This window comes from Stegodyphus dumicola, chromosome 2, assembly GCF_044657685.1.
Source record: "Stegodyphus dumicola isolate Sdum_Otavi_A_Nest chromosome 2, ASM4465768v1".
NCBI classification, from domain to species: domain Eukaryota; kingdom Metazoa; phylum Arthropoda; class Arachnida; order Araneae; family Eresidae; genus Stegodyphus; species Stegodyphus dumicola.
The window spans coordinates 227,761,624-228,049,981 of NC_140769.1; the positions used below are offsets into that span (position 1 = coordinate 227,761,624).

Genomic DNA, 288,358 nt, shown 5'->3' on the forward strand with positions numbered 1-288,358 from the left:
GGGGACGATTACTCGAGTTTTACAAGATTTCTCTACAGTAATTGATTTTTACTCCAAATTGAATTGACTAAAATGCTTCATGAGAATCAGTTCTTTGAGTAACAACTATTCGCGGAAATATTTGGCCTGACTAGAATTGCCGGTTTGGCTTTAATTTATAACTCGAGTAAAGACGAAACACTTTCATATTTACGTATTTCTATCAATTATTGATCATTGAACGGGAGTTGGTTTGTTCCCCTTGAAAAGTCAACTAATTTCCGATCAATGACAATAATTACATGTTTTAATTTTTACTTTTGCAATTGTAATATTATTCTTCGTGATGATTTAACTCCAGTCCCCGTTAAAACATTATTAACATTTTGCTTTCAAATTACTTCAAAACATCTTTCAAAATATAACTTACCAGTATGGATGCACACTTTTAAAATAATTCTACTTTAATTAAACTTAGGAGATAATATAATCAATTAATCAATACGGTTTAGGAAATAAATTATTATTAACTAACTTTGCAGCAATTGCGCAAGTAATAATAACTTGTATTCGCACTAAATGGATTTAAGTTCATACAACATATATAAGGTATATATATATATATATATATATATATGCTCTGACAGTTCAATGGTTCCTCGGGATACGTCATTAATACGGTCTAGGTTCTTGGACATATATAAAACTATTTTTTCTGATGAAAAATAAAGGTAAAATGATTAATGCGTTCTAATAAAAGTGTTCTATTATTGTTGTATCACTGTTTGATGCTAAAATGCTAATGCAGTGGGTGAAATATATTCTGTACATGATGCCTTACATAAATGTTTTTTCTGTTATCTTGACTAAAAGCAATTTTTCAACATGCTCTAACTTTTCTTATCTTTGTTCGTTTTGAGTTCTTTCGGAATGTCAGCCGATTTAACGCCGTCTTTATCTTTGCTATTTGCAGTAGTACACACAATTGCACTCGGCGTACGGTATGTTATAGCCAAGTGCCTTATACGCATGTGGTCTTCATGCTCTTCAAGAATCTCTCTTTTAATCTCCATAGTGATCCTAACAATTTCCATCTATGCTTGACTCTTTTTCATTAACTTTCTTAAAACTCATTATTAAGGAATTTACAGAAACCTTACTCGAAAACGCAAAACTATTTGAAAATTGAGAGTTATGGCGAAAGCTGTTCACTGAGATTAACAACAGGCGTACTGACGTTCATGTGCAGTCGCAACACGGTATCGAAAGAAGTAAACAAGTGTAGGGCTCGCAGTCGAGACCCATGAAACTCCAGTCATATTCCAAGCAAATGACGTATATCAAACAAAAATTTTCAAGTCCAAACAAAGACGTATTTCAGATCGGGCGTGCATCGAGGCACCGCTATATTTAGTTGTTCCATCAATAGTCACAGGATACGAAGATTATTTGATGTACTAACAAATTGTTAAATTTATATTCAGTCACACATTCTCATATAAAACAATTTTTGCATGATATAACATATTCTAATTTTATTTTTTTACATGCAATATAAAATTCGCAGGAGGGAAAAAATCGCATCTCCTGGAGGAAAGTTTTATCCTTTGAATTATTATAATATGTTAATGGGAAGGAAACTTCAGCTTTATCATAATTTATTACTAAAAAATAAAAATAATATCAAAATAATCATCAAGGGTTTTAGCTGGTATCAAGTGTAACCAAAATGCGACCTTCGTTCGCATGTGGCTTACCAAAAAACATTGATGCCGCCTATGCCGCATAACGGAAAGAAAAAAGAATAAAAGGTTGAGTGGTTGCCACTTTGAATTTTAAATTTTAACTGATTATATAGTTTCTAACGCATATAACAGCTAACCCTATGAAATGAATACGCATCTTCAAAGCCTAAAACAACTAATAAATCATATTTCAAATCATGGTAGTGTGTTCTCAATTAAACAGAAATATCTGTAGCGTTACATTAAGAATAACTTAATTTAGTCTGGAATTCTGTCTACAGAATTATTTAAATGGCAAACATTCTGTTGTGGAAAGATTTCAGGAAATTCCAACCGTATTTCACTGCGTTTGCAACTCCATTCTCAATTGATATAAAACGTACCTGACCCATTAGTGACCTAGTGGATAAGACTGTTGAGCACTGGTAGTTTGAGCTGTTGAAATGATAGGATCCTTCTGACTTTAGTAGTTTTTCTTACGGAGCTTTTCTTTGCCAAATAAATACGAGGCAGTTTCCCTTGACAGTTTCTCCACGAAATCATATCTGTCTTTAGGAAGATAATTCTAATGTGCTTTTTTAAACAATCCAGTTAAACTTGCTTGTAGATTTGCTTTTCGATTACCAATGCGCTATTAATAAAATATATTGCGTGGACGTTTACAAGTTTTACCTCTTCATGAAAGAACATTTAGTATTTTAAGAAAAACTTGGTTCATGTCTCTTTTCGAAAAAAAAATCTAAATTTTAAAGCAGCACATTTTTCACATGAATATAAAATGGGAAGAATACAAAATGTGAATAAATAAAAAATGTAAAATAATAAGAAGAATTTCTCAGAACATCTTGAATATACCTTTTGCAATGCTACCACGCCTTTCAAACTAGATAATATAAATACACCTGTGCTCAAAAACGAGATTTAACGCTCATATTAAAATATGCTATACTTTTTTCCTCTTTCGGATTAAAACTTAGATGCATAAATGGGATAATAATATACGTTACATTTTTTAATTTATTAAGTTTTGCATGTTTCCTTTGGCATAATTTTACTTGGCGATGCCAAAATCAGTTCAGCTTTTTTTGAGTCATGTGCCCCACAATTTCTTAAAGTTTCACTTCTGCTATAAATTATAAACGCAGGACAACCATTTTATTTTGATCAAAGAGATATAGCACTACTGCATTTTAAAAACTGATACTGAAACCACGTGTTTCGAGCTTTATCTCCTAAACGTTTCGAAATATGAAAAAAATATTGTTTTTATAGAAATCCATACACTTAATAGATGAAGGATACTTTCTTGTTATTTTTAAAGATTTCCGAAAAATTTATTTCTGAAACTGGAGATCTAAAAACATTTCCCAAACAATATTTGATATAGTTTTTAAGAAAACAATTTATAATCTAAATTTGCTTTACATTTAATAGATTTGCATCAAAACAAATTGAATAAATAAAATTTAAAATAAACTTAGTTTGATAAACTGTTTATTTTTTAAAATTTGTTCTAGTAGAACATTCCAGTGCTGCGATTCTTACAATACTTTCCTAATACAGAATTTTAAGTGAATTTAATAAGCAGAAAATTCGTTTTTCACATACTGAGCCTGTTAAAAAAAACCCCAAGTCTGTTTAAAAACTGAGAGCTTGCTTAACTTGTAAAGCTTGTTTAGAAACTGAGTCTGTTCAGAAGACGTTCTGTTTGATTAGTGTTCGGGCGCCGGAAAATGGATTGATGCAAGTGTGTTTTGTGTGATCATTCTCTTTAGAAGATGACTGTCTTATACTTTACCGTATTCAATTAAGCTGCAAACAAACCTTTTAAAATATTAATAGAATCTTTTAATTAATGTAACTTGGTGCCATACAAATTAGTTTTCTTTCATCGGGAAGACACACGTAAAAATTTTTGAACTCCTGATTTTATTTTTTATTTGCATGTCTGATGTTTTTGGTTTAAATTCTAGATAGTTTAAGGAAAGTGGCAAGGCTTTTTAAAAATAGCCTATTTTTGTCCCCTTGATTATCACACTTCGTATGTTAATGGTTTTTTTTTTTTTTTTTTTTTTTTTTTTTCATTTTCCCAACTTAATTACAGTTTTTTCTAGATAATTATGATTCTAGGATTTAAACAAACATTTAAACAAATTCTATAATAAACGGCAGTTTTGTTAGAATTCAGTCCAGTGAAAGTTGCAGTGATTTCAACTATGTTCGTCATAACGGGTACATAACTTCGTGAAACTCTTAAAACTGTTTTCCCACAGTATTTTATTCTAAACTCTGTGATCTTCCTGGAGTTTTAAATCAAAACTGTAGCTTTAAAATAAAAAACATTTCAAATGCCAGCGATACGTTAGAGATAGAATCCTATGTTTCTCCAAATCATTTGGCCTTCATATAACAGATTTTGTTTTTGTTTTGTTTTTTAATTTCTCAAAGAATTATACTTATTTCCAGACAGTTATAATTTGAAGTTTCTGCACGTTTAAATATAATAAGCTCTATAATTTTTATGAATGATTGCAAGCAAAGGAATCCGCATTATGAAAGAATTTCTTTTTTTATTTTTTTTTATTTTCAAGGTAATCGAGAATCTTTTGTTTTTAAATATTCAAAAACCGCATCAGTGACTGTCGCTTATTTAAACCGACTTAACGTTGGAATAATTTAAGACTATTTCGTTTACAGATAAAAGCACTGTGAATTCATCATTACGAAGAGCTGGATGACTCTTCATATGAAAAGTAAGTTTAATTAATACTGATATTTAATACCTATTCTTGAAATATGCTGGTCACATCTTTGGTATTAATTGATTGCTCTGATGAGAGGGGAATAAAAATTCAAGGCTTAATTGAAATATCGAGGTCACGTGTTTGAAGGTCGGTACACTTTTCCTTTCTCTCATCGAGACCTTCAGATTAAATGAAAAGAATAAAGACAAAAGCAGAATTTAAGGGTGGGAAAGATTCTTCCTTTTTGAAGGTCTGTTTAATCTGCGTGTAATTTTTCCATGAAAAAGTAAAATCAAAATATTAGAATAATAATCTGCTAGTTAATATATCGAATAAAACGAAAAGTTAATTGTGAACAATCTGAAATCTAGGTTTAACAAGTTGGACGTATCTTTCAGCTCACTCGAGCTATAAAAACTTTATGATTTGTGTAATAATTTAAGTTTTTACTTACATTAAAGCCTTATGATTATTTTTATGGTAATAATTAGAACACTGATTATAAACTTCTTCGTATTAGGCATTTTTATTACTAGACGCTTGCGCGGTCAGTCACCTGAAAATACTAAATATGATTCCTGAAAATACTGTCACCTGAAAATACTGTCATAAAAAATATGATTTTAATGAGTCCTAGTATGATTTCATAACAATATTCAATATTTCTGATTAGATATTATTACTTATTTAAGTGCACTTTTATTTAAATTAATCAGATTGAAAAGAGAAGTATATTAAGAATTGCGTTCATTGTTTTTAAATCTCTTAGTTTGTTATACTGCAGCTGGCAGATTAAACCTCAAAGCTAAATATCTTACATTTTATTGAATAGCAAAAGCTAGCACGTGGAAGTTAAAAGTATTTTATTTTACACAGTGGAAACACGTTGCTTTTAAATAGCGAAGTTTGTTGATAAAAATTAAAAGACTAATATTTTACATTTTGCTGAACGGCAACAGGCTCGTTCTTTCGAGATAAAATTGTTTTATTTTGAACAGTGTTTCTACTGCTTGCTTTCAAATCGCTGAGTTCATCAATAAAAAATTCATTAAATTCATACTAAATATGAAATAAATAGAAAAACAAATTCAAAATTCTGGCTTCGAGATGCACATGTGTAAAATTTGGTGCTTCTAGGTGCCTCCATTTTCCTGCAATCCGAGGAACCTGCACATACACACACACACACACACACACACACACACACGCACGCACGCACGCGCGCGAGCGCACACACTCATATACGTACAAACAAATAGGCAAACAACGTCTAGTGGCGTTGGCTGAACGGACGAGAACGCCATATGGTCCCTGCCAAGCCTGAAACAGACATCGCTAGCGATGATACCAGTCCTGCGGAGACTGATTTTAAATACCCGTGGCCGAGACTGCCTAGGTACAGATCCTAATCAGTAGCTTCCCCGGTTTTACCTGAGTAGACGCCAGAGGGAAGCTCAAATAAGAAAAGAATTTTTCTGTTCAGACAGGCAGCGAGACGAACTGCTTGTTTTAATGCTTGCCCGGCGCCTTTTTGATTCGGCGTCGTCGTGGGTCGCACGACCTTGCACCTATTGTCGGCGCGGGCCTGACCGGATGATAATGCTCCCATCCATTCAGATTATCCACTTAGAATATGAGGAACGTGAATTAAATTAAGGCTGCCTCCTAACAACTAAAGTTTTCCCGATCTCAGTATCATCGAATCATGGGATATTAGTTTAGAGAATATACATAGGAGTCGATATCTCCACCAGCATCTCTTCAGGAACTTGCACAATTTCATCATGAAAAATGGTATAATATTCCTTTTACCATTATTCAACAACTGTTATCAATTTTGTCAAGTAACGCACTCTATTCCTAGTCGAATCAAGCTGTATTACATGCCAAAAGTGGTACTACATATCGTAAATAAAACCTTAATAATTAGTATTCCGTTATTTGTTTTTTAGTTTATATAATTTTTGGAAACAAATTATATACATAAATCCTCTAATAATAAAAAGTGAAGTATTTTTTAGATATCTATTAAGAAACAATAATAATGCATAATAAGTATTCGGCAGACTATTGCTGCAAATTTTTGGCAGACTGTAAATTAGCGGAAGTTTGTGCAAGACGCTATTGTATTTCGTGGAATTTTTAAATTCAACTCATATTTAAACAAGCTCTTAAAATTGATCGATTTCATCTAAAGTTATGAGAATTACTGCATCGTGCTCTCATGTTGTAAGTGGTAATTGGTTTAGTTGGCAACTGGAAGATCCATGTGGTTCGAATCTTGACAGGGTCACAATTCATTTATCATGTTCTTTGCTTCGAAAAATCTAAAGACTTTGTAATGACCCCAAATTAAAATGCTGTGTGCGATAATTCATTTCACCTACATTAGATTGATTGGGTCTCGTGTCTTTGCCCAGTCGCCAAGTGGAAAAAAATATAAAGAATTAATAAATTTCTTTGCGCATATTCTTGTGTAACTAGTTAATGTATCCAATTGGGAAAGATCTGTGATGCGAATCACAGTTGATGTTTGCTGTTTCCTGGCTTGGAAAACTGGTATTATTTTATGCTGAGCGCCGCCTGAGATAACCACTGACCTGACTTTGTTGTAAAAGTCTTACAGTATTAATAGTCATCCTGGCAGAAGGGAACATTTTCTCCGTGTAAAAATATAAATATTAATATTACATGGGCATACAAGACCTGTGTATAAGCATAGATATGTTGATTACAAACATTGTCTTGTACAAGTTACATATGATAGTTACATAAAATCATGACAGCTATGTGTACATTTAAACATTATCTGAATTCATATTTACAGTACTTTTACTGAGATAGTCAAATTAAACTTGTAATTCATTTACACGTTGACTGGATTTTCAATATCATTTAAACTGCTTTACTATATTATTTTTTATCCAGTACATACAAACTGGATAGTAATATGCTTACATTACAATAGTTTTGCTCTTACAGTCCTGTTATTATTCTACGGCGTGAGCTATTTTTTTAGTGTGGAATTTCAGTTGCAGTATTTTGAATTGCTACCAAAATTGTGCTGTGAAGATACAGTTCTCAAGGTAGGGGGAGAATTTCTTAGTACCTTGCTGAGCATAGCCTGATTACCTCCTCTATTTTAGTTTTCGTCTGCTTGTTGCAGCAGGTATTCTCCGCCCATTGCGGCCAGTATTCACTGCTTGGCATTTTTAAATGCAGTTTATCGATTTTGTGGGCAGTTGAAGAGAAAGTGATCTGCATCACCTACCGCACCACGTTCATACAATTCTGATGCTCGTATGCCGAATCTCTTAAGATAATGTGGGAAGGGACTATGGCCAGTGTAGAATTGAGTTTGTGCTCCGCTGTATGTATTAACTGAGCATGCAACTTTCGGAAAGAACTTGTAGGCTGTCCTCCCTGTGCTTTCCCTTTCCCATCTTTTCTGCCATTCTTGTAAAAGGCTATTGAACGTGTTCTTTTTTTTTTTTTTTTTTTTTAAATAGGACTATGGAACACTTACTGCCTTTTACAATCTACTGGAGTCATTGGCTGCAGATTTTGCAAGCACGTCCGCCGCTTCGTTGCCAGTAATACCCACAGGAGCTGGAACCCAGATCAGGATAGGTCTGTCATCTGATGGGATACTTAGAAGAATTTTCTGAATATCTTGCACCAAAGGATTCCTTGTCTTGTGCCCTCGGATGGACACCAAACTTGAGGCAGAGTCGCTATATATGTTGACCTTTCTTCCTAATTGATATTTTGAAAAATTGATGGCTGCTCTTAATGCAAGAAGCTCTGCCTGAAAGACTGTATTTTTGTCTGCCAGTCGTCTTTCCCAAGTTTTAACCACTTCTTCTTGGAGTACACAGTAAGCGCAGCCCGTACTTTTCTCCGTCTTTGAGCCATCTGTATAAATAACTAATGCCTTCTGATTTGGCGGGATGTATTGCATGTGTATTGTGTGCGATAAATCTGTATCTGCAGGGTGTCCAAGCATGATCGGCTTACGCTTCTCATAGTCTGTGTGGTAGAATGTCTTTTGCCACAGAGAGACGTTTTTTTCTAGGCGCAATGTCCTTACTAATAGTGATTCTTTCTCCACTTAGAAGGTCCAGTGGAGGGATGCTCGCCAGCACTTGCAGTGCCGCAGTTAGAGATGTTCTATAACCTTTGCATATGATCAAAAGTTGCATTCTTTGTATGGTGAGAAACTGCCTCCTCATATGGGTAGTAAAGCTTCCTTCCCCATATGGTTGCCCCGTATAATATGATCTTCTCTGAGCGTTCTGTACCAGCTTTTGAGCATAGTGGTTGGAGTGCTCAAGCTGATTTATTTTCTGCTTAAGCTCTTTAATATGTGGTACCCAAGAAAGCCTATTGTTAATTATAATACCTAGATATTTAAGGTCAGTGACCTCTTTTATAGAGACCCCATTTAGTTTAATGTTGAGATTCCTATTTCGCGCTCCATGCCTACATATAAACAGTTGTTTAGTTTTATCTTCTGAGATATTTAATTCGTGCTGATTTGCCCAGCTTGCAAAAGTATTGAGTGAGTTTTGTGCCTTTAACCTAATGTCCGTGCTACCAGAAATGACCAATAAAAAGTCGTCCGCGTACGCCTGGATACCCACTCCTTGCTGTTGGTCATAGAGCGCAAAGGCTGTGTTCCCTACAAGATTCCAAAGTGTAGGTCCCAAGCAGGAACCCTGGGGACAGCCTCTTTCCAACTTGACTTTGAGTACATCATTGTCTGTTGTAACCTGTATCCAACGATCCTGCAAGTAGCTGCGTATAAGATTCAGGATTTCCTTTGGGCATTTGATGATGTCTAGGCATTCGACTACGTCTGGCAAATTTATGCTAACGGAAGCACCCGATGGAAGCTATTATTTTATGCTAACGGAAGCTATTATTTTATGCTAACGGAAGCTATTATTTTATGCTAAGGGAAGCACCCGATGGCCAGTTAAGTCAAATTGAGAGTAATGTAAGACACAATAACACGCCGAATAAATACTAATTCAGAAGTCAAACAACAAAAATCAGCGTTATATTTTCAAAATTTTCACAGGACTAGTTTCGATGGTTTTACCGAACCACCATCCTCAGCTGCAAACAGATGGCGCCACTTGCTTATTCTTGTACAGGCTTTCTTATCTTATCTAATCATTATTTCCTATCTTGTTCATTTGCGGTTTTGCAGCTGAGGATGGTGGTTCGGTAAAACCATCGAAACTAGTCCTGTGAAAATTTTGAAAATATAATATATTTTTGTTGTTTGACTTCTGAATTGAGAGAAATGTATTTAACAACAGAGCGAACGATAGCGCTGTAATCTTTCTCTAATAACGATGCAGAAATTAAGATTCATAGTCATACATTTTCCACTCTGATGCGATATGGAATCCACATAAAAAATTTCTATAGAAAAATAAGCTTATTCTCTGTCTTAATATATCAGCAACAGTGGCTTGCAGTTTTTAATGATTTTCGTCTTTCTAATTAAATGGTCGTAAACGCTCAAGTTCCAACCAATATTTCACCTATATACAATTTTAGTCGAATTAATATGGAAAAAAAGTGATAACAGTTAATCAGAAATCCATAACGCGAACAAGCAAACACACAAACAGACATTTTCCCTTATATGTAGAGTGTAAAACTTACAAATTTTTGATTAACAAACTGTACGATTTAAAAGCGAGCAGTAGCAACACTTTTCGAAATAAAGCATTTTTATCTCCAGCGCGTGAGACTGTTGCCATTCGTAAGAATGAGTGCGAAAATTAATGTTTTCAAGGTTTTTAATTAATATGTCGGCTGATTAAAGTCGTGCAAAGATGGGAATAGTGGAAATGGCTTCCCATGAATTTTTGGAACGGGAACTATTTAATCTTTGACGATGCTATTTTTATTTCATCGTAAAGCTTAGAAATTTTGTATTTACAAACTCTAGGATTTGAAAGCGATCAGTGGCAACAACTTTCGAAATAAAGCAGATTTTCGTCTCCAGCTTGGGAGATTGTTGCTACTTGGAAAAATGAGGGAGAAAATTATCGTTTTCCGAGTTTTTAATTAATATCTCTGATTAAAGCTTTTTTTTTTTTTTTTTTTTTTTGAAAAAAATCAACGTCAACCTTTTTCCAGAACCCATTGAAAAGAAATTCCAGAAAAGAATTGTAGAAAGTTTGGTGATGATAGCTATAGTAGTGACTGAATTCTTAGAGGACAAACAAGCATACTTTCTTCTTTATATATATAACTTACTAAAAACAATTACATCTACAGAAACGGCTGAATTTGGTGTGGTTTCGCCTCTATTGTATCTGGCCGATTGCATCTTGCGCTTCGCCTATCCTTAAGTTATCTTTAAATTGGAGAGAATATAAGGAATTATTGTATTTCTCCGTGCGTACTTTAGTGGTGTAATAGGTATAGTATAGGACCGTTCCGTGCGTACTTTAGTGGTGTAATAAGTATAGTATAGGTTAGTATAGGACCGTTCAGTTAGCAACTATAAAATTTGTGGTTTGAATGCCGGAGAGGACACGTTCTATTTTTGACGTTTTTCACTCCAAAGAAATTCTAATTTGTTTTCAAAGTAACAATATAGCTAGCTAATTTTAAGAAAGATAAAAATTGAGTCTGATAATATGCGCCTACGCTACTGTAGGCTTATTACCAAACAAAGCGAAAACTAAACTATCTAAAATGTGTGGAAAGAATATTGCGTTCTCCCATCGATATCACTGAGAAAGAGTTTTAAATATTTCAGTTTAGTTTTCTTGAATTCGGAAAAATTAGAACTATTTGCCTAGGGAGGGGATGCCTTCGTGAAGGAATCTGTAAACAAATTGCCTCGTATTCATTTTACATATTACGTAAATCACGAAACCAACCATGAAGGCAGTCCGTTCGACTGAGATCGAACTCGGGCCAAATTACTCATATTCAGCGGTTTTAATCACTGGACCACTGATGAGGCCTTAAAACCCCGAAAAAGTAATAACTATAAAAACTCCTATAAAACTTTTTTGTTGATTTGCATTTTTTAATAATAATTGATTTAATAAAAACATTACAAAAAGATAAGAAAGAGCAAAAATATAAATCTTTATGAGAATGAGCTTCAGAAAATGTTCCACTGAATCGAGATGATACTAATGATACTGATCTATATGAACTTCGTTGAATACATATATACTGCTTTATAAGAAACTCCAACAGATTTCCTTAAAAATCTTTAAGGTTTGTTTTCATAGCATATCCATTTATTCTATGAATCGTACTTATCTGTTCTTGTGGGCAATCACGTGTGGTAATGTCTAAAACTATTTTCAATTCCAGTCGAACCAAATAATAAAATATGTGAGAAAAACAATCAAAAATCCTGTGTTGGCGAACTTTTATTTTCCTCATTTTCCCACTTCTTACCCAAGGAAGGAGGTCGAGAAAGATGCTTATCTTTTTAAAACATCGATGCAGTAGAGTTTAGAGGAAGTTCAATATGGATTCGACAGAATAACCGATGAATTATTCTGTTTCCTCACATGTGTGACAACTAATTATATATGTGATGAACTACTTCATATTGAAGTATTGGTTTGTTGAATTGTTTTCCTCTTTTTCCTGTCACATAAGTCATTTCTATTTATTCCTTAAAATTCTATTAATGCCACAGCACACATTTTGGATCGGAGTCCCGCCTTTTCATTTTTAATCACACTATATCATATAGGAATTATCACATTACCCTTTATGTACTGCCGAGGTGTATGTGATTAAAATATTCAACTTCTTTTCCGTGGTTCGAATCCCGATGGGGATATATTCGACTTTTCAGGATACTTGCATCTCAAACCCGATATTTTCTATAGTTGGTGAAGAAGTAAAATGTGGTAGACGCTAATTTGTCAGGACCTGTATTTGGTAGACTGGCTCTCAACCCGCTCCTCAGTTGTCTTTCAAGTGAGGGAGAATGCAAGGAATAACAACCCTACCCTGAGCATGCTTTCATGATTCACCCATCCAACTATAATCTGTTACTTTTAATGAGCACTTAACAACATCCCCTTATTTACAATCGTAACACGTATGTCATCATTTCCGCATAGAACTTTTTTTCTGTACTTAACTTGTGATTGTAGCTGAAATCAGCCTACATCCTTGCGCGTTTCCGGGAGATAAACACGTTAAACGGATATGAAGTGGGAAAAAAAAATATAAGAGATGTCGACCATCTTCTGCAGCTTTCATTACCACGGTTACCAGGCAAGCCAGGAAAGTGGGAATGACCTTGAAGTTTCTGTTTTCGAGTAAAAGACTCTAAAAATTGGAAGCTCCATAGTTAGATTCTCGGCGGGGCATAAACGATTTTTACTTCCTTGTACGAAGTAAAAAGGAAGTATTGTAATCGCGAAAAGCTTCAGGCAGCATATTTCAACGCATATTCAATGTCAATGCAAATCAGATTCTCTTATCTGCTTATCAGTTATTAGTGGTTTACAGCAGGGAAGTTTCAGAACTCAAGTAAGACGATTAATATCATTTTTCTAACATGAATACTGTGAAATAATTTCTAACCAATGTAACTAAATACAGGAGATGTATACGGTCACTTCAGAATCTTACGTATGTTTTCTCTTAGATTCCTGTACTTCTTTCGTCACACATTTCTTGATGCTTTCAGATATACTGGCAGGAAATAGTGGCTATCGGTTGTTACAGAACATTTGATTCACCTTTTTTTGCTTCTGTACTAACTCTTTTCACGAGTAGATTTGCTTCCAAACTGCTTCTAGTACTTTTCCTATTCTCGTGTAGCCTAAGTGAAATACTTTTTCAACTGGTTTGTTAAAAAAAATGGCTCTTACTTCTAGATGCCTTAAAATCGTACTTTATTTTATACAGCTGAGAAATTGCATTTCTTTTTTGCTCATTCATCTTTTCGGGGTATATATATATATATGCTGAAAATCTTGATGTAGTATTATAAAATGGAGTAAGATAAAAACCACTAATTGATACTCTGTTGTTATTCATTTTTCCTTTTGTTCCCTTGTTTTTATTTAAAATCTTATTTTTTTAAATATACCCATCTATTTTTCTTATGTCATGCATATTGGAAAAATCAGAGAAATGTGGTTAATTATTTTCCATGCTTACGAGTTTCAGTGCTACATTGCTTTATTCAATAATAAATATTAATATTTTAGAATGAAACATTTTAATAATATCTATAAATTTGCCTTAGCAAAACTACACTAATTATTTATGAATATATCAACTTTTTTTGGAAAATTAATAATAAAAAAGTAATACAAAAGTTACCTCACTAATGTCTTCGTACGCTTTAAAGAAGTCTGCTTATATTATTAAATATTGTAGTATTTTTGTAAGTTAGTGTTTTGTAATATATCGTGCAGTATTTATGTCAACTTTCAAACGTCTTGACATAGAGTTAACTAGTTTTTATTTTGTAATACGTGCATCAATGTTCCTCCATTCTTCCATCAATACTATTTTTAGTTCGGTTTTTGTTTTAATATTGTGTTTTCGTGCCCTAACCTCTAATTCTCTCCGAATGGGCTCTATTGGGTTTAAATCTGGTTACTGAGGTGGTGTTTTCAGAAGTTGTGGACAATTATAGACACCCAAAAAGTAAACGTTGAGGGCCATGTGCTGATCGTTACCCTGATAAAAAAATAAAATTATTTCCAGTATCAAAACTTTGAACACATAATTTAAAATTATTTTTCAAAATATTTAAATAAAGCGCATTGTCCATTTTGTCATCAATAAATACTAAATTATTTAATCCTGATGATGACGTGTACCTTCACACTAGATTAATCTCCACCGTCTTGCCTTACTAATTAACCTCCACCGTCTTGCCTTACTATTCCAACCAAAGTCTTGGAATTAAGCTCCTCATTTTCCCCCTACAATTATACGTCCATAGGAACCGAAAAGGTTAAATTTGCTTTCGTCTGCAAATAAGACAGGATTCCAATACGCTAGGGTTTATTTACCATTGGTTTTGAGAAGAAAATCCTAAGCTTTCTATTTTTTGCATTTCCAAAAAAATTTCTTCGAGCAGAGCAACCATGTAATCCAGCTAATTTGAACACTTGTCGAACAGTTTTAAGAGAAATTGGAGTAGGAAATTTTCAGTAAATTCTATATAAATGTTTACAACAATCAAACGGGGATTTTTCACAGATTTTCTAACTATAAATTTCTGATTATGTTGAGTCACGTCGAATACTCTTTTTCGAGCTACCTTTTCTTTCTTTATTTCGGATCGATTTTCTTCTTTAGAGACACATAACTGTCTCATAGAATGGGATAAATTTACTAATTTAACGATATCTCGAATGGAATTTCCATCCTTATGATAAAAAATGATCAATTTTCGAATGCTGTTAGTTGTTTCCTTACGATTAAGAGACATTTCTAAACATTAAATAAGACGAATAAGCAAGCAAGACATAAAGCCGAACAATTTTTTAAACGTCCCCAAATGCAAAAGTAAGAAAAAGTGGTAGACGATAGTTTTGTTTATGAAATTTTACGAAAATATTTCAGTGTACGATCACTTTTGTGACGTGTTTTATCCGTATCTCCTTACATTTTTAATTTTAGAAAAAAAAGTCAGTATTAAAAATTAAATAGTTTAGATTCATTCAAAATCACATGAAGATGATATGAAAAAATATTGGCGTTTTTATTTGAATTTTGTTCCGGGTTACAGAGCTTTTTCTGCACATTCTTAAAAGTGTGCGAACACTTTTGTGAGACACTGTGTATGAAATATGCTGTGATAATTGTAATATGCTCGTAAATGACAAAACATGACCTTTAATATATAGCGTTTTCAACCAATTGTAATACAGCTAACATCAGTAAAGCTGCGTTCGCACCACCGCGGTCCACCAATGGTTTGGAATGCGATGAACAACAAACATCTTGGAAGATTCAATGTTTTTGAAGGACGTATGAGTCAGGAATAATAAATATATAATGTTTTCTCTTGCTTCAGATGCGAAATTTTAATTCCGGAAAACATTGTCCTTTGATGCATGTTAATACACCATGCCATGGAAAAAACAGTTTCTAATTTTTTGCTAAAAATAATGTAATAATCTGAATATGGATCCAAACGAAAATTTGCGGCCGATTATAAAACGAAACTTTAAGCAGAAGAGGATGACTAACGAGCCTTATTCAAATATGGTATCATGGCATGGACATTGAAAAAAAAAATAGAAATTGTTAATTGCCTAAATACAGCAGAATCCTCAGAAAAGCAAGAGATTTCTATATTAAGCATTGCATTATGTAAATAAAACAAAAGTTCTTCATTTACTAAGCCGAAATTTAATTTTCAAAATATTACAGCGAAACACTATTAGTTAATCATTATACAGAAAATATTAGAAACCGGTACCTCTGAATTCATATTTCCTGCTAATTTCAAAGAAGTAATGAAGTTATATCTTATTTCTTGACTCTAGGCTTAAAAATTCAGTTTCAGTATTATTGGCGAAAGCAAATAAACAAGAAATTAGAAAAATTCTTCTATGTGTAAGATTAGTAGATAAAAAGAATTCTGGAAACTCGAATTTAAAATTTATGCCAAAGAAAGAGAAAGACATCCGGAACTGGGTCACGATTAAGGGAAATGATAAATTCTTCTCTATTCGAAAGAAAGTGGCTGGGCTCAAATAAGTTGACACTGTGACATGGTCACCAATGTTCTGCATTTGCGTCTCTGATACACTTGTACTGTCATCTGGTAACAAGTCACGTATCGTCTGCGTGAGAGTAAACGAACAGAGAATACAGAGTGTGTATTTATTGATTCGTTTTTCTTGCGCAGTGTTTTATAACAGAATATTGCACAACTGGTGATGAAATATATGAAATGTGTCTGATTTTTTTGTCGCCATACACGAGTCTCCGATTATTACCTAACCTGCAAGAAAGGAGAATACAGATATATTTTCTCTCTTCTGAACGTTTCTTTCGCAAGCTTATTAATTTCTATTTACTTTTAACAGTTTGTAATCAAGACTTCGGATAAATTAAATATGTTCTATTTCTTAAGGAAAGTAGTTTGATTACTTTTTCTTTTCTATGGTTATTCCCATAATTTCTTGAAAACACACACATGAAAAGTTTACATATTAAAAACTTATTTTCAAATTCTGCGTTAAAAACTTGTTAAATTCATTTATATTCTAGTTAAGCCAAAGAAGTTATGTTCTGAACTAAAACTCCATAAAATGTGCTAGAAACATTGCTGAAGTGTTATATATTAAAACATACATTCAGTGTCTCGTAAAAAAGACAAGGCACTTTTAGCTCCTGGAAACAATGTTAAAATTTTAAATGCTTGAAATAGATGATTATTTATAAAACATGTTTTTCATTGAAGTATGCATTTACCAAATCTATTTTATTATACTAAATAATTTTTCCGAACATAACATATTGACCTTGAAATTTAATGTCTTCTTTTTATAAAGTCCGATCATTAATGACTTCGGCCACTCTAACATTGAACCTGAAAAACCATCTTTATCTGATAAACCAGCTCTGAATTTTTCAACGACGTTTCCTTAGAATTTGTGTTATTACTGGTTGTGTAATAGATCGGTATTAATACATTAGTATTTTAAAATGAAATTTGAAAGCATCGTAAAAAAATAATCTGCGAAATAATTCCAAATCCTATCAAAGCAATGACATAAGCGTCCTGCTATGAATGTGTAGTTAATAAAATGAAATCATTAGCCATCTTCGCATTTTTTATAGTTAAAAAGAACAAGTTACAAGAAGTATGCATCTGCACACGATATCAAATTACACAAGTCACTGAGATACAGTTACAGTTACATATTTTCAGTTTCTCCTGAGTTAAAAGTACAGTTTTAGGTACATGAAATAACGCAGTTAAATAAACAGTTAGAAAGTAATTAATAGCTCAAAAGTTCAGTTATAGTTAAACCTCGGCAGATGTACAACTCTAACTGCTATTAAGTGTTTCTCAGATCTTTACAGTACCTCCTTAATGTCCAGGATATAACGTACCTTCCTTCCCCCATTTATAATTTTTGACTAATTTTAGTAGAAACGTACTGAAATGCAAAGGACAAATAATAGTGGTCTTTGCGAGTACAACAATGTAAAAAGATTTTCATGTATGAGAAAAATAAACCATTAATTTGAAAAAGAGATAAAATGGTTTTTCTTTATGTTTAACTTACTGTACTTCTCTGGAAAGAATAAAATAAGTAAAACGAGACAACGCGCGCTACAGACAAATTGCTTTATTCGAGAAAGATTTATTTATATTTGGCAACGCACATGAAGACTATGCCTCCGGAGATTCCTCCGTGAGGGAAAGTGACTCATATGTACGCTCTTCGAGAAAGGAATATTCTTTTGAAATACAATTTTAGCTTTATAAGAATTCTACATAAAGTAATAATTTAGTTTTTCCATGCAATCAAGACGAGGATGAACAAACTGAGATCAAACCCTAGCCCTAAATATTTGACTTAATTCTTTAGATATGAATTAGATTATCAGCTCATTTTTTTTTTCAAGGATAAGACATTCATATCCTCAAAACCACAAATCTTCAAAAAAGATTTGAATTTCAGAATCTCGAATCTTAGCGCTAATTTCTTTTTAAATCAAAACTCCAGTCTTTTGAATGCTAACGTGAAAAATTGCAGAATAATTTTAACTCAAAATTTTGGAAAGATTGATTTTATTAGTTCATTAAAAAAAGGAACTCGGTTTCTGAAATTTTAGCGGTATCTGAATCAGTAAATTCAACCTATGACGGCTCTGTGCCCGACACTGTTTCAGTTTGAAATCCAATAGAATATGTCAGAATTTTCATTCAAATAAATGGTGTCATGCTCATTCTCAAAAATTCTCGAAACCGATTCTCGATTTGTCTTGCGATTCTAGACTTAGATAACCTATTACAAATATCTCTTTGGTACATAAACCCTGCGACGCGAACATGGCTCTCCTCGCCTACTATGGTTGCTGATTTTAGAACTAACTATTAATTGAAATCTGAACTATTGCTCAAATACGTTAATAAAACGATACAGAGGAAATGAACCCAAGTTTCAAGAGCTTTATTACTTATTTCATTTACTAAATTCTATTCTCATCTTTTAAATAAATTTTAATAAAAAATGTATTCCCACAATTTTTTTTTTCATTAAAAGCAAATTTCAAGCTTTATATAAAAACATTGCTATATTATTAAGTTACATTTTATTGTTGTTCTTAATTTTATCCTTTTTATTTGAAGGATTCAAGAAACTTTATATTTGAAAATTTTTCAAAATTCGGATTCAAATTCGAATATATTTAGCATTCAACTTATCTTTTGTTTTTTCAAATGCAAATTAAAAGTTATTATCCGTAATATTGCTCTGCATACTTGCGATACATCATGATAACGTCAATGTGTGCAGGTTCATTTAAAAATATTGCAAAAGGAAACAACACTGTAGATCGAAGAATTTAATTGGAATGGAATCCCCCGCGCAAATATCGATTTTGTTATAAAAACGCCGATTAGATTAAGATGGGTATTTTCCGATATATCACAGATGATTTACTATTATATTTACATGTTCAATAACATGTAACACGAAAGATATTTAACATATCTGAGTTGCAGGTTGATTGCCGATGTGACTAATATTACTCAGTAGTTTATTCCGCTTCAAAGCGTATGAAAGAAGTACTAATAAATTTGAAAAGAGTCCCTATGGACTGCGCGTTTTTTATCACTGAAGTCTGAATTTATATTTAAGAACTTTATTAATACTTAAAATTAGTAAATGCGTTAATTTTCTAGAATTCAAATCACTCAGAAATTTATCTTTAACATTATAACAAAACCAAAAATCTGAAAATCGTTGTTTCACAAAAAATGGTTCTAAAGTGAATTTATGTTTTGGTTTTGAGAAAACTGAAATTATGATTATTACTGAATGGCATTAATGCTTCGCTAAATGCATCTTAGAGAGTACCATCATTCAAAATAATAGCTGATATTGTTTCACGTATGTGATGCGTTGGAAACATCTTTTGTTAATTAAAATAATGTTACAAATTTTCGTAAATACTATCAGTTGGACATGTTGTACACTAAGGTAAAACTATCTTACAATATCAGTTTCGGACATACCTATTCTCATGAGCAATAGTGTTGATCGAGAACAGGTACTTTTAGTGTTGTATCTTACAAACTGAGGTTTGATATTTCTCTGTATTTACACCGAATTTCATTAAAAGCTGTTCGATAATTTTTGATAAATTTGAAAAAGTACGCGTATCCTTTAAATTTAGCTTGTACGCACATTTTCCAACGAAACGTAACATCTTTGATTAGGATGCTCCACTTTCGAAATGGAAAGAAGGATTTCAAAAATCCAGCTTAACTCCAACAATAGAATATAACTGAGCAGAAATTACGATATGGGACTGTATGCGCCTCATTGAATCTGTAATTTTATATGTACTGACGGTGCAAGGGACCAACACAAACACACTGTTATCTTGAAATCATCAGCTTAAAAATTTGATACCAAGTTCTATAAAGGCAATAATTCTAAGTTTGCTGTTATGAATGTTTTACTCTGACGACAATTAAATTGCGATGAAGTTCCTGAAACAAATTTTCCTTTTTTTATTCTATCGAGCATATTTTTCAAGAAATGAAATGTAAAATCTGAAAGGAAAACAACAATTGAAATCAGTACTACAAGATAAGCTGAGTACAATTGGATTTGAAACACTATAAATGTCTCGTTAAATTTACACTGGTGTGCAAAAATTAAGGACGAGACGGTTTTTTCAATATAACTTTGTACAAAAGCTTTCCAAATCAACACATTTAATACCGTAAGATCCCCAATACGTAAGGACATGAGTAATGTAAGCAACACTTACTAAAAGAGAAATCAGAGGGATAAAAAGAAGCTTTATTGAAAAAGTAGCATGGAGCGCAATGCGACTGAAGGCCGAAACATCCCTGTGATGGGTGTCCAGCAAGAAACATCCGGTCTTTAATAGGGGATATGATCTTCCCTGACTGCTAGGCAGGTTTCACAGCGTCTGCCCATGCTGAGAATAAAGGTGTCCATGAGTTGTTGAGGCATTGCTGCCCATTCGTCTTGCAGCGCCAATCGAAGCTCCGGAATCGTTACTGGTGGTAAGGTACGAGCTGCCAAGCGTCTGCCTAGAAAATCCCATAAATGCTCGATGGGATTGAGATCCGGAGATCCTGCCGGCCAATCCATACGTTCAATATCCTCACTCTCTAAGAGCTGTTCGGCAGCTACTGTGCGATGACATGGTGCGTTGTCGTCCATGAAAAGGAACTGCGGACCCATAGTGTCTCTAAAAAGACGCACATATGGAAGAAGAATCTCGTTACAATAACGGGTCCCGTTGACTGAGCCTGCGTCGAAGATGTGAAGGTCTGTACGACTGCTAAGCATGATGCCTCCCCAAACGAGAACACCGCCACCTCCATACCTGTCCCTTTCAATGATGTTCGAGGGATGATTGCGGCTTCCCCGCTCTCTCCAGATGAGTATGCGATGAGAATCGCTACTCAGACTGAATCTGCTCTCGTCTGTAAAGAGTACTCGTCCCCATTCATTGTCTCTCCAATTCCGGTGTTCCCGGCACCACAGAGAACGCCTTCTCCGATGGGCAGGCGTTAGAGGTACACACCGTACAGGGCGTCGTGCAAACAGACCACCACCGTGCAGTCTTCTGGCCACGGTAAAATGCGATATCGGTCGTCCAGTCGCCTGTGTCGTGTGTCTAGCGATTTCTCCCTCTGTCTGCCGCCTGTTTCTTCTGACCTGTAAGGCAATATACCGGTCATCTGCGGGTGTGGTTCCTCGTGGACGACCACTACTAAACCCCCGGATAGCTGTTCCTGTAGTTTGAAATTGTCTCCAAAGTCGTGAAACGATGCTCTGAGCCATTCCGAACTCAGCAGCCACACTTGTCACACTGCGGCCTTCCTCCAACTTCCCAATGATTCGACCTCGGGTAAAAGCATCCAGATGTAGTCTAACAGACTGATTATTCGCCATTTCTCGCTGAGGCAGCAACTCGGTGTGATTTTAACTGCTATACGGCGTGCAATCTCTTTTCCAGAAATACTGATCTTACACCGACAACATGCTTTATACTACTCAGACACTCCCCCATCACGTCTACCTGCATATCTGCGTATGTGCTACACTACATCACCTTACTTAATCTCCTGATTGGTCTTTCTGTCCGCTCTGCCTCTTCGTTCAGCTGATATGCTAATTTTCGACTTCGTCCTTAATTTTTGCACACCAGTATATGGTGAAAGGGTTGAACTGTGTTTTTAAAGCTAATAATAATTCCTATAAAATATTATAAAAAGGTTAAGAAATATACATTTTTATTTTTATTTGAATAATAATCAGTTTTGCGAAACGATTTTCTCACTCAAAGGAAGAAGGTCTCTCCTTAGCAGAGCCTTTCCTAGATATTTGGAATGTTACGTTCGTTACGCTGCTATGCAATTTTATCAACTATCCTCCTTGGCTAGCTAGTATTGCCATTGCACGAAACATTGCTTGCTCCATTGCTCCCTTACACTGCTTGCAGGCTTCTAACATATAGGATACCAATAACTGTCATCCTATAGGCCACTTCTTACCAGTAGCCTTGATTCTCATCAATGATCTTCACTTTAATTATATTTTTAAAATCTAATTAAATTCATTGCACCGCTCTGCATGCTTTAACTGTCGGTAAATTGCTTTGGTTTTGGTTTATTTAATTATGACAAAGCACTCGAGGGCTATCTGCCTAAGGGGAGGAATGACTCCATAAACACCTGTGACTGATGACCTTACACGCACCCATACCCTTTGAATTAATTTTATTTTAATAACTTGTATACACTTATTACACAGCTTCACCTTGTTGACCTATGAGTTGGCCAGTCAGTCACTATCAACATGTAAATCACTGGTGAACAATGGCTTTGAAGCACAGCGGTATTAATCGGTTTATTTTTTTAATTTTTGAGTTCACTATTTTAATATAAAAATATTTAGTACAAAAAGAAGTAAAAAAACCATTTTTAAGGTGTTTACATTTTTCATATCATTTTCGGATCTTCTCTATGTAATATTAAAACGAGAATTCTTCAAAACTTTTACAAGGACGTTATTATTTCCCGACGTAATTACCTCTCGTGATATTTGCCATTAATTGACTGAACAGAAGAACAAAATAAGTTTCTGGTCCCCAAATAAATCATTTGAAATGAAAAACGCTCCTTTCTGAACTCTACTCTGATATCAAACTACGGGTTTATAAAGAGATTGCATAAAACTGAATGAATGTACAATTTATACTCATTTATATTTTTGTGCAACTTTATATTTATGGTCTATTTATACAAGGCCTTCATTCACTGGAATTTTTTAAACGAATTCTAGAGTCTGAAATTTGAATTTTAAAATATATTTTTGGAATATATCGTTTGGAAGATGTATATCACTTACACATTTTCCAAGCTTTCAGATTAGCTTCAAAGTTAATGTAATTGGATTGGTTCTGTAACACTTATTGATAATTTTACTTTTTTTAAAGTAAATTTATTATGACAAGTAGCAATTGCCTTAGTGGGGATTAGCATCTAAAGTCCTTCAAACAACTGATTTATTTTTTTCCATTCCAATTAAAAAAAGAATATCGCATTCTTTTCCACACGATTGGCAATTGATCTGGCGTGAAGGCATCGCTACTGAGAAACAGTTACTAAAACGCATTCGCAAGACTGTGTCAGCCCTTGATGTCCAAATCGAACTTACGGCGAAAGTGAAAGATAATCTTTTTATTGCTTGAGTTAAGTGGGGTTTGTAAGTCAGTTGGTTACTATGCTCTTTTATCCTAAAAAAGAAGTGAAATCTTTCTTTCATTTCTATTTTTTATGGTTTGGACTAACATACCTGGTGACAGAAGTTTCTTGTCGAACTCTTCTGTGTTTGGTAAGTGATTATTTAGTCTACTTCCGACAGCATTTAATGGGATCTTTTCCTGTTTCTGATTTCCTTTTCCTATGATATACGATATGGAATATGTAATCATGAGAAAATTCATACTCTATTTAATCTTAAGGCGGTAGGAATGTGAAAAGTCGAATATCGCCATTTTTTCCCATGTCAAAAATGCTTCCCCCCCCCCGCTTCATTAAACAATTGTTCATTAATTTAAGTTTCTAATCACATTATACGTGTCAATAGATTAATTTAATAGATTACGCTTTTAATTAAGCTTTACATTAAACTAATCTTAAGGAAATTGTAAGTATAAGACTTAGAATTATTTTCGTGGACATTCTGCGCAGAAACTACGCATATTTGATTTTTAGACTTTTCTTTTTAAGAGCTGTTTGTATATTGTTTCCTGTTATTCGAAGTCTTTATTTTAAAACATGGTTAAAAATTATTTGACGTCAAAAATCCCACTCTGAATTAGTATTTTAAGTTCTTTCAAATTTATTTGATGACTGTTATCTTAACACTTCGATATTTGCTACGGCAGTTTAGTTTTCGCGGCTTGAATATATTTAAAAAAATAATTACTGAGCGAAGAATGTAAACAATTTTTAAGATGATTAAAATTCTAAGCTAATTATTTCACCTAATTTAAAATTTTTTAACTACATCACAATTTTATCTCAAACCTGTATGCAATTCAATGTAGGAAAAATAAACGTTTTTTTTTTTTTTTTTTTAAGTGCACAAACAAATGAAAAATTGATTATAATATTATTTAGAATTTGTTAAAACGAAAAATAAAAGAACCGAGTGTTAAGTTATACTATGAACATTTTATTAATTTTGCTATATTTTTTTTTCATTCTCGTAAGGTACAACAGCTGAAATATGTATAAGAAAATATAATAAAATTTTCACTATTATTATATACGCGTTTAAGCCTTAAAGCACTGCACGGAAGGGAGAGATGCCTTCATGGAGGACATTCTAAAGAAAACTGACTTGTATTAACATGTTTAACATGGTCGAAGCCCCGAAAACGCCCATGAGCCAGCCCGCCCGTGGGATTCGAACCTTGGACCGACCTACCAGTATTCAGAGACTTTACCTTTCGGCCGCGCCCACCAGCGGCCGAGCGGTAAAGTAGCTGAACACTGGTAGTTCGGTCCGAGGTTCAAATCCCGCGAACGGGCTGGCTGCATGGGCCTTTTCGTGGTTTTCCCCATGTGTAACGTGTATACGAGCCAGTTTCTCTTAGAAAGTCCTCCACGAAGGCATCCCTCCTCTTAGGCAGATAGCCCTAGTGTGCTTTGCCATAATTAAATACATACATACATACCGCTCGGCCGCTGGTGGGTCAGCAATAATGTTTGAAAGACTACAACAGTAAATCTCTTTTTAACATTAACAGAAGCTGTTATAAATAACATTATTCTGTGTAAAGGTTTGAAATGACTTTAACATGGATATATTAAAGGTATTTATAAAATTTATCAAAGTATTTAATAAAGCCAAACCCGCGAAACACTGTCAATTCGTCTTGGGCTAAATTCCAGGCAGTTCAATGGGCTGGCGACGGAGACATTTTTGTAATTTTCTCATGTACGCATATCTTAAAGTTTCCGGCATAATGTACTTCTAAATGAAATAACGAAAATTTTAATAGTTTATTTTTAGTATATCTCGCTGTACATCGTTCATTTTCATATCGTTTAATTCGCTCCTTTCACATCACTTAATGAACAGTTCTAAGTCCATAAAAACGTAATTTGAACGTTTGTCCAGGAAATGTTCCATAGGTACTCTTTCATACCGACATCGTCGTTAAATCTCTTTCCACGAAGGCCGGATTTCAGTTTAGACAACAAATAATAATTATCTGAAGCTAAATATGGGCTTTTAAGGAAAGTAGGTAAACTCCTTAAACCCACGTTGCTGTTTTTGAACTACTGAAAGAAATCGGGCTACCTGTCTAGTAAATACTTTATTCTTGTGTGAAGATGATCATGTAGAATGGGAAGAACAATTGTTTTAAGGAGATCCAATCTTTCTGCTATCTGCTTGACTTTTATTCTTCTATCACTCAACATTTTTTCCTGGACAACAGCAATATTTTCTGACGTCATTTTCACGAGAATCACCTTCTACAGATTCTCAGCCGATGAAAAACTTTTTTACTCATTTTCTTTCACTGAGAAGATGGAGATGATTCAGCATACATATGATCGAAGCACTGTTTATCTTCTTTGGGATTCAGATCTTTTTAATTAAAATTTGTGTTGCTGTTGTTGCTAACATTCACTTGTCTGACGTATAGTCAGCCCAAGCCAACGAAATTTCTCGCGGTAAGAAGCGCAAGTTTACGTTGTTGGCAACAGCCCTGAGTACCTCACAGGTGAAGGGGCATTTTAGCTGAGTTCCATCGCCAACTTTGATGGACAGCATGCCGGGGAGGGGACGGGTCCGAGGGTCTCCCACCACCAACTTCTCGAGAGATCTTTGGTCAGCCGCATATTTAGTGCCACCATGCCGTACGGACACTATACATTTACGAACATCCATGCCTTCTCCGGGATTCGAACCCAAGCCCTTCGGCAAGGCAGTCAACAACGCTAACCACTATACCGGTTGGGCGGCTAATTAGACATAACGATATTTTTTAACTTTTCTGAACAAACTAACATATAAATTGATTCAATATCAAATACAAAAAAAAAAAAAAAAAAAAAAATTAAAAAGCATATGATTTCTCTAGTTCTAAGTATTCTTTCTACTATATTTATTTAGCATTTCCATTGCATGTTTGCAGGAGTAATTGACAATTTTTTGCATGGAGGACGGTAACTTTTGTATCTAATTACTTATAACGTAAATACGGACCAGTTTCACTTGAAAAACCTTCACAAACCATTTGTTCCGTAATGAAGATAGTTATCATACAGGGTGATTCAAAACTAGAGGGACAAACTTCTAGCAGAAGTAGGGTACACCTAGACAATTCGGAATCCCATAGCAATCCAGGGTTGAAAATGCAATCCTAATGAGATAGAGGGATATTAGGGGCTGAGCAAAACTGTCAGCCACCCGCAGAAGTGCTAAGATGGAAAATATGAATAGATCATGATCGGAAATTGACATTTAAAGACCATAAGGTTAACAAAAGTTACAATCTTTTCCATAAGTTCTCGAAGTCTTCTGGCTGCGTACTTGGTTCTTATCATCTACATTATGCACGTTGAGAGCTTTGGTTATCTGTTTGATGGCGCTGTTCGTCAGAGCTGTAGCTCGAATGCAGCTTGCTTTCACAGCTGTTAAGGAATATTCTTTGATATCGCCAAGAGATGGAGTCCATCTATTGGCTTACTTGACCTTTCCCCTTCTGAACACGTGACTTGAAAAAATATTCTTCTTCTTGAAGGTAGAATTTCGATGCACTACGCAATAGAATTCGATTTAGATATTAGCTGGAACTATTCAGTTATTGCCTTTTGAGCCTTAAATATTCGATTCAGGTATTTTAGCCTACATTGTATATATGTAAATATTAAGTTTAATTAAAATTTATGGAAAACCCTCCAGGCCATGCATCTCGTCCTTTGGATTATGAGTGATTCGACTTTGATATAGAACTTTCGTTACACAGCATAGGACCTTCAGTTTATGTTTTTAAATTAAAATTCTAGTGTTTTAAGAACCTAGGCGATTTAAAAGCAACAAATAATACTATTTAATAATTTAAAAATAATTAAATAAATTAAAAATAATAAAATTTTTAATAATATATCTAATTATTAAAATTTACAATTTAATAAAAAGCAGTTTGTAATATTATGCACTTTAGCATTAAATATAATTTGGATCTCCATTTTAAGTTTAGGTTTGGCCGCTGCATGAATTTGCGCATCCTCAAAGACAGTTATTGTATGCAATATTTTTTAAATAATTGGACCTTTGTTGTAATGAATTTCTTCGCATGCCAATGCTGTATAGATATTTTAATCCTGATAACCGTCGGTCAACCCGTTGTAAACGATACAGTGACTAAAAATCATGCTGGCAATCTTTAGGCTAAGATTCTCGGTAAATGCACGGACTATTGTTAAATGCATCGTTGTTGTTATCTTGTCCATGTAATTCATGGAAGATGGGTTGCCAGAGCCTCAAGGACGTAGGGCATCTACTTTCAACCCAATTTCAACCCGGGGGTGTTTCTGAGAGTCTCCCACCCCTCTCCTCTGCCACCAAAACCGAGTGAGAGGACTTTCGTCTCGCCATGCATTTAGAATGCCCTTATGCCGCAAAGACACTATACATTTACAAACATCCATGCCTTTTCCGGGATTCTAGCCCTGGCCCTTCAGTACCGCAATATGCTTTCCTAATCATTATACTGTTTGGGCAGCTAAATGCTTCGTGTCTTTGCAATATAGACATATTTACCCATGAAGTTGCCAAGAAAATTTCTGGATTGACGTTCATTCTTCCGGCATATTTGTAATGACGCTGTTGGGAAGCTATTCACGATGCGACATGAATAGGCAAGCATGTTTCCCCTTTTCCATTAAATAAACAATAATTTCATAATGTGAAAATTTAAAACTGACGTAGGAATGTTTGGGTTTCCTAGCAATATATTATATATGCAAGATAAAGCTTATGTAAAATAAAATTATAATTTTAATCCATAATAGTCTGTTAAGTCTTCTTTTTATTTGTGGTTTCCTCTTTCTGTTGTAAACATATTAACATGCTTATAATAAATCTCTAACTAGTGCATCAAAATAAATCCTCATCATACGTTTCTTGAATGGCCTTCCATAACTTACATAAAGCAAAAAATCTTTCATCCAATAATAAAATGAAAATTTGGGAGCTAAGTGACCAATCAAAATAAAGCAAAACTGTAACTGTGCCATTCTTAACTTAGCTTTCATTTTGGAATGTCCGTATTTTCTTCAATTTTCTGCTCTTCTGAAATGCAGTCCGCTTCGTCGCTTCTATCGTTGTATATAATTATGCGAATGAACGGAAAAGCCTGTGTCTGTAGTGCTTCGTACGTTAGTCTACGAAATTTAGATTAAATAATCTGTGAAATTTTTATGCATAGTTCCATTTCGCATCATCTACGTCACTATTACTTTGTATGCATTCCACCTATTTAGATTTCTTTGATCTCAAATACAGTGGCATGATAAAAAAAAGGAAACTAGGGAGTAAAACGTAATATTCTAATTCCTACTGTTAAAAGCATAGTAAAAGCGAACTTTGCAATTATTAATGCGCATCTTTCAATAGGTAGAAATTTCTGTCCTAATTCGCAAATGGCGCACCGAAACCCATAAGTTGGTCGAGAAGCCACATAAAGAAATTATACTCTTATTGTTGTTTCGTTCCAGATATCTTAACAGCAGCAAGGTCGCTGGCCAGAAGTTCATGTTCTTGCTATACTCTTCTTTTTGCGATTGTTTGCCGTAAAAATGGACAAATGGTTCCATTTCAGTAAAGTGGCTTAAAGACTTGGACGAAAATTAGGAGTTCAGGAGCAAGAAATATTGAAAAATACAAATGTCTTTTTCTTGGAGTCGAGATTTCAGGAATAATCGGATTGGTTTGTAAACCATTATTTCGCAAAAGAAAAGAGTGAAATGTTTTAAATTCCTACAAGTTAAATACGTAAGAATTGTGAGCTTATTTCACCCGAACTGTTACAATGATTTAGGCATTCTTTCGTCACAAATTTATCGTAGATTTCCGAATTTGTCCATATAGTATATGCCTAATACCCTGTCCCAGTTTAAAACACTTTAACGTGGAGTTGTCTGATCTCTAACCATCTAACAAAAATATGAAACCAGTCTTAGAGTTTCTCAGAAACCTGTGACTGGAAAGAGAATATAATTCCGTTTTCAATTGCAACAATCCGTTGCCTTTTACATGTTTACTTGTAAAAGTCAGTGGTGTGTGGCTGTGTAACGTTTCGTGTAGTGGCAACATTTGCCATGCTAAAGTGGATGATAAATGCTTGGTAGCATAATACAATTCAACGCTCAAAGAAAATTTTAAAAGCATTCGATAAGGATATCTTTGATCATAATCTGTCTAGCATTTGTGTTTAACCTTTTCAATCACGAAATGCAATCATCTAAAGTGAAAGAAGAAAAACCGAAACGAAATAGAAATTTTTTTAGAACGAACAATAATAGTTAATAGTTTAGACTTTCTTGATAAAGATAACTCTATACAGTTTGCTGCTAAACAAATGTAAAGATTCAACTAAAAATATTTACTCAGATGATGAAAAAATTAGAAACTTCTCACTTACTACAGTTTTGTTCTAATTCGGTTCAACTTTATCGAGGCGTTGCTATTATGGTAAACATAGTAGAAATTATCGTCACAGTATAACTTCCACTATATTCACCTTATAAAGATTTCAATAAATGGCGGAAATAAAAATTCTCCAACAATGCAATCCAAGAAGTCGTGACGCTAATAAAGAGAACGATAGAAACAGAAGTAGGGAAGCAAAGATTGATAAGAATGTATTATCTGACCACCATAATAGCCGCGATCCTCTGCAAGTATACACTTTCTAGAAAAAGGACTGAACAGTAAAGGTCAAAATATCATATTTATGCAAAGAAAAAATTAAGAAAGTTTTTTTGAAAATCGATTTGACTCTTATTTATTTATTTATGTATTTTTAACATTTTCATTTTTAAGTAATGCAAAATGAAAGATACAGAGGTTGTTTATACATTTTTTTAGAACAACTTAGATAAAGAATTTAAAAAAAAGTAAATATTTAGGAATAAGAATTTCTGGCAACAGCTTATTATTTGAAATAATGAATATCGTCTGCTGCTTTTAATTTTAATCTTCTTTCAAAATGTTGCATATAAACAAGCTGTGGATCAAAAGATATGTTTTTGTGCTTTCTAAAGAGAAATATTACTATTCTAAATTTCAAAAACGTTGTGAAATACATGGTATTAAAATTTCTGAGTGCAAAATAAGAAACATTTTTAATCGGAAAGGAAAAATCCGTCAATCATTACTTCTACAGAAATAGAAGACTTCAGATGAATATCCGAAAAAGGTACGTACTGTTTCTGATGTTTCTAAAGTTAATTCGATGACAACAAGACGAAATCTACCGACGCAAAAATCAGTTGCAAATTCTAAATACATCTTTAGCATCAATAAAGAAAATAATAAACCAAAATCTACAACTTAAAAAAGGATTTTCTACAATAGGTAATTAAAAATAAGAAGAGTGGAAAAAGAGCTCTTTCTAAGTGCAAACTCACCCCGATTTCTGGAATCTGGAAACTAGTGGAAATGGAATAGAAATAAATATCTCTAGGAATTTTATGAAAACCCCTTATATGTAAGAAATCCCGATGCACACTTACAGTGTCTCACAAAAGTGATGGGACACTTGCGCTTTACAAAAGGAAACTGTAATAAAATAAATTAAAAAAACATGTAAAAATTTTTTGTGGGTGTGTTTTATACTTAAATTTATTAACAATTATTACATAACATACATTTTTTTTAAATATTAAAATGTTAATTTAATAAAAATACAATTGTTTAGAACGGAGCAAAAAATGGCTCACATAAGTGATGGCACACTACGTACTATGCAACAAAACTCGTCTGAAGTAAGCAATAAAAATATCTTTTGGGGTATTTATTTTTACTCAAAAGCAATTGGCAATAATTTATAAAATCGTCTGCAGTATTTGTTTTGGAATTTCTGTGTTTTTTAGCTCTGTGCAGCCATGAATGCTAAACGAAAAGAAACTTTGCCTGACATTCGAAAATTAGTTATTAATTTGCATATTGAACGTGGAAAATCTATTAGAAAAACAGCTGAAACAGTTAACGTGAGTCATTCAACAGTTTTCAATATCATTAAACGATATAAAAAAACCATATGATTCAGGATAAAAAGAAGACCTGGCCGACCATCAAAGCTATCCAATGGAATAAAGCGAATTATCATTCGAAATATTAAAAAAAAAAAAAAAAAAAAAAAAAAAAGTCCAAGAATGAGTGCTCCTAAAGTTACTGCTGATTTACAAGCCTTATATGGAGTAATTGTTAATCCTAAGACTATTAGAAGAGTAATTCGATCTGCTGGATATCACGGTAGAGCAGCCAGGAAAAAATTCTTCGTAAGTGAAAAGAATAGAAAACTCAGACTGGCTTTCGCAAAATCCAACATAAATAAGAATTCTGATTACTGGAATGAAGTTATATTTGCTGATGAGAGTAAATTTAATATATTTGGTTCTGACGGTAGAATCTTGGTGTGGAGAAAACCCAGGGAAGAATTTCGCAAACAGAATTTGGTGCCAACAGTAAAACATGGTGGAGGAGGAGTTATGGTATGGGGGGTGTACGTATGTCGTCCGCTCGAGTTGGTAATCTTGTTTTTATTGACAGTATAATGGATCGGTACAAGTATATTGACATTTTAAATCAAAATTTGAAATCTTCAGCACAAAAATTGAACCTTCATAACGATTTTAAATTCTACCAGGACAATGACCCCAAGCACACTGCTTTGAACGTTAGACTCTGGCTGCTGTATAACTATCCTGAAATAATAAAAACACCACCACAATCTCTAGACTTAAATCCCATAGGGAATATTTGGTAAGAACTGGAATCAAGAATTTGCAGACACACCATTTCTTCAAAACAACAATTCAAATCGGTGTTTCAAGAAGAATGGGGTAAAATCACTCCAGAAATCACAAAAAAATTAGTCGAATCCATCCCAAGAATATTAAATCATGTTTTAAAAGTAAAAGGAAATCCAACAAAATATTAAAACCTTTTAAAAAGTAAAATTTTTGGATAAATATTTGATGGGAAAGTAAGTGTCCCATCACTTATGTGAGCCGTTTTTTGCTCCGTTCTAAACAATTGTATTTTTATTAAATTAATATCTTAATATTTTGAGAAAATGTATGTTATGTAATAATCGTTACTAAATTTAAGTATGAAACACACCCACAAAAATTGCTTACATGTTTTTTTAATTTATTTTGCTACACTTTCCTATTGTAAAGCACAAGTGTCCCATCACTTTTGTGAGACACTGTATATTCCAGGGAAAAGGCTATCAGATCAATTAAGGTGTTTGGTGTTTTGGTGTATTTAATTATGGCAAAGCACACTAGGGCTATCTGCCTAAGGGGAGGGATGCCTTTCGTGGAGGACTTTTTAAGGGAAACTGGCTCGTATACACGTTACACATGGGGAAAACTACGAAAACACCCATGCAGCCAGCCCGTTCGCGGGATTCGAACCTCGGACCGAACTACCAGTGTTCAGCGACTTTACCGCTCGGCCGCTGGTGGGCCCAGAAAATTTAAGAAAAATATTTCAAATATTAATTATACGGCCTCGAAATCGTTCTAAAAATATGTAAACTGTCTCTGCACAATAGCCACGTCTAACTGAGCTATTTCAATTTACGCTTGCCGGAATCTTCTATACTGATTACTGGTTTTCCTGAAAACAAATGGTTAACAATGTCATTTAACCGCTGCCAGAAACCTGCTAATATACAATATTTATTGTTATAAAAAATTCAGTTTGGATTTTTTTTTTTTTTTTTTTTTTTTTTTTTTTTTTTTTTGAAGAGGCAGAAACGTTGTATGAAGTCTATTTAAATTTTTCATCCAAGCTTCTGGTTATCAGGTTATCAATGATGAGTCATCTTGATTGTCAGCAGTGTTCTCCAGCATATATATATTTTGCATCTAACGAAATTCAGTGCAATTGCTCCTCACTGGTGAACTATTGGCTGACCGCTAGTGAACAGTAACAGGTAGATCACATGTGATTATGTCTTGATGGGACCTATGACCATCGTTTAATTTTATTTTAATAACTTAATTGATTTGCTTAATTTAAACATATTTAATTTATAGAACCTCCCACTGATAATTTCAATTGATTGTTTATAATATATGCATATTTTATACTATAAAATATTTTAACTTATAAAATATATTTCTGATTATAAATTATGATCTTGTTAAGAAATTATTCTTGATTAATTTGTATACTTTACATAATAAAAAAGACGGCTTGTGATATCTTTTAAGAAACACTAAGTTACAATGGGATGAATCAGATTGTAACTTTTCTACGTATCTTCAATGAGACGTAATAATTGTCGTATTAATGACAATAATTGACTTAATAACGTCTTCTTGAATACGTCATCAATGAGACGTATTCAATAAGATGTAAGCAGTTCTATCATATTTGGGTATAAGTTTTCCATTTTTCAAGAAAAGACAAGTTCTGCTTAAACTACAAAGTAACAGATAAGTGAAGATCAGATGAAAGGCTCTTAAATCAAAACTTTAAAACCGCAAGAAGACACTTCATGATTGCTGAGTAATTTTTTTAATATATTTTTCCTCTAGTGTTTTGGAAAGTACCCAGCTTATTCCATTTCTCAAAAATACGAGGACAGAAATCTTAATCGTCTTCAGTTTTTCCACTTCATTCTTATTTTTAATCTTGTGCCAGCCTTGAAGATCTTCCAGACTATTTACAATGCAGACGACAATTCCTTTCTTCCTCAAGGTGATCTTCCTATTCTAAAAACACCTGCGATAACGAATCCATTTTATTTCCCACCCTAGCAAAAATAATTTTTAGTTTTCTCATCAAAATTGGGTATTTGTGGGCTTTGTCTTATTTGTGATGAATTCCAAGGTTGAATCATAAGCGAGGTAGATTGCAGACGAAGTAAACTGGATGGACGATGTCAGTTTTTTGGGTAGGGCATACAAGCCAGTTACAAGCTGTCCACTTGAAACATATCCCCTCTGACGTCATACCTGCAGTCTCAAATTAAGATGAAAAGGCCATGAAAGTCAGATGAAATTGTCAAAATTATGATTTTTAACCAATATTGCAATTTTCAGGATCCCAGTAAATGTTAACATTAATCAGGATCAGGGCAAGATATTTCACGGCTTTTTGCGAAAAATATTTCAAAGCCCTTTTCATATTGCCTGTCACGTAACTGAATATGTCTACGCAAATGAATGTTTATAAAAGTAACATTATTAACACTAAAAATTATTACTATGTTTAACATTAATGCATTCTTATACATGTATGATTTATTTTAGTGCTTATGTAAGGAAAAAGCTATTATAGCTTTAAAAATTCTTCAGATTTTCTTCAGATTCTTCAGATTATAAATGTAATCACGTTCTATAATGTTTTTGCTAGATCAATGACTTTGAGCCATAACAGAGAAAGATACATTTTTATAATTTTAAAAATCTATTTGAACCGATTCTAGCAAGTGGCATAGATTTTTATTTCGCCTGTAGCATTTTCAGAGATTTAAACACTGACGTCTTCTACAGCAGCAACAACGCGCGTGTGCACAATTAAGAGAATTTGCAAATTATGTGTATTTTTACGAAAAATATAGAATCAAAAGTACTAATTATGCCTTCGAAGGATTATGCAAATATTCAGAGTTGAATACTTAGGCGTAAACATATGTGTCTGCAGAGCTGTGATTGTGGAGGGGATATAAGCGCATCAGAGGTTTTCGATTATTCATGTGCTCTTACTCCTTTACGACATTTGCCGTTTTTTTCGCAAGAGTTGACTAAATTTTATAAGGTATCAGGTAAAATGAGTAGCCACGAGCGTATGGATGACGGAACGAAATGAAGAATCGTCGGTAGACTGGAGGCAGACGAATCACAAGCGCAGCCAATGTAACGCCCACTGTCGTCTGCAATTTGTGGAAACTGTTTCAGGACACTGATTCCATATCGACCTAGCTAGGGAAGGTCAACCAAGATCCACAACAACGAACGAGAATCGTTATTTGGCACTTTCAGCGCAGCAATACAGAACCGCTACAGCTTCACAGCTCTCACGTGAGCTGTATGCAGCCACTGGAACCCTAGTTTCACGATCTATGGTTGCTCGAAGGCTTCACGATAACGGACTGCATGCCAGAAGATACGCTGTTTGCGTCTCGCTCGCCGCAGCTCACAAGAGAGCAAACAACATGCGCCTCGGACCAGAGTTTAGTTTAGTACGTGCTTTTATACCTGAGTCAAGATTCAATCTGGTCGCTGATTCTCAGCATACCTGTATCTGGAGAAAGCCTGGAACACGATACCATCCCTTTCTCATCAAAGAAAAGGATCACTACGGTGGTGTAGGTGTAATGATTTTGATAGGAATTATGCTGCCGCACAGCCCTGAATGTCCTTGATAAAGGCTGCTTTACTGCTGTAGAGCCCTATGTTCGTCTTTTCAAAGGCGCAGTTAGTCCTGGATTCCTGTAAATGGACGACAGTGCTTGTTCACATAGGGCTCAACTGGTCGATTATTACCTGAAAAGTAACGATATTCACCGCATGATCCCCTGTCCTTAACCCTATAGAGCATGTCTGGGACGCTCTTGGGAGGGCAATTTTATTTCGCCATATCCTTGCGAGAATCATTCCGGAGCTGCTAACTACCTGGATGCAGGAGTGTCATCGAGTGCCACAGGGACTCCTCAAACTCTCTCCTGTCCAGTGTGCAGTAAGGCGTAAGACCTGTCTGGCTGTGAGAGGAGACCATACTCCATATCAAACTCATTTTCAATTCGACATCACAATTTGGATTTTGGACATCCCTGCACTATGAGCGTTACTGATCATGCGTACATAAAATTCCTTTTGAATGGCACATTCCTTTCTGTTATTAATTATATTGATATTGGATTTCATTAAAATATATCTATAAATTTTTCAGAAATTCGACATAAATTGGAAATTTTCTTAATTTTGCACATGAGTTTCGCGTTGATAATGAGCTTGTCTTTCATCGCTCTTGAATGAAACACAATGAATTAAAAAAAAAAAAAAAAAAAAGCATGACTTTGTTCATGTTTGCATGATAAACGCACGATTTTATCCTAGTTTAAATAAACGCAAAACACGATGAAAATCAAGTACCATTTAGTTGCGAAGGCGACAGTTTCTGAATCATTATAAAAGTGTTTCTGCTAAATTAAGCAAATCATGGTTGGTTTTCTTGGAATCGGTTTTAATTGGCTTGTCATTCTTTCCCGATCTCTTTGAACTTGTCACCGGTACTCTTAATGCCTAAAAATTCATAGAACAATAAATATATTCGCATAATAAAATAATGATGCTTTTTTTTTTACAAGGTAAGAAACAGGGCAGGAATTTTGAAGCCCTACAAAGTCATGGGCTTTAACTTTGAAAGTCTTCAAAACTTCAGTTTCGCATAGTTCTTATTTGGTAGCAGTGGAATAGTGAAAGATGAGATTTATGAGAATTTTCATTGGAAAACCTCTGACACGAGTGGAACCTTAATAAAGTTCTTTATATAAAATCGTATCCATATTTCAGAAAGTTCTCTTTAGCGTTTGACATATAAATTCGTATATTTATTGCTCAGCTCATATTAAATGTTAATTATAAACCACAGAAAATTCTGCTGTGATATAAAAATTTTGTGTATTATATCCACAAAGGACATTTAAAGTAATACATATTAAGCTAAACAAGAAAAATGGGGAAAACTTAACATAACGCGTTTAAATACTCTTGGACACTGAGGTTTGGAATTAATAATTTCATTAATTATTTAAAATTAGGAAATTTTATTGAATTTGGAAAGTAAGATAAGTTCCCTGTAAGTTAATATTTGTGATTTTACAAACCAATAAGATCAGAAATATGGGAAACGAACAGCTTAAATAACAGAAACGAGATTCCAAAAAAACCATTTTTGGCATCTTCAAGAAACTTTATATGTAATAGAAAATGAAGTTTAGAGATGCTGAAGTTGACAAAGCTGAGTTATTTCTAATATCTTTTCCATTAAAATGATACGATGCCCCAGATTTTTAACGCAGTGTTCCGTTTCAAAATTTGCCCCGAATTCTGTAAATAACCTCGAATTTTGCAAATAGTTGGCACAAATTTAAAAATAGGCAAAATAGCAACTTTAGATTGAATTGATTTTGAATTTTTGATTACTTTCTTGCCTTGCCTAGTTTTAAATTCTACGTTTCATGTTTCTCTTCCATTTGCTGGTTTCACTTAATATAATCATGGATATAATTCAGGGAATATAATAGAAATGCATTCACTGTTTTAAGCGCTTGTATAACGAGTATAAGTGCGTATATAAGGAAAACACTATAGAAAAAAATTGTTTATGAGATATTTTTGTTTTATTTTTCACGTTTGAAAATATGGACAGCGCAATTAAATTATGTATACGATTTTAAACAGATAACTTTGAGAAATATTATAGAATAGATAACACAGAGGAAAGCTGAAGGCTTGTAAGCAAATATTTGTATTTTAAAGCAAGAAAGTTTATCTGATAACAAATTCTTTAAGAAAAAATATTATAAACCTAAAAACGGAGGTTTCAGTCAAAAAATTAAATAAAAGGTCCGAGTGCAAAACTGAAACTAAAATTGTCGATAGTGTACTTATTTTCAAACTAAGCATTTTACATTCAAATCTATAAAATTAATAATTGAAAGTTTCAGGAAACAAATGCAGAAAAATAGCTTCTCTTTCCGTAATAATTTATAGATAAGCAGCAGGATAAAGCAAAGGAACAAACTCTTTGAAATGTATAATAATCTAAACATAATATTGTTCATCTGAGCAAAGAATCCAGCCAGCTTATAGAAGATTTCGTGAAGAAAATACTCGCGTATCAAAGAAGTTGTGTTTAATACCTGACTCAGTTATTTTGTGCACTTAAATGTTTATAAAATTGTTTGAAATGATAGATATCTTTGACAAAAATTGTTTTGTCCTGAAATGGTTTCGAAAAATTCTGGCCATTTTAGTTTCCACTATCCTAGATGTTATTTCTGAACTCCTTCTAATATCAGAAATTTTAAAACCTTTGAATGTAGAAGCTATGTATTTAGAGGAAAAATTATTTGAATCTCCTTCCTGGTTCAAGTCGCCAAACACCTGCAACAAACGCTTCTTCTCTTAGTTTGAAAAATGATAACATACGGTAAACTATACGACCTCCCTATATCTGGAACTTGTACAGCACAAGGCCAAGGGACAGTTTAACGATTAGGTATTTCAATAAAGTACTTTTATCTCAAAGCGTCTGTTCTCTTGCATCAGGTGCAGACAGGTCCTAACAAGTGGACTCACGTGTCTTCTATTCGTGTTTGCGAGGCCTTGATTTTGCAGTAATTTATTTTTCTTTCATAAACTGTGGAAGAAACTGTGTTCTCGAATTTCAAGATTGCAGCTGGAGTTGTTTGCTTGTTTACTTTCTGACTTGTTTGTTCTACCGCGTGTAGGTTACATTTCAAAAGTCGATGGCCATTCATGTTGATAGGGAGTGGCTTTGACAGATGACTCATTAATAGTCTGCGAGAAGAAAACAATTTGCATTTTCATATGGCTTCATAATAGGGAGTATGAATCCAGTTATCATAGGTTTTACTCATTGAAATTTACTCCATTCCTCTTAAGCACAGTGAAAGAAAGATTAGTCATTTTGGTATACAAGGTTATTACGATTACTTGACCTTATTATAAATGGAATTAAATACAAATTGGCGAAATTTTCGATATATGATTTGCAGCGTTCGGCGGATCAATTTGAAAAATGTCAATATTTTGCAAATTCTGTAATAGATTCTATGGCAATTATAGTGCCCAGATTACGAATGAACTCCTAACGGATTTCGAGATTTTAGTAACTATGAACATTTAGAACTTTCATGTGTATAGTGAGATTTAACTCGTATGTTGAGCAAAATGCCTAATGAATTTTAATTCTGATAAAGAGTTAAAAGAGATCCAAGATCACCAGGTGTTCTGAACTTGGGCAGCGCAGTCGCAGCTTTTAAAAAGTGCTCGGCTTCAGTTAGCTGACCATATGTCCCATTTAGAACTGGAAATATAAAGCATGCCGTGTTCCATCATTTTAGAAACAATCTCGTGCCTCTTTCTTAATAAATACTTTGAAACGTTTTGAAAATTCTCAAATTGGCTAAATATAACCTATATATGAGTCTGACCAGTAATCCCAATAATGCTTGTGGAAAAATACCTGACCAAGATTAACGAGAATAGGAAAATTACGATCTTTTTTCTCCAACATCGGTAAGGAACTGGCATCCTATCAGTAGCAAAATAACTTTAAACAGGTTTTCACCTATCTCCTTATGCTGGCAATGAAAGATTCTTGTGATTTTTACGATTAAACTTTGTTACTAAATTCCCAACAATTATATCAAAGTATATTTCGACAGGTAATCATGGATTACTTATGTTCTCATTTGGGTGCACTTGAAGTATAAGGACTGCTGTAGAACAAGAATTGCTCTGTGAAACGGGGTTTGATTTTCTATGAACATTTTCCTGCAAATAAAAGATTTGCCAGATGCAATTAAATCTTTCGCCTCCTGTGTGATATTATTCGCATGCATTGGCAGAGAAATATTTCTGCTTTGGGACAAAATTATTGATAACTTTCTGGAGTGAACATTTAGATGAAAGTATTACAAGCAAAGCATGGAGGGGCAAATTCATCTCAAGTAGATATCTTTTTACAGATGGACCAACTACTTCATTGATCCAATTTGCATGTATCATCCAAGCTTTGTTGTTGGACCTTCAGTGGCAATAAGCCTCCTGCTCTGAACTTTATACCGCTATAAGACTCGTCCGAATGGTAAACGAGCAAATAAAAGAAATCGTTTGTACAAAAGAACATTGTAAGACAATGTTGTTTTTTTCATCACCGCTTTATTTAATAGCCCTTAGCCTTGCGCCACTACAAAGCTTGGAAGTGATGGCCATTTCATTAAGGAAGCGCTTAAAAGGAGCTACCTTTGCCTCATATCAAGGGACGGACAGTTACAATCATGCCTTCTCCGGGATGCGTAATGGCAGACCGCACATTGAGTTGAACAGTGTTAAACGAATGTCGCATACTGCGCATGCCCAGAAAACAATTTGGCGTAATTACTGTGTTGGCGCGATTTGAAAAGAAGATAAATACAGTATATGGTAGATGTACCACCATCTGATTGTAAACAAATCTGGCGTTTAAATCTTCGTAGAGTATAATGTAAATGTAAATTAATTACTGTGTTAAAATACTATTTTTGCTGTACTGCTCAAACAACTAGAAAGCTGAAATTATTGCGAAGTAATGTGAAGCAGTGTTTGCATTCAAAATGTAAAATATAATACCTATGAAATTCTGCACATTCCTTTGGAACTGTACAAATTTTCGTTCAGAAAAAGACTGAAATTTAGGATATATTAGTTGAAAATTTAGTCATTATACTTTTAAGCAATAAAAACAATTCAGGATTTACCATACGCTCCATTGGTACATACATAAAGAAACGCTGAGGAATATAACAAGTGCTTGCAAATAACACTGAAGAAATTTTACAATTCCTTAATGCTAGTTATTAAATTCTTTGAAATGAGAAAATAATAGCGCGAATATACGCTAACAAACTAAGCGAGATACTCCAGTTTACAATTACTGAATTATAACATGTAAACAAATTACATTTAAATAACGAATTATTACGAACATATGTTAACAAATATTAAATGCACTGTTATTGACAAATTACAATGAAATATATATTAGAAAAGTAAGCAAGCGCAATCGGTATGGACGTTAAAATAACTAATAAGCAAAGTTCCACAACATTACAGTTGTAAACATTATTCGAACACACGCGACAGCCATGGTGATCACGAATAAGCTAGCATAGGGTTGCTTAGTCGCCAATATTTCTCCCCGCACCAAAGGTACACCATCAAGCATGCGCAATAAGCGAAATTTGCTTAACATTATTCAACTCAATGTGCGGTCTGCCATTACGCCTCCGGGATTCGAGCCCGGGCCCATCACTACAGCAGTCAAGCTCATTAACCACTATATCAGCTGAGAACCCTGTGTAAGACAATCTTTTACTGGCTTGTGGCCTTTCCTGCAATTGTAATATAAATCGTTTCGGTAACTTTTCCAAAAAACGGTACAGTGGTTAGGGAAGCCTGACTGTACCGAAGGCCCCGGGTTCGAATACCAGAGAAGGCATGGATGTAAAATTGTCTGTCCTTTTATAGGAGGCAAAGGTGGCCCACCTATTAGGTGCCTCCATAATAAAGAGACTACCACTTCTGGCCTTAGAAGCGGCCAATGCCGACATAGGCAAGTGCCCGCCATTGGGAAAAAAAGAACTTTTCTAAAAGAAATCCAATTCGTCTTATCATAATTTCATAAAATTGATAGATAATCCTCAGAATTCCCAAGCTTCCTAAATATGCCGCCAATGAAATTCTTTATGTTTGAACTTGCCGTACCAAGTTGGGGATACCAGTTCTTCTCTTAAATTTTTCGAATCATCCCTGGCTTTCCTTGAATGCTTCTTATTTGTTTATGTTTTCGTTAACAGTTTAGATGTACGTGCATTTGCTTGTTGATCCATACAAGAAGTAATCTTTCAACGTGGTCGAGAATACGTAACCCATTGCGTAAAAATTCTTGTGACACCCTCGGAAGCATCAATCTCCTCAATCGTTTTCTTGTTTATGAAGATAGTGCAAAATGTTGATGTTGACAGATTATATGTGCGTGCTAGATGAGCCAGACTCACAAATCGTTCTCGCTTATCAGTGATTTAAATTTACACAAAAATGCGTCTGAATACAATTTTCATAAGTAAGATGCTAACTGAACGAAGAGCGAAACACAGTATTAAAGCTGAGAAGTAGATAGCATCCTGCTCGTCACATCCCGATATCTCCACGTCACCTCGTCCTGCGAAATATCGCTAGTTAAGAGAGTCATTTGTTTACATTTTGGTTTGCTCGATATTCGAATTATTCGTTATGATATAAGGAAGGTATTTTTTCCATCTTCTTAGCATGCCTTCGTGGGGTAATGGCCAACCCACTCGGCACATATTCGAGAGGTCCAAGGTTCGAGTCACGGCAAGGGCATTGCACATATTTCATGTCTTGTGCTTCGAAATAACAGTATGTCTCTGCATGAAACACCCATCATTCGAATTTCGGTGAGGGGCATAGTTAATTTTCATCCTTCCTGCTCTCCTTCCTCTACCCCCCCAAAAAAAAATTATTAGTGCACACAAGCTAAAATGTAGTGAATGAAAATTCATCGCCACTTGAATTTGATCGACTGTGTCTCCTTTATCTCCCCATCACCCTTTAAGTGGAGGAAAATGTAATTATCGTATTCCTTCGTATGTATTGTATGTCCGAATCATATATGGAAGATCTATAATTCGAATCTCGGCGAGGGAACCAAAAGTGAGTACGTGCTTTTGGAGAATTAGCTACCCTCGCTTCTTTCGGAGAATAAGCAGCATTCTCTCGAGTATGTGCTTATTCTCCAAAAATAACTAATATCTTTTAAGCGTAACGTAACATAACTTAAGAGTAACGTGTAATGCAAAAATTCTGGAACGTTTCCATTAAAGATATTAATAATATCAAAGTAAGAGGGAGGATGTTGATTTTAAAATCTCTCAAAAAGTGCATGCCATTTTCTTCTTCCTTACTTTTAAGTGCCATCATTAGTAACCGAAGGGATAAGATCACTGGTTGTTCGATCTAGGATGAAATCTCGTTAAACGGTTGGTGACATCTTTTTTTCCCCTTTATTTTACATTGTGTAACGTAAATATGAACCAGTTTCTTTCCGAACGTTCTCCACGGAGCCATCTCTCTCCTTAGACAGACAGTCCTCACGTACTTTGTCGTCGCTAATGAAATAAATAACGTGCTATTATTATGTGTTATAAAACCTGTATCTTTCAGCTCTTGCTTTTCTCCGAAATGTTTCTTGCTGACGTTTTGGAACGTTAATGAATTTTTATGGGACTAAAGTCCATTCTGGTCTTCTTCCCCTCCCTTTCCTTTCTTCACACGAACAACAAAAATCTCATACATAAACTGGTCACGTGGAGGAGGTATTGTGGAAGAATGCGGAAATGAGGTTTCCGTCTGTTTATATGGATGTCCGAAATGCAGGCTGATGCAAGCAAGGTTCCATCGCCGTTTCTTTCGAAAAATGGTGCATTTTGCTTTTTTCATATTAACTATTCTGGAGGTTTGTCGAATCTTCTCCTTGATGCTCCACTTGCCTTTTCCAGGTCGTCTTCGGCTAAGCCCGTGGCCTACAAATGCCGGCAAGCAGAGCGACCTTTTTCAAAGGTAGTTTTCGTGGCGCCGGATTGATATTGCAAGAGAACGCGCGTTCTCTGTTTAATTACATTTGTTTTTTTTTTTGTCTTTATTTTTAACTCTTTCCTACATTCTCCATGCCTAACTAATTAATTACATTATAAAAACAATATTTAATGCATTTCCTTTGCTCAATTAAATTAGCCATTTGGGGAAATTACAGAAGAAAAACTCTTTATTGGTTAAATATGAATTTCTTTGCAAAATATTAAAACAAAATTAAATACGGATTACTGCTAGATGTCCTTAAAAGCCGAAACAACTTCTTAAAAAAAATTAGAGACCAAACGATCTTTTAGCGAGATACATAATATATGGCGTTAGAAATATCTTTTATTAATTACAATAATGCTGTAAATGATTATAGTGATTATCGGGCGTATTATATAGCGTATGAATTTTAAGTTGTATGGTTTAGATATAAAAAATCAAATAAAACTTTTAATTGTGAAAAAAAGATATATTATTTTTAAATCGCTTAGTAAGTTAAAGAGTTACGAGACTGATGAAACTAAATTAAGCACACTATATTTCACTGAAAGATAACACTCAATATGTCGTTTTCAAAGCCTCAGGAAAGGAAATGATTTTTATGTTTCACACAATGGGAACGCTTTCAAATCATGTGGATGATATATGCAGGGTTCCGTAAAGTAACATAGTGTTCTAATATACGTATGACTTGAAAAGATTCCGCTGACAGCTTTTCTGATCTTAAGACAATGATATAGTAAATAAGCAAACTACATAAATTAAAATATTAAGTGTCATAAAAAGTATCGGAAATGATTCAATTAAAGTCGCACGCATAAGAAATCTTTTGAAATTTTTTTTCAGAAGTTGTTTCGGCTTTTAACGACATCTAGCAGTAATCCGTATTTAATTTTGTTTTAATATTTTGCAAATAAATTCATATTTAACCAATAAAGAGTTTTTGCTTCTGTAATTTCCCCAAATGGCTAATTTAATTGAGCAAAGGAAATGCATTAAATATTGTTTTTATAATGTACTTAATTCCGTTTGCAAAATTGTTCGCTATATTGGAAAAAGGCCTTTGAGAATGATCTTTATCAAAAACAAGAATTGTTGCATGATATGATATGTTTAAGGAAAGCAGAAAAACTACGGATTCACTTCCAGTTATACAGCATAATGATAATCAAATCAGAGGCTTAGTACTTAACGATAATAGTTTAACACTTAGAGACAATACTAAACATGTTGCTGTATAATTTGGATCTTCTCAAGCTCTTTTGAAAGATCATTTATGCTTTCAGAAAGCTGCTTTACAAGCTGTTTGAGAAACGCTGAATTTTTTATGAAACAACACCGTGCCCAACGATTCTCAGAGATCACCTTCCATACTCCTTAAAACATGTACTTCAACTCTATAGTGTTTGGTAGAGTCTTATTGCGCCTTATAGTAGATGATCCAGCTCTTGTTGCATAAAAACTGAGCAATCATGTGACTGCAATTCGAAAAATGAAGTAAGACATAATGCTCACATCAAAGTAAAAATGCCATTCTTTTCTTCGATTGTTCTGGTATTGTGAAGCATGAATTTCTACCAAATAGGCAAACTAAGTAGCTAACTATTAACAAAGTATATTATTCTTTTGGGGCGTGTATGTGAAGAAAGACCTAACTAAGGTGAGACAACCGTGGATTTTGCATCTGCTCACAATGCACAATGCATAATGGTCTTTTTGGTTCGTGAACATTGGACCAAAATTTCAAATAACTTCTGGCCAAAACCTCCGTATTCACCTGATATGGAACTCTGAGACAGTCTTATTTCTACAGTCAAAACCGCCGCTTGGTCAATGTTTTGAAATTAGTGAAGCAATAAAAGCAATTCCTTTGCAAGTGCTGAAGAATTTCTACGAAAATGCCTTTAAAAAATGTGACTGTAAGGTTCGGGAAAATCTTTGGCATAACAGAATTTCCCTAAATCTATAAAGTCAATTTTCTTCAATTATTACCCAAAACATGCACTGAAAGATGTGCATCTCCCCCTCCCCGTAAAAACGGAAATCTTCTTTACATTCCTTTCGTTAACTGGAAAAGGTATTAGTGTAAGTTTTTTGTAAAAAGATAATAACACAAAGTAAATTTTCTTAAAGCCGTAGGTTATTTATGTGCGAAAGTTTAGATTACGGTACTACTCAGAAATACATTGAGAAATTCAAATGAGTTTTTGTAATAACAAATTGGAAATACTAAACATGAGATTTCTCAGAATCATTTGCTAAAAATGAAATTTATTTCATCATTTCGCGATCACTGGCATGTTTTTGTATAAAATATGTCATGTGAATGAAAATTTTGTTGAAAATACAAATGCTGTAAAAGAATGTATGGAATTTTCTGAAATAAGGATTGTATCTAAAAGCAAGAGCATTAAATTTCAGTTTCTTATTCGACTTTATTTACGTTAGTTTCTATATTTGGTTATTTGTATGAGTTAAGTCTTGAAATAATAGAAGGATCACCGCAAGCAGATAGCCCACTTGAGCATACAAGTGAAAACAACAAAAACAAACAAACAAACAAAAATTCTTAAAATCATTTTAACACATTACCTAATTAATTTTCTTGAAATTTTATATCGTTTGGTTTTGTTTAGTTTATTATGGGAAATCAAACTAGGGATATCTGCCAAAGGAATGGGATGCCTTCGTGGAGGACTTTCTAAGGGAAACCAGTTAGTATACACGTTACTCATGGATAAAACAACGAAAACACCCTTGCAGCTAGCCAGTTCGTCTGGATTCGAACCCAGGTTGGAACTACCAGTGTTCAGCGATTTAACCGTTCAGCCGCTGGTGGGCTTGAGACTATGTGTGTAAGATAAAAATCAAGGTAAGATAAAAAGGCGTTATCAAGTGTGCATTTCATCTAGAGGGTATCATGTCCGTTACTAGTGCGATGCTTCCATTGCACATTCTTTCGACTCATTTGGTGTTTTGCTATATGTTGGTCGTAATATATCTTGTGTTTTTGTATGTCTTTGCTTTATCTTTTGCTAAGTTGGCTAACAAAAAACAAAACAAAAAAAAAAAAAAAAAAAAAAATCTGAAATGTTTCAGATTTTAAATTACGTCCAAAGGGGCGTTTTTTAACATTTTGTGTGTTACCTTTCTTTATTAAATATCATGTTCCTCGCACTTAAACCATAAGATCCAGTGCAACAGCAATATCGCAAAATAGTTTTAAAACGAGCATATCTTTAGAATTTCCGATACAGAGACTCACGCGCTGGAGATAAAAATGTTTTTTCTGCACAACGTTGCCATTGCTCGCTTTGAAATCCTTGAGTTTGTTAATCAAAAATTCGTCAAAGTTTTAAAAAATAGGAAATCGATCATAAAACAAATTTCAAATTTCAAATTTCAAATTTGGTCTTCCACATGCTCATATTCGTTGGAGGATTACGTTATTCAAAATTCGATGACTCTATGTACCGTTGTTTTATCACAATACGAGAAATATACATACATTTATGCAGATTTTTCATTATTTAATTTCTTCAAATATAATGCAGGACTCTAACATTTTGTGGCAACAGTTTGAAAAGTGAACCGACATTTATGAGTCCGACGCAAAATGCCAAAACGAAACTAATAGTCCTTCGGGGTTCAAATCCCTTTGGACTAAAAAAAAAAAAAACGCGCACAGATTTGAATAGTACAGGTAATGCGATATCTTAAAATATTCGGTTTTATTAATACTTACTAGGAAATAAAATATGCTCTTTTAGATGCTATTATAACATTCTTTAATTTGGGTGGCTAAAAATAAAGTCGCAGAGCACTCATAACAGAGTTGAATTGAGATATTAAGACAGTTTTGAGGAATAACTCAAATGATAGTGCATTAAAGTGGTGGAAATCTTCGACTTGATTAATTAATTTAAAGCAGAATTAGACTGTCCGCATTTAACTCTAAATAAAATGGTTCAGTAATAAATCAATTTCAATAAATGTTTGATAGTGTTTAAAGGAAGATTTATTAAAAATATCACAAACAAATCTGATACAAAGAGTTTAATATTTATCACTCAAATCTAAAATATAAATGAAAAGGATATTCTTTTACTGTTGCCACTAACCGTCATTGAAATGGAATATCCGTTTATCATTTCTTGCATTGACATTCAAAGAAGTGAAAAAGTAGATATTTAAATCAGCACACAGATAACATAAAAATGACATGTATAAGAATGTCTACATTCCATTTAATTAGGTTTAAACATTTGTCATTCATGTCCTTTGGCTAGTGTATCAATGCGAGACACCAAGATCTCTGATTTATCTTCATACAACATTTGTTTAGTGCAACCCTCGCTGCATTAGAGCCTAGAGCAGTGGTGCCCAACCTTTAATAAACTGATGCGAGTCAATTTGGAATTTAAAAAACTTATGTATATTTAATATTTACGAACTACGATTATATATTGCACTTTTATCGCTTCAATTATAAACGTATATAATGCACAAACTATAAAAGTGCATGGTGTAATATATTAAAGAAAAAGTGTAATTAGGTGCTCTTTATATTATTACTATTTATTAAATATCCACACGTCCTTTGCGAGTTTACTGTTCTCTGTTACATATGGTGAATCTGGTAGTTAAGACTAATTCATGTAGTCGGATGTTCGTTTGCTATCCTGAATCTGAACTTTGGATTTAAAAAGACCATTGTTGAAAATCACTTTCGTAACGGTTAAGTTAATTTAAAAAGCAACAGTTTATCCTTTGAAAAGTTTATTTTTAGAGTGGGTATTTTTGCTCATCTATGAGTATCCAAAAGTCCGTGATTTTCTTGGTTTTAATTGGAAACCGGACTGAAAATCAATTATTTGCATTTTAGATCAGTAGAAATTTTAGTTAACATATTTGCATCCTGTTGCGATGTTTCGTTAATATTAGTATCAACAAATGGATTTGAAGAGAATGAAGCAACGGCTTTAATTTTACGAAAAATCAGAAAAATCTACTTTCGAAATTCCTTTAAGCTCCATGAGATTTTTCAGAATATTTAATTGTTTAAATTTTCTTATATTTCTTAATATAAGAAAGTTCTCCAAACTCCAAATCTATAAAGTAGCAAAAGCTTCATTTCTTTACAGTTAAAAACTACATTCAAAAGATACAAACGTTGTAAAGTTATTAATCATTATTCAAAAATTACATTCCTTTCATTTGTAGAAAATATTATTAATTTTTGATTTAAAAATTAATTTTGATTTAAATTCTTTTATACTCCTTGTTAACTCAGTGACAGTCTTTACTTTGCTCTGAAGTTTTAAGATTTAGTTGTTATATCTATAAGAAAAGCTAAATCAGATATCCGGCTGTGATCACTAAGTTTTCCAAAAGTTTTGTTTCTGAATCCTAAAAAAATGCTTTACTGGAAAAAGCTCTAAAACCCGTTGTAAAACTTTTCGCTTACTAATCCATCTAATATCAGAATTGAAATTAAAGTTCAGCACCAAGTTCATCAATGAATACTTCGAACCCCATACTCGTATTCTGAAGTGGTCTGGCACGAATAAAATTTACAATTTTTCAAACAACTTTCATCACATGTTCTTAGGGTAAAACTTTTATACTTAATCTTTGCTAATAATGATGCAGGGTAGTTTAAAAAGCTTGGAAGGTAAGCACCATTATTACATAATATGATGATACCAACACTAGAATCAATCATGCCGGTTCGTCGTCAGTTGTTGTGGCACAAGTTTTTATAGCGGAAGATTAATTTGAGTTATTTGGTTTTTTAATAGCTTGGTATAAGTCCACAACGCCTATAATTCCTTTTAATGGCAAATTGACATTATATCTTCATTCACTGGGCAATCATTGAAGATCATTCTTACAAAAATATCTACTTAGCTACATTGCAGATATCTGCTGATTCATCACACTGTAAAGTTAAGAAAACGCATCTTCCTTAAACATCTTTTACCTGTTTTTTTTTTTGATATTTTCAGACATTGCTTTTGTTCTACGAGTGACGAAATTTCTGCATATTTGGTCATCTTGGACAGTTGACTTAATTTCACTCTTATTTTTAGCTTCTTGAAATAAAATCTCCTATGCAACAAGCGCTGCTCTTTAATTATGTTGCACTCCTCTAAATTTTTTTGTGTGTGAACTGCAAGTATATGTGCAACCTTAAATGATGCAATCGTTTCAACTTTCATTTTACTTCGGACTTTGTAAACATTGACTGTTAGGCAACGAATGTGTTTTTCAATTCTTTCATTTTATATTTTCTTAGATTGCGGTTTTATTTTTTACGAACTGTTGCGAAATGTCCTTCTGTATTGCTTTTTTTTTTCAAACAGAGACTGCTGAACCATAAATCAAACAAATACATTTCTTCTTAAAATTAGTGAAAAATATTTCTCTTCCCATTTATCCTTAAAAGTATAATTGTAGGTACGTTTTTACTTTTTTCCCGGCTCATATGCTGATTAGGGTAACTAAAAGTCATTAATATCTATTAAAACTAATGATTAACATACACAGAAGAAGGGAATATTTTTATACCTGCATGAAACCACCAAATCAGTTTCTTCACGCACAACTTCGAAAATTCATTCTGTGTTTATTGTTTCATGCAAGCTACGGAAGAGGCTGACGTAGGCGCTATAAAATAACTAGGCGTTGCGCGGCAAAGGTACTCATAAGGATCAACTAATGAAAAAGTAACATTTAGTTCAATATAAAACAACCCACAGTGGCGTCAGTGATGGCGTGTGGAACACCGAGAGCAGTGTTGCAGAGCAGAGTGTAGTGTGCAACAAAGTATCGGCTCAAAGCTCTGAGAAGAACTATGCTCAGGTGCATTGGTCGGCTGTGCCTTCGAGTGTGTGACGTATATATAATTCTACTTTTCTTCCTGTCTTGGTATTTGACTTGACAAGGCTGAGAAGGGATCAGACATACAATGCGAGCCATATGAAAAGGAGCTACGGTTGAGCATCCTTGACCTAGACAGTGATGAAAATTCGGGGAAACTTAAGATCTTTAATTTGTCTTCTAATTTCCTAAGTTTGTTATTTATTAACAAAGAGAATGATTTGAAGGCAATAACAGGCCTTTTTAATAATTTAAATCATAATTTTACCTTTTAATAATATGCCTAAAGGATATAAATTAAAAATGCGTTAAATTTATGATATATCCAACCGATATTTTTAGGAACATCCCCAGCTTTGTTATAATAAACAAAGAATGTTTCTAGCTCTATATAAATTTTCATATGAACCAGAATTTCTTTTCAATTTCATAATATTTTATATTTCTTTATATTTAAAATTTTGTAGTGATATGTTCTTTGGAAAAAAACAGAACAGAAATAAACAGATTTCGCATTTTATCTCCTCCTCATCACTATATTACTATAATTATATATATACGATTATATAAATACTTGATTATATATGCTTCACATTTGGGTATATATGTAGAGTTGGTAGATAGTTGTAATGGAATGGAGGTGGTTTACTGCGTAGATGTAATGTTGACACTTGCCAACAGACGTGGCCATAGACACATCATGTAATTTTATTCTTGGACAATTAATTCTTGAGACCCATTTTCTTATTCACAAATCATCATGAACGCAACCTACACTCAATCATTATAGCATTCTTTAAAGTTTAGATCTTAAGACATGCAATGGATGACAGAAGAGAGAAAGAGGTAAGAGACAGCATCCTGACACGCAGAAAACAAAGCAGAAGTGACTACACATTCAGCAGAAGGCGTGGGAGAATGTTAAAAGTTTCAATTCTCAATTGAAATCTTTAATCAGATTGGCTGTAACACTCCTACATTGCTGCATTCAATGTAAAATGGCATGAAACGAATTAATTCTGAAGTGAAGAAATTTAGATTATTATGTTATAAATAGCTGCTATTTTTAGGACAGAAAGGGGAAGTATCCGTATTAAAATGAGGAATAAAAGAAACTTTTGACAATTAAAATCAGAAATTGGCTTTACATGTTTTTATCTTACACACACACATATATAATACCATATAATCGCACTTTCTGTTTATTCATTTATCTACTTGTTGTCAAGTTCAGAAATAGTAAAGAATAACTTAAATGCACTTAAGAGAAGTTATTTTGCCGTAAACATTCTAAAAGAACATTTATTCGATAGGGGAAGTACTTTCTTCTTTGTTACTCTGGTGCTATTCTGTTTGACGTGCGCTTTTTAAAAAATATTATTGTTATTAAAAACATATTTCAGAATGGATTAAAGTTTTTTATATATGGTATGAAAGAAATAAATGCACGTAACCTGAAATTTATCGATAGCCAACGATACACGAAGATTAATAAGAATTAAAAATTGAAAACAGAATAACACGCATAGCTTTAATGAATTTAGAATGCTAATGATGATTGATAGTAATTATGAAGGTGAGTGCAGACGGATTCTTTTTCAGCTGTTTCAGAACTATTTTAAATGACCTTTCTTTGATGTAGTATATCATTATTTTTTTACGTATAGAATGAAAATTGTTCTCTTCCATGAAGTCCAAAATGAAACTTGCAGGAAACGGTATGTTTTCCAACCCAGGTTTCTGCAGATTCCTTTTTAATGGATGTGCTCCGAAAATTTCATTCAAATATTTCATTGCGAATATTAATTCCTCTACAATTTCAATAATTTTAGATTTTCATCCGAAAAATCCATTGTATATTAATATTTTACAGTTACAGAGCAATTATGAAAGGCTTTTGATATATATATTCTTGAACATTTAAAATCCACTATTATGATATAAATTCAAATTGCACTAAATGAAGCAACAATCCAAACTTTAGTTCATCTTCTTAGTTCATGAATTGGTACTATATAATTTTATATTATTTTGAGATCTTATTTAGGTTTCTAAGTTCTTGCACTGGGTTTAGTCCCAAATCTTTAAAGGTATTAAAAAAGAAAACCTTTTCTGTTCCTACACTATTATACAAAGTAAAATATTTCAATTGATGTAGTATTTCTATTTACGAGATATTAAAGCATTTCTGTGTGCCGTAGATTTCAAACTCCGAAGCTATTATGCACCCAATTCGTAGTTTTGAAATCTAAAAACTAATCTCTCTAAAAATAAACAGATTATAATTGTTCCATTCATAAAATTTTTCACGATGGTGAAGAACTGAAAAATGAAGACCGGAAACTGATTTTCAAATAATTGTTCAATAAAATTTCTGTTTATTAAATGAGGATCGGTAAAAACCAGATCTTTGACTTGATTATCCTGTTTCTCTTTAGTTGAAATGGATGGTATGATCTATAACAATCCTGCTTCAAGCATTTTCTGCCTTCTTTAAGCATTTAATACTATTCAAAAACTCTTATTTTGATAAAATATCGTTCTTAAAGGCCTTGTGTAACATTTTAAATGTTTCTGTTCCTGAAATAGCAACGCAGAAACAACAAAAAGTAATCCACGTTCTTTGCTCAGTCACTTTTACTATTATGGAAAGTCACCAAATCTAAATTTTTCATTCATAAAAAAAGAAACTATTTGCAAACTATAACGGCAAAATGCCGGTATGATAGAAGTGTATTATTACCGTGTCGATGAAAATTATAACAACTTCTAAAAACTTTGTAAGAGATTTCTGAAAAATGCATTTTAAATGAATCTTTACTTATTCTTTTTTTATCATAGCAGTATTTTCTGACGTTTTGAAGAGGATATATCAATAGATATTTAAATTCTGATTGAAAGACTTCTGTGAGTAATAGGATGTGGATGATGAATTACATTTTGGAGGTAATAGAGTGACTGGGAAAAATGGTAAGCAATCGAGAAGTTAAATGCTGAACTGAAATTGATACAGATATGTAAAAACCTATAAATACCCAAAACTGTTCTTTCGCGTAATTAGAAAGGTACAAGAACACAGGCGACTATCAGGCCAAGACAAAAAAACGCGCAATATCGGGATATAATCGCCTGAAGGATCAGACGAATGATAGCTTCCCAAATTCTAAAGGAATTTTTTACAACTACAAGATCTCAAATATGCCAGTACACAATGGGTGCAAGGCTTCTTAAAAGAGGTCTGTAAGCGAAGAAACTGATGATTTACCTCCCACTGGCTGAGAAAAAAATCCCTGTTAAAATGATGCAGAGATTAGAATGAGAGCCAAATTCTCATTGCGTAGTTCTTCACTGTAAAAACATTCTAAACATGTTAAAATCTAGAGAAACACGCAATCATAGAAAAAGTATCGATATGCATGGTTTCATACATGCATATCGATACCCGGCATCATTTTGAATCGCCTCACTGAAGCGCCCATCTTTACTTTTAGAAATGCGACTGCTGAGGGATACCAGCATAAAGTTCTTGATCCTTGAGTGAAGTTTTTAAAACTGCAGCGCCTAATAATTCCATTTCAAATTATACAAATGCTCGTCTTTATGGAGCTCTGTTGGAGTAAGAGTATCTCAAATGCAAAGAAATCAACTGGAGTGCGTGCTAACGTAGTCCCTGGGTTTAAACTAAACCCGTGCATGACTTCACTAGGAGGTCAATCTGAGTCACGGTATTCCTTCTTAATACTCCGCAAGAGCTTCAAAAAGTGTTTTAAGAAAATATGCTTTGTTACCACAGATATCCAGGGCAATTTAATCAATAGTATGAAAAATGAGCAGTTTGAAAATGATGGGTACCGATATAGCCTACTATGCTCAGAAATCTTTACAGTAAAATTTAATATGAAAATGTTCTTTTGGTAACAAACTGCCTAATGTATGCTCACAATCTTATTTTTTACTCTTGCGAAGTCCATTTATATTCTAAACTCAGCGAGCTCTTGCATATATAATACATATAATTAGCTATACATTTTATGATATATGATGATTGTGTTCAGTAGTATTTCTCACAGAACTCCTAATGATTCCTCTCAAAACACTAGAGTTCTGGAAAGCCATAATTTAGAAACGTTGTCTGAACTTTTTTTTTTTTTTAGCACCTAATAAATGTTTTAACCTAAATTTCAGTTAAGACGGGGGAAAGTGTAAACTGTAATCTGCAGATCTGAGGATGTATTCTAATATAAAGATGTTTAATGTAAAATAATCAACATCTTCATTTAATAAAATAAAATTATTTATATGCTATCAAAATAATAAAAATTTAACGTTTATAAGATATTCATTCCAATTTAAACTATTTTCAAATAATTGGTTGATTTTTTTTCAATTAATGTTTTTGCACAACCCAGTTAACAAATTGCCGGAAAATGTTAACAAGCATGCAGTGTCTTAATTGAATAGCAAAGTTTCCTTAATCATGGGCTTAATCTTATTTTAGAGGATTTTTCTTCTGAGTCATAGCGTTTCCGCCACTTCCTAATGATTTTGTTTCGATGTCAGAAACGTCCACTGTGGTGCCTTTCTACAATTTGTAGACCGTTACATTAAGCTGCCGTGCTTTATCACCTATCTGTCTCGCATTGCCTTTAATCGAAGCATAAGACTTCTAATACATTTTCTGTGTAACTATGCTGACAATCAGATCTTGCAATGTTGCTGTTGGGCAAAGCATAAGATTTTTAGTTTGTTTTGCTAAATTTAATCAATTTATACCTGTGTAGCATACAGGGTAATTTAAAAGCAATAAGCTCCCCTTCAAACATGCGAATAAATTAAGTTGTTGTTGTATTTTGACATTAGAAAGGATCTCAACGAAGTCTAGATTACTACGTCAAATCTTTTAGATCACTGCGTCACCGTGCATTTATCATCCACGCGCCATGGACAGTGTTTCACAGCCAGAAGTATAAGACGTTTAATTTAATTTTGCACAAATCGATAAAGCATAAGATCTTTAATTTATTTTACTAATTAATCAGTATGTAATTATTTAATGTATGGAACTAGTATTTAAAAGTCGTAAACATAGCTCTTAAGTATAGTGCTCGAAACAATTTTATATACACTATATTAGATACACACATATATATACATATGTATATGTGTGTGTATGCATTTGTTTCGTATAGAAAATCATTTGCCTTTCCGATTCGAATTCTAGTAATTTCAATCAAAGAAAATCATTTATTTTTTAACATCTTTTTATCTTTTTTTTTATTTATTTTTAGGTATATGTTTGGATGCTATAATAATGCAAATTGAAAGTTATCAAAGGACATTTTTTTAACAGCAAATAAGTCTAAATTTTTGTTTGTTATTCTTGAAATTTGATCGAGTTTTTGCAACCAGACAGCGTCCACGCCCGTTCCCGCTTTTTTTTTTTTTTTTTTTTTGTTCGCAACTGACCCTTGCAAATTGGAAACTGCATAAGGATGACTCACAGTTTCTAACATAATGGAAAAACAACGCCCACTCATGTGTTTGGAATCCAGGCTTTTGCGAATTTGTATCTCCATTTAAAGATTTATCATCAGTCACTCGAAATTTTGATATATTTTTTATTATTTAAATTTCATTTCGACGACTTCCACATTTCCGCGATTATTTTATTCGCGAATGAAGCATTTCATCTCTTTTTCTATCTCGAAGCATTCTTTCCGATGAATAATAATACGGATGAATAATATGGCAGAATTAAAGATCGTATAAGATCTTCAATACTTCCATAAAATGCGTTTCTGAATATAGCGTTAAGCCATCCTTTTAATCATATTCTTTCTGCAAGTATTATTTTATACCACGTGCGGCAAAAAGTAGAAGAAATTTCTTTTACACCATATCTGTTCTTGTATAATGTAAGTTTCTTGTATCTTATGAAAGGTTGATTACAAAGTTGTGAATTTGTATGAACTAATGAAATTTGCATTCAAAACAAAATCTCAGGAGTGTTGTGAAGTTTTGCGGTAACATGTAAATTACAAACCTATGTGCAATTTATGATCAAGACATTTCTTTTATTTCCTATTATCATATTTTCTATATATCTATTTATCAAGGCTTTTATTTATCTTTTCATATTATTTGTCAAAATATAATAAATATATGTTATTGTTAACAAATAACATATATATATATAATATTCTGGCATTCTTTTGTTGATTTCATTTTTACGTTTCAGAAAGAAACACGGAAACAAACACAGAAAATTCTTTTTAAGTTAGTTCTATTGTTATTCAAGAAAAAAATTCAGTTTTAGAACTCGGCAATAGAAAACATTATTTTTGTATTAAATCACAAGCAAAATATTTATATATATCTTATATTTTAAAATGTATTTTAAAATGTTTTATGTACTTCTAAGTTTTTAAAATTTTGATGGTGTAACTGTTCTTTTAGTTGTTATGCTATAAACCGAAATTTTCAGACTGCATAATTTTCCTTTTATTTTTGCTACCATTTCAAAACTTGAGATATTTTTTAATTGTTATAATTTCAGCTCGAGTATTCCGTATGTGGCCCTAGGTTTTATTATTATCTTTATTATTTTATTACGTGCTCCGCCATTAGGCACTACACGGGAAGGGAGGGATGCCCGGAACAGGGACTCTTCTAAGTCCTGTGCCCGGAAGAGGACATTTTAAGGCAGACTGGCTGGTTACACATGGGGAAGCACACGAAAAGGCCTATGCAGCCAGATCATTCTCTGAGACGCGAACCTTGGGGGGGGGGGATTGAACTACCAGTGTTCAGCGGCTTTTACCAGTGAGCTATTTATTGGTTAATTTAACATATCTGTATTAATTAAAATAAATATCAGGTAAAAATAAATGAATAAATAAATAAAATTTTAATATTTAACTATCGATAATAGGTTTGAATTTCAAAGTAAATAAATAAAATAGTAATAATAACTAATTACAATTAATAATAACTAATTACAAAGTAAATAATAAATGAATAAATAAATAAAATTTTAATATTTAACTATCGATAATAGGTTTGAATTTCAAAGTGCAACCAACAGAAATTTCTTACAGATACCAACTTCTAGATTTCAGAAGATAAATGCGAATTGTAATTGTTTCCTTTCCGTCATTATTATCAGTGTTTATTTTTATGTTGTATGTTTTGTTAAATATTTAGTAGATAAAATTTTAAATGCAGTTTAAAAATTAGTGTTGTTAACAAACTTTTGTTTTCGTTTTGGTTAAAAAAAATTGGTTCTCTAGCCGTTTTTAGATTAGGCATTCGGCCCACATTCAATCTGAGTTTGAGACCACTACCTTATACTAGTTTCAATAATAAGATGCTTAATTTATTTAACACAGATGTAAACAGATGAGACTGTTTTAGAAAAGGCAGTGATTAATAAAAAGATAAAACTAAGGAGAAAGTTTCAGTGAACGTGTATTTTAACAGTGTTTCTGCATACATTAAAGAAAATTTACGATGGGAGACTTTGTAATATTTTTGAATTTGCACATGAGAATGTATTCCATATTTTAAAATATCATGCATTTATTGAGTTTCAGGAATATAGACAAGAGATAAATTTTACCAAGAGTTTTTTGACATATTATGCATTATTTACTTGTAATAATCATCATCACTAGTAGTCATTATTACGTATTTCCACCGTCATTCTGACTAGAGGGCGCTGCGTTCGTCCTAATAGTCAGTGGCAGGCAGGATACTAAAGGTGTAAGACGTGGAAGGCAGAGATGCCTAATAATATATCTAATTGATTGAAATTTTCGTATATTTTCTTGTAAATAAATGTTGTTATTGTTAACAAAACCTCTTATTATCTCTTGGATGCACCTTTAGTCTCACAGAACCATTAGATGCAAAATTGGTGCATCTTGTCCGCGAATGTGGAATATCGGAAGTAATTAGTCATCATTACTGGATTATATTTCTGAGAAGTTTGGATACTTTACGCACGCTTTTGGATACGCAATATTGCATACTGGACTGTGGAGGTAAGACCTTTTGAACTCACATATTCGGAGTTAATATGGATAAGCTTTCGAAAATAACTGAAAAAAGAAGTAACGTTCGCGCTAGTGTCACTAAACTAGTGAAAAGAGTGCAGAAGCTTGATGAAGCCGTCGAAGACGTAAGTTCATTATCAGAACTACTGGAACTATTAGAAACGAAAGAGCAGATCTTGAAAAGCCATGATTTAGAGGTGGAAGCACTCATAGACGATCCGGAAAAATTTAAAGGTGAATTAAAAGCTTCGGAAGAATACGATGACAAAATATTGTTAGCTAAGATTAAACTAAAAAGCAAAATTAAAGGATTAGCAGCAGAAAATGTTCAGCGGACTTCTTCAGTTCTTAACACATCTAGTGTTTCGGAAAACACCGTTACGGCTTTAAAATTACCAAAGTTAGAAATTTCGCGATTCTGTGGTGATTCTGCCAAATTTATGGAATTCTTAAACTGTTTTGATAGCGCAATCGGTTCAAACAATTCACTTACGAAAATTGAAAAATTCCAATATTTAAAATCTCTTCTTTCTGGTCCTGCATATAACGTAGTTGCGGGTTTTGAATTGAATGAGAAAAACTATGACTCATGTCTTGAGCTTTTAAAACAAAGATATGGTAGAACTGATTCTATTATAAATTCTTATATGACTAAATTATTAAGCTTAGAACCCGTGAGAAGTTCGTCTAATGTTAAGAGTTTGCGTAAATTATACGATGATATAGAAGTTAATATAAGAAATTTGCGTTCATTAAATGTAACGGAGGGTTCATATGGGCATTTATTGAATCCAATATTATTGAAGTTGCTACCACAAGATTTGGTGTTAGATTTTCACCGAAAACGAAACAGGGAAGTGAATTGTGAGGTTTCGGAAATTATTACGTTTTTGAGGAATGAAGTCGAATCTAGGGAAATTGCCGAAACTGTGATGAGCCCCCTAAAAAGTTACGAAACAAAACGATCCTTTTCCCAAAATTATCAAAGTGGTCAAACTTATCAGAAAAACTATTCAAAGCCTAAAAATATATCAACCGCTTCAGCGTTAAATACACAAATAAAAAATGTTTGTTTATTCTGTGACGGTCATCACGATTCCGTAAGTTGTAAAAAATTGGATGTAGAACAAAAAATAAATAAGCTTAGGACTGAAGCTAGATGCTGGTGTTGTTTCCAGAAGTATCACGTTTCTCGCGTATGCAGGGAAAAAATATCGTGTAAAAATTGTTTAAGCAATTTTCATCATGAGTCAGTGTGTAGAAAAAATAAACCCGTTAATGTTACTTTGAAAGGTTGTGAGAAGCAAGTGGAAAGCGAAACTGTTTTGAATGACTCACAATCTAAATCTAATAAAAACGCCGAGAATATTTCTGTGTCTTATAGTAATATATGTACCAAAAATAAGCCCTTTTTACAAACATGTACAGTTTTAGCCTGTTCGGATAAAAATTTAGTCTTAACTAATGTTATTTTAGACAACGGTAGTCATCGAAGTTTTATTTCATCTCGATTAGTTAAAGAATTAAAATTAAAGCCAATACGCTACGAAAGAATAGCTATTTTTGCTTTCGGAGACAAAATAGGACGTGAAAAGGAATACGGTATCGTTTCATTGACGTTGCGCAATAGGGATCAAAGTTCGAAATCGTACGAATTAGAAGCTGTCATAACGGATTATATATCTAATTTGTCCTTGAAAATTCCTGATGTATCTATTCGCAATGCGTTGATGGAAAGAGGTTTACCTTTGGCTGATTCATTTTCTGGCGACTGTCAGACGGAAATACTTATCGGATGCGATTCATTTTGGGATATTGTTTATGACGAGAGAGTAAAGTTAAATGAAAACATTACTACGATAAATTCTTGTTTCGGTTGGTTACTAGCGGGAGTGGAAGGAAGTAATAAATTAACTAATAATTATGAAAATGTATGTTTAGTCATGGACTCTTCTTCCATTTTGTGCGATTTGAAAAAATTTTGGGAAATAGAAGAATTTCAGCCAGACAAACAAAACTTTTCTGAATGGGACAAGCAATTGATTGAAAGATTTGAAAATTCTCTGGAATTTAATGGGGGAAAGGTACGTTTGTAGATTGATGTGGAAGGAAAACTTGGGACCTGCAGTTGGGTTGAATTCTAATTATGAGGTTGCAAAAAAGTGTTTTGATTCGTTAAAGCAAAAACTAAATAAAAATCAAGGAATTTATGACCAGTATAAACAAATTATATCGGATCAGTTAGAATGTCAGATTGTGGGAAAATGTGTTAATGAAGATAAAATTCAGGATATTATATGCCCCACAGAGCAGTAATTAGGGATGACAAGGAAACAACTCGAGTTAGAATTGTTTATGACTGTAGTAGTAAGGCTAATGAAAATAATAAATCTCTTAATGAGTCTCTAGAATCAGGAGTAAATCTTTATGCAAATTTATTGGACATAATTCTTAAATTTCGAGAATATCAAGTTGCATTTTGCGGAGATTTAGAGAAAGCTTTTCTTATGATAGAGATTGCGAAAAAAGATAGAAAATAACTTAAATTTTTGTGGTTTCCCGAAGAGTAGGTGATTCAACCGAAACTCTTCATTTAAATCGTCTCCCATTCGGTTTAACTACTTCGCCATTTTCCTTGGCTTGCGTTTTGAAATTTCACATTAAGAAATTTAAGGAACATCATCCAAAATGTTATGACATGTTAAATTCTTTTCTTTATGTTGATGATCTCTGCTATGGAGCCAATACCGTTCAAGATGCTTATTATTTGACGTCTACGGCAATAGAGATATTAAAAGCAGCGGGATTTCATTTGAGGAAATCAAAAACTAATTGTCCGGAATTGTATAAACTTTGGAATGAAAACCGATATGAGGAAAATACTGACTTCGGGCAAGGAACAGGTTTCTTGGGATTGAAGTGGGATCCGATTGAGGATAAAATTAAATTACATTTAAGAGATGTTATGGATTCCATTGATGCTAGAATCACCAAGCGTCACGTTTTGCGAGTTATTTCAAAGATATTTGATCCATGTGGACTCATTAGTCCCTTTGTAATCACTGTGAAAATTCTTCTGCAAGAGATGTGGGAACGTGGTCTACAATGGGATGAAGATTTGCCAAGTGACCTCCAAAATAAATGGAAAACCTGGTGTTCTGAACTTTGTGAACTTGAATCAGTATCTATTGAAAGAAGGTTTTTTGAAAGTGTAGAAATAAGTGAAGTTTCTCTTCATGTGTTTTGTGACGCCAGTCCCAAGGCATATGGGGCTGTTGCGTTCCTAAGGTACGTGAATTACAATGGCCAAATCAAAGTGAGCTTTATAATGTCAAAAAGTAAAGTTGCTCCTTTAAAAACTTTGACTCTTGCAAGATTAGAGTTAATGGCAGCTCTCCTCGCTGCACGTTTAGGAAATTATTTACAAGGTCTATTTCCTAATTTCGCGAAACAAATTTTCTTTTGGAGCGACTTTCAAATCGTCCTTCATTGGTTGAAAGGATCTTCTAAACAATGGAAACCATTTGTCGCCAACAGAGTAGCTCAAGTGCAGTCGCTGACTCTACCAGAGTGTTGGAACCATTGCAGTGGCTCCGACAATCCCGCAGACCTTACTACTAGAGGAGAATCGGCTAGGAGGATTCTTACAAGTTCTCTGTGGTGGTCAGGCCCTGTTTGGTTGTCTAAACCACTTCACTCGTGGCCTCCTAAAGAATCGCTACAACATTTTAATGACATCTGTGATGAACGCGTTATAGTGAAAGAGCGACGGACTGCACTGGTTAATTCCATGGTAACCAGTTCAGCTAATGGAAACTTACCTATGTCGTCGTTACTGGACGTTAATGACTTCAGCGAATTAAGTAGATTACTGCGTGTTACTGCTTGGATTAAAAGGTTTGTGCACAATTCTAAACCTAATTCTACAAAATTAAATGGACCTATATGTGCTCCAGAACTCGAGCAAGCTTTGCGTTTTTGGATCAAAGCTACACAATTTAAGCATTATAGTACAGAAGTTACCCAACTTCTTTCTAAAGGAACTATCGATAAGAGTTCACGCATATTTAATTTGAATCCTGAACTTGATGATAATAACTTACTTTGTTTAAAGGGACGTTTACAGTTTTCAAGTAACGATATGGGAGTCAAACATCCTTGGCTTCTTCCATCTAATGATAAATTTGTGGAACTACTTATCTGTGATTCTCATACTAAAATGTGCCATTTAGGTGTTGATGCAACTTTAACACATTTACGAGAACAATTCTGGATTGTTAAAGGTCGTCAATTTGTGAAAAAAGTGTTAAATAACTGTCTGATTTGTAGACTATTCAGAGTGAAATCTGGAATGCAGGTGGTTGCCCCTTTACCGCCTGATAGAATTCAAGAGCATCCACCATTTGATGTATGCGGTGTGGATTTTGCCGGACCATTTTTTGTTCGTGATTTTAATTCAAAGTGTTATTTACTTATATTCAGCTGTGCAATGACAAGAGCTATCTACTTAGAAGTAGTTCTTAACATAAGTGCTGATTCCTTTTTGTTAGGATTCCGACGATTTGTTTCTCATCGAGGATTATGTTCCACTATATATTCTGATAATGCCAAAGCTTTTAAAAAAGCAAATAGTGAATTGAAAAAATGGTGGAATCAGATAGATAATGATCAAGTTAAAAATTTGTTTGCTTCTAAAGGTATAGTTTGGAATTTTATAGTTGAAAAAAGTCCATGGTGGGGAGGTTTCTGGGAGAGACAGATACGGACGGTTAAAACCTGCTTAAAGAAAATTGTTGGACGATCCTCTCTCTCTTTGAAGGAATTGGAAACTGTTTTTTCGGAAATTGAAGCTCTGGTTAATTCCAGGCCTATCACGTATCTGTACAACGAACCCTCAGAACCCTCTCCACTCACCCCATCTCATTTTCTTATTGGTAAAAGGTTGGTATCTTTACCTGTAATAAAACATAAAACTGAAAATTTAAATGTTAATAGGAATTCTTTGGTAAAGAAATATAAATATCAGCAAACACTTTTGAATCACTTCTGGAACAGGTGGAGAAAGGAATATTTACTTAATCTAAGATCAGCTTATATTTCTCCACAACCAGGTAAAATAGTTTCATTTAAAGTGAATGATATTGTTTTGATTAATGATGAGCGTTATCCCAGAAATATGTGGATGATGGGGAAAATTTTAGAGCTATATCCAGGAAGAGATGGAAAAGTTCGTTCTCTTCTTATTCAGACTCCTAAAGGACAAATAAGACGCTCAGTACAACTTGTGTATAATTTGGAAATTAATCCATAATTATGTTAGTTTAATTGAGTTGCAACCTGTTAATGTTCTATCTGTGTATTAATGATAGTTTAATTGTGCTTATATTTTAATGCTTGATATTTGAACAATTTTCTTTGGAAGTTAAAAGTGTAATTGGTTTTTGTATGCTAAGTCACTGAATAATTTTGAAGCTTTGTATTTGATATAATATGCTACTTATATTTTTATTCTTGTAATTTTAAATGGTTCCTGAATGTAAATTTAGTTAATTCAATGGTAAGTGAACTCAAGTGAGTTCAGGTGGGGAGTATTACGTATTTCCACCGTCATTCTGACTAGAGGGCGCTGCGTTCGTCCTAATAGTCAGGGGCAGGCAGGATACTAAAGGTGTAAGACGTGGAAGGCAGAGATGCCTAATAATATATCTAATTGATTGAAATTTTCGTATATTTTCTTGTAAATAAATGTTGTTATTGTTAACAAAACCTCTTATTATCTCTTGGATGCACCTTTAGTCTCACAGAACCATTAGATGCAAAAGTCATCTTCTCTGAGACGACCACCTGCATTGAGGAACAAAATCATAAGGAACCGCGGGTGGTTGACTTAGACACTATGTTATTAATGATCTTAGTTACAAATTACCATTTTTATTACCAGTTTATATGATAGAAACGAAAATACATCATCAAATTTTTAGTGCTCAAAGTATACTTGTAACTCTTAAGAAGTAACGTCTTTAGGGCGTTTGCTTCAATTCGCAGATATTTAAACATTTCAAGAAAACTTATCCATCACGTTTATTATTTTTAGTTCTCAGTAAACTGAGAACTTTTACTGAACTTAAGTAGAAAGTATTACCACTTCATCTTGGAGAAATATTTATTGTAAACTCGTGAGCAAAAATGCACAGCTGCGTCTTGAAAAAATTTTCATTTTCTTTATTAATTAAGTTCTGAAGACTTCACGTAGCATTAATTTGTGAGGGAATAGCATCATAGTTAAGTTTTCCTCCTACAATTTGGCACTACAGATTTGCTATTTAATAATTCTAAATGAAAAAGGCTTTCGTAATTATTTAGCTTAAATTTACTTCACTTATATTTACAGGTGTAACGCTGAAATATGCATACCAAGATTAGACTGCCTTTTGATTTTTTTTTTTTTTTTTTTCTAACTTTTCGTAACTTTAGCAGTAAATTATTCAAACTATTACACAATAATATGAGGTGTTCAGAATGAAATTTTCGTAATTTATTAATTTATGTCTCGTAGTAAATTTTGATATTTTAAAGTTTTTGCACTGTTTAAGACGCCTTTTTTGGTTGGCGTTTATTATGAAATCCGATTGATCGTCTAAAGAGGGAGAATATTAATATAAAAAGTGAAACATACGAAAAGGAAAAATTATGATAATATAAGTTGAACAAAATATGAAGACATAAAATTACAATTTTTCTGCACTTTATTGTTTTTCAGCCATAAAAAATTTTTTTATTAATTTTTAAATGAGCTTAAAAAGCTCTTGAAGTATGTCTTATCGGATTCTCTTCTGAAAATTTCCTTAAATTCTTATTTTTATTGCAGTAGTTAAAATAAAATTTCCTATAATTTAGTATTAAGATTTTCAAAAGGATTAAAAAAAAATCGAAAGCTTTTGGATTTTATATAACGCCCAAAGGAGCGTTTTTGTTTTCATTTACACACATATATACATATTCACATCTGTGCTAATGTCACTTTGGGCTAAAACAGCATATTTAAAAACAGCATATTTTTAGAAATTCCGAGAGACAGTCTCGTGCGATAAAAATGATTTTTGTCATACAGCGTTGCCACTGCTCCCTATGGAATCGTTGAGTTTGTTAATCAAAAATTCGTTAAAATTTTACATGTTAAATCTTCGTTAAAGTATGAAAAAGACACTAAAATCAGTTCCAGTTTCGTAATTCGGTCTTCCGTGTATCCATATTCGGGTGGAGGACTACTTTATTCAAAATTTGATGGCTCTGGATACCGTTGTTTTTTCACAATGCGAGAAACATACATACATTCATGCAGCTACTTAATTCTTTAATTTCTTTAAATATAATACAGATCCATAACATTTGGTGGCAACAATCTGTGAAACGAACATTTATAGTGAACCAACGCAAAATACCGTTTCGAAACTAATGGTTCTTTTGGTCTAACGCTCCTTTGAGCTAAAGAAATGGCTCTTTTTTTAATTATAATTTTACTAGATTTTTTATTCATGTATTCTATAAAATCCTTATAATCATATGATATATTTGGGTTGATTTGAGCATGAATTAATAATATACTTAAATAATATACTTAAAGAATATAGTTAATCTATTTATAGTTAATATAATAATCAGTTTAAAAAAAATGCTCCAGCTTTTTCCTCTTGATTCTGTTAGGATCCTAGGTATCCGTATTTAAAAAGTACATATAACTGTTTCTACAATTACACATAATGAGCTAAAAGAATGTAAAGTAAAAAAATAAATAAATAAAAATAAAAAGCAGGTATTTCTAGATACACAGCATATAATGCTAGAAACATCTTCAATTAAATGCAAGAAAGCTGGAATTAATAAATGCATTAATTTTCATGAAAATTATTAACTGGAAATTTAAATAAAATTAAATGCATTTTAAATTTGATAGATACCAATTAGATGTATTTTTAAAAATAAAGTGTATGTTATAAGGTATTTCTCCCACTTCCCTAGCGTGCCTTCGTTGTGTAACGGTAGCACGCTGGGCCTGTATTTCAGAGGTCCGTGGTTCGATTCCCGGCGAAGGCGGTTGCATATTTTTCATTTTTTTTGCTTCCAATCAACCTAATGACTCTACAATGAATTAATAAGTTTTAACTTATTAAGAAATGCGTTTATTGCCTTAGAATCGCTCAATTTATAATACTCACATTATGAATTAAATTCAAATGATGAATTAGAAACATTATTCTTTGCCAAATGTAACACTATGAAACTGTTATTTGCGAGGCAGCAGAGAAGATAAATTAAAGCTCATATATTGCTAGCAATAACAAACATAAAAGTCCAAAAATTTTGGAAAAATTCTATTAAAAACGCTTTTAACGTAAAAATTAATGGTTAACATAAAAATAAAGTTAAATTAAATTAAAATGAACAGTTTGTCTCAAAGCATTGCGTAATATTCAGACACAGAATTCACTCTGTCGGAAGTATAGAAAACTAAACATGGTGAAACTCCCATCATTATAAAACGTTTTCCATTCAGCGCAAGGTTGAGAGAAATTTCGCTGCGTTTTGTAAGGGAATTTTCCATCCTATTTAAATACACCTTCAGGTAAATGTTTTTTGGTAGAAAAATTTCTTCTTGTTTCTGAAAATTGTGCAGTTCTTAGAAAACTCCATAAGAATAGACAATATAAAGTTAAATATATACCTAATCTTGCTATCTGCACGGGAAATCAGGCCATAGGTGAGTCAGCGTGCTTTTTGTTGCTACTTCAACAACCCGATTTACGAGAATGAGGCTCAAGGTTCTTCAGATTTAATGGAAACAGTCATTAATGGCAATCGATTTGTTGGTTTTTTCGTGTATTTACCTTTTCTATTCAATGTTTACAATATGTGTAGACAAAGTAGTTTTTTCCTTCTCAACTGTACGAGATTTATTCAAAGTGTACTGTTTGAGAAATTTTGGCTTATGCGAAGATTTTTTTCAATCAGTTATTTTAGTTTGCTTAGCAGTTTTTTCTAGGCTTATAATAATTTGTGATTCGAAACTAATTATATAAAAAGCTATAATTTAAATATATGTATTATATATAATAAGAATGCTCTATAAATAGCCAATTTATTGAAAATATATTTCCTTATATGAAACGCATTTGACTATTAATAAATTGACAGAAATGTCACGGAAAGTGTAGTTAAAATTAATAAAGAAACACCTGGTCTAACTTGAATTTCAATATGAAAAACTGTGTGTACGCTTTTGTAGTTTCAAATTCAAAAAATTTTTCTCGGAATGAAGAATAATCATTTTCATTCTTGACGACTTAATTCCTCTTGAAAATTCAATACGATCATCCTCTGAAGGTAAAAGATGGTTTCTTCAAGACACTTGAGAATAGGGCGAGATTTAGACTTGATGAGGCCCTAAGCTATTTGAGATATGGTGCCCTTTATAAGTAGGTTATACTATATTTAAATTTTTGGGGGGCAACAAGAAAGTGGGGGCCGTAAGCTATAGCTTGTGTAACTTATACGTAAATCCTGCACTGCTTGAGAATCTCCGGGATGACTTCATATATCCCTACACATTGCGAATTAGGACTTCCTCATGAAGTTAAGTTACGAAGTATTAAGGATACCTGATGAGAATCAGCATCATCAAGATATCCTCAATAGGTTCCAGATTTGTGACTTGAAAAGAACATTATGAGAATGTTGTATGATATGGTGAAGTGCATTTTCGATTAATATAATTTAGTAATTTTTAAAAATTTTATATTTTCTTGTATGATTTTTTTGCTTATCTCGTTCAGTTACATACAGAATTAGTTAGGGGTTAGCTACTACTATCCACTCGGCATAAGAGCTTTTTAATTTTTCTTTTAAAAATTTGGTATTGCAATTGCCTGTACAATTAGGGTCAAGAAAATCCCTCAGACTGGCGCAGATCTTATTTGAAATTCTTACCGATTTTAAGAGCAACTCAAATTTCAATTTTGTTCATGATGAACTTACATCAATCTCCATCAAATCGATAAGAATTTTATAGAAAACCTAAGCCAAACTAATTTTTTTTTTTTTTTTTTTTTTGTCTGATTTAATATTTTACTTTTGGCTTTTCCGTTTGCAGTAAATCCTTTTATAGCACCGTATACCCGAAAATTTTTGCAATTACACTTGGTTCAAAGGCCCATTAATGGCTGAGCAGTAAAGTCGCTGACCACTGGTAGTTCGGTCCAAATTTCGAATCCCGGGGAACGGGCTGGCCGCATGGGTGTTTTCGTGATTTTATGCATGCGTATCGTGTATAATGTGTCTTCTGGATGCATATGTGAATAAAGCGGGAGGAGCCCGCGCAAAACCAATGAATACTGGTACTTCGTTCAACTTTCGAATCCCGGCGGGCGGGCTGGCTGTGATTTTACGCATGTGTATCGAGTACGCAGTATCTTCTGCATGCATACATGAATAAAGCGGGCGCAGCCCCCGCAAAACCGCTCAACACTTGTAGTTCGGTCCAACTTTCGAATACCGGCGAACAGGCTGGCTGCATGGGTGTTTTCGTGATTTTATGCATGTGTATCGTGTATGCAGTAGCTTGTGAATGCATACGTTAATAAAGCTGGTGCAGCAAAGGTAAAATCGCTGAACACTGGTATTTCGGTCCAACTTTCGAATACCGGCGAATTTTAACATGGGAATTCTTTTAAAAACGAACAATGAAAAGCGGGCTTCAGCCCGCTAGTAGCATATATAAAAACTGTTACTGGACATCTCTTCTGGAAGATTGCCACCTTCACAAAAAGAAGATAAAAAATGCGAGACCCTGGTTGGTCGTTTTAGAAAGATTTGCTCTCTCTCTCTCTCTCTATATATATATATAATGTACTTCTTACCTGAATAAAACAGCAAGTCACTTTACTAGATAATGCTATAAAGTTAAGTTTCTAGTAATATTTAAACACTTTTCACTTGATATGTTTTACGATTAAGTGAGTGAAAAGAATATTAGCTTTAAAAATAGCTCCCTTGATTATATCTAAAATAAAATGCCATTTCTAAAATAATTCGTTGCGTTACATCGTTTGTAAAACGCAGGAACTACCTTAGAAGTAAAAATAATAATGCTCTAATTCTTAATGATGGTTGTAGAATGCTTCCAAAATAGCTCGTTTCTTATCAAAAAAAGTTTCATTCAACTTCTGAAAGTCTCTTGCTGGAGCAGTAAACGATGCTTTCTTCGCAGTCTGTTTGTTATGAAAGAAAAACCAATGTAGTCATTACGGCTTTTGATATTGAAAATAAAGTCATATTCAGGTCAAGGGAAGACAAATGAGCTCAGACATCAGTGTGTTTATGTCTATAGAAAAAATCCTTAAATATTTTCGTCTGCTTTAGCTTCAAAAGTTGAAGTAAGACGTCTTCATCTTAAAAAAGCTTTTATCGGATTTACAGTAATAAGTGCGACTGAGGATAATCTGTAATTGAATAATATTCTGAAGGCAATGGCAGTCACTAACAGGTTTGGACTTTGTGCTCACACGATCAGGAAAAATGATATGAATGAAGAAATTAACGATTTGATGAAAATGTTTATTTTTATTAATGTTTATTTACTTGCAGATTCCTTACTTTATCTCTACTGTAGTATTTTCATATATTCCGCAAATTCTTCATACCTTTAACCCAATGTTGATAATATTGTTCAGCTGAATGAATTACAGATATAAGAGGTTTGCTGTCGAGATAGTTTCTATGGAGTTGTAGAATGCATTTAAAGTACTCAGTACTTACTCCAAAGTGTTGTACACCCACCAGCGGACGACCGGTAGTAGCTGACACCGGTAGTTTAGTCTGAGGTTCGAATCCTGGCATACGAACTGGCTGAAAGGGGGGTTTTGTGGTTTTCCTCATGTGGAATCTGTATATGAGCCAGTTTTTCTTAGAAAGCCTTCCACGATAGCATATCATCTCTTAGGCAGATAGCCCTATAGTGCTCTACCATCATTAAATGAATCTAACCTAAATCTAACCAAAGTTTTTTGTCATTTTGAATTACACATTTTGGGCTGAAACGTGATGTTTTATAATCTTTGTACAGTATGATTATGAACCAAATTCGATTTTTTCGGTCTGGAATTGAAAGAAATTAATTCTTAGCCTTTTTTTCAATGTATGGGGAAGAAATAGGTGTTCTTTCTATGCACTCTGTACTCAAAGTACCCATTAAGGACCACATACGCAATTTAGCATTAAATATACAACATTTATCTGAGCATTTATCAATAAACCTGAGTTGGATTAGTTTAGCGAAACAAACGCCATTAAAATTCGGTTGCTTCCATTAAATAAAAAAAGCAGTCCAGAATTGTGAACTTCAGTCACTTATAAAAAGAAAGACGTACAATGCAATAAAATTCACCATTAAGGTTAGAAGTATTAATGTGCTAATATTTTACGAGAATAATCAAAAGGTGATTTTCCATTTTACAGTACGAATTAAGAAATCAGGCAGCAAACTGATTTTGGAAATTAATCTCTTGTACATAATATATGCCGCCCAACCGGGACAGTGGTTAGTGATTCTGACTATCGTGATGAAGGGCCCAGGTTCGAATCCCGGAGGATAGATAATCGCATGGATATTTATAAATGTATAGTGTTTGTGAGACAAAATGGCACTCAAAGTATGCAGCCAGCTAAAAGTTTTCTCAAGAGATTGGTGGTAGGGGAAGAGGAGATGGGAGACGCTTGGACCCGACCCCCCCCCTTAGGTGTTTTCCTTAGAAGTTGAGTGCGGAACTGAACAAAGACGTACCTGTTATCTGCAAGGTGTCCAAGGACAGTCCAAGATGTACTGTCCTGCATAGTGTCACCTGCACTGTCCCAACCACAAGTGCAATCTTGATTCCTTGCCATGATAAATTTCGTGGGCTTGCTCTGATTTCAGACAAGCGAGATTAATCACAAAAATAGCATGTACGGTTATTCTCCCGCTTTCCTAGCGTGCCTTCATGGTGTAGTGGTTCTGAACGCTGGGCTCGTATTCCAGAGGTCCGTGATTCGATTCCCGGCGAAGGCGGTTGCTAATTTTTCATGATGCCTGCTTCCAGAAAATACCTAATATCTCCACAAGCAACTTTCTGAAATCAAGACATTATATGGCCATGCAAAAGCAGAGTATAAAATATTAAGCTGCATCCGTTGCATAAAGTATATAAAATTCTCTACTAGCTAAAAACTTCATATGCTAAAGATATAGAAACATTGCATCCGATTGCAAAGTATTACATCAAAAACACTTTAATGCATACATTACATTAAATGCTTAAAACGTACCGAATACAACTATATAACTAAATATTCTTCAAGTTATATTGTACACTGACACATAGCTATACATAAATCTTACTGCTACGCTTGATACATTGTACTTTCTATAATAAGCTATTTAAACATTACGCTGTGCTTATGACATATATGCAACACTCATTCTACACTCAGTACGCTATATATTCTATGCCACACATTACTCTTGACTATTCAACTTAGACTCTTACTAATATTATTGATTATATAAGATCATATATTATATGAGATTGATTATATCAGACATAAGTCTTGACACGACAGGCTTAAATAAAGAGCAAAATTACACATTACGGACAAATTACAGTATACAGAGGAATACTTTGATTACTTATACATTGGTTACGTTGGCAACAGGCGTGAATGAAAAATGAAACAACGTTTAGAGACTAATAGCCCTTTTGAGCTAAAACATTCCTATAGTAAGCACGTAACGTAAAGCGTCAGAAATATATTCTATTAATTAAAGCACTCGTGCCCTGCTAATGAGCTACTGAATTTACAAGTAGCCGAGAGCATAGAACGTCTGAACACTGATAGTTCGACCTATGCTCGGATTTCTGTGAACATGTCAGCTACATTCGTGTTTTTCTCTGGATGTGATACGACTTCGAGCCAGTTTCTCTTAGAACACCCTCCCCGAATACATCCCTCTCCTTAGTTAGCCCTCACGTGCTTTGCCATAGTTGATTAAGCAAGCTTAATTTTTTTTTTTTTGTGTGTGTTTGGTTTTATTGAGAGTATGACAAAGCACACTAGGGCTATCTAAGGGGATGGATACCTTCATGGAGGACTTCCTGATGGAAACTGGCTCGTATATACGTTACACATGGGCAAAACCAGGAAAACGCAGATGCAGCCAGCCTGTTCGCCTGGAATCGAAAGCAGATCGAAACTACCAGTATTCAGCGATTTTATCGCTCGGCCGCTAGTGGGCCTCAGATTGATAAATAATTAGTAAAATCAATGCTGACTAAATACATTTAAGTATAGGCATCATACGTCTTATCAATTGGGTATATTGTAAGGTAAATGTGTTTAAAATTACACCATTTAAATAAATTTATTTAACCGAAGATGACCCGAAGGCAGTTGGTCATTGATGATCTACAAGTTGACCTTGTTTTACTTATATTAATACATATGTAAGAGAGGCAGAAGAAAATAACTCGTCGAATTGCTTTGTTTATCAGTTAGCCTAATCTAAGAAAGGTAAAAACTACTTTCTAGCAATTAGTTTCAAACTCTTACAATACCTATAATCGTTTTATATAAAAGTTGTTTCCATATTATGATTCTAAACTTGAATTTGTATTTTAAAGAGAAAAAACGAAGGGTCTTTATTTTCTCAAATTACTTGATTGCTTTTATGATAAAATGGATATGCAAATCGTTAAAAATAAATTTTTCTATTACATTTTTGTACTTGTAATTAAATATTATTACCAGATAGAAAAATCAAAGTAAAATTCTTTCCCTTTTTGAGATACGGGTGCATGCATTTGATGAATAAATAAAACTGAAATAAAATGGAAAACCTTTCGGGAAAAGAATTTATCAAGGAAGCAAGTTTAAATGTAAAGAAGTTTTTCATTTCATTTGTATTCAGGAAATGAGAAACAAACTGAGCTGAAAAAATTTTAATAAATTTCATAGACGTTTTTAAAATGTTCATCCATTCCAAAATTTTTGGAGCGTTACAATTTATTACAATTATGTTATGTTAGGCTGTTACTCATTCGTTAGCAAGTGCTTGCACAGCACGATACATTGCACTGCTCCCATTGCTGACAGTCAACCCATAAATTACCGCAGATCTTTGATGGCCATTGTTGTGTTTCTATTAACTTTTATTTTAATAATTCTTTTAAATTTCCTCTACCGCCAGATAACGGTGATTTAGCACGGAATATCGCATCCGTCCGTGCTTTTCTTCTGGATTCCCAAAAGTGAATAATCTCTAAAGCGGCGCTGGAACTGAAAATTATTTAATGGTGATTAGCCGTAATTTGGATTTGGATCTTGAGACCACCACCAGTTTTCTTTTAAGCGGGGTAGAACATAAATAACCACATGTTCCTCAATGCATGCTATCGTGGCTCAAGTAGTTAGCACGCCTCTAATACGGCCGAGCGTAGTAATAGCTTAGAGAGTCGTAGCCAAAAGGCAAACCCGCGCTAGTCAGAAACTCTGAGGCTCTCTGTCGAAGGCGGGGGAACTTCGACTTAAATACTACTCTTACTCATTTGCATTAAACGCGATTCCAAAAACACCTTCTGGTAGGAAATTGTAAACTGAAATTAGGATGGACAGGAAAATAGCTTTAACTAAAGATAACTATTAAAAAAACTTAGGATAAACCTTACAAACGTTACACATTGGAAAAACCACAAAACCCAACTATTCAGCCCATTTGCCTGAGATCGAAGCTAGGTTAGGCTCTCAGTATTCAACTGTCTTAACCATTCGATGTCTTAACCATTTGGCACTGTCAGACTTGGACATACCTTTTTTTATAGGTGACCAAAAAAATTCGACTCCTCCTACTTTCGCAGAATAAAAGATGAATTACCAAAATGCGACGTCAGCTCTAGTTGTCCACATGATAAAACTGGTGTACCTAGATTTCAAGTGACATTTTATCAGCCCTTCCCAGATTAGGTTTGCTAATCAAAGCGAGCATATTTGTAGCTATATTTATATTTCTGGACTGCTTCGTTTCTAGATTAATCTGTGCCACAAAGCTTGCTTAACTCTGATGACGTACTTATTTCGGAGTCCAAACTATATCACAGGGGTGGCCAAGCTCCTTAACAGTCCGAGCCATTTTTCAAAATTTGAAATTTTTCGCGAGCCGCAATTAGATACGTATTTAAAAGGTATGCAAAAGAGGTATTAAAAATTTTTTTACAGAAATTATATTTATTGAAAACATATAAATAAAAGTACAAAATATGTGTATTGAATTTAAATATTAAAAATTAAACACGTTTATTTTACTTTTCTTGATAATTCTTTAAAATTTGGTGAAAAATTGGTGACAGCACTTCTCGGTAATTCTTTGAGATGCTGGTTAGTTAATACTGATCGGTGTTTGGATTTTAAAGTGGAATAAAATGATTCACATAAGTACGTTGTTCCGAATATTGAAATAATTCGACAAGCAGCCTTTTTTTAATTCAGGATACTTCGATTCTGGTACAAATTTCCAAAATTCAGTAATCGGCGTCGATTTATATTGTAGAGCTTGATCGTCTTGCATCTCTATTAATTCTAATTCTCCATATGTTTTTTGGGTCATAATTATATTGGAAATGGAAAACTCACCTTGAATTATGTTAATTCCAAATGGATTCAGAAAAAAATCAAGAGACGATGGACGGAAATGAAATTTGTTACAACGTTGCACTTAGTCTTTCATATTTGTTGTCTGCAATTTAAAAGACATTTTGAAACACATACGGATCGATAATATTTTTTTTAAATATAATAACACAAAAATTAAAAGGGAACTGGGGTACATTTATCGAGAGCCGCAAATAATCCTTCAAAGAGCCGCATGTAGCTCGCGAGCCGTAGGTTGGCCCTGCTATATGAACTGAAACTTTTTAATGTAAACCAAAACATTTCTCTCTGGTGAGCTGCCATATTGGAAAAATGCTTACTTCGCTTGTACCTGTGTTGCTGCTTGGAGGCTATTTCATTTCTCTGTGTTCTCTTCCTATCGCAACAGTATTCAAAAATGTAAATGTTCTGAAGATAGGCACGATTAGAGTTGCAAGTGAACTGTGACTATAAATCTGAATTTAAATAAAAATGGAATGGAAACCATCTTAAATTTCAAGTTTCTTAGTCATTACGAAATTTACGTTCTAAGTATCAAGTACCTAACGCCATCAGTATTTCTGCTATTACATCTTTTTCTATTCTTTTTATAATATATATATATATATATATAATTACAAAAGATTTTTAAAAATATAATATAATCATTTTTTACTAAAGTATTTTATTATTTCACTTACATTTTCAATTCTTTGACTAGAGTTCTGTCTATTTAAAGGTAAAAAAATTTTATTAGAATTTACTTTGTTTTTTCCTTGCTTTGGGGAGGAACCAGAATTTTCGGATGAGTTATTATAATTAAAATACATTGAAATGGTTCATCGTAGAATTTTGGATACAGAAAAGCAAGGATTTTTGTGAAAGAGAGATTTCAATTGATTTCAATGTTCCTTCTCCTGATGAAGTGGCATTGAAGTTGATTGAACTCTTTTATGTTAATTTTTATTTAAATTTCATTGATTTATTGAACTGTGGTATACCTTGCTTGAAGTGTTTTGGTTTTAACATTTATTAAATTCTTTTTTGCATTTATTGGATTATCTGAAATTTATTATTTATGAATTTCAATTTTTGGTCTTTGTGAAAAATTGGTTCTAAATTTCTTTCTTTATGTATATATATATTCTTCGTTCTGTTCACATGATTCGAAATGTAAATTTTATTAGATTTTATTCATTAATTGCCATTTTTACACTTCATTTTCCTCTGGAAGCAAAGTTTTCAAATTAAGGCAAAAAGCTTATCGGATCTGTAGATAGATAATGGTACTCCAATCATTCATTCAAAGGTACAGTATTTCAGTCGTTCATCAACAATCAGTCATTAAAATATAAGTATGGCCGTTAAGAATCTCCATAGCAGAGACTTTCCAAAATTTTTAGATTGTTATGTTATCTCACTTCTTATTCTATTCCAGTATCGTGATTCTATCATCCACACATCTTGACAAATCAAACATTGATATTTTCAAACATAATAACTCTGTTCTTTTCCTTGTCATGCATGCTATTAAAATGTACCTTTGGGAAACTAGAGGGATGTTATTGACTTGAAAAATGCCTTGAAGGTAGAATTCAGAGAGTTAAGTAATTCTTTGATTTGGATGTTTGGGAATCCTTCCCAAATTTTCGGAATATTCCAAAAGTAGGCATTAACTACGAACAAAGCTATTTTTGATTTTAATGAAAATAGTTTAGGAGGATCACAAGTAATGAAGAAATTAAAATGGAAAATTAGTCAGTGTCACAAAACTGCACTTTTCAAATTTTTAGATTTTTCAAATTTAAAGTCGCACAAAGCAAAGCCGCGATCTTATATTTTTGGTGCCTGTCGAATAAGGTAACTTGAGCAGAGGGAAAAAAAAAAGAAACCTTGTAAAGGAATCATTCTACTAAAAAAAAAAAAAAAAAAAAAAAAAGAGGTTTACTTTATGAAATTTGCACATTTTAACTTATATTCATTTTAAAATGTTTAAATTATTTATAATTTTATTTTAAAATTCTTTTCTCAGCTTTGAATTTTAGGGGCTTACCATAAAATTAAAATAAATAAAAAATGTTCTTATATGGCTATATTAATTTTTATATATGTTTCCAACGAACGTGCAAACATTAAAATTTTTTGTGAAAATTTTTTGTTTGTTGATTTAATATATAAAATTTTAAATTAGCAGTTATGAGGCTTTTAAAACACCTTTTGACAGCGTATTTTCAGATTTTTAGACGGCACGAAAGAGTTTTAGATTTCAGATCAGACGGCATAAGAACATTAAATAGTTCCCTTTAATTGAAAAAAAAAAAAAAAATGCTTCATTGCTTCTGGTGATTTGCAATCAAGAAATCTTGAGGACTATGAACTCTACTGTCATTTTTATATTTATGAGTTAACTTTATTTTTGTACTTTGATAAAATATCGCGTTTCAAGTTACGTAAAATCAGTGATATTTTCTTTTTCATCACATGGCGCTATTAAAGAAAAAATCAAAAAATCATAAACATGTAATTTCTTCATTTATTTAAAATCAAATTTTTTTCAAAATATGTGCAGGTTCTGTAAGTGAAAACTTCGACGATACAGAAGTGATAAACTTATATATTTTAATAATTTAAATCGTATTTTTTAATAATAAATCTAACTGATGTAATTGAATTTATTAATTTATAATATAAACTAGCAAATATTTTTATGGATATTGGCTATATTATGTAAATAATGAAGAGATGTTTTTAGCGTATGTATTAAGTACTGCCTATTAAAAAAATCGTTTGGTTCAATTTACATCCATGAATAATTAAATTAGTTCTGAGGAAAGAAATAAAGGATTGAACTGAAATTTTATTGATACGTGAGAGATAAATTATACACATGATCGTAAAAACAGAACAGCATAGTCATAGAGGAATTTGTGGGATGCACTTCAAGAGAGTCCTGCTGCGACAAATGTTGCAGTTCGGTTTGCTATACAGTAGAACAGTTGTCTGGTGTTCACTCCCTCCCCCAATTGGCGGACACTTAGCTGAGTTAGGCTTGGTTACTACTAAGGCCGGAATCGGTCGGAATTGGTGGGTGGCCACTTTATTGTAAAAGCACCTAATAAATGGGCCACTGTTACCTCCTATGAAGGCACGGACAATTACAGCCATGCCTTCTCCGGCATTCGAGCCCATTCTCTTCGGTACCGTAGTAGGCTCCTTTAACCACTACCGTCTAAGCGGCTGTCCGATATTGTTTTTAGGGAAAAATAGCCATACTTGTTGGATTGTATGTTCTTATTGTATTGTATGTATGCATTCTGAATACCGCGCCCCGAAGGCAGTTCGCATTTCCAAATGGTCCCGTTTCATGCTCGGCACAGGACATGCAATAGAGAGTGGGCAAGTCATGTAAGTGTTTTTACATTACGTAGAAAGTCTTGGGGAACTTGAGCTTTATGCAGCCGAACATTATTATGGTAGAGTAAGGCACGTTGTATCTCGGCTAGGAATGAGGCTAAGATATTTTCATTGACATAGCATTAGGCCGTTAATGATCATCCACGTATCATAATCGGATCCTCTATAATGAACTATGGCTTCCCAAACTATAATGCCTGCCGTGAGGAATGTGTATTATTCGACAATGGAAGTAAAATTCTGGCATCAACTACACATTCTGAACCCCATATTCGGATTCGTTTATCATTTTTACCATAAACGAAGCAGTGCTCATCGCTTAACATTACACATCACAAATCGATTGAGTGTTATCTTGATTCAGGCTGGTACTACAGCCAAAGCTGCGTATATTATAGTATTAAAAATAGCATACATAGCGAGCTCTCAGATCACAGATTCTTTTCATCGAGAAGGCTCAAAATGGTTTCTGGACCCTCGAGAGCTAGTACTTGTATTTATGTAATAGGCAGGATCGATCTGTCACCCGCAAGTGGCTTTAAAATATCTTTACATTCTCCCTAGCGCTTCTTGGTTCGTCGGGAACCGGTCAGTCTTTATATGACTACCGTTCAACGTTCCTTACGTCCAGTATTATCGAATGATGTACTTAGAAAGATCAATGGGGGGTAGGAGGGTCTATACGGCATGCCAAAAAATTATTTGCTTTCAGTGTGATGGCTAGACTTCTGTCGATGTACGTGAGTTACGTAAATCGATATCTGTGGCGTCTATCCGATATTCTTCTCACTCAGTACACTTTCTTGTATATGTCAGTGATTTTCGTGTTCCTGATATGTCGACTACATGCTGATTTGATAAAGCTACAAACTCATAGTTATACGCCTCAACAGAAGTGTGTCAAGTTTGTATCAATAGCACTGGCATACCACTCAGCATTCTGAAAATTTACGTACTTCCACGATTGTAACATGATTTCTTCTGTGCGCAAATATCATTATCTATAAGTGTATTTAAAATTAGTTTTGGCTGTGATAAATAAATTTTAATTCTGCTTTCTAGTATCGATCGTATTCATTCTACTTGACCACGAATACTGCAGAAAAATTCATACAGAATTCCTTATTACAAAAGAATAAGAACAAAGAACATTTCTGATTTTGTAAAGCAGGGTGGCATTGTCTTGGCATAATGTCGACTGATTAGGTTGGTTGATTAAGGCAAAAACCATGCGAACTCTCTAGCAACGGAAAGAAGTCTATCGTAGACTTTTTTTAAAAGAAACTGTATTGTATTTAAATATACACGCGGAGAAAACTTGAAACCACCATGCAACCAGTGCCTGGTTCTAATTACCAGTGTTAGGAGTCTTATCAACTTGGCCACTCATGGCTACATCAGCATGAGCACCGTTTGAAATAACAACACCAAAAATAAATAAATAAATAAATTGTAAAGAAAGTTCAAAACTATAAAATTTTTCATTAGAAAAGATTTTTCCATCGTTTTATTTTCAACTCAGTACTTCACATACCATTCATACCGAGAAATAATTACGACCATCAATATTTTCGATTCCTAGATTGGTAGTGTAATAAATAATATTTGCAAACATTTTTAATTCATTAAAATAATGCTCTAAATATGCATAAAAGTTATCATTTGAAAATATTATAAATTAAATGGGTTTTAAATTGAATTAATTAAATTATTAAATTGAAATTAAATCATAGGTGACCGTTAATGTCATCGGTTCCCTGTTATATTTGGATCAACAGTGTGCGGCGATGCTATTATAAATCAAGGAATATAAGTACCCACGAGGGCCATTGATTACTGTAATTCGCAGACTGGCACAGGTCATCGATGTGAGGCTATACAATAAATTTAAAATCTACATTAAGTAGATATATGTATACTAGTATTGTAGAATAGCGTACTGTTCAAGACCAGAAACAGTTTTGTTCAAGGCCAGAAGAGTTCGTTCAAAACCAGAAACAGTTTGGTTTGTGAGGTACAGCCAACAGTTGTTAAATTTTCATTCCTCAGATCATCCTCAACTTTTCTGAGTTCCCCCACACGTGGGAATTCAGGGAAATGAAATTCCTTACCATTTGGCGAAAGAAGCGGCTATGTCCGCATTTGCACAAGAAACACAAGTCCCACTGCAGATATCGCACCTCAAAGCATCTACATGACAATCTTTGATGCAGCAATGGCAAACGAGATGGGAAACAGCTTTGACTGGAAGAAAAACCTTCAGAATGGCTCTAAAAGTATCGACGAATTTTCTGATTAAAACGAATTGGATAACGTGGTTCCTCACTGGACATGGTCCTTTTCTAACCAATCTTCATCGTTTTCAAATTGGTGAAAAAGATCTATGTGACTGCGGCACGTTGGGAGATCCAGAACATTATACCTTCGAATGTCCGGAAGCTAAAGAATTCCACCTGAATAAGCCAGCTGATACAAATTGGTCAGCCTGGCTCAGTGCCACTCTAAAAAACAGAATTATAATAGCAAAGTTGGCAAAGACTCTCATGCACTGCAGTGAGCGTTACCCTGCGGTGTCCCAACAGCATAATATTCGCTAGTTGCTAGTTATAGATAGAAATCTAATTTATAATGAGAAAATAAATACTAGACTCTGTAAATTATACAGTATCTGCGATAAACCTCAGTGATGAAACAATCGCAGACACATGACTTGGCTTATTATAGATACTACTTGTTGACTACTAAACTGTAGAGAATTTATTTGAAGACTTACCTCTTAACATTATAAGGTATTTCTCCCCGCCTTCTTAGCATGCCTTCGTGTAGTGGTCTGCACGCTCGACGCCCATTCGAAAGCTGCGTGGTTCGAGTCTCGGCGAGGGCATTGCTCATTTTTCATCTCTCCTGCTTCGAAATAACCTAACAGCTCTACAATGGCGCCCGAACTAAAAGGTGGTGAATGATGATGCTTCACCACCAGGATTTGGCGATTGGGTTCCTTAAACTCCAGTCGCCCTTTAAAAGGGGTGTATATTAGGTATTTCTCCCACCTTCTTAGCACGCCTTCGTCATGTAGTGGTCAGCATGCTCGACGCGCATTCGGAAGGTCCTTGGTTCGAGTACCGGCGAGGGAATTGCTCATTTTTCATCTCTCCTGCTTCAAAATAACCTAATAGCTCTACAACGTCTTATATATATGTTTTCCCGCTGTTCTTATTATTTACTTTTAATATATTATTTTATCAAGCTCTTTCCCTTCGTCTTTCATAATTTTTTCTTCTTCTTCCCCCTTTTTTGTTTGTTTTAATATAAATATATATATATATATATATATATTCCCTTACAACATTAAATGTTGTAATATTCTAAACAAACAGAGTAGCATAAAAAAAAAAAAAAAAAAAAAAAAAAAAAAACATTTTGAATAATGTAAAAGGCCTAAAGAAGCCCGAATTTGTGCAGCATGTAATGTTGTATATCGCATAATTGTATGCAATCTGCAAAGAATTACATACAATTACTATGTTTTATACAACATCAAATAGTGAATAATGAATGTAATAGTCTAACGAAGCATGTACTTGTACCCCATGTAATATTTTATGTAATTTAATAGTATGTAACCTGCAAAGCTTGAATCAGAAAATGTGTGTCTGTCGGCAGCTTTTTTTTTCGTCGGAATGACATTAATCCATTAGGCACCACAGCCTTAGGCCGGATGTCATCTCGACGACGAGAAGTAACGAGAAGAAATAACGTACTGTAACGTTTCAAGAAATTTGGACAAAGTCGCCTAAAGATATTTCTCATCGCACTGGTTGCGATAAATTATGGTATTGCAAAAATTAAGTTTGAAATATATTTGGATTTTCTTTTATATATGATTTCAAATTCATAAAGGTATGGAAAGGGACATCAGACTAAAATTTTACCCCTTAAACCAGCGAATTCTTTTATATGCATAATTTTTATAACGAAATGGCCGCGACCTTCCATTTAAATAGTGTTTTTAATTTTTAGAAGTAGTATCAGACCAGGTTGCTCAAATAAACGCGATTCTATTGTATTTCCTTCACTGCCGTCTAAATGGGATTTAATACATTGTTTTCCTTTCTCTCTACAGTATTTGGTAGCACGTGCCCCAGATTTGTCTATTTATAAGATTAACTGCATTTGTTTATTTTACCAGTTTAGTTGTGCGTAGGCAGTATTTTCTCTGTTTCAAAAGGTTATAATTACTTTTTAATTTCTTTGTTTTTTTCCCCAGAAATTAACTATATCACATGACCAATTATGGCGTTCCTTAGTCTAATGGAGATATGGATTTTATTAGAAATATAGGTAATAACAATTTATAAAATATTGAAATTTATAAAACATCAGATAACAAACGAATACCCTGAAATTTATCATTAGAAATTTCAAAAAATTAAATATTTATTAAAAATCTACAAAAACAGATAATCATTAGAATTTTTTAAAAATTTAAATTTTATATGCAAACATCATTTGATTCCTGTACTAGTTAAACAGTTATGACGTGATTACAACTACTAGTTTCAGAAATAATCTTAAAAAATTTAATAGACAGAATATGAAATGATGCATTTAGAACGAAGAATGTTTAGAATATTTATTAGAATTAGAAGTATTTAAAATATTTTCATAAAAGCGCTGTCATATGAAAGGACGGAAAATGACTAGCTGTGATATAGGAAAAATTAATTGCTTAAGAAGCATCTGCGCACCTTTTTTTTCAATGAATCGCTTGCCAAACTGAGCTTACAATAGTTATTTCCCAAAACTGAAATAAAAGCAATTTTCGTTTTGCTAGGATATGAAGATAGACTCTTTATAGATAATCCAAATCAAACATATATTTATCCCTAATAACATTCAAGAATTGTAAAGAAACTGATAATGCGAAATTATTGTTTGATTGTTTGATTGACCTAATCAATTTCACTGATTATGTGAAATTATGACAATTTTCTCAAGTTTTGGTAATACATTAGTGTGAAAAACTTAAGCAACAAATTCATTTTTCAACAAACAACCATGAAATTGTTGGAAAGGGTTTTTTGCGATCAATACAATGAAAAGCCAACTCAGTAGAAGGGTGATGGGCATGTATAAATCAGCATCATGACGTTAGAGGGTACGTCAGGGCACTCAAAGTACGAGGAGTAAGCGGGCGCAGTACAAGGCAACTTAAAAGAAAGAAAGAAATGCGCAATTCCATGCATTCTTCTGAAAGTGAAAGTGAAACTGTACATGCAGTATGGCTACAAGAAAACATCGGGATGTTTTTACACGTGGTAGAATGATTGGCAAGTTTGTGGAAGGACGTAGTTTAACGTCTGTCGCCGATGAGTTTGAAACTGACAAAAGCGTTGTTTCATGAGCTTGGAAAGCCTTTCATATGACAATTACAGCTGTAAGACAAGATGATGTTCATTGGCCAGAGAAAAATAACAGTGACTGATCACCGATATACGCCCTGTAGGCGGAAAGAGACCGAAACTAGACATGGGCAACATTACTCACTGCACGCGACAACCGGATGACAACTGCCAGGCTACTGTGACCGAACGACTTCATAAAGGCGGTCTTTTCGCCGCCGTCTTGAACGCTGCGTACCATTGACAGCAGCCCGTAGGTGGCAACGTTTACAGTGGTGCAGAGAACACAAGGAATGGACACCTCATCAGTGGATTCACGTCCTCTTTACCGATGAGAATCGTCCAGCCTGAGAAACGATTCTTGGCGCTATGTGATATGGAGAGATATAGTGATAAGGTTTTATTTCACTAACATCAGGAAAAGAGGCCGTTGGAGGTGATTCTGGCGTGCTTGTATGAGGAGGCATTATGATAGACGGAAGGATGGAATTCCACATTTTCAACAGAGGTTCACTTAAGGAAGATGGTTACTATAATGAAGTTATTCTCACCTACGTGCGTTTTTTTTTTCCTGGGCTGCCACTAATCCCGACTTTGTTTTTATGGATCCGACTTTGTTTGTCCTGCTTGGTCACACAGGACTGATGCTGTTGAGAAGCTCCTGGGAAGTAAAGATATCCACAGAATGGATTGGCTAGCGTACTATTCTGATTTGAATCCCATTGAACATGTGTAGAATGCTTGACGCCTAGTGGCACAATCTTACTCTTCGGTGAACAACAGACAACAGAAACAAATGCTCCTTGAAGAAAGGGAAATCTTACCCCCAAGAACTGCTAGATAATTTGTAGAATATAGACAGATAGTGTAACACAACCATTACAGTTAGGGAAGGTCATATCGCTTGTTAAGACTCTTTGGTTTGTTGTTCTTCCTCTTCGCCAGACAGTGTTTTGTATCAACACTCCATTCTGCCGATAGACTTTTTCTCTTCGTCTGTTTATTCCGTACTGTATGCGTTCTATTCTCTTTTTTTTTTTTTTTTCTGCTATATACTTTCCTCATTCTTGAAACATTACATTTTGCCTCTGTAGTATGAATTTCATCTCTCCGAATGAATGTTTTGCGGAATTAAAACCCAAATAAGAAAACGTTGCTTAAGTTTTGCCCACTACTGTAGTTAGATTTTTCAGAACAAACCCTATCCTCTCCTTCTTTGCTCATGTCATATAGTTTGCTCAGACTAAATTTAAAGTTATGTGACATAGTTTAAAAGTAGGAATTTAACCTTAAGTGAGGACTGTTGGAGCGTCGGTACATTTCTTTTGTCCCTCTGAGAACTAATTTCTTCTGAATTCATTGAAGGCCAGAAATTAGCTAGTAGTTGTGCTGTTAGTAAACGTTTAAAGTTTTAGCTTTAATGTTTGTGTTATATTCATGCCAGCTCCAGCATTTTTGGAGTCTAGGTGATCAGTACAGTTGGATTCCTTTATAAATTAAGCATATTAATAATTCAAAGCAATAAATACTTTTATTTAATTGTCGTTTGTGAGAACAAGTTAGCTAACACCCTTTGAAAATCAGCACCCTAAGGCTGGTGTGTATCTCGCCTATGTTTGGAGCTAGTCTCGGTTATATTTTCAACTGTAAATCGCCTAGAGTAGTTTAATAAGCTTTAAGTTGGCTATTCAATTTTTTTTTTAATTTATGTAATCATTATGGACGATACAGCATTCATAGATTAAGATAGGTCTGAGTGTTACACACTGAGTATTCAATTAATTCATGCCAAGCAAATATTAATTTAGAAGTCTGTAAGGATTATGTTAATTTTATTAACAGTTAAATTTTAAGTTCCTTTCCTGTCAAATTCTTAACTTCAACTTACTACTTCCGGCCAGAACGTACTTTTGGAATCTTGCTGAATATTTAATGAGGAGGAGCGGTATTTAAACCACGAAGTTACTTACTGAGTAAGAGAGAATCAGAGTTTCTGATTTACGCGCGTCTGCCTTTTTGGCCACTCTCTCTCTCAAAGCTGTTATTACGCTCGGCCGTACTCAGGCCCTTGCTAAGCTTCGTAGTCAAATAAGTTAAGGGGCCAACTCGATTTGAACCTTGATAGCTTCGGCTATACTTCTTTAGTTAATCTTAGTTTTAGTTTAATTCTTAGTCTTTTAAGTTCAAGTCCAAGTGCGGGCTTTGTTTGCAAACTCCCAGGCGGAGTTTTGTTAAATCTTATTGGAATAATAAATGTTTAGTTACCCTTCTATCTTGTTGTTTCTTGTCACCGAACTCAAGCGATTATTCGATTATCAGTTCTTAGATTCTTCACTTCCAACATTAACTTAGAATTCCGAAGTGAGGAACTCTACAAGTCAAACAACAAAAATCAGCGTTATATTTTCAAATTGCACAAAAAGCAGCGTTATATTTCAAAGTATTATTCATTTCAATTACTGTCGCACTCGAGAGTTATAAATTTAAAATGCTTCTTAAATGCTGTGCTATTGTCAGAAACAACTTTCGCGGAATTTTTCCAAAATTAAACGATTCATGATTAAAATGTCTGCTTTTTGACGTTGACAAAGCTTTTCTTTCTAATTTGTAAACGTAAATTCAGCATCGTCGCTTTTGGAAGAATATACATCATGCCTGCAGTGAAAGGCACTAACGAAAGGCGATGGATCTAAAAAAGTCTTCATATTTAAACCTCATTTCCTGTTATTCCAGCAAGTTCAGATTAAACGGCAGGCTTGGGATGATGTGCTTAGTGAGACACATAATGTAGAAAAAATGAATTAGAATAAGATGTTTTACTGGCGCTAATGTCATACTAAAGGTCATTTGAGACGTCTTCTGCTTGTGGCGTAAAGATTTATTCATCTGGCACTGGACTCAGGAAAGTCCTTTTAAATGTCGCAGGTTCTATAGATTTAAGTTAACCATACAGTAGAATAGAACATTCGTTGCATAATCATGGATTGCACGAATAAATACTCAGATGATAATTTCATGATTCTATTTTGCCAAGAAGTTGTCTAGCTATCGAGAGACTCCAAGAAATAACCTGAACAGTACTGATGTACAAAAAAATCTTTCTAAATTAAACAACAGTTCTCACATAGAAGTTGATGCTTCCTACCATACAAGCAGGAAGATACTTCCGTTAGTTGCAAGAAAATATGATTAACAGTGATCCTGGATTCTGATGATACGTTTTCTGATTATCACGAGAATGATGAGTGGTCCACATTCTGATTATCACGTACGCCCGCAAACCCCAGGCCACTATGTCACACTATGGATGAGGAGGAACGCACAGAACCTTAACCAAACTCGAACTCGCACCTTTGAGTTTGTATAAGCAATTAGCCTCCGCTAACTTCTACATCGTTCAGGCTGAGACAGAGATAATCACGCGAATGAAGCAAATTGCAACAACAGCATTTTATGCGAACTATAATCTGAAATTTCCAGATTGCAGGTTTCTATCTGTATCTGTTAATTAAAATTGAGACAAGACTTTCTCATAAAATTTTAAATGTGTTAAAACACTTTTTTAGGCAGCAAAAGATGCAAATTATTTTGTATATGTGTTTTAATCCAAGAATCTTTTATATATTAATTTAATAAATGTGATTTTGCGCAAAAATATTAGAAGGGTGTGTTTATTTTAATTGTTTATTTTTTCATCTGTAGCAATCGTTTGCGTGTCAGTCTTTACGTTCTTTGGGAAGACTGGTGGAATTAGAAAATATACCTATTACTCACAGCAAAACATTCCTTTGGATTTTTCAACAGCTTCTTACTTTTGATAAAATTTACGAATGTATTTAATGTGCGTTTTACTTTACAAATGTATTCTTCCCTCTCTGCAAATAATTTTAGAATGTTTTACCGTATTCGAATAAACATTATTTAAATTTGAAAAATCTGCTTAATTATTTCCCACAAGTATTTATAACATGTCTAATAAATTTCCTGCAATGTGACGAAACATATTGTTGCGTTATTTTTTCCCTTTACGTTACGGACGTACGGGGTTCGTGCGGATTTGGAGTGAATAACGATCACACTTGATGAAGTATCGAAACAAACTTTATTGGACAGTATTTATTCAAAACAGCTCCAATAACACGTTTACACAGTCGTCGAAGAACTACAGTAAACAGGCTGACACGATCAGCGACACAGCCTTCACACTATCAGGCTATAATGGTGGAGACAGCTTCACTGCAAAGCATCAGTGTACAGCTCCCGACTCTGCTCGGTCGTTCTCGGAACTCCACGGACTCTCGAGACTCTCCACGCTACAACTCGCGATGCACTCGACGATACACAAGAGTACAGCTCTCGACTCAGCACACTCTAAGAGAAAACTCGACGATGCACTAACTCTCAATACACTAAAAGACTCTCCCGATGCACTCGACGAACAACTCGGCCCTAGACTTCGAGACACTCGCTCAATGACTGACTATCAATTCGCTAGACGAGGTACTAACTCCGCACGGACTCTCCGCGTACCAGCAGGGTTTATATAGTTTTTGGTTTGTGTTCAAGAACATTCTCGGCTAAACCAGTAGGAATTCGCTCCAGAAGGTTCTCCATCCGTCCATGGCATATCGCCAATTTTGTCGCCAAATGGGCGATTTCTCGCTAAATGTGGCAACCCTGCCTGTCCTTGCCACTTTCTGGCAACCCTAAACCTGCTTTGCGGGGAAGGTATCCTACCGCGCCTGGACATTTCTTAACAATATACACCGGATGATTTTAAAGTAATGCAACGCGTTTAAGAGACAGTGTGATTTATGTCTAGGAAGAGAGGCAAGTGCTCTATATTGCAACATTCATACGGAATGAAGCGCCGCTTCATAGGTTCTGCCCAATATCTGCTGAGATCGACACTTGAGGACAGCCGTGTTCTCTTTCTCACACAAGTGGCAGCCGAGGTCTCCATACCTTATATCTTATGACTTTTGATTATGGAGCTACTTGAAGTCACAGGTGTATAGAAGCTGGCCGAAGTTATTGGTCACATTAGAAGTTATATGGATAGGAATTACATCTGAAACGATTTTCGATACTCTGCAGTGTGTCTTGCCACGTCTGACGCCCGTTGTCATGAATGACGTCCGTCACTTTGAATAATTGTAATCCCAGATGCGTTGTGAACTGTGCTTGTGCCCCTATACGGATTCTCAAACAAATAAAACTCCAATCCTAGATCAAAAATATATTTATTCTGGCAATAAAATCCTTTATTATTAAAAAAAAATTCTCATACCCTTTCGTGCATTTCTGTGAGGATTGCATCATGCTATTGTCTTTAATTTTCGAATTATTGAATTTTTCTTTTTTCTATTACTTTTAGATCATCTTCCATACATACTAAAATATTACCTCCGGTAAAACCAAAAACTTCAACGACAATAATTTCTTATTGCATATGAGATTTAATAGGCGTGTTGTTTTCTTTTCAAAGATAAAGACTGAGAACGACTAAGCCTTCTTTAGTATCAGAAATATGCCTGCAAGAACAAATTTCATAAAAGTGATTATTTTATGTCAACACGCAGCCTGGTATAATATTCATGGAAATTATTTTGTTATAAGCACGCCTTAATTGTGTGGATCATGAATCACCAGTAGAGTTTCGAAGTCCTGGATCTCGCAGCTTCGAGATTTCTGAATTCAAATCTCCGTTCTAGAAATTTAAGAAAGAATTTTTTAACTCTCAAACATTCCTATCCCTCGTAGAAATTATATGTTACCAATCTGTAAAAAAATCAAATTCTAAATAGCTTCGAGAATTTTTTTACAAAACATTGGACATCAAGACATAATTATATAAAAGATACTTTTCTGTTATTATTATGGTTCTGTTTGAATGGAAATGTTTTTTGCATAAAAGAAAGTAAACTGCAAGACCGTGTTTTTGTAAAACTGCCGATTTCGCAATCAATAACAAAATCCTTTTTACGTTTAAAAAGAAAAGAAGGGGGAAAATCAAAAAGAAAGAAAGGGGGTGGAAAGTAAGAAAGAAGAAAAAAGTAAAATCTGAAAACTTTTAGTTTTTATGTTACGTCCATGGAGACGTGTTCCCCCTCCCCCGCCATTTACACACACATACACGTTTTGAGAGCAGAGAGATATTTAAAAACAGTATACATTTAGAAATTCCTTAGACAGTTTCGTACACTCGAGATATTTTTTTTTCTTACAGTGTTGTCACTTCTCGCTTTGAAATCGTTGAGTTTTTTTAATCAAAATTTCGTTAAAGTTTTACAAAATATGATATAGATAATAAAATAAATTCGAAATTCAAAATTCGGGCTTCCAGGTGCCTATATTAGGGTGGAGGACTACGTTATTCAAAATTTGATAGCTCTAGGTACCGCTGTTTTTTCACAAAGCGATAAACATGCATACATTCATGCAGATTCTTCATTGTTTAATTTCTTTAAATATAATACAGGCCAATAATATGTGGTAGTGACAATTTGAAAAGCGATTCAACGTTTTTAGTGATTCGAAGCAAAATACCATGTTTCAAGACTAACAGCCCTTCTGGCTAACGCTCTTTTTTGCTAAAAACAAGTAGTTTATTTAACGTTAAATTTAAAACAAAAACTAAAGAATTAATAATAAAAATAGTTATTTAAAAAATCAATCATTTTAAAGTTTCGTTTCAGAAAAATACTTATTAAAACTGTTATTTTTTTAATTGCCGTAAAATTTGACATTTCTGTAAAAAAATCCGTTAGTTAAAAAAATAATTATTTTACTCGAGGGAGAAAAAGGAAGTGTAAAAGTCGATTCACTGGCAAATGAAATGCTCATAAAATTTTATCAATTGTTGAAGCACTCTAATTTTTTAGAAAATATCATTACCAGTCTACAGAAACATGCTTTATAAAAAAATTTTCATTCTGAAAACAAAACATTTTTTGGAATACATCACGACCATCCCCCCCCTTTCCTCTTGGTTTCAGTTCCGTGTCAAACGTGAGTTAAAAATGAGAGTGTTTCCAAAACTGGATGATAAAATATAGCCCACTACATTAGAAAAGTAATAATTACAAAAACAAATATTAAAAGAAAATAAAAGGTATCTCATAATCCATTCCACACTCGAATTCGCTCTTTTGCAAGAATTTGTTTATTTGTTCGAGGAAATGGAGATTCGACGAGGGTGGAATAGAACAAAAATACAAGCGAAGATCACGTTCTTCGCCCGAAAAGGGTTTTTCTCGGGTGGAGGGAGATTCGAAACACCATTTTCCGGTCCATTGTGTCACTGGCCCTGATGACGTTACTCACGATCACGTGGTCCGCGATGCCATGCGGTTGGTTGGAAAGCGAATATATAAGCCTGCTACGGTTTAGGTTTCGGTACTCAACAGTTTTCTCAACCTTTTCGGTTCGTCTGCTCTTCAGCTGTTCCTACCTTTCTCGGTGTTATCATGAAGTGCTTTGTTCTAGCTGTCCTTTGCTTCGCTGCAGTGGCAATTGCACAGGAAGTACCGGTGAGTAACAGCATCTTCACATCTAATCATCGCTTGCGGATCAAAACAATCTGCCCAAAAAACAGAGAAAGAGAAAGTATTCGCAAAAGATTATGCATGCCCGTGAGGATATAGCATCCAAAAAATTTTCCAAACTATTTAAAATTTTTCGGCTTAGGTTAACAAAATTTGTAGTATTGGAACAGGCCAAAGCAACATCTGGATGTTTAGAAACACTGACTAGTTTTCAGAATAATGTTGAACACTAAGTTGAATTTATTCCAAAACTTCATAATTTGATTTCTATTCAATCTATTACTTCAGAATTATCCATTTCAAAATTGAACTGAAATAAGTATTTATGACAAACGATATATTTTAATGCAAATTTTAGAATTCCAAATTATGAGTTTGGAAGGTTATGAAAATTATTTATAGTTTCTATTTCTATGCAAATGATAATTTTAACGTTAATAAATTACAAAAACATTCTATGTCATCTAGCTGATTGATGGTTACTTATTCAATAAAATCGAGAGAAATAGATTTTTCCTATGTAAAATACTTTTTTTCCTAATGAATTAGCTGCACAAATTCTGTTTAAATTTTAAATAAATCTGGTTTCAGAAATTAAAGCTTAAATATCTAAATCGAAAATGTAATTTATAAAATAAGAATGGAAGAACAAATATTCTTTCCAAGTAGGATATATTTCTTTCTATGTACTAAATAGATTCTTTGGCAGTGGAATGCATTTGTTTTTATTAATACATGCAATACTGTCTTTAACAAAGCAGACTAATTTTTTCAGTTTATTATTACTATTTATTCTCGAATATATTTTTAATCGAAGTATATTTTAATGTTCTTTAATTTTTCATAAAATACTATTTTAATTTTCTCTGGAAAGTTCTTTTTCCTAGGAAGCAATGGATTTTTTCCTCTTTAGAATCTCTTTCGTATTTGACACAGTACCAGTATTACTTGTAGTGAATTATTTAATACCATTGTACAAGCAGAATTAATAATCTCTTTTTAAAACTGAGAAATTAATTGCTTTACTTTTAAAAACACACATTTATGTATATTCTTTAAATAATTATTTTAAATTAATCCTGTTGATCTATTAACAGATTTCATACATGAATTATGTTTAACAATTACGAAATAATTTAAAACAAAATAATTTAGAGCCTGTTTTTAGAGATGAGTACAAATATTGACATTAATGAGTCAATGTTTAAAGAAACACCGCGGGAAACCTTTTTAAAATTAATAAATTTTCTTTTAAAATTTTATTTCTATTGTGATTGAATGTTGTCAAGATTGAAATATCGTCTCGACTGTATAGTCTTCACACGCTTCACGAGTTTCTATAACTAATATTTGCTAGGAAGTAATTGAATTAGAGAAAAGAAAATTATTATTTTCTTTCAGATGTTCAGCTATTATTTTACTAAGGATGATGCAAACGAATTAAATTTTATTTAAAAATTAGATTTCAGTAAAGTGTAAATCAATACAACAGCATAACAATTTTCAAAAGAGAGAGGTAAAATTAATTATTATTATTTGACAATTTGGTTTACGAGCAACAATTTGGCAATTCTAGATCTTAGTTCGGCAACAAGAAAAAGTTCCAAACTTTCGTTTCATAAGGTTTGGGGGGGGGGAAATTCGGTGTTTTTATCTCAAAACACTGATTCTAAATGAATATTTCTATATTAAAAAAAAAAAAAACTCTTAATTTTTCGCAGAAAATTTTTCATTACGTAACAAGCACTTCAATAAATGGAAAGACTGAAGGGCTAATTTAGAAATAACAAATCTGAATTTCTTTTAACTTAAAATCAGAAAAACAGCTTATTCCATTACTCAATCGTTTCCTTTAAATACTAGCAGCGAAGTGTTAAAACTGGCATTAAGATCTGTATTTTGTGCTTAGAACAGTACATAATCCGCTGTAACTTAATTTTTCATTTCAGCAGCAGTGAAGTGTTAAAACTGATATTAAAATCTGTATTTTGCGCTTAGAACAACATAATCCGCTGTAACTTAATTTTTCATTTCGTAATTAGTGTGAAAAGACTGAAGTAACATTAAACTAGTTTCTCAATCGCTTGGTGACGGTTACTTGCTATTCGAAGCGGCAAAATTGTTTGATGCAAGAAGTGCGCCGTCCCAACCGGTGACTAGTTGACCCAATTGGCCCAGCAGACGAAAAACTCTTTTGCTTTCCTTCTCCCCAAAACTTTTCCACCACACTCTCTAGTCCCGCACTTCCGTGTCTTTGAGGAAGTACTTGGCAGTACCTTGATACTAAGGTGGAAGATTAGACATTCAATTTAAAATACATCTCAAACTGTTATAGTTTATCTCAGTTCTGGCATCATCTCATAAGAAAATGAATAAAAAGATTTTGTTAGCACATTTAATGCACGTGTCTTAGATCATTTTCTTTTCAGACAAGTTTGAGTTAATTATTTTTTGATGGAAAAAACAAACTAAAGAATATAACTGAATTTTTTTCCTCCCCAAATATAAAATACTTGCCATATTTATTTGAATGTTGCCCATCGGTTACGGTCTCAAAGTAAACATGCTAGCAGCTATTAGGAAATTTTCATGTATTGCTGATAATTCGCCAAGCAACAGCCAAATAAATAAGGCATATTATATACATTCCTCTAAGATTTAATGTTATAGATACTTGGGATAACTAGCGACCGAATGAGTAAGACCATTGAGCACAAAATTTGACCCGGCTTCGATCACTGTTGAAAGGTATAATAGTATGAGTGTTTTTGAAGCTTTCCGTATATATAACGCAAAAATCACTCCCACATACGAATATAACTTTCGCATGAATAGCACATACATAAATAAAAAATTTTGCTCAGAAATATCGTCCAAAAAAAGCATTTCCTCCGTTTAGGTCAGATAGACCTCGCTTGCTTTGCTTTAATCAATTAATTAACTAATAATTGATTAGTTAATTGTTTCGCATTTCATTCTTTGATACTGCTTACCATAAATCACCGTAATTTGCCCATATTTGGAATCTGTCAGTGCTAGTTATATATAATGGAACCTCGAGTCCCGAATGCAATTCCTTCTTGCACGACGTTCGTAATCCAAAAATACTTTAGCCATAGGAACTAATATTGTTGTGTATAATCAAGCCCGTGAATTTTGTCGTAGCAAGGACTATAAGACTCCGTTTGTCGTTACTATAAGCTTTAAGCATCATACTCGTATATGTGATAGTACGACTTTGCCTCGTCCCTCCCCCCAATTTTGAAGGACAGCATGCTGAAGGATGGCGTCCGAGGGTCTTCCACTTCTCTTTCCCTAACACCAAATCAATCCTCAATTTCGAGGGAACTTTTGGATTACTCGCATTCTGAATACCCTCATGCCATACATACACTGTAAATACGCAGTGTATGTATGGCATGAGGGTATACATACACTGCGTATTTACAGTGTATGTATGGCATGACAAGTCCATGCATTCTCCAAAATTTCAACCTGGAGAACGTCAGTTAGTGTCACTAACCACTGTACTGTCGCAGAGGCATGAACTAATGTAAAATGGAATTATTCCATTCCTAGACTACAGATTATTGCTTATTAAAAAATTCTTACAACAGTGCTCTGAACACAAGTTCGTAACATATAACCATGGAAAATCATTAAATCTAAGACAAAAAAGACAAAAACTATATATATATAAATGGCCATAAACGTAGGTTGATGTAATCGTACATGCACAAAGGAAACTGAATGGCACCAGTGGAAAGAGATAAATAAGAGAAAAGGGAGAAATATTGTTGTTTATATGTGGACATGAAGTTCTTATTCATAAAAACATCAGAGAAGTGTCTTCCTGAGATATTTTCTTTTAGCTTTTCTTTGTTTCTTAAAGCCACTCTACTCTGATTAAGACACGGTGGGTTTCATTTTCCTGAACACTTGTTCAACTTGATTCGTTGTTGTCTATCTCTTAAAATGCTGAAAGCTTGCTAGTGCTTTATCGAGTTGATATCATTACATGATATTTAAGCATCTAACCTCATTTTGCTCAAATTTCAGGGATCAAGAAACTAGATACATATCCTCTTCCTTCTAAAGACTCTTTTTTCCGCAATCACCTTTTGTTACCGCTTCTGGTGTTCCAGTTTTCCTTGAGTTCATCTATATGGTCTTTTAGTAATATCTTTACGCCTTTACTGATATGTTCCAAACCTACAAAAAAAAAAAAAAAAAAAAAAAAAAAAAAGAAGGTCCTCAATGTCTTAATACTCAAAATTTCTGCCTGAGACATAAATGGCCATAATTTCTTTCCGGCCGAATTCACGGTCTTGTAAGTTACTTGCCACCAGGTTTCGTTATTGAAATTGCTTTAGAAAATTCTGAATACCATTCATTTTAATTTAGAAAATCATCTCTGAAAGAATTCTTTCTAAGACAGTTTAATTCAACCAACAAAATTTTAAAATGTATAAATTGTTAGAAACGAAAATATCGAAGGTTTCTGCATATTATGAAGAAAACCATTTGTTCACAATATTTTAGCGTTCTGTGGTGTTGACTCCATTTTAACGTTCTGTGATGGAGTTTGTAAGAACATTATCTCTCTTTGTGTAGATGTTCCAAAAGAGGATTAATAAAACTAGAAACTCACTTTTATTTTTGATTTATTGCTACTTTTTATAGTGTAACTAGCCATTAAAAACACTGTAACCTAATTTACCTTTCTTTAAAACGTTTTATAATTTTTTTAAAACCCTTCTTTTTAGTGAACGTTTCTAACAAATTCTACGCTTAAATCTAAATATCATTTTTCAGTATTATCCATCAGTTTAAAATAAACCAAGGAACTAAATGCATTTGCGCTAGGAAATTTCTTCTAGGATCTATAGCCTTTTAATCTAAAGCTTTCATGTTCGTTTCTGAACTATTTACAGACATTTGTAAAAAAAAAAAAAAAAAAAAATAAATAAATAAATAAATAAATAAATAAATAAATAAATCGGCAAATACAACCTCGCGCAAATTTGTAAATCTTGTTTTAAATTACGCATTCTATTATTACACGCTTTGTTTGTACGTATTCCAATTAATTTTCTATTCAATTTTGCTACTAAACACAGGTTTTGACAAAAGTCTACAAATTCCAAGTAACCTGCTCAAGAAATTCTATAATAATTTATGACAAACTATCTATCAGAAAAGCAGAAACTGAAAACAGCAAAAATATAATCAGGTCGAGAAGGGACTGGTTAGCATGAAAACTGATTTTAGATCGCCCACATGATAAAATTTATTTTCTTAAGTTTATCAGAAACCTGTTTCTTTCATTCAAAATAACTTGTTTTACTTCCGATAAAGCTGCTGAACATTCTGCTTTAGTTGGTCTTCGCAATCTATTAATATCCCTAGCATGAAATTTACTAACTTTGAACAAATAGTTCACTTTTATCTGAGAAAACTTGTTCTTAACCAAACACGGAAACACTTGCTTAGTCTACTGAAGAGGAACAATATGTCAGATGATGTCCAATAAATTTCATTCGGCCCGATTTTTTAAATCTATGTATTTAACGTCATTTAAAGGGAAATGTTTTTTCCCTTACTTCTGACAGATCGTTATGGCTATCGTTGAGAAGCAATTTTTTATTTTAGGGATAACTGTTCAGAACAGCAATTGGAGCGGTATATGAATATGAGTTCTATCTACAAACATTTTTCGTTTCGCATCCTTTCCTTTTCAGTTATAGTTAAATGCTTTAGATAATGCACTGGACCACAAGATGATATATTCTTCGTGAATGGGAACATCATAAATATCTTCAGCTAAAAACGAAATCGTAAATTATTAGTAAATAACTATCGCCTGACTACTGCAGGTGAATATATCAACATGAAATCTTTGTAAATGCAACAAAAGATTTAATTTTTTCTTTGAAATAAATTAAGAGAATGTTTAATGTTTCCTTATAAATTCCTTGATTCTTATTCAGTCGGATACTAAGGAAATCCCAGTTCCTTGATTTTTGTAATAAATTTCAGCGAATATGGTTGGCATAATCAAAAGCACGAATCTGCAAATTTTGCTGTTTCCGTTTAAACACATTTTCTAAACTAGTTTTCCGATAGCTTACTCTGGAAGCTTACGTAGATGTGTATTCCCTATAAAAAAAGTATGTAAAAAAACCCCATTAAATCGAGAGTCCAATAGCAAACGGATAAGACCCGAGATACTGATAATTCGAGCCCGATTCAAACAAACCCTGACGAATGGGCTGGGGTGCATGGTTTACTTTCCGATGCGTAATATGAATATGAGCCAGTTTCCCTTAGAAAGTACTCTATGAAAGCATCTTTACAATTAGACAGATGTCCTCGTGTAGAATGCTTCGTCATGTTCTACAAAGAAAAGAATGAACATTAACTCAATTTTTCTAAAGTATTAAATTCATAAAATAGTCCTTGAAATAACGTTTTTATAAATTAATGGGTATGACATGTTATCGACGATATTCTCATAAAAGAATGCGTAAGTTTAAATCAACTCAACCGAGTGACTAACACCGTTAAATAAATTTCTGTGTTCGGTTATTGCAAAAAGTTTGGTGTAAAAGCTCCTCCCATTTTAAATTGATTTCTGTTAGAAAGAAAAGAGCGGATTTCTCATGAAAAAACTTTCACAAAGGTATTTTTCGTAAAGGAAAGTTTTTTCGTAGGTATTTCTTTTCTTTACTAAGGTATTTTACTACATCAACTAACTACCTTTTAAATTAGCTCGAGGTCTAATAATAAAATTTTTTTAAGGAATGAAAATATTAATTTAAGAATACATGAATGACCAATTCTGAAACGTTGAATCACTGAAAGAGACTTGAATTAAATTTCTGTCTAATGAGGGATTTCATCATGTGAAAAGCATTTTAAGGCTTGAATTTTTTGCCTTAATACTGTTACCATTATTATACCACAGGAATTCACTCTCGCTTCATGTAATGAAACTGAATCGTAATTAATTCGAAATTCTAAACTCTTTTTCTTTCCCCAGAAAAAATTTAATCACTTATGGCATTGAGAAATTGAATTAAATGATCTGCATATCGTTTCTGGTTGATTAACTGTTCTATAGGCGACCTTCATCTGTCATTGAAGAACTTGTTTCTGAAATTCAAAAAAAGGTTCACACCCCTGTAAATCCAAACCGAATTTCTGTTGCAATATGACAGACCAGAACCAGTTCAATGTAGGTTGCAGCGCAGTAGCGTTAACATATTTCCTGAACATAAAATAAATTTTGATTTTATCATAGGCAGAGTTGCTTAACAGGATTTTCCAGGCTACGATATAAAGTTCATTTATTATGCAGATTTCATCTCGTTTCACATTCTGCTCCAGTTATTCTAATTCGTTGATGAATTTCAAAATCTCCACTCGCATATTTTCTTGTCTTTTCTTTACAGCATTTGTCATCTCGATTGCAATTTGAAATTAAATTTATAATTTATTTTGCCTATCACAGTTTCAAGCTTCCTCGTCTACTACTTTGCACTTTTTTTTGCTTTTAATTTCGCAATGTAGAATGGCAACCTGACAATCGGTAGTAAAAATTTTATACCACATCAATAGTAGCTATTCTATAAACATTAAACAATACTCAATGTTACAATGGAGCATGACGAAAGAAAAATCATTTTAAAACTATTAGCAACAGTTGCACAATTTTTAAATGAATTTACTAAAATGTATTTTGGAAATGCGGCTGTTAGAACAATTATGCGTTTCAACAAGTTTTTTTTTTTTTTTTTTTAATGTTTTTCTTACGAGTCTCTCGCAGATTTTTTATTAATAGGATGATTTTAAAAGTTACATTACACGGCTTTCGGGAGATTAGTTTGAAATTTAAATATTTTCTTCTTTTTGTTCTTAAACTAAATATTCTTGTTCCATCCCCCCGATCAGTTGAAAAAATAAGTTAGTTGATGATTCAACAAACTGCGCATGCGCATACGTAAAATCTCATTTATTGAGTAATATGAATGAAATAACATAAATGATACAACACATGCTGTAATTCTTTTGAAAACAACAAAAAAGAACACATAAAAATAAACATGCGGATTTTAAACACCTTTAAGAAATGAATGCAAAGATCAATGTAAAAAAGTCCAAGGAATTTCTAAAAATATGTTAAAACTTGTTTTATGCATAAACAAAAAGTGTGGTCTGTACTATAGAGCATTTTATATTGTACATATTTAACATTTTAATTCTGAGATTGAAATTTAGTAAGAAATATAATACAAGAAGTAAATGTCATAGTAAAATTCAATATAGTAAATCTCAATCTGAATTCTTACCGAATATATGAGAACAAAATTAACTAGGAAGAGATTGAACATTTTTTGACATAAGTATATCATACTTTTTAAGTAAGTGTCTAAACTGAATGAATTATGTAATAATTATTTTTGATGGTAGTAGTAGCTATATTTTTTGGTATGAAATTTCACATTTCACTGAAAAAGATGTTACTTTCAGACAACGTAAGCAAATTCTCGTATCTTTACGAATAGAATCTAGTAGACCAACTTTATATAATTAGATTCTACGATCCTCCCTTGGTTAATTACATTCTACTAAATTTAACTGCTAATTATAGTAGAACATATATATCATAAGAGAAATGGCATCTGAAAGTAACACTGCTCAAGTTACTAACAAATCAGGAGGTGTCGAAAATTAAGGAGGTTTTATTATTATAATTATTATTCCAAAAGAGGCTATTAGTCTCGAAATGGGATTTGCATCTGTTCACTATAAACAGCGTATAACTTTCAAAATTGTTGCCACTAAATATTACGATCTGTATTATTTTTTAAAATGTTAAATAATGAAGAATCGGCATATATGAAATACGTTCCTCCGATCGTGAACGAGGTACTTAGAGCGATCCAATTTTGAATAACGTAATCCTCCACCTGACCATGTGCACCTGGAAACCCTAATTTTGAATTCGATTGCTTTTTTGTTTAAAAAACTCAACGATTTGAAAACGAACAATGGCAACACTGTTTGAAATAAGAACATTTTTATCTCCATGGCACGAAACTGTCTACCGAAAATTCTCAAGACCTGCTGTTTTTGAATATTTTGTGAATTTTTGAATATTTTGTGAATTTGTTGTTGAATTTAATTTTATGCGTCGTAAGTGCGAAGAATGTAATATTTAATAAATAACGTTAACACACAAAACGTTAATAGTTAAAAAAAATTCGTAAGCTATCTTATTAAGAAAACTGAACATTGATATGATAAACTGAGAAAAGACTGAAAAAGAAATATGACACCACTTTAATAATGCATCGAGAATTCTAAACATATATTACTATTATTGTGATTTTGCTGTTGAACTCTACATGGCGTAAGTGCAGAAAAAAAATGCTTAATAAAAAAGCTTTAAAAAAATGGACTTGTAGATTATTAATTATGCGTATTCATGTTCGCTGTAATTTGTTTGTATTTACCTAATGTCAAAACGAAATTATTGCAAAGCCTAATATCGATTTATTTTGCCTAGTATATAATCAGCCATGGTACATGCACACTGATTTAAAACTTTAGAACAAAAAAGAATACCGATAAATGAATTAATATATAAAAATATCAATTTCAAATATTATAACTTATAAAAACATTTAGCATCTATAAAATATTGATATTTATTAAAAATTTGCATAATATATCTCCTTTTTTCCTCCTTTCAGCAAGTAAATTGGGGAAAATGCCCAGAGCTGGAGCCAACTGCCGAAGAACAAGTAAGTCTCATTTATCATTTTGAAAGATACATAATAATTTTATGCTAGACCATTAAATTATGCTTTTTTTATTTATGCTAGTCAGAAATAAAATAATGAATTAGACACAGAGAGAAACAAATTTTTCACTCATTTACCAAAGTTTGTTTCATCCTTACATTCAAGGACATTCCATTGCAATACGAGCAAAAATAGAACTTAATAATACCACTCCTCAACTTGCACTAAAAATCAGTAAATATAAAGCAGAATTTCTTTTACTTTAATTTTCTGAAACGCAAAGCATATATTTTGAGAAGCATTTCTAGAACTCGAAATCCTTTATCGCCATATTTTCTGCTAATTAAGTAAAGACTGATCACACAGTGTTATATTTTCCTAATTTTAATTTGACATATGGAAAAAAAAAAAAAAAAAAAAAAAAAAATTGAAAGCATGAATTAACATTTTTGTTGAAATAAATTCGCAAATTTCGCTTTTGGGAAACATTTACATTAATACCTTTTCGGCTTACAAAAGAAATCAAAAATGTATTTTCCTTTTTATATTCATAAAAGTGAAAAAGCCTCTTTCGATTGCTTTTTGGATTTATTTCTCTTCCGATTTCATAAAAGTGAAAATATCATTAAGCATCTGTTTTATGGTTTAACAAAAGAACTGTGTGACATTAAAAATGAAACAAAGCAGCGTTTTAAACAGACAAGCATATTGGCATATTTTTCAACCCTTCCGCATTACCGACTAAAGATGACAGCTTTTAATATTCGAACAGATAGACAGAAAAACTGTACCTATAATAACTTGATAGGCATAAATAACAACCTTCTTTCAGCTTTTTCCTATAGTTTTCATAACTCACTACTTAATTTACGACCGTTCTGTAAGCTTCCCAGTACGCTTGGGCTCACCAGCGGCCGAGCGGTAAAGTCGCTGAACACTGGTAGTTCGATGCGAATCCCGAAAACGGGCTGGCTACATGTGCGTTTTTGTGGTTTTCCCCATGTGTAACGTGTATACAAAGCCAGTTTTCCTTAGAAAGTCCTCCCCTAAGGCATCCCTTCCCATAGGCAGATAGCCCTCGAGGCTTTGCCGTAATCAAATAATCACAATCCCAAGTGTGCTTGCTGACTTCCCTAGAGGAAGTTCTACTTAGACTGGATTTATCACAATACTTTTGTTGTATTAGAAGTTCAATTAACACTAACATTTGTTTGTTTTAAAAATTGTTTGCTATTTTAAATGATTCAATAGCTTTTCCACAATAAAAAGGATGGCTGAAATTTTTTCTTACATAATTTGATGATAATTTTTGCTTTGTTTTGTGTCATTTCGGACAACGGAAGGCTTTGCAGGAACATTTACAAAAGCACAACTTTTGTTATTTTATGGGAATGCTCCGTTTTGGGGGAAACCTGCACGCAGTCTGCTGCAAACCAGTTTTTATTTAATCTGATTCTTAGACTTTTGTAATAATAATTTGTACCTTTTTCCTCTGCAGAAATCAAAAGGCGAAGTGATCCAGCAGTGCCTGGAGAAGAACCCTCCTCCAGCTGAAGGTGCTAGCCTCACTCAGGTGCGTCTTTTCATGCAACACCTTTCCCTCTAATTATTACAATTACCTTCAACTAATGATTTCAGAGATTATTTGATAATTAGGACAGTAATTTTATCGCGAGAAAAAGAACTAAAATTTGCGAGGTAAATAACGAAAATTCGCGTACCTTCTGGGTAATATATACCAGAAACGAAGCACTAACTCAAATAACTATTATGTAATAAATTTAAAAAAAATTATGATTTGCAAATTTTTAAATGAAATTTGTATTTATAAATCAATTCAGTTCTAGAAAATTATTCAACGCCGTTATTTTAGATTAAGATTACATTTTAATTCGGCGATGTTTTCATACATCCTATTTTACATGTACCAATTTTCATCATTAAGAAGCACGTTACGCAGAAATGATCGTTCGGCTAGAAACTGTTCGAAGGCAATTACGGGAAAGGCAAGCAGGCGATTTTATCTTGTATTTCATAAGTAAAACAAAACTTAAGGTAATACGAAGTTATGGTTTCGATTTCGGAACAGGTTTGTTTTAGTGTATTTTCACTGAAATTCTAAAAGAAAGCGGCAAATATATATATATATATATATATATTTAAATACATAAATAATTTAACAATTATAATACAAACTGAAAACAGGAGAAAAAATTCCGATATATGAGGATTTGCTAGACATTCGCGGACAAATCAAGTATTCGCAAAATTTCAGAAAATTCTGTAAAAATTCGTTAAAAAGTTATAGCGGTTCAGGATTTTAGTCCACAATGAAAAATGTAGAAATGGATATATACATGCTACAGTATCATTTTATTTTAAAAATATTTACTGATTACATTGAATTTAGTAATTAATATTCATTAATTTTTTTAAAGTGTTATTAAGCGTAATAAGGCGCTATAACATCCTACGCTTAGATAATATGCAAAATTTCTTTAATAAAAGAACGCAGATTCAGTTAACGATAAATGCATATTGCTGTTCAAACTCATTACTGAGAAAGAATGAGAAAAATTTATTGAAACATTCATACATTAATAAGAAAAAATCAGCATTTGACTTCATCATTTGTACTTGCTCATAATTACAGAGCATAAAAACGGCAGAAAATATGATTAAATTTATTAATTATTTTTTGTATTCTCGAGTTTATAACTTTTGTAAAAAGAATATTTCTTATTTCCTTTAAAGTATATGAATAATAAATATATGACTAGTGAATATTAAAATATAGAGGGGAAGCATGGAATTAAGATATTAAATTTCTTTAAATATTTTAGTATACATATATTACATAAGAGCTATGGAGCCAGTTTCCCTTAGAAAGTCCTCCACGAAGGTATCCCTCCCTTTAGGCAGATAGCCCTCGTGTGATTTGCCATAATTAAATAATCCAATTCAATCCAATACATAAGAGCTATCATTAAGAAGTGTTTACTATGTGTTTTCCAAAATATGAATTTCTAGCGTTCAAGAATTGAAGAAAATATTTCACAACATACCTAATTTGAAACGTAACTTATTTAAAATTAAAATTTGCCAAGTTTTATGGAAAGATATGTTTTGAATTTAAATTATGAAATACTCAGTTGCCATATCTGATGCATTTATTACATTGCATGGTCTGATTGTTTCTAAAATTACACATTTTACTGTATCTTGTAAATTCAGCTATTGACTTTTACAAACATTGACATTATACATAATCATATTTCAGATTGAACATGTGTATATGTATATATATACACACAAACACAGATCGAATGAGCGACGTAAAATTAACGATTTTCTTCAGCCTAAGCAATAATAAAACCATGTGTTTTTCAATTTTATTTAACTAAAATGGAAGATATATTTGAAATTATAGATCTCTGAAAATCAAACAGACTTACAAATAAGATATTTTAATATTTTTCCTTATCTTAGAAATCGGTTCAGCATTTTAACGATATTAGCATAAAATAGCTGAACCGTATCTTAGTATCTAAGCCGAATTAAGAGAGATTCTTGCATAAAGATTTTTTCCTAACTAGTTATGCTAGCTTGGAGAAGAAAACTGTAATTAAGTGTAAGGGAAATATCTTGTCTCTTTGTGTGATTTTCCCGAAAATAAAAATGATCCAGATATGAATTTCAAATCATGTCGAAAGTTGAATGGCAATCTCATTTGACCAAGGGCAAGATCTTATACTGCAGACTAAGTCCAAGGACACAATTCTGTTTCAAAAATAATGAAAACAGATTATCATCAGATGAAGATAATTCTTAATTTGAAAGAATTCTGCAAATTAGTGTCTGATCACGTTACGCCCTATATAGCTTTTTAGTATACAAATTATTCTTCTCTGTAGTCTGCAATATCCTTAAACTACCCTAGTAAAAATCATGCAATTTGGTATTAAAATGAAATGGAGAAATTTATGCGTCCACACAGCACTGAAGACCTATAAATATCCGAATGGTTAATAAACTGATAAAAAATCTGACAACTGAATCTGCCCCATATTTTAGAAGGCCGCAAAATCATTCTTTAATTTTCCGTAATCCTGTGTTATCTTTGTAGTGAAAGAAGTTGGATCTTCGTCTGAGACAGGATTTTGCTAGCGAAACGGAGTGATGAATTTCGTTTTCTTTATTTGTTGTTGTTACCAGTCCCACTAGTCTGAAAGAGGTCAGCATAAGCCCACAACATTCATTGTGGCAAACGGTCAAATGCGTCTGTCCTTATCAAGACTCTTGAGCATCATTTACAGGTTATATACCCTTTTTTACTACAATTACAACCAACGTTTCAAGAAGACTTTTGGCGTGCCACGTAGTTTAGACTGCCCCCATGTCACACAGACACTATGCATTTACAAGCATCCCTGCCTTCCCCAGGATTCGAACCCGTGTCTTTCGGTATGGTAGTCAGCGCCATTAACCATTATCCCGTTTTGGCGGCTTTCTTCATTTGAACAAACATCAATATAAGCTGTTCTGTAAAAATACATATCTCCCATATTAGAGAGCTATTCCATCTTCTGCCAAGCAATTGCTAATGGCGAAGAGATTAACAATATTCAAAACTGCCAGATTCAAATCTCATGGACATTCAGAATCTTCATAAAGAAATAGCTTCTTGTTTAATCGCAGTTAGAACTAATTAATTTTATAGAATCAAGAGGAGATATCACAGCGCGGAAAATTAGACGAAATTGTGTCACTTGTAAGAGATTCATCATGTTCAAACAGATTATTTCAGTTATAATTTGGTTTCAAAATCCCTAAAAGTTAACAGTTTTCTTTACAGATGAGCCATCATAAAGGAAAATAAAAATGTATTTGAATATTCCAAGAATTCACTTTGTCATCTAAATGTCCGGACAGTGATTCGCCATTCTTTATAAAAGCAGAAAAACTTTGAAATTTTATATGTTGATTAAACCAAATATTTAATGAATATTTTTACAATTAAAGGTAACTTTTGAGCTTAAATGCAGCTAACTTCAATTGAGAGGAATATTTAAGACCATAGTTCATCTGGATAATAAGATTGCTCTTTTTCTACAAGGCATATACATATTTACAATATTGAAAAGAAGGGAATTTTATTTCTTTGTTTATCGTATTTTATTCCACGTAAGCTTTAGTTAAAAGTATAAAGAAGAGATACTTATTTTTAAACTGTTAAATTTTGTTATTTAAAATAATAAAGTGATGAATAATTTATTTACATAAGTCACAAAACTAGAAATCAAAATTTTATTTTTATAATACTAAATTTAAAAAAAAAAAAATTGTCCAAAAAACAAAGAATACATTATCTAGATCTATTTAAATAAACAAAGCCAGATTATTAGAGGTCGATAAAAATGGTGATCTAAATAAACATAAATTAATATAAAATAATAATAAAATATCTTTGCAGTGAGTTAATCCAAAAAAGTTTGTAAACTAAAAACATGCTGAATTTCTACTTGACTAGAAAGAAACATAAGCAGTCTAGATAACTACAGTTCTAATGTACACTTCCTTAATGAGTAAAGTATGTTAAATACTGTTATTTTATTATTTCTGTAAAATCACGAAGTATACTAATTTAATTTTTTGATAATTCCCACAATGGAAAATCAAAATAACTGTGTAAAAGAATGCTCTAGATTCTAGTAAGCATTTTATTTCGGCAATAATTTGCTGAACAGAATTTTCTACTTACTTAAAGTAATTTTAATCTAATTACTAATTTAAACTGCCCTTAATTCCTTGAAATATAAATGCTTTTCTTGTATTTCATTATTACTCATGTTAAGGGTTATTATTCTAATTTAAAATTTGAATATGAGTTTCAATGCTTCGATTATGGTTTCTAATCGGATATTGAGCTCTGTATGCATAAATTCATACTCTTCTTTTTTTTTTTTTTTCCTTCCACAGGAACAAATTGATGCTCATCGGGAAACTATCACTACCTGTGCTTTGAAGACTGAAGGATGGGTAAGTAAATTGGCTAGGATAATCTTACTGCACAAAAACTGCATATAATTTATAAAAATTTTAATGAATTAAAAAGCTCTGAAAAAAATCATGATGTACTATATTCATAATTAATTTTTCTTCACTTCAGTTTGGTGCTGACAACAAATACAACTACCAGAGAGCCAGAAAAGAAATCCAAAGCAAGAACTTGAAAGTAAGTAACGCAAATCCACAAAAATAATTTCGGTAACCATTCCTTCACACACAAAAAGGAAATTTACTATAATGTTTAATAATCAGATAAATTTTGATCATAAAACTATTATCATATTTACAGAAATTGCAATGACGTAGAATTTTAAGAATTTAGCAAAATTGGTGACATTCATTAGGTGAATAATTTTTTATACAAGGGAAGAGAAAGGAAGTAATAGCAGAAAAATTTGAAATTTTTAATTTAGGAGAATCTCTGTAAGTTAGCATGTACAGATAGTATCTATTAGCCAGAATTTTATAAATATCTGTTTGTAGGCTTTTTAAAATAATATATTAAATTCTAAACAATTATGACATTAAATAAAATTTTCTGCAAATAAACTTTCTATTTTAATGTAACCTATTAATCTACTTAAAATAAGATTTATTCAGAATTTGAAAAGATTTTAAGTTCAAATAACTTCATTAAAAGTAATTTTATGTACACCTCGCTCCTCCAATAATCTGAGAGTTAAAAACTTGCATTTTACAATCCTAGTTTCCTTGTAAAATCTGATAATTCTTATGCATTGCTAACTAAGTATATTTAAGTTAAATATTTAAAATAAGTAATGGAAAAAAGTGTTAAGGTTGAATAATTGAAGCAAAATTATCTTTGAATGCAAATAACACTCTTTTTTTTAATTTTTTAAAAAATTTTCTTTTATATTCATAACTGTAAAACATGTTAATCACAACCTTTCTTGAAAATAATTATGATGGAAGATACTTCTACAAAATGTATTTTATTTTAAGAAATATAATGATGGATTAAATAATTTTATCAATATTTTTTTTTTACTTGCCAATTACCTGTTTCTATATGAATAAAATGAAAGCTTATATAAGCATAGATTAAATAATTTAAATTTGGCATTCATATCTGTTTTTATCCTCTGACAGGTAATATGTTTATGAGAAGTATAATAGTGATTTTTCATAGTGAATATATTCTAAAGGTTCTTACTGTGAAAATAATTTTAATTAAAATAAAATTATAATTTTCTACATTCAAGTTTTCTAATATTTCCCTTTTTTTATTTTTTTAATGACAGAACTTTGACTAATTTAATAACTAATTCCCCCCTTTTTTCCCTACAAGTTTTTCTAAATATTTCCGTTTTTTATTTACTAGCCTGAAGCTGAAATCTTGGCTAAACATGATGAATGCAGCAAGGAAGCAGTAAGTTTTCATTTAGATACTATTTCAGAAAAAGTTATATCATCCTCAATTTTTTTTTAAATATGAGCTGAGTTTTTAAAAATACTTCTCTTAATACTTGCAGAAGGAAAACTTCCCTGACAACAACATTCCTCAAGTTCAGCTCTACCAAGCTTGCATGGACTTTCATATCACAAAGGTAAATAAATACACAATAATATGCGGGGAAGTGTAACAATAAATACTATAAACAAATATTTTAAACATTAATATATTAATATGGTATCTTTACTTTGTTATATTCAAAAATTATAGCCTTGACTTTACATAGCAAACACTAAAATGTTTTTGGAAAATTTTTTACATATCAAATGTAAAAACTTATTTTTAGACAAGCAAGAACAAACCAGGCAGAAAAGGTAGTGAGGTAATATCGGCACGTGCCTATCTAAACAAAAATTAAATGCTTAATTTCTATGGATTTCACAAGAGAAAACATTAATGCTTGCAAATCAGTTCAATCAAAATAATTCTATCTTTATATTCTTTCTTTACATTTTAACATTTTAGTAAATATTCTTGTTTATCCTTAATTTCTGCATAATAAATATTGACTATTTCACATAAATAAAATATTGCAGAGTTTCAATAAATATTGTAAAAAAGCATATTTTAAATTTAATAAAAATGGTGTGAATATTTTTTATGTTATCGCTTTCAAATAACTAAACACAGTCAAATTATTTGTTTTTATTACTATTTGGTAACACACACATACACATACAATATATACATACAAAAGTAACAATTATTTACATGACATTTCTTACTGAATAATAATAATTACTGAATAATAGTAATAATTATTTACATGACATTTCTTACATTCTGCCTCATTTCTGTACTGAAAATAACAAATGTACTTTTTTAAACTTACAAATTGAGATTTAATACTGATATTTTTAATTTCAAAGCACTTTTTTCAATAGATGACATTGCTGGCATGATTAAATTTCATCGAACTGTAACTACAAATTAATCTTTTTAAATAAAAAAGATGCTATTTAATATTTTAAGCAAGGGTCAACATACAGAAGAAATTAACTTTAGTACTCAGACACAGTCTGCCAAGTATTCACAAAATTAAGTTATCAATTAAATAGAAAATTATTTACATAATCAAAAATCCATTAACTCAAATTTTTTAATTTATTCAATATAGCTACTAAAATCTAACAGAAAAAATGAAAAAAAAGTGTTTGAAGTAAAAACATAATCCCATCTTTTTGAAGTAGTCTCTTTAGATGGTTTTCTGAGATATAACTTTTATTTTACAGATCTGTGAAATCAAGATCACTCCTCCAGCAACTGAAGCACCTGCAGCAGCATCTGCTTAAGTTAAGGTATTTAAGCTTTCAGTATATCAATTAAAAATTCTGAATGCTTACATGTATATTAAAGTTCTCTCACTATTATTAAAATTCAGCTAATATAATTCTAACTGCATTTAAATGCCTTCAAATCCCTCTAATATGTTATTTTATTACATAATATTTATTATTAACAACAAGTATTATAAATAGATTTTTATAGCCATAAATTCTGGAGGACTGCTTGATACAAAGTGTTTAATGTACTACTTACTACATCATAACATGAGTAGAATGGGATAATGTACTTTGTGGTAATGGAAAGAGAAATATGATGCTCAAATGATTTTTACTTCCTTGTACGAAGTAAAGGAAGTACTGTAATAATGAAAAATTTTGGGTACCACACTTCAACGAAAATATCCATTTTAACGCTATTGAATGCAATTTAACAATGTTACAAAAAAGTATAGGACTTTATGTCACTCTTATCTCAAACTTTAACAAAATTGAAACAGTTCATTATTATAGCTGTCAAGTCACATGAACCAGATAACAAGCAGCAAAGTGCAGACTTATTCAGCATCATGAAGAATTCATATGTCAAGAACCTAAAAAAAAAATCTGTAAGAAAATTTTAAACATTTCTCTCTCCATTACCATTAACTATATTAGCTATTCCCTTTACACTTTCATGTAATAAAATATTAAAATCCTGAAGATCCCCACGTCTCAGTGTTAGAAACATAACAAGATACCTAAAAAAAAATATTAGAAAAAATAGACCTTAGTTTTTTTCACATTATGCATTTTTGAATAATTTAGCATAATTTAGAAATGAATCTAATGAAAGTTTGGTGTCTATTAATTTTGTATTATGTTTCTGAATAAGAAATTCATTTATTACTTTTATTATAATACATCCTAAAATGATAGAGAATTCCAAGATCAATTTTCAAATTGAATCACATATTTTAATGATGCAAGAATGAAATCAAAATAAATTCTAGAAAATTGTATAGCATTTCACACAAAAATTTCAACTAAATTTCATGACATTAAAAATCATTGATTTGGTTAAAAGGTTTTGATTGGAACATTAGAAGCTGTTTCACACAGGTGAGAGCACTTTTATAAAGGTAGCTTTTTTCATTCAAAACCTGAATTTGATTCAGTGTGAAAAATATCAATAATGTTGGAACAAAAAATTCTGTTGAAACATGTAAGACTAAAACTGTTGACTCAAGTCATCCCTAGGCTCATTAATCTTAACTAGTATGTTGTTTCTATTATTAAAAACTGAATGATTATATATGGTAAACAATACATGCACTGGTTGCTGACACAGCATTAAAACAAAATATGCCATGCTGAATGAGCGACTCAGTTGGAAGCATCAGACAAATTCTGTCTGTCCGTGATTTAGATACATGATCTCTAAATCCTTACATTTTATAAAATTTTAAAATATTTTGCATTATAAGATTAAATGTTGTCCTTGTCTGACCAATAATAATAAAGCAAAAGGACTTGACTATGCTAAATATCACATGACATGGATACAAAATTGCTTGGAATTCTAAGAAGCTGAATTCAGATAGTATCAGCCACTGGATTATTTCACCCAACTTCAAGAAAATTATTAGAATAAACAAAGGAGATATCACATTTTTTGATTAAATTAATTCTCAAAGCCCTTCAAACCTAATGCAGTGTAAATTTAAAATTTTTCTATGTCTGCAAAAAAATGGAATTTGTCTGATGTTTGTAACTAAATCGCTAATTGAATGAGAAATTATTTTCATTTGATATAAAATGAACACATAATAATGGTGAATACTGTTTCTGTTTGCAGTATGAACAATTTTGTATTAAATAATTAGAAACACTATAATGGAAATTATTAATGAATTTCAAAATGCATTGAATAACAGGTTATTCTGAAAATTTGCTAAAAATTGCATTGTTATTGTGCCAGTAATATTTTTCACATTTCATTCTGAATCAGATTCAAATTTCAAGTTTGGGAAAGAATATTTTATAGTTAAATTTCAACCAAACAAATCCCATTTCCTTAACTTTCTGTCTTTTATCACAATTATCTGATGGATGACAGTAAAAATACATGATAAGCTATTTTATTCAAATGTTCCTTATTATTTTGGAACTATATGCCAAAGATAAATAAAAATAATAAATGTGCCAAAGATAAAATAAAAAGATAAATATGTGAAGGTAATAATTTTATCAATTTAGTTAATTTTTATGAGACACATTGTGAAACCTTCCTAGAGTTTATTTTGATTCATATTTGCTTTGATTAAAAGCAAAACTGAGTTTGAGAACGACTCTATCACTCTAAGACACATACAATATATGTATTATTTAAAATTCTGCACAGTGCATATGTGTACTATTATAAAATACAGAAAAATAATTTCTTTAAAAAATATTCTTTTCTCTCCTTCAGCTTCTTCTGCTCCAGTTGATATCTAAGCACTTCCAGCTCAGAGTGCTCAGAGTAATCAAATATCAAAATTTGTGATAAAACAAAAAACAAATCATGTACTTTCAAGAAAAGATTCGATGATGTGAATCAGATGAATCCAAGTTTTTAGTTTTGTAAAAAATTCTCATCTGAAAATGTATATTGTGTAGAGAAACTTTCATAGTACTTTTAAGCTGGAGAATTTTGTGATGTAATAAACTGTTCTATGTTTTTAATTTATGTCATTCATTTAATAACGCAATAATGAGACACATTCACATATCAAGAGGATCCAAAAACCTTAAAATAGGAAGCCTTCAGTATTTGTACATAGCGCTGTAAGCTTTCATAATCGGCTGTAGTCCGATCTAAGGACTCTTGTAATTCTTTAGTTCTGCGAAGTAACCTTTCTGTCTCCTATGAAATAATTTATGAACACCAATACATTAATATAAAAGCAGCTTAAATAATAATAACAGAATGCATAAAATATACAATAATTAACATATTACCTTAACTAATTACTATTGTAAATAAAGTGAATTTTATAAAATGAATTACCAATACACGATCCATATTTTAAAAAGATAACTCAGAGTTATTTAAAAGTTAGACAAAATTCACCTTTAAATAACTGTTAACTGTAAAGAAATCTGTTTCTTTCCTTCAATCAAAAAATTATCTCTGGAGAGTGGTGCCTAATAGAAACAACTGTTAAACCAATAATAACAGATTTGAATCACAAGAAAACATAAATATTTATAATTTACATCTCTGTGGCATAAGGAGACTTAAAATTTGTCAAACCAGAAGCCACTCAAGAGGTTGGTATGTGCAGAAGACAGATGTGAAATACCTAACAAATTTTTTAAAATAAATATTGGATGATTTTTAAAAAAATTCAGAAAAAAGTCTTATGTGAGTTTTACAAAGAAAACTGGACACATAGCTGAATATTTGTAATAATTACACAGGAAAAAATACTTAATATATAAACATGGAAAATCAGACAAATGAACCTAGTTTAACATATTTACAATAGCTTTTTCTATAATATAACCTAGAAACTATATTTTGCATATTTAGTATCTCTTTTCAGTTTCAGAATCGATATAGCTGAATATCACCAAATTGAAAGATAAAGGTACTTTAAAAAACCGACATAGGGGAAAAAAAAAAAAAAAAAAAAAAAAAAAAAAATTCTTATTTTCTTAAAATACTTAATTTTAATACATTATCGTTATTTTAATGATATAATAATAATGTTGTATTTCTTAAAAAAACCACCATGAAATCTGCACATCACTAAATCAAAACTTTATAGATAAGTTGATCTTAAAGTTTCTAGAATGCTGATAACTTACTAAACTTGATGAGGTACATTAAAAGAATTCATATTCTAAAATGACAACAACTTTTTTGATATAACAAAGAGAATAAATTCAAAGTGGCACATTTTTGGGTGTCTTTAAAAAAATTGTAAAATTTGCCCCCCCCCAAAAAAAAGAGAAGAGGAGGATTATTACAGAAATTATAAAAAATCTTTGAGGGCTTAGGTACACTCACTAAAAGAAGCAAAATAATAACAATTAAGGAAAGGAAAACCTTTTCTTAATTGTTATTATTTTTAAGGAGGAAAGAGAAGGAAAGGAAATGAAAACCTTTCCTTAATTGTTATTATTTTAAATCAGATTAAACATCTAACTGTTTATATTGCTAGATTGTTGCATCATTACCAAAATGAAAACGAGACTAGCACAGTTACCATAGATCATATACAACACAGAAAATGAATGAAAAAAAGTCTTAACTTCAGTTAAGGTTACCAGAGTTTAAAAAACCCCATTGGCCTCTGGCATTTTACTTTACCACGGATTTATTGGAAAATATTCCATCAATATCACCTTCTTACCAATATTTTCACCTTATGGTGACATGTCTAACTGCTAGAGGATTTTTTATTTCAGCCTTATATACAAATATTGAATTTTGGGTAAATTTTTGGAGAAAAAACTATCATGCTTATAACCAATTTTACTTGGAAATATACAACAAATCTTTATTATTTTTGTTAGGCATATATATTTTGCTGAAAACTGCGTGCCTGATGCTTATTGAATATGTGATTTTTATTTTTTTATTAATTTTTATTTATTTAATTCATTAATTTTTTTAATATTTGAATTTTTTATTTAAGTCATATGCTCAGATTTATTTTGAAAGGAAGCATATCTGGAAGTTTTTGTTAAACAAAAATAAATGATTAAATTATATGTTCTGTGAATTGAATAAAAATTATTTCACCTACCAAACATAATATATTTAAGTTGTTACAGGTACTAGTTTATTTCAACGAATGTTCCATATGCTTTCCTCCTTTGAAATCGATAAAATGAAAACTTTATAAAAGGTTGACTTTTGCTTATAACATACTAATATGAAATTCCACATTATATTCAAGATAACTCAGTCTAGAATGAATGAATTCCTAATTGTGACTGAGTGTAGTGATAATTTAATTTGTCATAACTTCTTTTTTACTAACTATTGTTGTACAAAATATTAGAGTGTGTGCATTTTTTTTGAAAAAAAAAAATATCAACGCAATTTTTTTTTAAATGTCTCAAAATTTCTGACTGAATTTAAAAATGCTTATTTGATAGCATATTATTGCTATGGAAATGCCATCTAAGAGACCAAATTCAAATTATATTGTTGCATGCTTATGGGTTTGCAACAGACTTTATGCACACAGGTCTGATGATAGGTTGATAAAATTTATTTCACCAAAAGAAACATTTCAGAGTTCTGGAATTTTCCACAGAAATACTCATATAGGTGTCTGCAGTATCAAAGAGTACAATCAGTAGTTACCCTTCAAACTACTAAGAATGTTAAACACAATGTAATGCAAAGCAGATCTTAAAGAGAAACCTAACTTGGAGATATCTCAGTACTTTGAAATCGCACTTGAACTAAGAACTCACAACTTAGAGCAGATTCTCTCTCCAGTCTTATACAGTTTTCTGATTTATGCAGAAATGACGTTCAGTTCCGTACGGCATGGAAGATGACATCCGTTCTAGTTCGTACAGTTCCGTATGGCATGAACTAGGACAGATGTCATCTTCTTGGTGTATAGTACTTTCTGCTTCTCGAAATTACTGAAAGGCAATATGAGGGTCGAATTGTGGTTAAAGCTAATACAGTGATCAATTACATTTATTCAGTTACAATACATATTCTGGTGATACAGGGACTGGACCAAAATGTCGCCAAATGGTCAGCAAATTTGGCAACAAAAATTAGTCACCAAAACTATTGCCAGCTTGGTGATATCTCACCAAAATTCCAAGATACCCATTTACTTAATATAAAATAGATTTGCCCCTGTATTCTTACTTTTCCTGCATAACTTGTCTCTTTTGATTTTTCATGTTACATTACACAGGAAAATACAAATTCGCATATAATTGCACTAAAATCATCTATCTATGTACAAAATTCATAACAGTATCTTACGTTACGAGCTCCCTTTTAAAGACTTGCCCTTAATGATAAGAACAAACCTTAAAAACTCATGAAGCTTTTCATTCAAAGAAAAAACTACTATGAAGCTTTGCATTCATTTAATAAAAGAAAAATTTACTCAAAATGTAGTGCCATAACTATGTGTTTTTACTTTTCATTAGATTGCCTGCAACAAATACCTGCTACAACTGAAGTAGGCATCATTTTTATTTTGTCAGAATATGATATTTGTGTAGGGAAAACAATGCTTGTTCCTGAGGTAAAGAAAATGATGTGAATTTGACATATATTTTTAAATAGTCAATTTTTACTTGACATGTGTTTTTTTTTCTTTAATTTAAGTGAAATAGCATTTAACATGCAGTGACAGTATAAAACCTACAAAAGAAGTGTTCTTTGTAATTCCGAAAACAATCCAAAAAATGCTTCCAGTTTATTAACACAAAGCATATTTGTTCACAGTTTACCTTTAGACATTTAATCTGTTTATACTAAAACTAACTTTATTGATTTAAACACTGATCCCATACACATTCCTCCAGTTACAGAGCTATTCAAAATAAGATGTAAATTAACTGTAAAAGTGGAAAATTTTTGATAAAATAAATTTAATTTTTTCTGTAGCTTGAGAGAAAAAAATTCTAGCCAGCAACTTAAAAAAAAAAAAAAAAAAAAAAAAAAAAAAAAAAAAAAAAGCATTATTCTGGTTAAAAAAAAAAAAAACCTCCATTCAATTATGTTCAATCTTTACAACAGTTATTGCTTAATCAATTAAGACAAAGCATGAGAGGGCAGACAGAGGAATCATAAACAGATATATATATATATACACACATATATATGAAGCTAATTCAGAAAGTAATTACCATCTGCATGTATCTCCCACACCTCCAACAGCATGAACGTCACGCATGCATAGTTACGTCATTCAACTCGAGAACAAACTAGCCTGTTTTTTGCTTGTTTACTTCAACATTTTTTTTTTTTTTTTTGGTAATCATGTTTAAAACAATGACAGGCCTACCAGTAGTGAAATGAGAGTCATTATCAAGTTTTTGAATGCAAGAATGGTCAAGATTGTGAAATTAATCATCAGATAAATGAAACATATGGAGAGAATGCAACAAGTGAAGGTATGGTGCGAAAGAAGGTGAGGATGTTTAGCAAAGGAAGGGAAAATGTCCACGACAAGGAGTGCAGTGGATGCCTATCATTGATCACAGAGGAATTGCGTACTACATAAATGAAAAAGTCCATTCCAATAGGTGATTCCTGATTTGTTAATGCATTTTCAAAACATTTCAAGATCTTTATTACGTAAAACTGATTGAACATTTGGGCAACAAAAAATTCTGTTTGTGATGGGTACCAAAAACCAGGGCTGTGGAGGCGGTAGGGAAAATCACCAACTCCAACTCCTGGAATTTGAAAGACTCCAACTCTGACTTCCTAATATATATATGTGTGTAAATGTTATGTAGTAAAATTCGGGATTTTACGAATTAATTAATTTCTTATTTTGTTGAATTAATTAGGTATTAAATTAAATTTTTTGTTTGTGTCTCTAGAAAGAAGTATTTACACGTGTATATTTAGTTTAAGGAGATTATTCTTTTTATTTTTTCACTTAATTCTTAACATGTTGGGATACAGTCTGTGAACTAGTGCCTCAAGTAAAAATTTATGTAAAAATATAAAGTGAAAGGGAAGAATCTAACGAACTGTAATGGATTAACTGTGAAATGTTAAGTTTGATTTAAGGTGTTAATGTAAAAGAACAGGGCCGCCTGATATTTGTTTCCTTTCCGTTTTCCTGTCTTCTTTCAGTCAGGGAATGTTCCACAAGATTCTAGAAACTAGGTCTTTTGTTCAGGGTTTAGTTGAAAGTGTGTACGTGATTTGTTAGACTGGTAAACAGGAAGGTTAATGGAAAGGGTCGAGAGGAGGTCAGACTCTTGTGAGAGCCGGTTTCTGGGAGAATTGGCAAATTTTTGTAGGCATCGGACTTGCTCAGTAGTGACTTGACGGGTTTTGGAAGAAAAGGATTGGAGCTTTGGAAACTTTTGAGGGGCAAGTTTTGCCAAGTCTAGGAAACAGAGCTTGTCAGTATTTTTAAAGTGAAATTTGAGGGTTTGTACTCTTCTCTCTCATCTCTGCTCTTTTTTTACGCTTAGCTTTTGGTACTTGTTGCTTGCAATTTTGACTTCTTCATGGAGACAGGCTATCTGGAACGAGCTGCTGAGATGATAGACTCCCTAGGGGTTTTTACCCGTGCTACCATAGTGGTGTTCCTTTGGTTGCGCTCGCGAAAACTTTCTGTGGGCGTCTTCATTGTTACTTACCAGCTCGACTGTAAAGAATTATTACTTAGCCTCATCCACTGACCCGCCATGATGGTGTATTTCAAGTGATCTCTAAAAACTTTTCTGACAATTGATGTCAAAGGAGATGACCGAAGAAGTGGTGACAACTCACCGATGAACTTTAGGAGAGAAATTTCTGAAGCTGACAGGTCCCTCGCCATTTGTCACCGGAAGCCTAGACAAGGTGGGAGCCATTAGTGATAACACTGAGATATGTACGCCAGACCGTTCCTGAACTCTTCAGCTAAGTCTTTTATTTCTTTTCTCTCTCCCCTTAAGAATTTGTTTTCATTCTTTTATTTTAACGATTACAGGAATCTGTTTCTCTTATCATTTTTTGAGAATTTTATGTTCCATGAAATTTGGACTCAGTCAAAATGATGTTCTTTAAGATTTTCTGAAATACAAGTATCAAAGAAATGAATATCGTAATTTTTAAATAATACCTAGGTCTACATTAATCATGACGAAAATATGAAATTTTAACTACCTTTCTTAAGTTTATGTGTTTAACTTTCCTTTTAACCTCTGGAGGATTAAACCTAAAAATAATATGTAATGTCATTTGATTGGAATATAATTAATAAGGATGCAGTTTAAATGATTATTGTGTTATTTGTGTTAATTGAATGGTAAGCTATGTTGGTTAGAAAATTTTTGTTTCTACTATGAATTAGGATTTTTATGAAAATTAAAGGGAACCTGAATGTTAACAAAGCCATTTCCAGCGGCAGTTCCCGGGTGCAAATACACAATGCTTAATGTACTAGTTAAACTATAAGATCACTATACGATAATTCTTATGATATATGAATTTGATTTATTTTGATTTTTGGCGAGTGGTTGTCTGGCACCATCAGTAAGTTTGGTTAACCAATTAAAAGTTAAATTACAACCTTTAATTTCCAGTATTTAACATAACATATACACATTTGTTACAACTTATTTTTTTAATATAAAAGACATAATATATGCTACAGAAAAATATTGATGGCATAGCAAATTACTTATATTAATTAGCATTTATTATGAAATGGAAAAACTGGCATTAGTTATTTCTAAGAAACAGCATAGCTTTGACAAGATCTTCTTTGTTGGAGGACCATAGATCCGATTTGATAAACTTCAGAGCTGAGAAGAGCCTTTTCACACTGACTTGAGTAGGAGAAAGAGTTGTTATTGTTAGGGCCACTTTTAACATTTCAGGATAGACTTTTATAAGTTCTAAAACAGGTGTCTTGTAAGAATGATCATATTTCTCTATTTCTTCAAAGGCTGTGTAGAAATTTTGTTTGTAATTTTTCAATTTCATATCTAAAGGCTCTTGGTTCTTTATTTTCATTCATTTTGCCTTAGCCTTTTCAATATTATCCAAACACATTTCTCAAAATTTAATTCATCACTGAAAGAGGATGATTCAGTTGCAATGTCTGCAGTTTGACTGTCCTGATTTGAATATTCCAATTGTTCTGAAAATAATTTCATTTTTATTGAAAGTTCAGAGATGGCTTTCTTTGCCTTCTTAATTTGTTCGTCATCCAACAAAATTCGGTGTTTCGGATCTACATATATTGAACCCAGCAAGATCTCATTGTCTAGCAAACTAGTTTCTTTTATCTTCATTGAAGAAATGATTCCTTCTGCAATTAACACGCCATTTCAGAAAGAACAAACATCACATTCTTTCATTCTCACCTCATGTTAATTCTTCAGATTGTATCATTTTTGAGGCTATATACAGTGTAGAAAGAAGAGTTTCCAATTCTGAAATAGCATTCCACAGTCTTTCTGTTAGTGAAACATTAGGGTTATCTACACCTCCCAATAAAGTTCTTAATTCTAACAACCTCTACATTATCAAGTATGTACTTCCTCATCGCATTGCTTGATCAATAATTCCTCCTCTTCCTGCTTGCTTCCTATGAATGGCATCAATTTTGGGAGTTCTTGCTGCTATTGCTGCTTACCTAAATTTACCAGTGAGATTTGCAACTAAATGAATCAGTTTAATCACTATATCACACAAATATCACATTCATCCTCCTCCCTCATATTTATTTATTAATATGTCAATAAAATAGAAAATAACTATTTATTAATGTATATAATCCATAAATAAAAATAATAACTCAGTTTGTCATTAAATTTTTCAATTCACTTTAATTTCATTTCAAACATGACTCTGACTCCACAGCCCTGCTGAAAACATCAATGAATGTTAAGAAAGAACAGTGGTTTGTAGATTTTTTGCAGCATTATGCAACAAAAGGAATACAAGACACCTGAAATGAAATGAAATGACAGTCACTAGAATGGTGGCATACTGATTCTCTGAAATCCATGTAAGCAAAGGCACCTCTTTCTTCAAGAAAAATCATGTGCATCATATTTTAGTACTGTCAAGGAATTTTTTTTAGTGAACTGGAAGGAATGAGGCACAATAATCAATGCTACAGGTTACTATGAGACACTGAAGAAGTTACAGCACAGGATACAGGATAAAAAATGTGGACTACTGTCTTCTGGTATTGTGTTCGTGCATGACAATGCTGTAACGATGAAGCTGCTTGATTCATTTTGCTGGGAACAATTCTGTTGCCCTCCTTAATAGTCCAGACCTAGCTCCATCAGACTTGTTTTTTTCATCTCAAGAAACCTCTTTGATGGCCAGCACTTTGCAAATGCTTATGAGATCAAGGTAAATGTTCAGAAATGGTTCAGCTCACAGGCGGGAAGATTCTATGAAGCAGGTATGTTGCAATTAGGGCCAAGATACGATACATGCCTTAATTTGCATGGTGAAAATGCCAAAATGTAGTTTAAGATGTGTAAACTTTTCTGAAATAAAATACAAATGGAAAAAATTGCTAAACTTTTCTTAATATCCAAACAGTACTTACATTCTGGATGAGTTATATATATATACATCTATATAGGGCTTAAATTCAGCTGAAGTACAAAATAAAATGTCTTCCATTATTTTACTTTTTATTAATTATTTGTAATAAATTTAATTCAATTTATTTAATTTTCATTTATATTTTTTCATGAATGTGCTCTACATAAACACGAAATAGATATATTCCTGTGGGCTTTTAAAAATGTAGACTTTTATCAATGCAAGCTTTTATCTGTGTGGACTTTTTATCTATGTGCACTTTCATCCATGTGGGTATCTGGCATATGTGTGCAATTATCACAATGGGGTTTTTTGTGGGCTTTCATTCTGCACACTTTCATCTGGTCACTGGGATTATTACACATGAGTGGTTACAATAGTCTTACAATTTATAACACGCTTTTAAAATATTTTACCCCACACATCAAAACTTGCAAATGCTTCCCACTGTTAGAATTAATAATACTTAGAAAAAAAGTTTAGCGATTTCTGAATTACTCTGCACAATAATATCACGTAAAAATAATATTTCCAAAATACCCAATTTTTAGAATATTATATACCAAGAAATAATTACTGAGCAAGTTATATAAACTGGAATTTTCAGGATGTGCAATGTTAATATTAATAGAGTCCCCCCCCAGAGTCATAATGTTAACACCAATAGAATTTTTTTTTCATACTTATGTATTCATAAGCTTCCATAGCATATGTATATTTGAAACTTATAGAAATAAACAATTTATTACTTATAAAATGAACTCTGATTGAAAATGAGCCACAATAAACTAAAATATATCCTCTACCCCCCAAAATGTATCACCTATTACCTTCATTTGGAAACCCTGACCATAAGCATAAATATGCATCTGTGATTTGGACTGATGTACCTTTGCTAATCTGGTTCTTTGATAGAAAAATGGTTTTTACAGTTCCATATCCCTTGAAACTATTTTATACTATATAGCATTCATGCCTATATTACTTTTTTGAGAATTAGGTTAAACCAGAAACTCTTATGTATATGCATTAAGTTACTTCCAGTAAGAAATTTATACTAAAATATCATGCACATACAGTTAACCTTTTTTATATACTTTAGCATTTAACTATGAATAATTTATTAATTTATTATTTTTAAATAATGTATATCATTATAGAGTTTTCAATACAAGTATTTTTCGATAAAAGTGGTTACAGGTTCAATATTGAGTGAAACACATATTTCCATAACTGGAAATACTTCTTATTTTATTAAGAATGAGAAAACTTTCAGATAGAATTTTATCAAAACTAAAACATTTTTATTGTGATCGCACAGCAGCGGGCACATGTTAAACGATCGGTGGACACCATGGTGCCTTCGGGCACAGGGTTGGGAACTCCTGAAGTAGAGAATCTTATAAGCATACAAAAGTCTGTATATTCTATATGTGAAACTTGTAGTGATTTAAGAGGGCAAATTTACAAACTTGGGTCACACTTGAATGAATATTTTCAACCAAAATCAAATATTCTCTAAAATTTGAAAACAGAAAACCACAAAACAAAGGCTCTTTATTTTGCTGATCATAGGTTCAATACTGAATGAAATACTATTGCTCATTAAATATCCAGCTAGCTCTAAATATATTAATTACAAATACCTTAGTGACTACTGCATGTACAGATATGAAACTTTTTGCATTTAACTTTTAACATTTTAATGAAAATATTCAATATATTTTACTAATTAGACATTTCACTCTAGGACCCTACAAAAAAATCAGTTTATAGAATCCTGTACTTAATATTGAAACTATTTTCATAAAATTCTACACAGCATTTAAAAAAAACTCTGCAACTGAAAATATATGTCAAAAATTGATAACTAAGGTGATACAGCAAGTAGCTCCTTTTTCAGATACTTTATAGTTAATATTCATGATTTCAGGTAATGAAACATACAATTGAAAATACAAGGGTTATTACTACAAGTTTTTTATAAAACGGGGAAAACCTTTTTGTTAAGCCTTCAAAGGAATTTAATCCTGAATATAATACTGAATAAAATTAATAAATGAAAATGTAGAAATTGAGTAAAGAAATAATGAAATAATGAAATGTAGAAATGTAAATAATGAAATGTAGAAATGAGTAAGCACACTGCAGAAAAAAGTAAATCAGCACTTTACAGAAAAGAATAGCATCACATGAAATTCAGAGGTAAAATAAAATGGCAAACCACTTTGGATTCAGTGAAAACTGTAAAATTTAATAAGGGCCTTCTTCTAGATATAAAAACACAGCAAGAAATCAAAAAATGTAATTAAGTAATTGAATTTTTAACACAAATGTAATGTCACAGAACTATGATAATTCATAGTTCTTACTTCACTTTATTAGCATCATCTTAACATATGGTACATATATAATGCAATACATAAAAATTATTTACCATTTATGATATAAAAAAGATCATTAGATATACATGCTACAGATAAAGATATGCATATAAAATAAAAGAATTTTTTGGTAGAAATACTTACTTCTTCTCTCTTTTGTTCTAAAAGAGCAATTTCCAATTTCTTAGATTTTAATTCTTCTTCAGCACTTGATAATTTGAAATTTTCTATTTCCTATTGAAGTACAGCAAAATATGTAACTAAACACAAAAATATACACATGTAAGATAAAAATATGTAAATCAAAATTCAACTTAAATTTGCAATCCTTATTTTTCTGTTTTAACAATGTAATAATGTACGTTCATTGAAGATGAGTAACGAAGAATAAACATGCAGTTAAGGCAGATTTTAGATATTGTTTTCTATTTTGCTGGCCAAACATTCAATACAAATAAATTAGGTTTCATGAAGTCTTGTCAGCAGCATTACATTTAAAAAAAATATTAGAGAAAGTTACAGCACAAATCTAAGCACCGAGAGAAGCAGAAAGTGAGTGTGTTGTTCAATACGGAGGCCTAGTTCAAAAGGAGAAAGATTTTTGTTTGCAAACTTTAAGTTCTGAATTAACCATCTCACTCAGCATTATGAAAAGTTTGGAGAGAGAAAATATCCAAATTAAATTAGAACGTTAAGAGACTATTGCAAAATTGCCCTACATATTTTCTATCCTTCATATGCAGGATAAAAAATCCTGAGTAGGTAAGGAAAACTTTTATCTATCAAAGTATTTTTAAATATGAAAAAAATAAAACTAGTAATTAATGAACATAGTACTGAATGGATAAACATAGTAATGTATCATGTATTGATGCAAAACAAAGTTAAATACAAATATTAACTGATGAAATACTGGTTAAATTTTCACAGAAAGTTCTACAAACATCTACAGCAGATTAAATTCAAATCAAATAAAATTTGATAAGAAACATTAAGCTGAGAATCACTAGAGATGGAAGAATGGAATGTACACTTTTTCATTAATTCGAAAAATTTCCTTTCTTGCTGAAAACACTTTTCTTTGTAGTCCTACTTAGTAAAGGCTAAAAATTAAAAACTGGGAGATTTAGTGACATACAAAGAATCTCTGAGATGACCTCAAAAATTGGAAGAAGTAGCAACTATGCAATTAGAAGTTCAGTACCTTTAATGATACTTATTTCCAAAACTGAAAATCAAATTCAAAAAAGAATACAACTTATCAGATTGATCCAAATGTATTTTTTCTAATTAAAAAATTTACCATTTTCCGTAATTTATCTTTCAGTTCATCCACCTGATTTTGCAGTTCTCTCTCTCTTAGTTGATGATCATGCTTTAACTTCCAGATTTCCTCATTTTTCAGCATTATTTCCATCTAAATACAAATAGCATTATAAATATAATTTGAAATAAAAAAATAAACATGTATTTTAAGCTTTCAAAAAAAGAGAAATTCAAAAATTTGATTTAATTAAATTTGCAAGCTTCTTCGTAACACAGAAAACATGACAGCAATCAATACAAAATACTGTTTTAAGCAATTAATGTTATCAAACTATCAAAGTTTTAATAATTAAAGAAAAAACACATTAAAAGAATTTATAGGAAAATCCTGCACACCTGCAAACTTTTGGTTGAACTGTCTCTACTCAGCAAAGCTTCCATGGCATTACTGAAATAAAAAATAATAATTAAATTTGATAGATAAGCTTCTTATTCTTCTCATTTAATACATTATAAATGCATTGTGAGAAATTCTGGGTTTGATGCCAAAATATCTTTAAAATATTCCAAGAATGCTCATATTATATTTGAAGGGACTAAGTAGAATTTCCATGTTTTCATTAATATTGTTTCTGATCATTTTTTAACATTATTGTATGGATTGAAAAAGAAAGAACTGCAGTTTAAAGTTCCTGCCAAAGAGAAGCCAAGTATCAAAGACACTGGTATGTTTATTACTTATTTTATTTGGGAAATGTCTGCAAGGGAGACTTGTTTGGAGATATGTCTCTCATGTAGACAGAGCTTTATGGATTAAGGTGGTTTTTGTTACATCAGCTCCTACTCTTTTGTCTCTTTCTTTCAGATTTTCAGTGACTTTATCAGAGTGATGTTTTAACAGAAAGGAACAAACTATACATAGGTGTAGTGACTTTTCTCCTCTATTTTAAATATACGTAAACTATGATTTTTTTTTGGATGGTGGAGAATGTTGTTTTAATTGTAGGTAAACAGATATATTAATACATCACCCTTATAAATGCAGGAAATATACATTCTGAAATTCAAACATATGTGATACTATTTAAAATTTATTAAAAAATTATTGCACTTTAACTGTAATTCATTCATAAAAAGTTAACATTATAGAATTTGTTTTATAACTTACAAAAACTATACATTATAAAACTATATGTTATAAAACTATATGCTATAAACTATATATTATAAAACTATATGAGACACATGGAACAATAACATCAGCATCATTAAATTTTCAGCAGTTATTGAAGAAACCTTTTACAATAAACATAACAATTTATAATAAATATAACAGAAGTACATTTTAATTCTGACTCAAAATTCACAGCAAAATAAATTTAAAATAGCATTAGAAATAATTCTACCTCCCAGATTTAGGCCTTTGGGCAGTTTTTTTCAGTTCATCAATTTCAGATTTCAGAGTCTCATTTTCTTTTGTGCATTTATTATACAACTGCTGTAATTCACCAAGCTGCTTTTCCTAAAAAGATTAACAGAGGCTTATTTGATGTTATCCACTATATAAACGTTTTCGCATGTAACAAGTCATTAACAAATGCTATAAATCCAAGAAGAAAAGTGCTAAATACTTTTCATCATATGAAATATTACAGCAGATATAATTCTAAAGCATAATCAGAAAAATCATCACTTTTGTTGTTGTTGTTTTTAGCCAATTCTGCTAAATTATTTTTTTTCAGAAGCATTAAAATATTTAGTTGATGAGTATTTTAATTTCCCTTGATCAAATGGAATCCATTCCTTCAAGAGGATAAGTACTTTCTATTTAATTCATATTCACTTTCAGAGCAGGAAATACTCTTTCAATTATTCTTGATGGATGAAGAAAGACATAATATAATTTTGCCTAATATTGTTAAATTTGAAATATAGTCAAAAAGGTCTTTAATTCGGACGTCCATAATCCGGAATAATCTATAATCCGGACCTCAAAGCCACAAACTTTTTGTGCATGCGTAAACACATTATGCATTTACGCATGTGCACAATACCTTTACGCAGGCATGTTTAATGCATAACGGACAATATAAGCTAAGCTAAAATTATCTAATTATCTATTTCAGTTAATGTTGCAGATTGCGTTGTTCCTGAATCTTCGAATCGGATCCGGCTTATTATTTTTTGCAGACTGTTAGAGTAATTTTATAAAAGTAAGCTTGAACTTTTGATTATGACAAATAGAATTTCCGATTCTGGAACTGCCAAAGTAGCTAGAAAGTGAAAGCATGTTTAGATGTCCATTAAACAAAAAGTGGAATTGTTGCAAAAAATGGATAAAGGCACGAAGAAAGTGACAGAGAGGTGATTTGTTTCTCTAACCATTCCGAAATCTGTTTATCAATTTCACGCTGCTCTGCGTGAAGGGGGGGGAGAATGTCGCGGCGCGCAATGAACTTGAAGTTGATCTGTCAGCACAATCCTCATCTTCAGCGCAGATGTTTTTATTTTATTTGGCTTATAATTCCTTACTAAATGTAATGTTTCATCTCGATGAACTCCGATATGATTTAAATCAATTTCTTCATTATTATAAATATCACGAATACACATCAAATAGTTTTCTGGTTGCAATTTTCTACTTTTGACTATGCGTAATGTATGCTTGACACATGCGCGCATTGAAAGAAATGTTTAATAAAGTAAACAAATAAATATTAAGCTTTTTTTTTTTTTTTTTTTTTTTTTTTTTGTAAATTTTGACACCCTTTAGATCACAATTGCTCTTTATTTCATAAATTATGCTTTCATATTTTTAATTGTATAATTTCTGCATGCCATCTTACCAGATTTAAACTGATGATCTATAATCCGGAAAAACCGATAATCCAGAATCACCGAAGTCCCGACGAGTCCGGATTAAAAACTCAGAATTCTGCAACACTTTACTTTTTAAATATATCTAATCGAAAATTTGGTTAATGAACTCAGAACATAAGAATAGAGGTTTCACTATAAAATTTCTTATTCTTTTTTGGAACTCCATTCATATCTAAGCTCCTTTCAGAATGGCTAAACCTCACTACTGTTAGCTGGATTTATCTTTTCAGTTTATTGCCTTTACTGTGAGACTTAGCTGAAGTTTCTAACTCAAATTTTATAAAATAAATTATAATCATTTTCAAACTTCTTAATGACAAAATTTAAAGTTGAGATGAAGGTGATATTCAATGCCTTATTAATTTAAATTTATGTTTGCTACTCTGGTAGATGGAATGTTAAGAAAAAATGACTTAATCAAGTGTGTTAAGTGTTACTAAAAATTGTGTTGCTTCTATATACCTTCTTTCCACTACATATAAACCATGAATTTATGTATCTCATGTTGTTTTCAGAAGGAAGAAGTTACTAGTCCACTTATGAGCAGACTAAAACACTAAATATTTATTAAATGCCTTCACCTTAGTTCCAGATGTTAAGTTTTTGTTGATCTGTTGCTAATAGTTTAATAAACATTAATGTATTAGATTCTTATAATTTTACTTTAAACAGTTTTTTTTATATTTTTCATACAGTATATCTTTTTTTTATATTAATATTTTCTCACTAAACACACTGTAGTGAGAAGTTAATTAAAAAGCATTTTTTGGGCTGAAACAACATGAATGAAGGACTGATCTGATTTCAATAACTATACCCTAGATCAGGGTTTCTCAACCAGTCGTATGCAAGGAAGCAAAGTATTTTTAACTATTAAATTCAAAAATTAAAACCCCAACATTCTGATTGAGTTTTTTCTCTAAAACTCGTAAATTTATGCGATCTGAGTGTTGTTGTAGAGTGGTTGTGGTAGTAGTACTTTGTAGTGGTTGTACTTAAGACTTTCAATTTTTGTTTAGATGGTACGCGTTAGTCTAAAGGTTGAGAACCACTGCCCTAGATCTTAAATTCTAGAACAGTGCTCTCATACTACCCGATTCATAAATTTTAGCAATATAACAAAAATACAGATCTTACAGATCAACTGTTAGCATAAAATTTTAAAGGTTTAAATTTAATTGTGTTAGAAAAACATGCTAAGTATTTATCTTCCCTTAAGATTCAATCATTTCTGTATGTTGTTATGCATCGTTAAGTCAAGCTATTCTGTGTTACTATCATTCTGCAACAGGAGCCCTTGTCTTGCTATTATTTTAAGTTGTAAATCCTAGTTACTGTAATAAATTTAATTTTTTAAAATTTGAATACATACATGATTGTTTAAAATTGTGAGTTAGATTTAGCAGCTGTCTCGGACCAGTATATCAAAGGTCATAAATTCTGGCCAAGAATTACAAAGAGAGATCAATCAGACATTTTAATGTTTCATTTTCTTTTCCTGCAAATTCATTGAAAACAAATTAAATTTTAAAATTGCATATTATAAATTACTTATTTTTCTATCAGGGTAATAAGTCCCTCCCATATAATACCTTTAACAGTTTAACATAGCTAGTTGTTCAGAATTTGAGTGAGTCTAGAGGCTGTGTCTTAGGATATGACATTGCCATTCTGAACATTAAAAACAAAAGCAATTTGCATATACAAATTTAATACCTCAATACATGTAGAAAATTTTCAAACAAAGAATTCATTACATATGATAAAAATATCAACAAACATGGCAGGAAATTATAAGCATTTTGTGTGAAAGCAACCTCTTCAATATTTTTTTTAAGTGATACTACATAACTGATAATTACTGCATGATAGTACGAATGCATAATTTTTTAACTAGAAATTTTCTTCTAGTCTAATTTTACCATTTGAAAACTAGGAACAGAAAATGTGTGGTGCATATGGTGCATACTGTTTATGATGAGACAGCTTAAATAATACATATAGCCAGAAATACACTGGTTAAACCCAGAAATACACTGGTTTAAAAACCCAGAAATACACTGGTTTAAAAAAATTAAGGAAATTTCATAAAAACAGTGATAACTTGTTCAAAAATAAATCAATCTATATAAAATTTCAACATGTTGTCAAATAAAAGTTGCTGAATAAAACTGCAGTATGCAAATTAAAAATCTGAGTACATCATCTGTGAGGAGGCTAAAATTGCATGTTTGAGAGCAAGCCTGCAAATTTTTCTGTGATATTCAGATAAGAAATCTGGGATAGCCAATTCGTAACAATGATCTGCAGGCCTGAAGAACTGTGATAAACAGCTGTTGGGAAACTCGAGGCAGGACAAAGTCAGACAGAAATTATCAGATGGCTAAATGTGAGTTCTTCTGTAGTTCATAAACTTTGCAACAATTCCTAACTACAGATTCAGCAGGTTTAGCCATGAACGGCCAACCGCTACTACGAGCACCAATGACTGATATTTGTTGGTATGCACACGAAGGAATTCAGGAATAGAAGCGCAATTCCCAACTCATCTCAGATCCTCCTTTGCTGCAGCCACCAGAAGGTTGAAGTATATGTCTGCTGTCCGTAGAAGGCTTCATGAAGGAGGATCAACATTTGCTAGCCATTTATGCCACATTATATTTGAGGTAACATTTGAGGTGGGCACGTCAACATGTCCACTGAACAGCTGATCAGTGGCATGCTGTAATCGTTACGGATGAGTCCAGGTTTTAGCCTCCAAAGTGACAGTTATTTGATTGGGAGAGAACCTGGAACCCATTATCTTCCATCAAACATCCATTAAAGAGATGCATACCAAGGAGGCAAAGTCTGTGTCTGTGGTGGTATCTCTTTGGGATGACCTCCATGTCTTTCTACATGGAGCCATGAATACTCAGGTCTATAAGGATGCCATCTTTGACGAGTATGTGCACCCTTATGCCGGGGCAATAGTTGATGATTTCCTGCTACAGGCTGATAAAGCTATACTGCACAGGGGGCCACATCATGGATGATTATCTTCAGCAGCAAACAATTCAGTGCATACTGGACCTGAATCCAATTCAGCATGTTTGGGATGCTTTACGAAGACGCATATCTGCTCTCAGTCCTTCTCTTCAGATACTTGCCATGCTTGCAACTGCTTTGCAAGCATAATAATAGCTCTCACATCCCCTGGAACTGAGAGGCTGCAAAATTGACAGCATTACACATCACTTTATGTGGTGTATTGCTTCAAAAGAAGGTAATTTTCCTATACCAAACTGATATGTCCAATTTGTTGATTTTATACATATGTTAATTTCTATAACACCATGATTTTCTGGTAATTTCTTTTCCCATTACTTAATACCTTACTATGTGTTGAATATTGTAGGTCAATTTCATTAAATTCTACATGTAACTTTTTGAGTAATTGTCATTTTCATGATTTTCCTTAATTAATGATAACCAGTATATTATGTATAATTTCAATAATATTCTTTTTATTTATAAAAAAACACTTTTCTATTTGCACAGAAATTTTACACTTATACAATAAATCATAAGTTTCTAAATCATATGATGGGAAAAACTAGTGGGTAAAGATCAGAAAAGGAAGAAATATGTGAGTAAATATGGTAATATAGCCACAGAGAATAATATACTTCCTTTTTAACATAAAATTTGATTTCAGTTAATAAACATAGAGATAACTACCGTAATTTCTGGAAGAAAGGCCGCATCAGCGTAAATGCCGCACTCGAGAAAAATGGCAGGAAAAAATTAAAATTACACAGAAACGCCGCAATAGATTAAATTGCGCGTGACATCGTCGTGGGCCATATACATGCAAAAACTCAACCTAAGTCCTGATATATGACATACCAGTTAAGAAAAATGCATGAAATGAAACCATAATTCAAAAATAAATGAAAGGTAAGAAACGTATAGCTTCTGTGCCGTTTAGAGACATTTTCAAAAATTTTCCGCTCCCTAATTAAAAACTGTACAAGTACTTGTACCCTAACTGATGGGATCTGTATTTGGCAGAATGCCAAGAAAAATCCATTCATGCTGAAGAGGAAATACGTCAGAGTTCATTATTGCGAGGCAGGTGGAGTCGTGTCCGCCTTTGAAAAAAATTGCAGAAAAGGCAGGGGTGGAAAGAGGATGGGTCCTGGAAGATTCATCGAATGGCAGAGGAGAGAGACTATTCAAACTGATGAGAATGTTGATTTGAAAGGGGAAAGAATGTTATTGTTCTGAGATCTCGTTTAGGGTGAATAAGGCATGTAGGTCCGTTCAAAGGAAAGAATGTAAACAAAATAACGTTCGCAAAAAGCAACTGAGTGGTCTTTTGTGTGGGAACAGCACCAATCTATGCACAATGGCAAGGCCATCCAAACTATGTACAATGACCATCATAGGAAATATTTTATTTTTAGTGCAGCTAAACGCCGCACCCGCTGAAAATTTAAGTTTTAAACACGTAAACGCTGCAGCGTTTCTTCCGGAAATTACGGTATTTCAAGAAAATTACCAGGTCACTTTGCACATTGCTTTTTTCTTCAGAAATCTTGCTGTGCAAACTTTTCCATTCCAATAAATGCTCTTTAACTTCCTGCACAACAGCTAAAATACCTTGTTGAGAATTACCTTGTAGTATATTCTGTAAGACAAAATGACAATGAATATACTCTTAATTAGTGTTTACAAATAACAAATTACTCATAATTAGTGTTTACAAATATTATACACTATAAAATGTTGATCATTATAAAATATCAATCAGAGACATTTTTCTAAAATAAATATTTAATATTTTAATTTGCAAATAACACAAATGCTTACTCTTCATCCATTTTAAGGTATCTCATTTCCATCTACTAAGATCACTATATACTTATATGGAGTTTTACAGGAGTAACTGTTAAAAATTCAATCTAATTAAATACAATACAAAGTCTGAGATCTGGAATCATTAGGACTTTGGAAATTTCTGGATTTTAAATCAGATAATGCTAACCCCCTTCCATAACAACTTACAGGTTGAAAATGTGATAATGGCAAACTACAATCAATTTATTCTCAGGGCATTGTTGGACTTCCAGCTAGTGTTTGAAAGTGACATGCAAGAATCTGTTAGACCAGAGGGGGGGGAATCGCATTTATGGCACACTTACCACCTTTTGTTGAATATTATACTCTCTATTCCTAGACTTTATAAGGAAACTTTCTGGTTTTTACATTACTCTGTTTATTTGTATGCCCAAAGGAGCATTCGCCCAGAAGGGCTATTAGTCTCAAAACAGGATTTTGCACAGAAACCTTATAAAAGACAGAATCAGTTTTAAAATTGTTACTACAAAATATTATTGCCCTGTATTATATTTTAAGAAATTAAATAATAAACAATTCGCTTGAATGTATGCTTGTTTTTCGCATTGTAAAAAAACAACGGCACTTAGAGACATCAAATTTTGAATAATGTAGTCCTCCACCTGAATATGGACAACTGGGAGCCTCAATTTTGAATTTGTTTTATTATGTATTTTATATTTTGTAAACCTTTAACGAATTTTTGATTAACAAACTCAATGATTTCAAAGTAATAATGTCAACATTGTATGGGAGACACAAAGCATTTTTATCTCCAGCATGTGAGACTGCTTATCGTAAATTTTAAAGACATGCTATTTTAAAATATTTTATTGTGTATTTCAAGTTCTGTGAAAATTTAACGAATTTGGTATTAACAAACTCAATGATTTCAAAGTGAGCAATGGCAACACTAGTTTACGGAAAAAACATTTTTATCTCCAGTGTGCAAGATTGTCTATCGAAAGTTCTAAAGATAGGCTGTTTTCAAATATTTTTAGCCCAAACGTGAAAATGTATGTAAATGAAAAAAAGCACCTTTGGGTGTGATACAAGATCTAAAAGCTTTCAGAAAAAATTTTTTTAGCAATTTTATTTATATTTTTTTGGTTGGTGATCCGGAAGTTTAGATATAAGATCATTCCAGATATTAGACGCTTGGATTTCAGACTTTGAACTGTAATAGAGATATTCTTAAGCACAATTAAAAATTTAAATTGTGACAAACTTCGAACCAATTTAAACCCTCACAGAATTTTGCTATTAAAAATTTAAAAAAGTGAGAAGAACATTAAAAAAACTTACAAAATATAAAAAATTATAAATACTTAAACAAACTAGCTTCCAGTTAAACATCTGAAACAGTTTTAAGAAAAAAGCCTGCCAGTTTAAAAGTAAATTTCCAGACATTAAAAATACAAAATATTTTCTGTTAATAAATGCAACATTGTGGTGCTTAAGCTACCAGTTCATGGGATATACAGTACTTCTTTAAAATATTATTAAAACCTATAACTGCCTATAAGTTGCCCAACTGTTCGACATTCTTATGTTGCTGAAAATCACATACAGTTCAGTTTGTGGAATCTACAGTCTTTTTTTTTGAAGAAAATGAGCAAACAATAATTTAACCTTGTCAAAAGCCCTTGTAAGACCATAAAAAGTCACAGAAATCCTTTCATAAAGTACTGACTAATTCTGGCCCCTAAACAATAGTATAAGCCCAGTCTTTGAATCCCCCCCCCAAAAAAAAAACTTTATAGAGAGAAAAACCAAAGATCAAAGAGGTCTCTGGGCAGATCCTAAAGTTATTTAGCAGTTTCATCATCCAAAGTGATGCCTACAGCCAAGCCTAATGTAGGAAAACTCGCATAATGGAGTTCAGACTAGCAGTCAACCTCCACTAATCCTTATACCATCTAAGGTGACAATAAAATGCAATATAAAATTAAATTAATTTGTTCAACCTCAGATTAGTAGACAAAATTTGCAATAAAAGCTCAAAAGCAAAGACAAGCACTTGAAACCACAAGATTTTAAAACTCAAACATGGGCATCAGTGAAACAAAAAAAAAAAAAAAAAAACATTTTTATTCTTTATTTAGTATTACAGTAATGTCTGCTGCACCAAAAAAAAGGGGGGACAGTTCTATATCTCTTGTTCTACAGGGCCGATTGACGAAATTCTACTTGGGTTTTTCGTCTCGAAAGTGACTTAGGATATGTATTCGATTTGCTGTGGCATTGTTTTAATATAGATATTTTAGATATTTGAGACACAAAATCAGAGTTTTTTTTAGAATTCTATTCTTTTCCATATTTCGATTCTACAACTCAAATTATGCCAGACTGTCAAATTTTGTAAAAATCGCACAAATAGTTTTTTAAAAATTAGCTCTCAAAATGTTAGCTCCTCAATGTTAATTGAATTTGATATATACAGTACTAAGTTCATAATCCAGAATCGTCGGGACTTCGGTGTTTCTGGGTTAAGGTTTTTTCCGGATTATAGAATATCAATTTAAATCTGGTAAGATGGCATGCAGAAATTTTACAATAAAATTTTAACCGTAATTTATGAAATAAAAAGCAATTATGATCTAAAAGCATACTTGCCAACCTATGACACTCAAAAATCAGGAGACTTTTTTTAAGAAATCAGGAGATTTTTCACAACGTTAAAAAGACTTTTTAAATGATAAAAATATAGTTTTTAATAATGAATTAACTTTAAATAGTTACTAATTCTTAAATGCAAGCAACACAAAAATACTTTACACATAAAAAACATTTTTATTACTTGCATCGTTTAGGGGGGGGGAAGACACTTTAATCAGTTTTCGTATAAATGTTATGAACAGTGGCAGATTTTGCTTTCGTTAAGAAAGAAACTTCACAATTTTGTTCATAGCAATTGCCACGTAGGCCTGCTTTCGCTAATAAAAGTTTCTCTAATGCGTTATCACTAATGCAGCTGTTGAAACTGTTTTAATTTTTCTTTCCTTTTAGAACTACTTTCAAGATAGTAATAAATATCAACAATGTGTTTTGGTCCTTGCACTTGAGTATTTCTTAGCAATTTCACTATCGGGAAACATTTTTCTAAATAAAGCTGCAGCGTGATCCGATGCAATCAGTGGCAGGTTGTGCTCCAGTAAAAAGGCAGAGAATAGACATTCTGCATTAATAACTTTTTGATCCTTTGTTTCCGAAAAAAAAATTCATTTTTCGTTTTTTTCAAAACAACTCATGTTGTCCTTGTGTTTTTGTGTATGCACATGTTTGAGAACATCCGCCCTTCCACCATGCGAAATCGAAAAATCGCAACGACAGACGGTACACATTGCAAATTTTTTACATTTCCTTGAAGAAATAATAGAAGGAAAGTCAACTGTGTGCGATTTTTGAAATGTACACGAGTATTTCACCTTTCTCGCAGAGATAACAAAAGATGATAATTTCTAAAACTATGTCCCGAAGGCACGTGTACTCACACAACTCAGGACAAGATGAACAAATTAACTAAAGAACATACAAATAACAGCCTTGAGCTTGCTTTGTGCTCATTGGCTGATATATGCCAGATGACACGCAGTGGAACTCGATGCCCATTGGAAAACTGGAGATGGACGTTTCTGGATACGTATGCTCTCACTCACAAAGCAGAAAAAATTCTCATCTGATTCGCAAGGTTTTGTTTTAGATATAATCTAGATAAAATTCAATTGCTTTCAGACGTCCAAAATCCCCCCTTTTTTGGGGGGTTCATATAACAAAGTATATGTATTAAGCCAAGTTCCATAAAAATCGTGAGAAATTTTAAGAAAAGAAAACGTCGGGAGAAATATATTGTAAATCGGTTTGGTGGGAGACCGGTCGAAAATCAGGAGTCTCACGCCTAAATTGGGAGAGTTGGCAACTCTGTAAAAGGTATCAAATTTTACAAAAAAAAAACTTAATATTTATTTGTTTACTTCATCAAACATTTCTTTCAACATGTGCATGCGTAAAACATACGAGCATGTGTAATGTATGTGGAGCAATTCATAATGACAGCGATGAAGCTGTACACTCTGACATTAATTTCCCCCTCACCCCCGCTAACTGTAATTGGACTTGATCCAAAAAGAAAGAAAAACATTCTCTCCTTGTATGACTCACTTCTCGCGTTATGCAATGGACAGTAAACAACGCTTGTAATCATCGCTAGATATTTTTTCTTCTAATACCTAATAAATATGTTATTTTGTGTTTGCTAATATAATGATCGTATTCCTTACATGCGCAGCTTGGATTACACTTTATTGGTAAGAACTTTAATTCTGTTTTATTCATTTGCTCGTCTCGATTTAGCAAAGTTATAATAGTAAACAAAAATGAACCACGAATACCTTCAACAATAGATTATGAGACCGAGAGTATGTTTACTTCAACTAAACGCATAAAATATATCGAGATATGCAATCAAGGATAAAAAATACAAAAAGATACTCTGCCATAAATTACCGCTGGATAATCCGAAAAAGAAAAAGCCAAGCCTGTCTTCAAAAGCGAAACAAAACTGCATAGTTGTGTACAGCGCATTCGAAATACAGAAGCAGAAATGGCTACTAGCTGCGAAAATAAATATTCGATCATGAAACTAAATAACAACTATCAAGTATGGAAATACAAACTTGAAATGACCCTGAAAAAGGAAACTTTATGGGATTTAATAGCAGATTATACACCAAAAGAAATAAATGCTGAATGGACAAAACGAGATGAACAAGCACAAGCTACCATTAGTTTATTCATAGAAGACAACCAAATCGTACACATAAGAAATAAAAAGACAGCCAAAGAAATATGGAATGATATAAAGAAAATTCATGAAAGAAAGAATCTTTCGAGTAAACTTTACCTTCTCAGAAAGCTGTATATGTTAAAAGCAGAAAATGAATACAAACTTGAAGAACACGTGAACAAAATGCTTGAAATCATAGATGAACTGCGAGGAATCGGTGAAGAAATAAAGGACAGTCACATTGCAGCGCTCTTACTAAGTGGCTTACCGAAAAGCTACGAAAATATTATTACAGCTTTAGAAGCATGCCCAGAAGAAGAACTAATGTTGGAATACGTAAAAACGAAACTCATCGACGAATGCATGAGAAGAAAAGAAGGCACGCGAACAGAAGAAACAACTGCCTTCAAAACGAATTTTAACACAAATTCAGGCATTTCAATCAATGAAAATGCAATTATTGCAAATGATTAGGACACTTGGAAAAGAATGCAGATTCTTAAATAAAAATAAATAAATAAATAAATAAATAAAACGAAAGTAACTCATTTTTCAAGAATTAAAAGCAAACGAATAAAGGAAATTATAAAATAAACAGAAAACAAAAGTTGCTGTAAATGAGGATAGACACGACGATGAAAATGAAAATAAGAATCTTGAGAAGACTGAGAATTACACGTTCGAAGTCACAAGAGAAAGAAAATTTCAAAATTCAAATTGGTCAGTTGACTCAGGAGCTACTTGTCATATGACCAATAACCTAAACTTTTTCACCAAATTTGATAGAAACAAGACTGAGCAAATAACAATTGCTAATGGCGCGCAGATGAAGTCCGAAGGTATAGGAGAAGGATACTTATACTGTACAGACGACGAAGATAACGAAATAGAAGTGAGACTCGTAGATGTTCTGTACGTTCCTGACCTAGAAGGGGGATTGATATCCGTATGAAAAATTACAAAGAAAGGATTTACAGTTGAATTTGAAGAAAATATTTGCAGAATAAAGAAGAAAAATAAAACCATAGGAATTGCTAAAGCAGAAGGAAATTTATATACCATAATTGAATCGCAAAGAAGAAAAGCCAAAATTGCAGCTGCAGAAAGAAGTGAAAATAGTATAGATCTTTGGCATAGAAGACTAGGACACAGAAATTATGAAGCAATCAAGAGGCTAAAGAATGATGACCTGGCAACCGGAATAAGGATTGAAGGAGAAGCCAAACAGGAAAAAGAATGCGAATGCTGTATTAGAAGCAAAATGACTGAATTGCCATATCCCAAGCTAAACAACTATAGAGCAAAATCGGTTCTAGACCTGATACATTCAGATATTTGTGGACCAATTGGTACAACATCACTAGGAGGAAAGAAATACTTCATAACATTCATCGACGATCATTCGAGATACACAATGATCTATCTGCTAGCTACAAAAGATGAAGCTATATCCAAATTAAAACAATTTGTAACCATGACGAAGAACAAATTTGGAACGAAGCCAAAAGTCTTAAGAACAGATAATGGAGGAGAATATACAAGCATAGAGATTGAAGAATATCTAAAGGAAGAGGGAATCGAACATCAAACCTCCGTAGCATATTCACTGCAGCAGAATGGTACAGCAGAAAGAAAAAATCGATACTTAATGGAAATGACAAGATGCCTGCTACTCGATTCAGGACTCAAAAGAGAATTTTGGGTGAAGCCGTAATGACAGCCACCTATCTACAAAAAAGGCTACCATCAAGATCAGTTGAAAAAACACCGTATGAGCTATGGAATAATAAGAAGTCGAATCTAAGCCATATCAAAGTTTTTGGCAGTACAGCTTATTGTATAGTTCCAAAGCAGAAAAGAAGCAAACTAGATGAAAGAGCAGAAAAAGGAATTCTTGTTGGATATAGTGACCATACTAAAGGATATAGAATTTACATGCCACATGCAAACAATGTCGTGATCAGAAGAAGCGTAATATTCGATGAAAACAAAGAAGAAGAAATGCCTCGTCAATTAAATGATCAGAATGAGAAAATAGAATGGCCTTTTAAAGAAAATAAATTGACAGAACCATGTCCAAATGCTACGACAGAGGAAGGAATTGAAACAGAAGAAATTCTCCTATTACCGAGAAGATCCCAGAGAACGACTAAAGGAATCCCACCAAACAGATTCTCATACATGGCTAAGAATGAAGAAATCAAAGTTCCTAAAGACTGGCAAGAACTGCAAACTTTTCCTACCAAAGAAAAGGAACTGTGGTTAAAATCTACAAAAGAAGAAATGGAAGCACTAAAGAGAAACAAAACATGGGAACTAGTCGATCTTCCAAAAGGAAAGAAGGCAATTGGAAACAAATGGACATTCAAAACAAAATCCGATGCTTCAGAAAATATTATCAGATACAAAGCTAGTTTAGTAGCTAAAGGATATTGCCAAAAATTTGGGCACGACTATGACAAAACATTCGCACCAGTTGTAAAGTATACCACAATAAGGACCGTCTTGGCAATAGCAGCTCAAATGAAGATGCACGTAAATCACTTCAATGCAAAAACAGCTTTTCTATATGGAGATCTGAAAGAAGATATATATAGGAAGCAACCAGAAGGTTACATCTCTGCTTCAGAAGCAAATACAGTCTGTAAACTGAATAAAAGTATCTACGGACTAAAACAGGCAGCCAGAAACTGGAATCACAAGATAGCTGAAATCTTGCACAAACAAGGATACGTTCAAGGAAAGGCTGATCCATGTTCCTTCACACTAATCGAGAAAAATGGAAGAACTTACATAATCGTACACGTTGATGACATATTAGTCGCGAGCGACAAGCGTGAATCAATTCAAGAAGTTGAAAGAATTCTCCAAGAATATTTCGACATTCGAAATCTTGGAGAAGTATCTACATATCTAAGAATTGAAATTGAAAGAGAAAAAGACGAAAGCTTTAAACTTCATCAAGCTAACAAGATTAGGAGTATGATCGAAAAATTTGACGGTGTGTCACCAAAGAAACTAAGCTATACACCCATGACTACGAATTTTACAAAAAACAAAAACAACCAGGGTGACGTTTTTCCCGATAATCGGAAGTATAGGGAAGCAGTGGGAGCACTTTTATCTTTAGCAACAGTATCAAGACCTGACATAGCAAATTCTGTTGGAATACTTAGCAGAAAAGTAGAAAATCCATCAACATCAGACTGGAATGGTATCATTAAAATCATACAATATCTGAGAGCTACAATTAATTACAAATTATATATAAAATCCAACGGTGTACCAGTCATCAAAGATTACAGTGACGCTGTTGGGTAGGAGATACCTCTGACAAAAAATCCACATCCGGATACATATTTCAAATAGGAAACAGTACGGTATCATGGGGCAGCAAGAAACAAAATTCTGTCGTCCTATCTTCGACAGAAGCTGAATACATCGCTCTAGCCTTAACCTTGCAGGAGCTACAATGGATTAGACAACTGATGGAAGATTTAGGTTTTGCTCAACAGGAAGCTAACATCATATACGAGGAAAATATATCATGCATAAATCTTTCCAGAGAAGAAAAAGGAAGCAGTTACACCAAACACATTGATGTGAAATATCACTACGTATGTGATCTACAATATCAAGGAATCAAGGTTAAATTGCAACAGTAAAATGATAGTATGTAGACATGTTCACGAAACCCTTGTCCAGACAAGAGCTGGAATATTTATTAAAAGGAATTGTCTTTACTCCGGACGAAACATCTCATCGAGTGGGAGATTGTGGAGCAATTCATAATGACAGCGATGAAGCTGTACACTCCGACATTAATTTCCCCCCTCACCCCCGCTAACTGTAATTGGACTTGATCCAAAAAGAAGGAGAAACATTCTCTCCTTGTATGACTCACTTCTCGCGTTATGCAATGGACAGTAAACAACGTTTGTAACCATCGCTAGATATTTTTTCTTCTAATACCTAATAAATATGTTATTTTGTGTTTGCTAATATAATGATCATATTCCTTACATTCGTAGCTTGAATTACACTTTATTAAGGTAAGAACTTAAATTCTGTTTTATTCATCTGCTCATCTCGATTTAGCGAAGTTGTAATGGTAAACAAAAATGAACCATGAATACCTTCAACAATGTATGCGCATTTTCTACATGCATACGCAAAGTTTGTGGCTTTGAGGTCCGGATTATAGATCATTCCGGATAATGGACATCCGGATTACGGACTTTGTACTGTATTTATTAATATCTCTTTTTTTTATTAAACTAACTTGATTCCTACTTCCAGAATTCAAAATTTAGGATTAATCCAAACATAATTTGAACATTTTTGTATTATTTATTTATTTAAAACATTTTTATTTTTTAAATATTTTTCTTAAATTTTTCGAAAAAAATTTTGCATTATAACCTATAAAATTTTTAAAATCATCTTAAAATAGATCTATTTCTAAGTACACCTGCTAAAAATGAGAGTTTTTTTATTCAAAGTTTCCTAAGATGTATGGGAATTTACATTTTGGTGCATTTTGAAATTTGGTCTATTTAATATAAGCGATAATAACGAAAATGTGGTTTATGCACTTTATTAGAATTATTTGAAAGAATGAACGATGGACCTTTTTTCCTCTTGTGCATCAATGAAAAATAAGAAAAGTAAGTTGGTTACTAAAAATTAAAAATTCCACCGAATGAATTATTCTTGGCGTAACCTGAAAAAAAAAATCCACCAAGATAAATTTTTAAATTTCTCACCAAAAATTACAAAATTTAATATCTAGGCATAATTTGAGTCTACAATTAAAATATGGAAAAAATTATATGTTATTTCAATAAAAGTCTGATTTTGTGTTAAAATACCTGTGTTAGAATAACGCTATATATAAATCTAATATATATCCTAAGTCGCGCTTTCTCAAGACATGAAAAACACAATTTGAATTTCGTCAATCAGCCCAGTAGAAAGGGAGATACAGAACTGTCCCCCTCTTTCATTTTTAATTCATTTATTTATTTATTTATTTATTTTGTGTAGTGTACATAATACTTAACTCATAAGTTAAATATATATTTATTATACACAATAAATTTTCAAATTACATATGTACTTTTAAAATAAAGTAAAGTAAAATGTCATCTATCAGTCTTCTATTTTGTTTCAAATGCATCAAACTGAATTTAAAAAAAAAATTAGTATAAACCATAAAATACACAATAAAATGTTACAAAAAAGGCTGAGAGTCACTATTTCAAGAACCATTAAGTTCACAATTCCTTTAAAAATTGCTAAAAGTGGATGAATAATGGAATGGATGAAATTACTTACATGAGACAGGTAACTATTATCCCCAGCATCACCATGAGAAGGAGACATTTTGAAGGTCTGCAACAATTCTTTTGTGTCTTGAAGCACTGTTACAAGATTTTTCATTTCCTCAGATACTTCACTTAAGTTTCCAGACTGCAAGAATAAAAAGACAACAGTTTCAAGGATTATATATATACAAACACACAGATACACATACACCCTGTCCACAAGTGGAAGTACAGTCAAAAGTCGTTAATTCGGACACCCATAATCCGGACCTCAGAGCTACAAACTTTCTGCGCATGCGTCGTGTTGACGCATGCTCATAAGACCTATACGTCTGCAAATATACATGTACGCATGCGCAAAATACGTTTACAAATGTGCGTTTAATGTATAACGGACGGTATAAGATAAGCTAAAATTATCTAATTATCTATTTCAGTTAATGTTGCAGATTGCGTTATTCCTTAATCTTCTAATTTGATCCAGCTTATTATTTTTGGTAGACTGTAAGAGCAATTTTATAAAAGTAAGCTTGAACTTTCAATTATGTCAAAAAGAATTTCCAATTCTGGAGCTGCCAAACGATCTACAAAGTGAAAGCATGTTTCGATGACCATCATACAAAAAGTGGAATTGCTGCAAAAAATGGATAAAGGCATATCCTTTGTTTCTCTAACCATTCTGAAACCTGTTTATCAATTTCACGCTGCGGGGGAGGATGTCGCAGCACCCAATGAACTGGAAGTTGATATGTCAGCACTATCCTTATCTTCAGGGCAGATGTTTTTATTTTATTCGGCTTATAATTCCTTACTAAATGTAGTATTTCATCTCGATGTACTCCGTCTTTGATATGATTTAAATCAAATTCCTCATCATTATAAATATCACAAATACACATCAAATAGTTTTCTGGTTGTGTGTTGAAAGAAATGTTTAATAAAGTAAACAAATAAATATTAAGCTTTTTTTTTTTTTATTTTGATACTCTTTAGATCATAATTGCTCTTTATTGCATAAATTACGGTTTCATATTTTTAATTTTATAATTTCTACATGCCATCTTACGAGATTTAAATTGATGATCTATAATCCAGAAAAACCGATAATCCGGAATCGCCGAAGTCCCGATGAGTCCGGATTAAAGACTTTTGACTGTATCTGCTTAGGTTGATCACTGGTCACGCATATACAGGCTGTATAGGTGCACTTATGCTGCTGATTTCAGTAGTTTGCATACAAAATTATGTAGTAAAGAGATGAAAATGTCATTGCACACGATTTTTAATGGGTCGAATTAAGTAAATAGAAGGGTGGCATTCAAGCCATATGCCAACATTTGTCCACTCCTGTGCTAAACGCACATTTACTTAGTGAATATTTTTCTTGCCAATACAACTTACTGAGTTTTAAAATAACCTATTTTATATATTTTTCTTTTACAAACTGAGGAGTTCATGCACTAATTCTGATTTATAAATGATCTTTCTCTTAAATACTTTATAAAAGAGCATGAAGTATTTAAGAGAAAGAAAAAATATACTTAAGCATAATTACCACTTTATAAGTGTGTGTGTGTGTACATACTATACATACATACAGATGGAGGAGAAAATAATGCAAACACCTGTAAAAAAGTAAGATGTATTTCACACCTGCAGTACAGCCATGCCACCTGCAACAGAAGTCTGCCACCTAGAGAGCGTGAAGAGGAAGGTATCAGTCTCTCAACAGTAGTCATTTGCGTTGCGTGCTTCGATAGAACTGTCTATGAGAAGCTGAAATGTCAGACCTGTCAGAGTTCCAAAGAGGAATGATAGTTGGAGCGTGTTTAAGTGAAGCATCGGTTACGGAAACAGCAAACCTTGTGGGGTGTGCAAGGAGTGTGGTATCAGCCGTTATGACAGCATACAGGAAAGAGGGTAAGACGACGTCTTCAAAGCACAACAGTGGCCGAAAGTCAAAGCTGGCTGATAGGAATAGACGGGTTTTGAAGCGCATAGTAGCCCGAAAGCACAAGCAATTGCTATCCGAGATAACTACCGAAATGAACAGTCATCTCCAGGACCCCATTTCAACAAAAACTGTCAAAAGGGAACTTCATGCTGTGAACATTTATGGCAGAGTGGCAATGCGTAAACCCTTTGTGACAGCAACTAATGCTTTCAAGCGACACCAGTGGTGCAGGGATCACAAAGGGTAGCCCCCCACAACAGTGGCAACAGGTAATGTGGTCAGATGAATTGTCATTCCCCTCATTTCAGATGACCGGATGCGTTTATTTCTGGAGAACGCCCAAAGAAGCGTTTCATCCTGACTGCCTCTTGCCAGCTGTGAAGCATGGGGGTGGCACCATTATGGTATGAGGTGCGATATCTTGGCGTGCTCTTGGGCGACTTGTTATTCTGCATGAGAGGATTACATTTAATCACTATCTAAGCATTCCAGAGGATCATGTACATCCTTTTATCCAGACTGTATTCCCTGGAAAGCGACCTCTTTTTCAAGACGACGACACCCCTATCCACACTGCTAGGTGTATTCAAGAATGGTTTGAAGAGCATCATGATGCAATTGAACATCTCGCTTGGCCCCCTCAGTCTCCGGACTTGAATATTATTGAAGATTTATGGGCATATTTGGAATCCAAACTTCCTTCCCGATTTTCCACCTCCCTCCGGACTTTCGGAATTAGAGACCGCTCTGCAGGAGGAATGATTTAATATTGCTTTAAATATTCTCTATGACCATTATGCATCTATTCCACATCGCATTCAAGCTGTACTTCAGTTAAAGGGTGGTCCAACCCCCTATTAATATCCATTATTTCACAGGTGTTCCTATTATTTTGTCCTCCATCTGTATATATATATATACAAGGTGATTCTAAACTGTTTTTACAAATGAAGAAGGGTGATAGTACCCATCTAGACGATCAATAATTATCATAGAACATAGGGTTGCATTCCACTGCAAGAGGCAGAAAAGAAGAAAGTAGAAACAGGAAGAACAAGGAAACTATCTAAGATTGTCAAGAATTAACAGTTTGCAAATTTGCATTGAGAAGAAGCAGCATTTTGTTCTTATTTGGTATCAAAGAAGGCCAATCAGAGCAAACAGTATACTTGAAAACAGCACAACATCATCGCTTTGAGTATTACCTTGATTACATCATCTGAAACTTTTTGTGAATGCCATGGCCGAGTACATGCAGGAGAAATTGGCAGATATTCACCTCACATACGGTTAAGCAAAAGGGAATGGATGGAAAGCACGAAGACTACATGAACAGCGATTTCCAACTTGTTAGATTTCAAGTCATCCAACCTTTTCCAGTGTCAATCGAAGACTACGAGAAACCGGTTCTTTTGTCATCTCAAAAAGCAATGTAGGACGTTCACGAAACGCACAAACGCCAAAAATGGAAGAGCGAGTTTTGAGTAGATTTGAAGCAGCTCCTTTCACAAGTACACAAGCAGTGGCATACAAAATAGGTATTTCTCAGCCAATGATTGGGTGTATTTTACACGAGGAACGAATGCACCCCTACTATGTGCAAAAAGTGCAATCTTTGGACACAGATGATTATCCCTGCCAGGCAGACTTTGCAGTGGATGCTTGGAATGAAGAATAGCAATCTACAATTTCCTGCTTTAATATTATTTAGTGAAGAGGTAACTTTCAGCACAGAAGGCATTTTCAACATGCACAATCAACATGTTTGGTCTGCCAGAAATCCCCAGAGAAATACTCCTCAGAAACACAGGCAGAAATTTTCTGTGAACATCTGGGCAGGCCCTTACATCATGTGAGACCATTTGACGGTGCAACATATCACATCTTCTTGGAACAAGTGCTTCTCAATTTATTGCAGGCTGTTCCGCTCCCTATACAAAGAAACATGTGGTTTATTCACGATGGAGTCCCTGCACATTCACTGCAGTCCATAACTTTTGAATGTCATATATACCACACAATGGATTGGAGATGGCGGACCTATGACTTGGTCTCCTCACTCACCGGACCCCAATCCATTGGACTCTTTCTTCTGGGTTTGATCTTTCTTTGAGATGGTGCTCCAGTTGGTCCTTTGCCAATGTCAACTGTGAAACAACATGAGTGGTCAACATTGAGCACTTTCTATGAGTTTTTCACTAAACAATAAATCTGATTGCGCAACTTTTGGTCTTGTTCGCTGCCTTTCCCAACACTGTTTTAAGTTCGGGTTGGAATTGTAATATTCCTCTTTTCTGCCTCTCGCAGTGGAATATGACCCTATGTTCTATGGTAATTATTGCTTCTTTGGATGGGTACTATTACCCCTCTTAATTTGTAAAAACAATTTAGAATCACTCTGTATATTAATATTAATAAAATCGAAAAAATACATATATAGATCTTTCAAAACAATATCCTATACAATTGCTGCTAAGATTTACATAAAATAATTATTAAGTTAAATGAAAACGAACAAGCAAAAGATGAAATAGAAAGTTCAAACTTAATAAAATTATTAAAAATTATTACGTAAAGTTAGTGGAAGCTACTAAATTAACCTGGAACTGGAAAAGTAATATGTAAAAATAAAATAAAATAAAATAAAAAAAAAAAATACACAATATAAATTTATGAAGGAAAAAGATGCATTATCACTGTCAGATTCAAAGTTTTCCAAGAGGTGAAAGAATCTAACAATGATGTCACCTTTTTTTCTAGCATAATCAGTTATGTTTCTGTTTGCTTCCAGTTAGGTGAGGCACAAATTTAATTATTTCAAATTATTTGTACCACTGAAAATTAAAAAAGTTGATAAAGTAATAATAATAATCATTTAGAATTATTCTAAAAATTAGCAGTATAATATTGAATATTATAATAGATATATAATATTCAGTATCATAGTGAATATTATACATATATACAGGGTGATTATAATTAAAGTTTATGTTTCAAAACGCTATAAAAAAAGAACCACTCATGAAAATGATGCCAAATTTGAAAGGAATGTTATTGAAGAAAGCGGAAAGCGTATGGCAGAAGAAAAAAATTAGTTTCAAAAGTTAGCAACAGATGGCGCTGCAAGCGGAAGAAGACGTAAATTAAAATGTTAGTTAAATTTCAGTGTTATAAAGCCGCCAGGTACCAGGCTGTTCCTCATTTCGCGTCTCAGACGTTCGCCATGGGTGTTTCACTGCAGGACCGCGGTCTGCTGGTAAAGCTGTATTACAAGAATGATGATTGTGCAAGAGTAGCTCTGCAAAAATTCAGGACACTGAAGGGTATAAAAGAAGGCGTTGGTCCAATGAGTGTCATAGGTCTAAAGAAAATGATGCAAAAATTCGAAACGACAGGTTCGTTTGATGTGCGATCTGGAAGAGGGAGAAAGCGAGTGAGTGCATTCGACGGTAGTTGAAGAAGTGGCCACAGCATTACAGGAAGGGTCGGCCGGTGGTGTGCAACCGTGTAGTGCACGAGGAATTGCCCGAACATTGGACAGGCCTACGAGCACGGTGCTGAAAATTGTACGAAACATCCTGCAATGCTATCCGTACAAAATTGGCCATGTGCAGGAGTTTCTTCCGTCTGACCTGACAGCTAGGGAGACGTTTGCATTAGAATTCCTGGCTCGCATGGAAGTGGATAATGAATGGCCGTGGAAAATTTTGTGGACAGATGAAGCCCATTTCCATCTGGCACAATACGTGAATACCCAGAATTGTCGAATATGGGCAACAGAAAATCCACTGGCAACGCACCCCGTACCACTTCATCCTGAAAAGGTCACGGTATGTTGTGGCTTTACGGCATCATTCATCCTACAACCATATTTTTTCGAGCAGACGAGTGCTTCCGGTCCTGTTACCACAACCGTCACTGGTCAGAGGTATCCGTCTCTTTTGCGCAACCACGTGATTCCAGCTCTGCAACAGCGTGGATGTGTGGATGAAATCATTTTTATGCAAGATGGTGCTCCTCCGCACATTGGACATCCCGTGAAGCAGCTGCTGAGGCGCCATTTCGGAAATGCTCGAATTATCAGCCGTCATTTCCCTACAGCCTGGCCGTCCCGATCGCCTGATCTTACTCCGTGTGATTTATGGCTGTAGGGATATCTGAAGGATGTTGTGTTCCGTGCTCCAATTGCAAATTTAGCGGAATTAAAGGCACGCATTTCGCAACACTTTCTTAACAACGCCCCGGAGACACTGCGATCCGTTGCGGAACATGCTGTTTGTCGCTTTCAACTTGTTGCACACAACGGTGGATACCATATTGAACATGTTTTGCGCCAGTCTCGCTACAGTTCCGAACTTCTTTGATGAATGGTTCTTATGCGGTATGTCGCCGCAAAACTCTTGAAACCGATTCGTCCCTTTCGATGTGATATGTATAGTCATGCAAATAAAATTATTCAACAATTCTAATTTGTCAATGCGTTTTTATGTGTAACTTCCATCTTAGCCGTTGTTTTACGAATCATTTCTCTTTTCTCGTCGTGATTCTGCCGCTTACAGCGCCATCTGTTGCTAACTTTTGAAACTAAATTTTTTTCTTCTGCCATACGCTTTCCGCCTTCTTCAATAACATTCCTTTCAAATTTCACATCATTTTCATCAGTGGTTCTTTTTTTATAGCGTTTTGAAACTTAAACTTTAATTATAATCACCCTGTATTATAATATTCAATATTGTACTGTAGATTAATACAAATAATTTTAAATCATTATTATAACTACTGCATCAATTTCTTCCAAAATTTTTAAACACCAAGTTGCATGTTGCACATTATTTGAAGATATTTTTACCTAAGTTGAAAGAAATATGCAAGTGAATAATTTAAAATTCGAGGGAAATTTTTAGATTGGCATAGATTTTGAATGAATAAAATTTTTCAGATTTCAAGAGCTATGAGACACAGATGTCTACTCTTTGAAGGGAGGGGGGAATAGAAAATAGAAATAGTTTTAAAAATTTTTTGCTAGGAATACTGAAATTAGAATTTTATCTTGCCCACAATAATGCTTTAGTCCATACTGCTGTCACTGCCAAAGAAGCAGTACAGGGCAAATATTGGTTTTAGAAAATTAACTTTAATCCTGATCCCTACACTTTTGATCTTCCTTCAAATGAATTTTATATATTTCCTAAACTCAAATTTCAGCTTCACAGAAGAAGGTCTAATGAATGTTTATGCAATCTAAAATTGTAATGGAAGAAAATGCAAGTCCACTTAAAGCTGCAAACGATATATGGAACAGATCTTTACAAAGATTAATGGAAAAACACACCTGAAATTTTTAAGAAAAATTTTTAAGGTTATTCAAAACAAAATTTAAATTATATCAAACCACTGTTTAATCATTGTGCCTGGTATTAGTATTTTATATTTTCACTGCTATGTAAAAATAAAATAAATTAATAAATAATTAATTAAAATAAATACGTTAATAAACTAATGAAATGTTGCTTTCAGAATGAAATTTAAGTAGTGCTTTTACTGAAATTACCTCATGAACAATTTTTCTCTTAAAGTAAAATAACATTAATAATACCAATAAAAGAAGCAGCAACAGCAAACTTCAGTTGAGAATCTATTATCCTTACTTATTATGGAGAAGTTATTATCCTTATGCATACCTAGAGGGTCCGAAGAGTTGCAAACAATATAAAAATCCCTATAAATAAATATATAAAAATTCTGCTCTTTAACCCTTTCCGGCACACTAACTTTTAAAGTTGGAATTTCGATTAAAAAAAAAAAGGTGGGCAGTTTAATTAGGCCTAGAGCAGTACACAAGTAAAATTTTGTAAAGATAGCACTTATCATTTTAATTCTGTGCGTGTGCCCGAAGCGGGCATACTGAATGAATAGAGCTTCGAAAAGAGTGCTGAAACGAGCATTGCTGGGAAGCACTTAAAAGAGTAAGAGACTTTGCGTATGATTAAAAAACACTAGATTCTGAATACCATAGCAGATTTAGCATTACCCAGAGTGTGCCATGGGGAGATCTGCTACTCTACACCCCTTAAAAAGCTCATTTTTGGTTATATGATAATTACATGCTTATGAATGGGAAAAAAAGTAACTTAAGTATATTATATTTACATTACTTACATTTCATATTTGCACTTTAGTCTATTTTTTCGTGATCCTTTTGGAAGAAAGTGACACCACTTTTAAAGAAGCATAATCCAATATTGCATGTTTTGCACATATGCTGGGATCCGTATCAGATTCATTATCTGAGAGCAATTCGTGTAGCACTTTCAGTGCCTTAGAAATGGTCACCCCTCTCTGATGCGTTTGGAAAATAATTAAAAATCCGAAAAAAATAAACTAATATTATATCTACAATTTGAAATTGTAAACTATAAAATAAAAATATAAATGTCTACAACTCAAACCTATTAAATGTAATGCTAAGAAAACTTCTTTGAACCAAAGCAAAAGAGAACTGCTCTAGTGAAAAACCAAACAGCTAACTGATAAAATTATCCCTGACCTTCACAAAATCACCCCAACAATTTCTTAGTTGATAACCAAACCAACCCTCAAAAAAAAGGGGGGAGAAGAATGAGAAAAACGGGAAATAAAACATAGATGTGGACCCATCTTTCTATGTTAATGAAGTTTATGGAGAAAACATTATAAGGGATGAAATGGTACAGAGTTGGAGCTTTTAAAGATAACTGCATGAATGTTCATGACAATGAATGAATGTAATGAACAAAGTGAGTCACCTGTCATTACTGCAGAGCCAATGCAGAAAGTTGGCCAATGAATGAAACAGAACAGACACTTTAAGATTCCTTCATTATCTGATGACTTTTCTTGGGTTTCATACTGATCTGCATGAAATTGTGAGCGAACAGTGAAATTATCGTAAATTGTGCTCATGCTGGGGTATCAAAATATTGACAGAGGTAGACAAAACCAAACGTCTAGGTAGTGCTTAAACTTTTCTTTAGCAGCACAGTGAGGCAGCTAATGATTTTTTAAGCCAAATTGTCACATGCAACAAAACCTGTGTAGCGTACAATCCACGGAATGGCAGCATTCATCTTCGGATAACAGCGTAAAGTTCAACCAAACTGTTTCAGTCAGAAAATCATATGTGCTGTGTTTTGGGACAGGAAAGGGGTGTTGCTTGCAGATTTTTTGCCTTATGGTGACACAATAAATTCTACGATGTAATGTGAGACCTTAAACAAACTGAGGGATGCAATCCAAAACAAAAGGCATGGCATGTTGAGAAGGGGGATTACTTTTGCAGCAACCATGCAACGAACTTTTAAATTAAATGTTAACTTTGTTTTTTTCATGTATAGCAGTGCTGCAACTAAATTCTGTACTTTTCTCTCAAGTGAAGTGAACTGATTTGTTGTAGTTAGTTCTTCCTTGTGCTTGTGCCGTTATCGTTAGCATGCATATACGCAGCATGATATGTTTTTGTAGAATGTTCTTTTCTTTCGCTTGTAAATTAAAAATAAAAAACTGTCTGAGAGGCTCATCAGTGAATTTGAAGATTCTGAACACCAGAAAATTAAAAAACTCCTCACTGAACTTCAGTTGGGGGATGAACGGCCTAGTCATCTCCTACGGAAAATGAAAGAGCTTTCTGGGAAACAGCTTAATGATGACTTTTTGCAAAATTTATGGATGCAACGGATGCCAGCCCATATCCAAACAGTTCTGTCTGCTTCTTCTGAAACACTTGATCAGCTAGCAATTATAGCTGATAAAGTCGCTGAAGTTGTTCAACCTAGTGCAATCTGTGCTACTTCTGGAGCTGGAACGTCCTTGGATCCCAATGCCATCACAACTGAAACCCTGGCCAGGCAGATCGAAGAACTTACACGCCAAGTTTCTGAACTTTCCCATGCTCGGAGGACAACTAGGTTCCGGAGTCGCTCAACCTCTCGCTCCAGAAAAGGTAATACTTCCAGTAATGTGTGTTTCTATCATAACCGTTTTAGTGATAAGGCACGCAAATGTGCTAAGCCTTGCGCGTACCAGCAGCAAAAAATCCTGTAACTCCCGTCATAGCTGGGATGACGGAAGTATCCAAAAAGCCCAGTCGATTATTTCTTCACGACAGGAAGACTGGTAAAAAATTTTTGATCGATTCTGGTAGTGAGATCTTAGTGTTACCTCCTTCTCCTAAAGATAAGAGAAACTGTTGTGAAACATTTGCCCTTTTTGCTGCCAACAATTCTAAAATTCCTGCATATGGATTTGTGCGCAGACAAGTCGACTTGGGTCACCGGAAGCCCTTCTCATGGACATTTGTGATTGCTGATTAACTTCTCCTATCATCGGTGCAGATTTTTTGAAACATTTTAATCTTCTTGTTGATTTGAAACGGCAGTGTCTTATAAATCCTGAAACTTCACTGTTTACTTATGGCAATGTTGCTCACAAAAGCCAACCTTCTATTGTCACAGTTTCTGTTAATTCAGATTATGACTCCTTGCTTTCTGAGTTTCCAGATATAACAAATCCTACTCTAATTAAGCAGACTGTTCCTCATAACACAGTGCATCATATCTTGACTTGTGGACCACCTGTGACTTCAAAACCGAGACTACTCCATCTGAAGCTGCACGAAGCAGTGAAATCTGAGTTCAAATTCCTCCTGGATCAAAGGGATAATACGTCCTTCCAAGAGTCCATGGAGTTCACCATTGCATGTTGTCCCTAAGCAGGATTCTACAGTTCGTCCGGTTGGAGATTACGGCAAGCTGAATTCTGTGACTGAATTTGATAGTTATCCTATTCCGTACCTTCAAGACTTTGCTCATTCACTCTACGGTAAATCCATTTTCTCAAAAGTAGACATCTTTAAAGCATTTCACCAAATTCCTATTGCAGACGCTGACATTCCTAAAACAGCAGTGACAACCTCATGGGGTCTCTACGAGTATACTCATCTGTGTTTTGGCTTAGTGAATGCACCCCAAACCTTCATGCGCTTTATGCACGAAGTCCTAAGGGGTCTCCCGTTTTGTTATGTTTATCTTGATGATATACTATGTTTTTCAAATGATGCAGTGGAGCATAAGAAGCACTTGCATGCTATATTTCAAAGACTGAGTACTTATGGTCTCAAGTTAAATGTTTCAAAATGTGTGTTTGGTGTCACTGAGTTGGAGTTTCTTGGTCACCATATAAGCCCAGAAAAGGGTTAAACCCTTGCAAAATAAAGTCCAAGCAGTCCTAGATTTTAAGTTGCCTGAAACTATTGGTAATTTGCGTAAGTTTCTAGGCCTAATGAATTTCTATCGTAGGTTTTTGCCTCATGCAGCAGATAACCAAGCTTTGTTAAGTGACATCCTAAAGGGTTCTGGTAAGAAGAATTCGAAGAAACCAATTATTTGGACTTCGCTTGCAACAGAGGCTTTCGAAAAATGCAAACAAGCACTAGCTAATGCCACGTTACTTGCCCATCCTTCTCCAACTGCCCCACTTACTTTGCATGTAGATGCATCTGATCATGCTATTGGTGGTGCATTGCATCAGGTTGTGGACTCCAAATTGCAGCCCTTAGGTTTTTTCTCGAGGAAGCTCAGTACAGCAGAAACTCGGTACAGTGCTTATGACCGGAAGCTCCTTGCTGCTTATGCATCCATTCACCATTTCAGACATATGTTGGAGGCTATAGAGCTTGTCCTCTATACTGATCATAAGCCTCTGATATATGCTTTCCGTCAAAAGAATGACAAGTGCTCTCCACGCCAGGTGAGGCATTTAGATTTCATATCGCAATTCACAACTAACATACAGCACATTCCAGGGCCTGAGAATATTCCTGCAGATGTCATGTCCTGTATAGCTGCCTTAACTCTTCCTGCAGCAGTTGATTATTCAGAAATAGCTAAAGCACAAACATTGGATGATGAGATGAAGTCCTTACTGTCATCAGACACATCCCTGCAGTTAAAAAAAATTACTCTCCCGGAATCTAACATTGATCTATTCTGTGATGTATCGACTGGCAGTCTATGTCCCAACACAGTTTCGCCAGGATGTTTTTGCCTCATTACACAACATAGCTCACCCTGGTGTACGCAGAACACAACACATTGTGCGGTCATGATTTGTTTGGCCTAAAATGTTATCGGATATAGCTGAATGGACCAAGTGTTGCGTCCCATGTCAAAAGGCTAAAATTCATCGCCATTCAAAAGCACCTTTGGCAAGTTTTAAGGAGCCTTCTCAAAGATTTGACCATGTTCACTTGGACCTTATAGGCCCTCTCCTTCCCTCAAATGGTTATTCTTACTGCTTGACTTTAATTGATCATTTCTCTCGATGGCCAGAAGCTCAACCACTCAAGGATATCTCTGCTGAAACTGCTGCAGAAGCATTTTTCACATGCTGGGTCTCCAGGTATGGAGTTCCCTCTACTGTGACAACTGACCAAGGACGCCAGTTTGAAGCTTCACTTTTTTGCTCTCTCACTCATCACCTCGGAATTCAGAGATCCAGGACGACTAGTTACCACCCCCAGTCGAATGGGTTAATAGAGGAATTGGATCGACCTCTTAAGACTGCTATCAAGTGCCATGCCACTGAGCGGTGGACTGAAGTCCTTCCTGTGATTCTTCTTGGTTTTCGAGCTGCTTTGAAAGAAGATTTGGGTTGCACACCAGCAGATTTGGTTTTCGGCACCACCATTCGTCTGCCTGGGGAGTTCCTGGTTCCTGTTCAACAACCGGTTTACACCACAGATTTTGTCAGCCACTTACGTGCACATATGCAAACACTTCGCCTCATACCACCCAAGAGACATGGTGATAGCAAAACCTTTATACACCGTGATTTAGCCACAGCTACCCATGTTTTTCTTCGTCATGATATGGTGAGACGCCCACTACAACCTCCTTATGATGGACCATTTTTAGTTGTTCGTAGAACAGAGAAGGTCTTTTACCTAGACACAAATGGCAAAACTGTACCGGTATCCATTGATCGTGTAAAGCCAGCTTATGTTCTGAACAGGGATAAACCAATCGCTCCTCCACCAACTTCACCTCACTGTTTGCAGGACACTGTGGTACATGATTTGCCACTTAACCCCGATACCCCATCAAATGATTGTCCATCTGATATCACCACTTCAGCACAGCCTGCAACAAAGGTGCAACCTAAGACTACACGTTCTGGGCGTCATGTTCATTTCCCTGTACGATATCGTTGACACTGGGAGGGGAGTATGCAGCAACCATGCAACGAACTTGAACATTAAATGTTAACTTTGTTTTTTTCATGTATAGCAGTGCTGCAACTAAACTCTGTACTTTTCTCTCAAGTGAAGTGAACTGATTTGTTGTAGTTCTTCCTCGTGCTTGTGCCGTTATCGCTAGCGTGCATATACGCGGCATGATATGTTTTTGTAGAATGTTCTTTTCTTTCGCTTGTAAATTAAAAATAAATGTTATTGATTGAATAAGTAGCTTATTTGTGAATATTCAGAACGCAACCTGCCGTACTTTCTTTTCAGGAATGCCCATCCACATACAGCTAAACAAACTCAAGATCTCACCATACCATTTTGCTGGGAACAACGTGATCACCCTTCATACAGTCCTGATCTAGCTCCTAGTGACTACCACCTGTTCCTGCATTTGAAGAAGCATCCGAGCAGTCTTTGTCATGATGACAATGATCAGTTCGAAACAACTGTATTGCAGTGGGTGTCACATGAGGTGGCACACTTCTATGAAGAGGGAATTCAAACACTGGTTGTACAATATAATGTGTTAATGTTAGTGGAAATTATGTAGTAAAATAGATTGAGGTACAGGCTTTCATACAAAAATAAAACTGGTAACAAAATTCTACTTATTTCTTTTTATTTCTAAATTATACCTACTTTAAAAACACGCCTTCTAACATAAATATTGCTTACAACTTTATCACCCATTATCTAGTTTACTTTAAAGAGGTGCATGCTCTTGCTTCATTCATATTTACTTTAAGAACTTTTATAGGCAGACATAATTTGAGGGATAGCAAAGAGACGATGGTTGTGCACTTCACTTTCCAGAAATGCATAGGAATATATCTTATTTAAATGTCAGAGCAAGTGATAGCTTTGTTCTTATTTTGCAACACTTACAGGATGCTCATTCCTGAGTGCAACTCCAAGTTCTTTTAAAGTGTGAATTTTTTACTGAGATAAACAGATTCAACTAACAGCTACAATTTAATCATTCGCAGGCTGTTTTAAAACAAAATTCATATAAAGTGTATCTTACAGAACAAACAATCACCAGATTTGATTGATTCACTGTTTTGAAGATTTTCATTTACATTACAAGCTATATACTTAATACATAATCCACTATTTTTATATATATTGACATATTTTCTAAAAATTAAGGGAAAAGTTTTACTTATTCCCCCTTTTTAAACTATATAAAATAAATTGTGCAGATTTTGCCAATTACACAACATTTCTATTTTATAACAAAAGCAAAGATTACATTTATAAGTTTTTCCTTTTCAAGTAATTAAAAAAAGAAAGTTCATATTATTAGTTTTTTTATGATTTTGTAGTGGTCTTTAATTGTCAGATAAATGGCTATACATAATCTATTTATTTGCAGACTCCATATTCCAAACAGTTGATTTTTCAAAGGTGCATATTTGAGCAATTTTTAATGATTCTCAAAAACTAAGAGATGGAATATTCTGTATTATAATCTGTGCCTCTTATTTACAGAATATAAAAGCTGGCAACATATATGACAAAAAAAGTGTTCATTGAATTAGTAAAAATTCCATAATTCCACAGTCTGTCTTCAGCCAATCCAGCCAGAGTATTGAGCAATTTGACAGTGCGGTTCCTAATTTTAGAATTCCATTTACCAAGCAATATGAATTTATTTCTCTTTTCTGAAGACTATCTGCAATATCATTGACAATAACAAAAGTGTCCAAAATAGCGGTCAGGTGGTGACCATTAGAGGATTAACAGAAAATTCTTGATTACTATATTAATCTAAAATATCACACATTTGTTTCTTCTCCACAACAGACGTTCCAATAAAGAATACAAGATGGAATTTCATGGAATACAGCAAAGAATTATATGGGTGCTTGAGTAGCATTAAATGGTGTTACAAAAAGTGTTTAATGTCTTCCTTTGAATATATAGTGCCTGGTGCAATCTTTCCAGAATTTATGAACGGCATAGATTGCACTGCACAGCAAAAAAAAAAAAAAAAAAAAAAAACTTAATACCGATCTGAGTTGAATTAAACATTTCTTAGAAGTAAAAAAATAAAAGTGGGGAGAAAGAACTAATTTAGAAATTCAAGACAGCTAATCTCAATGAATTTGATTTGATACCATTTAGTAAAATTGATATGTTGTGCATTTAACACAATTAAGATGTTTAAGTACACTGTCCTTTATTTAAAACAGTTTTATAAAACAATCATAAGTTAGAATAACTACGAAACTTAATTTAACAAGTTAGAGTTTTCTTAGCTCAAATAGAACAACAATCAAAGTTAACAGTGTTCACAAAATTTAAATTCAAGTGTTGAAAAAAGAAATTACAAGGTTTTAAATATCTTCAGGGTTGCCTTATAGGCAATATTATCAGGAGTATATTCCAAAAATAGTGTAAATCCGTTGAAAAAGATTGAAGCTCAAGTACAATGCAGGTACAAAATCTTTTTAAGATTTTTTTACATCAAAAACATATGTAGAATCCTTTTTTTGCCAATATATTGTTTAGTGCTCATTTGTTTTTGACACTGCCGAGTTTCATTATGCAAAAGTAAAACTTATTTGTTCCAACAAAAATGCAAGAATTTTTAAAAATATTTAGCAGTTACTGATAAAATGTGGAAAATTTTTTTATGCATTACACACATGAAAATCAACAAAAGTTTACAATTATTAAAAATAAAACAAATAAGTAAAGCACTTGGTGTTAGAAATCTGAATCCCATATATTAATAATTTAATTATTAAAAATACAATAAATAAAGCACACATAAAAATACAATATATAAATAAAGGATCTCATGTATTAATTTTCTTTCAAATATTTATTAATTTTATTCTCTTATCCATACAACGCAATAACAAAGACACAATATATATATATATTAAAAAATGAACCTTGTAATTCTAACTTAAAATTTCATCAATTTGACTGAAATGCAACAACATAATTTATGTTACCCAAAGTAAGTTCAACAGCAAAACATCAAGGACATATAATACTGCTTGATAAGTACAAAATAAAATTTCTCCTTTTGCCACGACTTGCTGTTTGAAACTTAAAATAATTTGCGCACAAGAAGGGGGGGGGATTGATGAAATATTAGCTTGCAGACAGCTATAAATAGTTGGCCTACACAGTTATCAATTACAATTTAATGACCTAATAATACATTAAACTGTAATTGGTAACTGCAACACCTGAAAATAGTCTAGCTTTGGTCTCAGAAATTCCATTTTTTTTCTCACTTATCAGCTATCTGGAAATTCTGTTAATATGCTTGTATTTCTAATTATAGTTGTCTTCTAATCTGCCATTAGAAATTTAAAAAAAAAAAAAAATATCTAGAAATTCATAGTCAACAACAGCACAACAAAGCACAGTGATTAGCAGCTCTGTGAAGCAAGAAACTATCTTAAATAGTCATCTATTTCAGTTAAGAATCATGACTATTTTAATTTCATAAAAGCACAACTAAAATTGTGAGCTTCTGAACTCAATTAAACAGTATGCAGGAAACGCACTGTAAGAGGCAGCAAGAAAAAGAACTAAAAATTAGAAACTCAAAAATTAATAAAGGTCATTTTAGTCATCGAAAGAGATGAACTTCCATTTTAGATTGTTTTTTTTTTTTTTTTTTTTTTTTTCGGAATTGTCTTCACAGTTTGTATTGTGAAATAAACGTGAAAATAAAATTTTTTACCATGTAAATGAATTAGTAATTGATTTAAAATCAAATCAATGTTTTTTCAATGGCTTTGTACAATAGTTAACTTTATTTCTCAAACTATGAAAACAATCTCAAAAATAAAATTAATTTAAAGGTTGAAGGACTGCTTTATTTTTCTACATAATCGCCATTTAAGTTAATGCATTTTTGTAGATGTTACGATAGTTTTACAAGGCCCACGTACAAGCTCGCAGTAGTTTAGAAAGCATTAAACCTCATCTTTCACTTCATTATTGGAGCAGAACTGCTGTCCAGAAAAATACTCTTTCAACCTAAGGAACAGGTAGCAGTAGCTGAGGTTCTAAATTGCTCTTCTGAGATTCTTCAGTAATTCACAGTACTATCAGGATTTATCACGATCCCAGCAGAATGAAAGTCAACCAATAATACCTCCTTCTGGTCCCAAAACACAGTTACCAGCAGCCTGCAATTGAATTTTTGTAGCTTGGTGAGGAAAGATGCTGCCATTTGTGTGACTGTTGTTTAGTCTCAGGTGTAAAATGGAATGCTCAGATTTGATCACCTATGACATTTGAGTCCAAGAAGTTATCCTTTTTATGTGCACAGCAGCAAAGAAATTCAATAGAAGCATCAATTCATTGCCATTCGTGGTCTTTTGTCAGCATACATGGTACCCATCTTACACAAACTTTTTGATAACGCAACTTTCCTATTAGAATCCTGTGAATGATGCTTTGGGAAACTTCAGGAATCAACATGCAGAGAGCATTCAGACTGATTCTCCCATCTTTACATGTTTTCCTGAACCTTCGCGACTTTCTCATCAGAAATTGATGGTATAAGGCTCCTTTTTCGGTCATGAATTTCAGTACGACTGGCTGTAAACTCTCTACACCACTTGTGAACATTTTTCACATTCATGCATGACTGCCCATACACCTCTGTCTACTGGTAATGAATTTCAACCATTTGAACACCTTTTGCATTCCAAAAGTAAATAACTGCGGAAACTTCACATTTGGTGACAGTGTTCAATGGGAGCTCTATTTTGAATGGCTACCAACTGAGCATTACAGCGAAGAGCATGCATGCTCATCTGGGAGTGTAGGAAGTGCCACCTACAACAGTGCCGCCAACAACCATACTAAAAGTTTCACTATGTTCCTTAACTTGGCATTACCCGCACGACAAAAGTTAACAGTGTTACTCGCATAGGGCATCTCATACCCAAGAATGTTTCATTATATTTTCTACCATAAAATCTCTTTAAGAAATGTAAAAAAAAAAAAAAAAAAAAAAAAAAAAAAGAGTACATTCGTAAAAATAGTTGAAAATGCTACTTACATTTATTTCGCACATTTTCTGCAAACACATGCCATGTGTTCCATACATATATATTTGTCACACCTTTCACAAGTAAACTTAGCTTTTCAGTCTTTACTGTTAGGGCATACAGCACATGTTTTATATGTTACTTTAGCATTCTTTGCATGTGGTGAGATGTCTCCACTGGATCTTAGTTTTTCTTTTACGTTTTGTGGAAGCATTGCTTGCTGGCTTCTATTTTTTTTTATATTTTTCTAAAAGTTGAAATCTCAAATATTTCAAAAATGACTGCCTCATTTGACATTTAGTAGGTGGTTTCTTAGTATACAACAAAATAATTTGCGCATTTATTGCAGCAACGTTCATCAGTCAACGGATTTTCTAGCCATTGAATACGTGACAAGCATTTCGTTAACAATGTCAACTGCTCCTTGACATAAATTGTAGAAATTTATTATTTCAGGTTTTTTTCAATTCTCCTGTAGATGAGTCTATTGCATCATCATTATGTACAGTTGAAAGAAGAACATTTCTAATTTTCTTGGCTATATATGAAACAATACTTCTATCTTTATGAAAGCCAAACATGGAGGAGTAAATCTCTCTTCTTTGAATTCAAAAATATTGGAAAAATAACTCTTATTTTTTCTTATGGATCCAACGATAGTTATTTTCTTCTTCAGAAGTTTCTGTGAAAGAGAATAGGATGTACACCAATTATCTACTGTCAAATTACGCCTCGAACTGTAGAGAGGTTTGATCAACCTTTTCACACTACTTGAACTATTATCCACTTGAAACTGTCCTGTTGGCTATTGACCAGTGTATACTTCCATATTCCATGTGTAAAATATTATCGATTAGACAAGGGCAAAAACTGTTTACCATATTTTAAAGGTTTTTTTTTTTTTTTTTTTTTGCATATATTGCAGAAATAGATATCACCTTCTAAATGATTCCAGTTTCTCATCTATAATAACATATTCTCCGATATTATATGATTTTTTGCAGTTTTCACAAATATTTCAAAAAATTATCATATTGGAACCAACTTATCCAAATCTTTCCTACTCTGACGAGTTCTAGTATCATCAAAGCTAGACATCTCATCAGAAAATTAAAATGATTTGCAGACATAGTTATGCGAAATATTTCTATTCTGGTGCCGTCTGTTGCCCAGAGATCTTTTACGTGTACGATTTTACGTGTATGATTTGTGTACACCACAAATGTATAAGTGTCTAATAAAAGCTTTAATTTCAGTTTAATTTGTCTCTTTTGCATTCCTCTCTCAGGAAAATCGTTCTTTTATTGATTGGATAAAAATATTCGTGCATTCTGCTAAAGTTTCAATTAGCTTCGGAAAGGTAAGAAGATACCAAGCTTCCAAAGGAGAAATGACATCCTTTGAAATACATGTACTTCCAGGGTGTTTTGTTATAATGTTTTTTGCAGAAACTCTAACATTGATACAGAATTCCTCTTTTATTTAAACTGTTTTATTATCTCTTCCTGTGAAATAATTTTTTTTCATCAAAATCCACATGTTGCTCTTCTATATCTGAGTCTATTTTAGTAGATGGACCATGCTAACTGTTATATTCTTCATTGTTTTCACTGAAACTTTCAAATTTCTCAAATGTCGCATTTCTTCATCATAACGGCAATAATGTGCCATATCAGAAGAATAATTTGAAAGTTGGTTCATATACTCAAAACTATAACACAAATACTCGTGCAGGGTTATAATACACCCATCGAGGCGATATCTGAAAAATTATTCTTAGAATTCGACCCAAGGTTTTCTCTCCTTCAAGGTTAAAATGACATTAGACTCAGCTATACAAGGACTCATCCATTTCCCCGCCAAAAAATTGGAAGAAACATTAAAAAATTGGGTGTGGGTGGGTATTTGATACCTTGCACGACTAATGCCGGGTTAAAAATATAAGACCTTATTTTTGGTATTGCCCCATTTACATCCATTAGTTATGTATGACGGCAATCAAGAAATCATTCTTGACTATATAAATATAGCATTTGAAGAAAGAAAACAATTACAAACTTACTCCATGAGTCTGAGGAACTGCACTAGTTTTGTCATCCCTGTATTTATTTCTGTATGATTCTATTTTGTGTTCTAGTGTTTCTAGATTGCAAGTTAATTCTTTCACTTTTTCCTGCAATATTAATTTCAAAAGTAATTATTTTTAAACTAAAATAGCAAATCTAATAGTAGTATTTGTCACTGTACAGTCTTTTTAAAATAAAAAATAAGAGTAAGATTTACTGCACTTGAAAAGAAAATTTTCTACAGTACAAAGTCCATAATCCGGACTTGTCGGGACTTCGGCGACTCCGGATTAGGGGTTTTTCCCAGATTATAGATCACCAACTTAAATCTTGTAAGATGGCATGCAGAAATTATGCAATTAAAAATATGAAACCGTAATTTACAAAATAAAGAGCAATTATGATCTAAAGGGTATCAAAATTTACAAAAACAAAAAAAAAAAAAAAAAAAAAAAAAAAAAAAAAAAAAAACTTAATATTTATTTTTTTACTTTATTAAACATTTCTTTCAATGTAAGTTGTTTAAGTTGCTTTGTTTTTTGTGCTAATACTTTCTCTTTAATTCTATAAACAGACATAATTTCTTGTTCAGTTACAAAGTTGCACCTTTCAGAAGCGGTATTTTCTGGATCTAGAACCATACTACAGATTTCGCCATCCGTTAATCAATCGATGATTGGGGCATTGTCGTAGCAATGAAAAACTTCTGTTATACCATCTTCATTTATTACCATTTCTCCACATTTCTTTACAAAATCCAATAACTGGAAAATTTCACCTTTACTTTGTGATGTCCGAAAACCTTCAAATTTGCTGCTATCATCTTCATCGTCCTTACAATGAAATATGGCAGCTGGCCGTAAATTATGCCAAGCATTCTTTAACATATCTGATTTAACATATCTGAAGACACATCCTCCCAACGTGCACCAAAAAAAAAAGTTTGTGGCTTTGAGGTTTGGATTATAGATCATTCCGGATAATGGACATCCGGATTACAGACTTTGTACTGTATACTCATTATATTACTGTAGCTATACACAGCATCAATTTAAAAAAAATATTAAGAAACAGTCATTCAAGTTTTCAATTTTATTTCTAAATTTAAGCTACATGAAGAAGAAAACATCCCATTTCAGAAAAAATTATTACTTCAAGTTTTTCCTTTTCTTTTATTGCTAACGCCAAGAGAGTTTTCTTTTCTTGAAGGGCTTCTGATGTTGCTTGTAACTCTTTCTTAGAAATTAAATCCTTTTCTGTTAATTCATTCTGAAGTTTTAAATTCTGACTTAAAAAGAAAAAAATTATTAATTTTTAGGATTGTGTCTTAATTATTATTGATTAATTACAAAATGCTAAAATAATTTTTATCCACTTATAAGTAAGGAGACATCTAGAAATGTTATAAAGTTAGCAATAGAAATACTATAGCTAAATAAGTTCTTTTTCTTTCACAGAATATCTGAAATAGTGATCAAGTATACGAGACTTCTATCAATCTTCCTGACACAGGAGAAAAGTTCTTTCCATCATATAAATAAAATATTGTTCTGAATTTTAAGAAATTTTCAGATGATTAAAGCTAGAAGTATTTAAAAACAGCATTCAAATAAGGAGAAAACTAATATATTACTTAATGAAGGGGTTATGAAAACTTTAAATAATAGTGTTTTACAAGAAACTTAAAGTTGCCTTAATGGCGTCTTTAAGGACGAGTTTCTAAGTGGAATTGGCTTTAACACACGTTAATATACAAAGTAATCTGATGCATTAAATAAAAGCTTAGTTTTATAAATAATTTAGTAATTTAGTAATAAACTAATATGAAATAGGGCTTCCTTTGGCTTTCATAATTTGTCCTAAAACTTTTATCATTCATTTTATCAATTTTGTACATAACTTTCACACCAGCATCATTAAACCAAACTTTAATGGTACTAAAAGTTGAGAGATTTATTGACATGTTGCTTTTATTATCAGCTTTTATTTCCTGACAGACCAAATTTCTCCATATAACTGAGGTCAGAGCAGTTTCTTAGCCATTCTATCAACTGAATTTATTGCGATTAACATTTTGACATGTTTTAGAAACATCTTTACAGTGAAATATGAAAAATAATATAATGAAACTTTGTTGGGTAGAATTTGACAAAAAAAATTTAAATAATAAACAAAATATGTGATTCAAACCTCCTCATTTCTTCAATTTGGTTCTTAGTCTGGATAGAATTGTTACTGGCTACTGTCATTTGAACTTTCAACTGATCTCTCTGTGCAGCAATGTCAAACATCATTTTTTCCTGTTATTATGCAAATACAATATTATTATGCAAATACAAAATATATATATATATATTAACATTCATGATAATATTATGAAAGGAAGGCTTTGCAGTAAAAAATTCTTCCAACATTTAGCTTTTTCATCCTCTTTAAATTCAGTTACAATTTACCTTGGCCTTGCTTCAATTTTTACCCACAGGTACAGGATGAAGCAAGACCTATGTGAATTGTACCTACAGGTACAGGTTGCAAGGGCAGTTATTATGCCTTCCTGTAAGTATATACTAGGTATTAATGAACCTTGCTAACTATTAAGCTTCCAGAACAATTTTCAGGAAGATCACACCAGGGAGAAGTCTAAGGCTCTACTATCTCTCTTCTACCACCAACCTCTTGAGAAGACTTTTGGCTTGCCATACATTTTGAATGCCCGCTGCTGCACAGACACGATACGCTAACAAACATCTATGCCTTCCCTGGGATTCAAAAACCAGGCCCATCGGTACAAAAGTCACCATTACTAACCACTATACCAGCTGTATGGCATTCTACACCCACACGTACAAGTAGAGGTAGGGGGAAACAATCAGACATTCACCATTGGCTGTACAGGTATAGTCCTGCCACACTAGTTCTTAGTTCCACCCCCATTTTGAGGAACACTCAGGGCTATTCTAAGGGCCTCCCACTTATCTTTCCCTACCTCTTGAGAAGATTTTTGACTTGCTGTGTATTTTTAGTGCCCCCTTGCCACACAGACACTATACTTACAAATAGCCATGCCTTCCCTGGGATTCAAGCCTATGCTCGTTGCAATTTTAAACTCATGGTAAGCCCAACATGTATATGAACAAGCTGGAGTGAAGCCATTTTAGATAAGTTTTTCAGACAGCCCACAGTTAAGCTCATATTCATTAAAAAAAAAAAAAAAAAAAAAAAAAAAAAAAAAAAAAACTGATGTGGACACCCTACTTCCTTGTACGACCCATTAAATTATACACATTTTTTGCTGCATTTCATATAAACTTATTTCCTCAAATTTCATTAGAGATATGTTTCTCATTCAATTAATTCAATTCTTACTTTGCAGCAAGGCAAAAAACACATAGAACCTCAAAACACCTTCATTAAAAATTGCATGATATAGAAAAAACATTAAACACAAAATACAGTTAAAAAACAAATAAAATTTTTTCTTACAATTAAAATTACAGTTTCTAGGCAAAAAAAAAAGCAATCTGAGCATCGGGTAGGAAGACATTTTATGGTACACAAAATTGAACATTTATTTTTGGTTCCACTTAGAAAAAATACACTTAAGTTGGTGCACAAACTGACTTAATTAATTCACGATTACTAAGAGTTTCAAATGCAAACAAATAGTAATTTTGTTAGGCGTAGTACAACTCACACAACTTTTAAATTGTCAGTAATTCCACAACTATTGCATACCAAGCCTGGTAACAGAATGAGTGTATATATATATATATATGTACCAAAAGTTTTTTAATATAAAAACTAAATTATCCCAATATTATTTCCATGCAATATGCTGCTGAAAATTAATCAAATATAGATAAGGAATAAGAAATTTAGAACCAAATCCACAAACACATGAATAAGACTAAATTCAAAACCAGCAAAAACAAAACTTCCTATAAATATGTAAAATATCAACCAATAGTTACCAAACCAGAAGAATTAAAGATATGGCTATACAAAAATTACAAAAAATACAATAATTACGTAGGGAGAGGAATGCAATCGAAATCTGATTCAACATTATCAAGAGGAGGTAGCTCAGATTCAATTGAACTCCTTCCCCATGGAAAACCACTGTGCTTCTGTTAATCCAAAATTAGCTGGTTTGGTGCAGCTGATTGCAACCAAAAAGGGAGGTGCACAGCTACATGTTACAGCAGTCCCATATACAAAATTTCAACTTTCCTAGATAACTTGTTTTTGAGTTATGCAAAATACATATATGCGTACATACAAAGACGTCAAAATGAAAATAAAAACTAATTTTTGAATACATATTTTTTTTTAAATTAATGTTACTTTCAACTGTCCAGTAATCAAACTTTTACATTCCGTTTCTTTTAAAACATTTAAAAGAAATATGTCTCTCTAGTTATGAAACTCTATGAGCATTCAAATATGACTCGGATGTTGTACATTTTGTGAGGTGTTTTATGCAATAGAGTAAGTGATGCTGGCTATAATGACCTTCCAGATTATTTTTAATGCTAGTAGCTTGATCTTACTAGTCAAGTGTGGTGCTAGTAAGAATGATAAGTATATAGAAAGTTCTTCAATCCATGAAGTAAGGGATTATCATTAAGTCTGTAGCAGCAGAAGGAATCTCAAGCTCACATATTCTGTCCAAACTTCACAAACAATATGGAAAACAATACCTGTCATAAACAGATGTTTTAATACTGCAAATCTTGAAATAAAAGAACTACTCACAACAATGAAATATGACCTTCATTTCCATGGATCAAGGCATTTCCTACACATTCATATTATCACACATGGTTTCAAAATTGAACTTCTACTGTAATGCAATAGATTGTGACAGTTTCAATAGCCAAAGTTATCTAATGTATTGCATGAAGCAAAGCATAGAAATCCAACATTCTAGGCCATACTTAAACACTTTATATCTTTCTGTTTGAAGGAAAAAATAAGATTGTTTAAACATAATTTCTAATAAGTCTAAAAATGAACACTTTTCTATTTAGTCTTTTATAATATGATTGAAATTTCAGCTTATTTGATAATCAGTACCTCTCATGACGGTCCTGACTGATATAGTATTTCAGCATGGCATCCAACGGAATCTGCCAGAATTTAACAGTTTAATAATCGATACACTGTGCATCATTGAAAATTCTCGAATCATCCTGATAATTTTGGACATAGATAATAAAGCTCATGCGCATCATTGAAAATTCTTGATATTATCTCTCGAATTATCCTGATAATTGTGGACATAGATAATGAAATTCATGTGCATCATTGAAAATTCTTCCAACCACTTCTTGAATCATTACAATAATTCTGGACATACGTAACCTAAATATAAATTATAAATGTAGCAGTTCATGCCACACTATATAACTGGTTCATCCAGCACATATTTCATCTGTCTGCCAGCTGAACTCTTCAACCTAATTGTTTAATTTTGAGCTGTTTTTCAAATACATGCCAAATCAAAACTAATGATACAGAAAGAAAACATACCTGTCACTGCTATAATGAATTTATTTCGCAAATGCAGATATAACATGAACGCATACCCCTTCATATTTCTATGACATGCACAGATGCTCGATGCGGAAGCCTTTTGTAAGATGGCAGGCATCTGCACAATGGTTTAGTTCCTAAGCTCTTGCCAAATTGGTGTATGGATCCACCATATTCTAACTGTTGAACCCACAAAAGCGGTCAAATGACTTACTGTCTTGTCTTGAATTTGGAAGTAAATAAATCAGAAGAAATTTTAAAATAAATTACTGTCAGCCTAACGTTAAACTTTCCATTGGGTTACCCAACCTGTGTACAGAAAATAAATCTCAAATGGAGTTTGAAATGGAGCCTGTAAACAGAGAACACTTAAGAAAATAAAAGAATCAGCTTTAAAAGTAAACGTTTATGAGAGCAAAATTTCACATTATTGCCTGAAAATTGTAGTGACAAGTAGTAAATCATTGTACAACCTAGTCATTATACAACTTAATGTAATTCAATCTGCCTTACAATGGTCTCTAAAAACCTTAATAGATGATCGTTGAACACTTTAAAATAATCACTTAACCGACTAATGACAAATAAAGGCATGAAATCAAACAAAGAATTATGAAAATAAAAACAAAACAAACTTATTACTACCTAGTGACAATCATGTAGTCACAGAGGATTATAATGTGACTTTTGTCACATAAGCTTAAGATAATTGACTAAAGCTTTCTCATTTGGCTAAAGCCTCCATAAAGAACAAGTCAGACGTACATGATGATCGAAAATTAGGAACACAAAAAATATCAACAGATTAAAAGAACTGTAATGCTGGCATAAGAGCCGGGGCAACGGTGCAGCTGCAGTACTAAGGAGTGGAAAATTTTAGATGTTGGACAGCAAAATGCCTCTAACCTAGTATAATATTTATCGGCAATTTTAACCTAGTACAGCAAAATGTCCCTAACCAAATATGAGGTAGCAAGGAAGAAGGGCATCAAACAAGAAATCGAAAAATATGAGAAAATGTCACAAGCTAAAGAGATTTCACCAATATCAATATGTCGATTTGGATAGAAATTTTGGACAAGAGAGATGTTTGTGTTCTGTTGATCCCTCATTGCTTGATGCAATGTTATTGATATCAAGATTTGATGATTAAGGTGAATGATCTCTATCTGAAATAACAATATTTGATAAAATGGGAATTAAACATTTTGGCTAAAATTTAAATCATTTTTAAACCAGTGATTCTCCCCACAGCTTCAAATATTTCAGCATACACAATCATTGGTGAAATAAATTATAATCTCTGCTTAGGATTACTAAGGAATTATTATGAAAGATAAGAGTTTCATGTGGGAAGAGTATTCATTAAGCATATTATTGTGAATGATTGCGAATCTGTGAAGCAATTGCATAAAAATGCCTGACTTGCTTAGGGATAGGAAATTAGTTTTGAAGGAGCTCCGCAGAAAATTGAAACAAGTCTCCTAATCAAATAAGAGGATGAAGATTCACTCCATCAAAAATAAAATCCTTGTAAAATTCTTCCACAGATTAAAAGAGCTCTATGTGGATTGCTATTTATTGTAGGGTACTACTTTTATTCAGTCCTTGAATGGCATGAGTAACTGTTGAAGAAACCTGTTTCACCTTGCAATACCTTGCAATCCATATAGAGCTCTTTTATTCTGTGGAAGAATTTTACAAGGATTTTATTTCTGATGGAGTGAACCTTCAGCTTCTTATTTGATTAGGAGACTTGTCTCAATTTTTTGTGGAGCTCCTTCAAAACTAAGTTCCTATCCATAAGCAAGTCAGGCATCTTTATGCAATTGCTTCACAGATTTCATGACCATTCACAATAATATGCTTAATGAATACTCTTCCCACATGAAACTCTGTCTTCCGTAATAATTCCTTGGTAATCTTCCAGATAGATCACAACTGTTGTGAACAAATGGATCACACAGGAATGTAAGCAGATACTGCCTGAAGTAAAATTAACTTGACAGAAAAATATTAGGAAGAGTAATTAAATAAAAATATTAGCATTCCATTTTAGACTAACATTGTATTAGTGTATTTATTTTGATTACCATTATCTGTTCAAAAAGTAACATAACCAGAATAGTAATTACCAAAAATGGAATTATTTGTAATTTTGCCTATTTGTTGCTCTCACGATAAACCAGCAATAGACAGTTTGAAATCTATCAAATTTTTACGTACATAATATCAGAAATTAAATTAGCGATTAATAAAAAAAAGGTGACACTGCATGATTACTATTTCAAATTCCATTTGTAGTAAAAATGAAACTATATTTACTCAAAACAAGTCATATTTCAGATGGCAAAGTATCACAAGTAGTTCGCAAGCCGCACATAAGGTGGCAGCAAGTCGCAGTTTGGCCATGTCTTGCCATAGAACATAAAATCATGCAATTTAAATAAACTGTTCAAAACAGCAAGTTGAATTGTAGGGAAGCAATTCTATAATTTCTTTATAAATTAATCCAATATAGAGTTTTGCATACTTATTTAATAAAGAGAAGAATTATTCAAAATGTAGTTTGGCAGGATTTAAAGTCTGCTTACTAAAAACAACAAATAAATCTTCAAGACATTTAAAAAAGCAATTACTCATACATACTTTTTCTTTTAAATCAGTTTTCAAATTTTTCAATGTCTCTTCCAATTGATCGGCTCTCCTTTTCTGGAATCTGAAATGCATAAGAGAAAGGAAGAAAAAAAAAAGCTTATTTTTCCAGAATTAAAAACTTTTTTCCCTTAAATTAATATTAATCAGTAATCAAAATAACCAATACATTTCTCTTACTTTAATGTTAAATGATACTGATGCAAAAATGATAAATATCACTAAATATTTAACTACAAATAATATAAAATTAATTATAATAAAAATAAAATTAATAAAAATTAAATATCGGAAAAACTTGAATCAGACAGTCTGGAAAAATTAATTGGCAACATAAAGTAAATACTGAAACTGAAACAAGGCTAAGACTGAAATAGAATATAAAACAGTAACATAATATTTAATATTTGAGTTAAATAAAAAAATGAATTCATCTGTGAATTTGAAAAATCAATTATTTTTCACCTTTTTCAAAATTAATCTTTTTTAAATATTATAATACTTAGAATTTTTTAACTATTTAATACTTAGATTCAATGAGCAAAAATCATGATCATACACTGCATGAAAATCAGCAAACTGTAAAAGCTATTTGTTCATTACAAAATGTTTTAAGTCCAAAGGACAAAGGATGGCTGGTTGCTTATTTTGAAGATGCATGCTAATTAACCTTTTAACTGTCATGCTCGAAATAATCTCGGGCATAGCACTGGTATTTTAAAATGTCACGCCCAAATTTTACTTGATTTTTTTTTTTTTTTTTTTTTGAGTGAAACATGTTGTTATACCCGAATATATATTGTGAGATGTTTATTTCGGCTTCAAATTAACAGATGGCAGCACTTTATTGAAGGTTTCAAAGAATAGAGGTTAAAGTTCAAAGTGCACAGTATTTTTTAAATTTTTTATTACGAGGCAAACATTTCATTTTTGAAATAAAAAAAAATGACAATTTACGCACCCAAATCATCAAAATAACATGACAGTTAAAAGGTTCAGCAAGAGTATTTTTGATCCAACAGTTTAAGTGTCAGGTTTTTAAACATATCTCAGGCTTATCATTTTTAGCCACTGAAATTAGCATTTCAAACGAAAAATGAATCACAAAGTTTCTCTCATTCGCATGTCACCACATTTTAAGGTGCCTAGGATGTGAAGGCTATCTGCTTTATGAGGGATGTATTTCTACATGAAAATACCTTATGTTACACATATGAAATATGCCAACTAGGTCATTTGTTAGGAAGCATGTTACCAAAGTTAAATTTCATATTCACTTAGCCACTGATGAAATGTCCAGATGAAAACTTAAAGGATTATATCAATTCAAATTAATACTTCCTTAAAAAAACTAATACCAAAAATTAAAAATACATTCATCACAGACAGAGAAACCAATAAATTTCAATAAAAATTCTATAGTACATCTCATAGTTTTGCAATTATGTGAGGAAATCTGCCAGAGTTTAGGACCCACAGAGACTGCATCAGGAGGTAAGATATCTAGTGCAGGCCCTTAATAAGGCTTAAGTATATGTGGGAATTTATTTATTCAGAACTCTGATAAGCCTTAAGCATGTAGGAGAAATAGACATAAATATAATAAATAACTAAACTAATACAATTCAGGCTTAACTGTCTCAGTGCGCAAAAGAAGAAAGATAAAATTTAATGGAACAACTTGTCGTTAGTTGCCAAGCTCAGGATGCAAAGTCAAATATGTATAGTGAAGAAGAGCTAAATTTGATGATGAGAGGCATGAATTTTAAAGGTTTTCGGATTTCACAAAACAAAGGTGAAATCTTCCAATTAATGGATTTTGTAAAGAAATATGGAGAAGCGGTAATAAATGAAGATGATATAAAAGAAGTTTTTCATTGGGATGACAGTGCTTCTCAATCATCAATCAATTAATGAATGGCGAAATCTGTAGTATGGTTCTAGATCCAGAAAATATCACTACCTATAGTGAACAAATTGACAGAGAAGTTACTTAAAAACAAGAAAATTTCGATTGACAGGTTAGTCAAAATCCTCGAAACAGCAGTTACGGGACTTCAACAATGTAACTAAATAAAAGATTATGTCTATCTACAGAATTAAAGAGAAAGTATTGTAGAGTCATTAGGTAAATTGTAAGCAGAAAAGATGAAAAATATGCAACCGCCTTTGCCAGGAATCGAACCACGGACCTCTGGAATACCAGTCCAGCGTGCTTCCGTTACACCACGAAGGCACGCTAGGGAAGTGGGAGAAATACCTTATATACTCCCTTTTTTAAAGGGCGACTAGGTTTTTAGGGGACCTAGTCGCCAAATACACTAGGTGCGGAGAATCATCATCCACAACCCTTTTAGTTCGGGTGCCACTTGTAGAGTCATTAGGTTAATTGGAAGCAAAAAAGATGAAAAATATGCAACCCCCTTCGCCGGGAATCGAACCATGGACCTCTGGAATACCGGCCCAGTGTGCTACCGTTACACCACAAAGGCATGCTAGGGAAGTGGGAGAAATACCTTACAGTATTAGCACAAAAAACAAAGCAACTTAAACAAACTTACATTGAATGAAATCTTTAATAAGGTAAACAAATACTTATGAAGTTTTTCTTTGTAAATTTTGATACCATTTAGATCATAAATACTTCATTATTTCATAAATCACGATTTCATATTTTTAATTTTATAATTTCTACATGTCACCTTACTAGATTTAAACTGATGATCTAACATCCGGAAAAATCCCAAATCCGGAATCGTCGAAGTCTGGATTTCGGACTTTGTATTGTACAACAATATACCATAATAACACAGAGTCAGAAAGAGAAGAAAAAAAAAAATTTTTTTTTATCTATATAGAGAAACAAATTCTTTAACCCTTTGGCCTACACAATATCTGTCAATTGCGTGAGCTACAGTAAACAAGAAAGTCGATCGCGCGCCGTGCTATTCAACTGTTCAGCCGTGTACCTGAACCGTAGCAAAATCTATACTTTCATGACATATATATATTTCAGTGTAATGAAAGGAATTGTGAAATAATAAACAATGTTTAGGTACAAATAGTAATTTTAAGACATCTAGGGTGTAATCATAACCAACTGATCAGTTGACAAAAATAATTGCATGATGGGTATAATAGTTTGGCATGATGAGCATAAGAGTATTTTAATTTTTTATATGAAATTATATTTGAAACATATGAATGTAATGAAGCTTTATAGAGAATTAACAAACCACCCAGTTCCATCAGAAATAACTGAAAAAAACAAAATACCGACGTTACAATCAAAGGAAAAATATTCAATGTAGAATAACTCCAATTGCTTGTTCTAATAAAAATATGCGGCATTTTATGGACAAATTCCTCATTACGAGTCAGACTCATGACTTTTGTTTATGGCACAAATTCTTTACCAAGAGTCAGACTCATAGTTATAGGCCAAAGGGTTAATCAGGCCAGGGAGTACGACTTAATATGTCTATATTTTTATGGTTTTTACGACTTCCATGAATGACAGTGTAATTGAAGGGTTGTAATACTAGTGCCCATCTCATAAGTCACGGATTTAGACTTGCATTATTTATCATGATGAGGAATTTAGTATGCCTGTTTAAATAACATTGCAATTTTTTTACAGTGAATATTATGGCAGTGCATTCCTTTTCTGTGACAAAGTACTTTTTTCAGTTTCTGTAAACTTCTTACTGAGGTATAATAATGGATGTTTATTGTCTCATTCATATTTCAGAGATAAAATAACACACATACCAGAGTTTGAAGCATCAGTTTGCAAAAGAAAATCCTTATTGAAATCAGGTGCGTGTAGTATAGGTTTTTTGCAACAGTTTTTGTGGATGGGACAGGAAAATGAATAAAGAGCTTTTACTTTGACTTCACATGGCATTCTTATACCATGACCTACAATACATCCTAGATACTTTACTTTATCTTGAGCAAATTTACATTTTATAGGTTTAATGGTTAAACTAGCGTCCTTTATATTTTTGTCGAAACGGCTTTCAGATGACTTAGATGTTCTACCCATGTGTTTGAAAAGATTACCACACCACCTAAATATGGAACAGCTAAGTGTTCACAACCCATGATTTTCGACCATCATTTTGCTAAATGAACATGGTGCATTTTTTGTGTAATCTGAATCTCCTAAATCAATTATTTGACGTTGAAGCATTTTATCAATTTCTGTCTTTAACATATCTGTTTCTCTAGGAGAAATTCTGTATGGTTTACAGTGGATCGATGTGTTTTCTGTCACTTGAATATCATGCATTATTAAATCGTTTTTCCAGACTCATTAGAGAAGATGTTTGAAAATTTCAAAAGTAGATCATGCAATTCTTGAATTTTTTGTTCATTTAGCTTATCATTCAAGGAACTGTTTCCTTTAATTTCCTCAAAATCAAACAATGTGGGTTCAAAGTCAATTGTTGGGAAATTCTGCTCCATGTCATCATTTTCAGATTGATCTTCTGTAATCATAAGATTAACCGATTCTGCTATATGATAACATTTTAACATTTTAACATGGTAGATTGATAATGATCTTTTTTTCCTTCGAAATTCATAACATAATCAGTTTCGGATCATTTCTTCTCAACCTTCCCACGACCTTTTCATTCAATTGCTAGTCCATTTGGTTTACTCGTTGATACAGCTAATACTAAATCTCCTTCAAAGAATTCTCTTTTGATAGTTTTACGATCGTACCACACTTTTCTTTTGGTTTGCATTTCCAGCATTTTCTCTGTAGCCAGCTCTTTGCATCTTTTTAACTGATTTATCAATTGGAAATCATATTAAACAGCATTATTTCTTTCGTCTTCAGGGTTCATCCATTGTTTATTTAATAATGTTACCAGTGTTCTAAGATAACAGTCATATACTAATTCTGCAGGTGTAAATCCTGTACTCTTGTGAATTATTGTTCTTAAAGCAAATAGAGCTGCAGGAACTTGCTTCTCCCACTCAGGGGCTGCTTCCATACAAAAGACTTTTAAAATTCATTTGACTGTTCAGTGAAATCCTACTGCAAATTGCTTTGCGGATGGTGTATTGAATTTATAGTTACTTTTATTCCAAATAATTCAATGGCTAGATTGCTCATGAAGAAAGCACCTTGATCAGCTTGTATTTCTTTTGGGAAACCCATTCTACTAACTATTCGTAGCATGGCTTCAATTACTGATGTTGTGCCAATATTAGGAACAGGTACAGCATCCATATATTGTGAAGCTAAAAAAATAGCTGTGATTAAATATCTATTGCCATTTGCTGTTATCGGTAAAGGATCGCATGGTCAAAGTTAATTTTTGAAAATACTTCTGCAATAATTGGTACTAAAGTGAAAAAGTTTTTGCTGTATCATTAGATTTTCCCACTCTTTGACATGGATCACAAGTTTTAAAATACTCTTTTATTTCTTTATACCAGTTCTTTATACCAGTTATTTTCTTTATACCAGTCTTTTACCAGTTAGGCCAGTAAAAGTATCTTGTTAATCTATCTTTAGTCTTGACAACGCTTAAATGTCAAGAAGTGCAATCATGACATAATGACTTTATTTGATCTCTATATTTTTCAGAAACAATAATTAATTAATTCCCATTTTTATCTATTTTCATATTCACTAACAACACATTTTCTTTTACCACTTTAAATTGTGATAAAAGTATAAACACCTTTGCCAGTTTGGCAACACAATGGAATTATACCCACGTCAGTTTGATGATTTTACTATCTATCTCCATGTCTGGTTGGCAATTGCAAAAATAATTTTTGCCAGTTTGGCAATATAATTTAGCGCAATACGTTGGGATGATGTTATTATCTAACACATGCCTGGATGGTGAGAGCTAAGAAAAGACTTTTGCCAGTTTGGCAATACAATAAAATCACACTACATCAGTTTGACGTTACTTCTTATTTATTAAATAAATGTCAGGATGGCTTCCACATATCAACTATCAACATAAAAAATTCAACTATTCCAATAAACAAAAAAGTTTATACAAATAACAATAAAGCTTAAATAAATTTTAAATATTTCTTTAGCACAAATATCAATTATAATTTTAGGCTGAATATTTTTAGTGTCAGTTATTTTAAACAAAAACTTACACGATTTAACTAGAATTCTGAAACAAAATATTAAAATTCAATAAACACTTTTTTAAGAGAACCAAAAGTTAATCTTTTCTTCACAGATCAGCAGTATCCTGTTATGACAGTTCTTTGCAGTAATACAAATTATACAAACACAGAAAATGACCTTTGAATGATCCGCTTCAATAACTGGCATTAAAACTTCAGTCTTCTGAGATTCCTTGTTGAATAAACAAACTTGGTGCAACTGGTACTCCAATTCAGTAGGAGTTGAATGAGGATTTAATTCATTAATGAAACAAACTTATTTTCCAAATTTTAGCAGCTTTCTGAGATTAGGAGAGCAGCACCATCAAAATTGAGAATTACACTCCTAATTTCCAGTATCTCAGTGCAACCTCCAATATAATAAGACTGTAACGTATTTTGCAGTTTTTAAAGAAATAACAGATGAGCTTCTTAGTAAAACATAAATTTTATTCGCAATTCACGAAGATAGATAATTTAAATACAATTCTACCTGTTGCAGCATCACATTCCAGCTTACTATTACAGTTTCTTTCTTTATAAATTTTTCATACATCTAGTACTGGTAAAACTTTCAGAATAACATTTTTTAAACATTTTCTGACATTGCTCAGCAGTGGATATATGACACAAATATGGTGTTGCCAATCCAACATCAAGGACAATAAATATAATTATTTTTTAAATAATAAAATATTACAATCTCTCCCCCTCCAGAAAAACTTTAATTGATATTTTTATGAATTAAAGTATACAATTGTTTTTCTTTCAAAACAACACAATATCATATACATAATTGAAATACAACATATAACATAATAAAATACAGTCAGAAAGAGAAGAAAGAAGAAAATATTTTTTTTAATTATTTGTTAACTAATAAAATATTACAATACATGAAACACTCATTATATTAAAGCAAAATTCTGCTTATGCAATTGATGATAAACACATCATAATAGCACAAACACAATTTATTATTAATATCATTTAAGTCTGTTTTATACTTAATTTCTGCATTTATCCTCCCAATCAATCGGGAAAACATTTTAAGAACTTGTTGCTTATGACCAATTTTTATATGTAAAAACAAAACAACAATAAGCAAATTGGCCTTCCTTGCAATAAACCACAGTAACATTAATACTCACAGTCTTCATACATGAAACAGTCATCATTAATTTTTTAATTATGCTAATTATTAATTGAAAAAATTAAGAGAAATATTTTAATTTATCTTGTGAAAAATGTGCTAAGAGTAAAATAAATTATTGTCAAAAATGATGTGCAAACAAATAAGACATTACCAGGCAAGGAAAAAATTATGTCATTTTTATAAAGAAATATTTCAGATGACATTGATGGAATCTTCAATGGCTAAGCCATCTTCACTTAAAAAAAAAAAAAAAAAAAAAAAAAAAAAAAAAAAATCAGTATTACCTGAAATTAGTTTAAATGAGGAAGATTTTTATGGAAGTTTGAGGAAAACAATGTGTTTTTGGATCCTGGTGCTTATGTACTTTTTCATGGATCATATTCACCAAACAAAAGCTTTCACTAAACAATGTGATTTAATGGCAATAATAAATTAAGTGCGACAATAGATTAACTTATTCCTTTTATAAGATATTATATCTCTTTTTTTATTAAACTTATTTGATTCTTCCTTTCACATTTCAAAATTTAGGTTCATTCCAAATAAAATTCGTCCAATTTTTATGATTTATTTTTAAATAATTTTTATAAATTTTTCAAAAAAATTTTTGAATTATAATCTTTAAAACTTTCACAATCATGATAAAGTAGATGTATTGTTAAGCATACAACTGCAAAAAATTACACTTTTTTATTAAAAATTTCCGAAGGTATACGCGAATTTATATATATGTGCATTTTGAAATTTGGCATATTTGTTAAAAGCAATAATAATGTCAAATGTGGTTTAGGCACTTTGTTAAAATTATCTGAAAGTAGGAAAGATTTCCATTTTGCCGGAGCAGGCGATAAAGTCAAAAAATATGGTACAACCGATGCCAAATGGAATATCCTCGCTGGTAAATTTTTGTGCCTCTTTTTCAAAATAAGTCGCAGCCATTTCTTATCAGACTGAATGTTTCTTTCAATAATGGTACACAATTACATAGAATTTTTACCAGATAGTTCAATTTTATGTTCTAAGGCTATTTGCGGTAATTAAGTCAATTAGGATGCAATCACGCAGCTCACCCGAAGGCAAAAATATACAAAAGGCAAAGTAAAGGGTTAAATTCATCAATCCTAATGAGAATACACTAGCTAAGTACAGCACTGTGGTTTTACATAATTCCTGAACAAGCTCTTCGTACGAATTAAATTATTCTTGCATTTAAATTTCTATTCCACATTAAGATTTAACTTGAAATTAATGTAGATAATTATTAAAAGAATTAAATTTTTGTAGCATAGTTTACATGAGATAAGATCACTTGGGGTCACATGTTATGAACTGCTGAATCAGGATGTTCATGAAAGCATCGTAAATTCTTAAATTAATGTCTTTTTACAAAATTTTAAACGATATTATAATGTTTATGCCTTCAAAATAAAAAATTCTTAGAACTAACAGTTGTTAACATTTTTTATGTGTATACTGTGTGCTGTTGGCAATAAAGTCTGCTTGGGCGAGATTTGCGCCGGCAAAACGGAAAAGTATCGAACTATATCACTTTTTTCCTGCTCTTGCACATTTAAAAAGGTAGGAACCATGTGACTTTCTTTCCGCTACTGCACAATGGAAGAGAAAGGAAAATAGGTTGCCATATATTAAGATATTTGGCAAGTGAATTATTGTTGGCACAAACTGAAAAAAATTTGGCAAGATAAATTTTTGAATTTCTCCATTAAATTTCACACCAAATTTTACAAAATTTAATATTTAGGCACAATTTGAGTCGTAGAATCGAAATACAGAAAAAAAAAATTGGTATGCTGTTTCTGAAAAAGTCCGATTTTTTGTCAAAATACCTATGTTAGAACAATACTATGTATAAATCTAATATATATCCTAAGTCACACTTTTGAGACATGAAAAGCACAATTTGAATTTCGTCAATCGGAACCAGTAGAACAGAAGATATATAACTGCCCCCTCTTTTGTGTAGTGTACCTAGAGTTTTGTTTTTACAAATAATTTATTTTTTTATATATTAAGCATATAGTTAAATATATTTTAATAAACACTTTCAAAGCCATTTACTTAAACTATGTACCTGCAAAAATTTATTAAATATAAAATATATATACTTCACAGCTTTTTTCAGAGCTGTTTTTTCATCTTGAGCTTTAACTTGAATTTCTTCTATTATTTCAATTAACCTTTCATTATCAGCATTGTCTTTCTTTTTAGATGTTTGCTAAAAATTAATAATTTATTTTAGCAAATACTGCTACTCATAGAATGGATTATGCATAAACAAAATACAAAAATATAATCAAAAATAAGAAGAGAATTACATTAAACTTACAGCAAGTTCAGTTGTGAGATACTTAATTTGAGTTTCCTTATGAGACAACTGTTTCTGGAGTTCAGATCTAGCTTCTTCAAGAGTTGCTTTGTAACTTTCTAAGGCACTATTTTTACTCTGAAAAAAATGAAATCATACATATTAAAAAACTTTAACCGAGATTTTATCCATCCATGTTTTAATTAGATTGCAATTTTTAAAAAAAGTAAATTTAAAACTTGAAATTCAGGTAAATCAAAAGAACTAGAAATGAAAATATGATATTTTTTTTAACTTTCCTTAATGCTGAAATCAAGAAATTTGTATACTGCTAAATGCTCTGAGTTCCCAGAAATCTCTTTAAATAAATAAACCAAGTGAACAGAAAAACTTGAAGCTGTATTTCAGCTTGAGATGCTCTTACAGCAAACATGATTCAAAACAGCTCAAGGAAAGCATAGATATAATCCAAAATCCTCCTTAACATTCATGGAATATAGCATAAGCACTTGCAACAAACTTGGTGGCCTGCAATTGACCCTGAACTGATTTCAAATGTGCAGAACACCCCAATAACTTTGAAACAGTCCTTTAAAAAAGACTTGGCATTAAAAATATCCTGAAATTACATCCCTAAGGAAAGAAGGGAGAAGATCAGGAATAAATAAAAAGGGAATTTGTATATGAAATAAATGGAAAAGTAAAAAAATGCTTGCCTAATAATAAGATGGCAGTCACAGAATCCTGAAAAATAAAGTTTTCCACATTGGAATTTTTTTGGGGGGAGGAGGGGGAATTCAGTGATTATGCAAGGAACGTAGCCAGTTAATACAGGCAGCAAAATCATTTAGTTCAGTTGGATTTATGTCACCAGAGAAAGCACCAATCAAAAGTAAGCCAGTTATGTATATTATATTTGGTTGATAAAACTGAGTACTTAGCTTCACAGGCTAAGTGTACATCAGAATTTCTAAATCCTGTAGAATTTTTAGAGAATTTCTCCATTAGATCTACAACTTCAACCTGAAGTTTCAATTTTCTAATGGGTCTAATAATATTACATCTAAATTGAATCCTTGTTGTCCAGGATGGCCAATATTATTCTACCCAGTTCACTGTACTTTAAAATTCCATCAACACCTTTCAATTTTCCAATTAAACTGCACTAGGTGTCAAATCTTGCTAATTTTTGTAACTTTATCCAAGTTTTCTAATTATAAACTTATTTTTCTGTTCTAGTTAATGACCCTAATTCCAATCCATCTTTGGCTTCAGCCTTTAAAGAAATTATGTTTTAATTCTGGTTTCCTCAACAGATGGTGCCAGTGGCTTATCTCCTGTACAGGCTTTCTTATCTTATCTAATCATTATATCTTTTCTCGTTCATTTGTGCTTTTGCAGCTGAGGATGATGGTTCGGTAAAACCCAGGACTTAGAAGAGAAGGGCTAGCTCATACAGCTTTTCCCCCTGAAGCAGAAAGTGAGAAGTGATGACGTAGCCATGATGACACTGAGCGCGCCAATATAATTCACAGCTTGGAAATTAACGTTTTCGAACCAGCGTTTAAAATGAGCTGTGTGTGAAAGATAGCTATAATTTGGAAGAGGCAATGTTACTGCTTTATGCATTTTAGACTGAACCATTAAAAAATTTAATAATGCTTACTCAATTTTAAAATAATAGATAAAATGTGCTACTCTTTTAACATAAAGTTCCGTGAATTTTTTAAAATTTTTATTTGCAGGTTTTTTTTATTTAATGCACATTTATTTCTAATCATTTCTTTATTTGTATGCTAACTGAGAGAATTTTTATACTGCTTCTAAGATAACTATAATAGCAGCTATTTAAATTTACTCAAAAAACAACTTTACATCGACATAGGTTTAAACATATATGACATATATGGCAACATTTCTGATAACCTACGTTTGATTTTTTGCCTAATTGTAAATTTTACATTGTTATAATTCTCTTCCGATTCAATATAATAGATATTTTTTAAATAATTTTGTAATTTATACTTATACCTATATTACAATTAAATAAATGTATATAAGATTGTTACCTTAATTTTGACAAAATAGCATTATTCAGAGTACCTAAAACAGTTATTTAATTTTTCAAAAGTGTGAGTAAAGGAAGCAGGTTTTTTATGCCAATTACTTTGATGTTTTATACTATTATATTTTAGCTAGAATGCTAATCTAGTACAAAATCTAATCAATAATTAGTTACAAAGGATACAACAAGAATAACTTTAACAAGTACTTAACAAAATTAGTTTGTTAAATACTTGTTATTCTTGTTGGTACTATTTTGGTACTATTCATGATACCGAAGATATTATCGATTTACTCATAGAAGTCAGATGCTTTCTGATTTCCTGTGTGGTAGAGTATACCTTTTGCGGTACTTTTTGAAAATAATGTTTTCTCTGGAGCGACTTTTTGTCTCTCATTTCCCTTCACCATTAAATAATTTGTTTTTAGTTTGTGATACAATTTGATTTCTTCTCAATCTCTATTTAAAACCTCTTTAATTATATCAAAATTTAAAACAGTTACATCTTCTGAAACAAATCCTCTATCTAAAACGCGGTTTCTCATTAATTTTAGGCAGAGCGCGAAATGAGACCTCTGATTAAAACAAACTGCACATTTTGAAAAGAACCAACTTAGTCCAGTTTAGAGTCATAGCAGAGTTTTCAATCTATATGCATTTCGTCGAAACTGAGAACGCATATTTTTTCTACAGAATACAAATATTCGCCTTTTTCCTTCTTTAGAGTAAGAACATTACTTTGAATTCTTGGACTACACTAAAATTTAGAAAACACTAAAAAATAAAATAAACACCATTTCTTTAATTTGATAATACTAGGTAAAGATATTCCAATTTTTTTCTTAATTTTTTTTCTTTCCGAAAATCATGGCTTTAAGATGACAGAGCTCTTATGACAATGCAACGTGAAATATTTTCACTAGTCCACCTGATTTTTTTCTTCTTTTTCAGTAATGCATTAATCTGCGTCTTTATAAAAATAGGCTTCAGACATTTTTCCAAATTCTCCGATTTGTGCTCCCCCCCCCAAAAGTTCGTTATTTGAGATTTTAATTTCTGATACCAATTTCTGTCTAGATGTCGTCCACCATCTTTGTCGCTGAACAAACATTCTAAAATTTTTCTTTTCTCTATTTTTCAATACTTTAATACAATTTAATACAATTTTCTAAGGATATTATTTTGTTCTTCAAATTATCAATGCATTCTTGTTTATCCTTAAACATTCAGGAAGATCTACATTTTCATTTGTGAGTTTTATTTCAAAATCATTCAAATTTGATTTATTATTGTCATCATCAATTTCGATTTATTATTGTCATCATAATTTACTTTCGGCACAGCATTCTATTTCAACAGTTTCTTTTTGTGGCTATCCAAACAAGCGATTTTTCATATCATCTTCATAAACACTGCATAGAAAATGTTCGCTGCAGATTTTTCCGCTCTTCACATTAATAGAATCTTCTCTTTGACATTTGTGTATCCATTCTTTCGTCAAAAGCAAACTCTCATTTGGATCCTTTTGTCCCATGAAATAAAATATCTCATCCTTTCATACTTCTCTAAGTGCTACGGCACGTTACTGCAGCGCAAAAAGCCATATTACGTAAACGATACTTTACTATAAAGAATTTAAAATAAAAACTGATTAAAATCCATATATATAAATTATTTTAAATATATACATTATTAGAAAACAGATATATATATTATTAAAATTAATTTGGGATATGCAACCTCTAGAAAATCGTCTCGCAGCTATGAAACTACTGTTTTAAACGCGGGAAATCAGGACAGGTGGCATCACAGTGACGTCAGATTATTGCCTGTTACGTCCCCCCATTAGGCTCGCGTCGGCGAGGAGTCGAACAAAGAAATGAGCTAGCCCTTCTATTTATCCCTGGGTAAAACCATCGAAACTAGTCCTGTGAAAATTTGAAAATATAACGCTGATTTTTGTTGTTTGACTTCTAAATTAATAAAGTCTCAATGATATCGCTCTTTTCCCGACGTGCCATAATTTAAATTGAAAATGTAAAACTGACTATTAAACAAGAAAAACCTACACAAGTAAGCTCAGTTATGCAAAGGTACAATAAAAATAAAAAAGCTAAAAGGTTATTGACGAGCTGTAATTTAAATTGTAAATGCAAAACATGTTATTAAACAACAAAAAAATTAAACACGAAAGCCTAGTTAGGCAAATGTACAATAAAATAAATAGGTTAAAAAGCTATTAGTCTAAAAATTATACAATTTTAAGGGATAACCCTCTAATTAGAAAATTACAAACTTCTGTAGAGAGGAAGAATGGAGCTGTTTTAATGCAATCAGTAATTGAAAATTTATTTTTCACACCTATTTCTTTAAAACTTTCAGCCATTTTTGTCCTTGCACTTGAGTATTTCTTAGCAATTTTGCTGTTGGAAAAAACAAGCATTCTACATCAATTACTTTTTGGTTCTTTGTTTCCACAGAAAAATTTAATTTCTTGCTTTTTTCAATATAACTCATGTGGTCCTTGTGTCACTGTGCAAGTGCATGTTTAAGAACATCAGCCCTTTTACCATGCGAAATCACAAAGACAAACAGTACACACAACAAACATATTACATTTCCTTGATGAAATAATAGAAGAAAAGTAATCCGTGTGAAATTTTTGAAAGGTAATGCTTACTGGACAACTGAAACACAACGTTTTTGGACACATATGCTCTCACACACCCAGAATAACAATGTATTAAGCCAAGCTGTATAAAAATTGTGAGAAATTTTAAGAATAACAGTCAGGAGAAGTATACTGTAAATCGGGCTGGCAGGAGTATGGCCAGAAATCAGGAATCTCCTACCTAAATTGGGAAAGTTGGCAACTCTGACAGCTGTAAAATTCTTATGAAATTATAAGTGCAAATTCGAGTCCACAAAATTTTCATACCAACTCATAATTATTATTCTAGGTATATTTAACAATGGCTATAAGGCAAAAATACACTGTAATTATTATGCACAACAGTTAACCAATATTACACCAATATGAATGGAACCTGCCTGAAAAACTGATATCCTTCTCTCCAGATCTTTTATAATAGCTTCTTGAGAAACATTTTTTCTTTCAGCATGCTACAAAATAAACATAAGTAACTATGAATAATAACAATAAGCAAACAAAATAGAAAATAAAGACCATTAATTTTAATTCATATTAAAATTTATGTAAGAAATGTACAACTCTTATAAGAATATGAACTGAGAATTTCTGAATTATTTTTAAATGTTCAATATTACAATAAAAAAGCAAATATGAAATATTAAGTGTTTTTATTTAAAATGCAAAATTTAAAAAATGCCAATCAACATTGCAATGAAAGGGAAAATTAATAACTATGATATTATTTTAAAAGATATACTATGAGCTGTGTTTAAGTATATTATTCATAAGTATTAAATCTTATTAACTTAAAATGTTAGACTAATTTAAAACTTAAGTTTAAAAACATGATGTCTTCAAAAAATGTAGAAAATATTTTTAATATCATTTTACAAATTATAATCTTTCGAATAAAATACACTAGAAAGTTTATTTAACCCTTTAGCGATGGGTGTGTCATACATGCCATAGTAGTATTTGGTTCATCTAAATGGCAGGTGTGACATCCATGTCTCAGATGATTAGTGCCTAGCTAGATGGCTGTAATGTATACGTGACAATCACATGGAATGAAATGTAAATATTTTTAATTCTAACAGATGGCAACCTATGTCTATGGTACCAATTGCTGGGAATGTGCAAAAGTATACAAATGTGCTGCCTGAGCCTTGACCTTGGATTGTTTCATTTGATTCCGAAAGCTAGATAATGGGATTCGTTACTGTTAACACATGTGCTGAGTATACATGTGAGTTTTTATTTATGTTTCTTTTGAGTGGCTTTCTGAAGAAGGAGTATCTCACATTAATGCAGTTTTTATTTAGTTTCTTCTTTTCATATGTAGAGCAGAGTATTTTTTCTTTTGAAGGTAAAATTTTCAGTCTTTTATTTATTTATTTATTTATTTTTAAATTCCAAAAAGGCAATTTGCCCAGAAAGACTATTAATTTTGTTTTGGCATTTTGCATTGATCCACTACAAGCATTGTTTCACTTTTCAAATTGTTGCCACCAAATATTATTGCCCTGTATTATATTTAAAGAAAATAAATAATGAAGAATCTGCATAAATGTAGGTATGTTTCTCGCATTGTGATAAAACAACAATACCTAGATACATCAAATTTTGAATAATGTAATTCTCCTGCGAATATGGGCATCTGAAAGCCCAAATTTGAAATTTGGAATTTGTTTTATTATCGATTTCATATTTTGTAAAACCTTAACAAATTTTTTATTAACAAACTCATGGATTTCAAAGCGAGGAATGACAACGTTGCACAGAAAAAATATTTTTATCTCCAGTGCACGAGACTATGTATCAGAAATTCTAAAGATATGCTCATTTTAAAATTATTTTGCAATATTGCTGTTGAACTGCATTTTATGGTTTGAGTACGAAGAACGTAGAACATGATATTTTATAAAAAAAATGTAATACACAAAATATTTAAAAAACACCCCTTTGGGCGTAATTTAAAATCTGAAACCTTTCAGATTTTTCATTTCTATTTTATGTATTTATTTATTTATTCCCAATTTTAAGATATCAAAATGAAAGCAATATTCATCCAAAGCTGATTAAGTTTGGATACAGCTTTATTACAAGAAGATCTGAGTAGCAAAGATGTCAGTGGCTTTAGCAATAAACAAAATTACAAAACAGGAGAAAGTATTGAGAAACCAAACTGTATACTGCTGTACAACAAGAAATATGGAAGGAGTGAATATTAGAGATGCAATCACTATTCACTGTCCATCTTGCAGAAAATCTTTCAAATGGTATAAGAAATTAATTTTGAAGCTCCTCTATATTACAATGTTTTATATGATGTAAATCTGGTATGAAAAGACCATTACTTCAGTTTTGATTACAAGTAATCGAACAAATTACAGAGACGGTCATGTCATAAAGAGAATGAGAATATCAGCATTAGCTGCACTGGTGCTATTTCATCTTTCAGAAAGGAAGAAAGAGAAAATGAAAGAGGCTAAATTATTTGCACTCAAGCTATGCAGAGGAAGTGAGCTTTGAGAAAAAAATCTTACTTTGAGTGCAAGGATTGTAAGGTAGGATTCTGTGTTGACTTATGCTTCAGAATATATCACACAGAAAAATAATTTTTAAGTTTCATTATAAATGTGTACATGTATGTGTGGATGTGACTGTGTAGGTTTGTTGCTTTATTTTAAATATTTTAATTCTAGTTTAACAAACACTGAAAGTTTGTTTTAAAATTCCTCTTTCATTGCTTATATATACGATTACAGCTGCAAAAATTACATGTATTTAATCCTATAATTCATCAAAATGTAATACTTGAAAAATGTATTTTTGCTCAATTTTTTGGCAAAATTAAGCTTAGTGAGAGAGCACCCGCCATCCTGTGGAGACATCTCGAAAGTTCAGCACTCCATCTCATAGCGACAGAACACAAGTTTAGGGTGCCGTCCAGAAAGGGTTAAAAATACATATGAAAAAAGCATGTCAAGAATTTCATAGGCATTTTTTCATTTCTGTCTATTGGAAATTCTAAAGATATGATGTTTTTAAATATTTTAGCCCAAAAAGGGATTAATGAAAATGCTCTCGAAATGTGTATGTGTGTGTGAATTTGAAAAAATGCCCTTTGCGCATAATATAAAATCTGAAAGCCTTTGGAATTATTTTTATTTGTGTAATCATATTTATATTTATTTTTTCAATAACAGTGAAGCACTATAAAAAAAAATATTTTGTCTTCCTTAACCCTCTAAGCAGCACAGGTTTTTTGATCTGCCATGAAGCCTTTAACCGGCCTTTATTGGCTAAATTTGTATATTTACTTATTTTAGTCTCAATTTTTATAAACTTATATTCATAGTGACAAAAAATCTCATAACCAGACAAAACCAGTCATGGCACTCATAGGGTTAAATATAGTGTATAGTTTCAGCTTGCTACAAAAAGAAAAAAAAAAAAAAAAAAAAAAAAAAAAAAAAAAAAAAAAAAACAATTCAGAAGACTACAAGCAATGTAGGTTTTACCTGTAATGTTTTCTTTAAATATTCTAGCTCTGTTTCTAATTTAGAAAGATCTGCAGTATTCTGTTTACCAAGAGAGGTCTCCAGGCATGTCACCAACTTTGCATAAGATTCCAAGATTTTAGACAATAAATAGTCTTTATTTGTAATCAACTTGTTGAATTCATCTTTCTTACGGCTCTCATTTAGTTCCTTAATAAAAGAAATTAAAATTAATGTGCAAATCTTTTTTTAAATTAAACATTCATAATTAACATAACATTTAGCGAATAATGAAGTTGTAAATAGTATCATGCAAAATTTCTTTGATGCTCCACAGAGAAGATTAAAGTCACACTAAGAATTTAAGAGACTAGCATCTGACTTATATTATTACTTGAAATGACATATTAAAATATTTATTGTTATAAAATATTTATTAATATTATCATATAAAAAATATTTATTGTTATATCTTAATAATGGGAGGGAAAAAACAATACTTTTTAAAATTACCTACTGCATACAGAAATTATTAACATGAAATTTATTACAAATAAAATGAAACTTATTTAATAACAGATGTGAAAGAAGCATTCAGCTTTAAAATAATATAAACTTCAATCTCAGATTACATTAGTTTTACAGAAATGCTCTATGCTCCTTAAAGAAAATGAAATCTGTACCATGTTCTCTTAAAATGAACAGAACATGTCTGAAAAATTAATAGCAATTTAAAGTTCAAATGTTTGTTAATTTTAAAGTACTTAATAACTGCTGATATTTTATACAGATAATTTCTTCAACGAGGATAAAGTCAAGGGAGTGTGCAATTCTCTGATGTTTTTTTAAGTGAAAATAGGTCGTTGTGTACACGGATACAAAGTTTGTGAAATTCTTTGTCTTGTTATTTTGGCTTTGTGCAGCAGCAATTTTTGTGCCAAAAATCACAGTACACAAAGCCAAAATAACAAGTTGAAGAGCTGCACAAACCCAGTATCCATCTACTGCCAAAAATCGCAAATCACCAAGGGGTACTCGTAAATATATTTTTACCGATACCATTTCTGAGAGAAATCTCACTGTTAAAGAAACAAAAAACAACTCACATTCTCTACCAAAGTCAATGAACATTCCAAATCTTCAAACACAAAAGGAAATTCTTTAATAGATTCATCAACTTTATTGAGAAGATCCCTGACAGATGATTCTTCACCTGCTAGTATATAGCAGAATCTAGAAAATACATACATATTTATGTCTAGGTTACTATAACACATCTTCTACAGGATACATGATTCTCTGAAAGGAAAAACATCATAACTTTGCACATTCAGAAATTACATAAAATAAAAGATGGACTAATTTACCTATGAAGAAAATGTGATGATGTTTTTAATGACATAAAATGAACTTTTAGCAATGTCATATCTTGCTTGACTGAACGTAAATGAATGTCAGATATATTTTGTACTTCATCACTAAAAGAATTTGAATCCAAAGATACCAAATCTAACATAATGTCTTCAGGATCCTTAATAGGCAAGCCATCAGACATAGTATCGCCAGGGTCAGGTTCGACTGACTGCAAGAAAAAGAATAAAAATTAAATATCCATTTGTTTTAAATGAGAGATAAATTTTTCTAAATGACACAATAATGATGTCATTCTTAAATGAACTGATTTCACATAAGTAAAAGAAAAATAATAAATGAATAACAAAATATGACTTTATTTATCCATGACACATGAATGTGTCCTAACTTTTTCAGAACTGAAAGTTCAGTTTCAAAATACTTTTTGATCATTGTAAATGACTGATATGTAGTACTTCTATACAAACTAGCATATTTAATCCAATCTAGTAGATACTGATTTTCATAAATTAAGCAATAGCTAGAAAAAAATCGTGATTAAGTTAATTACTAAAGAACTTGATAAAATCCAGAGAAAATGTGAATTACATAAGTTTTAAAGTGGGATCTGGGAATCTGGAAGATGGGAGGGAAGGACAGAAATTAGACAAAAGAATGTGCTGAAACCAGATCAAAAGAGAAGACTTAATCATATTTTTCCTGTATATATATCTCTATCAATATAAACAGTTTAATATCTGCAGTTAATTCTATAAAATAAACAGTTAGTAAAAGCATGATATATATATTTGGTACTTTCTATGACCTTTCTCTCTGAGTAAAGAGATATTAATGAAAGCTCTTTATACTGAAAAGCCACGCGATAATTTTGTTGTGTAAAGGAAAAGCGAAAATAGATTACCTTATCACATTTTTCTGATTTAATTGATGAATTGATCAAAATCGGTTTTTTGTAGAATAAAAAATTTATTACTTCCCATTCAAGTAAAATTCTCTGTGAATTATTCTCTTCCAATTAAAAAATTACCATTCTCTACTGAATGCTTATGTGTAATTTCTTTAGCTAGGCTAAATTTTCTTTTTTTTTTTTTTTTTTCTTTTTTTTTTTTTTAAATCCAGACGGCCATTTGCTTTAAACAGTAATTTTCCTCAAAAGTAATGATTTATTTAAAAAAAATTTTAAACTCCCTACTTTTTAAATCAAATCCTTGTTTGCTTTTCATTTCTTATACCCCAAATACATAAGATATAAATCACTAGATAAAATAAATAAGGCTCTACTCTTATATGCGCCCTAAGATCACCAAATGTGCCAATATGTGTTTTGCGCTGGTTTTGGGCGCGATTCCGTACTGTGGGATGGTTTGGTGGACAATGCTCTTTGTATGGCAACCCTTTTGACATTGAAACTTAACTCTTTTGTTGCAGTGGTTTAATTGCTCGTTGGTTCAAGTCGTGTGTGTTTCGGATGTTGCAATAAGAGACGTGGAGCAAGATTTCAGTCGCATATTTTAGACTGTGTGCAAAGTAAATTTAGTATTAAAAGGTACGATGTTGGAGTTGTTAATGAGTCTTTTGTTCACGAGACATAAAATTAGGGTTTTAAAAATAAGTGCATTTTTGGAATTTCTGTGGGAGTCAGGACTTTTAAAATGGAGTTTGGCGTGTCTGAAATGCAAAGCTGATATGAGAACTCGGACGAAGAATGGTGTTTCTGATAGTCTTGTGTGGGTTTGCAGTCACATGGTTGCTGGTAAAGTATGTGGCTGTCAGCGGAGTTTAAGATTTGGATCGTTGTTTTCGTGTAGTAAGTTAACTTTGGAGGAAATTTTTATCCTTACTTTCGAAATTTTGAATCACAGAAAGACATATGATATAGCAAAATCATGGCACTTTTGTTGGCAGACAATGTGTGACTGGCAAAATTTTATTCACGTATGTATAAGTGCAGTTTATTTTATTATTTTTATTTTGTAGAATGTTATGCTCATAGTTTTTTTTACTATGGATTTTTGTTGTTATTTGAATTGTTTGTAATTTATTTTAGTTATTTTAGTTTATTTTGTTGATATGTGAGCAATGCCTAGATCGTGCAATTCGTAGATGTTTTTTTTAAGTTTGAACAGGATGCTGTGTACATGGTATTCTTTGAAATTTATTGTTGTAATGTTAATTTATTAAAGCGAGGTGTGCATAGTTTGTAGATTCTTTCGCTGCCTAGATTGTGCAATTCATAGATTTTTTTTAAGTTAAAACATATCACTGTGTACATGGGTTCTTGTAAAATATTTTTGATTAGAAACTTTGCGTTTTTGCTATCTAAATTTTTTGTCTTTGTTTCGGATTTTTAGCTTAAATTGTGTGTTCAAAATGTGGTTTTTACATGTGCGAAAACCACGTTTTTGGAGACATTTTAGGCTTAAAGTTCGAAACGTAGACAAAAAATTTAGATAGTAATATGGCACCATGGAGTTTCTCGACAAAAATGTTCGGCAAGAAATTTGGCGACCTGAGGGTGCATATAAGAGTAGTTCCATAAATAAAAATAAACTCCTTTCTCTAAGAATATAAAGAAATAAATATTGAGGCATGTTAGACATTGTTGTAAGCTCTTTTTCGCAAATCCCCTGGGAGTGACTGAAAAAAATGCATTCGTAAAATTTTGTAGATGTATTATATTATCTGCTTGTGCTAACTTGAGAGGGCCTTTTTATATGTATACTAGCAGAAGTACCTGATGCTAGTTAAGTTAGATTGAGAGTAATATATTATTTTACTTATTAACTATATATAAAATTCGTATAACAGTATATTACATGTCATAAGGAATATGATGTGTCATTGTAATGCATAAAATATGCCAAAGAAATAATATTCAATACAAAGAAAGTAATATTCAATACATGTATCACAACTGACTACATAATCATGCAATCATATGGTCTATATAACCATATGCCACATGGAATAGCCATTTGGGTCAGCAAAAATAAAAACAAATACAGCATTATTTTGAACAAATGAATAATTTTGAGTGATATGGAACCCACATAAAAATTTCAATGGAAAAATAAATTAATTCTCTCTCATTATATCAGCAACAATGGCAGGCAGCCATTGTTGCTGACATATCATGGTTGCCATTGTTGCTGATATCAGCACTGTTGCCACTTAGAAAACTGAGGGGAAAATTAGGGTTTTAAAAATTTTTTAATTAATATCTCTGATTTGTGGATTGAAAGTGGATCGATTTTTTTATGTGGATTTTTTTAATTGACCTTTCAGTACCCAGAAAAAAATTGTAGAAAGTTTGGTGATGATAGCTATAGTAGTGACTGAGTTATTAGTGAACAAACACACAGACTTTCTTTATATAGATGGGCTTTTTCTTTATATAAATGGACTGATATACCATATATACACTCAAAGAATTATTAAGAACAGTTTTAAATATGAAAATTAGACAACACTTACCCTTAGGTTAACACTGATTTTACAAATAAACTCAATGAATTCCACAGAAAATGTAGGTGGTATCAAACAGCAATGTTAAACCAACAATTAAAGTTAAGTTTGTTTCATTTTAAATTTCAGATAGGTATAGATCTTAACTTATAAATTTTAAGCTTAACTGAACTATAATTTATAGCCATAATCTTTTCAGCATTACTCGTAGATTAAATTATCTTAATCGTTATACACAGATAAATAAATAACAGGATTTATTTTTTTCAGTATTACATAGATTAAATTTGAAAAAGTTCAACTTTAAATTATAATACAATTTTTAATTATGAAAATACAGCTCAATTTCTTATGTTTTTATAAATTTTTTAAATTTTACATATAAATTCTCACCTTCATGTCCAAATGAAAATGCAAGAATTGTTTTAAAGTCTCTATCGCTTTTGGAGGCTGGTCCTTAGCAGGCATGCATGCATCATTACATTTATTATGATTGGCTTTCTTAAAATTAAAAACTTTTCATTACATTAAATAATATCTATAAATTCAAAAAATATCTTTAAATAAGCAGCAGTATTTTAGTCCAACATAACAGCTGAGTTAAAAATATATAAAAGAAACTTTTTCTATTTTTACATATCAAAGATTGAATTATTTATTTTCTTTAATATCACAGCAATGATAAAATTGGCAATGAAGAAGAAAGGTAGATAAATTAATAGCATAGAATTTTAAAATACATCCTTAAATTTATGTTAGTGTTGTTAAAGTTAATAAATGTAGCACATATTGAGCTATACAAAGATTTAATGTTTAAGATACACAGAATATTATAATAATGACTAATAAATAACATTTGTTAATATACATATGCATATGCCTAAATAAATATTAATACATATACATGTATATAAATTAATTAAATATATGTGTGTCCGATACTGAAAACTCAGTAAAATAATCAACTCTAAAAATTTAGCAGTATATCAAATCTCATGAAATTAATACTTCAGGGAAACAAATTTTTATTTACTTCAGTGCAGTTTGAAAATGTAATTAAAACCGTTACTACAGTTACACTTCATAATATCATTCTATCAATAATGCTAAACTATAAGTGCTGACATAACAATAAAGTAATTGCCATATAATTATTATTAATCAATAATAAAATGTTAAAGAGAGTATCCTTTTCAGCATCGTAAAATTTAACTAGTTATAGTAGTTGTTCGCGTCTTATGTAAATTTTGATTTTGTTCTCTGCAAGAGGGCGCCTGCGAACGCTGAACTACCTGTATATCTATTGTACGAACTCGTTCTTCTCACGGCCAATAAACGCAATAACGAACATTTATGTCTACTTTCCATCCAGTAACATGATCCTTAGGAGCCGGAGTAACATGGTCCGTCGAGCCGGAGCAATACTTGGATGATGTGTCAAGACATTTTTAACGTTCTGATATAGAAGGACATTTCGTGCAAGGCAAACAGATTTATTTTGTCTGGATTGTGAGAATAGCAGCAGGAATATGGAGTTTATTTCAAAGCAAAAGCAAATCATTAAGGGTAAGTTGACTCCTTTAATTTCACAAGTAAATGGTTTACAAAATCAAGAAAATTCTTTTTCTGTTATTGAAGTGTACAAAAATGATGTTGGTGCACTGAGTGATGAAGTGAACTGTTTAAAACGATAACATTCTTGGTAACTTATTCTGACACAGAGTTTAATAAGTATGAAAGAGCATGAGCTGTTTTCCAAATTGGAAGCATTAAAAATTACTTCCTTTAGGAAGAATCAAGAAAACTTAGTAATTCATGTCAAGATATAATAAGTGCTAATTTAAATGGTTTAAAACTTCCTCGCATAGAACTGCCAGTGTTTACTTCTAATTACGTTGATTGGATACCATTTAGGGATTTATTTCTTGCCAGAGTTGGAAGTAATAGTACATTAAGTGACAGTCAAAAATTGCAATATCTTAAGTTTTCTGTGAAAGGTGAAGCTGCTGTTTTACTACAATAAGTTCAAATTTCAAATGTGAATTATGAAAAGGCATGGAAAGTGCTTACTAAACGTTATGAAAACGAAATAGAAATAACAAACGCAGCATTAAATAAATTAAATTCACAGCCTGTTCTAAAACATGAATCAGCTTCAGGTTTGCAGAGATTAATTGATAAAACACAACAGTGTATTGATACATTAAAAATCCTTAAATAGCCAGTAGAGCATTGGGATACTATGATTATTTTTCTGTTAAAAGGAAAACTTGATCATGAAACACTAAAAGAGTGAACGATAGAGCTTATAACCAAAAAAAATGTCTGCTTTCGCTGAATTCAAGCGCTTTATTTTAAACAGAGCGCATGCTATTTCCTCTTTGGCGAAGTGCCAAAGGGAGAAGACAGTTTTGCTTTCTGAAATTAAAACTCACAGTTCAGGTGGTAGATACGCTTTTCTGTCCCAACTTGTGGCTAATGTGTGCATTCATTGTAAGAGTAATTCTCATTCTCAGTTATTTAAATGTGATAGCTTTTTAGGAACTCCCCATCAAAGAAAAATGGGATATTATTAAAAGGAATAAATTATGTGCTAATTGTTTGAAAGACAGTAAAACGCGTCCCATTTTTAAATGTTGTGCAGGTATGTGTAAATCTTGTTCAAAGCCACATAATGCAGTGTTACGTTCGAAAAATTCAAATGATGAAAAATGTCATATACCCATGGAACTTCTGCTATTAGTAGCAATAACGCCACGGTGCCCGTCATGCAGGCAGTTTTATTGCCTATTGCGGTTGTTTATGTTAAAGATATTAATGGTGATTTACAAAAATGCAGGATGCTAATTGATTCAGGTAACCAGGGCTCATTTATTCGGGAGCACTGTGTAAATTTATTGCAGCTAAAGAGTACTGCAATAAATTTACACAGTGCTCCCGAATAAATGAAACGTAAGTTTGAATGGCCTAAGCTCACAAAAAATTGGAAAGGTTTCAGGTTCAGTTCAATTACAAGTAGCATCTCCATTTTACAAAAACGCAAGCATTTCAGTTAATGCATTAATTATACCCAAGATCACATGCGACCGTCCTCAATATCAAGTTGATAGGTCTGTTTTGACAGCTTTTAAACACTTGTGATTGGCATATACAAATTGCTTCCAGCCTGGCCCAATAGATATTCTTTTAGGCGCAGATGTATTTGGCGAGATAATGCTTCATGAACGTTTAACTGTTCCGGGTCATTCGTTAACCGCCTTGAAATCAATATTCGGCTTGATCATTATCGGCAAGACTAAATCATTTTATGTCATTGTGTGCTAGGACCCCCGTAAATAACCCAAATCATTGCCCACCTGAGAGAAACTTAGATAATTGTAACGCTAATACTTGTAGCATGAATTAAAAAAAACAGCATGACATTTCTGAAAACTCGGATGATTGCAATGAGCACAATGTAGGATTTGTTAAACCGACCAGAACTAGCAAGCAGACCAAAAAATTTGCCAATTTAAAAGACGCATCAAACTACATTGCTACCAAAAATAGATTTAGCCCCCTGGATAACAATAACGACGGCACTACTTCTCAAAATGACAACAACCCAGAAACACAAAATGATTCTGACACTCAACAAACAATTACACCTCCACAACACAAATCGGTACCCCCAGTCATGGTGAAACCACCAGATAACACAAAATACAACAACTATTTAAAACAGCTAGCAGACCAATCCAAAGCAAAGTTCTTAGGCCGTATCAACGGCGAATTTCTAAAAATACACCCAAATTCATTAAAGACAAAAACATAGAACACTACATCATAAACGCACGACATCTTAAACCTGTGAAGGTTGTAATCAGAGGGCTCCCCATAGACATGGACACGGATGAAATTCATGACATTCTCACAGAACAAGGACTTAAAGTACATAAAATTACTCAGATGACACGAAATCGTACACAACAGCCCATGCCTCTATTTCAAACACAACTCGTACCCACACCCAACATTGAAGAAATTTACATCACATACATATCACTATTCATAGTACAAATTGAAAAATATGTTAACAAAAACCTCATACCACAATGTCATAACTGCAGAAATGGCACCACTCATCCGAAAATTGCTTCCTGACACCCCGTTGTGTCAAATGCGCAGGGGATCACAAATCTATCTCATGCCCAAAAAAAGGATTTATTGAAGATCCAGTATGTGCCAATTGCCAAAATTCACACCCAGCTTCCTACAGAGGATGTGAAAAATTTCCCAAGCCACGAAACATTAATTCACAAGGCCCCAGAAAACTTTATTCCGAAACTCTAAATCCAAAAACTCAAAAAACACAAGAAAATATACAGTTTGACACATCAAGCAATCAGAACACAGCTCCGGCTACACACACCCCCAACAGTAACAAAATTGAATATAGTCGCTCAAATAAAACCACAGAACAAATTAACCCCAAAGGAAATCAAAATTTAAACACGTCTGTATTTTTAGAACTTTTTCAAATAATGAAAGAAATTGAATCCATCTTTGGCCAAAAGCAAATCACAAAACTAACAAACTTACTCAAGAAAAACCTCAACAACCTCAGATCAGCACAAACACAAATGGAAAAAATGTACATTTTATTTCTGATAATAGAAGAGCTTAATGAACCCGATCATGAATAATCACACCAGATACACGAGAATAATTACTTGGAACACGCAAGGCCTCAACACGAAAATTTCAGAACTAAAAGAATTTATAAATGAGTATAACCCTGATGCACTCCTCATACAGGAACACATCCTTGGTCCAAACTTCACTTTTCACATTACAAACTATGATTTACATATATATGAATGACCACGCATGAATCGTACAGCTGGAGGTGTCATCATTTTGATTAAGTGCTCCATCACTCACTACCGAATCACAATTCCACAGCTTTTAGCCACCGATGCAGTAGCTATCACCATCATACCACCGACCACACCATCATACACTTTAAGTCTCTCTCTACGTACCACCATCCAAACCCACAACTGATATCATTGCAGATTTAAGCATGATATTCAAACTCAACAATCGAATCATTGTTGGAGGAGACTTTAACGCCAGACATCGCGCTTGGAACTGCAGTTCTACTAATTTCCCTAGGCACCACACTACGAAAATTTGCTAATACAGCCAACCTTCATATTGCAGCTCCACCCACCTTAACACGCTATGGATCTACTTATGCTTCTACCCTCGACTTTTTCATTTAAAAAAATATCCAAGCTCCATCTAAAATTCAAACATTAGATGAGCTTTCCTCGGACCACAACCCAGTCGAAATTGAATTAGACATAAGTTGCCATAGCACACCAGACAAAAGAGCTGTTATCACGAATTGGTCAAACTATACCAAAGCTCTAAACAACATCCAGTACTCTACCCCCACAATACATACGAGTGATGAGTTAGACGACTTAGTCAAAAAATTCACTAATGACCACACCACAGCATACCAGAATAATACCAAGACAATTCCTGTGAAAAACCTTACTTAGAATGCAGACATAAAAGACTTAATAAAAAGAAGAAATCACGCAAGAAAATCCTGGCAAAGAACTAGACACCCAGATGACAAAAAAACTTCTAAACAAATTACATCAGGAAGTCAGAGTTCAAACTCGCTGACACACACAAAAATGCTGGGCTAAATATTTAGAAGGGCTTACATCAGATGATTACTCCATTTGGAAAGCCGCTGCTAAATTAAGAAGATACTACAAAACTATTCCGCCCCTTAAAGGCCAAAACAGGATCGCATACACAGAAACTGAAAAAGCTCAGTCTCTAGCAGATTACTATGCTACTCAGTTTGTCACAAACAACATTTCTGACCCATACACTGAAAACTTAAGCCCCGTTCACAAGAGCAGATTCGACCGGTAGCGAAAACCGGTTCTTCCAACGTGTCCCGTTCACATGGGACAAGCATTAATTGCCTCGCCGAATTGGAGGTAGAACTTGGTTGAATGTTCCTTACCTCTCGGGAGCAGGGCAAATGGGGAGATTTCCCGTACTATACTGCGCGGTTCACTTAATTTTAGTTACTGCTCGCTGGAATGTCAGCGAAACAATCGCGCTGATAGATGTCTGGGGATGTGATAGCATCCTCCCAAAAATTAGATAGAGCTGTACAAGATACGGAAATTATAGACAAATACAGACAAGGTTATCTGATGCTAGGTGTTCCAGAAATATCGTTCAAATTAAAACTAAAGTTAAGACAAATGCTTATCGGCTTCAACGCGACAAGGGACTGGGTACCTTATGAATGATTTTTTAAAAAAAATTTAAGCATTTTCATCTACTTTTTATGAATATTATTAAATGGTTTTGCGAGACAAAAAAATTTTGAGATGAAAAAAAGTTTTTGCTAGTAATGTTTTTAATTTAAATTTTTGAAGAAAAATTTTACAATTAAAATGTCTTTCTTCTCCTACAATTTTCAATGTCTCCCCCCCCGCCAAGTTTTTTTTATTGTATTTATTAGAGTGTTCTTAATAACGTCAAGGAATGATTTTGCAATTAATGAATTAGTTTCTGAGAAAAAAATAAAAATACAATTTTATCTAAAATCTTTAAAACAAATATGATCTCAGTAACATTTTCATTTCAAATAATTTTTCCTTTCAGTATTTTGCAAAACCCATCCTTGTTTCTATAAAGTTTATGATTTTAAATAAGCAGTAAAAATAATAAAAAATTTAGTCCATACCTGTATATGTTTTAAGAGTTTAAGTAAAAGGATTTATTGAAAAAAATGCAAAAGGTTTCTCAGTTTGCATTTGCAGTTTAAAGAATACAAACTGTCTAAACAGACAATTAATCATTTCAAATCTTTAAAATTTTATTACTGAATTTCAATAAACATATATATATATATAAATCAAACCTAGGGCTATTTATTCAATTGGTAAATATAAACATAAATTACAAACCTTTTTTTAAAACCTTATGTGGCCAGAAAAATTGCAAACTCATAAAACGCAAGCAGAAATTTCCTTTACTGCTTTTGTTTTGTAAAACACATTCAAAACAATTTTAATACATTGATTAATTATAATATTGTTGCGTGTGTACAGGTTTGTAATAGATTGATAATAGTTCGTAAATGATTGTCATTGGACTCAAATCCGATGATAGCTTAATTAAATTTATTTTATAAACAGAAACACTTCAAAACTCTGAAATTTTCCACAGAAATACTCGTACAAGTGTGTAGAATATCACTAAGTATAATCAGTAGTTATGCTTCAATCTAATAAGAACGTTAAACACAACGGAATGCAAAACGCATCTTAAGAGAAAGTTAACTGGGAAATATCTCCAATCTCACGCTGAACTAACAACTGGCAACAATAACAACTTATATAGCATAAATAATGCCATAAAAATAGTGTGGTATAATGAGATTAATACTTTGAAACCGATGTTTCGAATTGATACCCAAGAAGAACCAATATTTCCCATTCTGCTTCATTGCATATCTTTCAAAAAAGTAAAAAATTCCTCCAATTAATTTCCTTTATCATTTTTTAAATGCGAAAAATTTGTTTTATAAGCTGTGAAAATATCGGAAGTTTGTAACCGATATATTTTTAGATATAAAATTTTAAAATTAATGGGCGTCAAAAAGTCTAAAAATATGAACGATTTTCAAAAATTCTCCCAAAATATTTTTAAAAAAAATTACGCTAAAAATTTCATTTAATTTTTTTCCCTCCACAGTGTGTTATGGTGCAAAGTATAATATTCTGAGATTCTCAGTTTATTTGTTAATATTTGCAAAAAAATCGTTTCAACTTTAAATTTGAAAAAAATCTAAAGTTCAGGTACCAGTTGCGAAAGTACAGATTACAAAAGTAACAACAGTAAACAACGTTAAAAATATGTAAACAGTATTAGAAATCTGCCAATTCGGAGACGTGATTGTTCACGGAGGCTTAGGTGTAAAGGGTAGGAAGACGGTGGTCTTCTGAACAGGTCCTAAAGACAAAACTCTTTCATGTCTCCTTTTTCTCCTCTTGCTAACAGCAGCTGTGCGAAGGAGCGTTGCATGTGAACGGGGCTTTAGTCACAAGTACCATTACCCAATTTTTCTCAAAAACACATGCAAACAACAGCATCGCAGTCAACCCATCGGATGTTCTTGGCTATATTGAAAAATTAAAGATGAAAAAGAGCCCTGGATATGATAACATCACCAATATTATGATTAAAAAAAATGGGACTCCTGATGATTTGTCGCCTCATTAAAATCATTCAACTCATCATCGACTTACGCCACTTTCCTTCCTGCTGGAAAATCGCCATTATTTCACCGATCCCAAAGCCTGGAAAATCTCCTCATGAACCTGAATCATATCGGCCAATCAGCCTCCTGCCATCATGTAGCAAAATTGCTGAGCATATCATCCTCCTGGAAATTAAGAAATTTGCTGAAAACAGAAGAATCATCATCCCACAGCAATTAGGTTTTCGCAGCAAACATTCTACAGTTCATCAACTATTCAGAGTGACTGAATTAATTTCATCCGGATTTCAAGATAAACTCTGCACAGCTTCTATCTTCCTAGAAATAGCCAAGGCATTCGACCGTGTTTGGCTCGATGGCCTCATCTACAAATTAATCATTCTGGGATTCCCAGAATTCATCATAACAACACTTCGCTCCTATCTAACCGATAGATATTTTATCGTTCGTATCAATCAAACACTCTCCACTAAACGAATTATCCACACGGGCACGCCTCAGGGCTCGCTCGTTGCTCCCTTTATATTTAATTTATATACAAATGATATTCCACACATGCATAACACAACACTCGCTATGTACGCGGGCGATACAACGATCCTCGCACAAAACGCATCTCCTAGCTCAGCTATCCAACAGCTACAAACACACATACATGCACTTGAAGTCTGGCTCTCTCAGTGGAAAATTAAAGTAAACATCAACAAAACTGTTGCTGTCATGTTTTTTAAAAAAAGGGAAAATTGAAGGAAATCTAGTGTTCTACAATACTCCCATCCCTTGGGCCAAGGAAGTTAAATACCTAGATGTTGTACTTGACCAGAGACTCACATGGAAGCCCCACATTAAACACATAACTACAAAGTTTCGAGTCAGTAAAATAACACTTCACCCCCTAATCGCTCGAAACAGCATTTTAGCACTAGACCAAAAACTACTCATTTATAAAGCAATGCTCGTTCCAATAATTAGTTATGCCTGCCCCGGTTTGGGGCTATGTCTGTAACACTACACTGATAAGACTACGACTTCAAAACATCACATTAAGACAAATCACTAATAGCACATATTACATAAGAAACGAAGCCATACACAGAGAAACAAACACACCTCAACTAGTTGAGATTATGATTAAAATCGCTAAGAGATTCCTTGCAAACATCATTAACATTAACAATCCTAACATTCCCTCATTGCAGTATAACGTTAACGACCAGCGCAACAGAAGGAGGCCAGGTGCCTTATTAAGAAACTATCACTAATTAGTAATTATAAAAATATCATTAAAATAATAATAATAATAATTTTTATACATAAATAACTATAACTTAAATGAAAATGATTAGATGATCTCTAAATAATGCTTAAAGGAAATATCCCTCCTCAGACAAAATGAAAGTTAGAAATAAATTTTTATTTCAGCCCAAATTAGCAGCAGGCTTTCCTCAATTTTTAACCCCCTCCCCCATTACTTTTTGGCCTTCCCTTCAAAATTTCGTATGGACTGAAAAGAGCTTTTGTCCCTCCCCCCTAGCACACGTGACTAACACACCCCAATCAACGTTCTTCTCCTGATCTACTTCGATGCTTTCCTGACTTCAACTTATTCAGCCTTCTGCCTCCACCACTGCTGCCTGCGAGCTCCTTCGATCGACACTCTCCGATGGTAACCATCCTTAATTGACGTTCCCGTAGCCATATTGCTTATCCTGCTTCCCAGACTCGAACTGATTCTCAAGATCTACTACAACATACGTGAACAGGAACTTATGCCTCACATCAATTGCTAATCCTTGTTTTATTCACGTTCAGCAAAAGTTCGGAAACAGACCCATGCATTCGACTGGGATGAAGGTTTTCTAACCCAGGAGCCCACTAACACCTGAACTTCGTTCACGCATCAGGTCCACAGTTCATGTAATCTTGCATTCAAGAGCAATATTGGATCATAAGTGGTAGAGCTGTTATCAGAGATTTAGTCAGAAAATGTATAAAGTGATGCAAAATTAGAGCATCTGTCACTAATCAATTGATGAGTGATTTGCCATCTAGTCGCATTTCCCCTGTTCCTGCATTTTAGCGCTGTGGAGTGGATTATGCAGGTCCTTTTCAAATTAAAGGAAATAAGGGTTGTGGCTCTAGGCCATTCAAGGCATATATAGCTCTATTTGTTTGTTTTACGACAAGAGCTGTTCACTTAGAATTAGTAACTAATCTTTCAGCAGATGCTTTTATTGCAGCTCTTAAGAGATTCATTTCCCACAGGGGCAAAAGTAGTGATATATATAGTGATTGCAGTTCCAATTTTGTTTGAGCAAAATGCAAACTCATGGAATTTGAAAGGCTTGCTAGATCTGCAACTCATAACAAAAACGTTAGTAGATATTTGGTTGATAATGGCATTAAATGGCATCTAAATGTTCCAGGTGAGCTACATATGGGTGGACTCTGGGAAGCTGGCATAAAATCAACAAAATACAATTTAAAACGAGTAGCTATTGAGGCGAGATTGACATATGAAGAATTTGAAACATTTCTCACACAAATAGAAGCTTGTCTTAACTCGCGACCTTTAACAAGTTTATCTAATGATCCAAATGACTTATCAGCATTGACGCCTGGTCATTTTCTTATTGGTAGATCATTAACAGGCATTTCTGAACCAAATTACATTGAAGTTTACCATCTCACTAGATGGTAACATATTCATAAAATGGTTCAACAATTTTTGAAGCGTTGGCACAAAGAATATCTGCGTCGATTACAACAAAGACCAAAATGGCTTTTGCGAACTAAAAATCTTCAAGTTAATGATCTGTGTCTCATAAAGGAGGATAACTTATCTCCAACTAAATGGAAAATGGGTAGAATTACTCAGTTACATCCTGGTCTTGATAATATTGTTAGGGTTGTGACTATTAAGACTTCAGATGGCATGGTCAAAAGAAATATTACAAAATTCTGTCCATTACCAATTTGAGTTTTAATTCATGTACTATAAATTAAGTATTATATCATGATTTTAATCTTGTATTGTGTTTTTTAAATTTGCTGAATTTTTAACCACTGCATGTTGAAATAGTATTTCAAGGTGGGCAACATGTTCGCACACTATGTAAATTTTGATTTTGTTCTCTGCAAGAGGGCGCCTGCGAGCGCCGAACTACCTAGCTAGACTAGATATACTAGCATATATCTATTGTACGAACTTGTTCTTCTCACGGCCAATAAACGCAATAACGAATGTTTGTGTCTACTTTCCATCCAGTAACATGGTCCTTAGGAGGCGGAGTAACAGTAGTAACATTTTAATTATTTGATTAAACTGTTAATCAACTTGAAATTATGACTAACATATGAAGTAACAGAAGAAGTTCTAGCGTTTTTCATACACATGGACTGGCATTCCAGAAAACAAACATTAAATTTCTTATAAGAAGGTAATTCTATACATGCATGCATATACACAATGGAATTTTCTCATAATGATCATGTACATTTCTAGACAATTTTCATCTACACAGACAATAATGCTCAAAAGCTGATGTTTACTCATGCTTTAAAAAATACTAATCAATCTCAGAAATGGTTACTATTTTCACATTACTATTCTCAGAAATGGTTACTATTTCACTATATTGAGAAGTTTTCACAAACATTTTTATAGTGTGTACATATATATGCAAACTAATATTTTAATTATAACTTGCAACACTCCATCAAATCTTCATTATAATTTGATAATTTTCCCTCATTGCCTTGAAAGCTTATAATTAATTTTTCTGATTTGTAGCATCTGATTTAATAGTTTTACACGTTATTTTTGTAACATTACTCAAAAAACAAAAATATGCATGGAGGATATTTACATTTTTAAAGACAGCAGATATTGTTCAATTACTGACTTCAGAACATCTTCAAATTAGTCTCTTTTTCTTGCTGGGTTCTTCCACCAAATAAAATCAGCAACTTGGAAGGTAGTATCTCACAGTTCCTTCATCACTCCTCCTTTTTTCTCCACATGAAGTAACCCCAAAGTTACTCAAAATGTTCTACATGGATGCCACTTCCATTTCCACAAAACTGCACTTGTGGTTCACTTTATAGAGCTCGTAGCTGACTCCTTGCAATTTCTGACTTATATCCCTTCCAGTTATCAGAAAAGATGGCAGTTCTTTCTTTCAAGTACTTTTGGATTTCTGTCATCTCCTGTTCCTCTGTCTGAGAACAGTCACTAGAAAGGTTTTCTTTGTTACACAGCAAAATACCTCTGAAAATTCATTGCTGTTGGAGGACTCATATTTGGATTGTATCCAGTGCCACACATTTTTCTTTTTCCACAGAAAGCATGCACATCAATAGACAGTTGTGCTAGGTTGTATTCCCAAACCTTCTCGCAGAATTCGACTGGCATATTTACTTTGGCCAACAATAAAATACAATAAACACCTGTTATAAAAGATATGTGGCTTCTTCAAGCCAGCTTCTGGACCTGCATTCTAACACTTTGCTTTCAGTTTCTCATATTGCAATTCCATAAAATTTAATCTTTAATCCTCCGAGCATTACCGGTTTAGCCCTGAAATTTCAAACTTTCTCAAACTGTCATGAATAAGTGATATTTTCTTGATCTTAATTAAAAAATGACTATCTCATTTTGTACCTTGATTCCTTTTCTTCCAATATACATCCAAACCGAAATCAGATACATTTAAAAGCTAGCAGAAATTTTCATGTGTAATGAATATAGAAAACAGCCTTCTGTATGGAATTTTCCAGTCATAACGCTGAGAGGGTTAAGAAGTATAACTTCATAGAAATGACACTTTTCCCCCTACTATCTAATTTAGCATTCTGTCAGAAACTATTCAGATTCCATCAAATATGTTTATTATCTTATAAAATTATATGACAAAATAATAAGGTTTTAAGTACGACACTTTCTCTAGATTTTGATAGGTACTAACTACATCACTACATACATAAATACCATAATAAAAGTTCTTGAATAATACATACTACATATTGAAGCAAATTTGCACCAAACCCCGATGGGTAATCATTATGACTAGTCTACAATCTGTCATGTCAAAATCATTTTTATTATGCATTACTTTTAGTTATTTTTAAGAACAGATTCTATGATATAATAAATGAAATATTATTACTATCCTAACTGCTGTTAAAAACCTGACTGTTACAGTGACATCAGATTCCAACTGACACAATTATACTTAAATATATATTCTCTAATTAAAAAAATTCCAAAGCCTCAGCCATGTAAAAAATACATAATGTTCTTGATTCCTTATATAAAGTTTGAAAGATAACTTCCAAGAATAAGTTTAGTGCTGTTCGTGTGATTATGACAGGGAGGAGAAATCCAGTAGATTCCACTTAACCTATAAGGAGGCAGACACTGATAATATTTTCCTTTTTTCTCTAGTGTAGAAAAGGGTACCCCTTAGATCGGCACCAAATATCGATGCTGGTACCAGTGTTCTGGTAACCTAGAATCGAGTCTGTTTCTTCAATGTTATGGCAACCATTTTTTTGTTATGCACCAATGTTTTTCTGAAGTTTAATCTGATTGAAACTTCTTAGTTTAGGACTATGTGGTTTATAGTGCGTGTATAATGCTCTACAAATCATGTATTTTGAATTATTGGAATGCTGCCATTAATTGACCACTGGTTGTCATTAGCTGGCTGTTTCTAATTAATCATTGTTCCATCATGCTTGCAAAAAAAGTATGTCAGGCAGGATATTTTTTTTAAAAAATGATTTAAAGCCAAAGGTTAAGGAAGCTATTATTTATTGGTGTATGAATGAAAGTTTAATTAGTTCTTGGCATGAATGCCCAGCTCGTACGAAAGATTACACTTGACCAGCTTGTCTGGTCAAGTGTAAGGATCAATTGGATGACTATAAGTGGGTCTGTTGTGAAAAAGGTGCAAATGCTCATCATTACAAGAGGTCTGTAAGGAAAGGTACATGTTTGAAGAAAGCAAGATTGATATTTTAATTTTTACTTATTTGTGGTTATATGAAGCTGGAACGAATTTGCTTATGAATGAGGTGAATATCCGTTCAAATAAAACTGTGGTTGACTGGAGGAATTTTTGTAGAGAAGAGAGTATGGATATATGTGTAAAAAAGAGTGAAACGATTGGCAGTCCAAATATAGTTGTGAAGAATGATGAGAGCAAGTTTGGCAAAAAGAAGTATAATAAGGTAGAAGGGTGAATGGAAAGTGGGTGTTCAATACTGAAAGAGGGAGCAGAAAATGCTTTTTTGTGGTTGTGGAAGATCAAATGAACACACTTTGTTGGAAGTGATTCCTCAAACAATTCTACTTGAAACCATGATAATCTCACAACTGCTGTTAGACTGTTGGAAAGCACATGATTGTCTTGGTAATCAATGCTTCCAGCATTTAGCTGTATATATCACTCCCTGACTTACAAGACCCAAAAACTGGTATGCATACCAACACCACTGAGGGTATGTGGAGCCATATTAAGCAGGAATTTCATAAATGAGCTCTTCGTCAGTCGTGAGATGATATTTTTAAGTCCTACTTTTAGGAATTTATGTCACTTTGCTGGTACTGTTATCAAGAAGAGAAAGATCTGTTCAGGGATTATAGTAATTGCATAAAGGAATTGTATGTACAGCAATCATCTGACACTGATGAGATATAGCAAAGAACAAACGAGGTGGGTACTTTTGTTATTTTTGCAACTTATGTTTTCCACATTATTTTGGGCAACAGCCATCTTGGGAACATTACTTCTTGATGCCATGCTTGGCATAAAAAGAAATTACCAAAAATATCAAAGGGCACCCAGTTGCAAACTTTCACCTTTTTTAATGAGTTTTAATAATTTAATCAAAATTTACTTTCACTATTGTTAAAAAAAATTATTAAAATTTATCTTCTGTAAAGATAGCACTAGCTTAATATAACTCTTTTTTTTTTTTTTCATTTTAACTTCTTTAAATCAAACATACCCTTCTCATTTCTTATATTTTCATACATACACTAAGTGGTTATTTATGAGCAGATCTGTATACAAAGTTTTGGCAGATGTCTGCAAGTATTTTCTTACATTCTTTCTGAAACATGGCAATAGTTATTATATGCCAGTTTGGTCTGGTTCATATGTGACACTTTTAAATCCTTCCAGAGATGCTGGATTGAGTTGAAATCACAGCTTTGTATTGGTCAGTCAAATTTGTTCATTCATATTTCCTAAAACCATCCAATTCTTTTGCTTTTTGATTGGTAAACTGTTATTTTGAAAATGGTAAGTCCCAATTTCAGATTATAGCTACAGGGTAAGTAGCACAGAATTATACAAACCACCTCATTTTGGAATGTGGTAAATGTTTTGGTTTGCTAGATTTTGCTATATACATATTTAAACACAAAAAACAGCAGAGTAAGACCATATTAAGAATTTAAATTCACACAATAACTCTCTGTGAAATTTCAAAGTAGAAATTATGCACACATAAGTTATTTTCACTTGACATTTGTTAAGACATACATTTCCATCAGAATGCCACATTATGCATTACGATTCTTACTTAACTACAATTAAACTTTCAGTTTATTAACCATTGGCTTATATGCTGTAACTCATCTATGAAGTACAAGTATAAACAACTCTTGATGAATATTTGAATACATAATGTAAATATAGGCATCATTTGCAGATGCTAAATGAAAGTCCATGGCCATAGTTTCTAATAAAGCTTGCCAGTTTGAATTTTGTCATATTTTTTTTTAGATATTGATAGCTTCTGTCAATATTTAAGCATGTCTGGTTGGAACTAGAATTTATCACTCCCTCACATTTCCATTTCACTACTCACCCAGTGTTGTATAAGATGAAACTCACTGTGATATCTCAAAGTTACCAGAAATCATATGGATAAAATGATTGAAATTTATAATAAATTATAATTCCTTTAGTAAGGAATTATAAGCCAAATAAAATCAAAACATCTGCCCTGAAGATAAGGATAGTGCTGATAGATCAACTTCCAATTCATTGCGCGCCGCAGCGTCCACCCCTCCCACCGCAGAGCAGCGTGAAATTGATAAACAGATTTCGGATTCCGATAGTGCTCACAGATCAACTTCCAGTTCATTGCGCTCAGCGACATGAAGCAAATGTGTGAAACCGTTCCAGTTCGAGCGCGCAGCAAATGCGTGAACGCATTATGCATTGACGCATGTGCAGAAAGTTTGTAGTTTTGAGGTCCGGATTATAGATCATCCTGGATTATGGGTGTCTGGATTAACGAATTTTGACTGTATATGTTTTTAACTTAAAAATCTTGAATATTTAAGAATTTAGGTAATCAAATTTATTTACTTTAAAAATTGTATCAATATAAAATTTTAATAGACACAATTTAAGAATCTTGGATATATTTCGGCACTTACATATTAACTTATACCTATGCCGTTGTTGGATAACCTGTCATTAAGTATTTATTTGCCTTGCTGTTGCAACTGAATTAAACTCAAGCACCCTCAGCTAACTGGCTGTTAAATCTTCTGTTAGCTTTGGTTGTTACTTTCTTTAACCTTTTTCCCCATACACATACACTGTTACTTATGTATTAATGGAAAAAGATTGGCTAACTTTGAAGGTAATTTCATATAATTGATTTTTCTTTATTTTACATGGAAAATATTTGATGATCATTTTTAAAATAGGAAGTTTTTTTACCCTGAGCTACAACTTTCTGGTACCACATGAACTCAACGAAGTATGACTTCAAATGGTGTCTTGCTGTACCCCTATGTTTCTTATTCTGACATTTTGAAGAACCCCATACCTATTCGATGAGCTCTGTGGATTCACAAAAATTGACTGGTACAATTATTTAAGAGAATTTACCACAAATTGGTAAACTGCTATTCTTAATTTAATTAATACTGGTACAATTATTTGTGGTTTATTTAGAAAAGTTCAAAACCAGTTTTTTAGAATTCTCCTGTCTTATAGGCGGCCCAGGAGTTGAATAAATGGTTGTTCCTCTCTTGACATTTTCTTTAATTTCATTTAACAAAGTTGTAGCTTTTTGGTTCAGTACTGAAATAAGAAAGGTTTCTTGAGTTTTGAGGCACATACTTCCAAAAATACATTGAACTGCAGAATGTGGCCTATGTTATTTCTTCTCTTCAAGATCAGGTTTTCATCAATTACTGTGACTAAGGCTTTATGCCTTTTTTTTTTTTTTTTTTTATCCAAATTTTCAGGTTCTGCATCTTGATGCATACCTATTTCTCTCAAATAATTGTTCCACTTTACAATAGTAATACCCCCGAGTTCTTCCATGCAAAATTTTATTGATGTCATTTCCTTAGAATAGCAGTAGGTGAATCTGATAGCAGAAACAAATGATAATCTACTTGCTATAAACCAGTAGTTGACTCATATTTCTACCAGTTTCATCTCTTTTGGATATCAGCATGCATTCTTCAGTTGACTCAAATAAAACTTGAGTAAAAATTGGAACACTGATGGTTACTCGACAATATACTTTTGTAAAAAAGAAATTGCATCACCTTTATATTTTAGTGTACCCCATAGACCCATGATTGAACTATAAACTCTTGGGGAGAGGAGAAACTCTGTTCTTAAAACTATAGCTTATAGCATTTTAAAAGCTTAGTGGCGTCATATGGTCACAAGAATAATTAATTTATGGTGTCAAATTGACAATTGTCACTTTTTTTTGGTTAAATGACTTTTTCTCCCATACTTATGGTACCGTTTTTACAATTACAGGCCTTTAAGATTTACCAAGCAACAAAATCAAAAATATTCAATTTTCCAAGATTACTGCATAGCACTGAATATTCACAAATGCAACATATCCATGCAATTACATTATGAAAAATGAAAAAAAAAATATTACAGAAGTGATAAATTCAGACAAACTATACGAAAGAAAGTAACTGGCTTGAAGAAAGTAGGTCAATTTATGTACAATTTTTTAACAGTTAATTTGCCATTCGCACAAGGATGTGAAGTACCATTTGCTTGTATAATAAGTAAAAAAAAGTACTTACAGGCTTAACGATATTTTTATCCCGATGTTTGGTTCTACCTGGAGGAGGCACCCAAGGAGCTTTTGTTGTTTTCTTTATAGACTTTTTAGACATATTCACAATAACTCTAAGTATAACCTAAAAGAAAAATATATAACAACACTATCTAGTCATATTCTGAAAGAACAATATATACTCATATTCTGAAAAATCAGAGCAAAGCTTTCTCAATTTCATATTTGTGTCAGACATATTTAATTTAGTCAATTATTATAATCTGTCATATTTCTGTGATACTAAACTCTATGCTGCCCAAATGGTATAGTGGTTAGGGAAGCTTACTGTGGTACCAAAGGGTCTGGGTTCGAATCCCAGAGAAAACATGGATGTTTGTAAATGGCATTCTAAATATATATTAACCAAAAAGTCCTCTCCTGTGGCTTGGTGGCAGAGAAGAGGGGTGGGAGACAATCAAACACCCCCCCACACACACACACACCGAGATGCTCAAAACTAGGGCAGAAATAGAAGTCGAACCTCCTTGAGGCTCTGGCAACCATTCTTCCATGAAATACATGGACAAAACAACAACTCAACTCTACACTAAAAACATTCATAATTTTAAAAGAGCAGAATTCCAAAGTGAAATTATACTAACTTTATTTTTAAGCATATCTGAGTTAAAGCATTCAATTCAAATCATCTGCACAGAGCACCTGAATTTATTGATGCAATACCTTATAACTATTATTTGGAAAAAGAAAATAAAAATTATATGATTAAAATTCCATAATCGGGGTGAGCGCCAAGCTTGGCAAGAGTTTTTTATTTGGTGTGATTTTAATTTGGTTGTGGTTTCCAGCTGTATGTTTTGTGGCAAACCTAGAGCTTTATTTCGGTAACTGTAAGGGCGCGAATTTAGTGTAGCCAGATTTTTTTTTCATTTAATTTTGAAATACTGTATTTGTTTTTAAAAGTTTTACTGTTTAATATTATTGTTATATATGTATATGTTTAATATTATATTTGTATAAATATTTACAGAAGATTAAGCTGTTGTTGGTGGGAGAATGTTGGATTTCATATGACATGAAGTAATTTTTTTTTTTTTTTTTTTTGTTTTGTTTTGTTTCTTGCATGTGGCAATTGAAAGATGTGGAATATTTAAAGCTTTGAACAAAAGTTGTTTAATGTGTTGAATTCCACGATGATAGTAACTTGAATATTTTAGTTAGTTTATGATGCTGAATACACATAATTTGCTATTCTGTTCACGTTTAAAACTGACTTCGCAGTGCTCTGATCTGATAAGTGTATACATTTATTTACTTAACAATTATTTACAAGAATTGTTCATTCTACTATTTTATGATAAATTACATATATATAGGACTATGCTTTTACTTGCAAAGCTGTTGGACTTTGTTTTACTCATCTAGTATTTTATCATCTCATTTTACAGTTAATCTTTGGATTATGGTAACTTGGTGATTTTTTGGAGACCCATCCTGCTAGTTTTTGTTTGGACGCCATTTTGTTTTCACGAAGTAAAAGCTTTTTTTTTTTTTTTTTAACTCAACATTTTTTTCCAACAATCTGCTAGCCGAATTACGCTTATGCTAGAACTTTTATGGAACAAAAATGCTTAATCATGACAAAGATTAGGTGCGAAATCGGGAGAAAGTGCAGAATCGCAAACTGCTTGCCGCGTTTTTAAGAATTGCACATACACGTTATCCATGTACACGTCGACCTATTTTCACTTAAAAAAACATCCCCAGAATTGCACAAAAATGGCACTGAGCACACTCTTGACTTTATCCATGTACACTCCTAAAGTCCTAGCTAGTAACCTTTATCACCTTACCAAAACGTCGCCAAACTACCTGTTACCATATTCCAAAAATTAGCCCATTTTACTATTCTGTTTACATAAAATAACGGTGTTTTACTACTACAAAACTTAAAAGTTACTATTCTGTGGACGTTTAAAAATCACATTTTAGTACTTTCATTGACGCCAAAAAAAATTCGCCAAATTTTGAAGGCCAAAATAGTTTGGCACTAACTTACCCTACTTATGGAATTTTAGCCAATTATGTAATTTTCAAAATAGGGTATGTAGATTAATTACTTGAATAAATAAATAAGGCGTACATGAAAGAATAAATGAGACATGTTTCTTAGAAGATTAAAACATTTTTACCCCATCAAAAGACATAGTCTGATGAATAATTCCTAAATTAAATTCCCCAATATTTAGCACTGATTCATGTTATTTCATATAATGAGGCGAAAGACCAAAAAACTCTCATCTCCCTCTTCTCACAGATATACACAAAAATACATTACAATATATTAAACGCAGAATTTTCTCGAATTAAGAATTTAAAGTTTAAAAGAAACACATAAAAAAGCAACACACATAATAATATATAGACGTTAATTATTTTAAGTTAATAAGAATTAAAAAATTTAAATTTAATATACTTGCGCAAAAAATCACACATACGCTATGACTTCAAAAACATTGTGCACTTAGGAATTTGGCCCATATAAAATGTTTAAGCATAATCTTTTAGTTAAAATTATAAAAATAAATACAAAAACTATCACAACTTTTTTGCCGGGATCTGTTAATTTGCCGTATTATTTACTAATTTTGTAAACAACTTTTAAAACGCGACCCAGTTTTGGAAAGTAAGAGTTGTAGTAGCTAACGAGATTTTACGAAACAGAAGACTTTTTTTTCTAAATGGCGACCGCTAGCCAACGAAAGAGAAATACAGAATTCGGAAATAGGCATTCCGAAGAAATAAGTACATTACGCAACATTTAAATTACTTGCAATTTCCCTGCTAATTTATAATTTATACGTTAATGATCTCCCTAATATCGAAAATATATTCACAGCTTGCTATGACGATGATACGGCACTCTTATATCACTCACTCAACTCTTACCATGCAAGAAATAAATTACAGAACTCTATTGATTACATCTCACCCTTGTTTAAAGGATGGAAAATCAAAATTAACCCAGAAAAATCTAAAATAATCTATTGCAAAGAAAGGCATCATCCCTCAAGATATAGAAGAAATTAAGATGAACGGACAAGTCGTGTTGCGAAAAACACAGAAAATGTATAAATCAAATATATTCAAAACAGTTCATTCAATTGCGGGGTGCCTCTACCCGAGGCTGGGTGTATTATGAATAGAGACAAACAAATTATTAATAAGCCATTCTTTATTTTCATCAAAACAGTCTTACTCTTCCGAAATCAGCTTTCGTTCTTCATACCTAGGCTTAACAAGTCTCAGATAGATTTGCACCAAGGAGGTTTTTGCACAAGTAAATCTTCGCATCCGAAGCGCTCTCTTAGTTGCTCGATGGCTTTGGGATAATTAGCTGCCGTTACCGGGAAGCTAAGAACTAGGCGTTCTGCCTTCGATTTGGGTTCCATGGCCTGCAATAGATACTGCATTTTATCTTCATCAGCGATACTTTTGTTGTCGTGGATTTTCTGGAACTGACTCCAAAAAGTCAGGTAATCTTTAGCTTCACCACTGAATTTTTCAAGCTCAATTTTAGGCAATTTAAATTTCCTCGATTGGGAGATACCTGGAAGAAAGGAGACTTGTATTTCCGTAGCTATTTGAGCACACTGTTATAGAAACTTATCTCGGTAATCCTCTGCTTCTTCAAAGTCATCACTAAATAATTTTTCTCCATCTTTAGTCTGCAAAATTTGCTACGAGATAGCACTCTGGTATACGTCAACTCTCTGGAATTTATCACAAAGTTGACACTTCAAAATCGAGTGTATTATTAAATCTCTTACTTCTTTATTTAATTCACTTTTGGATTTCCTTGAGATTTGAGAAAATGCAATTCTAAAGCGATCAAATCCATCTTCACAGTGTATTCAAAATCAAAAGTTCAATCGGAAAATACTTGTTTGAGTAATACCAGCTCAACTCAACTCTCTTTAAGTTTCATGTTTTAAAAATAAGTTCTATCGTTTCTGTAAGAATAACTGCTTCTAAATGTTTTGGAAATATCTGCAATTAAAGTGTTTTTTCATATTAAATCCATAGTTATTTTCGAATCCTTTAAAAATACTAATCCATAGCACCCGATCCCGCCGAGGGTACCACTATGTTGCGAAGAACACAGAAAATATATAAATCAAATATATTCAAAACAGTTCATTCAATTGCTGGCTGCCTCTACCCGAGGCTGGGTGCATTATGAATAAAGACAAAAAATTCTTAATAAGCCATTCTTTATTTTCATCAAAACAGTCTTACGCTTCCGAGATCAGCTTTCGTTCTGTCTACAAGCAAAACATTCGAAACACTCAGCACGGAGGCTGACGTCACGAACAGCAGAGCCTCACGCCAGTTATTAGTTTAGTTCATTTCACAATAAGTCGTGTCACATGACCGCCAAGTTAAATATTTATGTGTCTATCTAGACCAGAAACTTACCTTCAGTTATCATGTCAACTACATCAAAAATAAAGCAGAACGCACCCATTAATGAGCAAACACTCCAAATTAAATCTCAACATTAAAAGAACTCTCTATTTACAGGCCATCACTCACTAATACATCCAAAGTTTTTAAAGTAAAACACACTCAGATTTCTATCTAACTCACCATGGTTCGTTAGGAACACCGTTATCCACAACTCACTAAAGATTTTACCTTTAAGTGCTGAATTGTTAAGGATCACCTACAAATTCTGTGGAAAATATGATTCCTCCACCCGCGAAGTCATTAAAAACAAAGGGGAGTACGATTATCTTATTGAACTACCACATAAATGGCTCAGAACTATCCATCATAACGTTAGATGGTAGTTCATGTATATATTTTATTTTTTCACCTATTTAATCAAGATTTTATTTCATCCTTTATTTTATTTTATGGACTTTCTGCTTATAATGCAGACTTTTGACTTTAACTTTTGAATTGTGTATCACGTGACAATCTACTCCCTTATGAGTGCTACTCTATTAATACTTTCGCTTCAGACGAAATCTCAAAATCTCTGGGAGTTTTAAACATTATCTTATTCATTTACGGTGTGGCAATATTGTATGAAATTACGACAGTGTGTAAAAGATATAATAGATAGCTAAAAGATATGTCATAGGTATGATGTTATTTAATTGCTTTTATTGCTTACATCTACGAACAACAGATGGCGACACCTATGCTTCGTCCATCTAACAAAGACTTCAACAATGGCCCATAAATGGAGCCACACCTGCACTATTTCTTCCACTGAAGACACAGCATTTTAATTAAGTGCACAGGACTTTTCCTCACTTTAGGAAGTTAAAGACTCTTTCAGGTCCTTAGAGGAACGATTGAAATGTAGTGGTAAATGGCTCCGGTCGTTCACCACCATCGGAGAATGATGATCTCCGATCTGAGCTGTTCTTTACTTCCGAAAGCTCTATTGCCTTCACTTCTATTTGCTGCTATTTTTACCCTGGAGTTCTTTATAATTTGGCCGGTTCGGCAGAACTGGAAACTAAAACACCTTTAGTTCAGCGAACTAGCTATTAAAATTAAGTTTTAATATTTATTTAGACAATTTTTTGCTATTCAGCAGTTAATTTTATAGCTTATTTAGGCAGCAAGTCTGTTAAAAATAGAAACTGAATCTTACTATGCAGAGAACCATTGGATTTATTTTGGAACAGGAAACTTTAAAAATGAGCCATGCCCTCTCCGGGACTCGAAATATAGACCTTCCAATTATACAGCGAAGGCACACAGTAAGGAGGAAGAAAATGCCGTACACTGATGGAAAATAAAATCCCAGAACCACGAAGTTGTTCTACACTATAAACGAAATTTCGGAAGCATGTTTTCCCGTCTGCCTCTCATCCCGTATAGTGGTTAGTGACGCTGACTGCTGTACGGATGGGCTCGTGTTCTAACCTCAGAAAAGACGTAGATTCTTTTAAGCGGGTATAATATAGCATATCTCCTCGTAGTGCATCTTGGATAATGCTAAATCTACTACTACGATTGACACTCTCCTTTTTCGCCTAATAACCAGAAAATCAATGTCCTGACATTTATGTTTTTACGCCTGAAAGATGAAGTCTATTGAAATTTCGTATTAGATAAATAAGTCTGAAGCTAATAGAGCTACTACGAATACGCAAATCATATTGTTTGCTTTAAATACACAATGCTTTGTTTATGTTTGATTTATGCTTCGGGTTTTACGATGCTTTATTTATGTTTCGTGTGCTTTATTTAGTTTTCGAAGTAAGCGTAGTGAGCGATATTTGAGTCAAGAATGACTTTAAGGAAATGAAGAAGGCAGTATCAATAGCTTACTGAAGTTTGAACCGGGCTTTGCAATAAGGCTACGAGAAGGTAGATTTTCTTTTCGTGATATTGCAGAAAGACTTGGTAAGAAAGACGAAGAGGCAGTATCAATAGTTTACTGAGGTTTGAACCAGACTGAAATAAGGCTACGAGATGGTAGATTTTCTTTTCGCGATATTGAAGAAAGACCTGGTAGAGATGTATACGTGATGACAGCAGTGATCACGGGAAGATACTGTCTCAAGAAGGGCAACGTCCAGTCGCACGTATACCACCACTCAAAGGGAAGACCGCAATATTCGCGGCATGTTTCTGGCATCGCACTTCATTTGCAGCAAATATTTGATCTTTTGTTGGCACTAAAGTGACACAGCGAACTGCAACAAATCGGTTACTTGAAGGACAGCTCCGAACCAGATATCCTGTAGCAAATTATCACTATCTACGACTTCAGTGGTGCCAAGTTAGAGCTTATCGGAAGGCGGAGTGGAGATCTGTCGTGTTCTTTGATGAGAGCGCTTTCTATCTTGGTGCCAGTGATGGCCGTATGTTGGTTAAAGGGAGGGCAGGTGATCGCTTGGAACAAAGCTCTCTGCGCCGTAAACACACTAGACGTAACCAGGATTTACGATTTGGAGCACAATTTCCTATGATAGCACGTTATCCCTTACACGTTGACAGAAAATTCGTATGTTTGACTGGTGACTACACCGCTTCTTCTTCTTAGGGAATATTTCAGAGAGAACTTACTAATAGAATAACGTTCATCTCCATATTGCTGCTATTACCCAATATGCTCTACAGGGTAACAATATGTTGCCTTGGCCTGAGAGATCACCGATCTTTCTCCCACCGAGTACGTATGGAACATGATTGGAAGACAAATCCAACGTAATCCACAACCACCAAGGATCATCTGACTGATCAAATGCAGTAGGCCTGGAGCTCTATCCAACAAAATGACATACTGTACCTGTACGACACAATGCATGCATGTTTGAATGCTTTCCATTCAATATCGTGGCGATTATTATTAATGTAAACTGCGAAAAAAAAACAGGGACAACTCTATATCTCCCGTTCTATTGGTCCAATCGACAAAATTCAAATTGTGTTTTTCATGTCTCGAAAGCGCGACTTAGGAAATATTGTTACGTTATTTTCTTCCTTCACGTTCGTATGGTGTTCGTGTGGATTTGGAGTGAATGACGATGACACTTGATGGAATATCGAAACACACTTTATTGGCCGATATTAATCAGGACTGCTCCAAAGTCACGTTTTATAGTAGTCTAAGATCTACTATACACTCGCTGGAACAATCAGCGACACAGCCTTCAGGTTATCAGGCTATAATGGTGTAAACAGCTTCACTGGAAAGCACCAGAGTACAGCTCCCGACTCTGCTTGGTCGTTCTCGAAACTCCACGTACTCTCGAGGCTCTCCAGGCTGCAACTCGCGATGCACTCGACGACACACAGGGCACAGCTCCCGACTCTTCGGTTCAGTCGTTTCCGGAGCTTAACACACTCTCTCGACAATGCACTAACAGCGATACACTAAAAGACATTTCGATGCACTACACGACCCACTCGGCACTAGCTGCCCGGCTGTCAACTCGATCGACTCCGCACGGACGGAGTAACTCGAAACTCTCTCGTCCTCTAGACGAGGCACTCTGACTGCAGACCAGCAGGGTTTATATAGCTTTCGGTTTGTGTTCGAGAACATTCTAGGTAAAACGGTAAGAATTCGTTCCAGAAGGTTCTAAATCCATCCATGGCCTATCGCCAATTTTGTCGCCAAATAGGCGATTTGTCGCCAAATATGGCAATTTTGTTTTCGCTTGTCATTTTATGGCAACCCTAAAACTGCTTTTCGGGGAAGCTATCTCACCGCGCCTGGACATTTCGTAACAATATATTAGATTTATATATAGCATTGTTCTAACAAGGTATTTGACATAAAATTCGACTTTTTCTGAAATAACATACCAATTTTTTACATTTTTCGAGTTTACGACTCGAATTATGCCTAGATATTAAATTTTGTAAAATTTCGTACAAAATTTACGGAAAAATTCAAAAATTTATCTTGGCGCACTTTTTTCAGTTTACGCGAACAATAATTCACTTGGAGAACTTCTGAATATATGGCAACCAATTTTTCCTTTCCCTTCCATTATACCGGAGCAGGAAAAAAGGTATCTCGTTCTTACCTTTTTACATTATGCATGAGCGGAAGAAAAGTCACATCGTTCCTACTTTCAAATAATTTTAGCCCAGTGTTTAAACTACATTTGATGTTTTATCGCTTTCAACAAATATGCCAAATTTCAAAACGTGCCAATATATAAATTTACATATATCTTCGGAAATTTTGAATTAAAAACTGTAATTCTTTGCAGGTATGCTTAGAAATACGTCTACTTTAAGATAATGGTAAAACTTTTATAGGTATACCATTTGTTTTTCGAAAAATTTATAAAAAATATTGAAAAATACAAATTTAAAAAAATAAATCGTAAAATATGTGCGAATTATATTTGGATTAAGACTAAATTTCAAATTCTGGAAGAAGGAATTGAGTAAGTTTAATAAAAAAAGAGATATTAATAAATATATATCAAATTCAATTAACACTGAGGAGCTAAAATTTTGAGAGCTAATTTTTTTAAAAACTACTCGTGCGATTTCTACAAAACTTGGCATGCCATTTCAGAAAAAATCCGATTTTGTGTTAAAATACCTATATATAAATCTAATACTATAAAGGCCCTGATTTTCGCGAGGCTTTAATTTTCGAGATTTTCGCGAGCCCGTCGTAATAACGGAAATTTAAGCCTCGCGAAATACTTTTTTTCCCCGCTTCAAATAATAATAAAAAATCAGAAATTTTTCACTTACCCAAAATTTAATGATTTATTGCACTTTTCTGTACAACTTTCTTTCTTATAACTATTTTATGAATAATATACAACTATATTCCTCGAATATAAAACAATAAAATTAATAGAAGGCACCTCATTCACTTAGAATACTATTTATACCAGCTTCTTTGAAGCCATTCAAAATTATCTCATGTTTGGCTTCAATACCGTTAAATACGCCCAAAAGCCGAGAAGCGTGAATCGGTTTTAGTCGTAATATTCGCAAGTTCACAGATTCTTTTTCCCCTAGAAATTGAAGCTCATTAGAATACCACTCAATAAACTCATTCTTGAGCAAACGCTTGAACTCGCCATTTAGACGGGAACGGGGGCGGGACAAACTTTTCGGACAAAAGGAAGTTTCTTAAAATGCTTTATGCAAAAGATGTACTCTTGGAATTTTTCATCGTTCTCAACTTTACTTAGGTACTTTTGAAATTTTTCAACTTTCGGTTCTGTTCATATAAAATTCGCGAAATTTTCAGCTGGCGAAATCACCGATATATTAATTTTCGCGAAAATTACGGCCCGCAAAAGTAAGGGCCTTTACAGTACCTATTTTTAGTTGCGCTTTCGAGATATTTAAAACGCAATTTGAATTTCGTCAATAAGCCCTGTTGAATGGGATATATAGAACGGAACCATTTTTTTTTTTTTTTTCTTTTTTTTCCGCAGTGTACCATCATTTCACATTTAAACTGGCTCTTCTCAATCAAGTAAATATGTTACCTGGACAAGCACTTTGCCTACATTTCACCTCTTTAAACTGATTTCTTCTTGGTGCTGGGATTTCACTTTTCATCAGTGCATTTAACATTTATGAACTAAACTGTTTTACGTTTTCCTTAGCAATAAATTCTGCCTTTCTCATCATTCTGTTTCCAGCTCTTGTTCTTCAGTTGTTCGCATTGCAGTTTTTTGCTCTATATCTTCAAAGTCTTAATGTTCTTTCCAGTTTACTTGTCAGTGTTTCTCCTTGCACATATTTCAGGTAGCTTAATCTGATTATTTATGTAATGAAGTTCATTTTTCGAAGTTCTTCCATTTTCTTCCTGTTGGAATTATTTACCTAGCTAACCCCGCCCCAAGGGGTCGACGCAGAGAACTCAGTGAAGCTACTGGCTAGGATCTGCACCTAGGCAGTTTTGGCCACGGGGATATAAAATTCATGAGCTTGGCGATTCCAAGCAGCAAATATAAAACTAGTTTTCTAGTTAAGAATATATGTATGAATATTTGGTATTAGATTTACTGAATGTTTGCATTCAACATGATGCTCCATACCCTTACTTTTACATATTCCTCGAATAAAATAAGTAGTTAATATTAAAATCTTTTTTAGATATCAGAACTTACCCTTTTATCTCCTACTAAACTCCCCAGTAAATGTCTTTAGAAACATTTACAAGAAAATTGTTTAAAATAATCATTGTTCAAATTTCATGTAATAACTCAGTTATTTCAATTACAAGTAGTCCAGTGAAAAGAGGTTTTTAAATTTGTCCCCACAAAAAATATATTTTATTTATTACTTTTATATTACGAATAGACATTTTTTAGGTGCATATCTTATCTAAATTTCTTAGCACAAAAATCGCAGAATGTGTAATTACAATGCAAAATGTCTTGTAATTAAAAATTTAAAATAGGCGATTTCTTAACCTTACTTTAGATACGAAATCAATGGTATTCTATATATCAAATTTATTAAACAGTACATTAGAACTAAATATGGCGCAGGTAAAAACGAAGAAAAAAAAAGAAAGAAAAAGAGATATATATTTCTTTCTTTTATAATAGCTTTTATGATAGACATTTTTCAAAATAATATATCTTAATGGATTAACTAATAGAAAAAGTAAAATAAATAAATAATATTAACAATGATAAATAAATAAAATAATAACTAACAGAAATAATAATATCCATGAATTAGAAGCATAAATTTTGTTGCAGATATTTTCTGATCTTTCTATGGGGGCAGGTATTTATGACTTTGAAACTTCTTTTCTGAGAATATTTGAAGTATTTTATTATGTATGCAGGTAATTTTCCTCCGGAACTGAATGACTTATTGACATTTTTAAAAGTTATTACTTTGTAAAATTATGCATAAAAAATTAGTGCTCATTTATAATATTAGTGAATACTCGTTTTTTCATTGCTCAGTTTCATCATGCAATATAGATAAGTGTGAAAATGAAAAGAAAATAAAAAAGTCGAGTATTTTAACATTATCACATTTAATTTTACCGCATTCAAAATAACCTTTATGGATATCTTTACCTGAGATACCATCAAAATGCCTCAATAATTCTTAGATACTTTCAAATTTTGGTGTCCCAAAATGATTTCATTTAACCATTTTTCTGAGTAAATCTTTCAAAGGAAGGGAATATAATATACTGAACCATTTTGCTTCTGATGCGCAGGCTTACTATAGTGCTGGCAGACTGCAAGCAGATTTGGTATAAACTGCAGTTTTCGCGGGGCATTAACGGTCTAACCTTGAATGATGTCCTTTTTTACTGCTATACTAGAAGCAATCAGTCTGACTTATGAAATACCTCCAATATACTCACCATCTCTGATTATTTTAACAATAAATTAATGAAAGCATGTATTTTTCGGCGTATGATGACAAATTCTAGTTGCTTGCCAGCGTTCGATGTTGGTTGGTAATACAAAAGGCTAGAATTCTTAGAAACTGCTATTATCTCAGTGAAATCTATTTCCACGATGTTCTGTATAATCCAAAAGCGGACACTGCCGATGTTTCTAGCTATGGTTCACCTTCTTGGAGACGAGAATCGGAAGTAGTTAATGAAGAAAGTGAGTAAATCCTCATTACCACTACATTTTTCAGACGTAAGATTAATGCATGTAAACTCAAATTAGCTAAATCAAAATTTTAAATTTGATTTACTGTATTTCCTTAACCTTGCATTTTAAATTGATTGTTTCCCCTTTATGTCATAAAAATAAAAACTGCTTATAATAAATCGCTTTAAACTGCGTCCTTTCAATATTAATCTACATCACATAATTTCCATATAAAACGCTGCTGATGCATGCACTTACATAATGCTTTAGCGAGTAATTTCAAGAACTTAAATTAAGCAATTGAAACGAAAACTGAATTAAAATAATATCACTAAGTTTTTCTGAATTGGGTTTTAAACATGGGCAGGTCACTTTCTGTTTTTCATTTCTCTATTGGCAGCACTGTATGTGTAGCAAGCTCTGGAAAAAGAGAAATTTCTCTCGTTTTTTAATTTTTATTTATTTATTTGTATGTTGACGTCAGATTTTTTTTTTTAATCAAAACAGGTATGTTATAGCATTTCTAAATTTCACAGGCATACATGAGGTTTCTAATTCGTACACTATTGTTAACATTGAAACAAAAATCTGATGACAATAATATAAACTCTCGTTACAACACAAACACTGATATATTGACTAATATATAATATGAAATTAACAAGTGTGTGGAATTTTATGCTACTATACGATAGTGTATTCTTTAGAGTTTGTGTAATAAGTAAATCTAATTGCATTAGGTTTTTTTTTTAAAGTAATTACAAATCGTCTTTGATATCTTTTATTCCTCAATCTTAGTCAAAATTATAAGTTTGGCTTCAACTAACTCTCAATTTAAATAATCCCACATTATCTTGTTAAGGCGAACCATCGCCTTCACAAACGAATTTAATGGTGACAAAATTGCAATAACCACGCACAAATTAAACTCGGTTAAAATCGTTTATTGATGTAACTTGTAGACGTTATAGAAATTTAAACTCAAAATTATCAAAAGTAATCAATAGCTATTAAGGGAAAAGGAACGTAAACTGATTTGAATGATTTAATTTTGGCAAAGCACTATCCTAAGCTCTATCCCAAGCTGATCGTGTATTATATATATTTTTTTTTAATTTAACGAACACGCATAGAAAATAATCCTTAATTCCTAACTAGCCATTTTGTATTAGATTAATATAAACTATAAATAATTTTCTTCATTTTCACCACGTTGTTTCATAATGTAATTGAAAGCATTCCTGGCTAGCAACTGGAAGGCCCGGAGTTCGAATCCCGGTGAAGTCATCTCTGATTTCTCCATTTTCCTACTAAAATCTCTAGTTTCTACAGAATGTTTGAGAATTACCAGATCATTCGCAGTTACTGTCTAGTGAAAGCTGAGGAAAAAATGGAAAGGGTAGAAAAGAAGTAACATAAAAATAACTAGTTTATTTTAAATAAACTTTACAAATGAAAAAAAAAAGCTGATTTTAAATATTAATTTTAAGTCAATTAATATTTATTCTGATATTTAGTATTAAATGTCGAACTACTGTTTCCATATCAAGGCTGTGATTCACTTAGAAGTTTTGTGGAAGAAAACAAATTTCAGCTTACATATCATTTTTTGCCCTATGAGGAATCCTCCTGCCGAATTCTCCGAGCATTCTAAGAATTTTCCTCAAGAATCCCTAATTATAAAGAACGGAAATTTTCGATAATCGATTTCGAGATTTTCTTGAAACGTTTGATACTTTTATCAACCTGGTTATTGAAAATTATTCTTAATATGATTCATGGAAAGAGAATTGCCAGACGAAGTACCTAACTAAGTAAAACATTTGTAATTTTTAGGTAGGAGAGTAAAGATCTCAGTCAATATTGACAGAATTTGTAACCATGTCACTATATTGTATGTAATCCGTGTGTTTTAAGATTAAAGCTCTGAATATATAGAAGATTTTGTGGAATAATTAAAAAGTCATCGCCCTAAACCACATCAGTATATGCATATTTACTATATATAGTGTGTGATATTAAAATATATGGCAAAAATAAAAGTAAGTAGAGAAGATAGGGATAAGCATATTTATAAAGTGACGTTTAACTGGGTACTGTTGAGAACCACAGATGGATTGGATCTACTGGCATAAATTGTCGTTCCCTTTGCGGATTTCTAACCGTATGCTGTAGAACTGCAAATCTCTCCGACCCATATTTTACTCATGCAGTTGCAGACGGAAACGAAACATTTGCTCAAAGAATGTACCGAGAACTATTCCCGAGTAGACAGCTGATAATTCACATGTGCTTTGCCACAATCAACTCAACAATTTTTCATAAATTAATGCTATATCGTGACTTTTAAGAGTGTTTAATAATGCAAATATTTCATTATTCAAGTGGTAGCTCTGTATTTTTTTTCGCTGAATCTCTCACGAGATTTTTAATAAATTTCTTTTCACACCTCAACTGCAACAAGCTCTACTTTTAAAAAGACACGAAATTCATGTAGTTGAAATAATAACACCTTTTTCGTGGTGCTAATGAAATTAAATGTAAAACATCCAAAATAAAAGGAATTGATCAGTTAAAAAAAACTCATCTATTAAAGCTAAAACAAATAATTATTGTAAACGCTATAGTAATAAGGAAATCTTAAAATGTAATCCTTGAATAATGAAATCCTAATGAAACTGAAATCAGAAATAAAAAAGAAAGAAACGGAACACATCATTACAGTATTTCAAAACTTTTAACAAACTGAATGTGGATTTATTTCATTTCAATTAAAATAACAAAGCAAACGGGAAAGACAAGTTTCTCCCTATAATAACGAGTTTTTTTTTTTTTTTTTTTAAATATATTCCGGTTCCCATTTCTTTTAATACAAGATGACCGTATCTTCAGGTTCATCATTTCTTAAGTCTAGTTTTTAAAAGTGCTTAGTGGCTGCTGTTCACCTTGACATGTTTTAATCGTAACTTCACTGCCATCGAACAATGGAATGTGCTCTGAGCTTTTTAATCTATTTTAAGAACGTGAAATGAAAGAATAAAAGATTTTCAACATCTATTTCTACGGGATGAAATACTTCAAGAGGAATATTTGTTTTAAATGAAGAAATAAAATTTCTTTAAAATTTTCTCATAATACGTGCTTTTATAAGTGTGTCCCAATAAAAGAGTCAGACTCATTATGCCTAGTAAAATATTTTCTTTTGAGCAAATGAAAAATATTTTTACGTACTTGCAATAGGTAAATGTTCTGGTTTAAGAATGAAAAATAATGTTTGGTATATGTCTTTCACAACTTGTTGTACAGCACCGTATTCTCTAGTTGAAATTCGTAATCAGTTTCTCATATACCTGCCTATCGAGGTGACTAATGACACTTTCAATTTCACTTTTATTTTATTTTTACTCTTCGGATTCTTTGGGACTTGCAGCAAAACCGTCATGAGCAATCGCGATGTTTATCTCTTTTCGTTTGTAGTAGTTTCCTTTCTATGAGACTGACTGAACACGAAAATGATCTAATTCCTAAACATTATTTTTGTTCTATGAGGCAGGTTAGCCATATAGAAAAAAGAAGAGAAATAATAAATGTGAGAAATGCTTTGGAGAGATACTTCTCTTACTACTATTACGGATAAAATTGAATACTTGCATTATAGGGCCAGAAACTAGGGAAAACTCATTCCATTTCATAACCTATTGAAACAAGGATAAAATTCACAGGCTTCACGGTAATTTAGCTTTATTAACAAGATACTCGAAGGACAAAATCCTAGAAAAGAATACCTTCATAACGGTTGCTTACTGATTAAAATTGGTTCATTGATTCATATATATATGAACCAATTTCATCTCTGTTTGATTCCATCAGTTTTATTTCTCTAATAAGTTACTCTACAGTTTGTTTAACTATTGGAAAGATTCATGTTTATATGAATTATTCATAGCTATAAGATTAAAATTGATTTTAATAAGCACTGATATTGAAATCAGAGACAAGAGTTCTTTCAGTGAAATAATGCGCTCTTACAATAAAATTTTCTAAACTTTAAATAAAAATGTGACTTACAAATTTAATGTGATCTTTAAGTAAATGAAATAAAACGTTTGCAAACGTTTTAAAAATGTAAACGTTTTAAATAAATGTATAGTGTGTGTAAATACACTGCTGACCACCGTAAATGCAACACCCTGAAGGAAGCATGCAAATAATACGAAATTTACAACATGCATTAGCAGAGGTGAGATATGCAAATGATTAGAATTTCAGCGCAGACTCACATCACGAGCGCCTGTGGAGGCTTGGAGTTTTCGACGATTTCAAGTTCGACAATTGTGTTTTAATTGTGGTTTTTTAAAAAAAAAACCGATCAATTATGCCTCGTAGTAAACAACGATCATCGTCTGATCAAGTATCCGAGTTCGACAGAGGAAGGATAGTGGCCTACCGAGAGTGTGGATTATCTTTCAGGGAAATCGGTAGTCGTGTTGGACGAAACCAAACAACTGTAATGCGGATATGTGACCGTTGGATGCAGGAGGGTACGACGGACCGACGTGTTCGATCGCATCCACCTCAGTGCACGACTTCACGTGAGGACAGGAACATTGTGCGCATGGCAGTGACGGATCGCTCAGTCACATCACGAACCATAGCACAGCACATTCAGTCTCTAACGCATCATCCAGTGTCTGCGCGTACCATTCGACGCCGTTCACAGCAGAGTGGTCTGTCCGCAAGACGTCCATTGCTTCGTCTACCCTTGACGCAGAAACACAGACGTCTTCGTCGCCAATGGTGCGATGAAAGAAGGATGTGGGCGGCAGAATGGAATGAAATTGTCTTTACTGACGAGTCACGCTTTTGTCTGCAACACCGTGATGGTCGTATTCGAGTCTGGAGACACCGTGGAGAAAGGATACTGAACAGCTGCGTTATATACCGCCATACTGGTCCTGCACCGGGTATTACAGTTAGTTATGGAGTGGTATTGGATATCACTCTTGCACTCCTCTAATACGCATTGCCGGTACTTTAAACAGCCAGCGCTACATCTCCGAGATGTTGGAGCCCGTTGTTCTTCCTTACCTTCAGGGCTTGCCCACAGCCATATTTCAACAGGATCACACGTGGCACGCACTGTCCAAGGGTTCTTCGTCAATCGCGAGATTGAATTGCTTCCCTGGCCGGCTTGCTCTCCGGATCTTTCGCCGATAGAAAACATGTCTTCCATAGTTGTTGAACGATTGACCCAGATTACATCCCAAGCTGCGACACCAGATCAACTTTGGCAACGTGTGGAAGCTGCTTGGTCTGCTGTACCCCAAGAACACATCCAAAGTCTCTTTGAATCAATGCCGAGGCGTGTGGCAGCGGTGATCTCCAACAATGTCGGCTACTCTGGCTACTGATTCTGGAAAGAACCACACTTCACAGAAGTCTATAAATTTAATCATTTGATACTTGGTTAACATGTTATCTACTAAATAAATTTTGTTGTGATATCTCTTGTCTTTCTTGGTGTTGCAATTTGGGTGGCCAGCAGTGTATTTTAAGTAAATGCAATGAGTGTAAATTAAATTTCATGTGACTTAAAATTTCTTAGTTAAATATGATATTCCGCAGCCTTTTTATTTAATTAAAATTTGCTATTATGGTAATAGAAAGCAATAAAACGTAGCAAAATAAGTAAGTTGTTAAATTTTAATACTTAAGTACTAGACATAAAATAAATACCAACATAAAAATTCATATTTAAGGATATCATGTAATATTCCTACAAAAATAGTTGCATAAAAAAATGTTAGAAATATATAAAACGAAATAAAAAAACGAAAAAAAAAAAAATCTTTTCGGTAAAAATCATTGCTGTTTCATAAAGCTTAGTAGACTAACTGAATTATTTTGAGCAAAATAGTGTTACACAGCAAGACAGCAATCATAATTGTGCAGCTATTTATTACAAATTCTGGACTTAATTAAGGACTAAACAATATTTTCCCATGCAATTTCAATACCTTATATTTTCTCTTAATTCTTATGATCTCTTAAGAATTTTCTGAATTTATTATAAAGTAAAATATGCTATGCCAATCTGCCTAAAAAGAAGGATGCGTCTAAAGCACTTTCCAAGAAAAATTAGCTCTATTGTATCGACATATAGAGAAAACAACTAAAACCCTATACAGGCAGTCAATTTGCTATATTTTTGAACCCGTCTACAACTACCAGCGTTCAATGACAATAAGCTACCGATTGGCTGACTTACCCGTTTTACAGAGGAGGAGTAATAAAAAGGCAAGAAATACAGTTCTTAAAAAGATAACAATAATTATGTCTATCATCAAAAAGGCACAAAACACTCGGGGCTGGCAGAAGGTCTTCTTAGTGTAGCCACACAAGTTATATCAGTTTGGCACAGGTTCTAGAAATACTTAGAGCTAGGATTTCACAAATTCAGTTACCAGTACTTCACAATTCCGTCTAAAATAGATATGATCCAGTTGATCTTAAAAATTCTTCAATAACATATCCTTTCCTGAGAAGATACATGTAAAGTGTTTCGTCATGAATACAGGTGGCTCATGAAATGAGGTACATTGAAAATAACTTATAAAAATTTTAGTGTGCAAATTAAGTACTAAAAATATGGTATTACGATATTCAACAGAAAATACATCGCTCTTTACATCCAGTCAATATTCGGAACTTCAGTATGTCCACCTTAAAAGCGCACAGCCATTTTGAGGCAGACAAACCCTCAACTTTGAGATAACTTTACGATACAAATTCTGTGCCAATGCCTGGATGAAAGTCACAATAGTTATTCAAATTGCTGTTGCATTCTGACATTCCTCAAAAAGGCCATGGGAGTTAGTATAGGGTCTTTATAGCGACCAAATTGAATCTACTTAAAATCATCCCCGATACTGATGGAAAATCACAGAAGAACAACTATGACACCTTTCTAAACTCGGAATAACCTTCAGTGAATTTAATTTCTGAAAGTGTTCTGGATAATTTGTATGAAAATTGATAATTCTAAAGTGTCCGTTCATTTAAGGAGATTATACATAGCAAAGTGTATACAGTGAAAACGTACTGCATACTATGCGCATTCCAATGAATATTTCAAAACAAAATTTCCTGTAATATTCTTTGTATTAAACATTTTCTAAACCGTTTTCTGTGCGTAACATTTCATGTTTCACTCTATATATAATCGCGCAGAGAATAAACTTTTCTAATTTAATGCATAAGGAAAGTAAAATATTCGCGTTTTACCTACCCTGGTTATGCTTTAAATTTTATTTAGTGTGTAAACATAATTTACTTACCTAATTATTTTTTCTCCTTGAGTAACCTCACTTATTTATATATATTTACTTTAACAACTTAGTTATGCAGCATACTGCAATTCAAATGTCGCTGCTGTTCAATTAGTTCTTCAACAACTGCATTGGTTAAATGTAACATTTACATGTAAAATGCTCCTGTTCAACTGAATCTCCGAGAACTAGTCTTGTTCAACTAATTCTTCTGATCTAGTACTACTTTTCATGAGGCTAAAAGCAATAAATAGAAATGAAGTGGAGAGACCTTTTTTCCGCAGCTGTTGTCCCCATGATTTCAAGTCAAATCGGTCAGCATCGAAGTTCTTAATTTAAAATAACAAACTGTGGCAGATGGCGCTAAGTCTCCAACGTTTCATTCATTCATTTATTGCTTACTTTGACTTTTCTTTATTTCTACCGACAGCGGGGCAGTCTGTGTACTGGAGTGGTGTATTTAATTATGGCAAAGCAAACTAGGACTATCTGCCTAAGGGGAGGGATGCCTTCGTGGAGGACTTTCTAAGGGAAACTGGCTCGCATGCACGTCACACATGGGGAAAACCACGAAAACACCCATGCAGCCAGCCCGTTCGCGGGATTCGAACCTCGGACCGAACTACCAGTGTTCAGCGACTTTACCACTCGGCCGCTGGTGGGCACTATGTACTGGAATAGTTAGCATATCGACCAGATAACCCAGGTGACGGAATTATATTTGCTTCAAAATTTACTAAATTGCAGCCTCTCCAAGGCTATCCTTGGAAAGGGGATAAGTAAACTGATGTACTTTAGTTCTTTTCAAAAGACAAAGTTCGGAGAAGCATGACGAGAAGCGAACGAATGAAGGTACAATGGCGGTGAGAAGAACATACATAGTTTCCATATATGTATGCTGCCCTCATATATCTGCGGGAACCATTTCTCGATAATTTCACTGAATAATATGAGTTACATGCACGGAAGCCTGTTGTATGCATTCTGCTACGAGCACAGCATAGTCGAGAAAAATTACATTATTGTAAGAAGCATATTCATTGCGTTCAGCAATAGTGTTCTAGAGTCATATTCTCTGACGAGTCCTGTTTCACCATCAACAGTGATTCTGGACACCAATTAATGAGGAGAAATTAGGGTTGTTACCATTATTAGAATTTCTAGAAAACTTTTCGTAATTGTGTATGCAGATATTATGGATATTATGGGCAATGGGAATTGCTCTTTACATTTTTAACTAAGGTACAGTGATATCGCAGTGGTATTGCACTAAATTCTTCCGGGTCATGCGTCCATTTTTTCCTATAGTTGGTCTAGACTTTCTGTTTACAAATGACAAGGCCCTTGAGCATAAGACAGGTGAAGTGCCAGACACACTAACAGGGAAAAATACTTGTATGACATTGGCCTACATATTTCCTGGATTTCAATTCTGTAGAGACGCTAGGAATACAATGGACAGACGCATTGCTCAACCTCGAACGGTAGAGGAATAGAACAAAATCTCCCGAGCTCTCCTCAGCAGTTTAGTGGATATCATGCGTAACAAATACTAAAATATGCATCGTAGTCCGAGGAGGTCATGCTGCACAGCGACGGATTCCTGTCTTTATTTCAAATAGAACAAGTATTTTTCATAGCTGCTGAAAATAACTCTAATGAGAATCTTTTTTTTTTCCCCATATGATGGTATCTGTACCGTTTTGCATAACAACGTCACTATAGGACTTCTGTTACATATGCCAGATCTCATTTCTTTAATTATTAGTTATAACGAATTATGAATTATAAGTTATAACGAAAGTTATAACTTATAATTATCCCATTAGTTATAACGAAAAATGAATCTATTTCTCAGAAAGTTTCAAGCAGTGCAATAGATTGCACTAGGTACTAAATCATAATTTCATTTATTTCTAGAAGAAAAGTCAAATTGGTAGAAACAGTTCAAGAAAAACCTAGCTTTCCTATTAAGTGTTTTAGCCACCAATCAGAAGTTTGCTTATGATTCTACAGGAGCATGAGTTGCAGTTCAGAATTCTCAAGTTAACTTTGCTTAAGTGCTCTTGCCTGTAACTTAAATTTGTCTAATTTAAGAAATAGTTTGCAATGTACATTTTAACTGCTAATGAAAATTAAATAATTGTTGCAAGCTTACTATTGGAATTGGGAACTTTTAGAAAAATAAACAATAGTTTTATTCACTTAAAAAAATACGTCAAGGAAAAGAACATTTTAAATTTCTAGTGTATTTTTAAAGTTGCCATATAAGTATATGCAAAGCTAATTTTTTTTTCTGAAGTACATTTGGATAGATAATAATTTTACCTTTCCTATTTTCTGATAGCATTGTTGATCAAAATGAAGTCTTTTGTCTTTTGATATGCTGAGCACTGTAGTCGATGACATACAGAAGTTGTGATAGACGTAGAAGTAACTGAAAGATAACAGCGTTATATCACACATTCACAATAATATGTTTATTAATCTTATCTAATTTTTATCAGCCAATATCCTGTTATTACCCTTTATAAGCAGCTTAAATATTACTCAAGATTATGTTATGAATATTGAATAAGCATTTCTTGATTCATGTAAATTTTAATAAAAATGGAACAACTACCTGAACATATTTAAAATTTCCTTCTCCTCCCAGTTAAGTAATACAACTGTCTTCCTTATTTGACTTTTGAAAAAAAGAGTCCCAAAAGCGTGAAAAAGCGTGAAAATGCGTAAAAATCTTTCACTTCTTTCTTCAAATATAAATACATTCATAGTACTAGGTATATGATAATTGGCAGTATTAAGCAAAGTAAGCTATCTTTTGATTACTATTATGTTGAATTATCGCATTTCGCAGAGCATACTGTTGTGGCATGTCTAATTTGTGATTAGAATCTCGTCGAGAAAGAGGTTAACTTATCACATTTTCTTACTCGGACAGTATTAGTAGTCTTGCCGGTGGCATGCAAGCTAAAATCTATTGTGGACAATGATTTGTCACTCCCTTGGATTTAGTCAACTGCATCTCGGGCGTTTCCCTTGTTACCCTTTACGTGGAGAAGAATATAAGGAGCTACCGCACTCCCCCGTGCGAGCTCTCACACTATAAGTGGCACCACATCCAAATAGCAATTGGAAGATCCGTGGTTCGAATTTCAGAGACAGCATAATTTCTTTTTTTACGTTTCTTACTCCGAAAAACATATATCTACAGTATGCAACTTTCGATTTTTTATTAAGTAAAACTAATTTTGCATAAATTTATCTCCTCCATTGTAAACTTGAGTATTCAGTAAGCCTTTTATTCTTTTAGTCTTTCATAATCCGTATAGCTACGATTTAAAAAATTCGAATAATTGAATCAGCATTCATGATTGAATTAAATTATTTATAAAAATTGAAAATCAAATGACTATTTATTTTTTTCTATTTACTTTTATTTCCATTTACTCGTTTTTTTTTTTTTTTTTTTTTTTTATTTATTTATTTATTGTTATTTTTTACTTCTATTTATATTTTGTTATCCAATAGGGAGCTACTTTGCTATTATCGTGCATTGTGAAAATGTACGCTAAATGTTAGTTCTGCGACAGTAAAGAAAACGTTTTCGGGAAGTAGATAGAATTCCTCACATTACAGTTAAATGAATTTGAGGTCATTTGGCGGCTAAGAGCTAAAACCATAGAAGTCTGATAGTTCGACCGAAGTTCAAATTCTGGTAAATGGGCTTCCCTAGATCAGCGTTTTCAGCCGCCCAGTCTCGGTATAGAGGTCAGGGAAGCTGACAGCGAATGAAGGGCCTGGGTTCGAATCCCGAAGAAGGCATGGTTGTAACTGTCCGTGCCTTCATAGGAAAGGCGATGGTGCCCCACCTATTAAGTGCCTCCATAATAAAGAGACCACCACATCCGGCCTTGTTACCCTTTACCTCTCTATAATCTCCTCCTCTAGACCTCTCTATAATCTCAAGACCTCTCTATAATCTCAAGTTTTTTAATAAGAGCTTGGATATCAGTTGTGTATTACGAACGAATTTGCGTCACCTTGTATTTTTATGGTTTGAAGATCGCTATACTGTTTCTTTTCACAGTTCTTAGCTTTTCTTATTTCTAGTAGAATTGTGTTCCTCTTAATTTGTATCAGTTAGTGCATTCTATATGCTAGAAATGAGAAGATCTATGATTCGATTTCAGATGAGGAGAAGATTGATTTGAAAAACTTGACAGTTATTAAAAATATGCTTCTCCACTATTTACTGGGAGTTATCTGTCAGTTTTTCACATTTCATTAGAGTACAGGGTATAAGGAAAAGAAATGATGGAAAATATTGACACGTATATCCCAAATCAATCTGTTTATTACATTATGGTTTGCACATCTAGAAAGAAGATCTTAAAATGTTTTGACCCGCGGAAAGACTTTTTTGAAGCAGACTTGACCTGTTTTTTAGATTTGGCATTCCCAAATTACGGAGATGATAGGTGTAAGGCATATTAGTGATACTTTCGAAACGGATCCACGGAAAGAGAATCAACTAGATTTTGTAGGGTTCAATTTATGTGGAAATTTAATAAATCAATGTCCCTCAGACATTACTAGAGAAGAAATAAAGTAAAAATGAACTATCGTCCATCTGAATTAATATGACGGAGTCCTAAAAAGGTTAACATGACCTCTTTGTTAAATCTTTAAATTAAACTCAAGACACCTCTTGTACTTACAAATAAACTTCTTCACTGCAGATATTAGTAAAATAAGTTTGTACGTATTTTAAATAACATAAAGATAAATTCAGATTCAAATATCGTAGTTAGAGACTAGACATGTTAGCCTGTTTAAGCTGGTTTAATAGGTTAATGGCAAGTTTTAATGTCGTTTTGCGAAATGGATCCGGAATATTCATTGGCTAAGCTGGCCGATCAAACGTAAATTGCCGGCGATAATGGCAAAAAATCTCACTCTAAAACATTCAGAACTCTGTATTTAAATGTTCTGTTAACTAATTTATATTTTGGTGAGGACTACGAAAGCGGAAATTACGGTAAAAAGTTCTAATAATTGTTTTATTAACATTAAATTGCTGATAACTTACCCAGAGTACACATAGCGCCCACATACAGGTGCACTAACACGCTCCTGCTGTGCAAACCACAATGCAATAAACAAATTAATTTTGGATACATCTATTTGTCTTTTCATCACTTCTTTCCCGAATACCGTGCATTTTAATAAGGTGAATTTTTAATTTTATTATTATTATTTTTTTTTTTATTTTTTATAAAATAGCATAATAAAAATTCAAGGAAAAAATAAATAATTGAAAAAAGTTGTATTCCAAAAAAAATTGTCTTTATCTCGGCTGGCGTTGCATATTTAATACAGAAAAAATAAATGGATGCTTATTAGGATAAAAACATACCTATGTGAAATTCAAAAATTCCAAAAACTATTTGTAAACCAAAGATGAAAATCGTTAGTCTATCAGTGCTCATAAAAGAAGTGGCAATGCAGGTTTTGCGATTTTACAATGTTTCTAATTTTATGATTGCATGAAAAATACCAACGTCCGAGTAACGAGGTGTATTTTATTTACAACTCATATACACTGAGAAACATGGGGGAAAATGCATTATTATGAAGAACATAATATGCGAGTGATAATTAATGATACATTTGAGTCCATGTTCAGTCTTATGTTTGCTTTTCTAATGCAAGCTCAGTCTGGCAAATTTCAAGTTTGCTTAACCTTTTTTCATTTCAAAGATGTTCGTCATATAAGAAGAGGTAACAGCAAAGGAAGCATTCAAGTTAATTAAAATGTTAATTTCATTCCTTTCGAGCGCATGACAGAGTACAAAAAAGGAAACTTTGCTTTTTGAAAGTTGGTACACCGGTATATTAACACCTTCGTAAGAAGGTAGAATGGGAATCTAGTACTGAAAATGGAGTGGGATTGGGCAAGGACCGAAGCCCAGTCTTCTGTACCAAGGTTCGTTCAAAAGGTGCAGAGGAGCCACTAATTCGTGAGGCATGTGTTGTGTATCCCTATGTCTTCGAAGATCCACTTTGCGTTGAAAAGCTCGTCCACACGTGAAGCAGGCAAAAGGCTTGAAACCAGTATGCTTTCTGGTGTGAGTGATCAGATTGGAAGACTGGCTGAAAGCTTTGCCGCAGACAAGACATTTGTGCGGTTTTTCACCTAAAAATATAAAAAAAAAGAGACAATTTTTCCGTCTTGCAAAAAACAACGGAATTGATTTTTGTTGTTTTCTTGGATAGTTTAAATATTCCTAATTTCAAATTTAAAGTAAGAGTGAAATACAACAGCTTTTTTAGAATATTCTGCTCACAAAATATTAAGATGCAAAATTTGTTTAATTTTATCCATCTGTTTCTCATTTAAGAAGGCCTCATTTTCTTTGCTCACCTTAAGCCTTTTTCAGGAAAATAATATAAAGAGAAATACAATGAAATTTGACATAGAAAACACCGCTAGTGTTTTTGATTAATTTAATGTTTCTAACTCCGGTGCTGCATGGTAAATAATAAAAAAATTAATTTGAATTATTATATTATTAGAAAAACTTATCCTTTGAGTTCATTTAGTAATAGTAGTATCAAATTTTAAACTTTGTTTGTGTGACATTTCGCAACCATTCCTGTTACTCTGTTAAAGATCAAATATGTTGCGTTCAGCAATAATTAAAATTTGATTTAAAGAAATCATAGTTATCACTATTCCTGGTTTTATATTCTACTGTACATTTCACTTGCATCAAGTTATCATCGTCTGGATTTGCAAAATATTCAAATTTTCCCATTATCCGATTTGAATTTAAAAAGATTTATTCATCACCTTCCTTCAGTATTTTGTGAAGAAAGGTTTGCAAGCATTTCTCATGAAATTCAATTCATTAAAACGCAGTAAATTCTGCATTTATCTGAGTTTTCTATTTTTTCGGTGTTGTATGAACGTAATATGTTGCGAATTGATAATATAGGATATACACTGGTGTGCAAAAATTAAGGACGTAGTCGAAAAATTTGCATATCAGCTGAACGAAGAGGCAACGCGGACAGAAAGACCATCAGGAGATTAAGTAAGGTGATGTACGGTAGCACATGCGCAGATATGCAGGTAGACGTAATGGGGGAGTGTCTGAGTAGTATAAAGCATGTTGTCGGTGTAAGATTGTAAGGATCTTAAGTTTTACTAACGTTTATTTTATTTTAAATCTTTACTATCACTTCTTATTTTCTACTTCCGGCCAGAATTATAAGCGTGAAGGAGTTTATGCAAAGTTGTCTGGCGAACGCCAAGTATTTAAGTGTGGCCTTTTTGCCAAGCAAAAGAGAGGAAGCCGTGAGTTCGAAGCAGGCCGCTTACCTTAGAAGTTACGCAGTTGCTACTTTGCCTTCCAGGCCAGAGGTTTTAATCCTCTTGATAAATTAAACGTATTGTAGTGTTCACAGTCTCTGTGCTACATACGCTTTCTGTTATTATAAGGCCAATCTTATTCTAAAGTTAAATTAGAGTTTAGTTTTATTTTGATATCTTTTGAGTTAGACCCCGAGTGGAGGGTCATTGTATTCCGAAGTACGGAAGTCATTGTATATAAAGAAAAAAATAAAGGGTTTTGTATACCCTTCGTCTGTATCCTGTCTACTTACTACAATTAGTGAACATAGCTTTAGTAAGCTCTCTGTTCTAGTCAGGTCATTGTATGTTTCCGAAGAAGGTTAGAAGAAACATTGAACCTGATAAGATCAGTATATCTGGCAAAGAGATTGCACGCCGTATAGCAGTTAAAGTCACACCGAGTTGCTGCCTTAGCGAGAAATGGCGAATAATCAATCTGTTAGACGACATCTGGATGCTTTTACCCGAGGTCGAATCATTGGGAAGTTGGAGGAAGGCCTCAGTGTAACAAGTGTGGCTACAGAATTCGGAATTGCTCACAGCATCGTTTCACGACTTTGGAGACAATTTCAAACTACAGGAACAGCTATGTGGGGGTTTAGTAGTGGTCGTCCACGAGGAACCACACCCGCAGATGACCGGTATATTGCCTTATAGGCCAGAAGAAACAGGCGGCAGACAGCGGGAGAAATCGCTAGACACACGACACAGGCGACTGAACGACCGATATCGCGTTTTACCGTGGCCAAAAGACTGCACGGTGGTGGTCTGTTTGCACGACGCCCTGTACGGTGTGTACCTCTAACGCCTGCCTATCGGAGAAGGCGTTCTCTGTGGTACCGGGAACACCGGAATTGGAGAGACAATGAATGGGGACGAGTACTCTTTACAGACGAGAGCAGATTCAGTCTGAGTAGCGATTCTCATCGCATACTCATCTGGAGAGAGCGGGGAAGCCGCAATCATCCCTCGAACATCATTGAAAGGGACAGGTATGGAGGTGGCGGTGTTCTCGTTTGGGGAGGCATCATGCTTGGTAGTCGTACAGACCTTCACATCTTCGACGCAGGTTCAGTCAACGGGACCCGTTATTGTAACGAGATTCTTCTTCCATATGTGCGTCTTTTTAGAGGCGCTATGGGTCCGCAGTTCTTTTTCATGGACGACAATGCACCATGTCATCGCACAGTAGCTGCCGAACAGCTCTTAGAGAGTGAGGATATTGAACGTATGGATTGGCCGGCACTATCTCCGGATCTCAATCCCATCGAGCATGTATGGGATTTTCTAGGCAGACGCTTGGCACCTCGTACCTTACCACCAGTAACGATTCCGGAGCTTCGATTGGCGCTGCAAGACGAATGGGCAGCAATGCCTCAACAACTCATTGACACACCCTCATTCTCAGCATGGGCAGACGCTGTGAAACCTGCCTAGCAGTCAGGGGAGATCATATCCCCTATTAAAGACCGGATGTTTCTTGCTGGACACCCATCACAGGGATGTTTCGGCCTTCAGTCGCATTGCGCTCCATGCTACATTTTCAATAAAGCTTCTTTTTATTCCTCTGATTTCTCTTTTAGTAAGTGTTGCTTACATTACTCATGTCCTTACGTATTGGGGATCTTACGGTATTAAATGTGTTGATTTGGAAAGCTTTTGTACAAAGTTATATTGAAAAAACCGTCTCGTCCTTAATATTTGCACACCAGTGTATACAAAAGAATGGCGCGATTTCAGAAGCTAATAATTTAATTCTCTCCCTGCACGGAAAGCAACGGGAAGTTAATTTTTGATTACTTACTTTTGAATGCTTTTACAAGACTTCTTGCATCACAATAATTATCGATAACTTTCCTTGGATAACCACTTTGAGATTTCTCCAGCACACTTCCCGTTTACTTGTAATTTTTAATTAAAGTCTGTAAAGTTGCATGATATATCCCAACAATTTTACATATTTTCCCATTAGATTTCTTCTCATGTCTTAATTTTACGATAAGATATCTGACATCTAATGAAATTCCTTTCCTTGGAATCACTTTTTCAAACTACGATATCTTTTGGAAACGAGAATCAATATTATGAATTTCATGCATAGTTGAGGTACTCTTGGCTTGGTGTTTTCCCAAAACGGAAGAAAACAGCCGCATATGCAAATTTAGTTAAGAGCCAATAACTGCTATACTGACTTTTGTGACGCGTGCTGGTTTCAACAAATCTGCGTATAACTTCCGTGTTTACCTTATTTAAGCTGTTATTTTGGGGAAAATATATTTTATATGGGTAACATAACAATTAATGTAAGTTAACAATTTAAATTTTAATTAGTGTTTGATAAACCTCAATTTTAATGGGTGTATGTGGACTTCTGTGACTGTGTGTATATTGGTGAGTTTACGTTCCCACCTGCTTACGGGACAGCTTTGTGTTTTCATTATTACTTTTCTATTGCTTCGAAAATTCAAGTTTAAAATTTATAAACATGAAACGCACACTAAGCCAAAAAAAAAAAAAAAAAAAAGATACGAGTCCATTTTTGATAGAAAATTCATCTAAATTTTTTTAAAAGAATCCCTTATTCAATATCTTGCAGCACGTACATTTCCCCCAGTTACATGCCATAGGGCTAAACCGAGAAGTATTGTAGCTTTGAATTCTATTCCTAGTGACTGAATTGGCTGGCTGCATGAGGCTTTCGTGGTTTTCTTCATGTGTAACAGTAATATAAGTTAGTTTCCCTTAGGGTTCAAGTGTACCACGAAATCTCTCTTTCCTTAAGCAAACAGCTTTAAATCATTTTACCATTATTAAAACAATCCAATCCAATTTAAATCTTTAAATTTCGCATGATTGAAGTGTCATTAAAGCTTTAGACAAAATAATGGAAATAAAGTAGGTCACTAAGATGAACATCTGAAGTAAACGACGAGACACTTACCTGTATGTATAAAGGTGTGCTTTTTCATGTCTGACTTCTGATGAAATCTCTTTCCGCAGAATTGGCATGGATAGGGCCTTATATCGGAATGTATGAGTAAATGTGTAGATAGTGTAGAAGACCTCTTGAAACCTTTTCCGCATTGTTTACAAACAAAACTCTTCTCCGGAATGCTCGAGTTCGTCGAGTTCTTCACCGAACAATGTCTGGCTAGAGGGCTTGAACAAGGTATACACGGCGGAGGTTTTCTAAACAGATATTACATATTTTACCAAGTATTAGTGTTTAGTTTGCATAAAATGTACATTTAATGAACATATATTAAACCACACATAAAAATCATTCTCCTGCGTGAAGCACATCTCTACAGCTTAAACTGAAGCCCGGAAGAGAAACTTATCAAACACTTTCAGAAAATTTTAACCAATTATAAAAATTTGAGAGTAAGTGATAACTATTTGATTCTTTATAAAATAGATTTATTCAGAAAGCATTAATTTATTAACCGACGTAAATCATTTTTCTTGCTGGTATTCTTTTAAAAATGTTCAGCATTCTTTCTAAAGCATATCAGTCTGTTCTCACCACTTTTGTCAACAATCGAATGTAATTAAAACAATTTTCAAAAAGCTGATGGGTACACCACATGACTTCCTTGTACGGAATATTAAATTATGCGCAATTTTTCTACACTTCATTTCCTCGAATTTCATTAGAGATATATTTCTCATTCAATTAATTCAGTTCTCACTTCGTAACAAAGCAAAAATAGATAAAAACTCAAAATATTTTCATCAAAAATTGAAAGATATAAAAAAAGACCTAAAACACTAAATACAGTTAAATTTTTTTTAAAAAAAACTATTTTTATAATTAAGCTTACAGTTTCTACGCAAAAACAAGCAATTCAGCCAGCAGGAAAAGGGCAGATTTTTTCGGTGCACAAAACTAAAATATCCTTTTGGTCCCACTCGACAAAAAGACATTGAAGGTGCAGAAAGAATTAAGTCCCTATTCTGCTATGTTTCAAACGTAAACAAGTATGGCTTCTATAGTAAAAAAAAAAATAGGCTTAGCCGCACTTAAACAACTTTTAAATTGCTGATAATTCTACAAATATTGCACGCAGATTAACTAAAGGCATAAAAACCTTACCGGAATGCAAGCACAACATAACTCTATCATTTTTAAAGCAAAAAATGCACAATTTACCAACATATGAGAATAAAAAATCTGATTTATTCACCACATGACTTCCTTGTGCGGAATATTAAATTATACGCATTTTTTCCTGCATTTCATTTAAACGTTTTCCCTCGAATTTCATTAGAGATATAGTTCTCATTCAATTAACTTAGTTCTCATTTTGCGACAAGGCAAAAACACGTAAAAACTCAAAATATCTACATTAAAAATTAAAAAGAAAAACATAAAACACCAAATACAGTTAAAACAAAAGAAACCAATTTTTACAACTAAAATTACAGTTTCTACGCAGAAACAAGCAATTCGGCCAGCGAGCAAAAAGGCAGATTTTTCGGTGCGCAAGACTAAAAGTTTACTTTTGGCCTCACTCGGCAAAAAGACACTGAAGGAGTAGAAACGGAGTTAAGTTTCTTGTGGACGCTATACTTTTGGCCTCACTCGGCAAAAAGACACTGAAGGAGTAGAAACGGACTTAAGTTTCTTGTGGACGCTATACTGAGTCACTATATGAGATAATTTAATAACTTAGATGATAATTTCAGAATGGACTAAGCATGATTTAATAACTTAAATGATAATTTCAGAATTAACTAAGCATGATTTAATAACTTAAATGATAATTTCAGAATGGATTAAGCATGATTTAATTCGCAATAATAAAAGATGTTACTTTGTTCTTGCAAAGTTTAGTTTCTCTAAATTGGCAACAAATACACTATTCTGATAAGTTTCAAATGTAAACAAGTATGGCTGCTATGTTAAAAAAAGTTAGGCTCAGCCGAGCTTAAGCAATTTTTAAATGGTTGATAATTCTACAACTATAACATGCAGGTTAAATAAAGGTATAAAAACTTTCACCGGAAGGTAAGAACAACATAATTCAATTATATTTAAAGCAAAAAATGCACAATTTACCAACATATAAGAATAAAAATCTGAGCGCACGGAGCCGAGTAACTGGGTGGGTACATAAGTACTTTTGGTGCTGCGATTGTTACCAAAAAGGGAGGTGCACAACTGCATGCTATGACAGTCGTATATGCAAAATTTCAACGTTCTGAGACTACTCTTTTTTAAGCCACGCGAGATACATCCGTACGTAAGTATAGACACTACGAAAAAATCTCTTCTGAATGCATTTTAAATATCAGTTTTATAATTCGTTTGAGGGAAAAGAGTCCTTTGTTCTGTACTAATGTACAGATGTCACGCAAAAAACATCGTTAAATTGCATTCGATTAGCTGTCAAAACGGATATTTTCGTTGAAATACTTCTTCGTTGAAATGATATACCCTTTACTTCGTACAAGGAAGTAAAAATTATGTTCTTTAAAATGTTAAAACCCTCAATTCAAGACGATTGTTAATTTCTTAGTACAGTTAAGTTATAAGTGACATAATTTTTAACAACCTATATAAGATTATTAACAGAATACGACACCAGCAAAATCATATGTTTTAAATATAATAGGAAATTTTTCCCTTTTTAACTCTTTTAAACATTTAAGCACATAAAGTACTCAAAAGGACAATACTTTAAAAAGTGTAACTTTTTCTAAAGTTTGCTTAAGAAAAGATCATTGTTATTAGTAACTAGAGTTAAACAGTTCATAATTTGGCGCTTTTACGTATATTACACCAAAAAGGAAAGAATTTATTTAGACTTTTTACCTGAAAAAGAGTAATGGTTTTTACTTGAAACAATATACTCTTTCTTTTCTGCTGTTTTTGTGTTTCATTTTCTTCAAATATGAGGAGTACCAGAGTATACAGAATATGAGGAGTACTAGAGTATATAGAATTAATTTTTAAATCAGTAAATAAAGCAAAAGTGTTAAAATTCTGGGAATGAAACTGTAATGTAAGAATTCGACATAAACAGCAAGTACTTTGAAAAACAAACCAATAACCTCGATAATGAAAAATGTAGTTTCTCGTTGACTCTTTCCCGCTGGTATAAAGCTCTCAAGTTGAATGATAGAATTTGACGACAGCGGGTATAGAGCAACAGAATCCTAAAACACTTGATAACTTTTTAAGAATTTAAATATTAATTTACTTTTATGAATTTAAGTATTTGCAGTTCGTTAGCTCATTAGGCTTCTTTCAGTAGACTTTATATCAGCCAAACCTTAATACACTGGTAAATGTAAATTAAGGAACAGTTAGTAAAATCATTCTAAACACAAACTATCCGAAGAACTTTAATCAATATTTTGTAGCAACTATAAACTACGTAATGAATATTAATAAAAAAAAAGATTTCTATCGAAAAATACCTCACAGATAAATTTTCCCAAAATGTGGCAAAACTTCAGTATCAAATATAGAAAATACTTCAGTAGCATATGTAATCATCAGGAAAAAATTTAACCTATAAGCTACACTGGCATTTTCTCCGAAAGCTTTAAAATTCTGCGAAAGGAAATTTTCATGTACATTGCAAAATTTTGCGTAAGACTGCATGACTGAATTTATAGTTACATTATTCATTTTTCTAATGTGATTTTTAAGACACGAATAACTCTCAATAATAAATTGCATTAAACTATCTTCCTATTTCTAACAATATTTTGCCTATTCCGTCATTAATACTGTCACGAAAATCATCAGATTCTCATATTTGAAAAAAAATTAAAAAACTGGAAGTTATTTTTCACGTAAACTCAAGTAGAATATTTTCTCAGAATTAGAAGTGAATCGATTGAGTGGTTCAAGAGACATAGTTAGAAAAAGTTATTTCGTTGTAAACATCAGACTGTGCAACAAGAGATATTATTTTATCAATTAATCAAGTTTGAAAGAAATGTTTTTATTGCAAACATAATCTTATTTTCAAGCTTTTGAGATCTCAGATTATTGTAGTACTTTCTTTAAAAGCCTCTCTGACAACATAAAATTAAGTAATAGAGTGCCCTTAACCTGCTTATTAGAGAATGCATGCTTGGTTTCATCGATTCCAAGACTGATTTAGGAAATCCTAAAGACTATCGCAAGCAGCTGCTTAAGAATTTCTCAAACGCAGTTTTTCTAATTTCATCGAAGCTCGCTACATTAGCAGCTACGGAATCAGCTTGTTTTGAGAAATTTTATCAAGCAAAATGAATATCGCAAGAGATGAAAACGTAAGTCACGAACTCCATTAAAATCAATTTGTTCTCTCTTAGGGTTTCTTCAATAATAATTACAAATAAAATATTACTGCTTGAACTTAATAATAGCCCACTGAGATTTGAAAACCATCCTATTCCATCTTACATACCAGGTGATCTATTAGGTTAGTTAAACATAAAGGCCAGATTGATGCTTAGGCCTACGGATTATGACAAAATTTCTCATATCATGCTTTTCCCTCGACAAAAGGAAGAATAGAATCTGAGCTTTTGAAAATTGCTGCTTCTAGACTGCAGGTTTGCTTAATCGAGCTTTAATTACGTGCGGGATTTCCTGAAATTCAAAATATTTTAAGAGAAGTATTCGAAGGCCAGATTCTTACCTTAACGCTTGAGAGATGTGTGAAGCATTGAACGTCCATTGTCCCCCTTGACATCGCAGTCCGCAAAGGCAACGAGCCGCTTGAAGTTTCCTCTGTTCTGTCCTGCTATCCACAGGTTCCGTAGAAGGGGAGTGGAAAATTTGTGGAGGGAGAGGAACCGTAGTTAGAGTATCACCATCACTCGGAAACTGGAATCCGAACCTCTGCGGCACGAACGTGAGGAAGGTGGTCTGGGTAGAAAGAGGCTCGATCTCTATAAAGAAAGGAAAGGAATTTGAACGTTTTTTGAAAGTTTAGAATAAAAGAAAAAAAATTATAAAATATTGTTCTAGAGTTGAAGAAAAGTATTTTTTTCAGCTGATTACATCAGATTATTACTTTTTTATGAAATATTATTTTTCATCAAATTTTAAACAAGGCTTGGTGCAAAAACCTCATGTAAATATTCGTTTCTACAAACTCACCCATTTTTAAACAATATCGCATTCTCGCTTGTATAAGCTGCATTTTTTTTCATATATAGGAGCAATAATTAGTGGTGAGATTTACTCATCATGGTTGAGTGAATTAGATCACTAAATACTGATGCATCTATCCAGGTTCAAATCCCAACGAACTGGCTGGGCTGTATGGGTATTCTCGTGGTTTTCCTTATAGTTAACGTGAGTACATATTTCATTTACAGAACCTTGCATGAAAGCATACTTCTCCTAAGCAAGCAGACTTCTTATAATTTATCATTTTCGAGTAACTGAACAAGCTAATCTTACACACAGAAACAAATTTTTAAAAAATGAATGTCTAGTCTCAGGATGCAAAAATGTATCGACCTACACTATTATCTGCATTCCAGAAAGAATGGACTTTAAAACTTATATTAGGCTACCAAAAGTACAAGATGATGTGCATGTTTTATTGCCAGAAGTACTTTATTTTATTCCGATGAAAGTAGCTGTTCATGGCCTTCCTTCTTTTTTTAATGACAATTTTATTAAAGCTGTAGAGCCATTAGGTGTTTTATGAAGCAGGAGATGTGAAAAATGTGCAGTCCTCTCACCGGGCTTCTAACTTTGACTGGTCCTTGGACCTCCGAATAAGTATCCAATTATACCACGGAGGCATGCGGAAAGGAGAGAGAAAATATCTTATAACGCTGTAAAATCACATAACTATATGACCAGTATACTTCGTAGATGTTGGTTAATTAGGTGATTGTGACAAAGCGTTCGAGACAAGTGTAGGGTAGATATGCATTTGTGGAGGTCTTTTTAAAGAAACTTGGGCCTACATTCAATGTTACACATGAAGAAGAACTTAAAACGCTTATGCAACTAGACCGTTTGTAAGAATTTGATCACGAGTCTAACTATCAAGGTTCAGCGATTACCATTGGTAAGCCGTTCTTTTTATGTGTTAATATTAGACGTTGTTATTAAATGATAAGACTGTATTTTATCAAAATCACTGTAAAACCGCTACGTTCAAAATTTAAAATATTTCATTTTGCATTTGTAGCATTTTGCATCATACATGTTGTAGTCATTTTTTACCTAGCTAAGTTGACCATTTTTATACCTAAGAATTAAGATAACAGCTTTAGAGACATTAGAATTTTTTTTTGGAAGCAGGCAAGATGAAAAATTAGCAAACGCCTTCACCGGAAATCGAACCACGGACCTCTGGAATACCGGCCCAGCGTGCAGAGCCACTACACCAGGAAGACACGGTAGGAAGGCGAGAGAAATAACTTATAGTACAGTAATTCATATCTATTCTATCATTCAATCAAAAACTATTTTTTGAAACATATTGTGGTGCAAATTAGTTTACCTTCACGCTAATCAATATACGTATAACCAGCAAGTGTGCGTCTTCAATTATCCTGCCTGTTGTCCAGATTTGTCCTCCTTTTCCAATAACTAGAATTGCCTCTCGAGGGAAAGTTTTTCTGTTCCTTTTTATCCCTTTTAATATTAAAGAGATGAAAAAATTGAGTTATCTGCTCTTAAAGTCATGTGACTTTTCTAGACTGTATTAGTCTTTCATTTCTTTCGAGTTTCGACTTTCATTAGCATGAAAGAATAGCAGTTCGAGTAATATACATCAGTATAAATGTCAAAGTTTTCCATTTTTAAAACACTGTTTCATTATTTATTAGCTACATCATGTACATAAAGGCCGAAATTCGTACGTTTTACGAATTTTTTCGGTATATACAATAATTTTTTGCGCGGTGTATACATTTCAGCCCTTCGAAAAGTAATAACGACTTCGGCTATGACTTAGTAATAAAAACCACAATAAAGTTAAATCTGCTGTTACTAACCTCGACAAAATTTCTTACCTTTTTTGTGGAAAGTGATCAGCCATGAAAAATCTTATTTTACCCGATGAAAAGAGCGATTATTTTCTGAATCAGAAGTCACCTGGAAATTTCTTCCTTGATTGAATCCAATTTGTCAATTTAAAATCAGTTTCTACTTTATGTATCTTACACTTTAAAAAATGCTTCATATAGTAGGTTTTTATTTTTGTGAGTAAGAAAGCTGTTCTAAGGAAGTAAATTATTTTACTTTTGTAGATCTGGATAAGAACAAGTTGAGTCCTTTAAAAGAACTGAATATGATCTTGTCGAAAACAAAATTTGGATGGCCGCTATTAACTTTTCGCATTTTCTGAGACTAGAAGCTTTTAAAGAAAAAGTTTTATGCTCCAGTTATAAAGTAAAAAAAAAACCTCAATGGTGAAAGTGAAATTTTTTTTTCAAAACGGCTTAAAGAAGTAGCCAATTTGCCAATTATCGCTTATCTCGAAGGGTGAAAGGTTAAGAAATATGCGACTTCTCAGTATTTATTGATTGAATAGATCATTCTGAAATAATTCATGTTATTTAGTAATAGCCAGTATCTGGAGAATAAAAAAGGCTTCTAAACAGTTGTAAAAAGATTGGAAAGCTTCTTATTTGTCTTCGCAGATAGAAAATTATTCTTCAAGTGATATTTTAAACGCAATAAAAGCAGGGAAGTTTTTTAATTAGCTGTCAAATAAAACTTAACAGTGTGCAAGAGGAATCTGAGCATGGAAATGGACAAAGAAAGCGTAGTGATTCTTATTCGTTAAAATGCTGAAAGACAATGGGAAAAGTGCTGAAAAGACAGGAAAGTTAACAGCTTTGATTGTAAAAAAAAAAAAAAAAAAAAGAGGTTGGAGGGAGGTATTTTAGAAACATTGTATTATTTCCTACCTGATGATGTTAATAAAAGATGTTACTAAAATGATGTTAATAAAAGACGTGGATGACTTCAACGACTCTTCAAGTCCTTTTTTCCACGTATACTGCTGTTTTTGAAGGTCGTCATGCCGCTATAGGTTAATATTAGAAAACATGAGGCTTGAATTATTGCATTTAAATTTTGCAAGCAAACTTAAGCCATTAAATTTGGATATTATCAAGTGCTTTCAGATGTTTTACCACAAAGAATTGGTAACCAATAAAAATTAATGTTTTGGTTTAATTGATTACGCCAAAGCACACAAGAGCTATCTAGGGAAGGGATGCCTCCGTGAAGGATTTTCTAAAGGCAACTGGCTCGTGTACGCGTTACATATGAGGAAAACCATGAAAACGCCTATGCAGCCAGCCCGTTTGCCGGGATCCGAATCCTGGACGAACTACCAGTACTCAGCTCAATAAAATTAATTATGCTTAAAAATACCCGTTAAATATATTCGTAAGCTACATGTACGACTTTTTTTTTTTTTTTTTTTTTTTGCTCATAAGAGCACGTCGGTGCTACAAAGATTTCTTTTATTGTTTTTAAAAATATTAATTTCTCATTACGTATCTGAGCTGTTGATCTATAGATATCTACTCAAAAGTAAAAAATAATAAATGGGCCTTGCTGTATAGAAGACTAAGTCTTCCACAAAAATGACACTCTATATTAGAAACATAAATTCTTAGGCTTGAGGGAAATAAACTATGGTACAGTAGATGTCGCTTTTCTTCAGCAGCAAAAGAGTCTTCTTCTCTTTTTTTTTTTTTTTTACTTATTACTTGCCTTCGCCCTTAGGTACTTCATCGAAAAGGAAGAATGTCCGTGGAGGTCTTTTTAAGGGAAACTGGCTCGCAGTGTTCGGCCGCTAGTGGGCCAGCCAAAAAGTCTGCATTTTGTTTTTCCCGAATATATCTAAACCAAACTAAGCTGTTTTGCCTAATTTTAAATTTTACATTGGTAGGCTCTCTTCGAACGAGGGATGCCTCCGAGTGTTGAGATTAGCGGTACAGCAGTAGTCCAATAAGCTCTCCGAACAGTTGATTAATAACAGCTCATTAACAAACTTCTGCATCTTCCTAATTAAAAGGCCATGGAAAAGCTTGTTGCAATGTTTCTAGTTATATTTATATTAAATTAGTTATATTCCATTTCTATTCTGAAGGATATATTTTCCTCATCTCTTAATATTGTCATTCGGTTAATGTTATCAAAACAGCCGTGGACAAACGTGATGATAATTAAGCCGCGCCCGCTGTAATTATTCGAAAAGATGGTTGAATCATTGAAACACCTCGAAAATTCTTCTACTACAGCCATCAAAAGCGATTTATCGGTACTAAGCTACTGGTGAAAATTAAGAAACTGCTTCGTATATTTCTAGCACAGAATTCACGGTATTGAAGATTAACAAAAACGTGCTTGGGATTAGAAACGCAAAGTAAATTTATATCCTTAAAATAGTATACTCATACAGTGGGTAAAAAAGGTATTGGCAATTGCTTATAATTGTTCATATTTCCTAACAAAGGGAATGCTTCACAGTTTTTATTGACATAACGAATACAGGAGGTAAAAAGAAAAACGAAAATCTAATGAAACTTTCAATTTAATATGCCTTTACACAAAATATGCAACTAAAACGTAAATTTGCTTGTCAAAAATGTATTGGCAATGCTCTAACTGCTATGCAAATTTTGTTATGTTGAGGTCACGCGTTTAGACTGATAACAAACCTTGTTAATATAAAGTATGCAGTGTTACTTCAAAACTTTTAAAACGTTATTTTGCTAATACTGTGATCGAAGTCGAAGGAGTTGGTTATTAATGTTAAAAACGTAATTATCCAGCTCAGAAATGAGGGTTTAACTTATCGTGCTATAGGATTACAACTGAACATAAGTTTATTTACTGTTAGAAGTGTAGTAAAATGGTTCAAAGAGACAGTATCGACGGAAAATAAGATTAGAAGTGGACGGCATCGAATATTTTCTGCAAGGGAAAACGTGGCATTATCAAAGAGGTTAAGAAAATCTCCAAATAAGTGCACCCCTGCTAGCCAAAGATGTTGCTAATATTTTGCATAACACTTTTAGTCGACAGACTATACGGAACGTCTGACATAGAGGAAATTTATATGGAAGGGAAGCTAGAAAGAAACCTTTCTTTTCAGAAATAAACAGGAGAAAGGGATTAGATTTTATAAAATCTAATTTTAATTTATCAGAAGAACTTTGGAACACTGTCATTTTGTCCGACGAATTGAAGTTTAACATTTCCGAGAGTGATAGACGACGATTTGTGTGGATAAAGCTTACCACCGAACTGGAAAAACAACATTTGACTGTAAAAAATGTTGGAGGGAGCATCGTTGTTTGTAGCGTTATGGCAGCCACCCACAAACGGAGTTGGTAACCTGTGCTTCATGGTTGGTATTATGACAGCACATACATACATTGACATATTGCGCCATAACATGAAATTCAGTGTCCATATACTTGGATTAGGAACATCACTTGTATTTCAACAGGACAATGACCCTAAGGATACAGTGAACCTCACCTGGCAATAGTTACTCTATAACGCTCCTCGCCAGTTAAAGACACAGCCTCAATCGCCTGACATAAATTCAATTGAAAAATTATGGAACAAATTAGACCTAGAAGTCAAGAAACGTAACATTTTTTCTAAAGATGAACTTATGCGTATACTCATGCAAGAATGGCACACAATTTCCAACAGGACTTTAGTTTTTCCCAGCAGTACTTTTTCAGCAACTAGGACTTTGGTTTTCTCTGTGAGAAATACATTACAAGCTGTTACTAATGCAAAATGTATGAATACAAAGCATTAAATTTTGTTCCCACATTTTGCTGTACGATCTTGCCAATACTTTTTTGACATGCAAATTTACATTTTTGTTGTATATTTTGTGTAAAATGCATATTAAAACGAAAGTTTCATTAGATTTGTGTCTTTATTGCCTTCTGTTTATATTATGTCCAGCTAAAGTTGTCAAGCATTTCTTTTGTTAGCTAGACTGATCAATTATAGGCAATTGCCAATACTTTTTTTACCCACTGTATTATCAGAGCTATGCTGCGTTGGAAAGAAGTAAATCAATTAACTTGAAAATACAATAAATACAATAATACATTGAAATACAATAAATAATATAATAAATACAATAAATTATAAATATATAATACAATAAATGCAATGCAATAAATACTTGAAAATACAATAAATAGGCTTTGGGGTTTTTAGATGTAAGATGTACTTAAAAATTTAATGTGGGCAGAGCAGACGACTTACCGCGGATTCCATATTACGATATGGAATTGACGGAGTAGCTAATAGCTTTAAGTAAACTAATCACTTCCGATTGATCATTTATAAATAAAATCTAATCTATTCATAGTTTTATGGGTTATGGGTGCCCACCAGCGAGCGAGCGGTAAAGTCGCTCAACACTGGTAGTTCGGTTCGAATTCCGCGAACGGACTGGCTGCATGGGTCTTTTTGTGGTTTTCCACCTGTGTAACGTGTATACCAGCCAGTTTCTCTTATAAAGTCCTCCACGAAGGCATCCCTCCTCTTAGGCAGATAACCCTCGAGGCTTTGCCGTAATCACATAAACCCTGAACCATAATTTCATGGCTCAATGTTAATTATAAACGCTACTCTGTTTTATTATATTCTCCCATACAATGAACGTGTTCATATATACATCCGTTCTCATACTTTAAAAATATCGCATCGACCGTAGTATATCCTCTGGTCATATAGTGCATCGAATTCACAAATCAATAATTTAACGATCATAAAATTTTAACAGTAGCATATTTTTCGAATTCCTTATAAAGTGTAAAGTATTACCATACATTTATTTTTATATTTGCTAGACTATTTCTTTAAAAATAACACATAGTAAAAACATTTGATGGCAGTATCCTTTTATTTAAAAAGTGATTCGATACACGAATTCGATACCTTTTATTTAAAAAGTGTTTCGATAGTGAAAGGAATACAGAACTGAGAACTGAAGCTAATGCATTTTGTTATTGCATAACAAGAACTCGTCAACGTAATGAGCTTAGTCACGTTGCAATTAGCATTATACCCAAAGAATGCTTATATATGTAATATGCACATACCTCTTTTAAACAACCAAATACAAGCAATTTTCGATTATTTATGGATTATCTTATGACTGGATAATGAATAATACGCCCAATAATTAATACGCTTTACGTAACGGAAATTATTTGATAATGAAGAATTATTCGATAACTTTTAAATTTATCATTTTTATATCCGGCGTATAACGCGCACCTGTAATATCCGATCTTATATTTTATATTTATACGCCGGAATATACGGTATTTAAAAAAATTCACGTATTCACTTACCTGCTGTCCATGTAGGTCCACTCAAGTAGGCAGGCTCTATCCATGGATTAGAATCGAGATTCGGAACTTTCGCTTCTGCTTTTGGAAGAGGATCTTTCTTGAGAAGGTATTCAATAGAATAGCTGAAATTATGGCGGGGTTGCGGTTTATCTAAAGATGTGAATGAGAGTAATGTATTTACACTTAATTATTAAGAAATATTAGTTTCATTAGAGAAAGCATACACTGATCGACACAGTAAAATCAAAGTAACTTTTAAATTACTATTTAGGTAACATAGAGTCATCTTCCATTTTTCTGGAGGATTTTGCATTATTTGTGTGTAATAACTAGCAGCAGTAATTTGTCACATGTATAACAATTTCTGCATAGCGTGGTATTTCTATAATGTAATTTCTCTTTAACGTTATTTCCATTTAAATCTTCTAATTAAAATATATTGATTCTTAAAGCTAAACTGTTGTTCAAGTTGAGCGATGTTTTAAGATTTTACTGAAAAGTTATCTTGAATTACATCTGAATCTGAATCTCTGAATATCATCATCTGAATATTTATGCAGCAATAATTACGTATTCCTTCTAACTTTAATATTGCAACAATATTCCCAGATTTAAAACAAATCCATCTCCGTAGATTTTCTATAAAAATTTCAAGCAGTGGAATGTTTTTTCTTTCTTTTTTTTTAAAGCGTAGATTAAAAAAGAAACGGAGCAACTGATTTATTACGAATTAGTAGTAACATTTCAGTCAATCAGCCTAAATGGTGATCGCATATATCGAATACGGGCAAGCGAGATTTTGTTATAATCTTCGACTTAAAATTTTGGATGGGTGGATTTGAATCAAGGTGGATTTGAACAAACCCGGCTTACCAAAAAGCAAAGAGGGTTTCTTTTCTTTTTTTTTTCTTTTTCTTTTTTTTTTTTTTTTTCCTCGTTTGGCGGGTACTTGCTTTTTTTTTTCAGCACTGTACATTCCTAAGGCAGAAGTGGTGGCCATTTTATTGTGGAAGCACTTAATATGCGACCGCCGTTACCTCTTATGAGGGGACAGACAATTTACATCCATGCCTTCTCCAGGATTTGAACTAGGGCCCTTCGCCAATGCAGTCGGCTCCTCGAACCACTATACCCTCTGGGCGGCTAAATAGCCTTACGCCACTACAAGTTCCCGAAAGTGGTGGCTATTTCATTCAATTTTTTGAAAAGAGGGATCTTCGTTAGATGATTTGGGTGCTAAGAGCTTTGTCAAGTTGGAGGGAAAGAAAAACATTTTTAATATAACTATTTTTCACAAGAAACCGTATTATTCAAGCAGTCGTTCTGTTTTGTCTCTGCACTCGTGCTGCTGGATAACACAAACAAAAGAAATGTTTCAAACTGAAGCTTGATAATTAAAAAATTCAGCTTCGGGCTTGGCATTAATTATACCAAAACACTATGCAATGAATGCTGAGGGTGAAAAAGCCTATTTCTTAACTGAAAATGCAATCTGCGCTATTATGCCATATCTTAATGCAAAACAGAGTAAATAAAATGAAATAAGCTAACAGTTTATTGTGCGAGACAGTGAAAAAAATCAATGATAGTAATAATAATAATATTAATGCTTTAAATTCTTTTGTAAGGATAAGGTTAAAGTTAATTAATTTACAAGGATTAATGAAAATTTAATTCACGAGGTGAGGATTTTATGGGAAATTTTAATAAATCAAAAATGATTAGAAATGCAAAATTTATTTTCTGAAAAGGATTAATATTTGTGCAAAATTTTAAAAGTATGTTTGTAAGCATTTTAAGTTTTACTAACATTTATTTTATTTTTAAAACTTTGCTATCCTCTCTTATTTTCCCTTTTCGGCCAGAATAAGCTCTAGTAGAATAATTTATGCTAATAAGGTTGCAAACAGTATAGGTATTTAGGAAGTGGCTTTTAGCCAAGAAAAGAGAAAACCTTCTTGCTGTCCTGCCATCACGCGTGTGCTTTTCAGTCATTTGATGTCTGCCTTTAAGGCCATAATTTAGTATTCTAAGACGTATTGTAGTATTTTCATTTCGTTCACTACATACGTAGTTTCAAAAGGCCAATTTTCGTGTTAATAGTCTCTGTAAAGCATTTACGTGCAGCTCTTATAATAATCTTATATATCTTTATCTTAATTAGTTAGCCCACCAGCGCCCGAGCGGTAAAGTCGCTGAACACTGGTAGTTCGGTCCGAGGTTCGAATTCCGCGAACGGGCTAGCTGCATGGGCGTTTTCGTGGTTTTCCCCATGTGTAACATGTATACGAGCCAGTTTCCCTTAGAAAGTCCTCCACAAAGGCATCCCTCCCCTTAAGCAGATAGCCCTTGAGGCTTTGCCAAAATTACACACACACTCTTAATTAGTTATAGTTGGTTTATTTCTTATTTTCTACGTTTTAGACCAAAAGTGCTGGTCTCTGTATCCTAAAGTGCGGGAGCGGCTGTACGCTGTGAGAAATAAAGGGTAAAGTTAACCCTTCTTATTTGTGTTGCATCGTCTACGCACACACGAGCATAGTTTGAGTAAGCTCCCTGTTCCTACTCAAGACTCCGGAGTCCGCCGATAACATCGCGGCAAAAATTTCGCGAACGAAAACGACGCGGAGAAAACAACGCAAGGCGAAAACGTCGTGGTACAAAACATCGTCGTCGAAAATAAAGCGGTTCAAACACTTCGCAGTTTAAAAACATCGTCGTCAAAAATATCGTGGTAAAAAATAAAGTATCTACAAATCATTCGCATGACGATAACATCGCAGAAATGCTTTTATCAGGTTTTAATAATTGTAAATGGATATTCCCATAATGATTTGTGAGCGCAAGATGTAAAGAAGGATAATTTTTACTTTCATATTTTTTTATTGACTAATAAATTTTTGCTGAAAAAGTAAGAAGGAAACTTAAGCATAGAAAATTAAATGCAACTTATAGATTATACTTTTCATGAAAAATTACCAGTAAAAACTTTATAAAAAATGATTTATTAATAGCCTTTGTTAGTTAACTATGTCGGTTTAAAATTCTATTAAGTGCTATAAGTTGCATTAATTTTCTATGCTTAAGTTTCCTTCTTATTTTCTCAAATTTATTAGTTAATAAAAAATATGAATGTAAAAATTATCCTTCTTTCCATCTTTCGCTCACAAATCATTACGGGAATATCCATTTACAGTTATTAAAGGCCTGAAAAAAGCATGTCTGCGATGTTATCGTCATGCGAATGATGTGCAGATACTTTATTTTTTACTACGATATTTTCGACGACGATGTTTTTAAACTGCGAAGTTTTTGAACCGCTTTATTTTCGACGACGATGTTTTGTACCACGATGTTTTAGAACTGCGATGTTTTCTCTTTGCGATGTTTTTTCCCACGATGTTTTCTCTTTGCGATGTTTTTTCCCACGATGTTTTGTAGCACGACGTTTTCGCCTTGCGTTGTTTTCCTCCGCGATGTTTTCGGCTGTAACCAGGACTCCAGTTTCCCAAGGCAATTAGAAGGAATAGCAGTTTTGACATGTTAAACACTGCGGGATAAAGAGATTTAGATATTTCTTAAGCTAACAGACAGGTCGACAGAAACTCTTAGAGAACTTGAAAGCAAGTTATATTGGTGAAAAAGAAAAATAACCGGAAATAAAAAATTCTGTAGAACCCGAGCAACATTATTGGTGAAAATATTTTTTGCTTTTTGAATTGGACCTATGCTACCGTCTCCTAAAACACACTGAATTTACGCAGGTCAAAAACTGAAGTTAAGCTGCTTTTTAAGCACCATGAAGTGCAATATTCTTACATGCTGCATATCTATTGTTTTTCCAAAGATTTTCCTTAGTTCAGTTGTGCGGCGAATGTTGGAAGCAAAATTCAAGATTAACTGGTAGTCTTTTCTGAGAATGAATTGTTTCTTTGATAAAAGAATTTTGAAATCACGAAAGATTTCATACGCAATAAATTAAAAAATTCATTAAGAATTTCTTAAATTTTTTCTTAAAAATCTTAAGTGCCGCCCAACCGAGATAGTGGTTAGTGACTCTGATTGCCATATTGAAGGATCGGGGTGCTAATTCCGCAGATGGCATGGATGTTTGTAAATGTATAGTGTCTGTGCGGCAAGAGGGCCGTCTAAATATGCGGCTAGCCGAAAGTCCTGTCGAGAGTTGGGGGTCGTACTGTCACCTGTAAGGTGCCCAAGGCTCTTATCAGTCTTGGATCCTTGCTACGGTTAATCGCGTGGGCTTGATCTGATATCAGACAAGCGAGATTAGTCACATCAATGCAAATCTTTAATAAATTTAAATTCCTTTCACAATCTATTGCTCAGGCCATTCACAATACAATTAACTGAACACCCACCGTCTTGTAGCACAAGGATTTAGATTCTGAATTATTATTATTAACATGATTTGCGAAACGTTGTCTTGAGATGATTTTTAACAGTCAATAATTTAATTTTAAAATTCTCTTATTTGCGTTATAATTTTCACATCTGGAGCAGAAATTTCTTCATAGCATGCCCTTCCTGTATAGCACTTACTTTAGTTTTTCCACACAGATGAATGTAGATTTTTAAAAAAAACTAGTTCTGTTTCGTGCTATTATTCTTCATTCTAAAGATAAATTTATTGTATTCTTGGGAAGCTCACTAAGGTTTCTTCCATTTTTATTTCCTTCTGTGAAGATCAGTTGGTAATTATTAAGTTTTACTACAATTAGATTTGAGTTAATCCCTCGGCCCCTGTCACAACATTCCTTTAGCCCAAGAAGTTATGCAAACTTAATAGTTTGCCGCATAGACTTTAATCTTAACCGTATGATTATTGGAACGATTAAAATTGTCACTGTATCTTACTGAGAATCAGTTAGTCCCTAGTTCTTACGGTATTCGCGAATGGCTAAAGCTTAATCAAACATTATGCTTTAGGTAAGTACTTTGCGAATTAGATATAGTGTAACAAACCAAATGTTATAACTTTGCATTTTAAATAACTGAAACTTAGTGACCAGACTAAGGATCTTCATTTTGTAATATTATTTGTATAATAAGTTTGTAAGGATTTTAAGTTTTACTAACGTTTATATTAATTTAAAACTTCGTTATCTCTCTTATTTTCCATTTCCGGCCAGAATAAGTGCGATTAGATTTGAGTTTAACTATTAATTGCTTAATGCTTTTTAATTTGCTTCAGATCTTTATTTCTATTCAGAAACAGTTTTATTACTTTTAAAACGATACACATTTAGAAAAATAAAGAAAGTCGCTCGCAGTTCTTAGGAAATCTAGCTGTTATTCTTGAATTTTCTTAAATTCTCACATATGATTCTCATGTTTGCTTTTCTTGTGTATAGATTATAAATAGATAAATACGCAAGTCATTTTCAAGATCCACCTTCAAGATAGAAGGCGGATTTGTTTAGAATCTCTATTTAGAATTCTAAATCTTTCTATTTAGAATGAGATACATTCTGCAAGAGAAGAAGAGAGAAAATTTGGTCACGTGGGCTATGAACAACAATCTCTACATGTGGTGTATGTGTCATTAAAATTAATTGATTTCTCTAATTTAGAAATTTACAGCTATTGCGAAAACTTAAAAAGTGCCCTTGGAAGTGATTTCTCATTCTTTATGGTAATAAAAAGAGTCTTCCTTTGTTCAAGAAAAAGAGTGTGAACAATATTTCTTTTGAAGCAATGCCGGATAGCAAGGTACTTATAACATCTGTGTTATGCCACAGATAAAGATAACAATTCATCATAAAACATCTGTTCAAATTTCTGCAGGAATGACGTAAGGTTTATAAATTTTTCTTATGTACGATGCTTATCAATATTCATGTTTTACTTTATAAGGAATATAAAGTGTACATCAGTTAGTTGAAAAAATATTCTCAAAACCTTGAGTAACGTTTTCTAAACTTTAAAATGTAACCTGAATAATATAATCGTTCATAGTTCCTGAATAATTGTTCTAAGTTATTGAAATAGCTAAATTCATGAAAGATCTGCTTATATGCAAAAGCATAAATACCAAGTTAGTTTTCTCTTATGAACATTAATTATAGTGCCACTAAACATGCTATGCCACTAAATTTTTATTAATTTCATCACAGTGTGTTTTAATAATTTAGCCTGTTATAATCAAGTTTTTAATCAATATTATAAACAAAGGAAAAGTAATTTTTTAATTCCCTCCGTTGGTGATATTAGAGTCGAGTCAGATGAATATAAGGAAGACATGGATGTTCTCAAGTTCTTTGTCAAATGTAGTGAATTTTCATGAACTTATCTCATATGCATACTAACAGCTGTAATATCACAAGCATCAGTAATACTGAAATAATATTTTAATATAAAAGGATGCTTTTGTGAGAATTTATATTGGGTCATATAAAAAGTCTCCGCGCTTTTTTGGTACATTTTTATAATGGACCCTTCCAAATTCTACATCGAAATTTCAGGAATGGAATCAAGGAAACCACTGCTGGGTCTTTCGTTCACTCAGAACATTCTCACCGTATACTTCACAAAGTTTTCGGGTTTCGAAGCATTTTTACCTTTTTTATAGTAAAAAAAAAAAAAAAAAAAGTATTTTCTTAGACATTTCACTCATTTTCAAATCAACATAACTTTTGACACAAGCAACAAATTAGAAAACTATCTTCATAAACAATGGAAGCTGAATGTAACCTTTTAAGCACATGTTTGTTTGAGACAGCCGGATATATAGGCATCAATACCATCTAGTGGCAAAAAAGAGCGGAGACTTTATATATGAACCAATATTTAATTCCACAATTTTTATGGGAGATTGCTGAGTTTTTTAGTCTAAATATTAAATTATAATGTATATTTAATTCTTGAAAATAAATGGTTGTGTTAGTCCCTAGTTTAGTATGCGCATTAGGTAAATGCACTAGAATTACATTGGTCTATTTCATATGATAGATCTTTTTAATGACTTGAAAATAAATCTTTTTGAGTTATTTAAAAAGTAAAAAAAAAAAAAAAAAAAAAAAAAAAAAAAAAACTGTACAATCAAATTATGTAATTTTCAAATAATTTAAAATGTATCTTTTGAATATATAAGGTGTATGTAGATAATATTTTTAACCACTTCCATAAAATAAAGAAAAATCTGTTACAAAAATTATTAATTTCACTGCTAGAAATCAAATAAAGGAAAAAGCTTCATATATAAATATTAACAATAAAAACATGGTAAAGCAGTGAACAAAGATTATTATGAAAATAACAATAAAATATAATAATTACAAAAATTAGACTAACCAAATGAACAATTAATTAATGAACGAAATAATTATTAAAGATGAAATGAAAAATTTCATAAATAATTCAAATTAAACTAGATTTTCGAATTTTCAACAAATCTAATGCAGCAGGGCAACCTTGTTTACATTACTGGACATACGTCACGTGACCTATGAGATCACCTGAATGTTTCTCATTGACTATTTTCGTTGCAGAAAATTGTAATTACAATGTCTTGAGAATTCTAGAAATATATATTTTTTTCATCAGAAACTATGTGAGCTGCATTTCTTACGTTATTTTACTATTTTACGAAATTATCCGTTCTGTCTTTAAAAACGAAAATGGAAGTACTACATTTTACCACCGGAATTTGTAGAACTTTTACATTTTGTCTTACTTAATTGCTCAGACGTTGTTTTTTTTTATTCTTATTAGGCTAATTTTTAATTAAATAATATTTATTGTGAAGCGTAAAAATATCTAATCAGTATACGAGTACATTGATGTTGGTTATTGATTACCTGGAATTAACTCCATTTATCGTCAAGAAGAAAAGCAAACTAAGCATTTTGCAGACGTTAAAAATTCGAAAGAACCTCGTCTCAAAACAATTAAATTAATGAAATTTAAAAAATTAATGAAATTTAAAAAATTCATCAATGGTTCAATGGCCTAATTTGAACTGAGATTTTTGCATTGAAATTTCTATCATTCTGAATGATTTAAAATGTATTAAATTAAATCGCCCTCAAGTGAAATTTTCGATGCATGGTAAAATTTCGTATTGAATTTTGAAATTAAACGTATTTAAAAACATTGTTTTGATCCATAGCTATATTTCATTATGACAGCTAATATAAAATTACGAGAAAAACAAAATAAAATCCTAACTTGATCGAAACCTTTACTACAAGTAAATAAACCGTTAAGGGCGCATTCGATGGAAAAGAGTCACTGAAATACCAACTCACTATCACCGTCCTCCACGTGCGCGGCGCTCCACTTCAGATCCCCGCAAGCAGTTTCTCGCCCCTCCTGCATGTCGTTTTCCGGAAACACAGATTCCCGGACTCACGGCAGGCACGGATTCCGGACCAAATGCCGGAGCTGGGCGGGGCATTCCTCCTCGAATACCTTCACCAATAGGAACGGTAATAAGACCTTTTGCAACCAATGATGATGATGGTGGGAGGGATTAAAGATGCGGAGAGCATTGTGCATCAGATATGTCCTACGCTTTCCATTACAAGATTTTGCCAAATACTTGAGGATTTGAATTGGAATTCTAATTGAGGTCTTTTTCTTTTAAGAGGAGGATGGTAGAACTATCCAAATAAGTCTTTTCTATTTAAGGCTGTTTTCGAGATTTTAAAAAAATCGAATACTTTGGTGGATTTTCGCTTTTTTCTAATGAAAAAAGAACCCACTTTATTTTAATTACTATGAAATATTAGGCTTTTCTAAAAGCCATGGGATTAAATTTCACGACATAAATTGTGAAATAAGTTTAAAAATATTAATCCGTGATCTTAGTTTTAGTTCTGAAGATCTAAGTTTGACACTTGCTTCTGTCATAAAATTTGTCAAAATAGACTTTTTTATAAATATCTCTTTTATCTGTCCTCTATTTTGCAGCGATATTTGTGTTATACATTGCCTAATTGCACATGTATCTAAAATTAGATTTTTCAAATTTCGTTCGAAATAATGGAATTTAATCTTAGGAAAATAATTACATGAATATTGTACTGTAATATGAAAAAAAAGTTACTTAATATATGCAAATACTACACTAGGAATACTGATTTGCAGTCGTGTAAAAAATATAAATATATGTAAGTAATATTTTGCATCAAGGAAAGAGCGACGCAAAACATACAAAACTTAATTGTATTGAAACCACCGTATATAACAACTAGAAGGTTTCGATTCTACACACTTTTAGTATAGGTATTTGAAAGCAAATAAATTTAAATCGAGGGTTCTCAAACATTTAAAATTTTATATCGCATAATACACATATGTTCAATCAAGTATAAATATATGTGTCAAAAAATGAGTTATTTTACATTCATTCTTTGGTGCAAAAATTATACCACCAGCAATAATACAATAAATTTCAGAGAGCCTTTGCCATTTTTATTGATTTGTAGACTATCTTTTTCCACCCAGTGGAGAGTGATGTCCACAAGTTGCATGAGCTGAAAAAAATATTCAACTCGTGGCTAATCGAAAACTAACTTCAAATATTTGAATCCCATATTAAAATGACATTTGTGGGGAGCAAGCAGGATTTGAGCTCCCAACTTCTCTGCAATACAATAGCAGAATCCTCCTAAAGAAAAAGGGAACAAAATCATTTTGATATTAATTACATACGACGTTAAATAAGTATGAAATTTTTATAGTGAAAGCTTCCTAAGTGTCTTCTCCTTGTTTTGGCATTTAGTTCAAAAATTCTGGATTCGTGAAAGAAGATTTTGAGAAATCGGGATTTAGGACGAGAGACGAGAAAACACTGTGCGTAGAATAAAATGAGTAATAGATGTAGTATATTATCCTTAAAGTATTACTTTTAGATATTTTTATAATAAAATCAACATATTTTCAGGAATTATTCATGATAAAAATCACAATGCGATCAAAAGATAATACGTAAAGCCTGGATATTACTTTCCTAATATCTGTGCTTCATAGGTTGCCTTTAGATTGCATTTTAATAATTTTCTCATCAAATAAGTTATAATTAACGCAAAGAAATATTTATTAGTTTAAAGCTATTCGAAAGCATTTCCAAAGAAATACAGGAGAAAGGAAACTCAGATTCCGTTCTTTAGAATTTACTGATGGAAGAAATCCTTCCAGAAGTGAAATAGCAGTGAGGTAATTGTAGAAAATATATCTCATTTCTGAAGAGGTGAAAAATAAACTTTGGATCTGAATACAATTTTGGAATTCTGAAATATTTAAGTTGAACCCTCGAATGACAAAGCACTGAGCTTCTGTATGGGAAAAGGATGTTCAGAGTGCTTTAGTTAACTGTTTGTGCCCTTCCCCTCTTAAAAAAGTGTAGACTAAAATTTGCTTTACTATTATGTGCTTTATTTCATTTTTGTGTAATTAACAAAAGTATTCTGCCCTTAGTAGATTAGTAGATGGCGCTATCATTGCGCTGCAAGAATCAGTTAATTCTAGTAACTGAGTGTGTTAAGACGTGTATCTTGAAGCGTCGAAAGGGCTAAATTCCTGTAGCTCCACGCTTGAATATGCACCGATATAGTGCTGTGTATTGTGTTTAATGATCGTAATAAATTTTGTGTGTGAACTTGGCTTAATCCTTGAAATAAAGTACCGACCACATATAGTGAGCACCCTGTAACTACACCTCTGATGGATACTTGGAAGATCATAATCGCCCAAAAAGAAAAATCAAGAGATCTGACAAATAGTTTGATGAATTTATAAATATTTGTGTAATGGGGCTTATACACATTTGTGTATTCAATATACACGATTTAATTTAACGCGGCATTCCACAAGGGTAAACTAATCGTGTTAAACAAGGGATTCTTATAATTTGGTCATCCATTTCTAACACCAAACATCATTTTTTATTGTTTTAATATCTCAAATTTAGTTATTATTTTCAGTACGAGAAGAAAATCATGTCCTGCCAAAATAGAAAATGTTTCCAATTTATGGGCAGTATATTACAAGAGTTTTCTAAGCTGTTAACAAGAGCTAGTCTCTTTTAACTGATAACAGAACAGCTGCCGATTCGTGTGCCATCATACTTATAAAGAGGAAGGATCCCTATGGCATAATTTTCATTTTTTCTAATTTCCTTTTAGTTCATATATCATTTATGTATATATATAGTTAAATGTTTCTTGTTAATAAATAATGGTAATTTAAAATATTTTATCACCCTTTTCAGAGTATAGAGATAGAAGTTTATGCCAGATCTCAGGCGTTAAACTGGAATTTGAAATGTTAGATTCTGTATTCTTTTAGATATTTGCGTAGTTTTTATAATATCTAAGCTTAACACTGAAAGAATAATTTTAAAATAAAAAATGATTAAATCTCTTTTTAAAACACTTCGAAGGAAATCTCTTAGCTGTATTTATCGTTTTCATTTTGCTGATTTTATATCCCGCTCTTTAGAATTTACTTATGAAAGAAATCATTCTAGAAGTGATATAGACGTGGGGCAATAGACGTATCCTGATAAAATAAAATAAAAATATTACTTTTTAGGGAAATATTTATTGTGAGAAACCTTTTTCGAAAGCGAGTTAGAGAAATAGTAAATGCGCAGCTACATTTTTATTTGTGTCTTTTCTTTATTAAATAAATATCTTCCATAAGTCTCCCCGTAGCGTTAACTTAGAATAAAATAACAACAAAAATTCCTTCTTTCCCCCAGCGCCTGGCTTTGCCATTTTAAACAGCTCGTTTTAAATGTAACTTATGATCTGTATCTTTAAGCTCTTAGGACTGGTTTTCATACTAGGAGACCTAGAGTAATTGCTTACCTTTAAAATATTTCAAGTGTTAAAGAGAAGCTGCATAGTAATATCAAATTGCAGTTCCTTTTAATCTTAAAATTTTTACATTTTTAATTTTTTTTAATATTTTTGAAATTTATTAATAAACATTTCCAGTTGTTAGACTATAATCTGAAATCTTCAGATGAATGATTTTTTGGGTCAAAATCTGCGCTTAAAACCCGGATTCAAAGCTATACCCAGGAAATACCAGTTTGAACCTTGGAAATAAGAAAAAGTAACGCGATGCCATATCAGGAGTAGCATGGAACCCCATTTGTCGACTTTTGGGTTGAAAATTTACAAAGTACTAGAACGCTGCGTGCAAATGCATTATCGTGAAACAAAATCTGTAGGTAAACTTGCCACAATTCATCTACGAATTGCTTCCCACAAACACTGAAAAACTCCCAAATAATAATCTTTGTTAACAATTTGTTTAAGTGAAAAACTTTTATGACGCTACAATGAGCGTATCATTACAATCGAGAAAAAAATCTACACCATCTCGATTTTTGATCGAATTTTTTATGGTCTTTTCAATTTTGTTTGCTCTTTGGAGTGCCATTCATTTAATGGTTGAACAGATTTTCTATCAAAAGCACAGATTGTTATTTCAGTATCGGTAATAATGCGACAAACACTTGTTGATAAAGCACCTCCTAGGCTATTTGATACATTATTGGTTCTGGAAAAAAATTAATTACTTTTAGTACAGCTCGAAAGCGGAGAACCGCAAGCCAAAAAGATCATTCAAAATCACATGACATGATAACAATAATATAGAACTTGTATAGCTTGTTTCTCAATATGTGGTCCATGGACTACAAGTCGTTTTCGAAACCAGCCTGGAGGTCCTCCTAAATTTCTAAAAAAAGGCAAAATGTCAAATTAACTACATATACCACAGCACAACTGGAAACTTGAGTTTGGAAATTACACAGGGCAATGGTCCATCAAGTTTTTCTCCTAAGCCTTAAATTTTATGAAATTCATTACCGGTTACCTCACCTGCGAATTTACCACTCTAGTCTTAATAACAGAAGAATTTAAAGCACTATGACTTTATTGCTTCTTATCAGTATACATTCAAGAACAGAAAAGTTATACAAAATTCTGCAGGCTCATCCATCTCATTAATGCGAGAACCAACACTTATTTAATTATTGGTAAAGAAGATAAAGATTACCAACCTCTAATGACCTTGAATTATTAAAAACATATATAAATTTTCTTTTAAATTTAATATCGTTATAAAATTAAATTGTATTTTTTAAATATTAGTAGTGAATTGGTAATTACACATGGTAAAATTTTTTCGTAAAGGATAAGAATAAGTTGGACCGCAGAACATTTTAATTTACAGAAGTGGTTCCCATTTGAAAAGAGTATGAAAAATGCTGGCTTATATTTCCTTGTTCTAAAGCGTTACCCTCAAAGGGTTTCTGAATTATTTTAGAATAATTCGTTGCTGGAATTCCAATGCGAAATCAGAATTTAATGAGTTATCTTCGCTTAATTACGTTTGCCAGTTTGGAGATTGCCAAAGAAAAATTCTTTATTCATTGAAAACGAATTCTTTTGCAAAAGACAAAAGGAAATAAAATATGGATTGTTACCATGTGTCGATAAAATTAGCATCAATTTATGTATATATATATATATATATATATATGATATTTCCCACATATTCTTATTTTAAAATAATCAGTCCCAATACTTTTTTATTTAAGGTAGTTCTGTTATTCAATTGAAACTGAGTTATGAGCAGGTATGAAAAAATTGCATAAAATTATGTATCTTGTAAATTGCACAAGAATTTGTAACCCTAGCAGGATAAAAAAATAAGCAAAATGATCGAATTCTTTCTGCTTCATAGATATTCAATTATCCTGATTACAGATATCCGAAAATCCATTAATAGTTTTTCTTTCTAGAGCATATAAATTTAAAATCGCATAAATTTATTTACATGTTTTTAACAAATTCGTCGACTTAAATAAGATAAAAAGTGTAGTGGAATAGAGTACATAACGTTTAAGAAAGCTAGTAATTCTTTTTAGATAAATAAGTATCACATATACATTGTATTCCAAGTACATGTACCACATATACATATATCACATATACATCTACAATATTTGGTTACTATGCAACCTTTAATGGGAAAGGAGAGGGCAAAGAAGTTTTCGAAATTAAAATTTATTAAAAAACTTAAATTTGTTCTAAGACAATTCAGAAATGTCTCAGTGGTCTAGCAATAATAATTACAAATTGCATATACATCAATAGATAAATTAATCCAAAATGTTGTAGAGTCATTAGGTTTTCCCAAAGCAAGAGATACGAAAAACAGAAGTAACGCCCCCGCCGGGACTCGAACCACGGACCCCTCGAATACGCGCCGAGCGTGCTGACCATTACACCCAGAAAGCATGCCAAGAATGCGGGGAGAAATACCCTATAATGTAACTAAAGCAAAAGTTCGGAAAATTAATTTTTATATTTGAGAGGTAACATTTTTTCTTTTACATACACGTAATATAATTTGAAGATTATACTACATACATATTATAGTTTATCGTATGCATATGCAAATGTAAGATTAATCAATATTTTTTTAATATTCACAATTAGCTTTTTCATAAATATGCGCGTAGGTAGGTTCATGCGTTTGTTTGTTTAATAGTCAATGTATAACAGTATTTAAATCTTCTTAGGCTAAGGGTGACAAATTGCCTTATGCCAAATCCTGCATTGTGCAAACTAGTTTTCCAATATCATTCCTTTTCTTGCTTTGATAAACAGCAGTGATAAACTAAACATTTATTTAATAAGACCCTTTTATGCCTCTTCTCAATCTTTGATTTGTTTATGATGTAATAAAAGAAGATGTTTTTAGCATTTTTTAAAAATTATCACTGTGTTAAAATTTATAATGTACAATAATAATTAGACACAGGTACCTGACGCTAAAGTAACTTACTATTTAAAAATTCAGAAATTCATTAGAACACGTTATGAAGTTTTTCAAGGAAATAAAATAAGAAAACTTCTGAAACGGAACATATTATTTTAAAACATAATTATCATAAAAAAGCTTTATAACAATATACTACAGCTTCACGTACCGTTATCAAGCTAAAAAATCAGTTTACTTTTATTTTGGAATTGAATTTAAATAACTCCTATCTAGTTTTGTTTTCAATAAAATTCTTATTTTATAACTTAATTCCTTTAATTTTAATTTAATTCCTTTAATTTTAATTTTAATTAATTACTTTACAATATTAAATTTTTATTTTAGAATATTAAATTTTACATATGCAATTTCACATATTTATTTACATATGCAAAATGAAACAAATCTACCTTCATTTTTTTACAGATTTTTAACACTTTTTTAAAAATCATTCGTTAATTAAATTTTTAATTAATGAATAAAAACGCTAATTAATTAATTTTGCAAACAATTATCCAGTATCTTAGAAATGGATAGTATCATTTCAAAAAGAGACAGAAAAGGTGAGCTAGTGGTCTTCATTTTCCTATAATAAGCGATTCTTTTTCTCATGTTACGTTATTGCAAAAAAAAGAAAGATGAAAGAACATGACCGAAATTTAGCAAACTTTTTTGCCACCTTAAATAGTTAACTCGCCTAGGATTTTTCTAACCATTATTCATGATAAAAACTAGTAAAAGTAAGTCAAGAGCTATTGAGCTACACAGTAGAAAAACATCAGTTTTGTCTAAAAAAATAAGACTGATTACTTCAGTTTCTAATTCAAACTGCGAAAATAAATGCACTCAACAAGATTTTTTTCTCTCGAAAAAAAAAAAAAAAAATCTATTATCTAAATCAAAAGGTATTTTTGAAAGATTTTTTAAAATAAAGCATTTTACTCGTATTAGAGAAAATTTAATATTAGGAAAAAATAAAAATAATTGAAACTTCGTGAAATAAACTTTCTTAACTTTTCTTTTCATATCTAAAATTTCATAATTATAAAGTATCACATCTTTTTTATAGTATATAAAGATAAACATGTCACTAACAGTATTTTTACGAGAAAATATTCATCAAAACGTTAAAATTTCAATTAATTGGTTATAACGCAATCAGAAAAATTGATATATCTCATTCGAAAATAATTTCATAAGGTGTTAAATGCAACACAAGTTAATAAGCTTTCCCTGTATAGGCGAAAGCTATATTTATTTGAATATTTGGTGTTATAAAAATGGCAGGAGGGGTACTGAGGGGAGGGGAATTTGATTTTAGTTTTTCTTGAATTTGAATCACTAAATAAGCTTTTCAAAAATAATTCTTAAATATTTAAATTTATTTCTCATTAAAAGAACACTTCCTTTCTAATTGCTTTTTATTAGGCAAAATTCGTTATAGTTCGATGCAACTGAAATCTGCTCAGTGGCGAAATAAATGCCTCACCTAACTTTTGTGAGCAATAAAAATATGTTTTTGGTCTGAAAATGTAGGAAAAAAATAATTTCTTCTAAAAAGCTTAGAATTTTTATCTTGTTACAAACAGAAGATTGCAGTGTCCTTTCATTTCCAATGAGAGACAGACACAGTTGCTTTCACATGAATGCAGGGCACGTTTCACCCTATTTACATTTGTCTCAGACGGAAAATAGGATCGACACGATAACTCGCAGAAGTTTCGACATACTTTCGTACTTCTTTAGTGAGCTTCTTTAATCTCATAAGATGCAACGTAGTTTTGTTTCCGGTCATCGTAATGTTCAACAATTCATACATTTCAAACAGGGCATCTGTAAATGATTGAAACAAACTTAAGATACTGATATTATACAATGCTTCTTCCCTTATCGCAAGAAAAATCAGGAGACAGGAGAAAATGATAGCAATATAAATTAAAAGATGAGAAACAAAATAATTTAGTTATGTGAAACTATGATCCCGAGTACAAGTTCATAAGGAGACAGAGCTATGGTGTTGGACTAGTAACTTTCATCTTTTAGAAAGGAAGTGTTATTTTTCGATTCATATCAAAGAATGTTATTTAACAATAGATATAAATTCATAAAATAATACGTTCGACTTCTTGAGATATTGATATTTTAAATTAAAATTCCGGCATTAGACTCTAAAATTGATTCCGAATATTTTATGTAGTCTTTATCTGAATTTTTCTAGAAATCAGTGTTCAGTTTACTTAACATACACTGGAAATCATCTGACATAAATTTTTATACTACCATTAAACCTTATTAATTGATGTTGATGTTATTAAGCAACTATCGTTCCCAGTGTTTTACTTCATTGTAAAGATTTTAAAAGGAATTTTGGACTGAAACATCTTTGAAAAATTGGCTGTATCTTAGCTAGAATGGAAAAAGGTTCTGCATATTAAAGAACTAATATGCTGGTCGCTACATTGCAACATCAGATACGAAGAATATCTTTTAGTTTGTTAGAGCGAAAGGAACACTTGTGAATGAAACCCAAATTGTTATTGATAATAATGATAATTTTTAAATATTTGTTCATTAGCTTTCATTGTTTGCCATTTCTTTCATCAGAAAATCTTCAGACAAGCAATTTCTCTTTGTATGATACTCCAACGGTTGATTGGATTAAAAGATTACCTCCCTAAACTGAAGCATCAAAGTTACTAATTACACTGGGTTCAAGAAAGTACCAGATTGTCAAAGGTCGAGCGGTAAAATGGCTGAACACTGGTAGTTTGATTCTGGTTCGAATCTCGCAGGATTGATTTCGTGTGATTTTCCTGATATGCGATGGAGCCAAATCTCCTTAGGATATCCTCCACGAAGGCATTCCTCTCCTCAAACCAGTAGCCCTTGCTTGCTTTGTCATAATATAAATAACCTAACCATTTAACATCGTTAAATAATCATTAACCTGTTGCTATTATTTTAAAATATTTATTAAAATAAAGTCCGAGATAAGGTAAATTCGACAGAAAAAGTAAATTAAAAGTAATGCTTTTAAATGCATATATTATATAAATTAGTTTACTTGAAATCCAGAAAATTTAAATAAGTAAATAAAAGTCTGTTTTTACTTAATTTACTATTTTTTACTGTTTAACTACAGTAAATTGCCTCCTCAACATAGGGAGTTAGCCGAGGCTGACTTCCAGTCTGATACCGACAACAGGAAGTCCGTTCCCATGTAATATTTGACTGTTTGATGTGCCATCTTAACCATCGACTCCTTGGGCACTTGCCCAAGGGCCTCACTAGCATGCTAATCTGTGTAAGTCAATTAATGAAAATATTTTATTCGTGGAGGCCCCAGCACACTGGCCCAAAGTCCCATAATGCCGTTAAGATGGTACTGACAATTTGTCTCTTTCTACCCCATTGCGAAGCGTTATCGGTCAACACCCCCTAATGCATTTTAGGCAAAGCCTTGATGACGAGGTGGTGAAACAGCCGCCTGAATACATTAACCGTTGTGGGAGTAAATTGAGTTTAAATAAGTTCATTAAACAAAAAGAATCGATTGAAGAAACTTTAGGAACTGTTGCAAGTAGGGCATAATATAAGTATACTTTAATTTATTTATTTTAACTTTTATGTAATACATAATACGTAGACGTTTTCTTGCCTGTTTTAATTTATTTTGTCTTTGACAAGCTTGTGCAGTCATATTCAAATCGTTGAGAATACAGTTATTTCCCTCTGAATATTCCTAGCATATCTTTTCGACTCGGAACTTCGACAAATGATTTAAAAATAGATAACCCACAGATAAGACGTTATTTGTCTCTTTCCTTAAAGAAAGATGAGATTTTTTTTTTTTACTACCGAGTCAGAATTTCTTTTTTTCTTTTACTTAAGTGCGTTTCGGCGAAGAGTCACGGGGAATTAGCTTATAAGCCTGTTTTTGTGACTCTGTTTTTGAAAGTGTTAATCTTAATTTCGTGTTGTAGAGACATTAGGTAGTTTTTGAAAGCAGAAGAGATAAAAAATGAGCAACGCCTTCGCCGGGACTCGAAACACGAACTCTCGAATACGCGCCGAGCGTGCTGACCATTACACCACGAAGGCATGCTATGAAGGCGGAAGAAATACCTTATAATGTAAGGCTTTGTTTCAGACTCGATTGATTTCCCTTAAATACATGAAAATTGAAGTACTTATAAAGTATTTGCTAATATTTCTCTCATTTCTTTCGCAGGAAGGCTTAGGCACCTTATCCGAAAGTTAGCCATAGGTGTGAACAAGATTCAATAGCAACTTTCCGATTCTTTCTGATAGAGACTGTGGAGACATTAGGTATTTTTTGGAAGCAGACAAGATGAAAAATATGCAATGCCTTAGCCGGGAATCAAACCGCGGACCTCTGGAATACACGCCCAGCGTGCAGACCACCACACCACAAAGGCATGCCAAGAAGGCGGGAGAAATACCTTATAAAACTAAGTTTATTAGCCGTGTTCAAGAGTTATTAAACCATGTCTGTGAGATAAGCCCTGTTCATGTTAGCATTGGGTGAGAGCTAATTATTTATTCCTTTACATTAAGAAGCTTGAAGGCTTATTAGTTATCAAGTAAATGTTATTCCTGCAAGTAACAGAAGTGTTAACATACAAATGCTGAACTTCAACATAAAATTACCATAAGTAAACATGGCTTCATTTTCATTAAAACTCAGTCCAATTTTATCAAACTGCTGTTTTTCGAATATTCAGCAGTTTTAAAATTAGCATATTGGATATTTTCGACTAAAAATGGCAATAGCTGAAGTATGAAATTCGTCATTTCTGTTATTGGTTGAAGAGAGTAGAACTTAGAGTTCTAGAGTTGTCAAAACTCCTGAATAATACTTTTACTCCTGTAATGTTTATTCTGTTATTATTCTTATAAAAATAAATAACTTTTAGAATTTTTTATTAATAATCTTGTTTTATTTCTTATTAGCCTAAATTAATAAATGCTATTGAACAACGCTACTCCCCCCCCCAATGATATACAAGCATTTGGTGAATCTTGGTACAATCGGTCTTGATCGCCCTTTACTTTCAATGGAAATTATTTCAAGCCAAATTCTAACACTACTACTGTTATGGGTAATACTTATAATCTAAGCTGCAGTATTATACACCGAATCCGGCATTCCTAATTGAAAGAAAGTGTTTTAGAAACTCCTAAAAAGTCGAAATTTGGATAATTTAAAAGTTTCTGAAATTTGCTTCCCTAGCAGTCTCGAGATTAGCATAGTTTCTATTCTTTCCCATCCAATTTCCGTGTAAAAGTGATTGGTCTAATTAATAACGTTTTGATACAGTTGAACTGAGTTACAAAGAGACTGCAATCGATAAATTTCCTGACTAATGTGCTAATTTTTATGTGAAACTTATTTAATTGTTTAATACTTCGCTGCACAAAATAATTTCTATATAACAGTAAAAGCTTTTCTTTTTGTAACAATTTAACTTTTTAACTTACGAAATTTTAATTGTTAATAAATGTTTTACTCTTTATTTTTTATCTGTGCATTTATAGAAAACCAGAAAATCCTAAAAACTGATTAATCCTAGATTTTTCCTGCATGTCTTTCCATTTGGTCGAGTGGTAAAGTTACAAAAAGTCAGCAAAAGCTTCTACTTCGGGAATTTTCCAACATTTACGTAGCGCAATTAGCAATTGGATAAAGTCGAAACTAATCCGCGAGTCTTCACGTCCCAGTATGTTTGTTGAATATGTTAACTATTCATGCCCTCAATATGCTAACCGCTCAGGTAACTGGTCTTGTACTAACCCAGTTTCGTTCCAGTATAAGTGGATATGAGCTGCTGCAATTTAGAATGAGTTTGTTCTTATGCTATATGTGAGATATTAAACTTAATTGGAATCAAATTTCTAACTTATAAATAGCTGTTTACATTCATAATTTTAATGAAATACTTCTTCTCTTTAAGGTTCCGTGCTGCAACACTTTGCGTCATCATTTCTCTGCACTGCGAAAGCTCTTGCCCAATCGCCATGCAGGAATGAAACAAAGGATCCGAGACTTTAAATATGCTGCTTAATACTCATCACTTTAACCTACCTAACATCTATTCCATTCTGCAATTTTTCATCTATTATATTAAAAATGTTATTGCGTTTAATGTAAAATTGTGGGATTCAGATTGCACCCATTGTGCTATATGATGGCTGCAGAATTTGCTTCCAAAGAACTGTTTGCATCCCGAAAACAAAATGATGTTTTAACTGTCAAGCTAGTTGTGATTTTCCCTCCGTCGACTACTCAGCAATTTCCAGCTATCTTTTATTTGCGTGAGAGCTTTCCCACTCCGGCTAAGACTAGAAAATAATTAGTATCTTCTTCACTAAATTCTCTCATCGTACCATTTCCAAAATATTTGATTGTATACATAGAGAGAGCTATATTAATATAGATATATATACACTGATAGATATGTAGATATTTTCTTTTGAATAAAAATGCGCTGGAAAATAATCACAGACTTTTCTCTTTCTTCAGTGCGTCAATAAATAACCAGCAAGTTAACAAAGAGGGGAGAGGGCCGGGGAGATTTACTTTAAAGGCCCAATTCCAGTCAAACAAACCTGGCTTATACGAATTAATATAAAAAGCGAATGTAGATTTTCTTCTGGTAGCTTAATACTAATATAAAATTAAATGAGTTTTAATTAATTGTGTTTTAAAACTTATACTCGTAGCAACATTCGTTGCTAAGTTTCCGAAGCTAAAACTTGCTTCGAAAAGGGTTAAGAGAAAGGTGGTTCGCAGAACATTCTAATTTATAAAAGTGGTCAACACCTAATTTATAAAAGTGGTCAAAATTCTAATTTATAAAAGTGGTCAACACTTGAAGTTAGGATAACCCTAAACAGTTTAGTAAAAGTCTAAACGGAAATTTTTAGAAGCACTTTTTGAACTTCCACCATCTCCTCTAGTAAATGATTGCGAACAATATCTATGATTCACTAAGCTGAATATTTTTACAATAACTTATATAAAACACTTAGAAGTTTATGCCATTATTTATGAACTTCATCTTGGCGTTTCACAAAATATCTTTAGTAGAGTTGCGTAAGAGATACTGAGATTTCACTGTACAAGAGCATAAGAAATTCAGTTAAGAGACTTTTTCTCTTTCACAAATGGAGGAAGAGAAGTCCGGCGTTCAGACGGAAGAGCGATCCTCCGGCCGCGATGGGTATGACAACCCTACCTGCGGTATTGACAAATGAAGCAATCTGCGTCGGAGTCACAGACGGTGGACCGCAACATTTCGCGCTCGGCTGCCCCAATCCTGCCCGCTTCCCTCGCATTCATCTCCGGGCAGACGCGCCTAATAAAATAAAAACGCGCTCTAATGAAATCGAATAAAGTACCGTACCTCCATCAACCCCCACGACACTCCGCTCTAGTAATAAGCCATTGTTCTTGCCAGGTTTAGAATATTTCGCCCACCCAGTAATTCTTTTTTTTCTTTTTATAATCTCTCCTCTTGCGAAAGTGGGGAGGGGCGGAGATTTTCAGCCATTGTTGTTGTTATTAATGTGGCGTTTCCGGAGCTGCCCGATTTTAACATCAATCTGGGCGATAAATCGGTGGGGTTGAGATGAAGTTCTACCTTCTGCATGAGGTCTATCGTTCTCGCCTCGACAGGGAGGAACTGGGAAGTGTTTCTCGCCGAAAGGAGATAAAATGAAACCTTCTCCGTCTTAGAAATAAATAGTCAGAAGAAATTTTCCACAATAAAATAGCTATTTTAAATACGTTCTAGTTGGTCTGCGCTTATAATATTTACGGAAATTCTTCAGTCTCCATGACTAGTCCTTCTAATCTGTCTTATATTACAGTGTTATTGTTAAGTTACTCTTTTAGTTACGTTGAACAGAAATGATAAAGCACTTTTCATTAAGCTTTTTTTTTAATGTGCTATATAGAATCAAGTTTATGTCATTGAAAGAGTTACATACCTTATCATTCATTGAAAAGACTAAATTAGTACATGTTAACCCATACTATTGAAGGCTGTAATATGCGGTAATCGTTCTGTAGTACTTGAGTGAAACTAATCTGCCGCTGCCGTAATGTAAAGAATTGTTAAGTACATGCTTTCAGCTCGTTACTTACTCTTTTTTTTTTTTTTTCCTTTCATAAAAATTTTTGACGATTCTTTAACATACTCTGTCATTAAAGACCTAGAATCTCTTGTAGCAAATTATTTTAGACTTACTGCTATCAGGATCGCAAACTAATTGATGGGATAAAATAGCTATTTTAAAGACTGAATCACTGTCTCCAGATTCATAAAATCTCATTTGTAAGAACTTGCAGAGCCATCAAATCCCTTTCCCTTTTTATTTAAAAATGTTTTTCTAATTATTCTTGGTTAAATGAAATTAAAACGATTTCCTGCCTAATAATTAAGCGTCCAATCGTATGATGAACTTAAAATGTCATGCTTTTGTGATAAATATTTATTATCATTATTTACAAAAAGTGCCCGACTTCACCTGGATATAATACTAAAAGATCTCATTTATATTTATTCTCACTATTTACGAAGAACGTTTTAAAACTGTAAATTTTAACTACTGTAATTCAAACGTTTTATTACTGCATAAATTTAAGTATGTATTAATACGTACATATCTGTATTTCACCTGTCTATGAGAAATAGTTAAATTAATCAAAATAAAGGAATTATAAATATAATCGCGAAAGCTTCAACTATCATCAGCTAACTAATCTTCAACATTCTGCGAAAGCTTCAACTAGCAATTCTCCAAGCAACAGGCAAGAATTGCTCGAATGGCCATTTCTGTTGTTTAAAGGGGCAGAGAAGGAACGAATTATGGGACCCAAAACATTCGCTTTCATAATGCTTCGTATTATAAATAACACGATTATATCATGTCAGTTGTCTGCTAGAAGAGATGCGAAACTGAACTTGGCAAATTCCCGTTCAGTGTGTAATTAACTATTTGTTTTTCATTCTTCATTTATGTTTATTTATTTTAATTTTTAGAAGCGTTCGCGAGCCCCTTGAAATGCATGCGGAGACTTTAGAGCTCCATGCAGCACAGACTAAAAACCGCTGCTTTAGAGATAAAACCAGGAAGCTTGATATTTAAAGAGTATGAAAAGAATACTTCTATCGGCTTTTAAGTGAGTTGTTGGATCACATAGGATTTACATTAAACACATAGGATTAAAATTATAATTATGCGTATCAAGACATTGTCTAGTATACCGCTACGACCAAGTCAAAGAATCTAATCTGTTGGAAATTGTTCGTCATCAAGATTTTCGTGAGTTCATAAAAGATTTAGCTCAATTCAAAAAGTGACGAAAACGAAAGGCAACCGAAAAAGTAAACGAATTTTATGAGACTTTCTCAAAACGATTTGCATGTAGTCGTGAGATTAAAATTCTTAAAAAACTGAACTTTTTAAAATTGTTATTTGTAAAAAATTATAGTAATGTATTTTTAGTAGCGCGTGCAGACCACTACACCACGAAGGCTCACTAAAAAAGTGGAAGAAATACACCTTATAGAGTATAGAAGCCATATTTTGTTTAAGTATTAGTTGTTTTCGAGTTTTTTCCCCAGAATATAAATGTTAAATTATTAACTTGTAGGGATTTATATTTATTTTAACTAGCAAGTTAAGTTTAATTTTAAGCTTCCCTATAAGCCTTCATTCCCCAAATTATCTATGCCAGAATATTTAAATTTGGTAGCGCGTGAACAAATGTAAATTCTATCTTGAGGAGAAAAAAGCTTAAAGATAGAGTTGTAGAAGGAAAGTTTAGAGAGTTTAGGTTGTTGCCGTCACCTCTATTGCGTGAGCAGTTATTCCCGCAGTTATTGCTGGTTTACGTGGCATATCAGCTTTTACTTTGCTGCCACTAGTTTCGACGCGGTTTTGCGTAATAGGAGTTTTCTGAGCTCTGTAACCTGATTTCTACTACTTGTTAACATCTTCAAATTTTTATTTTAGTTCCTGTGAGTTCATTTACCCTCGAGTGAGGCCTAGTGTGTTAGCGTCAAGTCGACGCAGCGTGAATTTTAAGGAGTTTAATAAAGGGTATTTTTAACCCTTCTCCTGTGTAGTTCCTACACTTGTAGAGACATTAGGTATTTTTTTGGAAGCAGCCAAGATGAAAAATTGGCATCGCCTTCGCGAACCACGGACCTCGAATACCGGCCCAACGTGCAGAACCACTACAACACGAAGGCACGCTAAGGGGAAAAAAAAAGGCGGGAGAAATACCTTATACACTCACTTACTACACGTATAGTTGTCACTTAGAAGATAAGCAAGCGATTCTTGCATATTTCTCTAAATTCAGTTATCTTAAAGAGAAAGAATGTTGATTATTGTTAAGCCACAGGTATGTAAATAAGAACCTTGCAGTGTTGTAAATAAATTATGTTTCGTTGTTAAAAAGCTAAATTTTTACCTTCTTGGCAATAACTTGTGAAAGATTTTGGTACAGATATATGATCTTTTTCCAAAAGTTGCAATGTTTTAAATAGTAACTGAGAATCAGCTTTCGACTTTCCAAGGCTAAAAACTCGCTATAAAATGGGGTGTGAAGGATTATTCTTTATAGTAAACTAGTGTACTGGAAACATAGTAGAACAAAGTTTTATAAAAATCATCTTATAAATTATATTAATCAGATATTTTAGTAATTACATCAATGAGAGATATCAAAATAAAATAAGGATACCGTGAGAACTACGCATATTGCTTTTAAATCATTCAGTTTTTGAAATAGTTAATAATTTTAATTTGCGAGATAAATTAAAAGATTTTATGCCAGAATAAATGGTAACAATAAACAGGCCATATTGTTTTTACGGTTTAATACTAATTCAATTAACGCAATAACACGGAATATTTCTTGTCTAATTCCATATTTAATTTTCCTAAATGAAAATGTAATTCAAACAATACTATTTTTTCCATATTGACTAAACAGAAAAAGAGTGTTTTGCTGCAGAAATAATATATACGATGATTATCATGTGGAATCTCTTAACTAATATTTAGTACTATGAAGAAATCATGTATTAACTAAACAATAATTCTTTATGGTAGATTTATAATGACAGCTAGAAAGGAATGTTTACTTGAAGGGCTTAAAAGAATATGATTCACATTTATAGAAATTAAAAAATAATGAATGAATCCCTACACCTTTCATCTACGCGTACTTCTATAGGACAGAAGCACCTAGTTGAATTAAAAGTATGATATCCGACTAAATCTGCTAGTGAGATATAAAAACGACGCATCCAGTTAGGCCGAAATCAAATCATTCGAGTCTCATGATTAAACAAAAAACAATCAAGGTTATCTCATGTAAATATGTGTTTTTCTGTCTCCTTTAAATGTGTGATAATTATGTTCATTTTCCTTACGATGAACATTTCAGTTCTTAAGCTTTCTCAATGCATTATTTTTAGTAGATTATTAACAATTTAAATAAATTCCAGAAGTTCTATAAACACTTTAGTTGGACAAGCATAAACGTTTAAGAACACCGATACATTGCAAATGAGATTAAGATTAATTTCTGTTTCAGAGAAATTTTCATTTCTTTTGAATTTATCCGTTTGTTATTCTCTATCTGTGGAACATCAAGCGAAAATTCGAATTTCTGTAGTAGAATAGTCGCAGCCGTGTATAAGAATTAATAATTTTAATTGCAGTTATGAGCAGTTTAGACTAACTGTTTTAAATGCGATCAGATTAATGATCTTTTCAGTTTCTGTTGAATTTTTTTCAGTACCGTAAGTTACAAATAAACTAAAAGTCTATGTATTAAGTTGCAGATAAAATTTTCTCCACATGCTGGTGATAACCTCTTTGCCATCTGTGTAGCCTAAAGTCAGATCATTACGTGATGCCAAGTGGTTCTAAAGTTTAAATTTCAAAATTCATTTGGCAAGAAAATTTTGAATGTCTTGAAGCTGAACACCAACAACAGCCTACATTGTTGCATGGCATATTACTAATAGTATTGTGATAACACGATAATTCAATACTGATTTTAATAAAATACCAATGCCGGAATTAAATAATGACATTTTTGATGACAATAATATTATGAATCAATTCAGAAGATGTCCAAGCAGTTAATTTAATCAGCTCCCTGATGCAATTCAACGGATACTAGGCATTATCTATTTGTCTTTAAGAATGCTAGATGACAAGCGGATAAAATTACATACGTTAAAGGAAATCCTTGTTGTAAATATGTTTAGATTTTGAGAAGGTTTCGAAAAGGAATTTAGGTGTAGCTTTCAAGGGAAGCGGGCTTTACTAAACAGCAGATATAAGAAAACTGTAAGGTGGGAATTTATCACTAATTTAAACTTAGGTATTTTTTAATTGTATAAACTTATATATGCATTAAAAATTCCTTTATATTCTCTGTCTTTTAATGCGGGGTAGAATTTCTGTTACGCTTAATTGGCCGATCATCAGAGCCGGTGCAATAGGTGCGGCTGCACTGGACTTCAGAATTTAGGGGTGGCAAAATGTTTAGAATTAAGAAAGGCACTCGACACCAGAATTTATAAGCTAAAAAAGACTCCATCGGGCATTAAAAAGGCTAGCGATGAGCCTGTAGATTATATTACAAAATACAAATATTCTGTTTTCTGAGGAGGGAACCACTTTACTGTGCGATACCACGCAAAGTTAATACACAATATTAAGGACCGCTAAACCAGTATAGTGGTTAGCGTCGCTAACTGCCGTGCTGAAGTGCCCGGGTTCAAAACCTGTATAGTGTCCGCACTCTAAATACGCGGCGAGCCGAAAGTCCTCTAGAGAGGTTGGTAGTAGGGGTGGGAACCCTCCAAACCGTCCCCCCGGAGCGCTCTCCATCAAGACTGGGGGCGGAGTTGAGCTAAATCGCACTGTCACTTGGGAGGTGCTCAAGGCTGTTGCCAACATAGGCGTAAACTTATGCTCCTTACCTGCCTATAGAGCAGACAAGTGAGCATTAGCAACGACAATAATATCAAGATTGCATAAAGATACGTCAGGATCAAGACATTTCATTATATGTTCTTTACAATTCTAATTAACGATTGTTGTAATTCAAATGCGTTACTACTGTAAATTTGTTTAAACAATCTCCATGGGTAAAATCAAAGAAAGTTTTCTCTGAATGCAGAGACCAAATTAAGTTATAATTTACAGTACATAAAGAATATATTACTGTCGAATTTTTCTTTCAAGGTATCAGGAACAACATTCAAGCTTTGCGGTCTTTCAAAGTTGTGGAAGTTTTTTCCTTCAAAGTTTATTTCTTTTAAATTACTGGAGAAACTCTCCACATGAAATTGACCAAAAACAGTACAACCCAAGAAAGTTATTTCAACTGAAAACCTAGAAATATGACTGGCATCATGTCCTATAAACATAATTCCATATTTTAAGGATTAATCATAATCGTAAACATTAGCATATCCCAGTATAACAGTAGATTGTGAAAAAATCGAAATTAACTTGGAATGAAAGTAAAAAGAGATGTGCTTAAGACATAACTGATTGAACTACGCTGCTGGCCATTAAAATTGCAAAACCAAGCAAATAATATATATATATATATACTGCATGAAGACAAAATGATTAAATTTGTAAGCAGTTCGGGGGCTTACAGGAGTGCAAAATTGGTAGGAACAGCTCACCCCCGGCAGCTAAAACAGCCCTTACCTGATTAGGTATAGAGTCGAACTGGCCTTGCATGACAGAAACGGGCAACTCATTCCATGCTGCTTCAAGTTTATGCCACACTTCGTCAACGATATTAGCTGGAGAGGGGTGGCGAGCCAGTCTCTCAGTAACACATGACCAGATCTTTTCAATGGGGACAGATCTGGAGACCGTGCTGGCCAGGGCAGCAATTGAATACCCAGTGTATCGAGGAAGGTCAGAACACGATGTGGAACATGTGGTCTTGCATTATCTTATTGGAAGATGGCGTTTGGCAGGCCTCGAAGATAGAACTCAGCCACTGGACGTAAGGGATCAGAAATGTACCGATCTGCGTTCAAATTACCGTCGATACGAACTAAAAATATGCGTTTGTGTACACAGTGGCTGCCCAAACCATTACACCAGGTGCAGGGCCCCTATGCCAATACTGAATGCAAGAAGGTGACGTGTGGTCTCCTTAGAGCCTCTAGACACGTATACGGCCATCAGAGTACTGCACGTAGAACCGGGATTTGTCTAAAAAGGCGATATTGTGCCACTCCTGTATTCAGTTTTGTCGTTCGGCGCATTACAGTCAACGTCTCCCTCTATGCTGCATTGTCAAGACGCACCATACGAGCGGATATTGGGCGTGTTGAAAACATGCCCATTTCCTAACTAATGGTCCGTGATGTGGTCGTATGGTTTTGCAGGGCTGACCTCACCATGTCGCACCCATGGAAAATACAAGTCAAGTTTCGACAATTGGTCTAGTATAATGGAAGATATAGAACCGTCCACTTTTTTTTTTTTTTTTTTTCCTGTGCTAGGTGTACGTCTAGCTATAAAGCGATTAAAACCTGGTAATCGCAAAGTTGCAGGTAAAGGATTTTCAGTTAAGGTAGTTTTGGCTAGGACATCGAAAGGTAGTCAGATATCTGTTTAATTTATTGCTCTGTAATTAAAAGATGTGCTGTCTAATCTGCAAAGTCTACAGTTAATTTTAGTTTTGTGCCCCTTTAAGATTTTAATTCAACAAAATGATTTCAAAGTGTTGTTCATTAAGTCACCCTCACAGACATTTCCATTGAGAGATATCTATTCCGCCATACCTCTAGGTTTACCTTAGTTAGCAATATTTGTCGAAAGGTTTGCTTGTCTATTGCTACAAAAATTACATATTTGTACATGAATGGCCATGATCTGTTTTCATTAAGTTCTTTACTGAGACAAGTTTTCTATTCATAATAAAACTTGTTCCGCAGAGGTTTATTAGAGTATAAAGTATTCCTCCCGCTTTCCTAGCGTGCCTTCGTGGTGTAGTGGTTCTGCACGCTGGGCCGGTATTCCAGAGGTTCGTAGTTCAATTCCCACTGATCTCTGGAATAATTTACTGGTTGGACCTCTGCTTGCTAATTTTTCATCTCTCCGGCCTCCAAAAAATCCTCATGTCTCTACAAGAGCTATTAAATTTTTACGAGATTAAAATCGATATTACAAATGCTAATTCGCAGCTTTCTTCAAATAAAAATATACTATAATTTTGAGGTCATTTTACAGATAATGTCCACACGTTTCTTTGGTGCTTCAAAACTGCAGTTTTAACAGCAATTTTATGACCTCTCATCCCTTGGTATTAAATTTTGAGTACTCAGAAGTAAAAAAGTAATATGAGATCAAATATCAGATGAAATATTCCTGTGCCTGTTTATTCCGCAAAATATGAACAGAAACGTATGTACAAAAAGTAAGCAGGCAAAAGAACACAAGGGAAATTTTTTAAAAACGTGTTTGTACGCTACTTTATTATGGAAAATTTATGCATAAACATATGTAAGAAGAAAACTCGGGGAAAATGTCTTTTCGTTATTCTGTAAAACCATTGTAGCCTAATCCATCTGTGAACTAATCGTTAAGTCTTGGAGAAAGTATTACAGACACGAACGAAGGGTGTAAAAGACTCTTTTATTAAATTCAAAATGTTGAACAGAAGGCCCTTTTGGTGTTTAGAAACTCAGCCAGCATTTATGGCTATAAATCAAAATAAGAACTGCAAATTTTTAAATAAGTAGAAATTAACCAAAAGGCTACGCAGATATATTTAACGGGAAAGTTGGTCCTTTTAACTACACCTTCTTGAAAAGAACTATCGGCCAGAATAACTAATGCCGTAGGCAGGAACGCTTATCTTAAGATAGCAGACTAGTAACTTGTTTTATCTAAGCAATCTAAAACCTCCCTTTAAATACTAACTCTTTCTACCTCATTTACATTCTGATAAAGAAATGGAAACGAAGAGTGACAGCAAGGATCCAAACCAAAAAATAATTTAGTGAGAAATAGTAGTAATTTCCTTACAAATCAACCAACTTTTACTTTACCATAACTAATGGATTACTCCTAAAGAGAAGATATATCTCGTTAAAATGTGTCAGAAATTTGATAAAGATATGAGTTTATTCTCTCCCCCCCCTAGCAAAACGCGAAAGAACAGCTCTGCTCTCGTCGTTAATATGGATTTCAACCACTGACCTTCCAGGTGCCAACCGGAAGTGTTCTTTTACATCACGAGATCACACATGAGAGAAGTATTATTTCTTATATTCTACCCTACTTAAAAGACACAGGGAGAAAGAGGAACACACCCAGTCAGCCAAATCCATTTGGTGACGAATTATGGGTCCACCGCAATTTAGTCAGAAGCAGCTGCAGAGCTTATTCGGATCGTATTCGGATCAAAATACACAAAAAATCCATTACGGTCTTTCCAGGATTCGAACCATGGATCGTGCGACTGTCAGCTGGACATGCTACCATTTAGACCATGATGGCACGGGGAAGATGATAATTCTTGATAGCTTGTCAACAGAAAACTTATAAATAACAAATCAGGTGACCTCCTCTTTTACCGATGCACGGTTATAAAAAATTATGAATATTTTACTAAAATCTTCTTCCATTTTTATTTATAAGCTATATAAGAAGAAACGAAGCCATGAAACTTGGTCTCACCTTTCAGATTTCCACTACTTCCTTTTCAATTATTAGCTAGACCCACCGGAATAATCACCTACAACAAAGAGGTTTTCCAGAAATGTGGTTTGTGTTCACAGTTTACTCTCATTAATAGTCAACTTTATTGCTCCTGCTTTACATTTGCATCATCTTTCAATTTGAGCAGATGTATGTGCCGTGAATCCTAGAGAAAATAGGAGAAAATATATCTCAAACTGCTGCATAGACAGCAGAGTGGTTAATGAAGCCGACTGAGATACCAAAGGGCCCAGGTTCGAATGCCGGAGAAGGCATGGTTGTAACTGTCCATCCCTTCATAGGAGGCAAATGTGGCCCTCCAATTATGAGGCCTCCATAATAAAGTGACTACCGCTTCTGGCCTTAGTAGTGGTCACTGTCTATGATGACTTGTGGACCACTGGAAAAAAAATGTATCAAATTTAACTGTTAGTAGGACTTTGAATATCACTTTGCATATCTAGTTTTTTCATAATACACGAGAACAAACATTAAAGAGAAGGATAACTATAAACTATATGAAGGATAGAAGGAAAGGTTCCCGGTTAAGTCTTTGCAGTTACCCTCCTTCGTGAAACATTATGCACCCAAGTGATTATTTTTAATGTGAATGTAGCTCATGTAAATGAAATCAATTAGTCTAGAAATGTTTTTATTTCCAAAATATATTTTATAATTACGTTTACGAAAAGAAAAATTATTCTGATGAAGAATCTGTAAAAAATGAATAGACCTCCAAGCTTCCTTTGAGAAAAAATGAAATTCTGTATACCCATGATAGGATTATCAGCAATATCTATGCTATCAGTTGTTCGGATCATAGACATCCATCCAGTACCGGACTATCATCCGGTCCCACGAGACTCTTAGCTATGGTATACCATCCATTAGTAATATTTCCACTAAGTCGGATTTGCGCTCTGACCAAATGACATCGTACGCTGCCTTGGCGCATAGAGAGAGATTACGGTTTACCACATCAAACCGCAACTGCCATTTGCCCTCTTTCGTCGAAAATCCAAAGATCTGCCTCGCCTTGCGGATTAAGAGGCTAATTTGTTTACTATATTCTGAACCGCTTTACTCTCACTTCGCTATTCCTATCTCTCTTTCCCCCATCTCTGAGGAGAAGAGATTAAGCGGAGCAGAGAAAAGAGCTTTATTTCCGAATTTTCTCTGAAATCCGACTGAAATGGCTTTAAATGGCTAGGTTCTGTTTTTTAAAATAGCTTCTGATTGGTTCTCTTATCGGAAAAATAATCATGATTGCTTGCCTCTGCAAGACAATGCTTTAAAATGTCACCAAATGTATTATTTTGACTGCTTTCCTGTTTACTCGATCATGAGGTTCTAAAAAGATTAAAATTCTATGAGTCTTTATGAATTTCAATCTTTAAATGTTTGAGAAACATGCTGAATTATTTTTAGAGGCTAACTGAAACTCAAGTATTTAGCGTAGCATCTGCACTGGTTCTTCTTAAACCCTAGTTTTTAAAGATATTATATTTGATATTGATAACTAATCGGTAATAGTTTCAAATGCAACTTAAATTTTTAATTTAATGCTATAAATCGTAAAGAGGAAATAAAGCAAAAATATCTTTCTTCAAAGGTATCTGCCGA

The 288,358-nt window shown here is 32.9% G+C and overlaps 3 protein-coding genes across 10 annotated transcripts; 1 reads left to right on the plus strand and 2 right to left on the minus strand.

Moving 5' to 3' along the window:
- Nucleotides 1-91,744: 91,744 nt before the first annotated feature.
- Nucleotides 91,745-113,257, plus strand: LOC118187075 (uncharacterized). Its single transcript, XM_035357252.2, has 9 exons — nt 91,745-91,901; nt 101,675-101,725; nt 103,224-103,298; nt 107,705-107,764; nt 107,895-107,960; nt 109,137-109,184; nt 109,288-109,362; nt 110,501-110,566; nt 113,004-113,257. The coding sequence occupies exons 1-8, from the start codon at nt 91,839-91,841 to the stop codon at nt 110,558-110,560; spliced, it is 498 nt and encodes a 165-aa protein (XP_035213143.1). The 5' UTR covers nt 91,745-91,838; the 3' UTR covers nt 110,561-110,566; nt 113,004-113,257.
- LOC118187069 (uncharacterized) lies at nt 113,079-215,634 on the minus strand. 8 transcript variants are annotated; one of them, XM_085811844.1, is made up of 20 exons: nt 215,557-215,634; nt 212,959-213,075; nt 194,948-195,055; nt 191,083-191,297; nt 190,822-190,948; nt 189,737-189,925; nt 186,611-186,682; nt 181,516-181,632; nt 181,295-181,404; nt 171,854-171,923; nt 165,860-165,969; nt 164,822-164,957; nt 163,666-163,776; nt 143,349-143,483; nt 132,888-133,016; nt 126,871-126,986; nt 125,861-125,912; nt 125,502-125,615; nt 124,343-124,432; nt 113,079-113,438 (listed from the first exon to the last, which is right to left on the minus strand). In XM_085811844.1, the coding sequence occupies exons 2-20, from the start codon at nt 213,049-213,051 to the stop codon at nt 113,304-113,306; spliced, it is 2,229 nt and encodes a 742-aa protein (XP_085667970.1). In that variant the 5' UTR covers nt 213,052-213,075; nt 215,557-215,634; the 3' UTR covers nt 113,079-113,303. The 8 variants fall into 8 exon arrangements, with proteins under 8 accessions (XP_085667970.1, XP_085667968.1, XP_085667969.1 ...); XM_085811842.1 differs by having other exon boundaries at nt 215,450-215,628; XM_085811843.1 differs by having other exon boundaries at nt 215,428-215,628.
- Nucleotides 215,635-237,970: 22,336 nt separating this feature from the next.
- On the minus strand, nt 237,971-263,480 carry LOC118187068 (uncharacterized). The gene is made up of 5 exons (XM_035357245.2): nt 263,398-263,480; nt 255,131-255,280; nt 247,444-247,696; nt 242,742-242,989; nt 237,971-238,579 (listed from the first exon to the last, which is right to left on the minus strand). The coding sequence occupies exons 1-5, from the start codon at nt 263,465-263,467 to the stop codon at nt 238,311-238,313; spliced, it is 990 nt and encodes a 329-aa protein (XP_035213136.1). The 5' UTR covers nt 263,468-263,480; the 3' UTR covers nt 237,971-238,310.
- Nucleotides 263,481-288,358: the final 24,878 nt, after the last annotated feature.

What these genes read in the sequence shown, in the direction of transcription:
- LOC118187069 (XM_085811844.1), bottom strand. Translation starts at nt 213,051, where the DNA reads ATGTCTAAAAAGTCTATAAAGAAAACAACAAAAGCTCCTTGGGTGCCT. An exon ending in TCATCACATTTTCTTCATAG is followed by an intron (nt 190,949 to 191,082) that starts GTAAATTAGTCC and finishes TGTATTTTCTAG; the next exon opens with ATTCTGCTATATACTAGCAG. An exon ending in GCAATGTGCAAAGTGACCTG is followed by an intron (nt 126,987 to 132,887) that starts GTAATTTTCTTG and finishes TAATCTTTTTAG; the next exon opens with GAAAAGCAGCTTGGTGAATT.
- LOC118187075 (XM_035357252.2), top strand. Translation starts at nt 91,839, where the DNA reads ATGAAGTGCTTTGTTCTAGCTGTCCTTTGCTTCGCTGCAGTGGCAATT. An exon ending in TCCAAAGCAAGAACTTGAAA is followed by an intron (nt 107,961 to 109,136) that starts GTAAGTAACGCA and finishes TTTATTTACTAG; the next exon opens with CCTGAAGCTGAAATCTTGGC. An exon ending in TGGACTTTCATATCACAAAG is followed by an intron (nt 109,363 to 110,500) that starts GTAAATAAATAC and finishes TTTATTTTACAG; the next exon opens with ATCTGTGAAATCAAGATCAC.
- LOC118187068 (XM_035357245.2), bottom strand. Translation starts at nt 263,467, where the DNA reads ATGCAGGAGGGGCGAGAAACTGCTTGCGGGGATCTGAAGTGGAGCGCC. An exon ending in TGGACCTACATGGACAGCAG is followed by an intron (nt 247,697 to 255,130) that starts GTAAGTGAATAC and finishes CTTTCTTTATAG; the next exon opens with AGATCGAGCCTCTTTCTACC. An exon ending in CACATCTCTCAAGCGTTAAG is followed by an intron (nt 242,990 to 247,443) that starts GTAAGAATCTGG and finishes ATATCTGTTTAG; the next exon opens with AAAACCTCCGCCGTGTATAC.